The 283,361-nt window shown below is 42.6% G+C and overlaps 3 protein-coding genes across 7 annotated transcripts; 1 reads left to right on the top strand and 2 right to left on the bottom strand.

The window, feature by feature from the left end:
• The first annotated feature begins 48,194 nt into the window (after positions 1 to 48,194).
• On the top strand, positions 48,195 to 93,924 carry SLC1A7 (solute carrier family 1 member 7). 2 transcript variants are annotated; one of them, XM_059922689.1, is made up of 11 exons: positions 48,195 to 48,371; positions 54,960 to 55,039; positions 73,660 to 73,875; positions 82,709 to 82,751; positions 84,884 to 85,106; positions 88,451 to 88,550; positions 89,260 to 89,493; positions 91,442 to 91,636; positions 92,414 to 92,548; positions 92,978 to 93,080; positions 93,706 to 93,924. In XM_059922689.1, the coding sequence occupies exons 1-11, from the start codon at positions 48,195 to 48,197 to the stop codon at positions 93,922 to 93,924; spliced, it is 1,725 nt and encodes a 574-aa protein (XP_059778672.1). The 2 variants fall into 2 exon arrangements, with proteins under 2 accessions (XP_059778672.1, XP_059778680.1); XM_059922697.1 differs by lacking the exon at positions 73,660 to 73,875 and having other exon boundaries at positions 48,237 to 48,371; positions 92,978 to 93,078; positions 93,685 to 93,791.
• PODN (podocan) lies at positions 82,392 to 119,651 on the bottom strand. 4 transcript variants are annotated; one of them, XM_059922664.1, is made up of 12 exons: positions 119,590 to 119,650; positions 119,128 to 119,236; positions 112,232 to 112,548; positions 110,741 to 110,834; positions 109,342 to 109,406; positions 107,597 to 107,706; positions 106,293 to 106,449; positions 105,873 to 105,988; positions 104,656 to 105,313; positions 101,401 to 101,549; positions 100,056 to 100,265; positions 96,499 to 97,442 (listed from the first exon to the last, which is right to left on the bottom strand). In XM_059922664.1, the coding sequence occupies exons 3-11, from the start codon at positions 112,541 to 112,543 to the stop codon at positions 100,082 to 100,084; spliced, it is 1,845 nt and encodes a 614-aa protein (XP_059778647.1). In that variant the 5' UTR covers positions 112,544 to 112,548; positions 119,128 to 119,236; positions 119,590 to 119,650; the 3' UTR covers positions 96,499 to 97,442; positions 100,056 to 100,081. The 4 variants fall into 4 exon arrangements, with proteins under 4 accessions (XP_059778637.1, XP_059778647.1, XP_059778657.1 ...); XM_059922654.1 differs by lacking the exons at positions 96,499 to 97,442; positions 119,590 to 119,650 and adding an exon at positions 82,392 to 82,503 and having other exon boundaries at positions 119,128 to 119,427; XM_059922674.1 differs by lacking the exon at positions 110,741 to 110,834 and having other exon boundaries at positions 109,342 to 109,434; positions 119,590 to 119,651.
• Positions 119,652 to 129,576: 9,925 nt separating this feature from the next.
• Positions 129,577 to 278,795, bottom strand: SCP2 (sterol carrier protein 2). Its single transcript, XM_059922632.1, has 16 exons — positions 278,632 to 278,795; positions 272,631 to 272,688; positions 269,708 to 269,779; positions 267,264 to 267,395; positions 265,923 to 265,987; positions 249,004 to 249,130; positions 230,867 to 230,930; positions 226,066 to 226,152; positions 224,748 to 224,898; positions 223,507 to 223,654; positions 208,984 to 209,091; positions 183,042 to 183,195; positions 163,972 to 164,074; positions 150,284 to 150,413; positions 134,218 to 134,297; positions 129,577 to 130,725 (listed from the first exon to the last, which is right to left on the bottom strand). Exons 1-16 carry the CDS (start codon positions 278,698 to 278,700, stop codon positions 130,630 to 130,632), a joined length of 1,644 nt encoding a protein of 547 aa, XP_059778615.1. The 5' UTR covers positions 278,701 to 278,795; the 3' UTR covers positions 129,577 to 130,629.
• Positions 278,796 to 283,361: the final 4,566 nt, after the last annotated feature.

Below are 283,361 nucleotides of genomic sequence, written 5' to 3'. Positions count from 1 at the left end.
AAGATTTTTGACATACTGTGATAAGCCCCGCCGAGCTGCCCTTCGAGCTCACTTGAGCCGGTATTAGAGAAAATGTGTGCAGGAGTTCCCTGGCAGTCCAGTGGTTAGGACCTACGCGCCTTCACTGTCGTGGGCCAGGTTCAATCGCTGGTAAGGGAACTAAAATCCCGCAAGCTATGCAGAGCGGCAGGAAAAAAAAAAAATTAATAGAGAAAATGTGTGCAGGAGCCGGAAACCATGGAGTCTCCCATCCAGCCACCACTTCTGTGCAGAAAACACTTTTTAGAGCAGGATCCCTTCTGCTAGAACATCCTTTCTCAGTTTGAACATTTCCAAAGACAGGAAGCTCTGCCTCTGGCCCTAGGAAGCCTTTCATGCTCAGTGGACCCCATGAGGCTGCCTGTCCCCACAGATCACCTCCAAGTTTCCTTCCAACTCCGACTCTAAGATTATACAACTTGAATAGAGACCTATCAGCCCTTACCCATCACAAAGCAACCCCATCACACTCCCATTCTTGCTTTCAACTGCAGTTTAGGATTAAGCAGGCTCTGCTCCCATTTTACAGAAGAAAAGGAGGTATCAAAAGACACAAAATCATGCTGTCTGGCTTGAGGTACAGAATTCCATTCCAGGAACAGGACCTTCCCTTAGCTTCCCCTCTCACTCGTGGCCCTGTGGGTTTGAGGTAGCCCAGTACATCTGCTCTGTCCCATAACTGACTAAGCAGTGCCAGAAGCTGGAGCACACTGAAAAGAGCTCTGGACTGGGAGTCAGGAGACCTGAGTTTTGGTCTCAACTCTGTCCTTATCTAGTTAGGTAACCCCTGGTTGAACGGGAAGATCACTAATGAGCCCACACTCATTCAGTGGTGACTACAAATCCCTAAGAACTGAACATGAAACTTAAAAATACTGAATGTCTAATCCTCCTCCCTTGAGGGGAGAACAGACAGCACTGTTTAGACCCAAGTCTAAAACATCAGTGCCATTTGCCTGTAGTGTATAGGACCAGAGAGAGAATATCAAATCCTTTCTGAAAAAGCTTACTCCAAATCCAGACAGTTTTCAAAGCCTTGAAACCTGAGGCAAACATCAGGAGCTGTGTAGAGCTAAGGGGTTCAGAGAACCCGGAAGAAACAGTGAACCTAATAGAGCAGTGGCTCAATTCTAGAGACAGAGGGCCAGGGAATGTGCCCATCAAGTCTAATAGCTGAAGAGGGGCTCAAAAGACTTCTGGAGGTGCATGGCCAATAGTAACAAATCTAACCCCTCAGACGGGTGTCCAAGGCCTTTTTCTGGCACCCACCTGGTTCTCCACTTCCCATGATGTCACCCCAAGAACCCTATGCTGTAGTAACACTGAACTGTTCACCATTCCCAGAACTTGTCCTCACTCCATGCTTTTTTTTTTTTTAAGCTGTGCCTACTGTGTGAAATGTTTTTTCCATGCATCTCTTCCTAGTACACTCTAACATCCTTCAAATCCCATTTCAAAACTCACAACCTCTATGAAGTCTTCCTCAATCCTCATCCTTCCTGCTTCCCACAAGAACAAGTTTCTCCCTCTGATTCCACAGCACTTTTCACAATGTTTTACTGTTATATATGGAAAACAGAACTATATTATGATTCATTATGCAAGGCAGAGATCTTGTTTTCATTTATGTACCTAGGTTTCTAGCACAGGGCCTATCATGGGTAGGTGCTTGCCTTCTTTCTTCTTGGTATGGCCCTGGGGCTTGTGTCACATTAAGGATAAACATGAACTGGAGGACCAGAAACACCATATTTTGCTGTGTAAGGGTCAAGAAAGTTCCTCTACTTAGAGAAAAATTCTGAAGAATAAATTGTATCAAAGTAATCCCAGAGTTCTGCTCTGTTTCGAATTAACTATGAAAAAGCAGAACATGGTGGACAGGTTTAAGTAATATTCTTATTCAAAACCAAAGTTCTTAAAAACAATAAACATTTTTATTGAGGTATAACTGATAGATAACATTAAGTTAGTTTCTGGGGGACAACATAATGATGTGATATTTGTATACACTATGAAATGAATACCACAATAAGCCTAGTTACCATTAGTCACCATACATAGTCACAAAAATCTTTTTTTTTCTTGTGATGAAGACTTTTAAGATTTATTCTCTTAGCAACTTCAAATGTGCAATACAGTATTATTAACTATAGTCATCATGCTGGACATTACATCCCCATGACTCATTTATTTTATAACTGGAAGATTGTAGCTGTTGACCCCCTTCACCCATTTTGCCCACCCCCCAACCCCCTGCCCTCTGGCAACCATCAATCTGTTCTCTGTATCTATGAGCTTGATTTTTTGTTTTGTTTGTTTAGTTTTTTAGATTCCATATATAAATGAGATCATATGGTATTTGTCTTTCTCTCTCTGACTTATTTCACTTAGCATAATACCCTCTAGGTCCATCCATGTTGTCTCAAATGGCAAGATTTCACTCTTTTTTTTAATAGCTGAGTACTATTGCATTGTGTGTGTGTGTGTGTATATATATATATATGCCACATCTTCTTTAGCCATTCATCCATCATCCATCTATGGACACTTAGGTTGTTTCCATATCTTGGCTATTGTAAATAGTGCTGCAATGAACATAGGGGTGCATATACCTTTTCAAATTAGTGTTTTCATTTCCTCTGGATATATACAAAGAAGTGGAATTGCTTGATCAAATGGTAGTTCTATTTTTAATATTTTGAGAAACCTCCATACTGTTTTCCATAGTGGCTGCACCAATTTACATTCTCTTCAACAGTGCATGAGAGTTCTTTATTTTCCTCACAACCTTTCTTGAGAATATGGCAGGACTGAGACGGGGAGACCCCTTAAAGATGGGCAAGACTGGAGCAAATTTGAAGGCTGAGAGGGAGGAGCCAATGGGAAGACAGAGATTAAATAGAGGTGGAAATTAACTGATGGAGAATGTCCTGGAGGAAATGAGAGGGAATGGATTGGAGGAAGGGGCATGTCTTTAATAGAGAGAAGACAAGGGGACTTCCCTGCAGTCCAGTGGTTAAGACTCTGGGCTTCCAGTGCAGGAGGTGAGGTTCGATCCCTGGTCAGGGAACTAAAATCCCACATGGCACAGCCAAAAAAAAAAAAAAAACCAAAAACTGAGAAAGAAGACAAGGATGGGTCAAGATAACTTCACCACTCACCTCTGCCATCTGCTCCAATATCTGTAGTTTTGCTATTGCTGCTTTGCTTCCATTATCCCATCAGCTTCAAGACAATGTTGGGAAAAGTTGGAAGCCACATCCAGGTACCTCTCAAAACTGTCTGAGAATCCTAGTGTTGGGAGCTCCAGTTTCCCACAATTTCCGTAATTGGGAATATGGAGCTAACGGCAGCAAGGACTGAACTCTGGGTCCCTTCGAGGCCAGGCCAATCAACACACCAACTAAGAGGAATGAACCTAACCTTCCCAATGTTCTTATAGGGTTTCTGCCTGCTGCACCTTGTGGGCAGCAGAAGGCAAGTCAGATAGGCCAGGTTCTCCCATGTACTTGTCATGTGACCTTAAACAAGTCAGTTTATTTCAGATCCTCAGCTTCCTTTATTAATAAAATTGGAATATTATGACATAGTATGAGTGTGTTTCATGTTTGGTAATTGCAATCATTGTTGCTTTTGTTGTGGTCATCCATTTACAATGCTTGGTGTCAGTTTATTTATCTCTTGTAAAAATAAAATACAGTGTGTATGTGTGAAAAAAAATAAAATAAAATAATTAGCATTTAACTGTGAAAAAAAATAAAAAATAAAATTGGACTAATCTTTACACTGACTTCTTCTCAAGTTTGTAAGTGAAAGGAATTTGCAACAGTTCATGCAGGTATGAGTTTTTAAATTATTTCAGGAACCAAGTCCTTCACTGCTTTACTGTAATAGTTTGTGACCACCTGTCCTGTTTCCAGTTTAGGTCCCCTCCAATCCTCTCCATCATGCTGTCAGTATAATCTTTCTAAACCACAAACTGACATTAATAATAATAATAATACAATAATGCTAATGATGAGGGCTAACATTTATTGTGTGTTTGCTATTTGCCAGATACTTCTTAAAACCCTAGACTTCATAATGAAAGTCAAACTCTTTAGCCTAGCACCCCTTTATGATCTTGTTCCTAATTTCTTCTCTAACTTAGCTACTTACCCCTCCCATGGGTAAACCCAAGTCTTTCCTAGCATGTTATGTCTTCTTGTTGTTCTTACTTGGTCCCATTCATCTTTTAAACTTAGTCCTAACGTGCCCTACCACGAAGAAGCCTTCCTTGCCCTTGACTGAACAGTCTGGCTGAACCCTCACACCCCCTGTCCCGTATAAAGCACTCAGTGTCCAGCATTTATCATATGCTTTGTTGTTGCCGTTCTTTGGTTTGTCCTCCTCACCAAGTTCAATGCATGGCACAGAGTAGAAGCTCAGCAAATATCAGCTGATTGAATGAATCAGAATTGTCTGGAGAGGAGATTTGAGAAGATTTTGAGCACCAGCATCACTTGGGTCGCTTATTAAAACTGTAAATGCCTGAATCCCACCCTTGGAAATTCTGATTCAGTAGCTCTAGTGTTGGGGCTGAGAGTCCACACTTCACAAGTAGGTAATTCTAATGTACAGTCTGCTTAAGATCACTGTTCTATACCTTTGGTATTCAAGTGCAGCTGGTGGACTGGAGTCACCTGAGAGCTTGTTAGAAATGGAGACTCTCAGGTTCCATCCCAGATCTACTGAACTAGAATCTGCATTTTAACAAGATCTTCAGGTGATTCACAGGTGCATTAGCATTTAAGAAACACTGGTCTCTTCCACTGGACCAGTTCCACCTACATCATACAAACAAGTATTTGTCAATGACACTTGTCACTTTGTAATTTACAAAACACATTTCAAATAGTAAAAGGAAAAGCAACCAAAAATTATTGACTGCCACCCTCTGCTGTGTGCTGTACCAATGTTATGTCATTTAATCCTCACAACAATCCTTTGAGACAGGCATAGGTCACAAGACTCAGAACTTTAAGAGTTTAACCAATGAAATCTATCCAGGGTGGGTTCTCAAATCAGATATATGTAAAGACACCCTACTGAGCCAAAGCAAGCTTGTGACTGTGACTAAATTCACACGATTAACATGTACCTTCCCGAAGGGTCACCATATTGTCGTTCATATTCTTCTGGCCCAGAAAACCCAAGGTTCTTTGGTTCAATTTCAGAGTGCCATTTAAAGTCGATCTGTCACCATATTTTTTTTAACACCTTTATTGGAGTATAATTGCTTTACAATGGTGTGTTAGTTTCTGCTTTATAACAAAGTGAATCAGTTGTACATATACATATGTTCCCATATCTCTTCCCTCTTGCGTCTCCCTCCCTCCCACCCTCCCTATCCCACCCCTCTAGGTGGTCACAAAGCACCAAGCTGCTCTCCCTGTGCTATGCGGCTGCTTCCCACTACCTATCAACTTTACATTTGGTAGTGTATATATGTCCATGCCACTCTCTCACCCTGTCACATCTTACCCTTCCCCCTCCCCATATCCTCAAGTTCATTCTCTAGTAGATCTGTGTCTTTATTCCCGTCTTGCCACTAGGTTCTTCATGACCTTTTTTTTTTTTTCCCTTAGATTCCATATGTATGTGTTAGCATACTGTATTTGTTTTTCTCTTTCTGACTTACTTCACTCTGTATGACAGACTCTAACTCCATCCACCTCACTACAAATACCTCCATTTCATTTCTTTTTATGGCTGAGTAATATTCCATTGTATATATGTGCCACATCTTCTTTATCCATTCATCCGATGATGGACACTTAGGTTGCTTCCATGTCCTGGCTATTGTAAATAGAGCTGCAATGAACATTTTGGTACATGACTCTTTTTGAATTATGGTTTTCTCAGGGTATATGCCCAGTAGTGGGATTGCTGGGTCGTATGGTAGTTCTATTTTTAGTTTTTTAAGGAACCTCCATACTGTTCTCCATAGTGGCTGTATCAATTTACATTCCCACCAACAGTGCAAGAGTGTTCCCTTTCCTCCACACCCTCTCCAGCATTTATTGTTTCTAGATTTTTTGATGATGGCCATTCTGACCGGTGTGAGATGATATCTCATTGTAGTTTTGATTTGCATTTCTCTAATGATTAATGATGTTGAGCACTCTTTCATGTGTTTGTTGGCAATCTGTATATCTTCTTTGGAGAAATGTCTACTTAGGTCTTCTGCCCATTTTTGGATTGGGTTGTTTGTTTTTTTGTTATTGAGCTGCATGAGCTGCTTGTAAATCTTGGAGATTAATCCTTTGTCAGTTTCTTTATTTGCAAATATTTTCTCCCATTCTGAGGGTTGTCTTTTGGTCTGGTTTATGGTTTCCTTTGCTGTGCAAAAGCTTTTAAGTTTCATTAGGTCCCATTTGTTTATTTTTGTTTTTATTTCCATTTCTCTAGGAGCTGGGCCAAAAAGGCTCTTGCTGTGATGTATGTCATAGAGTGTTCTGCCTATGTTTTCCTCTAAGAGTTTGATAGTGTCTGGCCTTGCGTTTAGGTCTTTAATCCATTTTGAGTTTATTTTTGTGCCACCATATTTTTGAGGACTTGCCAGATAGGGTGCAACCAAGGCCCCTCTATGATGCGCCTAATGTTAGGTTATCAGAATTTCCATCTACTACACATGACTTTAATCAGCTGAAAGTGACAGGAGGAGGAGTCTTGAACCATGATCTATAGGTCACCCACATTGTACTTTAGAGTCTCCCTGATAATTTGAAATGGTATGATATGAGATGCTAATAAAGCCTGACTTTATGTGTACGACTTTAGAATAATGCAACTCTTCTGAATTAAAAACAGTTAATCAGGACCCACAACTTCAAGACTGGCTATCCAAGTCAATTGTGAACGGTGTTCACATTCTTGCCACATGGTGGCGCCACCTTAGCCGGTAAACAGAAATCCTTGCCGGTTCCCGTCAAAATTGTGTGAACCAGCAACGCTCCAGTTCACACGCTCCAGAATTTCTTTGAGTAACCGTGGTGGCTTGTATTTACTTTTCGTGTTCTAAAATCTCTTTAAATATCTTATAATAATTTTATCCAAACATTCCATAAACAGTGGTGCTGCTGAGAGTTCTGAAAAAAATTGCTGGAAATCAGTTACGACAGTTAGATGTGATCAGCTGGAAATCAGTTACGAAGGAAGGTTAGATGTGATAAAACCCCTGCTGTTCAATTCGCAGAGAGCATGCCATAAAATATTAGCGGTGATACTGAGAATACAGAAAGCAAAAGTATGCTACAGGGACTATAGATTGATGTTTTCCTGGAATGCATTTCCTAAAAAATATTCCTAAGGGAAAATGAGCACTGAATGATGGGCACTTGGATTCCTACCCTGAGTGGAAAGGATTTATCTCGCGTTCTCAGCCATTTGCTGGGAGATCCCTAATGACCAGACTATGGCTTAGCTGCTGTTTGGTTTAGCAGTTAGGGCCATGGACTATGCTGTGAGACAACCTGGGTTCCAATCCTGCTCCCAGGAGTGTGATCCTGGGCAAGCCATAACTCTGCATCTTATCTCCTCATCTGTAAAATGGGCACATGACAGTGCCCAGCTCATGAGGTTGCTGTGTGAGATCTAAATGGAGATAATCTAGTAGGGGCTTAGCACAGTGCCTGGGGCAGAGAGAGTGCTTATTAAATGTTAGCCATCCTGCTTCTCCTCAGTATCACCATTATCCCAGCTCAGGGCTGTGCCGAACTCCCAGGAGATGGAGAGTTCCCATCCCCGAGAGAATTCTTTCCCCTTCATCTCTCTTGATATCTGACACGTAACTGATCATGCTTGTCCTGGAAAGTCAGTATGTTATTCCATTCTTTGCCAATCTCATTTTGAAATCTGTGGGAAAACTTTTGAGTTTTTCTAAAATTGTAGAAAAAGGCTATTATAGCCCTGTGAATCAAGGCTGGCAAGATGTTGGCAGAGTCTTCAGGGACTTAGTCCTTCCCCTTTGCCATGTCTACCCCTCCTCCTCTGGGCTTCTCTGACCACCTCCTCACTTTCCTGGAGCTTTCACAAGGACTTGCTGCCCGAGACACAACACCCCATGAACCAGCCCAGAGTTCTCCCCATCCCCTCCATCAAATCTCAGAGACTGGAGCTCCGTCAGAGACTTCCTTACTCCTCTGGAGGACCTGTCACCTGGGGGAAATAAGATATTTTAGGGATGAGTAAAAGGATAATAAAGGCTGGAAGGGGATTATAGGGACCCTTCTCCCTCTCCTTGGAGTAGCATTTGGGTGGGAAGATTTGAGGGCCAACTTTGAGGGCTGGGGGTCGTGGTTGCTTCTGTTGGAAGCCTCTGACCTAGGGTCACTCAAGCAGCTGGATAAGCCCGGAAGAGGAAGAACAGGACTGACTCCTTAGAGCTTCAGCTCTGTCTCCTGAAAGGTTTTAGCTACCAAACTGCATTTTAAAAACACTCTGTTGATTCCCTTCTTCATTAAACATACACACACACACACACCGAGCTGGGTGTTTAAACAAGGGAGGGGCCTCAGGGAGGACTGTTGGGGTAAAAGGTGTGACAAGGCTCACAGTGGTCTAGGATTCAGAGGTGCTGGCTTGGCTAATGCTCTGGAAAGGGCCCTGGAGACCTGGATAGCTGCCCTGAACTCCATCAGTAGTTTGCTGTGTGACCTTGAACAAGTCGCTTCTTTCCGCCTCAATCTGGAAAGTGAAGGGGTCTGACAGCATGATCTCTGTGATCCCAGATGAGGGTTCCCTCCTCTTGATGCTATCACATCCCCTCTGCCATCTCAAGTCCCCAAGAGACACACAGTCTGTCTCTTCCATAGCTCCTTGTACTATGTCCAGCACAAAGTAGATACTTGGTACATTTTGTGTTCAATGAGTGAAAGACAAAAAGCTGATGGAGTGGGCTTCCCTGGTGGCGCAGTGGTTGAGAATCTGCCTGCCAATGCAGGGGACACGGGTTCGAGCCCTGGTCTGGGAGCATTCCACATGCCGCAGAGCAACTGGGCCCGTGAGCCACGTTTGCTGAGCCTGCGCGTCTGGAGCCTGTGCTCCGCAACAAGAGAGGCCGCGATAGTGAGAGGCCCGCGCACCGCGATGAGGAGTGGCCCCCTCTTGCCGCAACTAGAGAAAGCCCTCACAAAGAAACGAAGACCCAACACAGCCAAAAATAAATAAATAAATAAATAAATAAATAAATAAATAAATAAATAAATAAAAAAAAAGCTGATGGAGCATCTACCATGTGCCAAGCACTGTGCCAGGGATGCTTATGAACAATGTGTATAATTCTGACAACACCTTGAGGGAAGGATATTTTTTAACTTTTGATGCAGGAAATCAAGTTGATCATACCTCTTGGTTAATGGCCCATTACTGTCATTGGTCTGTGCAATGCTCTTTTCTGGTTTCAATTTTCCCCCTCATCACTAATCTCCACTCATAGGCATCCATTCTAGTGCATTTGATATAGCTCTATAAATATGCTTGTATCCTTGTAAAATATATTCTCTTGTTTCATGTGTGCTTCTGGTTTTTATTCATGTCTGTGGTATCATGGTACATGTCCTGCCTCTTATGTTTTTACCCAAGTCGGTTTTGAAGAATCATCCCTGTTGCTGTATGTGCGTCTAGTCCATTGCTTGCACCTGCTCTTAGAATCCTATAGCTGCAGCCACCACAGTTTACTCATCCTTTCCTCTGGCAGTGAAAACCTTCACTCCCTTTGCTGCCTACTACCACAGACACCACCATGATGAATATCCTCCAACATGTCCCCTTATTTATACACCTGTAAGAGAACTTCTCTTGGCTATAATCCAAGAGCAGAATTGCTGGGTCACAGGGCACATACAAAGTAGAGATTTTAGTCCCAACTTTAGAGCTGAGAAAACAACGCTTAGCTCACACAAAGAGAAACTGGGGATCTAGGATTCATTTCCAGAATGTCTGCTTCCAGATCCTGGGCTAGTTCCAAAGGGCCTCTATAAATAACCAAATCTGGTGCAATCAGCTCAACGAGTAATTTCCCTGTTGTGTGGCTCTCAATAATAAACTCAGATAAACCGACTGGGTTGTCTAGACATCTTGGCATTTGCTAGTAAGGGTGTACTCACCATGCTGGGTACATCACCCTGAGACTGCGGCTTGAGGAACTCTTGCTTCCTTGAGTTACTAACAATCTCTCGCATGTTACAGCAACAAGCAGTTAAAAACATGTCCCATGTGTAATATCTTACTTCTTATAACAACCCTGTGAGGGAGGAACAATCATCATTTACATTTTACAGCAAAGGAAACTGAGGTTCAGTGTCATTTTGCTGCAAAGTGTCAGGGCTGAGAACCAGATCCAGGCATCAGAGCCCAAGTCTGGTGTAATTTCCACCACCCCAGAGCTGATAGCCTAGATTCTCCCCCTTCCCCAGGGTTTGCTGTTTTTTTGTTATTGTTTTGTTTACTGTTCTTTTTTTTTAATGGCCGTAAGTTGTCTTTGTGCTGAGGACCAACCTGTGGTATAAATTAAAGGTCTTCTCAGGTCTTTTCTGAGCCCTTCCCTGGGCAAACACACTTTCTAATTTTCCTCACATATGCAGTTGTTTTGGAATTTCTTAGTGTTTAACGTCTGTCTCCCAAAAGGGAAAAAAGAAAAAAATGAAGGGTGGCTTCACAGGCGAATTCTATCAAACATTCAGAGAAGAGCTAACACCTATCCTTCTCAAACTCTTCCAAAATATAGCAGAGGGAGGAACACTCCCAAACTCATTCTACGAGGCCACCATCACTCTGATACCAAAACCAGACAAAGATGTCACAAAGAAAGAAAACCACAGGCCAATATCACTGATGAACATAGATGCAAAAATCCTCAACAAAATACTAGCAAACAGAATCCAACAGCACATTAAAAGGATCATACACTATGATCAAGTGGGGTTTATCCCAGGAATGCAAGGATTCTTCAATACACGCAAATCAATCAACGTGATACACCATATTAACAAATTGAAGGAGAAAAACCATATGATCATCTCAATAGATGCAGAGAAAGCTTTCGACAAAATTCAACACCCATTTATGATAAAAGCCCTGCAGAAAGTAGGCATAGAGGGAACTTTCCTCAACACGATAAAGGCCATATATGACAAACCCACAGCCAACATCGTTCTCAATGGTGAAAAACTGAAACCATTTCCACTAAGATCAGGAACAGGACAAGGTTGCCCACTCTCACCACTATTATTCAACATAGTTTTGGAAGTGTTAGCCACAGCAATCAGAGAAGAAAAAGAAATAAAAGGAATCCAAACTGGAAGAGAAGAAGTAAAGCTGTTACTGTTTGCAGATGACATGATACAATACATAGAGAATCCTAAAGATGCTACCAGAAAACTACTAGAGCTAATCAATGAATTTGGTAAAGTAGCAGGATACGAAATTAATGCACAGAAATCTCTTGCATTCCTGTACAGTAATGATGAAAAATCTGAAAATGAAATTAAGAAAACACTCCCATTTACCATTGCAACAAAAAGAATAAAATATCTAGGAATAAGCCTACCTAAGGAGACAAAAGACCTGTATGCAGAAAATTATAAGACACTGATGAAAGAAATTAAAGATGATACAAATAGATGGAGAGATATACCATGTTCTTGGATTGGAAGAATCAACATTGTGAAAATGACTCTACTACCTAAACCAATCTACAGATTCAATGCAATCCCTATCAAACTACCACTGGTATTTTTCACAGAACTAGAACAAAAAATTTCACAATTTGTATGGAAACACAAAAGACCCCGAATAGCCAAAGCAATCTTGAGAAAGAAAAATAAAGCTGGAGGAATCAGGCTCCCTGACTTCAAATTATACCACAAAGCTACAATAATGAAGACATTATGGTACTGGCACAAAAACAGAAATACAGATCAATGGAACAGGATAGAAAGCCCAGAGATAAACCCACGCACATATGGTCACCTTATCTTTGATAAAGGAGGCAAGAATATACAGTGGAGAAAAGACAGCCTCTTCAATAAGTGGTGCTGGGAAAACTGGACAGCTACATGTAAAAGAATGAAATTAGAACACTCCCTAACACCATACACAAAAGTAAACTCAAAATGGATTAAAGACCTAAATGTAAGGCCAGACACCATCAAACTCTTAGAGGAAAACATAGGCAGAACACTCTATGACATAAATCACAGCAAGATCCTTTTTGACCTACCTCCTAGAGAAATGGAAATAAAAACAAAAATAGGGCTTCCCTGGTGGTGCAGTGGTTGAGAGTCTGCCTGCCAATGCAGGGGACACGGGTTTAAGCCCTGGTCTGGGAAGATCCCACATGCCGCGGAGCAACTAGGCCCGTGAGCCACAGCTACTGAGCCTGCGCGTGTGGAGCCTGTGCTCCGCAACAAGAGAGGCCGCGATAGTGAGAGGCCCACACATCGCGATGAAGAGTGGCTCCCACTTGCCACAACTAGAGAAAGCCCTCGCACAGAAATGAAGACCCAACACAGCCAAAAATAAATAATAAATAAATAATAAATAAATTTTAAAAAAACAAACCAAAAAAACCCAAAAATAAACAAATGGGACCTAATGAAACTTAAAAGCTTTTGCACAGCAAAGGAAACCATAAACAAGACGAAAAGACAACTCTCAGAATGGGAGAAAATATTTGCAAATGAAGCAACTGACAAAGGATTAATCTCCAAAACATATAAGCAACTCATGTAGCTCAATATCAAAAAAACAAACAACCCAATCCAAAAATGGGCAGAAGACCTAAACAGACATTTCTCCAAAGAAGATATACAGATTGCCAACAAACACATGAAAGAGTGCTCAACATCATTAATCATTAGAGAAATGCAAATCAAAACTACAATGAGATATCATCTCACACCAGTCAGAATGGCCATCATCAGAAAATCTACAAACAATAAATGCTGGAGAGAGTGTGGAGAAAAGGAACCCTCTTGCACTGTTGGTGGGAATGTAAATTGATACAGCCACTATGGAGAACAGTATGGAGGTTCCTTAAAAAACTAAAAATAGAACTACCATATGACCCAGCAATCCCACTACTGGGCATATACCCTGAGAAAACCATAATTCAAAAAGAGTCATGTACCACAATGTTCATTGCAGCTCTATTTACAATAGCCAGGACATGGAAGCAACCTAAGTGTCCATCGACAGATGAATGGATAAAGAAGATGTGGCACACATATACAATGGAATATTACTCAGCCATAAAAAGGAACGAAACTGAGTTATTTGCAGTGAGGTGGATGGACCTAGAGACTGTCATACAGAGTGAAGTAAGTCAGAAAGAGAAAAACAAATACAGTATGCTAACACATATATATGGAATCTAAAAAAAGAAGAAAAAAAAAGGTCAGAAGAACCTAGGGGCAAGACAGGAATAAAGATGCAGACCTACTAGAGAATGGACTTGAGGATATGGGGAGGGGGAAGGGTAAGCTGGGACAAAGTGAGAGAGTGGCATGGACATATATACACTACGAAACGTAAAATAGACAGCTAGTGGGAAGCAGCCGCATAGCACAGGGAGATCAGCTGGGTGCTTTGTGACCACCTAGAGGGGTGGGATAGGGAGGGTGGGAGGGAGGGAGACGCAAGAGGGAAGAGATATGGGGACATATGTATATGTATAACTGATTCAGTTTGTTATAAAGCAGAAACTAACACACCATTGTAAAGCAATTATACTCTAATAAAGATGTTAAAAAAAAAGAAAAAGAAAAAAAAAAAATGAAGGGGGAAGGGGACCAGCCTTTTAAATTCCCTGGAAGTCACTTGGGCTGGATGGGTAGGGGCTTGCAACAATAGGGGAGGTACAGCAACAATGCTGGGCCACCTCTTTGTGCCTCTGTGATCAGAAGCAGCAATTGGCGATCAGAGCACAGACCCCTGACATGTGGAGGACAGGACTCTTTTTGCTCACTCCAGCTCCAGCAAGCTACTCCAGGAACATAGGCACAGCTGCCTACCACATGGCTCGGATGGAGGGTGGGCAGCTGCTCCTGTGCAAATAACTGAAATTGACCAAAATTAACTGCAATTTACTATCCAAGCCTTCCTCTGGAAGTTGCAAGCCTGGAACAGACTCCAGAGTACCAGAATAGGTACATCAGACAGATTCTGCCAAAGCACTTGTTGTCTAGGTGCGAAGATAGATTCCTGGTGTTTCTTAGTGTGCCCTGTTCCCAGAACCCCCTCTTGTATTTAGTCTTAAAGGATTGTTTGGTACACTAGATGGACTGCGAGGAGAGAGCATTCCAGGTAGTGGGAACAGAGTGTGCAAGACTCAGACAAGGAAGGGTATGGGTATGGGGAAATGATAGGAATTTCAGTATGGGTCGGGCAAGGGGAAGGAGAAGAGAAGGGAAAGTAAAGAGAGATGTAGACAAGGAGAACAGCCTTTGGCCTTTGTGGTAAATAAATTTTCATGGCACAATTCTTGCTGATGTGCAAACTCAAAATTTTATTCAAACATAGAATATGCAGTGACCAACCAAAGGCCTTGCACTTGAAATGTTAAGTAAATTTTATTTATTCAATTTGTCTAAATACAGTTATGAAAAGAGCTAAATAGCTTGAAGAGGATATTTTGAACTTTAAAAAGCAGGGGGTCGGGCAGAGTCCAAAGAACCTCTTGCTGTTTTGAGGGAAATTGTCTTCTCCGGGCTTTGGAACTGCTGACTGCCAACTTGCATAGTTAACAGAAGTGGAAGATCATGTGGTCCCAGTGTCTCACGGGCACAGCAACCTCTCAGGAGCCTCTTCTGAGGTTTCTTTCTACAGGCCCACTGCTTTCCTCATCTCTGCTGTCTCCAGACTTTCTCCCCAGTAACCAAGCAACAGCCTGTTTATCCACAATCTAAACAACCAAGAGAATCAAGGAACCCCACGGTGGTGATGGTATATGAGAGCAGTTTGCATTCCATTTTATGAGCAAGAAATAATAAGAAAACATGCTCCTGTTAGGCACTTAGTTCAAAAATAGCCCCCTGGGTGGGTGTAGCCCCTCAGCTGGCACCATCCAACTTCTACTCATTTTGTGTGGCACTCAAGACTTTTCACAACAACATTTGTGAAATTACAACATGCCATTTGCATCTTTAAGAATCATTAAGGTCTGTTCAGTGAGGGCCATACTTGAAGGCATTCAGACCATTTGATTGAGTCAACCAGAAAGTTCAGTTAACTAGGAAGCTCCATTTTCCAAAGAATTCAGAATAACCAAGAATTCATTGGAAACTCCCTAAGAGTAAATCTCCTGGACTTACTCCCCAGAATTTAATTTAAGAACTTGGAGCTGCAGCAACACATTTCACCTTAACCTAGAGTGGTTCAACTTTCTAGGAATAGCCAAGGGGTAGGGGCCTAAGTGCGCTCAACTGAGCAGAAGGAAGAGACTGCACTGTGGAAAGAAAGACCACCCAAATGAGAACAAACAGGGGCTGATTCCAAGCTTGCTATAGCAAGGGAGACGGCCACCATCACTTGCATTTGGCAGGCAAGGGAGCAGGAAAGCTTTATAGCGAAAAAAAGTGAAGGCTTCAAGGGTACTCTGATTGGCGGTTGTTGGCAAAGAGGAGTGGAAACAGCTGACTAGAAGAGGGACATCTTTGTGTAGTTGGTTTGGGGAGCAAATTTGGTTTTCTCTGGCTAGTCCTGAGTTGGAAGTGAGGGCAAAGATTCAAAAAGCTGACCACTGTTGACTCAGTCCTGATTATTTTGGGCTGATTACTTCAGAAGTTGTGGTTTTGCTTCCCAAGCTGGTTGCTGCAGAGTTTGTGGGTCATAATTCAATTGTCAAATATGGTCTGACAATTGTCTGTTTATATATTTGATCCCTCAGTACACACACACATCCATGATTTTCATTTTCATTTTCAGATTGAGACATTTATCAAATAGGACACAAGCTAGAGGCAAAGCTGCGTTAAGAGGTGAGAAGGGGAGCTCAGCACAGTGATGAGTTGACAGCAGACATTTAATAAGTCCATGGTTTATTATTGAGGCTGGGAGATAAATCTGGGACTTCAGGCTTCTATTATAGCTCATCCTCAATTCCCTTCAATTCATTCCATCCATTCAACAAATATTTTAATGTTATTGTTGTGTTAAAGTTGTCTTCCTTTTCTTCCACTAGTTCTTCCCCCAATAACCATCATCTGTTCTGATGTTTCAGCTTGGTTTCCCTCCCCCAAGTTTCTGAATTTCCCCTCCACCCTCCCCAGTTTCTGAATTCTCTTCAATGGCTTATAGTGGGTTGAATGATGGCCCCTCAAAAAGATATGTCTACATCCTCCCTGGAATCTGTGAATGTGACTTTATTTGGTAAAAGGATCTTTGCAGATGTAATTAAATTAAGGATTTTAAGATAAGTAGATTATTCTTGATTATACGGGTGGACCCTAAATCCAATGTCAAGTGTCCTTATAAGAGCGAGTCAGAGGGGGACCACACAGACACAGAGGAGAAGCAATGTGAAGACAGAGACTGGAGAGATGCAGGCACAAACCAAGGAACGCCAAGGATTGCTGGCAGCTACCAGAAGCTTGGAGAGAGGCATGATTCTCCAATGAATGGATTCTCCCCCAGAGGCTCTGGGGTGGAATGGCCCTGTTGACACCTTTTTTTTTTTTTTTTCTGTCACCAGGGAGCTGGGGTTTTCGTTCTTTTTTTTTTTTTTTTTTTAATTGGGGTATAGTTGCTTTACAATGTTGTGTTAGTTTCTGCTGTACAGCGAAGTGAATCAGCTATATGTATACATATATTCCCACTTTTTTGGATTTCCTGCCCATTTAGGTCACCACAGAGCATTAAGTAGAGTTTCCTATGCTATACAGCAGGTTCTCATTAGTTATCTATTTTATACTTACCAGTGTATATATGTCTATCTCAATCTCCCAATTCATCCATCCCCCCTTTCCCCCCTTGGTGTCCATACGTTTGTTCTCTACATCTGTGTCTCTGTTTCTGCCTTGCAAACAGGTTCATATGTACCATTTTTCTATATTCCACATATATGCGTTAATATATGATATTTGTTTTTCTCTTTCTGACTTACTTCACTCCGTATGACAGTCTCTAGGTCCATCCACATCTCTGCAAATGACCCAATTTCATTCCTTTTTATGGCTGAGTAATATTCCATTGTGTATATGTACCACATCATCTTTATCCATTCATCTGTCGATGGACATTTAGGTTGCTTCCATGACCTGGCTATTGTAAATAGTGTTGCAATGAACATTGGGGAGCATGTGTCTTTTATTTTTTTTAATATTTATTTATTTATTTATTTATTTTTGGCTGCATTGGGTCTTCGTTGCTGCACGTGGGCTTTCTCTAGTTGCGGTGAAAGCGGGCTACTCTTTGTTGTGGTGTGTGGGCTTCTCATTGCAGTGGCTTCTCTTGTTGCAGAGCACGGGCTCTAGGCGCACGGGCTTCAGTAGTTGTGGCACGTGGGCTCAGTAGTTGTGGCTTGCGGGCTTAGTTGCTCTGCGGCATGTGGGATCTTCCTGGACCAGGGCTCGAGCCCGTGTCCCCTGCATTGGCAGGCAGATTCTTAACCACTGTGCCACCAGGGAAGTCCTGCATGTGTCTTTTTGAATTGTGGTTTTCTCTGGATATATGCCCAGTAGTGGGATTGCTGGGTCATATGGTAATTCTACTGTTACTTTTTTAAGGAACCTCCATACTGTTCTCCACAGTGGCTGTATCAATTTACATTCCCACCAACAGAGCAAGAGGGTTCCCTTTTCTCCACACCCTCTCCAGCATTTATTGTTTGTAGATTTTCTGATGATGGCCATTCTGACCAGTGTGAGGTGATACCTATTTATTTGGTTATGCTGGGTCTTAGTTGTGGCAGGAGGGCTCCTTAGTTGTGGCTCGAGGGCTCCTTAGTTGCGGCATGTGAACGCTTAGTTGCGGCATGCATGCGGGATCTAGTTCTCTGACCAGGGATTGAACTCAGGCCCCCTGCATTGGGAGCGCAGAGTCCCAACCACTGCACCACCAGGGAAGTCCCCTCAATGTTGTTTTGATTTGCATTTCTCTAATAATTAGTGATGTTGAGCAGCTTTTCATGTGCCTCTTGGCCATTTGTATGTCTTCTTTGAAGAAATGTCTGTTTAGGTCTTCCACCCATTTTTTTCATGGGGTTGTTTGTTTTTTTGATATTGAGCTGGATGAGCTGCTTATATATTTTGGAGATTAATCCTTTGTCCATTGCTTTGTTTGCAAATATTTTCTCCCATTCTGAGGGTTGTCTTTTTGTCTTGTTTATGGTTTCCTTTGCTGTGCAAAAATTTTCAAGTTTCATTACGTCCCATTTGTTTATTTTTGTTTTAATTTTCATTACTCTAGGAGGTGGGTCAAAAAAGATCTTGCTGTGATTTATGTCAAAGAGTGTTCTTCCTCTAAGAGTTTTATAGTGTCCAGTCTTACATTTAGGTCTTTAATTCATTTTAAGTTTATTTTTGGGTATGGTGTTACGGAGTGTTCTAATTTCATTCTTTTACATGTAGCTGTCCAGTTTTCCCTGCATCACTTATTGAAAAGGCTGTCTCTTCTCCACTGTATATTTTTGCCTCCTTTATCATAGATTGGTTGACCATAGGTGTGTGGGTTTATCTCTGGGCTTTCTATCCTGTTCCATTGATCTATATTCCTGTTTTTGTGCCAGTACCGTACTGTTTTGATGACTGTACCTTTGTAGTATAGTCTGAAGTCAGGGAGTCTGATTCTTCCAGCTCTGTTTTTCCCTCAAGATTGTTTTGGCTATTTGGGGTCTTTTGTTTCTCCATACAGATTTTAAGATTTTTTGTTCTAGTTCTGTGAAAAATGCCCTTGGTAATTTGATAGGGATTGCATTGAATATGTAGATTGCTTTGGGTAGTTTAGTCATTTTCACAATATTGATTCTTCCAATCCAAGAACATGGTATATCTCTCCATCTGTTTGTGTCATCTTTGATTTCTTTCATCAGTGTCTTGTAGTTTTCTGAGTACAGGTCTTTTACCTCCTTAGGTAGGTTTATTCCTAGGTATTTTATTCTTTTTGTTGCAGTGGTGAATGGGATTATTTCCTTAATTTCTCTTTCTGATCTTTCATTGTTAGTGTATAGGACTGCAAGAGATTTCTGTGCATTAATTTTGTATCCTGCAACTCTACCAGATTCATTGACTAGCTCTAGTAGTTTTCTAGTGGCAACTTTAGGATTTTCTATGTATAGTATCATGTCATCTGCAAACAGTGACGGTTTTACTTCTTCTTTTCAATTTGTATTCCTTTTATTTCTTTTTCTTCCCTGATTGCCGTGGCTAGGACTTCCAAAACTATGTTGAATAAGAGTGGCAAGAGTGGACAGCCTTGTCTTGTTCCTGATCTTAGAGGAAATGCTTTCAGTTTTTCACCATTGAGACTGATGTTTGCTGTGGGTTTGTTGTATATGGCTTTTATTATGTTGAGGTAGTTTCCCTCTCTGCCCACTTTCTGGAGAGTTTTTATCATAAATGGGTGTTGAATTTTGTCAAAAGCTTTTCCTGCATCTATTGAGATGATCATATGATTTTTATTCTTCAATTTGTTAATATGGCTGACACCGTGATTTAGGACTTCTGACCTCCAGAACAGTGAAAGAATAAATTTCTGTTGTTTTAAGCCACTGAGTTTGTGGTAATTTGTTACAGCAGCCATAGGAAAAGAATATAGTCACCCATAGGAAGAAATTTCTTTTGTTCAGGTCAGATGATTGTGTAATTTTGAATACTATGTTTATAGAAACACTGTTAAAACCACCTAAAAGTTTCTTCAAAAGAAACAAAAAAAATACCCATGATCCTCACCAGGCATATTGATTATTTCTATATCTTCATATTCTCTTCCATTCATTATACTTATGAGTATTATAAAACTAGTATTCGCAATTCTTTATTTTCATTCAACTTCAGAATGGAGACATTATCCCATGTGGCCCCATTGTCTTCACCATTGTGTTCATGCTTATATTTCATAGAGTGAAGCTGCAGGCATGAATTACTTAATCATATCCCTATTGTTACATATCTAGGCTATTTCCAAACTTTTTGTTACAGATAATGTTGCAGTGAAAAATAATAGTAATAATACCACCATTTATGCTCTGCCTATGATACCACATGCCCAGACACTTCCCTCTGTGTGGTTTTATCTAAGCCTCGCAATCAATAATTCTTTGAAGCAAAAAAGAGCTTGAGGGGGGAGATGGGTATTACAGATGAAGAAAATGGGGCTCTAAGAGGTAAATCAACATGTTCCCAAAGATTCATAAAGTTAGGAAGCAGGGGAGCCTGGAGTGGAATTTGGTCAGTCTGTCTTCAAAACCCACACTTTGTCATTAAGCCATACTTCCTCCCAAAAGTTAGTACAAATAAAATTTTTAATTTGCATCATATCCTCAAACTACATTCCCAGGAGTGAGATGATAAAAGTCAGAGATTAAATGCTTATTATGTCTTAAAAACATCTTGTCAAACCACTTGGGCAAAAATTTTGAAACGAACCAAATTTTTAACTACCGGGGATTTGTCAACTAAATTGTGGAACAGCCATTTAATGTGCTATAAAGAAGGCCTTGGGGAAATTTGGTTATTCATATGAAAAGATGTTCATAATATATTAAATTAAGAAGGAATATATACAATAGTTAAAAGGTAGAAGCAACCCACATGTCCATTGAGAGATGAATGGATAAGCAATATTATTCAGCCTCAAAAAAGGGAGGAAATTCTGCAATATGCTACAACATGGATGAACCTTGAGGACATTATATTAAGTGAAATGAGGCAGTCACAAAGAGACAAATACCATATGATTCCACTTCTATGAGGTTCCTAGAATAGTCAAATTCATAGAGATAGAAAGTAGAATGGTGGTTGCTGAGAGCTGGGGGTTGGGGAGAATGGGGAGTCACTGTTTAAGGGGCACAGAGTTTCAGTTTTACAAGATAAAAAGAGCGCTGGAGATGGACGGTAGCGATAATTGCCCAAGAAAATGAATGTACTTAATACTACTAAACTGTACACTTAAAAATGGTTAATTCCCCGGTGGTCCACTGGTTAGGACTCCGTGCTCTCACTGCCGAGGGCTCGGGTTAATCCCTGGTCAGGAACTAAGATCCCACAAGCCACACGGCCAAAAAAACAAAAATGGCTAAAATGATAAATTATATTTTATGTGTATTTTACTACAATTTTTAAAAACTGGAAAAAGAAAGCAGTGTGTATGTGATCCAGCAATTCCGCTTTGGGATATATACCCAAAAGAATTGGAAGCAGAGATTCAAACACATATTTGTACACCCATGTTCATAACAGCGTTATTCACAAGAACGAAAAGGTGTAAGCCACCGAAGTGTCCATGGATGGATGAGTGGATAAACAAAATGTGGTACATACATACAATGGGATATTATTCAGCCTTAAAAAGGAAGGAAATTCTGACACATGCTACAGCATGGATGAACCTTGAGGACATTGTGCTAAGTGAAATAAGCCAGTCACAAAAAGACAAATAGTATATGTTCCACTTATTCGAGGTACTTAGAGTGGTCAAATTCACAGAGACAGAAAGTAAAATGATGGTTGCCAGGGGCTGGGGAAGAGAGGAATGGAGAGTTGGTTTTTAAAGGATACAGAGTTTCAGTTGGGAAAGATGAATGGAAAAGTTCTGGAAATGGAAGGTGATGATGGATGTACAACACTGTACATGTACTTAATGCCACAGAATCATACACCTAAAAATGGTTAAAATGGTTTGTGTTATGCATATTTTAGCACAAGGGAAAAAGAAACAAGCAATAAGAAAGCTATTGCAAAAAAATATTTAAACATAGAAAAATGTTTGGGAGTATAAACTAAAAAGCTCTTTCTGGGTGTTAGAATACAGGATATTTTTGTGTTTTTCTTACTTTTCAGCAATTAACATGTACTCTTTGAAGCATTTTCTCTTTTAGCTGAAAAAGGAAGGAGACAGGCAGTACAGGTACAAACTGACTGGTGGGCCGTGGTGGCAGGGAAGGGTGTACCTCCACTGGCAAGGTCTGTGTGATGTGTGTTGCCCCTCTGCCTCTTTGGCCCAAGACCCTTTTCTGGGCAAGAATTACTTCAGGCGTTGATTGATGGAACACAGTTAACTTCAATGGTCTTCATGTAAGTTCTCCCACTGTGGAGCAGGGCAGGGCAATGAATCTGAATGCTGGGCCCACTGACTCTGCCCGTTGCCCTGGTATTTTACTCCTGTAGTTGAGGGGCCTGTGGACTCAGGTTGTTTCCATGTCTTGGCTATTGTGAATAATGCAGCTATGGGGAGTGCAGCTATCTCTTCAAGATAGGAATTTCATCTTCTTTGGATATATTTAACTTCTTGAAGCTCTATATTGAATATTTAAATTGTGTAGGTTCTATTTTTCTCACCTGTCTCGGGAAGGCTGCAGTCCTTACCTGGACTTTGCAGAAGCCCTTGTAAGGGAAACAGTGGTAGAAATTAGTTTTATCAAACATGTTAAACTTCAGTGTCTCTGCTGGATCCCCATGAGCCTATCCCAGCAACACGGGAATATTTTAGCAGGAAATTCTTTCAAATTGCATTTTGTCTTGTGTTTTCATCATAAAACTTTTCCAGACTTCAGGTCTTCCTGTCTCATGGACCCAGTTTCACTATTGAAAATAAAAACTCAGTAAGCTAATTATCATTCTAAACTAACTTGATTACATTTTTAGCCTTTACTGAAAACATCACATGTAGATCATTGATCATTTCTAATGGGAAAAGTAACTTTCTTGGCAAGTGACTTATGTCCACGTATATCCTGTATTTGAATTATATTTGTCAGTGTTTCTCACCTGGACTTGAGCTACTCAAAAGCAGGGAACCCATTATATGTCCACATAGTAGGTCCTCTTTATCTTTATGCTAATTAGTTAACCAATTAACTTATTTACAGACACCAGGAATACTAAATGCTGATGATAATGATTAATACCTTTATTACTATATTCTTTCCTTTGCTGTATTTCTTATGCTTATGCTACATGCCAGGCACTGTTCTAGGTGCTGAGGATAGAGCAGGAAGTAAATATTACAAAATGTAATCCCACCTGCTCCCCACCAAAAAAAGCCTTACAAAATCTTACCAGAAGCTGGGGCCCATAGATTTGTCTATTTTAAAAAAGAGAAAGGGAGGAAGGCAGGCAAGACTATGTTGCAGTGCAGTAGAATAAGTGCAGATTAGGACTCAGAAGTCTTGGGTTTACTTTGTGCTTTCTAGCTGTCTGACCTTGGGGAAGTTAATTGACCTCTCTCTGCCTCAATTTCCTCATCTGTAAAACAGGGATAATGAAAACATCTAATAACATTGCGGTGAGGATTAAATTAATCAAGACAATGTAAAGTGCCTAGAATAATGCCTGGCGCATGTTGAATACCCAATAAACTTTAGCTGTTTATTGTTGTCGCTGGTATGAACAACCCTGAGTAGGTCACATAACATCTCAGCTTCAGTTTCTTCCCCCGTAAAACGGGGGATAGTAGTAACATCTACCTCATGGGTAAGGTTCAAGTGAGATGAAGTAAGTGAAAGCTCTTTATAAACTGGGGGCTTAATCTAGGACTCAAAGCCTTCAGCAGGTAGCTGTTCAGGGAACCCAGGGAGATGCGGGGTGGTGAGGTGGAAGGTGGAGGAGTCATGGGGACTGCAGGCAGAGCAAGAAGCCAGCACTTCGTTCCAGCGATTATGGTCCTGCAGATGTTTCTAATGAAACCACAAATCCAGATTTTTATGTAAGATCTCTAGTTTTTAAATGTTGGCAATTAAGTCGGATTTTTGTAAAACACTTTGAAAGCCAATCAAAATAAAGATGCAGGCTGCCAACTTGTGACCTGTTATAAACTTTTACAGCCATTACTTAATAAACCCCAGGGGAGAACTATAAAACCAGCTGATGCAATAACTAAATTGAAAAGCCAAGAAACAACTAACGTTAATTGGGTTCTATGTGTCATGCATATTATAGCATTTGATTCTCCCAGCAACCTCAAGAGATGGGCATTAGCACTCCCATTCTACAGATGAGGAAACTGAGGCCCAGAGATGCCTAAGGTCACACAACTGGTGAGGGGCCAATAGGGTTGAATGCTACCTCTCTGTGCCTCCGAAACCCGATCTCTTTTCACTCTGATGATTTTGCAAGATTGCAACACAGTATCACCTGAGCCCATAGGCCCCTCGACTTCACAGCAGAAGTAAAATGTCATGGCAATGGGCAAAGTCTGTGGGCCCAGCATTTAGACTCATTGCCTTGCTCTGCTTCACAATGGGGGAAACCTACTTGAAGACCATTAAAGTTAACTGTGTTCCATCAATCAATGCCTGAACTAGACCTTGCCCAGAAGAGGGTCTTAGGCATTAGGGTATCTTTTCAGTGAGGCTTCCAGATCTGCAATAAGCAGCTTAAAGAGATAGGAGAGAGAGGACATCAGTCTCCCGATCAAAAGGGTCTTGGAACCAGTCCCAAAAGCAATGTACAAAAATGCAGCAAGGTCTATATACTAATACATTTTATGTTAAGAATACAAACCATAAGTCTCTAAATTGCTGTGGTTTAGACCAGTGACTCCCATCACCCTCAACCTAATGTTGGGTCCGCCTCCCCACATTACATCAAAACCTGGGCATTTAACAGGGACAGTGGTAAGTTTTAAAAGCTCCCCAGGTGATCAACCAAGGATCACTGACTGAGTGTCTATTAAGAGAATTCAGCAGATACTTTATTCATTCAACAGCTGTTTCTTGAGCACCTACTATGTGCCAGATACATAGTATGTTGGAAATTAGTGAGCAATAGAAAGGCAACGTCTTGACTTTAGTCTAGTGGGGGTGGGGGGCCAGGGAGAAAAGCAAGTAACAAAATAACATCATTTTAGGTACAATAATAAGTGTTATAAAGAAAAATAAAACAGTTCAAGGGATAGAGAGTGATTGAGGAGCAGGTTATTTTATTGGACACATTGGTTTCTTTAAATTGAGATTTTTTTTGAGTAGGTAATACATTCACATGTTCAAAAAAAATCAAAGTGATAAAAAAAGATAAACCTTGAGAAGACTTACTCCAGCCTCTGACTCTATTCTATTTTTCTGGCCCAGTAGGTCTCAAAATATGATCCCCTGACTGGCAACCTGGGAACTTTAGAAATGCACAGTTTGGGCTCCATCCCAGACCTACTGAAGCAGAAGCTCTGTGGGTGGGACTAGCAATCTGTGTTGTAGCGAGCCCTCCAGGTGATGCTGATGCATGCTGGCATTTGAGAACCACTGCTCTAGTCTAATAAACATTTCTCTTCATTTCTGACGTATCCTTCCAGTGTCTCTTTTGTAAATAGCAGTAACATGAATATTCATTCTTGTTTTTCCCCTTCTTATACAATTACTATCCTGCACCTTAGTTTTATTACTTAACATGTACTAGAGATCTTTCTATTTAAACACAAAGTTCATTATTTTCTTTACGTTCCTATCCTTTCGTAGTGTGGATATACCATGGAGTATTTAACCATCTCCCGCTTAATGATTGTAGGTTATTTCCATCTTTTGCTATTACTATTTGCTATTACCATACTTAATACCCTTGTGCATGCGTCATTTCACATTTATGCAAGTCAGAGGATGAATTCCTAGAAGTGGGGTGTAAGATCAAAGGGCAAATGAATTTGGAAATTTCATAGACGGTGTTTGCTGCTCACAGAGGTTTTTGCTTTCTTGTCTGCAAGGATGAGAATGTTTGTTTCACCACAAACTCACCAAATACAATCTGTTGGATTTTCGCCAATCTGTTAGGTAAAAAATTGCACCCTCTAGTCATTTTAATCTATATTTCTCTTATTTTGAATGAAGTTGACCATCTTTACATATGTTTAAGGGCCATCTGTATTTACCTGTGAACTTTTCATGCTTGCCTTTTGCCCATCTCTATTAGATCGATGCTCTTTTTCTCCTTTATTTCTAGAAGCTTTTTAGATATTAGGGGGACTAATCCTTTGTGACATGAGTTACAAATAATTTTTCCCAGTTTGTCACTTGCCTTTTGACTTTATGGAGTTTTTTGGTTTACTTTCATTTTTAATTTTAATAATTGTTTTCTACCTAAAATTTAGTTCTTGAAAATCTGAATTTGGTAACTCATTCAAAATCAATTACAAGGCTTACCAGGACCTATCAGAAGCAAGTGACCAGGTCCTAAGGAAGGCAACTGAGACCAAAAACAAGTTAGTTTTTTTGTCTACAATGTTTTGCAGACAAATATTTTGTCTACAAACATTTATGCAGAATCTACTATGTGTCAGGAACAAACACATAGTTTTTTTTGAGCTGCTTATTTTTCCAACAATTTTTCATTACAAATATATATCACTATATATAATTATATATATTAAATATTTTTCCATGGATGGGGCCAGAAATACAAAGTACAGTGTATAACTGTTTTATCCCCCCAAAGTACAACTTATTGTGAGAACCAAGCACTGACTGACAAGTGAAATTCTGGAATGCTTATAGGTTCATAAGCAGGTTGGTACATTTTATGTCTGCAGCTTAGAGCTAAGCACTGAAGGCAGAGACCAGGTCCCGCACAGCACTCACTAAATACTTCTGAGAACAGCTTATTAATTGATCAGTCATGGAGAAGGTGGCCTAATTGAGTGCATCATGTCTGTAAGTGTCCACACCTGTGCACATGCTATTCTCTTGGTCTGGCGTCCTTCTGTGTACTTCTTCTCTGAAGCTCGGGCCTTAGCCAGCTCCCTGGGGCAGGGCCCTAAGCTGGGGCCCTTGTTACTTCTGGATCACAAACCTGTGCCCTGGTGGTCCTAGGAGGAACCAGGCACAGCAGATGAAAGATAGATGGTTGCTAGCTCTGGCCAGAGCCTGACTACTGGCCTGGGAATCCAGAGTTCATCACAATCTGAGCCAGTTCGACCCCTTTGGCTCAGAAGCCCCCTATGACTACGAAACCCCCTATGAGCTCAAGGTAATCTTTCTTTCTTTGAAGCTTCTAGAAGGAGACAGAGGAATAAAAGAGAAAATAGACTAATATTTACGTTTTACATATTCGATCTCCAAAACCATCCCATTGAGTTTGGGGTTATCGTGAATCCCCACTGGTGGCCTGAGGAAACTGAGGTCCAGAAAGGAAAGGGACTCGTTATGGTTGCGTAATAAATCGGAAGCTGGTCTAGAATACTAAAAATAAGGACTTCCCTGGTGGCGCAGTTGTTAAGAATCTGCCTGCCGATGCAGGGGACATGGGTTTGAGCCCTGGTCTGGGAAGATCCCACATGCCTCGGAACAACTAAGCCTGTGTGCCACAACTACTGAGCCTGTGCTCTAGAGCCCATGAGCCACAACTACTGAAGCCTGCACACCTAGAGCCTGTGCTCTGCAATAAGAGAAGCCACCGCAGTGAGAAGGCCACGCACCACAATGAAGAGCAGCCCCTGCTCTCTGCAACTAGAGAAAGCCCGTGTGCAGCAATGAACACCCAACGCAGCCAAAAATAAATAAATAAATTTATTTTTTAAAAGTTAAAAAAAATAGAATACTAACAATAGTCATAACAGTAATAGCTAACAATTATTGAATGTTTACTACAGGTCAGAGACTGCCAGGCTGTTGTTAAAGAGTGTCCATGTTGGATATGAGATGATAAAGTCACCGTGGCCACAAGAGGAAATGAGAACAAGGATTGAAAGGAAGAAGTTTATTATGCTCACAGATCCCAGAGAGGGGGCTCTGTGCAGCCACAGGGGAAAGCACCAGCGTCATTCAGGAGACAGAAAGGAGCGAGGGAATAGTCTAGGCCAGAGCCTTTGTTGGGGTTTCTGCAGTAAAGACAAGGCAGGGCAAGGTAAACAGGATAATTCTGGTGGGCTTTGGGCAATAGGCATGGTCTCTAGTTGCCCAGTACCTGACCCTGGGATGATTTAGGGCCGGGGAAATATTGCCTTCGAGTGTGAGGGATAAGGAGGTATTTATGGGGGTATAGATCCAGGACTGGCTTGTTCGCACATGATAGACATGCTCATGGGCAGGTTGTTATTATCTCTTGGAATCTGCCGATCTTGGGAGGGGCAGTCTCTTCCTGCGTCTGTAAAGCCCCCAAATGCCAGAGCATCAAGAATACAAGAAAATATACTTAATGTGATTGGTCCTGTGATGAATGGATGCCAAATAGACAAATACAGAATCTAAGACGCAGTTAGAACACAGGTGTTTTTCATGTGTAATGCTAGTTAATGCTCATAATTGCCCTCCGAACAAGAACTGTTAACAGCTCCACTAGTTACTGATGAGGAAACTGGGCTCCTCGGAGGTTTAGTGACTGCCCAATGTTATCCAGCTGGTAGGGTGGTGGAGCAGGATTGACACCTAGGTCCCTGTCACTCCTGGGCCCACTGTGCCTGCTTGATGTCCCCCTGTACAAAGTACCAGGGCTCAGAAGGGAGCAGGAGGGAAGGTGGCCACTCATGCTTCCCCCTCCCCCTGCCTGCTTTCCTGGCTGCTCTGTATGGATTGAAAACCCTCCTCTACAGAAGCCTGGTTCTCTGGTTTCTCCTTCAAATAGGAAGGTAAGAAGTGCTGGGTTCCAAATCCTGGCTTTGCTACTTACTAGCTGCGTATCCTTTGGAAAGTCGGTTTATTTAGGCCTAAGTGTTCTCATTCGTAAAATAATGATGACAATACTTCCTCATGGGGTTGTTTTATAGATTAGACAAAATCATGTTTGCCAAGGACGCGGCACAGAATAAGTGCTGAATAAGTGGGTTTTCTTTTGGTGTGTTGGATGAGACCAAGGCCTTCATCCACACTGGGGGAGAGTATTTCTCTGCATGAACCAGTGAGGAAGAGGAGGTGCCCTCTCCTTGGGTATGTGGGGATGACGTCTGGATAGGGAGAAAGCCTCACCCCCATTTGCATGACCGGTCCAACTTCTTCGGAGTCTGTTAAAATATGGCTGTCCACGCCTTTCTGTTGAGTCCAGGTCGGATTGCAGGAGAAGCTGGCAGTGCTTTATACTCCATACATGTAGAGCTATTGTACCTTAAAAAAGAAATCTAGAACCCAAAACTTTTCACATTCCTCTGGTATGTACATCTATTTACATACGAAAGTTTCCTAGGTCTGTCTGGCTTTGAAAGGCAGAACCTTCTTTCTCTGTCATGTTTTCACTTCCTTGTACCAAAAAACACATGATTTGAATAACCAGTTAAAAATTGTTGGTGCTCTCTGGCACCCCAAGGAAAAGATGCTGCCTGCTCAATGAAGATGTCCTTAGATTAATATAAAGATGTGAGCCTGGCTAGGGGGGAGAGAGGAAAGGGGCTGTGTGAACTATGTTTTAAGCAGTATTTATCACCCCACCAGATCAAATCTTCCATGTATACAGTTCCTGGACTTTCTCCCTGAAAGATATCAATATCAGACAAAATAGACTTGAAGGCAAAAAATATTGCTAGAGATAAAGAGGGTCCCTACATAATGATACAATGATCAAAGCATAAGGAAAACTTGTAGGAAATTTAACACCACAGCCTTAAAATATATACATTTCAGATTGGTTCAAGATGGCGGAGTAGAAGGACGTGCTCTCACTCCCTCTTGCGAGAACACTGGAATCACAAATAACTGCTGAACAATCATTGACAGGAAGAAACTGGAACTCACCAAAAAAGACACCCCACATCCAAAGACAAAGGAGATGCCACATTGAGATGGTAGGAGGGGTGCAATCACAATAAAATCAAATCCCATAACTGCTGGGTGGGTGACCCACAAACTGGAGAACACTTATACCACAGAAGTCCACCCACTGGAGTGAAGCTTCTGAGCCCCACGTCAGGCTTCTGAACCTGGGGGTCCAGCAATGGGAGGAGGAGTTCCTAGAGAATCTGACTTTGAAGGCTAGCAGGATTTGATTGCAGGACTCCGACAGGACTGGGGGAAACAGAGACTCCACTCTTGGAGAGTACACACAAAGTAGTGTGCGCATCGGGACCCAGGGGAAGGAGCAGTGACCTCATAGAGACTGAACCAGACCTACCTGATAGTGTTGGGGGGGTCTCCTGCAGAGGCAGGGGGTGGCGCTGTCTCACCGTGAGAACAAGGACACTGGCAGCAGAAGTTCTGGAAAGTGCTCCTTGGCGTGAGCCCACCCAGAGTCTGCCATTAGCCCCACCAAGGAGCCTGGGTAGGCTCCAGAGTTGTGTCGTCTCAGGCCAACCAACCAACAGGGAGAGGACCCAGCCCCACCCATCAGCAAGCAAGCGTATTAAAGTTTTACTGAGCTCTGCCCACCAGAGCAACAGCCAGCTCTACCCACCACAAGTCCCTCCCATCAGGAAAGTTGCACAAGCCTCTTAGACAGCCTCATCCCCCAGAGGGCAGACAGCAGAAGCAAGAAGAACTACAATCCTGCAGCCTGTGGAACAAAAACCACATTCATAGAAAGATAGACAAGATGAAAAGGCAGAAGGCTATGTACCAGATGAAGGAACAAGACAAAACCCCAGAAAAACAACTAAGTGAAGTGGAGATAGGCAACCTTCCAGAAAAAGAATTCAGAATAATGATAGTGAAGATGATCCAGGACCTCGGAAAAAGAATGGAGGCAAAGATTGAAAAGATGCAAGAAATGTTTAACAAACACCTAGAAGAATTAAAGAACAAACAAACAGAGATGACCAATACAATAACTGAAATGAAAACTACACTAGAAGGAATCAATAGCAGAATAACTGAGGCAGAAGAACGGATAAGTGACCTGGAAGACAGAATGGTGGAATTCACTGCTGCGGAACAGAATAAAGAAAAAAGAATGAAAAGAAATGAAGACAGCCTAAGAGACCTCTGGGACAACATTAAATGCAACAACATTCACATTATAGGAGTCCCAGAAGGAGAAGAGAGAGAGAAAGGACCTGAGAAAATATTTGAAGAGATTATACTCAAAAACTTCCCTAACATGGGAAAGGAAATAGCCACCCAAGTCCAGGAAGTGCAGAGAGTCCCATACAGGATAAACCCAAGGAGAAACATGCCAAGACACATAGTAATCAAATTGGCAAAAATTAAGGACAAAGAAAAATTATTGAAAGCGGCAAGGGAAAAACGACAACATACAAGGGAACTCCCATAAGGTTAACAGCTGATTTCTCAGCAGAAACTCTACAAGCCAGAAGGGAGTGGCATGATATACTTAAAGTGATGAAAGGGAAAAACCTACAACCAAGATTACTCTACCAGGCAAGGATCTCATTCAGATTCGATGGAGAAATCAAAAGCTTTACAGACAAGCAAAAGCTAAGAGAATTCAGCACCACCAAACCAGCTCTACAACAAATGCTAAAGGAACTTCTCTAAGTGGGAAACACAAGAGAAGAAAAGGACCTACAAAAACAAACCCAAAACAATTAACAAAAGGGTAATAGGAACATACATATCAATAATTACCTTAAACGTGAATGGATTAAATGATCCAACCAAAAGACACAGGCTTGCTGAATGGATACAAAAACAAGACCCATATATATGCTGTCTACAAGAGACCCACTTCAGACCTAGGGACACATACAGACTGAAAGTGAGGGAATGGAAAAAGATATTCCATGCAAATGGAAATCAAAAGGAAGCTGGTGTAGCAATACTCATATCAGATAAAATAGACTTTAAAATAAAGAATGTTACAAGAGACAAGGAAGGACACTACATAATGATCAAGGGATCAATCCAAGAAGAAGATATAACAATTATAAATATATATGCACCCAACATAGGAGCACCTTAATACATAAGGCAACTGCTAACAGCTATAAAAGAGGAAATCGACAGTGACACAATAATAGTGGGGGACTTTAACACCTCACTTACACCAATGGACAGATCATCCAAAATGAAAATAAATAAGGGAACAGAAGCTTTAAATGACACAATAGACCAGATAGATTCAATTGATATTTATAGGACATTCCATCCAAAAACAGCAGATTACACTTTCTTCTCAAGTGCGCACGGAACATTCTCCAGGATAGATCACATTTTGGGTCACAAATCAAGCCTCAGTAAATTTAAGAAAATTGAAATCATATCAAGCATCTTTTCTGACCACAACGCTATGAGATTAGAAATCAATTAGAGGGAAAAAAACATAAAAAACACAAGCACATGGAGGATAAACAATACGTTACTAAATAACCAAGTGATCACTGAAGAAATCAAAGAGGAAATCAAAAAATACCTAGAGACAAATGACAATGAAAACACGATGATCCAAAACCTATGGGATGCAGCAAAAGCAGTTCTAAGAGGGAAGTTTATAGCTATACAAGCATACCTCAAGAAACAAGAAAAATCTCAAATAAACAATCTAACTTTACACCTAAAGGAACTAGAGAAAGAAGAACAAACAAAACACAAAGTTAGCAGAAGGAAAGAAATCATAAAGATCAGAGCAGAAATAAATGAAATAGAAACAAATAAAACAATAGCAAAGATCAATAAAACTAAAAGCTGGTTCTTTGAGAAGATAAACAAAATTGATAAGCCATTAGCCAGACTCATCAAGAAAAAGAGGGAGAGGACTCAAATCAATAAAATTAGAAATGAAAAAGGAGAAGTTACAACAGACACTGCAGAAATACAAAGCACCCTAAGAGACTACTACAAACAACTCTATGCCAATAAAATGGACAACCTGGAAGAAATGGACAAAATCTTAGAAAGGTATAACCTCCCAAGACTGAACCAGGAAGAAATAGAAAATATGAACAGACCAATCACAAGTAATGAAATTGAAACTGTGATTAAAAATTTTCCAACAAACAAAAGTCCAGGACCAGATGGCTTCACAGGTGAATTCTATCAAACATTTAGAGAAGAGCTAACACCCATCCTTCTCAAACTCTTCCAAAAAATTGCAGAGGAAGGAACACTCCCAAACTCATTCTATGAGACCACCATCACCCTGATACCAAAACCAGACAAAGATACTACAAAAAAAAGGAAATTACAGACCAATAACACTGATGAATATAGATGCAAAAATCCTGAACAAAATACTAGCAAACAGAATCCAACAACACATTGAAAGGATCATACACCATGATCAAGTGGGATTTATCCCAGGGATGCAAGGATTCTTCAGTATATGCAAATCAATCAATGTGATACACCATATTAACAAATTGAAGAATAAAAACCATATGATCATCTCAATAGATGCAGAAAAAGCTTTTGACAAAATTCAACACCCATTTATGACAAAAACTCTCCAGAAAGTGGGCAGAGAGGGAAACTACCTCAACATAATATAGGCCATATACGACAAACCCACCGCAAACATCATTATGAATGGTGAAAAACTGAAAGCATTTCCTCTAAGATCAGGAACAAGACAAGGATGTCCACTCTCACCACTATTATTCAACATAGTTTTGGAAGTCCTAGCCACGGCAATCAGAGAAGAAAAAGAAATAAAAGGAATACAAATTGGAAAAGAAGAAGTAAAACTGTCACTGTTTGCAGATGACATGATACTATACATAGAGAATCCTAAAGATGCCACCAGAAAACTACTAGAGCTAATCAATGAATTTGGTAAAGTTGCAGGATACAAAATTAATGCACAGAAATCTCTTGCATTCCTATACACTAATGATGAAAAATCTGAAAGAGAAATTAAGGAAACACTCCCATTTACCATTACAACAAAAAGAGTAAAATACATAGGAATAAATTTACCTAGGGAGAGAAAAGACCTGTATGCAGAAAACTATAAGACACTGATGAAAGAAATTAAAGATGATACCAACAGATGGAGAGATATACCATGTTCTTGGATTGGAAGAATCAATATTGTGAAAATGACTATACTACCCAAAGCAATCTACTGATTCAATGCAATCCTTATCAAATTATCAATGGCATTTTTTACGGAACTAGAACAAAAAATCTTAAAATTTGTATGGGGACACTAAAGACCCCGAATAGCCAAAGCAGTGTTGAGGGAAAAAAACGGAGCTGGAGGAATCAGGCTCCCTGACTTCAGACTATACTACAAAGCTACTGTAATCAAGACAATATTGTACTGGCACAAAAACAGAAACATAGATCAATGGAACAAGACAGAAAGCCCAGAGACAAACCCACGCACCTATGGTCAACTAATCTATGACAAAGGAGGCAAGGATATACAATGGAGGAAAGTCAGTCTCTTCAATAAGTGGTGCTGGGAAAACTGGACAGCTACATGTAAAAGAATGAAATTAGAACACTCCCTAACACAATACACAAAAATAAACTCAAAATGGATTAGAGACCTAAATGTAAGACTAGACACTATAAAACTCTTAGAGGGAAACATAGGAAGAACACTCTTTGACATAAATCACAGCAAGATCTTTTTTGACCCACCTCATAGAGTAATGGAAATAAAAATAAACAAACGGGACCTAATGAAACCTAAAAGCTTTTGCACAGCAAAGGAAACCATAAACAAGACGAAAAGACAACCCTCAAAATGGGAGAAAATATTTGCAAACGAATCAATGGACAAAGGATTAATCTTCAAAATATATAAACAGCTCATGCAGCTCAATATTAAAGAAACAAACAACCCAATCCAAAAATCGACAGAAGACCTAAACAGACATTTCTCCAAGTCGACATACAGATGGCCAAGAAGCACATGAAAAGCTGCTCAATGTCACTAATTATTAGAGAAATGCAAATCAAAACTACAATGAGGTATCACCTCACACCAGTTAGAATGGGCATCATGAGAAAATCTACAAGCAACAGATGCTGGAGGGGGTGTGGAGAAAAGGGAACCCTCTTGCACTGTTGGTGGGAATGTAAATTGATACAGCCACTATGGAGAACAGTATGAAGGTTCCTTAAAAAACTAAGAATTACCATATGACCCAGCAATTCCACTACTGGGCATATACCCAGAGAAAACCATAATTCAAAAACACACATGCAGCCCAATGTTCATTGCAGCACTATTTACAATAGCCAGGTCATGGAAGCAACCTAAATGCCCATCGACAGATGAATGGATAAAGAAGTTGTGGCACATATATACAATGGAATATTACTCAGCCATAAAAATGAATGAAACTGGGTCATTTGTTGAGACCTGGATGGATCTAGAGACTGTCATACAGAGTGAAGTCAGAAAGAGAAAAAGAAATATCGTATATTAATGCATATATGTGGAACCTAGAAAAATGGTACAGGTTTGCAGGACAGAAATTGAGACACAGATGTAGAGAACAAATGTATGGACACCAAGGGGCGAAAACGGAGGTGGGGGGGTGGTGGTGTGATGAATTGGGAGACTGGGATTGACATGTATACACTGATGTGTATAAAATGGATGACTAATAAGAACCTGCTGTATAAAAAAATAAATAAAATTAAATTCAAAAAAAAAAAATATATACATTTCAAATCAAAACAACAAGAAGAAAAAGACAAATCTGCTATCATGTTGGTAGATTTTAACACCCATCAGTAATTGATGGATCAAACAGACACAAAAAATGAGTACAGATATAGAAGATTTGAACTAATGTATTCTCAAGTTTGATTTAATGGATATACATATAACACTGCACCCATCATTTACAGAATACACATTCTTTATAGGCACAAGCCGAACATTTATAAAAATCAAATATTCACTGGGTCATAAAGCAAATCTCTACAAATCTCAAAGGATTACTCTCATAGATCCGCATTCTCTGTCCACAAAAGGGTTATTAGAAACCAAAAACAAGTTTTTTCAACCAACAGTGCTGGAAGAATTGTATATTCACATGTAGAAAGATTATTTATACCTTTAACTCACACCTTACATAAAAATTAATTCAAAATGACCATAAACCAAAATTTAAGAGCTAAAACTATAAAACTTTTAGAAAAAGACATGGGAGAAAATTTTCTTGACTTTGGATTAGGCAAAGAGTTCTTAGATGTGACACTAAAGTCATGATCCATAAAAGAAAAAATTGATAAATTCGATTTAATTTTTAAAAATTGGGGGAATTCCCTGGCAGTCCAGTGGTTGGGACTCTGCACTTTCACTGCCGAGGGCCTGGGTTCAATCCCTGGTGGAGGAACTAAGATCCCGCAAGCCACACAGCACTGCCAAAAAAATAGAAAAAGGAAAAGAAACAGAAAAAGAGTAAAATACATAATAAAAAGCTATTTTTTAAAAAAATTTGTACTTTAAAAGACACTACTAAGAAAATGAAAAGGTAAGCCACAGACTGGGAGAAAATATTTGTAAGTCATAATTCTGATAGAGGTCTTGTATTCAGAATACAGAGAACTTTCACAGCTCAAGAAGAAGAAGACAAACAACCCAATTTTTAAATAAACAAAAGATTTGAATAGACATTTCACCAAAGAAGATATATGAATAGCTAATAAGCACATTAAAAGATGCTTAACATCGTTAGTCATTAGGAAAATGCAAATTAAAACCACAAGGAGATGCCACTTCATACCCACTAGGATGCCTATAATTAAAAAGACAGACAATAATAACTGTGGGAAGGGGTGTGAAGAAATTGGAATCCTTGTAGATTGTTGACAGGAATGTAGAATAGTGTATCCACTTTGGAAAATAGCTTGGCAATCTCTTAAAAAGTTAAACATAAATTTATGTTTAACAACCTAGTAATTCGACTCATAGATATGCACTCAAGATAAACAAAAACATGTGTCCACAGAAACACTTGTACAGGAAAGATCATAGCAACATTATTCATAAAAGCCAAAAAGTGGAAACAATACAAATGTCCATTAACTGATGAGTGGGAAAAACAAAATGTGCTATATCCATACAATATAATACTTTTCATCAATAAGAGGAAGGAATCACTGATACCTGCTACAATCATGGATGAACTTCAAAAATATTATGCTCAGTGAAAAAAGTCAAATGAAAAAAAAGATCACATATTTTATGGTTCCATTTATATAATATATCTAGAAAAGGCAAATCTATGGATATGGAAAGCAGATTGGTGTTTGCCTGGGAATTGAGGATTGACTAAAAATGGGCATGAGGGGGTCTTTTGGGGATGATGGAAATGTTCTAAAATTGGGTTGTGGTGATGATTGCACACTCAGTAAATTTACTAAAAAACATTGAATTCCATGCTTAAAATGAGTGAATCATATGATATGTAAATTATACCTAAATAAAGCTTTTAAAAAAACTAACAAAAAGATAAGTAGGAAAATGTTATTCTGGGAAGTTCAGAAACATACTTAAAAGAAAACCAAAAAACAAAAACTCTTTTAGCAAGTTAGGAATAAGAGAGTACTTCCTTAATCTGATAAAGAGCATCTACCAAAAAACTATAACAATAGCAATACTTACTGATGAAATGTTGAAAGTTTTTCTCTTTAAGATCAGGAACAAGACATGGATGCCCCAAATCATGATTTTCATTCAACTTTGTACTGGAGGTCTTAACCATGGCAGTAAGGGGGGGGGGTGGAATATAAAATGTGGAAGGATTGAAATGGAAGAAGCAAAGCTATCATTATTTGCTGATAATATGCTTGTCTACATAGAATACCTCAAAGTATAAGAGAATTTGGTGCTCAACAGGATACAAAATCCAGGAACAAAAATCAGTTGTATTTCTATATACCAGAAACAAACAGAAAATGCAATAAAACAGGATACTATTTACAATTTCATCAACAAAAGTAAAGTATGTAGTAACAGATCTAAAAAAAGATGTTCAACACATGGAGAAAAATGATAAAACTATTGAAACAAGATCTAAATAAGTGGAAAGATATATCATGTTCATGAATTGGAAGATTCAATATCGTAAAGATACCAAATTTATCAGATTGATAAAAATAATTTCCATACAATTACAATAAAAATCACAATTTTTTTCTGGAACTTGACAAGTTGTTTCCTAAATTTTTTGTGCCTTTATTGAAAACTATTACATTCCTAAAGAGGAAGAAAAAGATATTTGCCTGGCAAAGTATCAAGAATTATCATAAACTTACAGTAATTAAGACAGAGTGGCATTATAGATCCAAACACACACGAAACTTAATTTTACTGCAGAGCAAACATTTTAGTTCAAGGTGAAAGGATAGATTTTTCAACATGTGGTACTGGGACAATTAGCTAACCTTAAGGAAAACATGATAGTAAACTCTTAAATTAGTCTTTAACCAGGTTGGTTAGACCCATATGAGAAAAGTAAAAGTACACAATTCTTAGAAATTTACATAAAAGAGTAATTTAATAGAGGAGGGGAGATTTTTAAAATAAGACACAGACAAATCATAAAGAAAAAGACTGATACATTCAATTACATTAATAGTTATAAATTCTGTTTATCTAAAGATATCATAGATAAGCCATAAACAGGGAAATACATATAAATGATAAAGAGTTAATATCCAGATTATATAAAGAAGGTAAAAATGATTATATAAAGAAGATAAATCAATAAGAGAAGATAAACAACCCAATTAAAAATGGGCAAAAGAACAGGAATTTTACTGAAAAGGAAACACAGATGGCTCAAAAACACACTAAAATATATTTAATTTCAGTAATCCGGGTTACAAATAGACACCATAATGTAATACTATTTCACACCTACCAGATTGGCAAGAGTTAAAAATTAATCAGTACCAAATGTTGGTGTGCATGTGGAGCAAGGGAACTTTCATAGATTGTGTATGAATCTATCAATTGGTAAAAGTAATCTGGAAAAGAGGTGGCATTACCTAGTAAAGTTGAACATCTGCATAACCTATGACCTAGCAATTTCATTGCAATGTATATAACCTAGAGAGAGTTTTGCACAAGTGCAGTTGCAGTTAATGTTTATAGTGGCATTATTCATGATAGTCAAAAACTGGAAAAAACACAAATGTCTATCTACAATATATGATAAATATATAATATTCCAGGGAATTCCCTGGTTGTCCAGTGGTTAGGACTCGGCAACTTCACTGCATGGCCCGGGTTTAGTCCCTGGTCGGGGAACTAAGGTCCCACAAGCCACTCAGCACAGCCAAAAAAAAAAAAAAAAAAAAAAAAAAAAAATATATATATATATATATATATGTATATTCCATTCATACCAAGGAATATTACATAACATAGAAAAAAGAAATTATAGCTACACTCGATGACACTGAATCTCTAGAGCATGATGTAAAGTGGAGAAAAAATTCAATGGCATCAATTTACATAAGTTCAAAAATAGGCAAAACAAATACATTCAAATCTATAAAGAAAAGCAGTAGAATGATAAAACACAAAGTTTGGGTGAGTGGTTACTTTGGGAAGAGAAGAGAGAGATAAAATAAAATTCCTCTTTTAAATATTCAGCACATAAAATGGTTAAGACTTATGTTCTTAATCCTTAGATTTTACTGATCAGAGCTTGGGGCCGAGGGAAGCACAACAGCCTTCTGCTAGAGCGAACTTGCCCCTTCATAAGAGATTGGGGCCAAGGAGCTGAGCCAGCCTTACTGACCCCAACAGGAGCCAACCCCTGACCTTGACCTCTTGACTCAAGCTAATGGCTAAAAATTCTAATCACCATTGCCCATATTGTCTTCCTCAAGTGCCACATCACAATCATTCAATCAATCAATGCATTAAAGAGTCCTGGACTTAATGAGAAAAGATAAGATTTAATTACAACTCAGAACCAGCTCACTTCTGACCTTTTGTAGTCTTTTGAACACATACTCTCTTTGGAAGAACAGAAAAGTTTCATACTCCCCAGAGATTATGATGTGGACCTTCCAGGGGAACATTCTCTCTCCCCTAGCATTTTGGGAATTTTCTTGGCCGGCGGGGTTAGGTAGAAACAGTACCACCAGCCAAGAAGTTTTTGTTGAGCTTTACTCTGTGGCTCATGGAGTAAAAGAAAAGGGGATTTGTGTTTATGTTCCAAAAATGAAATTGTGGTATTGGGCATGCTTTTGAAAGCCAAACCTCCTTCAGAAGTTGCGCCATGCCCCTCAAGGGACTGTGCAGCACCCCTTCCTCCCAGAGAGGAGAATCACTTGATCAGATGACCAGTCTGCAGTTGTGCCCAGCTCTGGTGTCTGGTCTGGCTGTCTGAGAAGGCCCAGGAGGGCAGGTTTGTGAACTGCATCCCTGAACTCCTCATCGCTGCTCCCATGAAGTCTCATCTCTGGCCTGGAGATTCTCTGTGATCACTGCAGACCCCTCTTTGGCCAGGCTGTGACTGAAGGAGTCCACTGGCCAGCCACTTGAGCCATTTCCTCTCGTAGGACCAGCCCCCGGCTCTACGAAGGGGAAATCCAAACACAGGTACGTGTGATGATGTGGAGAGACCTGTTTATAGTGGACTTTCCTGGCGGCCAGTTCTCAGCAGGATTTTCCTTAGTGTTGCCCAGATGAGAGTGGTCACCACCCACCTCTACATCTGGGGTGGGGGTGGACTCTGTGAGGGAGAGGGTCTGGAAAAGATCGCTGAGGGCTGTAGCCCAGTGCCCTCCTCCCCTCACCCCTATCCCATTAGTTGCTTGAATCCCTTCTGCCATGTGCCCTCCAAGACATCTCCTAGCTTTTTTTGTTTTTCTCTGGGAACAAGGAATTTACTACCTTCAGAGGTAGCCTATTCCATCCTTATATGGTTGTCAGGTTCTAAAATGCTGAGCAATAGTGAAATGCGGATGTGGTGGGAAGGAGGGAAGGTTCAAGAGCTTTTGAATAAATTGCTCTTTTAAGTTTAAGCTTTCTTCATTGGGGTCTCTACACCTTGCAACCATTTACTGAGCAGTTAGTATGTGCCAAGCTCTGTATTAATTATTATTCATGTAAGATTCTATTGAAACTTCCCCAAACCCTATGAGTTATGTATAATTAATATCCTCATTTCATAGATGAGGAAATACAGATTCAGAGCAGTGAGGCAACATGCCTAAAAAGTCACAAGGCTAGTTAACGGTGGGGTTGGGTTTACATTCAGGTCTGTCTGACACCAAAGCCCTCTTCCTCACCACCGTGTTTGCCTGTCTCACAGCCCTATTGCAGCCTCATGAAGCAAGGAGTCATCTTTGAGTTGAGAAAGCTAAGGCTCTGGGAGGTCAAATGACTTCCCCAAAAGCATTCCTCAGTACTGGAACAGTAACCTAAATCTTTGCCCTTCCCTTGACTTGTTCACCCTCTGTCCTGAGCCTTTGTGCATTGGCCTACCTCAGCTTTCATCAGAAACTAAGGCTGAATCCATTCCCTGTTCAATTTCTTAATCTGATTCCCTAACATCCGTGCTCCCAACTCCCCAAGTCTTTCCCCAGTCACTGACCACTGTGGCTCTGCAGACAGCTGTCCTGTGTCCCCCACCCTGCCTCTCCCATTCAGCAACCACTGACCTCAGCACCTTCCCAAAGGAAAAGAGCATCTGACCGCCAGAGGCAGCGGTAGAAAGAGCCTGGACACAGATTGTACAGGAATCAGTGGGCAGGGGGAGGGGAGGGGGCTTGTCCCAGAAGAGGGTTCATACAGTTACTGCCATGCAAATTAGGAGGTGGAAGCAAAGTCTAGACCATAAAGGAGACAGAGGCTGCAAAATAAGAGCCAACAGCAGAACGATTCTTTGAGGAGTGTTTCCAGGTTTAGGGAAGACTGAAGAGTAGGGAGAGGAAGACCCCAATTCTGTTCCTGACCTGACACCTAGTTTCCAGTGACCTTGCCAGGTTCCTTTCTCTCTCTGGGCCTCAGAGAATGTTCCAGAATGTCTAGGGCTCCCTGTGGTCTTTAAGCCTGGGTGTTGAATGCTGGTTCACTAAGTTGGTGGCCTTGTGGGCCCAAACGAGTGAGAAGCAGTGGGTGGAGGAGTAAGAAATCACCTGGACCAGACGGTGCCCTGCAGTCTGTTCTGAGCCCACTGTGGGTGGGGCCCCAGGTGCCTGCTGCCATAAAGGGGAGAGGTAGACATCAGAGAAGGCAGAGCAATGACGAAAGTTGAGGAGCTGATCCTAAGTTCTGGAGCAGCCTTACAGGGGATAAGATGTTAGGCATTTACACAAGAAAGAAAAGAAAGCCAAGAGCTGAATGACTAGGATAATGTACTACTTTGCTGTGTCTGTTCAGTCCACTTTTCTTATTGCTACCACATACATCTACAGGGTTTCCATGAAAGTAGCAATTTTGAACAATGTGACCCTGCCCCCTGCCCCTACTAGCCACAGATGATTGGTCCAAGCAGGGCCAATCAGAACCTTCCCTGGGAATTTTGGACTTGGAGTGAAAGGGAGCTCTGGTAACCATGTTTCCTCCACCTGGACCAGACCAGTAGTGGAAATGCTCCATTTTCTCCATTAGAGAAAGAATAATGTAGCACAAATATCACCACCAAAATGTAAGCCCTATGAGAGCAGAGATTGTTGACTATTTCTGTTCATTGCCATATCCCTAGAATATGCCTGGCACATAGTAATAATAATAATAATAGGAACATATATATAGTGCTTATTATAATCAGACAACTGTCCTAAGTGCTTCACACATGTAATTCATTTAATCCACGTAACAACCCTATAAGATAGAATAATATTATCACCATATTTCATATGGGAAAACTGAGACACAGGGTAACTTGCCTAAAGTCACACAGATCATTGGTCTAGGAACAGGGATTCAAACACCAGTCATGTGGTTCCAGAGTCTGTGCTCTTAATCACCATCCTACACCAGGTGTCAGTAAACCTGTGCTGAAGGAAGAATGAATGAATGGATCAGGCAGGCAGAAAGGAGAGCGGGTGAGAGAGAGAATTCTGTAACAATTGAGCACCTAGTTCAGAAGGTCTCTGCAGCTCAGTTCTACTCTTGCCCTTGGGTTCTGTGAAAGTCTCACCAGCCAGTCTTGTAAACAGGACTGGTTTCATGGGCATCAGAAGGGCCCCATGCTTGGTTTAATGCTCTGCTATCACCACCTCTAAATTCTTTTTTTTTTTTTTCCTCTTACTGTATTTATTATTTTTTATGTCAGGACATATATTCTCCTTGTTATCGTAACATTTTAATCACATTACAAATTGATTAGTGTTGTTTTCAGTGAAGAAAACTCTACTGAAGCAAGTTTAAGTGTGCGTGCTTGAACAAGTCCCAAATTTATGTAGGTGTGGCTAACAGTCCATTTATTTGATTCAATGGCTCAAGTGATGACAACATTGGTTTGGCACCAGCTGTCCTTGTCAAAGTCCCCATACACCAGGTGACCAGAAACTCTTTTCAAGGACTGCGATAGTTAATTTTATGTGTCAACTTGACTGGATCAGCGGATGCCCAGATATCTGGTTAAGCATTATTTCTGAGAGTGTCTGTGAGAGTGTTTCTGGCTGAAATTAGCATTGGATCAGCAGACGGAGGAAAGTAGATGGCCTTCCCCAGTGTGGGTGGGCCTCCTCCAATCTGTTGAGGGCTGGGATAGAACAAAAGGAGAGAGGAAAGAGGAATTTGCCCCTTTTTTCTGCCTTATTGCTTGAGCTGGGACATCTCATCTCAGAGAACTGAATTTTAAACGTTATTTTTCAATAATTTCATTTTAAGTAGTGCTACTGTATTGGACTGAACAGATCCAGAACTTGTGCCCTTCCCCTGTACCCCAACACTTGACTGGATTCAGCAGTGCCTATGGAGGGGCTGAATCACTCACTGGCTCCCTCTGGTGCGAGGCTCTTTGGCAGAGCCTGACACATAATAGGTGCTCAACAAACAGCAACTGAGTGGTTTCGTGGGTGCTCGAGGCCATTTCTATAGATGAAGAATCTAGACAGGGGGCTGGAAATGGAAGAAGGAAGGCGACTGTCACAGGAATGTCACTTTACCCCATCCTCTGAGGCAAACACAGGAAAGGACCAGCCTCAGCGGAGGTTGGACAGCCCCTCGGTGACTAACGCTCACAAGAATCCACACCCAGCTGGGTTCGTTGTCCACAGAAAACCTTCCGAGAAGGGCCCAGCCTACAATGAGCTGGGAGACGTGTCAGGGAGGAGATGAAGGCGCCTCTGGTATGTCTCTGAAAAGCAGCCAACAAACCCAGAGCTGTCAACACCATAAACCCAGCTGGGAGCTCAGAGAGCTCAACCTAAACTCACTTTGATACATGGTGGAAGGAGTGAGGCCCCAGGCCTGCTGGCCGCTCCAGCCCACTGGGTTGAGGGTTCCCAGAAGCAGCTCTTGTATCTCCAGCCTGGGCCCCTCTTTGGAACAAGCTCTCCTCTTGCCTCCCCCTCGACCAGCGCCTGCCCCCCACCCCCAGGTTAACTCCTGGCTTGTTCAGGTCTCTGACTAAATGACCCCTCCTCCGAGAAGCCTTCCTCCACCCACCTTCCTGGGCTGAGTTGGCCCCTCTGCTGGCCCTGGAGAATCATTAATAATTAGCAAATAAACTGACCCTGCAGCTGTCTACCATGGCACATCCTGCACAGGGTTGCCGTGGTGAGAAACAGCCCAACTGCAAACTCACTCCTGCAGAGTGGGGCAGCTCTTGTGATTTGGGGCTCTTTTTTGACAACTCTGTTTATCTTCTCTGTCCATAGCATCTTAATCAGTGCAGCTCAAATCTCCCAGGAAGCATCTCCCGGGCTTCCTGCTGCCCATCAGTTTCAGCTGCTCTGGAGGGCAACTCCTTGACCCTTGGGGCTCCCCCAGGCTCCCCTCTAACTTTGAGGATGATCCATCAAGGTGTTTCCAAATAACACGATAACAGAGACTTAATTTTATTCTCACAGATTTTTACTTCCTTGTCAGAGCCACTTAAAAGGGAACTGGGGGTAGTTTCCTGGTGGCCTAATGGTTAGGATTCCAGGCTTTCACTGCTGTGGCCCAGGTTCAATCCCTGGTCGGGGAACTGAGATCCCACAAGGCGCATGGTGTGGCCAAAAAAAAGGGGGGTGGGGGAACTGGGGTTAATTCCCGGAGGTGACTGAGGAAGGGCCTGAGTTAGTGGGAGGGGAGGGAGGGGGGTGTGTATCTGGGGTGGTCAGCGAAGGTCTCAGGGAAGATGGGGCGTTTGACCTGTGACTTTAGAGACAAAGACCTTCCAGGCAGAGGAAATAGCATGCGCATAGGTGTGGAGGCCTGGGAGAGGATGCAGGGCTCAAGGAACTCAAAGTTGTTCGGTATTATAGGAACTCGAGGTATGATGATGAGCAGGAGGAGGTGGTGTGCTGGAGAGGTGAGCAAAGCTCCTGAGGACCTCGGAACCAGGGACTTCATCCTGGAGGCTGCAGCGTTCCAATGTGTATTCCCCAAACACTAGACCCATGGAACTCTCAGCTCCAGAAGAGGGCTGGGTTTCTGTGTCCCCCACGTGGAGACTTCCTCCAACATATGTTAGTTTTGTAAAGGTTTTGCTAAAACTAATAGTAACTACCTGTGAGTGTCTGCAAGGCACCAGGCAGGCATCACCAAATTTGATCCACCTCACAACCCTATGAACTAGGTCCTGTTGTATTATTCCTATTTCATAGAGAGGTTAAGAAATTTTACAGGGCGGTAAAGGTCACACAGCTGGTAAGTGGTAGAGCTAAGATATGAACTTGAGCAGTTTGATTTTGAGCTTCCTGGAGTAAAGAATGGGCTTAACTTTGTTTCATCCAACTTTTCCTGACTTGTTTTTAATTATGGAAAAAATTTTGCACATCTAGTAACATTGCAAGACAATTGATTCTGTGGGCAATGGGGAGCTATTAAAGGGTTCTTATCCAGGAGCTTTCTATTTGATTTCCAAATATCCTTAGTATGCTTGTTATCAGTCACTTACACTTTAGTGTGAATTAGTCCTTTCCTAGAGCACCTCAATAGTCTTGCTACCTCCCCAGTACCCAGGAGGGATGACATGAGATGGTGCTATAAGAACATTTGCTTGAATGAATTGTAACTTCCCCTGTTGAAGACAGTGGGAGCAACAGAAGGAAAGGCCTGGATCCTGGGAGGTGGTCATGTCAGAGTGTGAGGGACAGGAGGCAGGCAGGGACAGTTGTGAGGGGACCATGGGAACCAGAGTCTTGGAACTGAAATGCAAAAGCCAAACTCACCTACTTCACGGCTAAAGGCCAGGCCTGAACATTGATCGAAACGCAAATCCATATATCTACTCAGAATGTTTTCTCTTTTAGACAGCAGCTAAACCACCTGGTCAACTGGAAAATGAGGCATTTGTTGGAGTTGAAGGTGCATCAGTAGATTCTTGCTTTTAAGAGTCAGAGTTGGAGGGAAAAAAATCACTCTCAGAGCCTGTATCCATCCCCACACCCACAAAGCTACTGGCAAAGAGCAGGGGATTCGGAAGTTTGGCTCGTTGAACCAAGGGATCCTTAGAAAGCACCTAGGCTGTTTCTCTCATTCTAAGGAGGGCAAGACTGAGGTCCAGAGAGGGCAAGGTCACAGAGCTGGTTGAGACCCTCCCAGTCCGGGGCTCTGCCCATGGCTTCAGGGCCTGTACTGCAGTCCCCTCCACCAAGACCACTGGCACTTCCTTGGCCCTGTCCCCTTTGTCAGGGGAGGCAGCCTTGTGCACACACCGCCCACCACAGACCCACAGACAGAGCTCCCTGCTGTCATCTGACTGCCCCTAATGAGATTACAGACTCCTGGTGAAACAGACGAGAGTTAATTCCCTCTGGCTTTAAAGGGCAGGCCAGGCCACAAGAAATAGCAAAATACAAAACAAAACAAAACAAAACAAACAAACAACCCCCCCCAAAACAAACAAACAAAAAAACACCTTTATCTAAAAACGCTAAATATAGATGGTGACCCTAACAGCCATTTCCCTGCTTGGCAGGTTGCAGTTCATTCCTGCTTTCACAAATGTTCTCTGGATGGAATGTTGCACCAGCCCTAACAAAGTAGATGCTATTATTATGTCTGCTTGGTTGGGGAAACTGAGGCAGTGTGCTCTTAAATGGCTGGTCCAGGATCACACAGCTAGTAAGTGGCAGAGCTGGGACTTGAATGTAGGTCCCTTGGGCACTGTCGTCTCTAAAAATAATAAGCCCTGAGAACCTACAGGGTTCCCAGCTTTAGGCTTAAAGCAACCCTGAAGGACATACCTCACAACGGGTAACACAGCCCAAGTTTGAACTCGGGTCCACTGGACTCAAATCCTACATTCCCCACAATATTGGGAAGCACCTTTGAACCCATCCACCTGTACACGTGGTGGGAACCAAACAACGTAGGCCTGATTTCCACTCTGCTACTTGCTAGCTCTGGCCAGAGTCCCATGGCCAAGGGACTCTGGCTCCTGGGGTCTCAATCTCATTTTACTTTCAGTAAAATGAAGGTAGGAACCCTGGGGTTGTTGGGATGATTCCCAATGGTTCACACAGGTGACGCAACTGGAACAGGACTCCCACACAACCTGCTCATTTCCCGACCTCTCTTTGCCTCAGTTTCCTCATCTGTGAAATGATACTTATAGTACTTACTTCTTGGGTTTAGTGTTAGGATTAAATGTGCTAATACAAGCAATGTGTGTCTAGAACAGCACGTGGTGTACAATAAATGTTTAATGCTGACAATTGCTAGCATTGCTAGTTATTTATTATTGCTAGTTTATTGTTATTTATTATTGCCAATTATTGCCTTGCCTTCAATGCTTTCTGGAATGAAGTGGAGGTAAAAATCAAACCAACCAAACAAATGTTCCTCTTCTTCCTCCCACCAGTCCCCTGTCCCCTCCCCTTTCTAAAAGGAGCACTTGGCTTTGAGGTCTGACCCCCCGACCACGTGGCCTGCTCTAATTTCCCAGGCTCTAATCTGCTCCCGGCTCCTAATGATGCAGCTCGTAATAGGATTGTGGCCTCCCTCTGGGGAAACCACGTGGGCCATGGCCGTGGGGCTGGCAACTAGCGCTTAGCAACCCTGACCACCTGCCGGCTGAGGAGCCAGAGCCCCCAGCCAGGACCCTGTGCCCGGGCTGGCCTCCCGTGCATGGAATGGTGCTGTGCCCCGGGCCAGCAGGCTGGGCTCGCCATGGTGCTGGGTGCCATCCTGGCACGAGGGCGGGACGTGTGCCGGCGGAATGGACTGCTCATTCTGTCTGTGCTCTCTGTCACCGTGGGCTGCCTCCTCGGCTTCTTCCTGAGGACCCGGCACCTCTCACCACAGGTCAGCCATGCGGGGCATCACGGGTCCCCATCTCGGAGGGCTGGGTGGGCCTGAGGGATCTGGGGGTCACATTCCCACTCCGTGGCTCCCTGATGACATGACAGCGGGTCACTTTGCCTCTCTGGGTCCCAGTTTTCTCCTCTGTAAAGTGGGTGTGATAAACGCATTGCAGGACTAGAGTGAGAGAGGAAGTGGCTTCACACCAGCATCTCCAGGTGAAAGAGAGGTAAGGATGCCTTGTTGGAATAACCACAGGCTAAGAGCTGTAGGGGAGGGAAGAATGGGATCCTATAAGCATGCAAAGCAGGCATCAGAGAATACCTCCTAAAGCAGCTCATGGGCAGAGCCGGAATGGGCATTCTAGGCAGAGGTAACAGCAGAAGCAAGGCAGAGGGGCATGAAAGGTTTGCGGGGGGCTGGGAGGGTGGGCAGGTGGAGCAAGCTGTTCACAGCAGCTGGAACGTACGCTGTGAGGCAGGGGCTAGAGCACAGGGGCCATCAGGCCTCTAGATCCCACCACCAAGCACGGGCTTGGGGCAACCACGAGAAGCTTTGAGCAGTGATATGGTCAGACCTGAGCTTGGAGACATCCCTCTGGTGCTGAGTGGAGGATGGGGTAGTGGCGGGACTGGCAGGGGGCCAGGTGAGGGGTGAGACATGACAGTGGGGATGAACAGGGCAGATCTGAGAACTGTTTACCAAAGAGGAAGCTTCAGGATGTGGAAGCTGATTGGATGCGGGGTTGGGGGGACAGGGAGGCAAGTCAGGCCCCCAGGGTTCTGGCCTGTGTAACTGCAAGGGTGACGATGCCTTGCCTGGGGAAGGGCCCTCTTCTCACTTAGCGCTCATCTCATGCGGGAGACGGAGGGACACTCATGCTGCCGAAGGCAAAACTTTTCTAACACTGTTAAACGGTAAGGAGGACTTTATTCAGGACTACAGTGATAGGTGTTAAGACTATGGCGACAGGGGAGAGTGATCAAGAGCAACTCAAATACGGCAACTGCAGCTGGGGATTTACAGCCAATGAGCGTAGTGCGGAGGTCAGTGACTAGAAAATTACTAAGAGGAGACATCAAGGATGGGGGAAGGGAGGTCTTGCTAAACCCACTAACAAGATCTTTGTTGAAGGCAGAGTTGGGGGGATTCTCACTAAATTGACTTAGCGGGGTTTTTGCTACAAATGGGTGAAGCAGGACGAAGAAAGGATGAGGCTTAGTTGAAAAGAGGGCTCAGAATGGCCGGTCTAAAGTTTGGTCAAGAAGAGTTTTTGTCAGTGGGCTCCTGGAAGATTCCTTATTTCATAATATTCCTCTTCCTGCAGTTCAGTGATATCTAATATGTTCTCTACAACAGGGGCTCAAAGCATCAGATTTCATCTTCCATCAAAAGGAAAACACGCCTCTCTGGGAATCGAGCCCGCTATTATTATAGTTACACTGTTAAGCTGCTGTCAGTTATTTAGGGAGAAGCATAGACTCTGGAGTCAGAGGAACCCTGAACTTGGACTCTACTAATGAATGGCTGTGTGGCCCTAGGCCAACTCCTGTCTCCTTTCTGGGGCTCAGTTTCGTTATCTGTAAAATGGAGGAGGGTGGGACTATATGTCTGCTAGAATTGCTGTGAGGAGTAAACAAGGATTCATCAGTGCCTGGATACAGCGGGTGCTTAGTGAGTGTTACTTTACTCCTCCCTCCCTTACCCACCTGTTCAAGTCCTACCTACGTCAAGAACCACCTCATAGATCCCGTATCTTATGAAAATTCTTCCAGACCTGCCCACATCTGCCCACTCTCCTCCCACACTCACCCCATGCTCATCCCTCCACTGGAACCCAGCTGCTGGAGGTCTTGCTTCAGAGCTGTTTGTTCAGAGTCTATTTCTCCCATCAGCCTTTGACTTGCTGACTATCACATGGGCTTTCTTGAACCAAAAGGTGAGCCTAGCTCAGTGTCACAGAGAGAACCCTCAACTAATGCCTGAATTAAACTGGCAACGGCACAAACAACTTGCAAGCCACTTTCTTTAATTTTCCTCAGCAACTAAAATATATTTCTTGCAGGAAGATTATTTTGTGAAAACAAATTGGAATGCCTATTCTTAAAAGCCAAACTCATCTGGCGCCTCCTTTGCCAAAGCTGCCTTCCCCATCTGTTTGGAAGCGCTAACGTGTTCTGGTCTGGATTAACCTGCCAGATAAATTGAAGGAAAGATGTGGAGTCCTAGAACAATTATTTGGCAGGAATTGGCTTTCTCAGCATCTTATTTTGAAATCCAGGAGTTGTTTATTTGATCTCTGCCTGTGACTCAGAAACCAAACCCTTCTTATTTTGTAGCTTATGCAACAAGGCAAAAATCATAAACAATATGCAAAATGGTAGAATGTCCTATTTGTGAAAAGAACTTACAAAATCACAAGATTTATCTTTGGAAATGAGTATCTCATTTAAAAATATAGATCATTTTGAGAGTTCCAGTTAAACCATGATGAATTTATAATTGCACCCATTTTTCTTTCCTTCCTGGGATACCACTAAAATTGTAGTAATGAAATTGTTTAAAAATATAAACTCCCAAGAACAAAGACAATACAAACGGAGACAACTGAGAAAAGAAGTCGAGGAATTACAATAAATTAGTTGGGAAGTGGATAGAGTTGAATGATCTCATTTAGTAGAGCACAGAAAGCTGAAATCTTGTGTCTGTAGAAGCAGAATGACAGCAGATACCACCTGAGTTTGTCTTGAGAATTCCAGAAGGGCTCTGGACCTAAAAGTGCAAGGCACTGCAGGAGGCAAGGGTTAAGCACGCAGCTGAAATCAGGGACGTTGGTTAGAATTTTGTAACTGGAGCAGTTCGACCCCTAGATCCCTTACAGTTCATGTAATCAGGGGACCCCTCATCCACTATCTCTATCCCCCTGCCTGTCCCAAGGAACCAGAGAAGCTTGACTTAGAGATGTTAGGCCCACCTGTAAATTTTGGGGGAGGGGAGGTGGTGAGGCGCATGCTTCAGGTGAATTAGTGGACATCTGCATCTTGAGCCTGGGGTCCCCATAAGACTGCTGTCAGCTGGGCTTAGGCACAGCCCCATCCCCCCACCTCCCACCCCCCACACAGCCAGAGGCAGGAAGGGACTTCTCTCACTGAAGCCTCAGAGGAAAGACCCCCAAATTCTGCTGTGAAGGGGAATCGTTCCCATCCCACCCTTCCCCCAGTGAAAAAGCTACATCTTCACCTGTTAGCCTTCCTTGAGGAGCCATCAGTTGACAAGTTCCACTCATGCACACAGAAGTTTAGTGTGTCACACTTATACACAAGCAGAAGCCAAAGTCAAAGCTGCTAATATGGAAGACAGAGACCAAACGAACAGAACAGTAGGTCTCTAGTGAAGCAGAGGCAATGCAGGGAGTAGAAGAAAACTTTTAAAACCTTTCCTCAAGTTCTTTGAATATATCAGAGAAGGTACAGTGACCATAAAATAGAACAGGGTGCAAAAAGAAGAAACGATTCGAGAACAAGAAAGAGCTTTGGGAAATTAAAAATAGATAAAGCTGCAGAAATCTCCCAGAAAGTAAAACAAAATGAGCTAAAAATAGAAAAATGTAAGAAAATTAGAATGTCTAACATTCAACTTACTAATAAGAGTTTTAAAGAGAGCTAACAGAAAAAAATGGAGAGAAAAATTTCACAGAGAAAACAGGAACATTTCTCTGAAGTAAAAGGTATGCACAGCACTATGAATTTTTTAAAAAGAAAGGAGAAAATCTCATACCATGGCACGTCATCATGAAAAGTACAGAAAAACTGGAGATAAATAGGTGATCCTTAAATGGTTCTGAGGGAATAAACTGGGTCTAATGTAAAGAATAGGAAGTAAGAATGGCTCCCAACATCTTAAGCAACACTGGAATCTGGAAGACAAAGAGGAAACACCTTTGAAATTTGGAGGGGAAATTCTTTAAACTAAGAGTCTTATATATAGCCAATCTATTATCAAAGTTAAAGGTAGAATAAAAACATTTTTACTATGTAAGACTCAGAAGTTTCTCTCCCATTCACACTTACTGAGGAAGCTACCAAAGGAGATATTCCAGCAAAACAAAGAAGTAAGCCAAGAAGGCAAGGGATCCAGGAAAGAAGGGTTCCGATATGGGAATAAGTCCCAGAATGACAGCGAAGAAGAGACCCATGACAACCACTGGGCCTAGAGAGCAATCTGTCCAACCTGGAACAAGAGGATGGAGAGCTCTGGCACTGAGGTCCCAGGGGCCTAGAAATGGACCTATGCGTTTGAGTATATAGAAAATACTGGGCTTCCCTGGCGGCGCAGTGGTTGAGAATCTGCCTGCCAATGCAGGGGACACGGGTTCGAGCTCTAGTCTGGGAAGATCCCACATGCCGCAGAGCAGCTAAGCCCGTGAGCCACAATTACTGAGCCCGCGTGTCTGGAATCTGTGCTCCGCAACAAGAGAGGCCGCGATAGTGAGAGGCCAGCGCACCGCGATGAAGAGTGGCCCCCACTTGCCGCAACTAGAGAAAGCCCTCGCACAGAAATGAAGACCCAACACAGCCATAAATAAATAAATAAATAAACAAGCAAATAAATAAATAAATAAATAAAATTTTAAAAAAAGAAAATACTATTGTTAGACATTTAAAAAGCGACGTTAAAGCACTTGGAAGAAATTAACGAGTGGCTCACAGTAAACAAGGTAAATGAAAAATCAGTCAATTCTTAACTTCAGGGAAAAACTTAAGGTTGTACAGAAAGGAGGCATGGTTGGCTCAACAGTGAGCAATATTTTGTGATCAAAATATTTTAAACCTTGACAATTAGTTTAACCAAAAATTGATATAATGGTGAAATGGTAGGAGGAAAAAAGGAGTAGGAACTAAGTCCTCATCTGTCATGGCAGGGAAGTTAATAGATGTCAACAAGATATATCTGGAAATAGTATTATAACCATATTATTTACAAATAACAATACTAAAGGAAAAACAGCTGGAGGGGTTGGGGATGGTCACTCCTGAGAAGTTGGGGTTAAGGATAGAGATGGGTGAGGAACGGCTGCCTTTTTATCATTATAGTGCTATCTAAATTAAAGAATATACACATGGATTAAAATTAATTCAAAAGACATAGCCACGATGGGTATATTTTTAAAAGTTGATTTTCTGGTGTGTTGGAAATGGTAGTAGAAGGGGACTAGGAGACCTGTTTTCCAGTCCTGCACTGTCACTAACTCACTCTGTGGGCAAATCACCTCCCTCTCCTGGCTCAGCTCCCTCATCTATAAAAATGAGCTGTCAGCTGAACTAGGAGATCTTTAAAACCCCTTCTCAGCACCAACATTCTATAATTTGCGACTTTTCAAAGCATCAGGCCAGTAACCAAGGGTTATGTTTGGCTTTGTGTTTAAAAAAAAAAAAAAAAAAAAGTTACAAGTACAAAAATCTAAGTCAGATGGTGTTTGAAAGTCCACATACTGGCCTCACCCAGAAGCTTACCCTCTGAGGAAAGTGGACTCAAGCTAGCATTGCCAGAAATAGCAAAATTGAACTAAGTTAAATGTAAAAAATTTTAAAGAGCACATCCAGTTAAACTTGAATTTCGGATAAACAACTAATAATTTTTAGTGTAAGTAAAGAACCAATATTTGTTGTTTATCCGAAATTCAAACTTAACTGGGCTTTGGAGCACCTTCCTCTTCGGCTGTCAGGTTCCAGTCATGTGACCTGTTACTCTGGCGACAGCTGACTGGGCAAGGACTTGGCGCACTAATCCAAGGGCCGGCAGATAGGCTGGAACCTGCAGCCTATGAGGAAGCCCGACGCGGGAACTCTGCCCAGTAAGGGCTCTTTAATATTGAGAGTGGCGTCTCACCAACCAATCCGATTCTGTCTCTCTTTCAGCATTTTAAATGCGAGCCCTGCTTCAAGGGTGAGGTAAGAATTTACGAAAGTGTGGGGCGAGGGAACCCAGTACAGAAGGGAAACTGACTCAAAAATGCTGTTTACGAGTCAGTCTTTTCATAAAGTAGACTGACAATTCCTCCAGTGCAGGAACTGTGCCTAATTCACTCTTGGGTGCCCAGTACGATGCCTGCCAAAGTATGGGCTGAATGAATGTGTGAACAGTACGCAGCCCTGCCCTCTCGCCAGTTATCATCTGTTACGTGAGACCGATTTGTAGCAAGGCTAGGCAGGTGAATGGTGCAGAGGTGGGGGAGAGCTGTTACCTACTGTGATTACTGACCATTTACGCTCATCCAGACCCTCTGCCAAGTGCTTTATGTGCATCCTCTCATTTAAGCCTCCCAGTGGCCCTATGAAGTGGTTATTACCCTCATGTTACAGATGAGAAAAACTCAGAGAGGCCGAGGAACTTGCTTAACGCCACAGCTACTTCTAGGGGGCCAAGGTTAGAATCCAAGTCTGCTTGGCTCCAAAGCCAGTGTTTTCTCCATGGACTCTGCTGTCCATGGGCTAGACGGGAGAATATGGATGAAATGGTGCTTTGAAGATTGTAAAGCAACTGTGAAGTCTGTACTACCTGCTATAACCCCAGCTCCTGCTGTGTTTTCAGGAAATTAGTTACTTCCAGTTTCCGGGAGAGCTCTTGATGAGGATGTTGAAGATGCTGATCCTACCACTGGTGGTCTCCAGGTGAGGGGCGGGTGTTTGGCTGGGAGGTCTGGGCTGGGGTTGCAGGAAGAGGATTCTGTACGGATTCTGTAGGTGCCCTCCTCCTGCTGTGGGCAGGCTGCAGGCTCTGGGTGGTGTGACTCTGGGGCCTTCATGGGAAGTAGGCTGTGGCACAGGCCGCTGGAGTCTGGGTCGTTCAGTGACACCAGTTGTTTCAGTCCCATTCAGTGGACATTTGAGTGACTTGAGTAAGTGATTTGGAGTCCTAGGATGTGACCTGACTCCAGGGTAGCTCGGGGCCAGGGAGTTCACGCTCTGTTCCCAGGGAGAGGCTCATTGTGGTGAATGCAGCAAGACATGGGGGAAAAGATGACCTTGGAGATGATCACGAGATGATATCCTGGCTCAACTGTGTGCTGTACTGGCTGTGGAACCTTGGACAGGTCAGACTTCTCTGAGCCTCCGTTTCCTCATCTGTAAAATGATAATAGTAACACCTACTCCAAAAGGTTGCTGCGAGGACTGTAGGAGGCTATCTATTTGCTAAAAGTTCAGGGGCTGATCACAGGGTATGAGGGCAGACAGGTGGGAGATTAAGTTGCAGGATGGGTTCTTCCTTGACCATGAAAGACCTTGAATGCCAGGCTAAAGAATTCAGTCTTTACCAGCTAGGGTGGGGCCACAGCAAATCCTTGGAGGTCACCTGGTCTCTACCACTGGTGTGCTGGTGACCTTGGGCAAGCCCCTGGTCCTCTCTAGGTCTCAGATTTTCCAGATGTGTAATGAGTTGGCGGCTCCAGATGGTGTCTAAGAGCCCTTTGCTCTGAGACCATGGGTTTGGAATCCTCACTTCCCAGGATTTGTGTGCAGGGAGGGAAGTGGACAAGCCTCTGAGTCCTGGGGGACATAGTGGGCTCGTTCCCCTGGGACAGGGTCATCAGCCTTCTCAACCTCCCTGCTGAGAACCCTAACCCTTTCCCTCTAGGGTGGTGGAGATAATGCTCCCCCGGCCCGGGAGGCCAGGTAATGGTGCTTTCTGCTGCCCCCAGGAGGCCTTGTCAAGCTCAGTTCGGCTTTGTGCAGGCAGCAGTTGGGTCTCTCAGGACTCAGCCTTCAAGGCTCTGCTGAAAGGCCACCTCCCTCCAGAAGCTTTCCCTGACTCCTCAACCCACTTCTGTGGTTGTCTCCTCTTCATGCATCTTTTGAGTCATTCACTGAGTCAGGGAATTCTGTCAAGGTCACCGGTGGTCTCCATATTGCTAGACCCAAAGGACACTCCGAGTTCTTGTTCTGCATGACCTGTCCACAGCAGTTGATACAGCAGTTGGTCACTCCTTCCCTCTTGAAACACTCCTCCCTATGGTCTTACACTCTCCGGCTTTGTCTGCTCTCTGCCCCCGCCAGCCGAGTTTCTCTCTCTCTACTCAACCTCTGAACGTTGTAGTTTCTCAGGCCTTTTCTCATCTGTCCTCATGGCTTTAACATACCACCTACAAGTCCAGCCCGTCCGAATATAGATCTCCCTCCCCAACCTCCCCTCTGAGTGCCACTCAAACTACCTACCTGACATTGCCACTTGATGTCTCACGAGGATTTCAATTTAGCGTAACCAACTTGAGATTTTACCCGCAAACCAGTTCCTTCTCCTGTTTTCTGCTTGTCAGTAAGCGGCAGCTCCATCTACCCAGTTATTCAAGCCTCCGTATTTATTCTCTTCCCCCACCCCCAGCTCTTCCACCAGCGACTCCAGCTGATTCTTCCCCCAGCTAGAACCCAGCATCATCCCTACCACAGGGGCAGACTCCACAGTGACCTCACTGCTCTCCTGGCTCTGGTTTTTGTTCCCCTCCCATCTGTTCTCCACCTGGTGGCCAGAATGATCTTGTGAAAAGCCAAGCAGGCCATGCCATTCATTCACCTAAAACCCTTCAGTGGCTCCCATGGCATTTAGAATAAACCCTTGCATCCTTAACGTAACCTTGGAGGCCCTGCAGGATCCTCCGTGCCTGTGTCCCACCTCATGTCATGCCTCATTCACTCCAGTCCCCTGACCTCTTAGTTTCCTAAGCAGACCAAACCCTTTCTCCGTCTCAGGGTCTCCACACATGCTGTCCCTTCTGCCTGGAGCACGCTTCCTCAATGCTTTACACGTCTTCCCCTTCCTCTTCCTTTAGATCTCAACTTCCATGTCACCTCCTTAGAAAGGCCCTCCCAACCTGTCCCCCTTCACCACCACCTTCACTCTCCCCCACTATGCCCACTTCCTTTTCCTGCACAGCACTTATTTTGTACTGTTATTCTATATGGATTCAATTGTTAACTTGTTTATCTTCCACTGGACTGTAAACTCTGTGAGGGCAGATACAATACTCTGTTAAGGTTCCACTCTGGCCTTCACACCAAATGCCTGGCTCATCGTAGGTGCTCATTAATACTTGCCAAGTGGATTAATGAATTCAGCAATCATGCACTGTGCTTTCTGGTACATGGCCCTGACCTGGGAGACTGATGAGAAAATAAATAATTACACGACGGCCAAGTAAGCGTGTCGATGCAGGAAGCACAGGACTCTTTTTTGTTGTTTCCCTTTTTCCCAGTTGTATTGCAATATTGTTAGGCAGCTTGATCATCCTTTATTGTGTTTTTTGTTTATTTATTCATTTATTTTTGGCTGCATTGGGTCTTTGTTGCTGCGCGCGGGCTTTCTCTAATTGCGACGAGCGGGGGCTACTCTTCGTTGCTGTGCATGGGCTTCTCATTGCCGTGGCTTCTCTTGTTGCAGAGCACGGGCTCTAGGTGCGCGGGCTTCAGTAGTTGTGGCTCGCAGGCTCTAGAGCACAGGCTCAGTAGTTGTGGCGCACGGGCTTAGTTGCTCCGTGACATGTGGGATCTTCCTGGACCAGGGCTCAAACCCATGTCCCCTGCATTGGCAGGCGGATTCTTAACCACTGCACTGCCAGGGAAGTCCCAATCATCCTTTATTGTTGACCTTACTTACTGCCAGGGCGTTGCCTCTTACTCAGAACTGAAATGCCTCCAAGGCAAAGGCCCTTGAATAGACCCTGGAGTCAGACAGACCTGGGTTCCCATCCTGGCCCTGCCATTTCCTTGCTGTGTGACCTTGGGCAAGTTATTTAACTTAAAATCCTGAAGTCGGAGTCAAAGGCCTGGGTCCTAGACCTGCTTCTCCACAAATCACGTGATCTTGGGGCAGGCACCCTCACCTTGAGTCTCAGTTTACCCAGGTTACCCAGTGACTTTGGGCCCATCCAGCTCTCTGAGTCCTGGCTCTCAAAGGTTTGGTCTCTCACCACCAGACTCAAGTGCTTTCTCTTGGCTGGAAATGAAATGTGGTATTAACTTGAGAAAAGCCAGTGTGTGCTCATATGTTTCATTTGTTTATTATACAGTTTCGGCTGGTTCAAAGCAACCGTGTCACTGAAAAATGGAAATGCTTTAAAACTTTCCTACTAAGGGAGAATTAAACCTTCTTGGGGGAAAATGACACATTTCTGAGCTCCAAACCACTCCATCCCTGAGCCCTCATTCCTTTAGCTTCAACTGGTCTATAATCCATCCGTCCATCCGTCCATCCATCCATCCATCCATCCATCGCCCACGGTCCCCTGATCTCTTGCTCCTGGCCAGCCCAGGGCGGGGCATCCCTATCCTCAAGGAGCAACCACTCTGGTGTGGCGGTTGTCACCCAGGACAGAGCAGAGTCACCAAAGCTACTCTGGAAATTCAGACATCAGGTCTCATGCCGGGCCTACTGAACCAGAACTGCCAAAGGGCCCAAACAGGTTTGTTTTAAAAGCTCCACAAGTGTTCTAATGGTTTGAAAAGAAACCCTGATGTCTTGGGATCAGGGCTTCTGACTGGATAGCTAAAGACCCTGGCATGAGCACTGCTGCTTTTCAGTCCCCAGGGCCCCCAAGCTGTACCCCACCAGGAGACAGAGGTTTCCTGCAGTGTAAATTGCTCCAGGGCAGTGGGAGGATACACATCAAGGCACATTTGCTTCAGTTCCAATAACCTGCAAGCCTGGGTCCCAAAGCCTGGCACCCATGACTCTAAATGCTCCCACCTCTTCCAATGGAACCTGCCACCCTTCCCTATGCCAAGCCTCTGGCATCAGGCTGGTCACCTCATTAGTCTCTAAGCATGCCACATACCACCTCTGCTCATGCTGCTCCCCTCCCACGAACGCCCTCTTCTCTTCATTAGTTAAGTCCCCCTCTGTGTTCAAGACCTAGATCAAGTTTCTTCCGTGAAATCCTCCCAGCTCCTCATTTACTGATAACTAGTGATGATGACCTGTCTCTATCCCTGATGCTGCTTTTAACCCTGGATGGACACAGTGTTGTTAGTTAAATGAATTCACACTCATAGCTGGCACACCACATTATGGAGTACAGACACCGTTTTTTGCACAGTAGTGACATAGAAATAAATTAGCATTCTTATCTGGACTAGCCACTCATGCTGCTGAACAAGAAGTGGCCCTGCCAACGGGCAGAACCAGTCGCCATGACCCCTGTCTGGAGAAGAGCCATGTGCACTGCTGTGTTTTTATGTGAGATACTGGGAGGGGGTCAGTTCATTTCCCCCTTGTCATTCACACTAACCTCTACCTGGTGGTCAGCGTAACAGATATTTGCAGGAGACGGAAATCTAATAGACAAGCAAAGAGAGAGGATGAGATGTAAAGAAGTATGGGCGGTAATGGTGGGGTTGATGTGAGGGGAGAGAAGACCTGTGCCTGCCTTGGAGGGTCTCACCATCGGCAGGAAGACAGCCACAGAGACACTTTGTTCCAGAGAATGGATCCCCAGGGGGAGGGAGGTGGGGCTTGTGGCCTGGGTTAGAGCCCAACTCAGTCATTCTTCCCACAATCTGGCATCTTCCAGCTCGTGGGCCTCTTTTTTCTAGAATCCACTCCAAACCAGCCCCCAGCCTGACACCCTCCTCAGACAGGCACGCGCAGTCCAGCAGAGGGCCACCTACCCTTGGCCAGTTGTGGCTTTGTAAGGCACAGTGAGGGGGGTGAGCAGGCAGCAGAGGTTCCAGGGGAAGAACAGGGGCTCTGGAGTCACTCACTAGATGTGTGAACTTGACCAAGTCTCTTAGCATCTGAGCCTCAGTGACCTTATCTGTAAAATGGGAAGAACACCTCCCTCCCTCGCAGGGTTATTCTGAGAATGAAATAAGATAATGCACTTGAAGCACCCAGCATAGCTCCTGATACATCACCAGTCTTCTCCAAGGCCCAGATGAGATGTTTCATGAAAACCTCTACCTCTGTTTCTTCTCTCAGCAGGCAGCCCCTTGGGGTGACCTCTTCCTTCCTCATGCTCCTTTAGCACCTGCAGGTTACTTGTCACTTCGTCTAGAAAGTCTCCCTTGACTCAGGTATGCTTGGGTGCTCCCTCAACATTGATACAGGTACAGTGCATGTAGCACTCCTCCATCTGAGTCCTGCACATCTGTGTTCACAGCGGCCTTTGCAGGGGCATGGACCACACGTCTCCATATAGCACATTGTCACCTTGCCCAGAACCACTCCCCATGCCATGATTGTCAAAGCCTCCTCATTTTCCATGAATTCCTAGTTCTTACTGCCTCTTGATTTTCTCTGCCCTCACATTCCTACAAGCAGTCATGAGGCACAGCCTTTGCCAGTTTCCCATTCAAGTATATTTCCCTTGCTTCAAGCAGTTCCGAAATTTTGCAACTTCACCAACAGTTGGGAGCAAGATCACAGGTGAGGATCACATTTAGAAGTGTAAGCCCTTCAGCTGTCTCTTGGTTCTTTCTTTCTCTCTCTGTATATTAGCTATCTATTGCTGTGTAACAAATTTCCACAAACTTAGTGACTTAGCACCGTTTACTATCTACCAATTTCCATGGGTCAGAAGCCCAGGCATGACTTAGTTGGATCCTCTGCTCGGAGTCTCACAGGCTGCAATCAAAGTATCATCTGGGCTGTGTTCTCATCTGAAGGCTCAGCCAGGGAAGAATCCACTTCCAAGCCCATTCAGGTTCTTGGCAGAAATTATTTCCTTGTTAAAGGCTATCAACTGGAGGCCACCCTCGGGTCCTAGAGGCTACCTGTAGTACCCTGCCTTCTGGCCATCTCCAAAGGCAGTTCCCAACATGCCTCTTTGCTTTGTCAAGGCCAGGAGGAGGATCCTCTCTCTCCAGTCTTCTAAGACAAAGTCTAATATAACATAATCATGGGAGTAATATCCATCACCTTTGCCATATTCTATTAGAAGCAAGTCACAGGTCTCACCCACACGGGGGGGGGGATTACAGAAGGGCATGGGTCACTAGGGGTCACCCTTAGGGTGTGTCCACCTCTTTTCTCTCTCCACACCTTCCTTCTCTCTACCCTTCTTCCAAGACCAGCCAGAAATACTGCCCTCCTTGTCTTTATAAGTCACCTCCACTCATGCCCTGTTCCTGGAGTGGGGTTAGGTGGACGTGTTGCTCAGCTTCTGGTCCAAGTGGCTCATCAGGGAATTTCTTCTGAACCCCCTTACCATAAAAAGAATCCTGAAGAATTTGAATTCACCTCTTTCTCAGGGACATCAAGGGTCTGGTACATAGTAAGTGCCTAAGAACTGCTTATTAAATAAATAAAGAACAGTGGAAGGAAAGTTGAAGCAGAATTCAGGGAAGTTTTATGACCTTCATTTGAAATGACCCTTGGAGGATGATTAGGAGTTGTCTTTTTTAAAAGGTTGGTACTTTAAAAAGTTATATAAGCAAATTACAAACATTGTGGATAACAACAACAAAAAATCCTGTCATTCCACAACCCTAATTCTGCCACTGTTCTTCTTCCTGTAAATGTTTGTTCTTGTCATTCTTAGTAGTGAATTCACTAGGCCCAGGGTGTGGTCCCTGGCTGACTGGTTCAGAAGCTCAACCTCATCTGAGTCCCTGAGCTGGTCAGGCCTGTCCTCTGATGCTGACAAGAGGCAACCAAATAAACCAAATGCCAATTTATTCATCCACAGAGATAAATACAGTTGCCAAGGGGGACGGATGCACACAGCCCCTGGCCAGAGCATTTCTCCCTATAGGCTCATCACTTGGGGACCCCGCTGGGTAAATCTGTTTGCTGGCAGGACAATTTAATTATTTAATGGTACGACCAGTATGAGTCCAGGTTTGCCATTTTCAGTTAGTTTCTGGGGCCCCAGGTGGTGGAGTTCCATCCTATGTGCATTTAAATTTAGTGAATTCAATTACATATGCTATGAAAAAGAGAGAAAATCATTTAAAGGAGACAAGTGGCTTCCCCCATTCGAAGAGCTATGTCCAGGGTGAGTGTACCATGGGAGAGCTGGGTCTGCCTCACTCTAAGCCAGTCTCAGTTCCCAAGTGCCTTTCAGAGTGAGCATCTCCCCACATCATTATTGTGATTCTAGGCCATGAAGAGAGGGTTGTTTGGTTTCCTTTTTACATCATGGCCTCTAAGTGTATGCTGACTGCTTCAGCTGGTGTTCACCTTAAGAAACAGCAGCCCATTCCAAAACTGGGAGGAAACCTGTCTTGAATGAAATTATATACCTCCTGAACTTAACGAACAAATTAAGGGATCTTCAAGGGCAAATTTAATTATGAGTGGTTTTTGCTTTATATACTGACTTGAGAACTGAATGTGCTGAATATGGTCCTACTTCTCCTCTGTACAAGGAGGAAGCCCAGTGTCTTCCTCTTGAGGCCTGCATCCATTGGCCAAGGTCAGCTGATAAGTAGGTAAAGAGAGAACTGGAACATCTGATCTTGCCACTAGCCCTGTTGCTCTGGTTCCTTCCATATGGTGTCGCTGTTGAACACAGGTCTTGCATGGCTTGGTTCAAGCCTGAACATGGCCCCTTGCAGTTACATGTCCCTGCTCAAGCCACAGGGATGCTCTGCTCTGGCCCCTAGATCACACCAAAGAGCTCAATTGTTGTTCCTCAAAGCAACCTCAGTCATGCCCTGAGCTTAGCTCCCTGGGGTTGATCCCTGAGTCCATTTTCCATCCTGGTGGGTTAGCCCTGGAGACCTTTAGTGCTGACAGACCTTGGTCATGGGCACTCTAGTATACCCTGATTCTAACTTCAAATTGCAAGGAGCAGGGGTTGGGGGTCTTAGTCTCTTTTTTCTCGGACGGCTCCTGAGCCTCTCATGCAGATTGGTGCCCCTTTCCATCACTCTACAGATCTTAAGGTCTCAAGGAGGGGTACTTCCATCAAACCGCAAATCTCTCCCTTCCCCTGGACAATGTGTGCCTTCTTGCCTTACATTTGCCATTTGAAAAATTCTTCTAAAAACAAAATCAACTGCAAGGAGACTTGCTGTCTCTACCTTTGAACACAAAAGCCTCAGACAAAATTTAGAAAACTCTGCCTCATGTTACATTGGCATAGGAACTAGTAGTCTGATGATTAGGACCTGCCATGGCATTGTCATGTCCTTGAACTAGGGCCCCTCTTCCATGGGTGGTACTTGAACGGTGCTGAGTACTTTGCCACTCTCCACTCTCTTCTCTCTGCTCCACTGCTGACTGATTCCATGCTAATTACACCTTCTTTCATTAGAAAGTCAAGCCTTTGGAGCCTTCCTTTCCCATTTTCTCCCTGTAACACCACTTGTTGCTACTCTGATCCCTTTTGCTTTTAATTTATGGTTTAACCCAAAGAATACTGGCAACTTTCTGTTCTTTTAAGTTCTTGGAGGAAACCTTACTGTTACTCCTGCAAAAGTATGTCTACTTTTTTTTTTTTCATTCAACATGATATAAAAATGCCCATGCCACACCCTCATCTTTGTAATCACATTTCACTGGTCCACTCAGAGGCTGGAGCAGAGGTTGCAAAGCCCTTTTCCTTTTACTAGACACTCAGGATGCTGCTGGATTCCCTGCTGGGGCATCACTATGCCCCAGGATTCTAGATGTACCTCAGCCTCTGTTATTTACCACACTCTTCACCTCGGCCATAGAATGGACACAACGCCATCTGCAGATTTACAAAGAAATTCCCAGTAGGTGCTGTGTGTGTTGGGGCCAGGGGGCATTTTGTCCCCACTGAGGCTGGAGTTTGCTTCTAACGTTGGGAAGTCAACTGAACCTTGTTTTCACACATCCCCAGGCAAGAGCAATGCAAGGAACCAGGGGTGGGTCAAACCTGCATCTGGATCCAGCTAGGGCCTCCAAGTCTCCACTTGCTTTTTGCCAAACCCTCCTCTCCCCTCATTCTTCAATTTCTTAAACCAGGCATCATTCAAGGAAAACTGAATCCATGTGTTTGTGATTCACTGATGCTGAACATGGCAGATGTTTTGTAAGCTCTACATCGCAGCAGAGAAATCCAAGGGCGTGTGTGGGTTGGTATGTGAATGTGTGGTGTGGGTCTTTACATACATGTATGTTGTGTGTATATGTGTGTGCATCTGTATGTATTGCTTTTCTTTCCATTGTAAGAATTTTAAACTGATTTTTCTTAGAATCAGGAAGTCACGTTTGGCCAAAGAAACCCAACACTCCCTTCTCCCCCTTCCTGAGGAGCTCTAGTTTGGCAGAAAACTCCCAGACACCCACGTTCTAGCTTACTGGAGATGGTCCTGGGCCAAGCAGCCGTCGGAGTCTGGTTTGGGAGCCAGTGTGCCGGGGGCAGCTGCCGTGGGCGTCCCAGGATAGACAGTGAGTGGGAGAGGGCAGGAGGAATGGGCAGCCACGGCTTCTGCAAGCCATGGGGCAACTGTTCTTAGCAGAGCTCTGCTGACCTCTCTGATGGGAGCCCTGGGATAGCTCTTTGGTCCTCTTGCCCAGTCAGCTGATTGCCTTACTCATCAGGAGGGGAAACGTGGCCCAGCTGTGGGCTGCGCGGGTGGGATCAGACCATCATCCTGGTGACTCTGAAAAACTCCCAGATTTTATCACCCATCACAGACTCCCGTGCTCTTTCCCCCTTCCAGTTAGAGAATTCCTATTCATCCTTCAGGGATCCACTCAGCTGCCACCTCCCCTGGGAAACCTAGCCTGATTCCCAGGCCGGGCTAGACCCTGCTTCTGGCCTCTCTCAATCCCAGCCACGACCCAGGGTTTTGTGTTGTCCAGACTGCAGGTCTCTCCACCGACCTGAGGACCACAAACCCACCTCCTTCGTTCCTGGGACCCCATAGCACACAGGGCAAGTGTTCAACATGGGGCGTGCTGGGGACCTCGCTGTGCCTGGGGAGGTGGGTGAGGTTTTGGAAAAGCTCCTGCTACTCTTCTCTGTGGAGACACTGCGCGGAGAGGGTCTCGTTTGAGTGCCTGGGGCAGGCAGGCCCGGCCAGGGCCTCTGGGGAGTGGACACCAGCAGCCCTGATGGAGGAGGGAAGGGAGGCAGGGGACCTGTGTTTCCTCTGGGTGGGGTCTTTCCCTCCTGCTGGAGCAGGGCTCCTAACCATGGCGTAGTGGCACTGGTCGTAAAAACCCGTGACGGGCAGCCCAGGGAAGTCATCCCTAATGGTGGAAGCGACAGTCTGCGACCGTAGAGCAGAGTAACGGTCACCCGTGGGAACACCGTTTCCCTCCCACCTGCCATTCTTTGCCTTGTGGGAAAGAAAGGGGTAGGGGTTCCGCTCACGTGGATTGGGAACTGGATCGACCCTTATTACACTCGGGAACGCAGCCTTTCCAGTGGAAAGGGGTTGAGACTGGTCGATGGTCAGATGTGAGCTCTCGGAGGGCTGCAGCTGAGGCTCCTCCAGCTTTTGCTTTTGATTGAGTTCAAGCTTGTTATTTTTGAGTTCCCAATCGATCCCCTTCCCATGCCCAGGGGCCTGGGAAGGAGAGACCTGCAGAAGGCAGTTGGGGATGCCAGGGTGGCAGCATCGCCCCAGGCCCATGCCTGTCTCTGTGCCGCCTCCTACTCCTCCCTCTCCCACCCCACCTCCCACCCTCTGAGCCCTGCACTCCCTCCCCACCTTCCTACCTGCCTCCATCCCGTGGAATCTAAAGTGGAACCAAAGAGGTTTGGTCTGTGTGGCTCCAGAGGGCAGGGCTGGGCCCAGTGTGGAAATTCTCTTTCCTGGAGGCAGATTTCATGCTAATAAGCATAACTAGCCCACAGTGGAGGTAGTGAGTTCTCTGTCCTCTGAGGTGTGCAATCAGAGGTGGTAGAGGAATTTCTGCCCTTGGGAGGGAGTGCTGGGGCCAGATGACCCAGACCTTAGCCAAGTGGGAGTCTGGGCCTCCTGCCTCAGGTCTTAGAAGGAGTTGGCTTGAGGGTGGGGCTGTGGCAGGGACAACTGGGAAGCGTAATTCGGTGCTAACGTAGCACTTGCTGTCAACTGCTGGGCCTGTCGTTTGCTCAGGGGGAGGGAAAAGACCTTAATATTTGGAAGGGCTGATGAGACTCCCATGGAGCTCCAGACGCCTCCGTCCACTTGCCTGTCAGGTGGACTGCCTGCAGCTGCACCCAGGGGCCAGCTTGGGAGAGCCTCCCTGACTAGGGCACACGAAGCCAGAGCCCAAGGATTTGGCTCCTTCCTGCCTTTAACTTCCTAGTGCAGGATTTTGTGACTATGGATGTTGTCATGCTGGTAGACCAAGGTTCAAATCTACTTACTCACTGTGTGACTTTAGCAAGTTGCTTGCACACCTCCAGTGACTGGGAGTTCACTACTTCTCAAGGTGGTCCCTTCCAGGATGGCACAGCTCTGTTTGCTAGAAAGTTATTCCTGGTGCTGAGCTGAGATCTGCTTCCCTGTGGCTTTCTGCATCAATCCCAGTGTTCCCAGGGTCTGCTCTGCTGTGCTCCACAGCCCCTGCCCTCCAAGCTGGCAGCACTGTCCCCTGCCACCTACCCCAGCTGCCCTCTATGGGACACACACCTCCCTCCCCTGTCCCTTTCCCAGGGGGGTCTTAACGTCAGGGCAGGTCCGTGGCCTCCTCAGCAAGCCCTCCGGGCTTCTAGCCCCACAGGCTGAGGGCCCCCCACCCCTTTGGCACCCTTATTCCTCAGTGACTCACCAAGCTGGCAGCAAACAAACCCCCAAAGTCCCCCTCCCACGTGCTGCCACTGCGGCTCAGGCCCCCCCTTCACCCCAGAGCTTGTGCTCTCCGAGCTGTTGAAGCCAAGCATGGCTCTGCACGTGTCCGTGTTCATCTTCATCATGTCAGTCAGAACTGGCCTGAGGTCTGCTTAGTTCCAACTCCCTCATCCAACACATTAGCTGTTCCTCCCAGCTTCCCAACCTCTACAAATCTGGTCCACATGCTGTCGGTGCCCTTGGCCAAGGCATTGATAAAAACAACCAGGAAGGAGAGGGCTGAAGGGAGAGCCCCAAAGTACACCTCCAGAGACCCTCTCAGGTTCTCAGCACTCGGAAGAGGGCACTGCCTGTGATAATCATTCCCCAAAGTTCTCAGAGGACCCGGTGTCAACTGCTTGATGTCACACGGACACACAGTGCCAGGGGCATTTCTCTAAACCTGGCAAGGGGCCCAAGGCTGGTCCAGGAGACTTTTCCTCCGGGAGCCCACAGTGGGTGCTCATGGTCATCAGAGCTCACAAGTCACCCCTTTTCACAACTAGTCTAGAGTTCCACCCTGGCTTAACATCACACATACACACCAGCAAACCTGCACCCAGGCCAGGCCAGGCCCTGGGCTCTGAGGGCCTAGAACTGAGCCAGAGTCAGCCTTTCCCTGGAGGAGCTCACAGTCTGCTGGGGCAGGTGGTCACAAAACAGGCGATGCCATCACAGAGGAATGCTAATTATTGGAATATATTGAATACTTGCTATGTACCAGGCACTATTCTAAACCTAGATCAACGCTCACAATAAACCATCATTATCCCCATTTTATCCTCCAGTGGAAACTGAGGCGCACAGAGGCTGAGGAACTTGCCCAAGGCTCCCAGCTAGTGAGGGCTGCGTGCAGGAGCCTCCGGGAGCTGCCTGGCCTAGTCAGCGGGCTCAGGAGGCCCTCAGAGGGAGGAAGTACCTGAGTGGAGACTAGAGAGATGGGTAGCGGCCGCAGGAGAGGATCGGAAAGTAAAGCAGGGAGGGCAGGGGCAAGGGGACTGGGTTCCTTCAGTGTTCACTGCTTCGCTCAGCACGTGTTCCCGCCAGCCTGCCCTGCGCCAGAGCTGGGCTGGGCCATGGGGGTTCAGGGCTGAGCGTGCCGGCAGAGTGCCCTGTAAGAAACTGGGAAGCACAGGGTGCCCTGGGGAGGTAGGTGAGATCACCGTATCAGGGAAGACTTCCCAGAGGAAGGATGTCTGAGCTGACCTTGGAAAGGGCAAGTGGAAATTGGTTGGGCTGGGCAGGTATGTGAGGGGTTGGGGGTGGGGTGGTGGGTAGAGAGTACCAGGCTAAAGGAACAACCAGCACAAAGATGGTGCAAAGAGCAGCAGGGAGAACGGGGTGGCTGGAGAGGCGCCAGTGAGGAGGAAGAGAGTGACCCAAGGCCTTGAAGGAGTGTGGACAGTTCCTGAGGGCGAAGGGGAGCCACCAAGGACTTCAAACAGCGAGGGGCCCCCAGCAGTCTCAGCAGCCTGTCCGCGCCCCACAGCGAAGTGTGCAGGCAGCGGTGGGTGCCTCCCGGTGTTATATAGGGTCACGATACCCACCTCAGGGGTTGGCGTGAGAACAGGTGAGGGTCAGTAGTGGCCTTTTTCTCCCTCCCTTCCCCGCCGCCTGCAAGTGGAGGGATTACCAGATGGAAACAGGCTGGGCCCAGGAACCAGCCGGCTCCCCAATCACATCAATCTCTTGAACCATAATCCCGGGCCCTGGGGGCAGGGCGGGGGGGCAGGCCAGATGGCTTAGGAGGGAGTCCCAGACTTCTGGGCTTCCTGAGGCTCTTTGCCAGGGCCCTCGAGGATGTGGGGGACTCCCAGGAGCACCCGGCCATCATGGGAGTCACAGAGGCAAGGTTACCTATTCTCCTCTCACCATAAATCACAGAGCCTGAAGGAGCATTTGAAGTCATCCTCATGGAATCTCCCACTCAGTCTGGAAGCCTTGATCTAGCCTTCCAACAGGTGGCCACCCAGCCTCCATTTGGATACCTCCAAAGATGGGGAGCTCACCACCACAAATCTGAGGGCTGTAGCCACGGGGCAGGTCATGAACTCCGAGAGTTGAACTAAAGAGGCATTACATGGGCTGAATCACATTAAAATCATGGTTAGCCAAAACCAGAAGGCCTTTTCTTCCACAGGAGTTAAACCAGGTCTGTACCACGGAGAGTCACTGTGGGAGAAGGGAAACCCCACAGGGCTGAATCCCTGTTCCAGTCTTAACTTCACAACTAGGCAGCTTGGCCAGTTAGCTCCACCCCCTGAGCTTTATTTTCCTTATCTGTAACTCAAGCTGCACAACCCAAGAAGGCAGTCGCTAGTCATAAGTGACTACTGAACCCTTGAAATGTGGCTAGTGCAATGGAGCAAACTGAACTTTTTGTTTTTAATTAATTTAAATTAAAATTTTAAACCAGAAGTTGTTTTTCTAAGCATTCTTATGTTGATTACACATTGAAATGATAATAATTTGGATATACTGGGTTAAAGTATTATTAAAGTTAATTTTACCAAAAATGAACTTCACCTGTTTCTTTTGACTTTTTTTTTTTTTTTACTGTGACTACTAGAAAGTTTAACATTACAGTGACTCACATTATCATCCTACTGGGCAGCACCGACAGAACATTAAGGGTCAAATGAGGTGGATGTTCAGGTGTTTGGGGACAGTTAAGCTCCAGATGAATTACGGTTTCTGTGGCTGCTGGTACTTGAGGGGTTGTGGTTTTCATCAGACAAGCAAGACATGCTTATTCTAGAAATAATAGAGAATGTGGAAAAACATTAAAAACAAACCAAGAATTGCCCATCATCCTACCACCCAAAGACAGCTACTGTTAAACTTTAGTTTTTCCCCTGTGCACGTCCATGTGACCTAACACTCCCTGCAGACCTCACCACCCCGGCTTGTAGGTTCTCAGAAAGGTCACTTTAACAGCTTGGCCCAAAAGTCTAGACCTCGAGGAGCCCCCTCCAGCCAAATGGCGGGCTGTCAAGGAAGTCACTTGAACTTCCTTTCCTGTGACTGTGAGTTCCAGGAGTGGCCGCTGTCTCACGTGGAATCCAGGCCCTCCCCGCACTTAGCTCCCGTTCTCCTCGGCCTCTGCCATCACCTGCGGTCACCCTGGCACTGCCGGCACCGGCCTGGGGAGGGGAGGGTCTGCTCTGTCTACTGTCAGCAGTTCCTGCCCAACCGCTGTCACCTCTGCTGCTCCCCTTTCTCTTCAGCCAGTAGAAAAACCCTTTCCATTCTGCGGGCGGGAGCGAGGTTCCACAGCGGAACTGCTTGTGTCCCGGGTGATGGAATTCTTTCCACTTTATTCATCAGCCCTCTCCCTTCCAGAGCCCCTGTGTCAGGGGTCCGCTCCTGCTATATCTAGAACCTGCACTCCCTTCCTTAGCACATCCGGTCTGTCCCTGAGCTGGCACCACCCCCATGTTAGACCTCTTCCTCCTCAGGGTGGCCTTCTGAGGAGCCCTTTGCCCCTTTCTGAGATCTGATTTTCATCTGCACCCCTCTCCTGCACAATCCCTCAAGCATGTCTATGTTTATCTGGACCACAAACCTCGAGGGGGGTCTGTGTCACAGGAGCTCCAGGGCACCCTGCAGAGCTGCAAACTATCTTGTACTCTGCTTTCTCCACTTGACATAAAATAGGAACATCTTTCCAATGACACCATCACTTCTAATGGCTACTTAGAACCCCACTGCCTGGATATGCTGTAACTTTTAACCTAATCTGCCTTGATGATTGAAGTTGCTTCCAGCTTTTTGCTCTTACAAATACTACTTCAGTGACCCTCCCTATATACTTTGTTTACTTTGATATTCTCAGATCTAAGGAATTCTTAGTTCTCCCTTCTCAGACATCCAGCAAATTCTGCTAGATGTGTTGTGTTGGACCCCACTCTCCCCTGTGTCCCTCTTGGCCTGGCACTCAAGGCCACTCCTACTCTTGAGCTCAGTCCATCTTTTCTGCCCCATATCTCACTCTACCTCAAATATAACCTGAGCTCTGACCACATTAAACACCACAGTGTCCCCACACTTCCCAGCCTCCCTGTTGTCTTCTGGTGTCCCACTGCCTGGCACGTCTGCTCCATCTCCAAATCTGCCTCATCTTCCATTGCCCCTTCCTCCGCGTAGCCCTTCCTGATTCTCCTAGCTAGAAGTGATCCCTCACTCCTCTGATTAAAGATAGTACGTCCTTGTTCCCTCCCTTGTGGTACTGATGCAAACACCTTGACCCCTGGTTACTTGAGTCCACTTCTGTCCTGAGTGTCCATTTCCATCTTCTTCCCAACCCCCCCTGCCAGACCAGGAGTTACTTGAGGTCAGGGACTGATTTCTGATTTCTTTCTGTGGGCACAGGGCATGGCACAGAGTGGGCACGTGCTAAAGGATTGAATAACTACATGGATGAAGGAGGACAGGCCTGGAGCTGGGGAATGAGTTCCGGTCCAGCTGGCCACTAGTGTCCTGTGTGACCTCGAGCAGGGCCTCCTCTCAGGGCCATGGCTTCCCTGTGGCCTGAAGTAGTTGGACTTGGCTGTGAGGAGATTCTGTTATGGTCAGAGGCCTGTTTGGCCCTGGGCCGAGGTGCTGGCCCTTGTCTGGGGATAATCTCTCTCATGGATGATGTTGCAGGGTGGCCCCCCATTTCTCCTGGCCACACAATCTCATTATGAGCCCTTCAGGATTTGTATCTAAGACCCACCCTAAGCCCATCACTAACATATGGTGTCCTGGCAGATAGGCATGAATGGAGGTTGTAAACATTGACTCATTCATTCATTCATTCACTCCTTCATTCAGCAAACTACACTCCAGCAGTGTAGTTTGGTTCTGGCTCTGTGGACCCAGCATTGAATCAGACCCAGGCCCAGCCCTGGCGGTGCTTCCAGTAAATAGTCAACAGTTCAGTGAGGTGGGGCTGGGACAGAGGGCAGCACAGGGGCCATGGGAGCCCAGAGAAGGGGCCTTACCCCTGCCTGATGGTCAGGGAAGGCTTCCTGGAGGAGGGGACCCTTTAACTGTGTCTTAAAAGAGGAGTGAGGCTTTGCTACAGCAAGCAGGGAAGAGCAGGGTGCTCACAGGCAGCGGTTACCGTGGGGTGCAGGAGAGGCTTCTGCGCTCAGCCCTGATGCTAGATGTAGCCTAATGATAAGAGGAGGTGGATGGGGAGGGATTATCTGCTCTTGTTTACATGATTAAAACCAGACAAATACTTCCTTTATCTGAAAGAATGAAAAGGCTTTGGGGAAAAATCCTTTTGGCAGCAAAGTGCAAGCATCTCCTTAACTAACCTCTCACTCCCCACCTGCCCCCATCCCCCATCCCCAGCCAAACAGCCACGAGAAAAAAAGCTCCAAGGCTGACTTGCTCTGGTGGGCAGAGAGCCAGGGTCAGGGCAGGCGGGGAGTGGGGAGGAGCCAAGAGGAGAGAGACCCACAAGCCTCTCCATACAGTCTCCCGAGAGGAGAGTCTGGGCCGGGGCACTAACCCAAGATGGCCACAGGGTGGCACCTCTCAAGGAAAATCTAACCATGGCCCCATTTTTTTTTTTTTTTTTTTTAATTTTTATTTATTTATTTTTTATTTTTGGCTGTGTTGGGTCTTCATTTCTGTGCGAGGGCTTTCTCTAGTTGCGGCAAGCGGGGGCCACTCTTCATCGCGGTGCGCAGGCCTCTCACTATCGCGGCCTCTCTTGTTGCAGAGTATGGGCTCCAGACACGCAGGCTCAGTAGTTGTGGCTCATGGGCCTAGTTGCTCCGCGGCATGTGGGATCTTCCCAGACCAGGGCTCGAACCCGTGTCCCCTGCATTGGCAGACAGATTCTCAACCACTGCGCCACCAGGGAAGCCCATGGCCCCATTTTTTAGATGCAGATCCTGAGGCCTAAAGATGGGGGAGTGACTTGCTTGCCTGGGTCACATAGCCAATGGGCAGAACTGGGACTAGGACCCAGGTCACCAAGTCCCAGCCCAGGGCTCTAACTCACTCACTCATTCACTCTCACTCATTAGTTCATTCAAAAGCCTGCAGTAACCACCTGCTTGGTGGCAGGACAGAGAGCTCATGCTGGGCACGAGGGGCCCACAGAGAAGTCAGATCTACTCCTCTTCTCACATGTCCTCAGTCTGATGAGAGAGACAGACAGTGACAGTGACAACCAGGGTCATGACAGAGGAGGCCGGGAGCTGTGGGACCCCCAGAATGGGCTCCTAAAAGATTTCACCCAAGAGGAGGCACTGAGCTTGGTCTTACCTGCTGGGTAGGATTTGGGCAAGTGAAAGGAGGTACTAAGAGGACACCAAACATGGAAAGGTCTAGAGGTGTGAACGGGCTGGGCTGATGACACTGGGCAAGGGGGAGAGAGCAGAGCAGAGCATAGAGAGGCTGGACGGAGCCTCGGGGACTGGATTAGTTGGGGGAATCCCTACGCCTGCCCATTCCCTGGGATGCTGTGAGGGTGCTAGGCAGAGCCAGGAGGGGGCGAGAGTGGGTACGCCTGAGTGCCTGGCCTGCCCACCCACAGACGCTGACCCCTATCGCTCTCCCAGCTTGATGTCCGGCCTCGCCTCTCTGGATGCCAAGACCTCCAGCCGCCTGGGCATCCTCACTGTAGCGTACTACCTGTGGACCACCTTCGTGGCAGTCATCGTGGGCATCGTCATGGTCTCCATCATCCACCCGGGCAGCGCGGCCCAGAAGGAGACGACGGAGCATAGTGGGAAGCCCATCATGAGCTCAGCAGACCCCCTGCTGGACCTCATTCGGTAACTCCTGCCGCCGGCACCCTGCTTGGGAGCGCCATGCCTGGGCTGGGGCTGCTGACCTCACAGGCCCAGCCCCGCATGTCACCCAGGGGGCAGAAGAGGGTGTGGGGATGGGGTGCTCGGGGTCTGCTCTTGATCACTAGTGGTAACAAGGGGGGCAGCCACAGAGGCCACTCTCTGCCCCCTCAGCCCCCGTGCCTCCTGCTGGGCTCACACTGAACTGTCCGCCCCCATCAAGATGCGATGAGTGGGAGGGCACAGGGGACACAGGAAGGGCATTCCCGAAGAAGGCAACAGCTGTGCAAAGGTCCTGAGCTGGGAGGTAGTATTATGGGGAGAAGTTATGGCCCATTCAGTGTGACTGGAGCTTGAGATGTGAGCAGGGAGTGGACAGTCATTGCTGGAGAAGTCGGTTGGGGCCAGACCATGAAGAGCATTGGGAATCAGGGCCCAAATTGCATTTTATCCTAAAGGCCCCAGGAAATGGGTTTTAAACCTAGGAGTGGCATGATCCAACTCAGAAGGCTCCCTGTGTCCGCCAGAGTGCTGGTGGACTGGAGTTGGGGCGCATGGCGGGCGGGGAAGGCAGAGGCAGGGACTGGGCCAGGGTGGTAGCCATGGGCCTGGGGGAAGAGGGAAGACTGAAGGCTGCTCAGGAGGTAAAATCAGTCCGCAAGAGACGGTGAGAAGGGGGGAGGGGTGGAGGCGGTGGGAGTCTGATTGAAAGGGCATGAAGGTCTCTGGCCTGAGCACCTGAGTGGACAGCAGTGTGGTCACAGGGCCAGAGGACAGTGCTGGAGCAGGTGCGGACCTCCTGAGGGAGGCGTCAGCTGATGGTTGGCTGGGGGATCTGAATCCTGTGGGGAAGTCTGAGCGGGAGGTGGAGGTTGGGAGAGCAGGAGGTGGAGGTGTTAGGGAGGCCCTGATGGCAGAGGGGTCTCCCAGGACAGTGTGGGTGAGGACAGCAGGGCTGGGAGAGAGCTCAGGGAAGCACCCCATTGGAAACAGTTTATTGGGCTCAATAGGGTGCCCCATTAAACTTGCTCTGTGGGCTCCTTCTGGTCCCTCCCACTTTCTCACCAATTTCAGATATAAGAAATCCAGTCCAGTCTAACAGTAAAACTCCAGACTCATCCAGTTTAAAGCGAATCCTGTCCTAGCCTTTTGCATCTGATTCAGACGTGGAAAGCTGGAGTGGGAAGAAGGTCCTAGCAGGTTTTTCTCTCTTTCTTGCTCTATCTACTCCCCTGTTGCTAGCCCTGGGGGGGGGAGGGGGGCGCAGTGAAGAGGGAGAGGGACTGAGCTAGAAAGGTGCTCCTTTATGGTAGTGGGGTAGCTGCTCCCTGCTTGTTTTTCTTCAGCGGAGCTTTTGTGGGCTCTTTGGGGCCCCTCCTGTCACTGGTGTCTCTCACCTGCTATTCCCTTGATTCAGGCACTCCCTGCACCATCTGGCTGCTCGCAGTGCCCTCCTCAGGCCTGACCTCTGCTCAGCTCCTCTGCTGGGGACATCTCACCGCCCCCCGCCCTGGTGATCCTCTTAGGCAGTGTCCCTTCTACAAGGTCCGCATTGGCCCGTGAAAAACACACACATCCTTGCTGGAAAGGCAGCCCCTTCCCGAGGCCTTTGGACATGAGTCAGGCACCAGCCCCTACGTACCTCAAATCTTAGGGGACACCGCCAAGGTCTTTGAGTAGTTCTCTTGGCTTCAAGTTAGGGAGAAGCACTCCTCTCGTCCTCAGCATACAATCCCTCTCTCTCCCTTTCCCTTTCTCTTGAAAAACCCTCACCCTCTGCATCAGTTAGCTGTTGCTGCGTGACGAACCATCTGAAGACCTAGTGCCTTAAGACAACAACCATAAGTCTACAGGTCAGCTGGAAGTTTCTGCTGACTTGGACTGGGCTTAGCTGAGCTTGCTCATGTGTCTGCAGGCAGCTGGCTCTCAACTGGGGAAGAGCTGCTCCAGGATGATCTTGACTGAGATAATCCAGCTGGGCTCCTCGTGGTCCCTCATCTTCCCATAGGCCAGCCTGCACTTATTTCACGGTGGTGAGAGGGTTCCAAGAGAGAGCTAGCCTGGGCGTGTTCTTACGAGGAAGGTAGAAGAACAAGAGAGGCAAAAAGAAACATACAAGTATTTTTCCAAGTCTCTGCTTTTGTCAAGTCTGCTAACATCCTATTGGCCAAAGCAAGCCATGTGGCCACGCCCAGACTCAGGGTGGGAAGGGTTGGCAATGTGACAAGGCAAAGGCATCCACGAATGAGGGCCTTCAGTGCAATCAAGCTACCACTCCCTCCATTTTCTCCATTCTCCAGGTTCTTTTCATCCTTTGAGATGTGTGATGAACTAAAGATCACAAAAATACCTGCAGTTTTGTTCCTGTTGTGTGGTTCTCACCCACAGGGTCAAGAGCCAGAGAGACCCAGGCAAGGTCTGTTGTATCTACACTTACTTGCCTGGTGATTTCATCTAGTACCATGGCGTTGTACACCTTCTGTACACTGACGCTGCTGAATTTTGTTTCCAGTGGAAACCTCTCACCGGCACTCCAGATTCTTACATACACTTGTCTAAAGGCATCTCAAAATTAGCACATCCAAAGCTAAACTCTTGATTTTCCCCATAGATCTGTCCTTTCCTCCATCCTGCCCATCTTAGTCTGATGCCTCTCTTATTCTCTCATATCCTGCATCCAGTTTGTCAGCAAATTCTGTCAGCTTCACCTTCAAAATAATATCTTAAACCTTGCCCCTTCTGTCCCCCTCTGCCACTCCCACCATCGCACAGACCACCATCACCTCTCACTAGAGGGTCCCGTATGGTCACCTGCTTTCTCTCTGTTTCCCTACAGTCTGTTCTCAGCACAACAGCCAGAGGGATCCTTTAAAAACCTGCCCACAACCTGTCACAGGTCGACAAAATCCACAGTGCTCACTATGGCCTACAGGCCCGTCATGATCCCCCCACCATGCACAGGTTAGCCTCTGACCTTTGCTCCAACTCTCCCTCCCCTCACTGCAGCCTGCTGGCCTCTGTGCACGCCTCCAAAGTGCTTAGGGTCCCGTCTGGGAGTTTTGTCCTCCTCGCTGCCTCTGCCTGGATGGCCCTTCCCTCCCTCCATTTACACCGCCGCCGTGTCACCTCTTCAGAGGGGCCTCCCAGCCTCCGTCACCCTCTCTCCTCATAGCTTGGATTACTACCTGACACTACCCTATCTGTGTATTTCTGTATTTCTTTTTCTGTCTCCCCCACTGGAATAAAATATGCTCTGGGAGGGCCAGCTCTTTAAAAAATCACCCCGCTGTATTCCGGAGCCTAGAACAGCAACTGCACGGCAGAGGTGCTGAGTGTCTGCTGATTGCATACGTGGGATGCAGGGGCATCGGTGACGCCGGGGTTTGAAGCCGCAGGAAGAAGCACCAGCACAGGGAAAGTGGCTGAGTGCGAGGCGCGAGGCCGGGGTGAGCCCCAGCCGCGCTGGAGGGCCGCTTCGAGCTGCTGGAGCAGGAGGAGAACCAGGAAAGCTGATATCCTGGAAGCCAAGGGAGGAGGAATTTTGAGAAGCTTCACGTCTAAGATCCACTATTTCTAAGATTGGGTGACTATGATTCATCATTTCTTGGATCCTCTGATTTGAAACAGCCTTTCCTTGTGGTGGAAGGATTGTTGGCGCTCGGGGAGCCCCCGCCCTCCCCAATGGCCTTCCCTGCTTGGGGGCTGAGGGCTCTGGATCCAACACACATGTCAGAGTCAAATGTTCCAGGAGGAGTTCCTGCTCTCAGTTGCTTTTCACGTGGTGAAAATTGATCCTTCTGGTTTGAGGTTTTTCCCCCAGTCGCTCTCAACCCTGAGCAAGTTGTTTTGCAAAGCTGGGTGGTTGGCCATCACCGTCACCGTTTCTTAGTCAGAGAGCAGAGCTGCAGGGGAGATCACATGCTTCCTCGCCTCACCTCTGTGTGGTCGCTGTGTGGCTGCAGGCAGGCCAGCCCTCTCCCCGGGCCTGCTTCCCCCGTGGGTTGCAAGATCCCTTCTAGCTCTGTGGTTCCGAAACACAAAGGCCTAGAGGCCAGCGAGGAGGCTTCTGGGCACGAGCAGAGGGTTCTGGAGGCGGGTTGGTTCTGGGAAGAGGTTGGAAGGACGGTGCAGAGCTCAACCTTGCAGACCTTGATCCCAGGCTGAGGGGGTGGCTCTTCCCCTCGAGAAGGGGGAGGCCGGCGGTGAGTTTGGGAAGGATGGATTGGAGCAGGGTAGCGTGGAGTGGGCAGGATGTGCCTGGAGGCATGGAGACGCCCTGGGAGCGGGTGCAGTCACTTTCGTTCCATTCAGCCCACTTTTATTAAGTAACTGCTCAGGGCAAAGACATTGTGCTGAGAGCTGGTGGGGAGGGAGAGGGGGAAAATACAGGTCCCTGCGTCCAGCTGTCAACCATCTTAGGACAGACAGACCGGAAGAGTGCCCTGGACAGCTAGCTACTCTCTGCAACCCTTTCTAGCTCTGACATTCTGAGAGGCTGTGCAGAAAATGAGGACACCAGCGATGAGGGTACCAGCGGCCCCCTCACCCTTGCTCTGGCCCAGAGCAGTTGCCTACCAACCAAGAACACAGAGGACCAGGGCAGGGAACTGGGAAATGGAGGCAGGTGTGCCTAAGGAAAAGTCAGAAGGATGAGGGGTCCAACCGAACAGGGAAGTAAGGCCCACTGCATCCTTCAGGGAGGGAAGATACACGTCCGTCTCTCAAAGATGATCCAGAGGAACACAATAGGCCATGTCCCTGGATGATTCTCCAAGACATGAGTTCATTTCCCAGGACTCCAAGCGGGGCTTCCAGAAGACTGATGTCTGCTCACAGAGCAGCCTCACAGAACAAACCCAAGCGGAACACCAGTCAGAGCTGGGCCCCTTCTTTATTTTCCAATCTTCCAAAAACACCAGAGAGATTAAGTAATGACTTGGGTCTATTTATAGCTCCCAGTTACCCCCTCAGGGATTGGATGAAGCTCTTGGGAGCTGTGCTTGGAAAGGAATAATTCCCACCTTTGGAGCTTGGATTGGGGATGGGGGTGAGTTTGGAACCGTCACAGTGGGAACTTACAAATAGTAAGTGAGGTGGACTGTGGCCTTGCCGCAAGAGATGTGTGGGGAGGCCCAGGGCAGAGTGTGTGTATACTTGATGGGCTTGGCTGCCAGTGTCTCCCAGGCACATTATGTCTGCATTTTACGTAACCATCACCAGGGACACAGGCCTCATGGGGCAAACAGGAAGGCTTCCCATGGGTCTTCAAAGCCAAAAGAAAATGGTGCATATTTTTTCATTTAATAATCAAATGTATACTTCTTTATTAAAATCTGAGGGTAAGTTCATCGATAATTAGTATGACCACATGTATTGGGAAATGCTTTTGGCTGCTACTTAACAGGAACCTGAAGCAGCAGAGGCTTAAGTAAGGTAAAGGCCTGCATTTTCTCCCAGATAAGCAGACCAGAGGTGGCAGCTCGTGGTCATCAGGAGCCCATGCTCCCTCCACCTTTGTGCTTTGCTGGGCTTATTAAGCACTTGGCTTTTATCATCAGTGTGTCTCATGGTTCAGTAAGGTTGCTGAAGCTCCAGCTATTATGTCCATGTTCTGGGCGGAAAGAAAAGAGCTGGAGGAAAGGACCAAAGGGTCCTGGCTGCATGGGCGTCTTTCAAAGCCTTTTCCAGGAAATGCCACCCAATGACTCCCACTTACATCGCATTGGCCACCCCTTTGGCAAGAGAGGCTGGGAAACAGGGCTTGATGGCAGGGCCTTCTTGGTCCCTGTAACATGCCTGGGTTTCTGTTAGTGAGTAAAGAGAGAGCATGGAGACTGGGTAGACAACTAGTCATCCTTGCTGCAGCACATAATTTAAATTATTGTCATTTTAAAGGAAGTTGTAGAGAGATGTATGTATGAGGTATAAGTTCCATTCGGTTTCTTATGTACGGCCTTTTGAACGCCCTTGGTTTCTGCTCATGCTAAAGCAGCCTTCCCTCTAAGTTTCATTAGAGAACCACTTTGTCACTCGAACCTACTGGAAGTGTACCCAGAAGACATTTTCAAACTGTTACCACGTGATGCAGTGTGGGCCTCCTCCATTCTGGTCAGGAGCGCCCAGGGCCGGTAAGCCATGCACTCTGGCAGGCTGTGTGCCTGGCGTGACTTTGGCTCTGTTTACTGTCCAAGGCCCTTGCAGGCAGCTATTATTCTGGTGGCAGAAATCTGCTTACCACTCATCGAAAAAAAGCCTCATGTGAGCTTCTGCGATCTCAGCTCCTGACCCTGCTTCTTCTCTCCCTTGTGACAAAGCTGAAATCAGTGGGGAAAGCCAAGACCATTCTCTACCAGTTTTCTGCCATGGTAGCTCATTCTAAGCCCTCTTCCTCCTGCCATATGCTAACCCTGAACCTGTCTTTTAGCAGCAGTGAAAAAAATTATAGTTTCTGCTTCCCAACAGTGGCTGCCAGGGTGTAAAGTTAAGAAAGAACGCACGCTTATATTCATGTGTGTAACTCCATGCATGTGTGAGGTGAGTCTCGCAAAAGGAGAGACTTGCCAAGAACAAGAGTGAGCGGGAAAGAGGGTCCAGGTAGAGGAGGCAGCGTGCGCATGAGGCGCATGGCCTGTTCAAGGAAGTGCCAGCACAGGAACAAAAATCCTTGTTAGCACCTCTGATTTAGGTTAGATTCCTAAAGCAGATTATAAAGGCAAAGACCCTCGCTGTGAACTGCAAATTGCTTTACACAGTTTGCTGCCAGAACCATGTGAGGGGACTCACCAAACATCCTCAGCAGTGTGTACTGTCATTTGAAAATTTCTTTAACAGTTCGATAGGTGAAAATGTCTTTTTCAGTGAAGCCGAACATTTTTTTTTTTTGATGAGGTTTTTTTTTTTTTGGCTGTGTTGGGTCTTCGTTGCTGCGCGCGGGCTTTCTCTAGTTGCGGCGAGCAGGGGGCTACTCTTTGTTGCGGTGCGCGGGCTTCTCATTGCGGTGGCTTCTCTTGTTGCCGAGCATGGGCTCTAGGCATGCAGGCTTCAGTAGTTGTGACACGTGAGCTCAGTAGCTGTGGCTCACGGGCTCTAGAGCGCAGGCTCAGTAGCTGTGACGCACGGGTTTAGTTGCTCCGCGGCATGTGGGATCTTCCCGGACCAGGGCTCGAACCCGTGTCCCCTGCATTGGCAGGCGGATTCTTAACCACTGCGCCACCCCGAACATTTTTTTAAAGCTTTTTTGGCTACTTATGTTTTTTTTCTTCTGCAAAGTGAATAACCTGGTCAGGACGTTCCATCATTTTTCTATTGAGGTATTAATGTTTCTGTGGTCCATTTATGTATGCAGCAAATATTTACTGAGTGCCTGTTACGTGCCGGGCACTCTTCCAGGTGCTGGGGACACGGCAGAAAACAAAACAGAGATCCCTGCCCTCCAGGGAGCTGATGTTCTGGCGAGAAAAGACAGACAGTGAACATGCAAACAAGGCCAAGATTTGTAAAAACTCTTTAAAGATTTAGGATGATAACACTTTGTTGTATAGTTTCCCCAGTTTGTCATTTGCTTTATTATTTTATTTGTATTGTAATCTGTCTTAGAGAGGTTCTTAATTTTTTTAGCTTTTGATTTTGGCATAATTTTAGATTTATAGAAAAGTTGCACAGATGGTAAAGAGAGTTCCCAGCTGTGCCCATCTTCCCCTGATGTTAGTGACTTACATCTAGCACATTTGTCAAAAGTAAGACATTAAATTAGTACACACTATTAACTAAATTGCTTCATTGGATTTCACCAGTTTTTCCACTAGTGTTCTTTTTTTCTATTCCAGAATCCAATGCAGGATACTAAGTTGCACTTAGGAAATTCTTAATTTTAATGAAGTAAGATCTATTGATTTTTTTTTTTTATTGCTTATTTTGTTCTTAGTGTCCTTCCATATCCTGAGACCTGATAAAACATTAACCTGTATTTCTTCTAGATTTTATGGTTTCATTTTTCAAATTATTTATTTCTTTAAGCCATCTGGGATTTATTTTGGTACAGTGTACATAAAGATCTAGTTTTTATTTTTCTGAATAGTTGGCTAGCTATGCAGTTCTCTAGAATGAGTCCTTCCTTTCTTCACTGATTTGTGAAGCAACTTCTATCAAATATGAAATACTTAGATGTCCCTGGTTCTGTCTCCAGGCTACAGGTTCCATTACATTGATTTTTCGATTGACGGCTCTGTCAGTATCTCACTGTTTTGACAGTTACATCTTTATAGTATGCTTTCATATCTGGTAGGACAAGACTTCCTCCTCCTTTAGCTTTATGAAAATTATATTAACGAGAATAATGATCCCATTTATGTGCCAGGTCCTGTGTTGGGAGCCACAGATAAGATATAAATGATCAAGTCCCGCCTTCAAGGAAGCCAGTCTGTGGGGGAAGCAATCACGTGACCAGTGCCATCCAGCAGCGTGCTGGAGCATAGTTGACCCACGGGGCAAGGGCCATGGAGTCCACCTGGAGCAGTCATAGAAGGCTTGGCCTCTGCTTGATTGGAGTAGGAATCAGCCAGAGAAGTAGGCGGTGCATTTCGGGCAGAAGGAACAGTGGTCAAAGGCCTGGAGCTGGAAAAGTATGCAGCGTGTTTTGGGAACCTTATGCAGATGGTGTTGGAGCTTTAAGGCCTGGGATGGGGGTGGTGGGAAGAAGTAAGACTGCATAGGGAGGTGGGGCAGGATCATAGAAGCCCTCCACTGCCAAGGGAAGTGTTCAGATGACCCCAAGGGCCCTCCTATCCTGGAATTCTTCAATTACTGACTCTCTTCCCAGGAATATGTTCCCAGCCAACCTGGTGGAAGCCACGTTCAAACAGGTGAGTGGGTCCCTGGGCGATGGAGGGGTGGGCAGGCAGGGCCAGCCTGGGCCCGGCTAGGGAATGACAGGCTTGCCCAGCCAGTCTCCCTGTCCCTGGGGTTGGGACGCTACAGGGAGAGGTGGTGGGAGGAACTGAATCCTTAGAGCCTCCTGTGGCCACACTCCTGCCCTGGGTTCCAACTTTTCACGAGGAAGAATTATGAGGGTGGAGGGAAGCCCCTGCTGAGTGCCTGCTCTGCCCTCGTTTACACCCGTGCTCGCACACGCCATCCCCTTCAGTCCTCATAATAACCCTGCCCTGGGGTAGGGCCAGCCCCTCTCCTGGACGAGGAATCTGAGGCTCAGGAGGGTTAAAGGATTTGCCCAAGGTTATACCACTAGTAAATGGCAGAGCTAGTAGGTGAACCCAGACCTGTCTGCGTCTAAGCCTGTTTTCTCTTTCTTTTTTAGAATAATCCTTTCCCCCTAATAAAAACAGTAATAACATTCACTGTAAAATATTAGGAAAATACTAAAAAATAGAAAGCAGAGGATAAAAATCACCTGTAGTTCCAGCACCTAGCAATAGCGATAGTAGAAGGTATGTTTCTAGTCTTTTTTTCTCTGTAGAAATGTTTTAAAAAATAAAATTAGGATCATAGTACATATATGGTGTGCATCTTGCTTTTTTTTCCCCACTCCCATTATATCATGGGCACTTTCCATGGTTATTAAATGTTTCTTAAAAATACAATATTTAGTGATGATGCAACTGTTTGGCTCTTGTAAGGCTGGGCTATAATTTATTTGCCCATTTCCCCTTTCAGTTGTTTTCCAAAACAAGAAATTATGGTAAACAACCTTGTACACCAATCTTTGTCTGCACTTCTAATAATTTCCCATTCTTTTCCCCTTCTAAAATGTCAGCCGGTTGGTTGACTCAGTCCAACAAGCATTTCCTGATCTTCTTCCCTGTGCTGGGGCCCTGTATTGGGCCTGGAGACACAGAGGAGGTGGCTGAGGGTTGCGGAAGAGGCTCCGAAATAAGGAGCTGTGAAACCCTGAGCTAATCACTGTATCTTTCCTAACCTCCTGGGTCTTCATCTGTGAAATGAGCCAGGTAGTGAAGGGCCCTGAATGCGAGGCTAGGGATTTTAGATATTATTCCAACAGTGACGTGGAATTATTGAAGATGTGAGAGAGAAAGAGAGAATATTGCTTTACTTCACTTCCCTGTCTGGAATGCCCTTTATCTTTTGGAAAACTCCTACCCATCCTTCAAGGCCCAGCACCCAGCACAGTGTGTTCAACATTGGGATGATGATTATGATGGTGATGGTGGTGGTGGTGGTGATAATAGCAGTACTGGTTACAGAAGGCTTACCCTGTGCCAGGCCCTGCTGTCAACACTTTACATATATTGTCTCATTTAACCTAATGAGGTAGATTAACTATTAAGACCCCATTTTACAGATGAGGGAACTGAAGCACAGATCCTGAGTGGTTCCCTTTTTCCCCCACTAGAAGACTTGCTTTATTGATACTGTAGTGTTGGGAGGATAGGAGCCCTTGTGTGGACTCCTAGTACCTGAGGAATGAGGGGAAAAGACTCAGGAATGCCCTGAGGGCTGAGGAGGAAAGGTAGGTGACTCAGCCACTCAGCTCTTCCCAGCTGGGGCCTCATCTCATCAAGAAAGCTCGGGACAAGCTGAGCTTTTCAAATAGAAAATCCAAGTTTCCATCAGTGGAAGGCAGGGCTGGCTGGCTGTTATGGATGGATAATGGATGGTTGAAAGGGGATAAACAGGTGAAAGGAGGATTATCCAAGTAGATTATCCAGGTAGGAGATGGATGGATGATTAGAGAGGGTGCCAGGTGGGTGTAATGAGGCATAGAAAGAAGAGGGAAGGCGGGATGGAGGGAGGTGTGGCTGGGTAGTGTATGGATGGATAAAGGAATCTCAGTCTTATTTTTGGTAAAATATTGATAATAATTGATAATAATCCCTGTCCTGCCTATGTCACAGGGTTATTGTCAATCAAATAGTTCATGAGTAGATACAAATGTGCTTCCAAGATGTTATTGTTATTGTTGTTGTTGATATTAATAACAACACTTGGACTCATTCGGGGTTGGGATGTCGCCCACCAGTACCGCACCAAGACCACCCCCGTTGTGAAGTCCCCCAAGGTGGCACCGGAGGAGGCCCCTCCTCGGCGGATCCTCATCTATGGGGTCCAGGAGGAGAATGGCTCTCGTGTGCAGAACTTCGCCCTGGACCTGACCCCACCCCCTGAGGTCGTTTACAAGTCGGAGCCTGGCACCAGCGACGGCATGAACGTGCTGGGCATCGTCATCTTCTCTGCCACCATGGGTATGTGCTGCCCACCCGCCCTGGCGTGCCCTGGAACCTGGCCCTCCTTGCATTTATCCCTCCCTGCATCCCTGCGTCCAGTAACCCGAATAGCCTGGAGTCTCCCCAGGGAGTGGCTCATGTCCCCATTCCACTACGGGGGCAGGGGGTGTCCCCAGCCCTCCCTCAAGTTGGAGCTGATGTTGCTCACTCGGAATTCCCCATCCCTGGGTGCTGTTTGCCTCCAGGGGTGTCGGCCCTCCCTATGAGAAGAGCATGCCTCTAGCCCCGTCCCAGCAGCTGTTTATTTAAAGCCCTCATTCCTCCCCTCCACCCTCAACCATGGGGCCTTCTCTCTGCAGACCTGTCTGTGCCATTTCTTGGGGCCCCCTGACCACACCCTTCCCTTTGCTACTCTTCTCTGGGTCCCCAAGGCCCACCACAGGCTACTTACCAGGAAGCTGGTAACGCTTAACTTGCACAGGCCCCTTTTGAGGCCTGTACCTTTTTTTCTTTTTTTAATTTTGTATTCTTTTTCTTGAAGAGGTTCGCAAACTGTGTAAGCTTCAGATCCCACAAAACCTCTGGACACGCCCCTGCCTGTGCGCCCATGGCCAGCCCCGCCAACGTACGCATACAACTTTCTCCCTTTTTTGGAGCCTAGGAAGTCCTAACCCCTCCACAGCAATCTAGCCTGTCAGTCCCACCTCGTCCTTCTAGGCCAGCCCAGGGGTCATCATGAGTCTCACTATAAAATCACATCAGCCCCCCGTCGCCCCAGCCCCAGACCTGGGAGGGCGTCTCTGGCTTCCGACTCCTCTGCAGGGTTTTCTTCTCAAGTGGAAAGCCTCCCCATCCTCCTGGTTTCTCACGCAAGGAATCTGGGGGTCATTTGCTACCCCACCTTCTGCCTCAGCCCACACCCAAATCCAGTCAGGCCTGCCTCTGAAATCTCTCTCCAGTCTGTGCATTTACCTTTGGCCCACCGCCCCAGCCAAGGCCATCGTCATGTCTCACCTGGTTTCTGCAAATGCCGCCTCAAGAGTTCCCTGTCCTGGTGTGTCCTCCTCACGGGGTCACTGAGTCCCCACGGAAAGCCTCCACTGGCTCCGCTGTACTCCGAGAGGGGTCCGGACACCGCGCGCGGCCCGCAGAGCCTGCAAGCTCCGGCCAGGCTGCCCCCTCTCGTCCTGCTCACTTCCCGCCGCCGCACTGCCGCCAGTTCCTGGAAGGCGCCTCCCGGGCCCTTCCCACCTCCCTCAGCCTGGCGGTTCCTGCCCCTCCCTCTAGCCTGCACCTTTCTCACCCTTGAGGGGCCTCTGTACAAGCATCCCGTCCTGGGGAAAGTCTACCTGACCCCCCGGTCAGGTGCCCTGCGTTACTCACATGTTTGACCCAATGCAGTTACATAATTGTTTGTGTGACTGTTTAATGCGCGGCAGCTGTGTACGCTCCATGCAGGCGGAGACGGGGCTCGTTCTCCATTTAGCCCCATAGCCTCCACGGGAATGGCTGGAGCTGGTGCTCAGTAAAATCTTCCAGAGAGATGGGTAGATGGCTGGATGAATGGATGAATGTAATGGGTAACGGAGCACTTATCGTCGTGGTCAAAAGGCCAGGCAGGCACACAGAGGGGCCAGGACCTCAGAGACCCGAGTGTGTGAGGAGATGGTGTTTGGAAGCATCCTCAATACATCTGATAATCTGTCCCCGATCCTGGACTTTCTTCCTCCTCCCAGCCATCGCCTCTCTCTTAGGGGTGGGAACACACTAAAAGGACATCTATTGGCAGAGCTAAAGAAACCTTTGAGACCCTTCAACTCACCGTTTGCTGAGCACATGCAACTGTCCACGTGTCGGTGTATATTTGTTGTGTGTGCCCAGCTCTAGCTGCACCCACATCTGTGTGCCCACATCTGAGCATAAGCGAGCACACTTGCACGGCCGCTCCCCTCACCGCAACCTCCTTCCCTGTTTCCTCCCTGGTGCTGGGAGATAACTGATGCTAAGGTGTCATTGGCCTTGCCTGTCGCAGGAAGCCCACTGCCACCCCCTGCGTCCCATGCACACTAGCACCCAGCCAGCCGGAGCCCACGGGTGCCCCAGGGAGCCTGATGAGGAACAGGAATAGCCGAGAAGGGACAGAGCCAGCAGGAAACCCAGCTCTGAGCTCAGTGAGGCTTCCGTGGGCCAGATGCGCAGGGCTGGGCCCAGTGTCATCTGCATCTCCGGCCTCTCCTGCTCACCCCAGCAGGGCCCCACCGCTCCCCATCACCCGTGGTAGCTGCTCCCCAGACAGTCTGGGTCAGGCTTCATGGGCAGGGAAAGAGCTCTTCTCTGGAGTCCCACAGACCAGGGTTCAAATCCTGCCCCTCCCCAGCTGAGTCAGTGGACGAGCCTCTCAGACACAGTGACAGTAAGCTCCACGAGGGCAGTCACAGGGTGTGATTTGCTCTCCATTTTTGTGTCACCAGAGGGAGAGCAGTCACTTGTCACTGTTCCAGGAGTGGCCTCACCATGCTCACCTGCATGAGCTCACCCTGCAGAATAGCACACACGTGAATGCTTCCTGAGTGAAGGAGAGCCCAGAACCCCAAGGGGAGGGTAACAGGGGCTCCGGAAAAGGCTTTATCATTCATTCATTTGTTCATTCATACATTCATCTATCCAATGATGAGTTGCCTTCATGGGGTTAACCTTCTACTGGAGAAGACAGAAAAAAACACCAGACTATTGTAATAAGTGATATGAAGGGATCAGAAAGAGGTGAAATAGAGGGGAGTAGGTGGGGAGTCTGCCAGGGCAGTGGGAGCAGGTCTCCAGCCAGGCCAGGGCTTCAGGCGTTGGGTACCACGAGGGCAAAGACCCCCCCCACAGTCAAGAGCTTGATGTAGACTAGAAACGTGAAGAAGGCCGGGACGCAGGAGCACAGTGAGGAAGGGAAAGCAGGGCCTGACAGAGGCGGGAGTTGTAAACGGGGTCAGATCAAGTGGGGCCTGAAGCGGGGGGTGTGGGAGTGTTGGTTATGCTGTGTGTGTGCAGGGAAGCCAGTCGGGGGTGTTGGCAGGGAGCATTTTTATCTTTAGAACATGGCACTTGCTGCTGGGTAGAGCAGGGTGAGAGAGGAGGAAGAGATGAGAGCCCTGTGGGGAGGTCACAGCCTGCTCCAGAGGGGAGGAGAGGGGAGGCGCGGGGGAAGCGCTGGGGCATCAGAGGCTCCTGGGCAGTCGGCTAAGTGCCGAGATCTGCGTGTGCCTGTGGTCTGTCCCTGCCTGGCCACCAGCGTCTGTTGGCACACGTAGGCGTCGTGCACATCTGCCGCCGTCTGCGGCGTCTGTGACATGCTGTGTCCCTGCCCCCCGCAGGCATCATGCTGGGCCGTATGGGTGACAGCGGGGCCCCCCTGGTCAACTTCTGCCAGTGCCTCAATGAGTCCGTCATGAAGATCGTGGCAGTGGCTGTGTGGTAAGCCTCATCGTAGGGGTGCGGGGGGCTTCTCTTCTACCCACTCCACCCCCTTTCCAGCTCTGCCCTGGGCAGCTGGAGGGACACCGTGGTCCCAGAGGAGGGAGCAGAAAGTTGCCCGGGAGGCTGCGTTCCCCTGGATCCCCCCAGCCCTGACCAGGCCGGGTTCCAGCCCTGGGCCTGCCACTTCTGGCCCCATCAGGCCCACTGGCGGCAAGCTAAGAGCTAATAAACCTGGCCCTGCACTCTTGACCTCAGTTTCCCCATCACCTGGGGCCTCATCAGCTCAGTTTTTGGAGAAAGGAAACACTGAAAGTGGCAACCAGCTGCCCCTTCTTGGTTCAGAGTTCAGACCTTAGGAATCTTCTAATACAACCTTGCACAGTCAGATGGGGAAATGCAGAGGCCTGCCAAGGTCACCCCCAGAGGCTGTGGCATTGCTGGGCTGAAACGTGGGCTTGCAGAGGGCAGGGGAGCTCCTCAAAGACCTGGACGGAGGAAGGCAGAGGGGCAGGAGGTTGTGCATTGCTGGACTGGTTGAGGTGGCATTCGTTTCACCATGTGCCAGGCACCTGGGTACACAGTCTCATTCTGTCCTCACAGGAGCCCCGGGAGGCTTAGAAGGGTGAGGCTAGGCAGTGAGGCAGTGCCAGGGCCTCCCAGGACCTTTGTCTGCCCAGCACTGAGCCGGCTGCCCTGCCCACCCCAGGTACTTCCCCTTTGGCATCGTGTTCCTCATCGCTGGCAAGATCCTGGAGATGGACAACCCCACGACCGTGGGAAAGAAGCTGGGCTTCTACGCTGCCACCGTGGTGTGCGGGCTAGTGGTGCACGGCCTCTTCATCCTGCCCCTGCTCTACTTCTTCATCACCAAAAAGAACCCCATCGTCTTCATCCGTGGCATTCTCCAGGCCCTGCTCATCGCGCTGGCCACCTCCTCCAGGTAGCCCTGGGCAGCGGGCAGGATGGGGGAGGAGACCATGGCTGAATGCTGTCCTTCTGTCCAGCCATCATTTGTCTGTAGCCATAGAACCACGGAAAGTGTCAGCGTGACCTGCTTCACAAACTTGGGAGACGCTACGGTAACAAGACGTATTCTTAAAATGTAATGCTTGAGGCACTACCTGCCCAAATGGCAGAAAGCCCTCCTCCACCTGCCCACATACCCCGGGTTCACTCAGTCCACATGGGGCTCGGCTTCCACGCAACAGGGGCAGGGAGAGCTGAAGAGTGCTGAGTCTGCAATCGCTATCGCTGTCGCCTTGCGCTGCTACGTGGTGCTTCTGTTGAAGTCAGGCCCTGTGCTATTTAGGTACCTTGCCTGTCTACTGTCACTGGGACAGCCTGGCAAGTTGCCCCGTCACAACCTTGGTGGTGTCTCCAGACAGTAGGAACTTGCCTCATGGTTCCATCACCCACTAGCTGTGTGGCTGTGGGCAAGTCACCCGACCTCCCTGGTGACCTCCCTGTCAGTTTCCTCCGATACAGACTGAGGATCATTGTAGCCTCTGCCACATAGGGTCACTGTGGGATTAACGGAGATAACCCACTAAGGCCGGTCTGGGCTTGATGAAGCAGCACCTGCCCTGAAAGATCCCAGACCACAGCCGAGTGCAGGAGACCCAGGGAGGTAGAGTCATGCAAACTCGGCTATTGAGCAAGGGGTGGGGTGGGGGAAAGGAGATGGTCACTTACTGGGCATCTAACCCTGTGAAGAAAGGGTGGTTCTCCCCACAGCGAGTGTCCAAGCTCCTCATGGAAGAAGTCACCCGAACTTGAGCCCGTGTCCCTGGCACCAAAGGCCTGGCTCTTCCCTGCATCCCTTACTGCCTTCTCTTCCCTGGGCCTCAGCTTCCCAATCTGTAAAATGGGAATGAGGGCCACCACAGACCTCCTTCCCTGGCAGCCACATGGCCCACCCTTGGCAGCAGAAGCACCTCATACAGGACTCAGGAGGAGCAGAAGCCCAGTGAGGAGAAGCCCTAGAAGCCTTGTCCAGGAACCCTCACCCAGGGCCGAGGGAGGAGGTGAGAGGGAAAGACGAAGCCCCAAGCAGCTGCTGGCCCCCGTGACAGAGCCAGCAGCCCTCGCCATTTCCTGTTGGCAGGAACCACGGCCTCGGGCCCAGCATGCCTGGGGCCCACGAGGGGCTCGGGCAGGTGCCAGTGGGCTTCCCAGGCAATGGCCTGTGGTAGAGGAAGGGCTCTGGGGCCACGCTAACCTGAGTTTCAGTCCCAACACTGCCACTGGGAGCTCGGTAACAACACAGCTGCAACGTGAGCAGTGGCTACCACTGGTTGAGCGCCTACAGTATGCAGACGCTGTCCTGAGGGCCCACTCATTGAATCCTAATAGCTCTGTAATGTATGGACTGCTTGGGACACGGAAACTACGGCACACGCAGGTTAAGGAGGTGCCAGGGCCACTGGGCTAGTGGGAGGCCGGAATCTGAAGCCAGCGGTCCCACCAGAGCCCTGCTTTTGACTGACCTCTTCATCCGCACTTGGCACAGTCGTGTGACACAGGGTCAGCCCCTCCTCCCCTCTGGGCTTCAGTTTTTTTCACCTGTAAAAGGGACTTAAACCCCCTCCCTCACAGGAAGCCATGAGGATGTATAAAGCACAGTGCCCGGCGCATAGTAGGAGCTCGGCTGGTGGTAACTCCCTTCCTGACCTGTGTGTATGAGGGTCTCTGAGGCCCTGGGCCTGGGCAAGTCTGGCCATGGGACCATTTTCAAAGCCCCTTCAGCCTGTTCTCCCCCCACCCCAGATGGGCCAACTGCCTGGCGTTGGGGGGTGGGGAGAGCTTCCATCACTGGCCAGCGGGCAACCCGGGGGCCCTGACCGTCCTGGAGGTGGGTGATGAGCAGACACTGGCCCCTCTGCCCACAGCTCAGCCACACTGCCAATCACCTTCAAGTGCCTGCTGGAGAACAACCACATCGACCGGCGCATTGCCCGCTTCGTGCTGCCCGTGGGCGCCACCATCAACATGGATGGCACCGCACTCTACGAGGCTGTGGCCGCCATCTTCATTGCCCAGGTCAACAACTATGAGCTGGACTTCGGCCAGATCATCACCATCAGGTGCACTCCTGACACCCTGCACCCAGTGTGGATTGGGGCGGGGGGTACTCTGGAACGGCCTTCAGGAGTCTTGAGCTCCCAGATCTCATGGAGTCTCTGAGGCCCAGAGAGGGCAAGGGGCTTATTCCAGGCCACACAGCAAGCCAGTGCTGGGGCTGAAACGTGACCTGGCCTCGTGACTCAGGGCACCAGGCTCCTTCCCCAGCACTGCCCTGCAGAGGGGGAGATCTGAGCAGGCTGGAAAGCTTGGAGCCAGAAGAGGGCCTGCAGTCTGGACATGCAGAGCAGGGAGGGTGTTGCAGGCAGGCACAGGGTAAGCAGAGGCCAGGGGCAGGATTGAGGGACGGTGGAAGAGCTGCTGGTGTGGCTAGAGCTGAGGGACGGGTGCTAGGGTGAGGGGCAGAGGCCAAGGGGAAGGCCTCACATGCCACCCCGAGGGTACAAGTCTGACCCCCTGGGGACCCAGTCCTAGAAGGAGGCTGGGCAGAGCTGTGCCAGTGGACAATCAGAATCTGTGGGCAGCTTCCTGGAAACCTACAGAGACAGTGGCTCCAGACACAGGGTTTTCCACAAACTTCTCAGGAGGTTCTGCTGAGGCCAGGGATGGGGGCCTCTGGGACCACAGGACCTTAAGCAGAGACATGCCTCCCACCTGGGGAACTCCCTGATGTGGCATTCGTAACAATTCCTCCTCCACAATGCTGTCCCCAGAGGCCCTGGGATTTTGGCCTCCTCCTTGGGTCCAGGGCCCAGCAATGCTCCCCGCCCCTCCTGCAGCATCACAGCCACCGCAGCCAGCATCGGGGCAGCCGGCATCCCCCAGGCCGGGCTCGTCACCATGGTCATCGTGCTCACCTCCGTGGGACTTCCCACTGATGACATCACCCTCATCATCGCTGTCGACTGGGCTCTGTGAGTGGGGTTCGCCCCACCCACCCCTATCCCTTGGGTGGTAGGCACTCGGGGTGGGCTGGGGAACTGCTGTGGTTTGGCACAGTGGGTACTCGCTGACACCGGCCCAGCTGCATTATTTGCGGGGCCCAGTTTTCAAAAATGAAAATGTGGGATCCCTTGTTCAAAAATTATAAAGAATTTCAAGAGGGTGGGAGCAGAGCATTAGCCCAAGTCCGGGCCCTTCTACACACAGGCCCTGAGCCACTGCACAGTCACATGCCTACAAAGCCGGCCCTGCATCACCCACTTGAGCATCACCAGGGGGTGGTGGGCTGGGAGGACCAGGAAGGCGCCCATCCTGTGGGTGCTGCTGGGGTGAGCACTGTCCTCTTCCAGCCCCCCTTACAGCAGAGGGCCTGCCGCTCACTGCCCACCTTGGCCCACCAGGGACCGTTTCCGCACCATGATTAACGTGCTGGGTGATGCGCTGGCCGCCGGGATCATGGCTCACGTCTGCCGGAAGGACTTCGCTCAGGACACGGGCACTGAGGTGAGAACGGTGCCTCCCTCCCAGCCGCGCTGCCCAAAGACCCGGGGGTGGAGCCGGGTGGGGGGGGGCAAGGCAGCACATCGGCCACCCACCAGCTGGGCAGCCCTCGCCTGATCACTCCACGCCTTGTTCTCATCGTGGGCACCCGGGTGACAGATTCCTCTAACAGCAAATTGCTGAGCACCCACTGTGGCCAGTGCTGATCTAGACACAGGAGCAGCAGTGGTGAACACAGTGCCCTCAGGGAGCAGTACCCTAGTGTCCTGCCGACAACAATGCCAGCGTTCACAAGTCTGCGGGGCTTCACGGTCCTCAGGGCTCCTTCCGTAACCACGTGTAGCAGGCTGCCCCACTCCATGGGGAGGACACTGAGGCCAGGCAGGGGAGCCGCCCATTCCCGCACTGGACCCCGTGGGCCAGGTTCCCTCCTCTACTAAGACAGTCCCAGGAGAAGGCAGGACAGCCTGGAACTGGAGCCCAGAGAGCCCTTGTGACCTATCAAGATCCCCCAGCACGTCTGTAGGAAAACCAATCAGGTTGTTCCCAGCCCTTTGCTCCTTCAGTCCTCCCTACTGCCTAACCTCAGTCTTGCCTGCTGCTGCCAAAACCTGTTTCCCCTCACCAGAAACTGCCGCCCTGCGAGACCAAGCCCGTGAGCCTCCAGGAGATCGTGGCGACCCAGCAGAATGGCTGTGTGAAGAGCGTGGCTGAGGCCTCAGAGCTGACCCTGGGCCCCACCTGTCCCCACCACGTCCCCATCCAGGTGGAGCAGGATGAGGAGCCAGCTGCTGCCAGTCTGGACCACTGCACCATTGAGATCAGTGAGCTTGAGACCAACGTCTGAGCCTGCGGAGCTGTAGGGGCCAGGGCAGGCCTCCAAGATTAGGGGCCAAGGGCAGGATCTCAACTCACGGCTTTCCTGAGCACAAGGACCAGGCTCACACTATCTTCCCCCCCCCCCCCGCCACTTGAGAGACCGGAATGAGAGCCACTTGACGGAACGTGGAGTCTCAGAAAGGGGAAAGACTGCACGTGGGAGCCCCAGCTGGAGAGTTACAGGCAGGCGTAGCCCAAGCCCCGACTGTAACATTTGCATCGTGTTGGCCTGTGAGGGCGGCAGGCAGGGGTACGGTCCCCACTTTCTGGAGCACAGAGTTGAGGCTCTGAGAGCTGAAAACACTTGCGCCAGGTCTCAGAGCAAATAATGTCAGGGCCAGGACTCTAGTTCAAGGCTTTCAAGCCTCAGCCCCTCCCTCCCGGAGGATAGGGATGCCTGCAAGGCCAGATGCCGAGAGAGAGAGGCTCTGCCCCTCCCCAGGAGCCCCAGAGCCACCACTGCTTTCAATTTATGAAGACACAGCAATGTCCTGGTTCTGCCCCAGCTGTGTCCCAGCCCAGGCCAGCCCCCACCCTGCCCCGTAACACGTGGCCTCAAACAAACTGCTCTCCCCAAGGATGGGCCCAGCCTAAGGCCAAGACCGCTGCCTTCCATGTGCCACAGCCCGTCCCGTCTCCTGTCCTACCAGTTATCTCTCACAAAGCTCACCCAATGTGGAGACGAGGATGTCTTCATCAGAGCCACAGGGCCCTTAGAAACACCAGGGCTAGACTCCCACTGAACAGGTGGGCTGGCCGGGACTGGGGAGGCAGGCTCACCTGGGATGCTTTAGTCAAGCTACCCATGTGGCCCTGGGGTCAGCGCTCCCCCAAAGCCCATGTGATGAAGTAGAGTTAGATTTTCTATTCCCTTCTGTGTTTGCAAATTCAGTGATGACTAAATAAAGGTATTTTGTTTTTCAATCTTGTGGGCCTAGCGACCATACTCTGGCCAGCATTTCTTTATTGGGCTAATACAGGCAGTCAAAGAGCAGACTGGCCTGTCTGGGCAGCCAGAGTACAGACAGGGCTGTCCAGGAAGCCAGAATGTCGACAGCCTTGTCCGTGTAGCTGGAGTGTAGACAGCTCTGCCTGGGCTGTCAGCGTGTGGACAGGCCTGCCTGGGCAGCCAGCATGCAAATGAGCCCATCCTGGTGGCTGGAGTGGGGACAGGCCTGCCTGGGCCGTCACATGCAGGAGGTAGAGTGCAAACCAGGCTGCCCAGGGGCCTGTCTGGACGGCCACAGTGTGGACAGACCACTCTGCCCGCAGCCTGGGCTCTGCTCTGCAGGCAGGGCCCTGAGGTCAGTCCTCACAAAAGAAACACATTTCCTCAGCCAGCCTGGCTCCTTTCAGTGAATGCTTTGCTTTAAGGAGGGGATGTGCCCAAGAAGTTTCCAGACTCTCCCTCCGTCGTTCTCCTCAGCCCCATGGTGCCTCCAGGAGGCTCGCAGGGGACACAGAAGAGCCCTGGCCACACAGCCTGCTCTGGATGTACTCTGGGGAGAAGATGCAGCCCCAGGGTCTTGCACTGTGGAGCCCTGGAGACACTGAAGCTGGGCGAGGGGAGGAGCCTTCCAGGGTCACTCTGAGAATCAGGAGGGTACCTGCCTCCCAGCCCCCACTCCTAAACTACTTCCCTCCTCCTCCCAGGGCCATAGTCTGAGGAGCCCAGGAAGGGCCCCCGGCTCCCCCTCCCACTGCAGGGCTGAGGGCTGTAGTATCCACCATGGGAGGATCTTTCCTTCCTTAAGGCCCAATCACCTAGGAGAGGTCAGATGTCAAGCTATCCTAACTCCCCACATGGTGTGGCCTGGCTTATTGGCCCCTTCCCTGTGTCACATCTCTAAGGGCCTTGGAGCAATGGTATCTGCTCCACACAAGGCAGGAACCTGCTCTTTCCTGGGCTTGACAGGAGCATGCTTACACACCTGCAGTAGTGAGGGGCCACTACTTGCTGGGCATCTCATCCACTGTGGGGCAGCTCTGCCCGTCAGAGGTTCTTCTTTGCCCTAAGCCGGGTACTGCCTTCTGGTCCAGCTCTGGCCCTGCTGGTGGTGGTGGTGCACTGGGCATGTCTGCAACCTCTTCCCTGGGCAGGTCTGCAGAGACCAGAGCCCCAGCTCCCAGGCCTGCCTGCAGCCCCTTTCCCACTCCAGCATCCTCTATGGGACAGACCCCATCAGGAATGCCCACTCAGTGCACAGGAGCCCTGAGCAGCCTGAAGCCGGCAGGTCCTTTGCTTGGATGCTCAGACCCTGGGAGTGCAGAGTGAGCTCACGGCCTAGTGTGGTGGTCCCAAACTGCTGACCTCCACCCAGCTGAGGGGCTGCACCTGCCTCCAGGCCGCCTTACCTGCAACTAAACCCTGCGTCCCTGGACCTCTGCCTGTGTGATTACTTTGTGGGCCCCAAGACCTGAACTCTGCACTGACTCCTGCTGGTCCAGAAGGTGCTGAGGTGCTTGGATCCTGCCCACCCGGCCAGGCACGAGCCCAGCACCTGGCAGGAAGCACACATAGACACGGCCACAGGCTGCCAGACTGGGGTAATGCTTTTATATTAGTTTTTCTGTAACAAGAAAAATCTGCTTTGAAGTTTTTATCATTTTTTTTTTTTTCCTTAAAAAAGAATAAAAAAAACCAAAGGCACCCAGAACTCCCCTCAGGCCCAAAGAATAAAAAAGTTCTCTCATCGGTGCAGCTGGGCCCTTCGCTCTTGTTCTGCCCAGCCCCATGGCCTCCGCCTAGTTCCAGCCCAAGGGCCCTAGCGGCCCCAGACCTTCCCTCTGGCCTCAGGGGGGCTGGCCCATCAAAGATGTGCCTGCAGCCGGCCAGGGCCTGGCGGGGAGTGCCGGCCCCAGTGGTGGGGAGCAGGGTGGGCGGGCCAGGGCAGCAGTCCTGAAGGTTCCTGTCCCCAAATGCAGGGAAAGGAACAAAAGCCAGCTTTTGTGAATTCCAGAGGGTGCAGGCACCTGGCCGCAGAGAGGATGGAGGTAACTCTGTATCTTCCGCAAGGGACAGACGGACGGGCAGACAGTCAGACAGCAAGCTGCTCTGGCCATTTCTGGCTGGGGCAAGAGCTCTTGGCGGCATAGGCCAAGGAGGGCTGTTTGCATGTGACTCGTGTATGTGTGTGTATGTACATGTGTGTCCACGGGGCAGGAAACAGGCACCCATGAGTGCCAGGGCAGGTCAGACCCTTCATCGAGTCTGCAGGACTCAGGGGGTGATGGCGGTGTCGGGTGTGGGGCGAGTGGGGCATTTGAAGGATGATGTGCAGCCGTGTGGTGTGTGTGGGTGTGGTGTCTGCATGTGTCTGGCTGCGGATGAGCTGCAGGAAGGGGTGGGTGTGGGAGACTGGGTCCAGCCTGTGTGCGGAGCGGGGGCCCGGCAGGTGCTGTGCTGGGTGTGTCTGTGAGAGAGGCAGAGTGGGGACGCACAAGGCTCAGGCACGTGCTGCAGAAAGGCTCCAGCGGTCCGTCATCCTGCAGAACATGCGGGAGAGTCAGGGGAGGCCAGGGCAGACCCGCCAACCACGACCAGCCTGGGACAGGTAGATTAGAGCTGGGGGCTCTGGGAGGGTCAGGCAACTGCAGGCCTGAGGGGGAGGTGCCCCGGGGGTCCAGAGCCAGCGGGTCACCCACTAGGAGGTGCTCCTGGGGGGCCTGGTGTGGACTGGAGGGACTTCGGATCTCTCTGGCCTTTCCCAGGGCCTCTCCTAGGGTCCCGCTCAGCACACCTGACCGCGGCCAATGTCCTCTAGAGGGGGCAGATCTTCTCCACCCCAGGACCCAGGGTACCCCTCGTGAGGGCCACAGCATCCTCACTGAATGGCCAGTCACCCCAGTCGCTGACCCCTGGCTCTGCCTGAGGACAACGCGTGGAGAGAAGGGGCTCCAGCTTCATGGCCCAGGGCCCCAGGAGTCAAGTAAGATGACTCCCGAGCACTGCCTCTGGGCCTGCCCTCCACGCTTGGATAGCCAGCCCAGCACACTGCTCTCTCTGTCATCAGCTGGACCCCTTTCCCCACCTCCCTCTGTCATCCACCCACGGTATCCTCAACCCCCCTCAGGCCTCTCTCTGACCCAGGCCCCACTTCAATTCAGCATCCGAACAGTGGCCCAGTGGCCTCCTCCCATGGCCACACCCTGGCCCCAGGACCCCCAGCTCGGCTCACTCTGATTCTCCCTCCTGACCACACCTCTCCTCCTGTCTACTCGCCACCACTGTGTCCACTCTCCTACATCCCCCCCAGGAGACCAGCCCTTCCTGTCTGCACCCTCTTCCCTTCCCAGCCTGACCCCCAGCCTCCGCGAGGCAGCCATTCTCTTGCCAGTACCCTCAGTTTCCTTGTTCCTTGCCCTCCTGTCCCACACACCTGGCCAAAACCCCAGGCATGGATGGATCCAACTGGTCATCGTCTCCACACCCACCCCCGTCTGCTGAGCACCTCCTGCTGCACAGAGAGGTGTGCATCAGGCAGGTGTGACTTCACGTCCAGCTACCAAGCCACTAATCTGCGTGTAACTGCAGCCACTCGGTCCTCCGTCCTGCTGCCACAGTGAAAGGAGCGCTGACCCTCCCGCCCAAGCCAGTCCTTCCTCCTGTTTCCACAGGGACGGCTACACCCAGCTCTCTTCTCTTATATTTTTAACTCCCCCCTCCACACTGCCCCTCCCCATCAGCCCTCAAGCCAGCTCTATCCCTTAAAAAAGGCATAACGTGAACAGAGCCCTGCCTGAACTTCACGCCCCCTTTCCCACCACCACCCTCTTTCATCTCTTTACAGTCAAACTTCTTAGAATTGTCTACACTCCCTGAACCCTTGCCTTTCCAGCCGCTTTCTCCACCCTCTTTGCCCCTGAAGCCACTCCCCACAAGGTCCTGGTGACCTCCTTGTGGATAAATCCCGTGAGTCCGTGGCCATGCTCGGCTCCATCAGTCTGTCAGAAGCACGGCTGATTCCCTCTACTTCCAGAGAAGCCTGTGCATGGAGGCATAATGGGCATGCACATGTATGTGTGTGTGCACGCGTGCACACAGGGCACGTGTGCCTGGGGAGGCATGTGCGCATGTACTCGCATGCACACATGTGCATGCAATGGTGCACCTGTCCTGCATCTGTGAATGTGCGATGGAGTATATGTGTGTCTGTGTGTGCATATGTGTGGTGTGTGTTTGAGTGTGTGCTTTGTGCATATGTGTACATGTTTAGATGGGCGTGAGCGTGGGTACATGTGGGTTGGTGTGCTGTGTGCACATGCAGGTGTTTGCGTTGCATGCGTGTGTAATCTCCCTCTGTTCTGGGCTGTCTGCATTCCTCCTGTCTCGGTGCCCCGGTGCTCTGTCCCAGCTCCTTCCTCCGTTCCCCTCCGGCTGGCCATGCTCTCTCTCTCTCTCTCTCTCTCTCTCTCTCTCTCTCTCTCTCTCTCTCTCTCTCAAGGCAAGGTCCCCCAGCCTCCTGTGGCCTCAGTGACTGTTTCAAGGCTGACAATGCCTGGACCCCCATTTCCAGCCCAGACCTCGCTCCTGAGCCCCAGACCCACATATCCAGCCCACCCTGGACAGCTCCTCCAGCGCCCTCCAAACTCATCATTCCCCCCACCAAACCTGCTCCTCCTAGTACTGTCGTCCACCTGGAATTCCAAGCTAGAACTGGCATCTTGTCTTCTCCCTCACCCCATGTCCAGCAGGACTACTTGGGCTCCTCAAGTGTGCACCCCCAGACTCTGTTCAGGCCCATCTGCTTGTCTGCATCCTCAACGCCCGCCCCCAGCATCTCTGGCTTGGATACAGCAGTAGCCTCCTCCCGGGTCCCCACATTCATTCCCTGCTTCCACCATCCCAGCCCCTGTGCGGGTCCCATCAGGGACGCATCACCCTGCATGGAGGCCCCCGGCACCGGCCGGCCTCCCACAGGTGCACTGTCATACCCGACCTCTCACTCAGGGCCTGAGCATACCAAGTGCTCTAACAGATTTGCAAAATGAATGATGAAGCAGGGGACAGAGGGTGAAGAAAGGACAGAAAGACCTAGACCGGGGTCAGGGGCAGGAAACTGGTGAAGCAGGTTAGCGCACCCCGCACAGACCACCTACCTACATCAGATCCGGTTACCCTGTCACTACCACCTTTCCTCTTCCTCCTCGTCCTCCTCGTCCTTGTCCTCCTCCTCTTCCTCTTCCAACCGGCCCCGGTCCTTGGAAACGTCACCATACTCATGGTTGCCTTCTATGTCCAAGACCTGCAGGTGCTTCAGCCTCCGGAAGGCACTTTCCACCACAGAGCCCACGGCCAGCTTGTTAAACCTGTGCAGGCCACCCACGTGGGGTCAGCGCCGGGGCCTGACCGCACCCCACACTGACCCAGCCCAGAAGCGGAGCAGAGGGGACGGGCCCTCCAGGAAGACGCGCGGCAAACACAAAACGAGGCGGCTCAGGAGCATGGGTGTCACGGGGAGCTCAAGCTGTTCAACGTGGCTGCTGCTGGGGGGTAGGGGTGACCCAGGGCAGCGGAGGGAAGGCCTCCCCCATCTGTGCTCTCACTATGATTTGGGGGGGGGGCAGACACAGACACCTTCTCTCTGCCTGCCCTTTGGCATTAACCTCTAGGCCTGAGGCTCCTGTGCTGCCAGCCTGGAGTCGCCTTGGTGCCAGGTGTGGAGGGGCACACAGACAAGGCCAGGGCCAAGCTGGGCCAGGGACACACTTAGGTTTGGGAAGGGGGAGGCTGGGCTCTGATCTCAGACCCCCTCAACTCTCTGCACCTCAGTCTCTGCAGGAGCCGAGAGGCACAGGTCACACTGCACCCCGACGTCACCCAGCCTGGCCTTCTGGGTCACAAAGCCCCTGGGAGTGCACATACTGCCTTACTCTGATCTGTCTCCTTCTCTCTGACTTGGGGGGTGGGGATGGTGGGAAGAACCACCCTGGCTCTACTGTATGGAAGCTCCTTGGGTAGCTGGGTCCCCTGAATCATTCTAAACCCCCAGAACCCAGCGAGGACCTGAACATCTGCTGTCCTGGATCTGAGGTCCAGGCCCAGCCTGGCCAGCTGTGCGCATGTGGGACACAGTGGTCACCTATGCTCTCTGGGCCTCAGCCTTCCCAGCTGTAAATTGGGAAGATGCTTTCTGTGGTCCCTTCCTGCCACAGGAACATCAATAACACCCACATGCTCTGCTTTTTAAATCTTCCAAAGCCCTCTCACAAACCCATGAACCTCACCAGGCCTGGCCAGGAATGTCCCAACCCTTGAGTGCTAAGGAAACAGGAGCTCAGTGGGGTTCTGTGATGTACCCAGGGTCACACAGCTGATCAGCAGGAAAGCTAGGCTTCAAATACTGACCTCTACCTGCAAGTGGTTCCCATATGCCCTGACTATCCTGCTGGAGCCGGGCCAGTCCCCAGAGGGGCACGTGCAGGGCCCCAGAGGACCTCCTACCTGAGAAAGATCCCTTTGAGGTTGGGTGTGGAGTCAAAGGCATTGGCGGGCACAGTACTAATCTTGTTGTTCTGCAGGTACAGGTACTCGAGCGACTCGGGGAGCCTCTCGGGGATATCCGTGAGCTGATTCCCGGCGATGTCGAGCAGCTGCAGGGGTGACCAGGGGAGCCAACGCACTTAACAGCATGCCAAGCTCCCACCAACCCCAGAGCCTATCTAAATCTCATAACCCTGTGAGGTGGGGTCTATAATTATCCCCATTTCCAGATGGGGAAACAGAGGCTTAGAGAGGTTCAGAGATCTATCCCAGGCCATACAGCCTGTACGGGCTGGAAGCCGGTGCGCCTGACTCCGAACCCTTGTTCTAATTGATGTACATCCTACTCCGCTCCTTCTGCCTTCCCACAGGAATTCACGGCCAAGATGTCTAGGTGTCAAAGTCTTCCCTCCTTAACACACCTGTCACCACCATCAGACTAAAGACCCCAGAAGGGCAGGGGCTAGGAGTCCTCCAGTCTTTAAATCTCACATCAGTGGTATCAGATGAGGGTGGAGATGGGGCTGCTCATTCGTGGATCTCAGGGCCATGTGGACAGGGGCCAGGGGCAAGGGTTCAAAGCCCACAGTGACCCTGGCATGACAGCCAGGCCCCAGGCTGGCCAGTCTCAGAGTCACCACAGGCCTAGAGTCCAGGAAGCAGGTGGCCAGGAAAATGGGGTAGTTTTCCCAGGGAGAAGGACACACCTGCAGCAGGCAGGAGACCCAGACGTGCCCGGGCCCGACTCACTGCCTGACCCTCGGGCTGTCAGCACCCTTGCCCCGACACACACCTGTGCAGCCACAGGTGGGCTTCCATCATCTCTAAGCTCCCTCCTCACCCTGACAGGCTGGGGCTCAGGGCCAGGAAACTGGGGGCCATGAATCCAGATGCAAGATTCAAGGGGGGCACTCGCTTCAGTCACCTGAGGGAGCCTCCTTGTCACCTCCCCTACCCAGCAGGGCTCCCTGCTCCCCACTGGGTTCCTTCCACATGGTTCCAGCACTTCCTCATTCATTCCAAACATCCTCAGTGCCTGCCCATGGTCACTGGGGACATGGAATCCACTGAGACGCTGCCTCTGTGCTCAGGAAGCCAGGCTGGCAGGGGAGATGGACGCAACAATCTGACAATAGCAGCAGTGGAACTGGGCTGTGATAAGGGAGCCTGGGGCAGGGGCCCGATCCAGCCTCGGGTCGAGGGAATAGACGGCAGCCAGTGCAGGTGGGGGCTCTGAAGCAACAAGAGCAGCTGCTTGTAGAAAGATCCAACAGTGAGAGGAAGAACCCCTCCACCAGACACCGCATCCCCGACTGGACTCACCCAGGCAGGCATCTAACCTGCCCATCACCGGTGGCTTCCTGGAGGAGGTGACAGTTTAGCTGAGTCCTAGGTATATTATAAGCTCTAGGAGGGTAGTGACCCTGGATCTGTTTTATTTCCCTCTGGGTCCTCAGCTCCAGAGCTGTGTCTGCACATGGTGAGGCTCGGTACAGGCTTGTGGAATGAATGAATGAGTAGGTGCCACCAGGGTGGAGAAGGTGCTTCCAGCAGAGGGGACAGTATGAGCAAAGCCCAGTGCACCTGGGAAACTGAGACGCTAGGCTGGGAGCAGGGGCAGACTAGGCCTTGAAGGCTGTGGCAAGGGTGCTGGTCTGGGTTCTAAAGGCAGCGGGGAGACACAGAAGGGTCCTGGGTGGGAGTGTTAGGTGAGCATGTTTTTTTCAAGATACCCTCTGACTGCATGTGGAATCTAGGAGTGCAGAGCTCCTAGGAAGCTGGGGTCCAGGCAAGAAACGGGGAAGGTTTGACTTGGCGGTATGAGCAGTAGGGATGGAGAAAAGTGGAGAAATGGGGAGATGTGATGGTAGAGTTGGCAGGGTTTAGTGACAATGGGCACTGGAGGGCAGACAGCGTGCAAAGGGGGTGTCAGGGCAGCATCCACATTTCCTGTGGACACCTGGGTGGATGTTACCCCCTTCAGCGAGTTAGAAAATGCAGCAGAAGGAGCAGGTGTGGAAGAGAGGATAATGGGGTTTGGGCCCCTTAAGAATACCCAAGAGAGACCGGCACAGGTGGTTGGATCCTGGTGTCTGGCACTCGGCCGGGCTGTCTGGGTTGGGAGAGACCCCAGCTGCTCCTGCAGGGCCAGCTGCCAACCCTCAACTCCACCCTCAGGGCTCTGCCCCACCTCCCAGCCTCCCAGCCTCCCACTCTCAGGGCCTCTCCCCTGTACTCCCCTCAGACATCCCCACCCTGACAGCTCCCCACACAAGCATGTACTATGCACCTATCACAGTGAGGGCCCTGGTCCAGCAGGAAACACAACAGACTAAAATGCCCGCCCCTTGTCCTAGCAGGAAGAGCAGACAACAAACAAGCAAACCGATGATCTGTTGTCAGAAGGGATGAGGGTTATGAAGAAAAACAAAGCAGAGAAAGGTGGCAGGCGGTGAAGGAAGACCTCCCAAGGAGCTTATATTTGAGCAGAGCCCTGAGGAAAAAGGAAGAGCAAGGCCTGGGGACATCTGGGAGAGAGGGGCCTGGTAAGGCAGCAGAGCCTCCCAGGTTTCTCTAATGAAGTTCCCTTTCCGCCCCTCATTGGGTCAGCAGGTTTCACTTGTAACCAAGGAGGCTCAGTTCACATGGCCAGATAGCCCTCCTGTCTCAGACTCTGGCCACGGGTGCCACGCCCACTGACCAGTCCCAGAAGCCTCAAGTACACCCCCCTAGACTCTGCAGACTGGTGAGGTCAGCACCCTTCACGGGCCTGCCGTCCTCCCCTGCCCCAAGCCCAGCCTTCTCCAGGCACCTATCCTTTGCCCACAGGTGGGTGAGCTCCACTCTCCCATGCCACCTGAACTGTCCCTGCCCCCCAGTCCTCCTGAACAATGCCCAGTGCCCCCCGCACCTGCAGCCATGACCTCCCCTTATCCCCACAGGGCTCCTCAAGCTTGTCTCTGCAGGTGGTGAGTTCTGCCTAGCCATGCCAGCTGAGCTCTGACCTGCGCGCCTGTACCGCGAGCCCGCCATACCCTGGGTATGGCCCAGACCCCCTACCCTAAGGCCCAGCCTGCCCAGCGGGTACCTCCCTCACGGCCCAGCCCTCCTGCCCACCCCTCACCTGGGCCCAGCAGATGGGTGGGCTAAGGGCAGCCAGACCAGTAGCCCCCCACACCGGCACGGCCCTGCCCCCGCCTCACCCCGCCCCCTCACCTGCAGACCAGCGAGGTCGGCCCAGGCACGGGGGGCCAGGGCCCGGCTGCGCAGCCTGTTGCCCGTGAGGTAGAGCTCCCGCAGCTGGGCCATGCCGGCCAGCGCCCCGCGCGCCAGGGCGGCCAGCTCATTGCGCTTGATCTTCAGCACGTGCACGTTGCGCGGCAGCCCGGGCGGTAGCGTGCGCAGCCGGTTGCCTGACAGGTCCAGGGAGCGCAGCAGGCGCAGCTTGCGGAAGGCATCGCGGTGCACCTTCGGGCTGGTGATGCGGTTGTAGCTGAGGTTGAGCTCCTCCAGGAAGTAGGTGGTGGCGAAGTCGTCGCGGCCGATGCCGGTGATCTGGTTGTGCAGGATCATGAGGGTGCGCACGCGGCGGGGCAGGCCGCTGGGCACGCGCTCCAGCGCGTTGTTGTACAGGTGCACCGTGTGCAGCCGTTTGAGGCCCTGGAAGGCCCGCGGGTGGATGCCCTGCGCGCGCAGCTGGTTGCTGTGCAGCAGCAGGTACTCGAGGCTGCGGATGGGGCTCAGCACGTCTGCGTCCACGCTCCGGATGGCATTCTTCTCCAGGTGCAGCAGCACCAGGCTGCGCGGCAGCCCAGCCGGGACCCGCGACAGGTTGTTGCTGGACAGATCCAGGTACTCCAGGCTGGAGAGCTTCCTGGAGGGAGGCGGGGGATCAGGCCAGTGGGCAGGAGCCCACACGGCACTTGTTTCCAACATTATTCCCAAGGGAGGTGTGGCGGGGGACCTGCCTCTAACTCATCCCAGCTCTGCCTCTAGCTGACTGGGGGACCTCAGTCCTCTCCGAGGCTCTCACTGGTTTGATTCAATGATATATTGGTATAGGAAGGATCTAGCATGGTTTCTGACACATATGAGTTTATTTGAAGACTAATTGTTTAACTAACGCCTTTCGTCCTTTTAGGCTACCCAGGCCCTAAAAACTGAAAATAGATTTGCTTTCAACAAGAATGTTTGAGTTTCTATTTTGTACGAAGAAGACAGCCTCTGCAAACATTTCCTTGCCTTACTAGAATTTTGGCAGACCTTACATATCACTATTCTTGGGGACAGAAATGTCAGTAAAGGCAAAAGTCTCAAAGTTCCCTCTCTGTGGAAACTGGCCAGGGGCAGGTGGGCAAGGGCCTGGCCATGTGAGCCCTGGGAAGGGCTTCCTGGGTGCCGAGCTCACACTGAGGGCCCAGGTAGGGGCTCACCAGAAGGTCTCGTTGTCCAGGCCCTTATCAGTCAGGTAGTTGTTCTGCAGGTACAGCTCACGCAGGTTGCTCAGCTCACTGAAGGCCCCTGGTGGGATCTTCTCCAGCTTGTTGTTCTGAGAGGTGGGATGGTAGGGAGGGGTGCATGAGGGACGGCCAAGGGGCAAGGGCAGAGCCTTGGGATGAGGTGTGGAGAGGGGTCTGGCAGAGCCACGGGGAGGGGCCCAGGCCTAAAGTACTCCACGTGGGGCTGACAGCCAGGTGCCCGGGCTTCTGCTTGTTTCTCCTCAGCAGACGCTGTGCCCGCCGGCACGTGCTCAAGGCCCCACAGCCTTACTGCTGTGCCCATGTGGGACTGGGCTCTTCCCCTGCTGTGGGTCCCTGCTCTGGCAGTGCTCCTCCCTGCCCTCTCCCTCCCACCTTGAGGTGCAGCTTGTAGAGGGCAGGTGGCAGGTGCTTGGGCACGTGGCGCAGGAAGTTGCTGGACAGGATGAGGATCTCCACGTTGCTGGAGCCATTGAACATGTTGTCCGGCAGCCCAGCATCCGCCAGCTTGTTGTTGTGCAGGTACACAGACCTAGGGGATGAGGCACAGGTGCTCAGCCACCCAGGCCTCCCAGCCCCGGCACCATCTCACCTGGTGAGGCTCCAGACCTTGCTCAGTTTGGGCCTGGGGCCCAGGGCACCCTCCTCCCATCTCAAGAATCTCAGACCCCGCCAAATCCAGTCCCCTCTACATAGCCGAGGGGACCAAGGACCCACCCCCCAAGTCAGTGGAAGAAACAGGATTTCCTGACCCCAAGTCCCTGCTCCTCCATATCCTTCAAGGTTCTCAGTTGTTCCCCTAGTGTTGCAGCCCTGGAGTCCCTGCCTGTCAGCTTTACACAGCTGGCTCTGAGTTCTGTGGACTTCCTGAGAACGGTCCTATCCTTATCACCTCTTTGTCCCTAGTGCCCAGCACAGGATCCTGGCTCAGAGGAGGTGACCCCTCATTCATTCAGCAAATATACAATGAGTGCCTCCAGGTGCCAAGACTGTTCTAGATCCTAAAGATATAGCAATGGACAGAACCAACAAGCCCCTGCCCTCATGGAGCCACCATACTACAAGGAGAGAAGATAAGGAACAAGAGAAATCCATTGGCAATATAGTTCATTCTTGCTGTGTGGCCTCTCTTGGGCCTCAGCTTTTTCATCTGTGGAAGGGGCCATGCACAGCAACTCTGGCTCCTCCAGGGAATGGAGAGAATCGAGGTGACAGATTCAGGGACAGAGTGGCACCGGAGGTTGTCAGCACCTTCCCTCCCCAGCACCACCCTGCGCTGCTCACACACCTGTGCTGGGGGCCCTCACTCCTCCCAAAGCAGCTCTCAGCGAGGGATGGCTCTGCCTGTTGAAAGATGCTCCCTTCCCCCCGGGGGCTGGGGAAGGAGGGAAATACCCTCACTCGGCTCCCCGCAATTCCCCAGACACCACCCTCTGTCCTCGCCTCCTGTACTGATTCCTCCTCATCTTTTAGGGGTCAGTCTTCCAGATCCTGTGCCCCTGCAGCCCTGGGCGTCTGTCACTGCAGCCCTGAGCAGGGGGCATCATGCCTGCTCTGCACAGCATGCCCCTCCTCCAGGGCCTGTCTGGGCCCCTGGGCCCCACTCAGGGCTGGCAGCCTCTGCCTCAGCTCCTCCCCTTTCTCCAGCCTAAGCCCAGGGCCCCCCTCTGACCTCTGACCTCAAGTTTGGCTTCTGGCCAAAGGTGAGCCCGTAGATCTTGGTGAGATAGTTGGCGGCAAAGTCCACACTGATCAGGGCGTTTGGCAGGAACCGGGGTGCCAAGGTCAGCTGGAAAGGGAAGAGTTGGGTAGAAGGACCAGTGGCAGGTCAGAGGCTGCCGCTGAGTTACACTACCTGCTGCTCATCTGAGCCGCTTCGTCTCCTCCCTGCAACCAGAGCCATCTTTCTAAAATCCCCAATAACACAAAATCAGAAACTCTACAGCTCCCCATAGTCCTGAGCTTGGCATTCAAAACTCTCCAGCCCGTCCCCTGCCCTGCCTGTTCTCCTGGTCTCTCCCCTCATTGCCCCCCGACACTGGCCCTCTGTGCAGCCACAGTGAGCACCCACACTTCCCCAGACCCGGCTCATAGTGTCTACCCTTCATTCATTCAATAGTAGTCCCTGAGTCTGCAATATTCCAGGCACAGTTCCAGGCACTGGACGTGTCCTAGGGAACAAGATACAGAGATACCTGCTTCCACCTCCACCACCAAAGCTTACATCCTAGTAAATAAACAGGAATAAAAGTATCTGAGAGTGATCACTGCTCTGCAGGGAATTCAAACAGACTGATGACAGAGAACGACTGGGTTGGGTGCTTGGAGAACAGGTAACACTTAAGGCATGACAGCACCCTAAATGCTGTCTGCGGGGAGAGCACCCACACAGCAGGGGCAGCGAGCAGAGGCCCTGTGTGTGGGGTCTGCCAGGCCTGGGGGTGAAGCGGAGTGTGAGGGGGCCAGTGGGGAGATAAGAGAGGCAGGCGGGCCCAGACCACACAGATCTGCGGGCCTTGGGGACACGTGTGGGTTTCTTCCTGGGCCGAGGGTGAAGCCACAGGAGGGTTTTAAGTGGGGAGGGGAGATGGAGAGGTAGAAGTGAGGCACGATTTTGTAAAGCCCCTCTGGCTGCTCTGAGGAGAAGGGGCAGCAAACGAGGAGGCAGGGGCTCCACGTCTGTGTCCCGCTGCGGGATGGCGGTCCTGGGCTGGTGGGTGGGGGAAGCTGAGGGCCTGCAGTGGGACCACACTTAAGTGAGCGAAGCACTCCTGGATTTGTGGCTCTGACCAGTGGTGTCGCAGGTAGTTGGAGATGCCCTTTCCAGAGGTGGGGAGACAACGGGATGACTGGGGTTTGGGGGCTGTGGCAGGAAGCACCAGTTCTACTTCTATTAAACATCTGGGGGAGATGCTGAGGAGGCAGGTGGACCTTTGAGTCTCAAGTGGGAGTAGGGGAAAGGCTGGAGACCGCCTCTGGACGTGGCCATGATGTAGATGGGTGTTACAGACCAGGGAGGAGAGACAGTCTCCTTGAGAGTTCAGAGAGAGGGGGCCAGGACAGAGCCCTGGGGCAGGCCAAATATCTTGAGGTTGAGTGCCTTTATGCCTTCACTCATGCTGTCCCTTCTACTGTGGTGCCCTCCCCCTTGAGGCCTCTGGCTGAAATCCTATTACGCTTCATGGCCCTTCAAATGCCATCTCCTCCAGGAAGCCCTCCAGCACCCCTTCCGCATGGGGATGAGCTCTCACCCCACTACGCCGACGTAGGTCTCAGCCTCTGCCATTATCTGACCGCTCTGAAGCCCTGGGTCTGGGCCATGTCTGAGCAGCAATAGGAACCCAGCAGCCAGCCCAGAAGAGGCCCTGGTGAAAGTTCCCTGAGCTTAGCCCCCCGACACCCTGCCCTGCTGCAGGCCCCTCACCTTGTTATTGGCCAGGTACAGGTAATTGAGGTTGGTCAGATGCTCAAATGCCTCCTCCGGGAGCCCTTCAAAGGACAGGCATCGGTCAGAGCCCTGGATGAAGGAGACGCTACAGGGGAGCACGTGAGCACTGACCGCCCCCGCACCCACCCCACTTGCCAGGACAGGGAGGCACTCCCTGGGGCAGGTGTGGCTCTGACCCCTTCCCAGCCCCTCCCAACAGGCCTGCCCAGCCCCTTTTCCTTCCCCTGGCTCTCAGGGGCCCAAGCTGAGAAGAGCAGATGGGAAGTGTCCACTGAGAAATGACTGATCCTTCACCTACTCAGGGCAGCCTGGGTGGGAATGGGTCCCCGTAAGGTCAGGCCACAGGGCAGAGGACCTGCCAGGAAGGAGTGCTCCCTGGGGGCAGCCCCAGAAGGGTCCTCTTCATACCCAGCCCCACAGCAGGGCAGGGCAGGGCGGTGGCCTCTGAGCTTCCACCCCACCTGGCCCTCCCCTGCCCCATCTGGCAGATGCAGTGTCAGAACTGGGCTGTCACTGGGAGCCCGGCCAGGCTGGCCCTTCTCCAGTCCTGAAGTCGGCCTCTGACACTCGGTTCTGGGCTCCCAGACCCTCAGATGCTGGGACTCACCCAACTATCTGACTAGAGGGAACAGTTACATAAACTGTGCAGCATCCCTCCACAGAATACCCTGTGTAAAATAATAGCCACGGAGAGTTTTTAGCAACATGAGATTTGCGGCTGAGCTAATTGCTAAGTGAAACAGAGCAGTTCTAATAGTTATAATATCCATACTATCAGTCCAGCTATGAATTTAAAAACACAAAGAAAAAGGACTGGACTGAATTCTGGTGATGGCTGTACAACATATGAACTTACTAAAACTCATCAAATTGTACCTTTAATTTGGGTAAACCTTATGGTATATAAATTATGCTTTTTCTTAAAATGGAAAGAAATATACCAAAATGTCAATAGTGACTAAATTCCAAGTGGCAGAATTATGAGTGGGTTTTTTCTATTCCATTTTATTTTCTATATTTCCCAATTTTCTACTATAATCAGAAACTATTTTCATCATCAGAAAAATAACTTTTTAAAATTTGAGGACTCTATACTCTTTGATTCTAAAGGCCTTCTGTGAACTGAAGAGTCTGTGACTCTTCAGGTCCTGGAGTATCAGTTGCTCTGAAGCCTCTCCCTTGATCGGACTCCCAGGTCTCAGAAACACCCAGTGGCGGCTGTTAGGCAACCACAGGGAGCCCCTGCCATGGGGCCCCAATGCCAGCCCAGCCTAGGCCTGCTCTTTCCCATATGCCAGGGTCTGCAGGGCGGGGCCCCATGGGCACCCAGTTCCCTGCCTGGGGTCCTGGTCTCCAGCTCTGGGTGATCCCTCACCTCGGGAAGTCAGGCGGTTGTTCTGGAGGTTCAGAGTCTCCAGCCGATTCAGCCGGGAGAGCTCCCTGGGGTAGATCTTCTCCAGCTGGTTGTTCTGGGGAGTAGGGGGATGGGGGCGGTGAGGAGGCAGCATGAGGGGGTGCCCAGGACTCCTGCCCCATTAGAGGCCTGCACTCACCCTCAGCCAGAGTCCCAGGAGCCAGTCCCTCTGTTGGGCACTTCCCTTGGGATTCTGCCCCTTGATGGACAAACCCTGGGGACTGGCTCTGAAGCAGGCCCAGATGTGGGCATTGCAGGCTCAGCAGTAACCACAACAGAGGTGTGGGTCCCCCTTCTAGGAGCACCGCACACACGCACACGGGCATCCACAGGCAGTTCAAACTTGGAATGTGGTCTACCCTCCACACCTGCTCCCTGCATGTTCCCACTTAGTGACAGGTGTCCCAGCCCATTCTCCCCTCCTCAAGCCAGAAACTGCTTTTAGTTCCCTTTCTATGCCCTGTAGACCCCACTTCCCTTGGGATGCTTTAAAACCTGGGTCAGGTACCACCTCCTCCAGAAGCCTTCCTGGGTTGGACCAGGGGGCTGGATTAGGAGCTGCCCTGGCTTCACAGCACTAGTCCTTCTATCTCTATTTGTTATCTCTACCTGTTTAGGTCTCTGCCTCCCTCACAGACTGTGAGAGCCTCAAGGGCAGGGCATGTCCGAGACCTCCCTACATGCCCAGCACCCCACATAGGAGCAGAGGCATACAGCAGGTACACAGGAGCTATTTGATGAATGAAGCAACAATAAGTGCTGCCCTCAGCTCGTCCCTTTCCCTCACAGGCTACCCCGGTCTTGGGCTCCCACCACTGGCCAGCCCAGACCCCACAGGGCTACGTGACCGTGGGCCGGTCACTTTCCTTCACTGGGCCTGGTCTCCTCTGGAAATGGGTGCGACAGACCCTCCCTCTCCCACAGGGCTGCTGGGCCGCACAAGGGTGTCATGGGCGCACCAGCGCTCCCAGAGTCCCCGTCTGGAATGCCGTGTCCCACTTCTAGAGGTTCTAAAATCTAGCCTATGCCTCAGCTGGGGAGAGCATTCTGTCCCCTGAGCCCCCAGGGCGCCCCGGGGGGGTCTGCTTTGCTCTCACTTTCTTGGCCTGTAATGGAGTCTGAGGTGCCCTGTCTGTCCAGAGGGTCAGCTGCCGGGCAGGTCTGTGTCTGTTCTCAGGGCCTGACTCTGCTGACAGGGCCTCAGCCCAGACTCCTCCCGTGAGACAAAGCACGTCATGAGGTCACTGTGCTCTGTGCCTGGGACGCGGGCCGGGTGGGGTGGGGGGCACGCCCCGTGGTGGAGCCAGCCTCCTCGAGTCTCACCTGCCCTGCGTCTGGGGGATGGGGAGCCCCGGGCAAGAGCCGGGGCTGCGGCGGCGCGGGTGGTTCTGGGGCGGGAGTCACCGTGTGGGGGGCGGGCCCTGGTGACCGCTGGCGCGGCGCCGGCCTCACCTGCAGGGACAGGTGGTTGGTGTGCTCAGGCAGGTCCCCCGGGAACTCGCGCAGGTCGATGCCACCGCAGTCCACGACCCCCTCCTGGGAGCAGGCACAGTCTCGGGGGCAGTCGATGGTGGGCGGGCCGCGCCCCGGCTCCTCAGGGCTCAGGACCAGCACCGGCTCCTCCTCCACGAATTCATTCTCTTCAGGGCTCAGGCTGTGGGCTCCACTTCGGCCAGACACTGGGGCCCTCACGGTGAGCCCCGGTCCCAGCTGCAGCTGCAGCGGCAACAGTAGCAGGAGCAGCAGCGCCCTGCTCCGGACCATGGTGCCTGCAGGAGGGGTCGAGTCAGACCCACCTGGGCGCCAGGGCTGACTTAACCTGTCAGGTAGAGCAGGCAGGGGGCCAGGGCCCACGAAAGTCATAATGGGGCCCTCCAGGCCACAAGGCAGAGCCCACTCTGGACCCTGTCCTCAGCATGCATCTGACCTGCTGGCTGCCGCTCTCCCCTCCCACCCACCCCCTCAGGGCTGCCCTCTGGAGAGGTCGGGGTGAAGTGAAGCCCTGTTCTTAGGCAGGTCTGCAAAACCTCCCACAACCCTCACCGGGCCTGGCCTCAAGGAATCTGTACCCCCATTTCACAGAAAGGAAAGCTGAGGCCCAGGAAGAACTGTGACTTGCAGGGCTTGGCCTGGACTTTGCTGAGCTCTCGCTGCCCTGGCACAGGCAGTGCTGAGGCCCTGTCCCTCCTCCAGCAGCCACAGGCCATGGTGGGCCAGCACCAGCAGGGTGCGTCCCAGCTCCTCAGCTTGCCATTCTGGGATCTTCAGGACGTGGCTCTACCTCTCTTCCAATTCCCCCCCTCACCTGCCCCGCTTACACAGGTCTGTTTAGTATAGTAGCTCCTCCCTCCAGGTCTTTGCATGTGCGTTCCTTCTGCCTAGAACACCCTCCCCTTCCCCTGCGCAATCAGCAACTTCTCCAAGAACCAACTCCAGTGTTAGATCCCCTGAGATAACTCTGAGATGTCCCAGGGCTCTGCATCACTTTGTTGCCCCAGGGCTTTGCGAGTTCGGTTGGGTTTTGAATATGTGATGTTGTCTTTCTCCCACACAGGGCTGTGAGCCACTCTCTGTCTCTGTGTGCCAGGCACAGAGTAGTCATTAGTGAATGGAGCTGCTGCTGCCCCCAGAGCCCCCCAAGTCTTGTTCCTGCTTACACCCTCAGCTTCCCTCACCAGGTCCAGCTTTGCTCACGTGACCACTGCCACCTGCAAGAGACCACTCCCCAGCATGTTCCCTTGGGACAGCAGGGAGAGGGGGTATAGGGATGGCCTCAGGCCATTGAGGAATTTGCTGGGGTTTCATCCTCCAGGCAGCCATGGGCGTGGCTTGGCTCTGGGCTGGTCCCTGGAGCTCTCCTTACAGGGACTCACTTAGAAAACATGTCTGGGGTGTGGTAAGTTGTAACAGGTGGTAGCTCAGGTACACTGACTCTGGAGTCATACACACCCCAGTTCAAGTCCCCCTCTATCACTTAGTGGCTCTGACCTTGCTGAGCCTCAGTTTCCTCATCTTACAATGCAGATAATATATCTAACCTCAGAGCTCCAGGGAGGAGTCAGCAAGATAGCAGATGCAAAGCATCTAGCAAAGCATCTAGCACCCATTAGGTGATGAGGCGCTGCTATCACTGCTGCAGTGATTATGAACGCAGGTACAAGACAAGCGTCCAGGCCTGGGGGCACCTGCCGCTGTCTGAGCCTCTCTCCCCACCATTAGAGCAGGGATCACAACCCAGAGTGGTTAGAAGGGTCTGACGAGATGCTGGGCCTGGGAGGGTTGGGCACACTGGGAGCTTGATGATGACACTGACGTCTGGTTAAGAAAGCAGGCTCTGGAGCCAGAGAGCCGGGGCTTCGAGCTCGGCTCTGGCTCTTATCAGCCGTGTGACTTTGGGCAAGTTTTGCCACCCTCTAAACCTCACCTTCCTCACCCATCCATTGGGTGGCCACAGAGCTGTACTACTGGGGATACTGTGAGAGTCAGTGGGATGCACGTACTGCACACAGTAAGTGCTCAATAAATGTTAGCTCTCTGCTAATTAGCTCTACCACTAATATCTGATCCATGGGCACTGTTCACATCCCAACCACACCGCTCTCCGCTTCAGAAGCCCCTGCTTCTTCCCTTTCCCATGTAGCTCCTGATTGTGCTTTTCCGGTCCAGTCCCAGGCCCACCTCCTCCCAGATGTGGCCCTCCTCCTCCTAGCCTCCTGTGAATTCCTGCTGCCCTGTGACTGCTGTGGTATTTCAGATACTGCTTTGCCTTACTCGTTGGCTCAGCCAGCTCTCGAAGTTGAGGCCCCATCTGCCCCAGCCCTGTGCTGGGCATGGAAGATACAGGTAAAGTACACAAGGCCCCTGCCCTTTGTTGTCAGGAGGCAGCAGACCTCAGTACAATAACCACGGCCCACCAGACTGGATGAGCCCTGTAAAAGGGGCCCCAAGGTGCACGAGGCCCCAGAAAGAAAGCTGTGAGGAGAGAGAAGAGGGCTGGCAGCCTGGATTGCTTGACCCTATAGGTAGGTCCAGAAGGCCTAAGCAGACTTGGGCCCCAGCCACTGGCCCAGCAGAGCACCAGGGAGCCCAGCACACACAGCTCCCAGGCTCCATCGGCAGCAGTGAGCGATGCATGCTGCAGCCCGGCCCTGCCTGCCCTACTACACCCCTGCTGCTCCATGCCCTGACCAAATGGGCAATAAATCCTTGGCCAGTCTACAGACCATCATTCCCAGGGCACGTTATAACCCCCCCAGCTAGGTCAACAGCCTTCAGTCCCTGGCGCCACCAGCATTACACCAGAGTCTCCCCACCCTGCCTGCCTGCCTGCCTGACCCCACTGCAGATCCAGACTCTGGGAGGCGGAGTATGGGCACAGGCCCAGGCCCCAGATTCAATCAGGGCAGGAGGCCAAGGAGAAGGATCCTCCCCACATACTCTGTACACTCACCTTCAGTTTCATATCTGTAAAGATCTCTAAACTGTATCTGTAAAAATATTTATATTAACATCATGAACCATATTGAAAATGTTATCCTCACCACTTTATAGATGAGGAGCTGAGGCCCAGTGGGATTGGCCAATGTAACACAGCTGTTAAGTGGCAAGGCTGAGCTCCCAGCCTGAGTCTTAACCACAAAGCCATGAGGCCCTTCCCTGGGCCAAGCACAGCTGGGCACCAAGGACCCAGACAGACAACTCAGGGATGTCTGCTATCCTTAAAAAGCTCACACCTGCACTGTCGGATGTGGTGGCCACATGTGGCTACTGAGCACTTGAAATGTGGCTACTCTAAATTGAGAGGTGCTATAAGTATAAAATGTAGTGTACATGGATTTCACACACTTAGTACAAAAAAAAGTAAAATATCTCATTAACATTAATGATATCTTATAAAATATCTCATTTATTTTTATAGTGATTACATGATAATATTTTGGATATTTTGAGTTAAATCATTAAAGTTTTGCCTGTTTCATTTTACTTTTTTAACGTGGCTTCTAGAAAATTTTACATTACACACTTGTGGCTTGCATTTGTGGTTCACATTATATTTCTAATGGTCAGCGGTGGTCTAGACATTATGTGTAAATTAAGTATTATAATCCCAGTGTCATCAGAGGTGTGATAGAGGGACTCTAGCATCCATAGGGACCCAGAGAAGGCCTAGGTGTGCCCGAGGCCTAAGTCTGCCGGATGCCAAGAAGACTTCCAAGAAAAAGTGATGCTTTATTTAGCCACGAAGGATGAATATCAGGCAAAAGGAAAAGGGTGATACAAGCAAGGGGGTCAGCATGTGCAAAGGCCCTGGGGCAAGAGAGCCCATGTTACCTCTACAAAGCTCACTAGAGTGTCTGGTGTGGTGTGTAGGGACTGGGAGAGATGCAAGTGGGCAGCGGCCACAGTCCAAGCCAAGAAAGAACTTGAAAGCCAGGTTAGGAAGACTGACCCTTATCGTAGGAGAAATGAGGAGCCATTGAAGGGCTGGAGTGTGGCATAGGCAGGTTTATGGAGGGACCAGTGGGGAGCTCTCAGAGGCTGTGCAGTGGTGTAGGCAAGGGATAATAAGCCTGGTCTGGGCAGAGGGAGGTGCTGGGCTGCAGGGATGGAGAGAAGGAGGTGGATTCAAGGGAGAGGGAAGAAGAACAGACAGGGCTTGGAGAGTGGTGGCCCCAGTGCCACGTCCCCCTCCTCCTAGCTTGGCCAGCCACCCTCAGGATGTTGGGATCCTGGGCAACTCCAGCTCCATCACCTAGTTTACTGTGTGACTTTGGCGACATCACTGACCCATCTGAGTCTCAATTTTTTTAGTTTCTCTAAGAATGTGGAGCAAGATAAGCCCCCAAAGCCCCTTCTTTGTGCCTAGCCATGTTGGAGCTGGGTGTGGAAGAACAGAGGAGAGAGCCTTCCTAGTCTCTGGAAGTCCCCAGAGTGAGGAATCCCCCTGATGAACAACAGCAAATGCTCGCGAGAAGGGCAGCTCAGTACGTGGTGAGTTGTTCCAATCCTGACTGCTGTGTGAGCCTGGACAAGTCACTTCACTGCTCTGAGCCTCTGTTTACTAGTCTAGGCAATGGAGATGAGAGCTCCTCATGAGGTGTAAATGAAACGACGTGCCCAGCTGATGCTGGCACCCAGCAAGTGCAACATACTTGGGGTTACTGTTACTGAGGAAGTACCTGGGATCCGCTATCACCCACCCATCCACTCACCCCAGGGAACCAAGCCTTAAGGTCCTGAACTGCTTAAGTGGGGGATTAAGGCAGGACCAGAAGAAGGAAGGGGAAGGGAGATCCAAATCAGGAGGTAGATCCTCAAACCCCAGCACCACCTTCCTTCTCCACTCAAATTTAGTAAAGATTTGCTGACCACCTGCTCTGTGCTGGGCCCTGAACAGCTGTTTCTTATTGACTATAACAGAAATCCCAAGACTAAGAGTTAGTTTTCCTATTTTGCAGATGAGGAAACGAAAGCACAAAGAGGCTCCCACTGCTGCCCATCCCCAGCAAGCTCCTACTCAAACGCTCCTGCCCTGGGAAGCTGCTCCTGCCCCCTTGGCGGGGTTAGGGAGTTCCTTGATGCTCCCACAGCACCCTTCAGGGCTCAGCTGAGCCTTCACTGACTCCCCAGGCAAGGAGCAGGTGCTCAGGAAATGTTTGCTGAATGAAGGAATGTATTTGTGGAAGGCAGAGTTGGAAAGAGCTACAGCATTATTATCTGGTCTGATTCCCTCAGTTTACTGATTAGTATTTTAAAGGCAAGGCCAGGATTAGAATTTGTGTCTTCTGACTCCTGCTCAGAGCCTTGAGCCGGTCTTGAAGACTGAGGAGGAGGAGTTCTTCAGGTGGAAAAAGGGGAGGAAAGGCACTCAGGGCAGAGGACAGGGCATGAGCAAAGGCACAGTATGGGGAGGGCAAAGAGGGAGCTATGTTTAAGGAAGGGTAACAGGGAAGGGAGGTCCAAGTCTACAAGGGCATCAGGCACTCTGCTAACGGGTTGATGATAGGGAGCTATCAAGGGTTCTAAGCTCTTATGGTTGGAGCTCTTACGTAGGACTCTACCAGGCCTAAAGGTGCCACCATTAGTCACCCCTGTCCCAAGATTCAGTTAGAAGGGACAAAGTATGCTCCCACAAGATTTCATGAAAGCATTCATGTGAATCTGACATTTCTTAACTTGCACTCTAGTTTAGAATCGGCTGGGCCCAGGGCCCTAAAAGGGGACATGACCACCCAGGAGCTCCCGTGGTGCCTTGTGTAGCTGAGTCGACCACAGCTTCACCTTCCCCAGCCAGCCCGAAGTCGTAGGGCAGACGCTCAGGTTGCGTGACCCTCCGTCGTTCCGTGATGCCCTGCAAGCGCAGGGTGCGTATCCTTCTGCACCCCCCAGACTGGATCGGGAAGGTCAGTGCCGCACGCATGCACGCTTGTGTCTGCTCCTCTCCTGAAGTTCAGGCTGCACCTGCCTCCCACCCCCAGCCTCGGCCCCAGCCCCGGGGGCCGCCAGGAGCTCGCCGACGCCCCCTCTTCCACCTGACGGCGCATCAGGTATTCTAACGCCACGATCTTATCCTCAGCCCAGGCCAGCCTGGCGGTTCAAAGACCTTCAGGCTGGGGGCTTTGGCCGCTTTCGCCGGGGGGCGCCGGCCTCGCCCCCCACCCCGCGCTCCGCGGCCACCCCCCCTGCCCCCTCCTCAGTCCTGCTGTCCCAGCGGGGAGGCAGCCGGATAGACAGACAGACTGACACCAGGCCCCCAGCTGAGAGCTCTGGCTCAGCGATTGCGCGGCGCGGGGCCGGGGAGCCAAGCCAGGAGAAGGTCGGGAGGGGGACGCACGGGCTGTCCGCGCGCCCTGGGGGCAGATCTCTGTCCCTCTATAGGCCTCAGTTTCTCTGTCTGTAAAGAGGTCGAAGGGTGGGCTACCTGGGATGAGCTGACGTGGAAAGACACGGGTATACTCAGCGCCCAGGCGCTAAGTACAGGGGTCCTCGACCCTCCCCGGTTCCACCTGCCCCCCACATTCCCTGTTGCCTGCCCGTGTCCTTCCACTCCACCCCCCACCCCATCCGCCCTCAGATTCTTTCCAGATGTGCGCAGCGGGAGGGGCCGAGGCTGGGACCAGCCTCTGGCCGGAGAGGAGAACAGGCCCCTGCGGGGTGGGGATCGCGGGGGGTCGCGCCCCCGAGGGAGAGCTCTCCGGCCGCGCCCTCCGTGTAGGGCTCCGATCGAGGGGGCGAGATGCGCGGCCCCGCCGGGCCAGCTGCTAGAGCCGTCGCACCAGGCGGGAAGTCCGAGTCCGCTGCCCAGCTCGGCCCGGCCCTCGGCCCACCCGGCCGCCCGAGCCTGGTACCTGCTGCGCCCCCGCGCCGCGCCGCGCCCCGCCGGCCGACCGCGCTCTCCCGAGTCTCGGCTGCGCTCCGCTGGCGCGGGCTCCTTCCATTCAAGTCCAGCCGTGCGCTCTGCGACGCAAGTTTTGTTGTGGGTTTTCTCCTCCCCGCCTCTCACCCGCCCCGCGCGCATCTGCTGGACGCCGGTCTCCTCCGGACACAGGCGTAGGGTCCCCGCAGGCGGGGGCAGGGGAGGACCCGCCTCTCCCCGCGTTGGACTGGGCCGAGCCCCACTTCCCAGGGAGGCAGTGCCGCCGCACGGACCCCTCACCCGCTCTCCGCCCTGGCGGGGCCGCCGTACTCCGCCCCCCCCCCGTCCCCCCGCCCCCGCTCCAGGAGACTGGGAAGGCGGGGTGTCTAGCCCGCAACGCTTCCTAGTTCCCAGCCTTCCCAAGTGGAACTGGACCCCCTCTAGGCCCCAGCACCTGAAAGGAGGGCCGGAGAGAGGGCCCCTTCCACCAAGTGCCTCGTAGCTCTTCCTTCCTCACGACAGAGGATTCTGCAACCGCTCCAGGCGCGAGTACCTTTCCATTCACTCTCCCACCCGGGGGTCCTGGGCCGTGGCTAACGGGGCCTCCAGCCAAGACCCTGCTGGGCCCCTTCCCGGAAAGTTCCCCCCACGTCCACCTCGGCCCTGGGCCCACAGCCTGCCGAGCCTTGAAGGACGATAAATTGCGCTGGGAGTAGGGTGCATGCGGATCCCTGTCGCAGTTAGACTAGGGGGGTGACCCGTGAGCCCTCGCGGCACCATACTGCTCCCAGGAGCTGAGAACGTTTCCAAGTCAAGGAGCATTAACTACTAGCAGCTGAAGCAACACCGTTTGGCGCCAGGGTCTTTGGTGGTAGAACGCGGTCAGGCTGGGTTTAGGTGGTACTTGGCACCTCCACGGCCTAACAAGGCTCTCCCCCATACCTGCTCTGGCCTGTGGACAGAGCACCCCCAGCTACCTTACGTGGCTGCCCTCCTGCTGGAGAGGGAAAAGGATAAGGGACTGAAACTTGGGACTACTCGCTCAACTTAAATTGCCAGGGCCCTGAATGAATGAACAGCTGGTGTAAAGGCTCCAGACCTTTCACTGCTTCTGCTACTGGATCCTGATTGTACCACATGCATTACTCTCTAATCTTCACAACCCTGTAAGAGAAGAACTACTGTTGCCTCCGTTCACAGGTAAGGAGACAGCCTTAGAAAGGATAAGTGACTGGGTAAAATGACCAAGTGTACCCTTCCCCACAGTCCAAGTTCTTTCCATGATGGAGACAGGCACGTAACTTGAGCAGCCAAGTGCCGAGCCTGGATTTGAACCCTGGACTGTCTGTTTCCATTACATCAGTAACTCAAGAACTCAAGAAGGGGAAAGGGAAATATTTTGCCTTCTTTGGCCTCAGATTCCAGCTTAAATTTATGAGAGTTGGTATGATTCACAGGATTGGACAGGAGCCAACACAGAGATGCATCTCATGTCTTCTCCTCAATTCTCCTTGAGCCTAGATTCAAGTGGAGCTAGAAGAGCACGATTCTACTGGTTTGAATACCCATGAACTAAAGACAACCTTCTAGAAGGACAATGAGAACCAGCACATACTGAGTGCCTACTAAGTGCCTACTATGTTAAATCCTTGAAGATCTTAATCATCCCAACCCTGTGGGGAAGGTATTCTCCAGCCACAGGGCACACCACTTCCCCCTGCCTGCCCCACCCCCTCCCCTCAGAGAAATAGGCTCTTCTGTGGAATGCCAGGCCAGGGCCCACACATGCTCTGTGGCTGCCCAGTGCTGTAGGCACAAGCTAAATTCACCTGGCTGAAGTCTTATATGCAGAAATCACTTTGAGTGTCTCTGGTGGGAAATGGAGACAATCCTGGTGCTCTCGAAGCAGATCCTCTAACTTTCACATGGGCTGTCAAGACAGAGTAGAGTTTGAAATTTAGATTTCCTGAATCTGCTTGTGCTGCTTTGGTGCCTTCATACTGCCCCTCAGTTTCAGCTCCTGTCTAATATTACTGTAGTGCATGGTGTCAAGTACAGGCTTTGGACTTAGATTTGGGTTCAAATCCCAGCCCGGTTCAAATGTAGATAAATATTACCTACACCTCACAGAATGTCTAAATTAAATGAGAAGGTGGAAGTACAGGACTCTGCACAGCACCTGGCACATGGTCAGTGCTCAATAAATGGCAGCTGCTATTACTACAAAACTATCACCGAGATCTGACTGAACATTCACGGAACATTATTAAAGCAGAAATGACAAGTGACAAGAATTAAACATAAACCTTTGCATTGCCCCGGGTAAGTGCCTTCTATTTCAAAACAATACGAAGCAAGAAAACTCAAAAGAGGGTAGGAGTAAAGACATATACATGGACGGAAAGAACTAGGAGTGAGGGACAGGAAGGCTCTCAAAGGGGGGTCTGATGAGGAAAAATCGGGGATAAGGGACAAGATAAGGGGAGATAAGGTGGTGTTATACTTCATCATCAGAGAAGAAAATAACTCCTCTTACTCAAGACCTCAAGGGCTCAAGACCTTTCCTTATTAAGTAGCAGAGTCCCAAATACTGAGCTATGGCAGCAGCTTAATTTTCTGGACATTTAGAAATCAAATTGCATGGTGGTGTTCTGTGTATATGGATTCTATCTGAAGGATCTTGATAAATGAGATCAAAGAACAAGCAAGGCATGATGAAAAAACCACAGGCTTAGTCAGGTACAGAAAAAGTCTTCTGGGCTCCTATAACATCCCATACAAACTCTTTATTATTGGACTTTTCTTGCTGAATATTATATTTCTCATCTCTTTCCCCCTGGATTATAAACCCTCCAGGGCAAGAACCCCATCTCATGTTCTGTAAGGTCCCTTTCTAGCCCTAAAATACCATCATTGTAGTAGGCAGAATGAACCCCCAAAGATGTCCAAACCCTAATCCCTAGAGCCTGTGAATAGTTACATTATATGACAAAAGAAATTTTGCAGATGTAATAAAGGTTATGGACCTTAAAATAGGGAGATCATCCCGGATTAACCAGGTGGTTCTAACCTAATCACATGAGCTCTTAAAAACAGAGAACTTTCTCTGGCTGGAGGTAGGAGATGAGGCAGAAGGAGAGATCAGAGAGATCTGAAATGTGAGGACTTGACTAGCTTTAAAGATGCAGGAAACACAGGCAGCCTCTAGAAGCTGAGAACTACCCCTGGCTGCCAGCAAGGATATGGGGACTTCAGTCCCACAGCCGCGTGCAACTGAATTCTGCCAACATCCTGAACGAGCATGGAAGCAGATTCTCTCCCAGAACCTCTAGATAAGAAGTTAAGCCACAAAGTTTGTGGTAATTTGACACAGTAGCAATAAAAAAAACTAACACAAACACAACTAGAACTGGTTCATTGTACAGCAGCATTCTCCTACACATCGTTTCACTTTATCTTCCCAAGCATGATGGGATTATTGCCCCCTTATTTTAGGAAATCGATGCTCAGGGAGGATACGTAATTTGCTCAGGTGACCAGCTAATGAGTATGTACTTGAGTCAGAATTCAAACTCAGGCCTTCTGCTTCCAACTCCAGTGAGAGGTGTCTCCTACACTGCAGCTACCATTTCGTGGCTTTCAGATTCTCCTACCTTAAGCTAAATAAAAAAGACTAAAAAAAAAAAAGAACAAACAAACAAAAATTCAGGCTGCTTTTACATCGTGAAAACTTAAAAGCTTCTGAATACTCATTTCCTTCTGTTTCTTCCGAAGGTATCTAGTAAGTCAGGGAACCCGTCAGGGTATAAACAAGTAAATATAAAAAGATATCAAAGTCTTCTTTCTGACACATAGAAGAAAAAGGATTATGATAAATGGGATAAAGAGAAATCCTCAAGAGTGGCTGTCAATAAAATATTTCCTCCCATTCAGATGCTCCTTCGGCCACTGTTGAGGTACATCTTCCGCAATGAAATGCCCTGCTTTGCCAGATTCGTTTAGGATCTTCTCTGTGCTTGGTGCGTTCAGTCCTCTCATGACCAATTATTACTGTCAGGAAATTCAACTGATTTTCAGTCTGAAATTTTCCTTTCTATACTTCTCATTACTTCTAATAACTAAGCAAAATAATCCCCTCCCCCTTTGGTCTTTGCACCTCTCAAGTATTTGTGAACTGTTATCACACCCTGCCCTTGGGTATCATTTTGCCAAGGGGAAGGCTCCTTTCAGCCTGCCTAAGTCAGCCGTTCTCTTATACTGCTCTGCCTTCCTGTCCAAAATTCGTGTCCATATATTCCAGTTCTAAATGAGGTGTTTAATCTTGAACCGAGTGTTCTGTACACTATAGAAGGTGCCATATTCTAAAAAGTGAATTATACAATAACTTACAAAGAAAAAGAAAACCTACCACTGATTGGTAGTTGATTAGAAAACTGTAGCACTTACTGCTTCTCTGCCTGCAGCTTAAATAAACAGCGGACTACAATGAATTTCCCCCAATTTTACATAAAAGTTTATGGCCACAAATTCAGGAATTAAAAGGTCAAGCATTTACTAGATGTTGCTGAAAACAGCACTGTGAATATTTATTTACAAAGTATTTAAATGATTATTAATAGAATAGATAGACTAAGTGGACATTGCTTTTTGCAATAAGTTTTGGATATGTTACATTAAAAAAATATTTCTCCAAGAAGTCTGGCTAAAGTTTCCGTACCAGATTAAACTTCCTGCCAAATGGAATCAGACACCACATTTCTTAAGGGCCAGAAATCTGGCCCAATAGTCTCTGTTCTTACCAAGAACTAAAGAGCTGTTTGTTTGCAGCAGTCTCCAGATAGATATTAATACTGGACCTTTCCAGTAGATTTTGTAACTCTCTATTGAGAAAAACTCTAAAATTTGGCCAGACATGGCTGTGGTTCCTGATAGCACATAAATCTTTCAGGGCCCTCATTAGCTGTTTAGTAGTATACCCAAAGTTCCTAATTCACATCAGTGTGGTCTCTAAACAAACTCAATCCCAGAGTAAGTCTCTAAACAAACTCAATCCCACAGAGCAAGTTACCCAGAGGTACAATCTGGCTAATTACCCTTTTTTCCCCCAGTCAATAAAATCAAGCAACTTCTTTGTGTTCAAAAAGCAACCATGCCATGGACAGCTAGAACTGTAATCTTTGGATGAAATGCAAACCTTCTGAAAGTCTACATAATCTTATATTCACTCAGTTACAGAGACTATTAAATTTTAATGAATCTTGAGAAAAATGTAAGATGACAGTCAACGAGGAATGCAAATTGTCCCCAATCCTGAAGTTAGCTGATTATCTGAACTCAAAGGATTATCACAAAATGTTCCAATGAATAAACTCCTTCATGTTAAAAAAATTTCTCAAATAACATTAGGCACCATCTATTGAGTACGTGACATTTTACAGCTACAGTTGCTAATCCTCACAACCAGCAAGGTAGGCATTATTATTCTCTTTTTACAGAGTGAGAAACAGGCTCAGAGTCATTATCAGCTCAAGGAAGGTCCCAATGTTTAAGTGCCAGAGCTAGGACCAAAACCCTCATCTGATAGGCCCCAAGTTTTCCCACTATACCAGGCTGCTCTAAATGTATTATTTTCTCAAATTGCTAAAGTTTCAGAAGATAAAGCGGTTACTTACAGGATTTAACTTCATGTTTCTTTTTTCCAGGGTGACACAGATGAAGAAAACAGAAGGAGTTTATGTTTATATGTAACTGAACCTTTTACAAGGTATATTACAATCGCAAAGAACTTTAATGGATTGTTGTCTACTCCTCATTTGTCTGAGAAACCTTTGCTGATGCTTACTTTGGTAGACATGGTATTAATACTAGAGACAGAGGTGAATAACAATTTCTGCCCTCAAGGTGTTCACAGTCTAATGAGACTATTTTTAAAAATATGAACAGTGCCCCCCTTGTGCAGAGGAAGAAACTAAAGTCTGACGAAGCTTAAAGCCTTGTCCTAACTTAGCTTCCAGGAGGCAGACAGGACCTGATCTGAGATTCTTCTGATCCCACCTCAGTGACTCCTCCATCACCTCCACACTCAACTTCCTAATCATGTGCTCCATTACTGTTCTTCTATATATGCAACAAGGATTACAGAAACCTGAGATTTTTAATTCATCTGGACAAGTACAGCAAGACTAATGATTTTAATGTACCCAGAACCAACTAGGCCACTTTGTTGTTGTTGTTGTTGTTTTTCCTTTTAAAGCTGAAATCTTGAGTGTTACTTTTTTTTTTTTTAACTTTGGGTTTATTTATTTATTTATTTATTTATTTATTTATTTATTTATTTATTTATGGCTGTGTTGGGTCTTCGTTTCTGTGTGAGGGCTTTCTCTAGTTGCGGCAAGCGGGGGCCACTCTTCATCGCGGTGCGCGGGCCTCTCATTATTGCGGCCTCTCTTGTCGCGGAGCACAGGCTCCAGACGCGCAGGCTCAGTAATTATGGCACACAGGCCTAGTTGCTCCGCGGCATGTGGGATCTTCCCAGACCAGGGCTCTAACCCGTGTCCCCTGCATTGGCAGGCAGATTCTCAACCACTGCGCCACCAGGGAAATCCTGCCACTTTGTTTTTTACAAACATGTAATAAAACTACAAATAAACTGACTTTTCTGATTACTTCAGGCTGCTTCAATCTTAAGTTGAAAGACTATTCTGAGAAGCTGCAAATATTTTCAAAGAAATAGCAAGATAGCACTTCCCTGGTGGTGCAGTGGTTAAGAATCCGCCTGCTAATGCAGGAGACACGGGTTCGAGCCCTGGTCCAGGAAGGTCCCACATGCCGCGGAGCAACTAAGCCTGTGCACCACAACTACTGAGGCTGTCCTCTAGAGCCCTTGGGCCACAACTACTGAGCCCACGGGCCACAACTACTGAAGCCCACGCACCTAGAGCCCGTGCTCTGCAACAAGAGAAGCCACCGCAATGAGAAGCCCGTGCACTGCAACGAAGAGTAGCCCCCGCTCACCACAACTAGAGAAAGCCTGCATGCAGCAACGAAGACCCAACGCAACCAAAAATAAATAAATAAAATTGATTCTTTCAAAAAAAAAAGAAATAGCAAGATAAGTCCGGCTAAAGAGGAATTTTTAATGTTCTCTTTCAACATCGGGGCAACAGAAGGTCATTGTCATAGATAATGCATTGCTATGATGAGGCTACTATCTTCAGAAAAGCCCCCTGTGAATATGAGATTGTTATTCAGCTTATCTCATTCATTCACTGTATGACAGTAAGCCAAGACTTTGCACTGGGGGTATCAAAATGGACGCATGAAATGCAGTCCCTGCCCTTAAGGAGCTCTCTGTTCGGTGGGAGACAGAAACATATTACTACAAAGGAACGATTACGTAGTGTTTGTTTTTTTGTTTTGTTTGTGTGTGTGTGTGTGTGTGTGTGTGTGTGTGTGTGTGTGTGTGTGTGTGTGTGGCAAAGAGGGACAACTTCCTGAAAGCTAAGGCATGAAAAGGATGAAAAGGAATTTGCCAAGTGGATAAAGTGGCAGGCAGCAGGAAGAGAATGGTGAGGGTGGGCACAGAGAACAGCATGTGCAAGATGACCTAATCTAGAACTGAAAGTATTAGCTAATGTGCTTGCTCTGTACTAATCACTTGGAAACTGAACATATCACTACCAAATGGAACTTTTCTGTTCTTGTTTTTCGTAGCTCTTTATGAAACCAATTCCAATCCAGCACTGAAAGTGATTTTGTAGTAATCACCCATGACTTCCATGTTGCCAAATTTAATCCAGTAGACACTTTTCAGACATCATCCTAACTGACCTCACAAGCAGCATAGGACACAGTTGACCACTGCCACTTTTAGGCTGTATCTTTTCTCAGGAAATTTTCCTCCACCTCTTTAGTCCTTTGTCCTCATACCCCTTGCCAGATCCTCCTCCTCTACCTGATCTCTAACAGCTGGGGTTCCTCAAGGCGTACTCTAATCCCCCTTCTTCCCTCCCCAGGTGACACCATCCATTCCTGTGGCTTTAAATACCACCCATATGCTCATGACTTCCAAAAGTGCATCTGCAAGCTGACCCCACCTCTGAGCTCCAGTCTTGTAAATGCAGCTGCCTCCTTGATATCTCCACCTGGAAATCTTTTCAGGCATCTCAAAGTTAACAAGTTCAAAAGTGGAGCTTATTATTTCAACCACTCTCCCTAAAACCTGCTGTCCCCTCCTCATTCCAGTCATGACCCACCATTCACCTGGCCAGTCACTGGAAGCCATTCTTGCCCCGATAGCCAGTCACCAAGTTCTGTCAGCTCTACCTCTGCCTAATTTCCACATCTAAGTCCACCACTGACACCCTAGTCCAGGACACCATCTTCTTGCACCTTCCATTCTCCAGCCCTGTACTCCCAGTACATTCTCCACACAGCAGCTACAGTGACAGTTTAAATTATTTCATTCCCCTGCCTAGAGCCCTTCTGTGATGGTCATCAGTTCCTTCAGAAATAATCCAACTCCATTCTCTTCTTCTGATACATGGTAAGATTGTGAAGTTAGGTGAGGCATGTGACTTTCTTCCGACAATGAAATGGGAGCAGTGCTCCAGACAGAAGTGCTCCATTAGCCTGGGTTCTAGACTTAGGATATGAAGGTGAAGTGGATATGCAGCATGAGTGAGAAAGAAACACATGTAAAGCTACACCTTCAACAGCTCCCAACTGCACTAAGAATGAAATACAAATGCCTTACTGTAACGAACAGATTCCAATATAACCGGCTCCTGTGTATCTATCCAGCCTCATCTTGGGCCTGTCCTTCTGGGTCATTATATTCCACTCACACTGGCCCTCTTGCAATTTCTAGAACAAGCCAGGTGTCTTTCCCCCTTTCCTGCATGGTTCTTTGCACGGCTCATTCCTCAACCTGTGGATCTCAGCTTACATATTGCCTCCTCAGAGATGTCGCCCTTAACCACTGTATCACAGTGAGTCAGTCACTATGACTCTCCATGACAGCACTCTGACCATCTCCTGCACGGCACATCAGTCTGTAATAATTATTCATCTTTTTGATTTGACTGAGGAGCTCACTGCTGTCTCCAGTGCTTAGCATTACCCTCAATATGGTACCCAATATATGATAGGCACTTAAGAAATATTTGTTCAGTGAATGAACAAATGAGAAAAGACTCAAAAAGTGGGACATAAAAAACAAACAAACAAACACACTACAGACATCACATATCACAGAGGCAAAAGGTGGGGAGAGGAAGGGAACTCACATTTCCAGTAAGGGAACTAAGAATGACTACGATGTACACCTAACACTAATTTAGGTACTTTACATATGTTACCTCTCTAGATTCTCAATAATCCTAGGAGGTCAATATTAATATCTCCACTTTCCAGATCAGGCAACTGAGGCTCAACCAGCACAAGTAGCAAAACCAGTAACAGTATCAGTTTTAACCCAGACCTGTTAACCTCTTTCCTCCAAACCATGATGCTTCCCTAGAAATTAAACTGCTACTATATTTTTATCATTAAGTACTTTTCTATTATACATATAAATTGTATTTATATATGGATACATCTCTACCCCAAGAACAAGTTTTTGTTTTTCTTTTGTTGTTTGTTTTTGTTTTTTTCAGGTTCATCCTAAAGCCTAAAACAAACATCTCCTGCTATCTGGGACAAGTGAAGGCAGAAAAATGCAGCAAATCCAAACTACAAATAAATCAGACATTTTGTAGGAACTTTTTCCTTGAAGTCTTTTTTCTTCTCAGAGTAAAAAGCCTCTATGATTAGGAAGTCTGTGTTCTGAACTGATTTTATGGGACTTGAGATAAACTTATACTGCCTTAATTTACCATCTTGTCCCATCCCCAAATGCTGTTCTGCTGGTCACAGAACATGCAAAGCTAAATGGCCTAGGGGATCGGATCCACAGTCCTGATTTGATTAGTAGAGGCTCCAAGCATCTAAACAAGCAAAATGAAACCACCTGGCTTTTTACCTCTGACCACCTTTGGGTGAAGTAAACGTGTTAACAGCAGAAAGGTGGGACCTGGATAACTCCCAAACAGTTCTACTGGGCTCTGAGTAGACTCACAGCATTATCAGAACAGAAGGGACCTTAAAGACCATCTTAAATGCCCTCTTTTAACAGGTTAGCAAACAGGCTAGCAAACAGCAAACAAGCTAGCAGACAGTTACTTATTTGCCTAAGAGAAACAAGACTCCTGGCTCCTAGTCAAGTGCTCTTTCCACCACAACACAGCACCTCCCTAATCAAGAGCTAGTGATTGATTATGCCAAAGTAACCAGTAGATAGTAGTCTAGATAACACAGATTGTAAATCCCCAATGTTTCTCTTACTCTCCATCATTTAGAAAACCCTGAACAAAAAGAACATACACAATAAAAACAAAGGAGATGAGGAAGAGCTATTTTAATTTTCTATTAAACATTCTTCCAAAAACATTATTTTACCCTATATCTTACCGAGTTAATAGAAATAACATTAGCATTAGAAAATCTAGGAAGGTAAAAGTAGGGAAAACACATCACATGCCAAAGTCTGATATGAAATTTACCTTTAAAAAAAAAGGAAAAAAAAGCAATATTCCTTTAAATTGAATAAAAAAAAACTAGGAAGGTAAATTAAATGTGGCTTGTTAAACTAAACATATGAAAAGGGAAAATTATAACAAAGGAGAGTTTTACAAATTTAATTAAATTAATATGAGATTATAATTTGAAAACTGTGCATCTCAAAGCAAACTTTATTTGTTCAATTATTTTTAACAACAGTGTTTTATGATTCTAATACATTGATTTTTTTCCAAGAAGGAAACTCACTGAAAAATATTTTTGTTTTAAAAAATAGGCCTGTGTTCAGCTATATATTTTTTCTCCCAAGCCTTGATCATATTTCTTTGATTTGGGAAGAAAATACTGTTTTGATGGCATGAAATGCAAAACTGTAAAGATTTTTTAAAAAAAACATCCCAGTACAGAATTTTTAAAATTATCAATGGAAAACAGATTAAGGTCATTAAGTGCACAACACTAATTACTGGCCAGCTACTGGTATTCTGTTTCTTCCCTAGTTCTCCCAAGGAAAACTTAAATTGAATCTTCAGCAGAATAATCCTCAAATATACTTTATAAGCAAAATGAGAGCTTTTGTTTACATAGTTTTTGGATTTTGCTATTCCTAATTTTATTCTAAAACTCAATTTTACCCCAAACCATAATTACCATATTAACTTTGTAATGCACAGTTGTATGCAATTCAGCAAAGCAGTAGTACACCATCAGGTTCTATTCACCCAGAGCTTAGGAAAAACAGGATTGGTCACACCCATTTAAAAACAAATACGCTATTTGCCAATGTGTAGTTTCAATCTAAGTTCTGACAATGAAATATATGGATATATATCTATATATCTCATCTTGATTTTCAAAGGTAGGCAAAGAGAGTTCTTCACAGTTTAGCTTTGCCTGGCTGAAGCTGAAGATTTTGTAACTTCATAGCCAGACCCATGTTGCCAGTGATTTTCAATTTACCTTGAAAGAAGGCCTGCGAGGAAGAAGAAAGAAAATTTATCATTTGGTGTTTTTTGTTTTGAGACCGCTGATATCTCTAGACTATCCAGCCTTGAGATGATTTATTTATCCAGGTCTCTTAAACTTTCTTCAAAATATGAAACTTGGCTTTCAGGAATAGATTTAGAACCAGAGTCTTCAAAAGGACGAATTTGTAAAAGTCATGCTTTTTATAGAGCCGTCAAAAGGCATATCTTTCCCAAATGTGTTCTCTTAAAAATTGAGCCTGCCTTTACCTGCCTTCCTCAAGGGTGGTACATTTTCCAAATATTAGGCAGAGTGGATTCATACTAGACCGATTTTGTTTAAAAACATTACACATTTGTTCAGTGGGTCTGCTAGCAGGGAGAAAAAGCACATGCATAACACACTTATGAACTCTTGGGATTCAATACAATGCAGATGAAATGTCACCATTTTTCTCCCTTTTTTGGTCTACATGATAAAGATTTATTCCCTACAGAGGGAGGCCAGGCAGACTGCTGAGACTGAGGTGCCTGTGTTAATCTTTGGCTCAATAAGAAGAATCAAACCAATCCCAAGTGCAGAGCCACAGTTTGTTCCATTTAACAACTGCCTGGGATTAGATCACATGATGTTTGCTAAATTTATCATGTAACAAAATCCCAGGAAAACTTTAAAGAAATAGCAAAATTGGGAACATAGCATGATTTCCCTGCTACGATCTCAGTCTTTTAACTCAATTCTTAAAATAAGGAAAAGCTACAGGAAAAGTTCTGGTAGTCTTAGCTTCCTAACAAGTATATTCATTAAGAAGTGAGGGGCTCTTCTGCCTCATCCATAGGAAATCTCAGAGCTCTGCTTTCTCTACACCTTCTGGTGAGGGTGACTAATTCCTTTTTTTTTCCTCCTCTGTCTGGACAAACTAAATATTTCTTTCTATATGGCACACAGCCTTCTGTCTGATGACTTTAAGGTCAGGTGTCTCAGAACACAATATATTTAACATATGTCCTTTAAAAATATGGACCAGTAGTATCTAGAAGAGAAACTCACCATATTTCCCTTTTCTTAATTAAAAGAGGAAATGACTTTTCATTTAATAAATGAGTCTTCACTTTTTAGAGAATCCGAACATAAGAATCATTTAAATCTGGCCCCTAAGGGTGTTCTTCATGTGCTTTCTGCTGGAGAGCACATTGCTTTGTTTCAACTGTGGCCAAACACTGAAATTATAATTTCCACTGCATTTAATGGTTTCCAGTCAAATCTTCTACTGAGCATAAGGGAAGGCCATCAGCACATTAACAGAAACGTCTCCTATTTTTATCTTTAATTCCTTTGGGTGCTAACAGGTGTTCAGGAAAAGTAAGCTGACACTTCACTCCCCAAAATGGGTGGTAAACAGATAAACTGAGAGAACGAGGGCAGCTGAGTGCGAAGCCTGACCACACTGCCAAGGAAGTGCATGGTGTGCTCCGTGGAATAAGCAGCGGTGGGTGGGAAGGAGGACGTCGGCCAGCTCCGAGATTGGTGGCCTCTGTTCTGTCCAGATTTTTGGAGAGGGCGCAGTGGGTGGAAATGTCAGTGTCAATGGTGTGTATTCAGTTGAAACATCACAGATGCAAATCTCTCACTTGTCCACGCATCAGCTGAAATATGCTTAGTTGCTTAGAAAAAGCATTTTTAAAAGGAATACGAGTAGGAGTCAGATTTAGTTGTTTTATCCAATCTTTCAAATTACTAGGGTACCACAGGAACAAGACCTAAAACAAATCAGGCTGAGGCAACAACAAAAAAAATAAGGTTACAGTGGAAAGCACCATTTTAGCTTCCTTTGTGTTATCTATGGATAATGTATATCAAGTCTGTTCAACACTGTACAACTAAAGAGTATAAGAAGACCCTTGACAATCTGGGGGCCTGGAAAATCTACACAAGGCATAAATACATTTTAGACAAATGCAAATTAATTGTGAAAACCCAAAAATGCAAGGCATCATGCTAAGTTCTGGAGACACAAAGATGAACAAGATGTGCTTTGTTCCCTTGAGATACACACAATCTAATAGGGAAGAGATAGGCACATTATGACTAGTATAATGAGACAAGTGCCAGGCTAGCAGTCCAGTAAGTGGCCCAGAAGAGGGACTGACTGTAGCTCCCCAACAATGTGGTAGGAGGTCTTTGGACATAACATCTAAGTTCATTTTGAAAGGCAAGGAGTTTGTCAAGGAAGGACAGCTCAGGCAAAAAAAGAGCACGGGCAAAGATACGAAATGTAAAAGATCATGCCTTTGTTCACACCGGTCCCTCCTTCTATCTGATGGCTCCTACTCTCCATCTGTGCACTGCTAACTCCTAATCACTCCCAGGACTCAGCCAAGCATTGTTTCCTCTGTGAAGCCTTCTCTGATGGCCCAGGAAGATGTGGCTTCTCCTTCCTCCATCCTCCCCGACCACAAGTAAGGCAGGGCACCTTGGATATTTGGCTGCACTTACTTTTTTTTTTTTTTAAGTTTTTTTTAAAAATTTATTTATTTAATTTATTTATTTTTGGCTGCATTGGGTCTTTGTTGTTTTTTTTTTAATAATCTTTTATATTTATTATGTAGTTACTTTTATTTTTTTTAAAATTTATTTATTTATTTTTGGCTGTGTTGGGTCTTCGTTTCTGTGCGAGGGCTTTCTCTAGTTGCGGCAAGCGGGGGCCACTCTTCATTGCGGTGCGCGGGCCTCTCACTATCGTGGCCTCTCTTGCTGCGGAGCACAGGCTCCAGACGTGCAGGCTCAGTAGGTGTGGCTCACGGGCCCAGTTGCTCCGCGGCATGTGGGATCTTCCCAGACCAGGGCTCGAACCCGTGTCCCCTGCATTGGCAGGCAGACTCTCAACCACTGCGCCACCAGGGAAGCCCGGGTCTTTGTTGTTGTGTGCAGGCTTTCTCTAGCTGCGATGAGCAGGGGTTAATCTTCGTCGCGGTGTGCGAGCTTCTCATTGCGGTGTCTTCTCTTGTTGCAGAGCACGGGCTTTAGCCACGCGGGCTTCAGTAGTTGTGGTGCACGGGCTCAGTAGTTGTGGCTCGCGGGCTCTAGAGCACAGGCTCAGTAGTTGTGGCGCACGGGCTTAGTTGCTCCACAGCATGTGGGATCTTCCTGGACCAGGGCTCAAACCCGCGTCCCCTGCATTGGCAGGCAGATTCTTAATGACTGCACCACCAGGGAAGCCCTGCACTTACTCTTTTGCAGACCTGTCTCGTACCAAATTGTGGGCGCCCTGAGCATGGGAACTATTTCTTCTACATCTGGACATTTCCAGCACACAGGGCATCGTCTGGCACATCATTAGCTTCACAGCTGTCTGTCATTTGTTAAGTGAACATTTGGGGAACACTGAGTTTTGTGGGTTTGACCACTTTGCACTTTATGGGATGAGGTTGAGGTAGGTGATGAAGTGAAACGGGCTAAAACCCACCTAAGAAAAGGATATAAGCGCCATCATACTTACCGACTGAGGATTCATTTTACCAGTCATCAAAGCCAGTAAGTCCGAGTCAGCCATTGTAATTGTGCAGTCGGCCTTCTTATCTAAAACAGAGACGTGCAGAAGGAAGGAGAAAAGGAGAGTGTTCAGTTTCATGTATACATTTTAGTCAAAAGCCACTGACTGCAACAGAATCACATCCAGAATTAGTGTGGGCAAATGGGCACTCACATACACTCTATGGCAGCCTGGTGAAATGTGACATAAATCACAAGCAACCTCAATATTTAACAAGAGGGAATTTATTAAATAAATCATGGTATATTCATATAATGGGATACAATGCAGTCATTAGATGATGTAGATCTACATTTTATTGACCTGAAAAGATATTTATGTTATACTCTTCATGATACTGTTATATAAGCCAGTTACAAAACAAACTGTAAGAATGGACCCAAGTTTTGCTTAAAAACAGATATTCAATTATGTATGTATAGGAAGAACATCTGTAAACTCGGAGACCAATAAATTAATAATAGCTACTGTGGCACACAGACTCTAAGGTGACCCCTGTGATCCCTGCCTTCTGGTATTCATGCCTTTGTATAATCCCCTACTCTCGAGTGTGGGCAGGACCTGTGACTTGCTTCTAGCCTGCACAATGTGGCAAAGGTGATGGGCTGTCATTCCTGTGTTCTGTTACACTGTATAAGACTCTGTCTTGCTGGCTCTCTCTCACTCTCCTGCTGGCCTTGAATAAGCTAGCTGCTATACTGTGAACTGCATACTGCATATGCAGAGGGCTACATGGCAGGGTACTGACCTTTAGGAGCTGAGGGCAGACTCTGACCAATAACCAGTAAAAAACTAAAGCTATCATTCTCACAGCTACAAGGAAATTAATTCTGCCAGCAATATCAGTGAACTTGGACACGAACCACTTCCCCAGTCAAGTCTCTAGATGAGAACTCAGCCCTGGCCAACACCCTGACTGCGGCCTGCGACACCCTATGCAGAGGACCCAGCTAAGCTGTCCTCAGCCAACTTACCCATGGAAGCTGTGAGGTAATAAATAAATGTGTGTGTTTTTTTAAACCACTAAGTTTGTGGTAAATTGTTAGAAGATGAATAGTTATCTAGATCAGGGGTTAACAAACTTTTTCTGTAAAGGATCAGACACTAAATATTTTAGGATTTGCAGGCCACTAGGTCTCTACTGCAACTACTCAACTCTGCACCTGTAGCACAATAGCAGCCATAGAGAATACATAAACAAATGAATGTAGCTGTATTCCAATAAAACTATTTTCAAAACAGGTAGCAGACCAAGAGGGATAAGATATTTGCAACTCACAGATCTAACAAAGAATTTGTATCCAGAAAATATAAAAAACTCCTATCACTCAATTAGAAAAGGTTAGATAGTTCAATACAAAAGTGGGCAAATAACATAAACAGGCACATACAAAAGATCTCCAAATGGTCAAAAAAAGCACATGAAACAGTGTTCAATTCCATTAGTCAGCAGGAAAATGCAAATTAAAAGTACAGTTGAGGGGGCTTCCCTGGTGGCGCAGTGGTTGAGAATCTGCCTGCCAATGCAGGGGACATGGGTTCGAGCCCTGGTCTGGGAAGATCCCACATACCCCGGAGCAGCTGGGCCCGTGAGCCACAATTACTGGGCCTGCGCGTCTGGAGCCTGTGCTCCGCAGGAAGAGAGGCCGCGATAGTGAGAGGCCCGCGCACCGCGATGAAGAGTGGCCCCCACTTGCCACAACTAGAGAAAGCCCTCGCACAGAAACGAAGACCCAACACAGCCATAAATAAATAAATAAATAAATAAATAATTGAAAAAAAGGGAAAAAACTTTAAAAAAAAAAAAAAAAAGTACAGTTGAGATACTACAACATACCTACTAGAATGAATGGCTTAAAAAATAATAATAATACCCAGTGCTGGTGAGGATGAGGAACAACTAAAAGGTCAGAACAACGCTGGAGGGACTGTAAAATGGTACAGCCACTTTAGACAACAGTCTGGACATTTCTTAGAAAGCTAAACATACACATGCCATATGACCTACCAATCCCATTCTTAGGTGTTTACCGAAGAGAAATGAAAACATAAATCCACACAAAAACCTGTATGTGGATGCTCATAGTGGCTTTATTCAAATTGCCAAAAGCTGAAAAAAAACTAAATATACTCCAGCTGGTGAATGGATAAACTACTCAGCAACAAAAAGGAACAAACTACTGATAATATATGAAAGAAACAGGCTCAAAAAGCTGCATACTGTATGACTCCATTTGCAGTTTATGACATTCTGGAAAAAGTGAAACTACAGGGACAGAAATCAGATCAGGGGTTGCCAGGGCCTGAGGGTGAGAGAAGGGGGTTGACTACAAAAGGACATGAGGACATTTTTTGGAAATATTCTATATCTTGAGTTTTGGTAGTGGCTATACAACTGTATGCATTTGTCTAAATTCATAGAATTGTACATCTAAAAAAGGTAGATTTTATTGTATGTAAATTATACCTCAATGAACCTGACTTAAAAAAAAAAAAAAACTGACATTACCAAGTACTGTCAAAAATGTGGAGCAAATGAAACTCTCATATAATATGGAAGAGACTGTAAAATAGTACATCCATATCAAAAAACTGGCTATATGGTAGCTCATGACTTAGTATTTTTACTCCTGGTTATATGCCAAATGGAAATAAGTACATGTGTCCACTAAAAGACACATATGAGAATGTTCATAACACCTTTATTCATAAGGCCACAAAATGGAAAACTGCGAAGATACAGCAACCATGAACTGAATAAATAAATTCTGGTGTATTCACATAGTAAAAATGAACTACTGCTACATGCAACAATATAATAAACCTTACAATGCTGAGTGAAAGAAGCCACACCTAGAAGAGTAAATATTGTATGGTTCCACCTATATGAATTTCCAAAATAAATAATATCAACCTATGGTGACAGAATTTGGAATAGTGGTTCCTTTTGGGAGTGGATAGTGATGGGAGGTGGTGTCAGGGAGGTTTCTACAGTGCTGGCAACATTATGCATCTTGATCTGGGAGATGTATTCATTTGTTAACATTTATCAGGCTGTACACTACAGATTCATGCCCTTCCTTACAGGCTAGACTTCAGAAAACTTTTACACAAAAAAAAACAAACAAAAAAACAGGTGGCGGGATGAATTTGGCCCACAGTTCATAATTTGTCAACCCCTGATATAGATGGTAGGATTATAGGAGAGTAATTTTTTCATTTTGTTTCTCTATCTTTCCCAATTTTTTTGCACTTAAGTATGTATTACTATATAAAAACAAAGTTTTAAAAATATTAATTTTTTTATTGGCGTATAGTTGCTTTATAATGTTGTGTTAGTTTCTGCTGTACAACAAAGTGAATCAGCCATATGTATGCATATATCCCCTCCCTCTTGGACCTCTTTCCCACACCCCCCATCCCACCCATCTAGGTCATCACAAAGCACCGAGCTAGCTATCTATTTTACACATGGTAGTGTATATATGTCAATCCTAATCTCCCACCCTCCCCATCTCCCCGGTGTCCGCATGTCCGTTCTCTTCGTCTACGTCTCTATTCCTGCCCTGCAAATACGTTTAAAATATTAATTTTAGTAGTATAACCAAAGTATAATGTAAAAAAGGCCATACCACAAAGACTCTAATATCTTATTGCTAAATCAGCAATGTCTACCTTGGACAAGTGCAAAAGGAAAAATTCACCAAGAAATCAAAATTTTCAGTAGTCAGTGTTTCAGGCAATCAATATAACAATAGTACTCTAATAGTACTACTACCACTAATAGTAATAATATCAAATTATGGTCCAATAGTTAGATAATCTGTGCCTTAATAAAAAAAGATAGGAGTTGCTATGGTCTGAAGGTTTGTATCCCCCGCAAAACTCGTATTTTGAAATCCTAATGCCTGATGTGATGGTATTGGTAGGGAGGGCCTTTGGAAGGTCGTGAGAGTAGAGCCCTTATGAATGGGATTAATGCCTTATAAAGAGGCTCCAGAGCGACCCCTAGCTCCTTCCGTGATATAAGCCCACAGCAAGAAGGCACTGGCTATGAACCAGGAAGAGGGCCCTCACCAAACGGGACCATACTGATGCCTTTATCTAGGGCTTCCAGCCACCAGAGCTGTGAGAAGTAAATTTCTGTTGTTTATAAGCTACCCAGGCTGTGGTATGTTCGATATAGCAGCCCAAACGGCCTAAGATGGGGGTAAACTATGAAAGTACAGCATGCCTATATTATTAAATAACGAAAACAAGATTGAAAATAAAAGTTTTTATTATATGTCTTAGAATGCAGGGATAGCCCATAAAAAGACTGTGATTCAATAGCCACTCCATCTTTGCCTGTAACAAAATTTTCTCTTATTACTTGAAAAAAGGTCTGAAGTCCTAAAAATTAAGGTATTTACAACCTAGAAAATCCAGTTCTCTTGCAGATATATAACATCAAAGAGCAGGGGGAAAAAAAGCTAGCGAACTGAGATAACTGGACTTGATTCATAGTTGGATTAGATTCTAATATGCCAAAAAAGGACTCATAGTCAATAAAAAGGTGACTTTAGGAAATAAATGCTGCTGCTGCTGCTGTTACTATATCAGCATTTACTGAGCTCTCACTATGCCGATTACTTCATATACCTGGACTCATTTAATCTTTACAATAACCCTATGAGGGTCAGAGAGGTCAAACAACTTGCCCAAGGTCACACAGCTACTAAGTGGCTGAGCTAGGTATGAAAGCAGATTCCTGCTGCCAAAGCCCACACTCCCAACTCCTAAGCTCTATGGCTTCCCCCTGTTACAGGAAGAATACAAACATTCAACAGCTCAGTTTTAATTGAGCCTTCACCAATTCATCTGCATCTGATGTACCCCAGATGCTTTCTCAGCTCCCCTAGTCCTTTTGAGGAGTCACAGACAATTCCAATGTGTTTACACAAAATTAATGTTTAATATATGGGTTGGGGAGGAAGCAATGATTTACTGAGCACTTACCACGCTAGGGGCTTTACATACCTTATATCTCATTTAATCCCCACAACAGCTCCATGGATAGACATTATTCTCACCATTTTCTAGATGAGACAACTGGACTCAGGGAAGGTTTATACCTAGTAAGTGACAGAGCCAAGGTCTGAACCCAGGTTTCGGTATCTGCAAAGGCTATTCTCTTTCCCCTGTACCTTGGGGATGAGAGACTCTGAGGCTTTCTGTATCATGTTGCCCATTAAGGGGCAAGGTTGAGAACTCAAACAGGTGCTGAGAGGGAAGAATATACGAATGAAAGAATAATATATCGTGTTAAATTAATTAAAGTTGGCTTCCTGGAGATATGTGAGTCATTTCAAAGGAGAGGAGGGAGGGGCCGAATTCATGGAGGAACACCAGGCAGCAAGAAAAGATTATGGAAAAATGCACAAAGCCTAAAAGTCCTTGATATAACCATCTGTATCACTACCAAACTCTTAGAATATAAGCAAATGAAATACATTTAAGTTAATCTTACTTTGTTAACAGAAAGTAAACCTCTCAATAGTATGTACATGTCAAAAGATCTAGCAATTCTCTTTAAGATGCCAGTTCAAACTAGGACAGGTTATTAATGCTTTAACATAGCTGATCTCTAACAAATGGTCATTTGTTGGCTGATGTAAAAGGAGCTGGCAATTTCCCATGGTAGCTTTTACTGGTAAGTCCATATTTCAACGCCACTCCTGGCTGCCAACAAGTATCAGTTTCAGCAGAAATTCAGGGTAAAATCCCTTCAGGTATGGGATGGGGCACCTAATGTGGGGAGAGCTCACTGCCAGAGTCCATATGCAGAGAGCAAGGTTTTTCTGAAAATTTGCCATATGTTTCCGTAAGCATATGATCTTTCAAAACAAACAATAATAACAAAACAGGAAAATTTTTCTTCAAAAATCTCCTTGGGGGCAGAATCAAGATGGAGGAGTAGGAGGACACAGAGTTCGCGTCTCCTCACAACTAGGGCACCTACCAGGTACTGGTGGGGAACCACAGACACCTAAGGGGACAGGAGGAACCCCGAATGACCAGGTGGGACGTGGGGGGTAGGGAGCGGGGAGGAGAAGTGGAGGCGGGATGGGACCGGCACTCCTGAGAGACGGCTGGGGGAGGGGAGGGGTTCTCACACCTGAAGGAGACCATCCACGGTGAGGGGAGCAACGGGGATGGGGAGAGACCCTTGAGAGATCAGAGGATCGCAAGGGAAGGCAGCCAGCGTTTCCCCCACCCACTTGGGCCCTGGGGAGCCTACTGAGGTCCTGGGCATGATCCTCTGCCCTCCCAGACCCCCTCCGGCCGCCCGGGTTCTGAGGGCGTGGGTGGGGAGTAGAGGCCAGACGGGACCAGTGTGCTGAAGGGCGGCTCGGGAGGGGCCCACTGTGAGTGGGGACCGGGAGGATGGGAAGGGAACTAGGCCAGTGTTTCCCCCACACACTTGGGCCCCTGGGAGCCTACTGAGGTCCCAGGCCAGATCCTCCACCCTCCGAGGCCCCCTCTAGCTGCACTGGGCCTAAACCCCGCCCCTGTACTCCCACCCAGGGCCTTAACCTCTGAACTCCGCTGTCCGAGGTCCCCTCCAGCCATGCTGCCTTTTCCTCCCTCGTGGATCCTGAGCATAGGCCCCACCCCCACCTAAGCTCTGCCCCTCAAAGCCAAGGCCTTTTCCGGCCCTTTCTTCTTTTTTTTTCAGGGGGGCAGGGGGGTTTGTGGTTGTGTTTTACCTTGTTGTTTCATTTATATATATTTTTTCTAATAAATTTCTTACTTTTCTAATTTTATTTTACTTTTTATTCTTTATTATTGTTCTGCTCCTTTTGGTTTGTTCCCCTCTCCTTTTTTTTTTTTTTTTTTTTTTTTGCTGTTGTGGTTCTGTTTTACCTTGTTGTTGTTGTTTCACTTATATATTTATTTTTTCTAACTTTTTAAAATTTTTCTAATTTTATTTTATTTTTTATTCGTTATTCTACTGCTCCTTTTTTTTTTTTTTCTTTTGCTGCGCCGTGCAGCTTAAGGGATCTTGGTTCCCAAGCAAGAGGTCAGCCCCGAGCTCCTGCGGTGGGAGCGCTGAGTCCAAACCACTGGACTAACAGAGAACCTCAGACCTCAGGGAATATTAATAGGAGTGAGATCTCCCGGAGGTCCTCATCTCGGCACCAAGACCCAGATCTATCCAACTGCAAAAACTCCAGCACTGGACGCCTCAGGCCAAACAACCAGTAAGACAGGAACACAGCCCCACCCATCAAAAAAATGAGATGACAAAAAAATATATTACAGATGAAAAAGCAAGGTAAAAACCTACAAGACCAAATAAATGAAGAGGAAATAGGCAACTACCTGAAAAAAGAATTCAGAGTAATGATAGTAAAGATGATCCAGGGGCTTCCCTGCAGTGGTTAGGAATCTGCCTGCCAATGAAGGGGACACAGGTTCATGTGCCCTGGAGCAACTAAGCCCGTGTGCCACAACAAATGAGCCTGCGCTCTGGAGCCCATGACCTACAACTACTGAGCCCGTGTGCCACAACTACTGAAGCTCATGTGCCTAGAGCCCGTGCTCTGCAACAAGAGAAGCCACCGCAATGAGAAGCCTGCGCACCACAACGAAAAGTAGCCCCCGCTCACTGCAATTAGAGAAAGCCTGTGCATAGCAGTGAAGATGCAATGCAGCCAAAAATAAATTAATTAATTAAAAAAAAAAGATGATCCAAAATCTCAGAAATAGGATGGAGGCACGGATCCAGAAAATACAAGAAATGTTAACAAAGACCTAGAAGAATTAAGAACAAACAAACAGTGATGAACAACACAATAACTGAAATGAAAAATACACTAGAAGGAATCAATAGCAGAAAAACTGAGGCAGAAGAACAAAAAAGTGAGCTGGAAGACAGAATGATGGAAATAACTGCCGAGGAGCAGAATAAAGAAAAAAGAATGAAAAGAATTGAGGACAGTCCCAGAGACCTCTGGGACAACATTAAACGCACCAACATTCGAATTATAGGGGTCCCAGAAGAATAACAGAAAGAGAAAGGGTCTGAGAAAACAATTGAAGAGATTATAGTTGAAAACTTCCCTAACATGGGAAAGGAAATAGCCACCCAAGTCCAGGAAGCGCAGAAAGTCCTATATAGGATAAATCCTAGGAGAAACACACCAAGACACATATTAATCAAACTAACAAAAATTAAATTCAAAAAACAAAAAAAAATTAAAAGCAGCAAGGGAAAAGCAAAAAATAACATACAAGGGAATCCCCATAAGGGTATCAGTTGATTTTTCAGCAGAAACTCTGCAGGCCAGAAGGGAATGGCAAGATATATTTAAAGTGATGAAAGGGAAAAACCTACAACCAAGATTACTCTACCCAGCAAGGATCTCATTCAGATTTGATGGAGAAATCAAAAGCTTTACACACAAGCAAAAGCTAAGACAATTCAGTGCAACCAAACCAGCTTTACAACAAATGCTGAAGGAACTTCTCTAGGTGGGAAACACAAGAGAAGAAAAAGACCTACAAAAACAAACCCAAAACAATTAAGAAAATGGTAATAAGAACATACATATCAATACTTACCTTAAATGTAAATGGATTAAATGCTCCAACCAAAAGACACAGGCTCGTTGAATGGATACAAAAACAAGACCCATATATACGCTGTCTACAAGAAACCATTTCAGACCTAGGGACACATACAGACTGAAAGTGAGGGGATGGAAAAAGATATTCCATGCAAATGGAAATCAAAAGAACGCTGGAGGAGCAATACTCATATCAGATAAAATAGACTTTAAAATAAAGACTGTTAAAGAGATAAGGAAGGACCCTACATAATGATCAAGGGATCAATCCAAGAAGAAAGTATAACAATTATAAATGTTTATGCACCCAACACAGGAGCACCTCTATACATAAGGCAAATGTTAACAGCCATAAAAGGGGAAATCAAGAGTAACACAATAATAGTGGGGGACCTTAACACCCCAATTACAACAATGGACAGATCATCCAAAATGAAAATAAATAAGGAAACACAAGCTTTAAATGATGCAACAGACCAGATAGATTTAATTGCTATTTATAGGACATTCCACCCGAAAGTGGCAGAATACACGTTTTTCTCAAGTGCACACGGAACATTCTCCGTGATCACAACTTGGGTCACAAATCAAGCCTTGGAAAATTTAAGAAAACTGAAATCATATCAAACATCTTTTATGACCACAACACTATGAGATTAGAAATCAATTACAGGAAAAAAAAACTGTAAAAAACACAAACACATGGAGGCTAAACACTGCACTGCTAAATAACCAAGAGATCACTGAAGAAATCAAAGAGGAAATTAAAAAATACATAGAAACAAATGACAATGAAAACACGACAACCCAACACCTATGGGATGCAGCTAAAGCAATTCTAAGAGGGAAGTTTATAGCAATTCAATCTCACCTCAAGAAACAAGAAAAATTTCAAATAAACAATCTAACCCTACACTTAAAACAACTAGAGAAAGAAGAACAAAGAAAACCCGAAGTCAGTAGAAGGAAAGAAATCATAAAGATCAAAGCAGAAATAAATGAAATAGAAACAAAGAAAACAATAGCAAAGATCAATAAAACTAAAAGTTGGTTCTTTGAGAATATAAAAAAAAAATTGATAAACCTTTAGCCAGACTCAGTAAAAAAGGGAGCAGACTCAAATCAATAATATTAGAAATGAAAAAGGAGAAATTACAACTGACACCACAGAAATACAAAGGATCATAAGAGACTACTACAATGACTACTATATGACATTAAAATGGACAACCTGGAAGAAATGGACAAATTCTTGGAAAGATAAAACTTTCCAAGACTGAACCAGAAGGAATTAGAAAATATAAACAGACCAATCACAAGTAGTGAAATTGAAAGTATAACTAAAGATCTTCCAACAAACAAAAGTCCAGGACCAGATGTCTTCAAAGGTGAATTCTATCAAACATTTAGAGAAGAGCTAACACCTATCTTTCCCAAACTCTTCCAGAAAACTGCACAGGAAGGAAAGCTCCCAAACTCATTCTATGAGGCCACCATCACCCTGAAACCAAAACCAGACAAAGATACTACAAAAAAAGAAAATTAAAGACCAAGATCACTGATGAATATAGATGCAAAAATCCTCAACAAATACTAGCAAACAGAATGCAACAACACATTAAAAGGATCATACACCATGATCAAGTGGGATTTATCCCAGGGATGCAAGGATTCTTCAATATACACAAATCAATCAATGTGATACACCACATTAACAAACTGAAGAATAAAAACCATATGATCATCTCAATAGATGCAGAAAAAGCTTTTGACAAAATTCAACACCCATTTATGATAAAAACTCTCCAGAAAGTGGGCATAGAGGGAAACCACCTCAATGTAATAAAGGCCATATATGACAAACCCACAGCAAACATCATTCTCAATGGTGAAAAACTGAAAGCATTTCCTCTAAGATCAGAAACACAACAAGGATGTCCACTCTCACCACTCTTATTCAACACAGTATTGGAAGTCCTACCATAGCAATCAGAGAAGAAAAAGAAATAAAAGGAATACAAATTGGAAGAGAAGAAGTAAAATTGTCACTGTTTGCAGATGACATGATACTACACATAGAAAATCCTAAAGATGCCACCAGACAACTACTAGAACTAATCAATGAATGTGGTAAAGTTGCAGGATACAAAAGTAATGCACAGAAATCTCTTGCATTCCTATACACTAACAACGAAAGAGCAGAAAGAGAAATTAAGGAAACAACCCCATTTACCATCGCAACAAAAATAATAAAATACCTAGGAATAAGTCTACCTAAGGAGACAAAAAACCTGTACTCAGAAAACTATAAAACACTGATGAAAGAAATCAAAGATGACACAAACAGATGGAGAAATATACCATGTTCTTGGATTAGAAGAATCAATATTGTGAAAATGACTATACTCCCCAAAGCAATCTACAGATGCAATGCAATCCCTATCAAATTGCCAATGGCATTTTTCACAGAACTAGAATAAAAAATTTTACAATTTGTATGGAAACACAAAAGACCCCAAATAGCCAAAGCAATCTTGAGAAAGAAAAACAGAGCTGTAGGAATCAGGCTCCCCGACTTCAGACTATACTACAAAGCTACAGTAATCAAGACAGTATGGTACTGGCACAAAAAACAGAAATATAGATCAATGGTACTGGATAGAAAGCCCAGAGATAAACCCACGCACCTATGGTCACCTAATATATGACAAAGGAGGCAAGAGTATACAATGGAGAAAAGACAGTCTCTTCAATAAGTGGTGCTGGGAAAACTGGACGGCTACATGTAAAAGAATGAAATTAGAACACTCCCTAACACCATACCCAAAAATAAACTCAAAATGGATTAAAGACCTAAATGTAAGACTGGACACTACAAAACTCTTAGACGAAAACATAGGAAAAACACTCTTTGACATAAATCACAGCAAGATCTTTTTTGACCCACCTCCTACAATAACGAAAATAAAAACAAAAATAAGCGAATGGAACCTAAATTAAACTTAAAAGCCTTTGTGCAGCAAAGGAAAGCATAAGACGAAAAGACAGCCCTGAGAATGGGAGAAAATATTTGCAAATGATGTAACGGACAAAGGATTAACCTCCAAAATATACAAACAACTCATGCAGCTCAATATCAAGAAAACAAACAAGCCAATCAAAAAATGGGCGGAAGACCTAAACAGACATTTTTCCAAAGAAGACATACAGATGACCAAGAGGCACATGAAAAGATACTCAACATCACTAATTATTAGAGAAATTCAAATAAAAACTACAATGAGATATCACCTCACACCGGTCAGAATGGCCATCATCAAAAAATCTACAAACAATAAATGCTGGAGAGGGTGTGGAGAAAAGGGAACCCTCTTGCACTGTTGATGGGAATGTAAATTGATACAGCCACTCTGGAGAACAGTATGGAGGTTCCTTAAAAAACTAAAAATAGAACTACCATATGACCCAGCAATCCCACCACTGGGCATATACCCTTAGAAAACCATAATTCAAAAAGTCACATGTGGGCTTTGCCAGTGGTGCGGTGGTTAAGAATCCACCTGCCAATGATGCAGGGGTCACGGGTTTGAGCCTTAGTCCAGGAAGATCCCACATGCTGCGGAGCAACTAAGCCCGTGCACTACAATTACTGAGCCTGAGGTCTAGAGCCTGTGAGCCACAACTACTGAGCCCGTATGCCACAAATACTGAAGCCCACGCACCTAGAGCCCGTGCTCCGCAATGAGAAGCCACCACAAAGAGAAGCCCGTGGACCGCAATGAAGAGTAGCCACCGCTCACCACAACTAGAGAAAAAGCCTGCGTGCAGCAACAAAGACCCAACGCTGCCAAGAAAATAAAATAAGTTAAAAAAAAAAGTTACATTAAAAACAAAAACAAAAGTCACATGTACCCCAATGTTCATTGCAGCACTATTTACAATAGCCAGGACATGGAAGCAACCTAAATGTCCATCAACAGATAAATGGATAAAGAAGATGTGGTACATATATATAATGGAATATAACTCAACCATAAAAAGGAACAAAATTGGGTCATTTGTAGAGATGTGGATGGACCTAGAGTCAGTCATACAGGGTGAAGTCAGAAAGAGAAAAACAAATATCATATACTAACACATATATGTGGAATCTAGAAAAATGGTACAGATGAACGTATTTGCAGGACAGGAATAGAGACGCAGACATAGAGAACAGACATGTGGACACAAGAGGGTAAAGGGAGGGTGGGATGAATTGGCAGATTAGGTTTGACATAAATACACTACCATGTATAAAAGTGATAGCTAGTGGGAACCTGCTGTATAGCACAGGGAGCTCAGCTTGATGCTCTGTGATGACCTAGGTGGGTGGGATGTCCAAGAGGGAGGGGATATATTTATACATATAGGTGATTCACTTCATTGTACAGCAGAAACTAACACAACATTGTAAAGCAATTATACTCCAATAAAAATAAAAATTAAAGAAAAATAAAAACTTAAAAAAAAATCACCTTGACATCTGTCTAGACATGTCAGTATATAAAATCCTGAAGTAAGCATTAACATTCAGTCATTTTTAAAAATTGGCATTATTTCCCCAAAGTTCTTTTTATTTCTAAAAGCTAGAATCTAGATGAAGCATTTAGTTTTTCTTCATACATCATGTTAGATGGCAGCTCAAAGAATGCAAACATAGTCATTTTTCTGCCCACTCATTTTGAGAAAAAAAAATGCTGCCCACACCAGACGCCCTTACTACCACTCAGCTTTTCCTTCATTAATCTCTAGTTGATTCCCTATTCAACAGTACATATAACACTGCTCTTAACATCTTCTCCTTTCTCCAAGCTCTAAACCCTATTCCAGGATCTCTGCCAAACCCCTCTGTACCTCAAAATGCCCCTGAATATTTATCTACCCCCTCTTAGAGGAAGAAGTATCCATCCCTCCTTGCTAAGGCTAACCCTCCTTCCACCTGTGCTTCTGATGTCATTCTCTCCTCCAGGACCTTCTTCAGTAATGTAGCAATAATGAACTCTACCATCTTTGATAGATCTCCTTCTCCTTCACAGCTTCCAAGTACCATCAACTTCACCCCAAACCCCTAGCAACTACCACGTAACAACATTCTTTTTTCTCACTGCCAACACTCGGCTGTCCTTTTTGTTTACTTAGATGGTGGTACCATCCATCCTCCTAATTGCTCTCTCTGCTTCTGATTTCTTCATTTCTAATTCATCAGGTCGAATACACCAGCTTCATCCTCTAAAACACAGCTCTGACTTTTACTTTTCTACTCAAAAAGATTTAAGGGATTGATTATATATCAAATCGTTTTCAAAGTTAATAGTATAGCCCTCTAAAAAGCTAGTTCCTATCCATCGCATCTCTTAATCGCACCAGGCTCTCTCCGAGAGAAACATAACATACAATATAGCTACCACTTACTGAGCATCATTGATTCATTCTGCTGTTCATTTTTTATTTATTTATTTTACTGAAGGCCTACCATGTATCAGGTACTATTCTAGGCACTGTGAATGCAGCAGTGAACCTAAGAGGCAAAAAGCTCTGCCTTCATGCAGCTTACAACTCCAGTGGGGGGGATGGACAATAAGCAAAGAAATAAGATATGGTATATCAGATGGCGGTAAGCGCTATAAAGAAAAATAAGGCAGAAAAGGACAATAGGGAATGGTAAAGGGGGTGTGATTTAGAAGTGTGGTTGGGGAAAGGCTCACTGAGAAGGTGACATTTGGGCAAGAACCCAAAGGAAATGGGAGAACAAGCCATGAAGATATGTGAGGGATGACGATTCCAGGCAGTAGAAAGCCCCTGAACTGCAAACGCCCCACGTTCAAGCAATAGCAAGGAGGCCAGTGTGACTGGAGCCAAGTGAGGGAGAGTATAATAAGACAGAGAAGACTAGGGCCAGATCATGTGGTTGTAAGAACCCTGGTTTTTACCCTGTGAGCTCAAAGCCACTGGATGGTTTTGAGCCAAGAAGGGTCACATCTGACTTGAGTTTTAAAATGATCACTCCAGCTGGTGTGTGGAGAAATAGGGTGGAAGGTTAGAAACAGGGAGACCAGGCAAAAAATGATGGAGGACCAAGGTGGTAGTAGTATAGGATGGAATTTGCTGGCAGATTAGACTGTAGAGTGTGAGAAAAAGAAGAGCCAAGGTAGATGCAAACTATTACATTTAGAATGGATAAACAACAGCTCCTACTGTATAGCACAGGGAACTATATCCAATCTCCTGGGATAAACCATAATGAAAAAGAATATTAAAAAAAGCATGTGTATATGTGTATAACTGAGTCACTTTGCTGTACAGCAGAGATTGGCACACCATTGTAAATCAACTATACTTCAATTAAAAAAAAAAAGAGCCAAGCATGACTTCAAGGGTTTTAGACTGAGGAACTGGTAAGACAGAGGAGCAATTTAGCAAGATGCAGAAGACAGTTCGAGGAGAACATAATTAAAGGGGAGTGGGAGGAAGATCGGCAGTTCAGTTTCATACATGTTAGCTTTGAGCTACCTACTAAGGATCCAAGTAAACTTGTCAATTATGCAGCTGGATGTACACCTTGGAGTTCAGTATCTGAGTTCACGCTGAAGATACCTGGGAGTCATCAGTGTAGAGACGGTTTTAAAAGTATGAAACTAGATGAGAGTCCCAGGGACTAAATGTAGATAGAACTGAGCCTTAGAGCACTGCAACATTTAGACTTTTAGAGATGCAGAAAAAAACAGGGAGAGAAGCCAAGAAGGAACAGCCAGTAGGTAAGAAGAAAGCCTGGAAGAATAATATAATTATGAGGGCTGGGAATTAACCACTAAATTTACCAACATGGTGGTTACTTGACCTTGACAAGAACAGTTTTGGGATAATAATGAGGACCAAAGCTGACTGGAACGGGTGAGAGAAAGACTGGGTGAGAGAAGTGGAGGTAGGGAGTACAGACAGGTCTTCTGAGGACACATAACCATACACTGAACCATGTGCTTCACAGGCTATTAGGAGATAATGCTCTTAATCCTCACGTGTTATGAAATAGGTACCATTTATTATTCCCATTTACAAATGAAAAAAACAAAGCTCAAAGAAGTGAAATAATTTGTTCAAGGCCAGAATCTGTGAGTGGCAGGACCAGGACTCCAAATCCAAGTCTGTCTAATTCCAAAGCCTATGGCTGGTGACAGTGATGGAGCCTCCCAGTCTTTGGGAGGAAGCAGCTGTGACCTGTTCCTGTTCCCAAGGATTCCCCAGTTCTTTAACAAGGTCCTGTAACTCTAAAGCCAGCCCTTTTGGAGAACACCAAAGCAGGCCCCCATTTTTCTTTGTGAACTTGTCAGTGCTCCTGTAAATGAAGTCATCACTGCACTGACCTGAGTTAGGGAGCACTGATCCTTTGCCATTCTTCACGTCCACCACCCAGGTGGCTTCTTTACCTCCAGGGCCATCCTTCACCTTGAAGGCAAAAATACCACCGATTTTCTTCACAAACTGCTCCCCTTCCTGGAAAGAAAAATAACACAGAGTTATATGAAGTTCATTCCTCTGGCTTTTCCCCAAATTAAATGTTTAAATAGATAAATGACGTGAGCAGCTGGGCCAGCAGACAGTCCCCAAGCTCCCTTAGGATCTTTTACCCAGAAAAGTCTGAAAGGCAACCAGGCAACAACTCCGTCATCTGCCAAATCTTTTGTTGAAAATGGCTTTCTGGATACAACTGGTGGAAGGACAGGGAGAATGGGACAGTGGGTGGCACAGCAGCATTTTCTACTGAAACAGCCTTCATTTGTCTCAATAATTTCTGAAAGATTCACTCTGGCCTCTCTAAATGTAAGAAGCCTAACTCCTCTTTTTCTTTGTAGGTAAAATCCTTCACATATATTTTTGGTGTTCCACAATCAGAATTTAAAGATAAGTGGTTCAACTCATTTCCTGGATTAGTATAAAGAATTATACAAGTAATATACCATCCACCACCTACTTTTGGATCTTGAGGAATGAAGCTAGAAAAATAACCTCAGATCAACATCTCCGTAGGTTGGTGTCCTTTCTCCCTCCCTCTCCCCTTCATTCCCACTCTGTTTCATCTTTCCTTACTGAAATATTGATTGACTGAAACAATGACTGGCACCAGACATTATTCCAGACGCTACGGAGTTAGAAGGGTAAATGATAATACACTATGATCACTATGAAAAAGGGGAACACAGGGGCATACAGGAGCACAGAGGACCCGCTAACCCGGCTGGCAGGGTGAATAACTCACACACCTTAAAAAAAAAACCACACACAATAATTTTATTGCAATTATTTTTCTTTAGAGAAAAAAACATACTGTACTGTGGAAAAAATAGAAAATATTGAGAAGCAAAAAGAAAACAAATCATTCATAATTTCACCACTCACAGAAAATAACATTTTGATATAAATCTCCTCTATCTTTTTTCTCTGCATATATATTTTTTAAATGAGTGTATATACTGTTTTGTAATCCACTTTTTGGTTTAATATAGCTATCCTTATTACTGTGTCATTAAGTATTCGTTCATATAATTTTAAATGACCATACATAGTCTTTAATTGTAGATGTGTACTATACTTTATTTAACCAATACTCTGCTGCTTGATGTTTAAGGTTAGTCCTAACTTCTGGCTCTTATAACAATGCTGTACATAACGTTCTTATATGTAAGTATTTTTACATAACCTCATTTACTTAAGGTTAATCTCCAAGAATTAAATTTTACTAATTAATAACAATGAATTTGCAATCAGCATAGGTTTGAATTCCTGCTCTGCCACTACTTATATAACCTTGAGCAAGTTACTAAATCTCTCTGAATCTCAGTTTTCTTATCTGTGAAATGGAGATAATAATATAGCTACCCTCATAGAGTTGTATGGTATTTAAATACCCACAAAGCACAGAGTAACTGCTCAATAAACGCTGGCATTTTTTCCCATTATTTTACTCTATGATCTGTCTGCTATTCCTGTGCCAGTACTATAGCTTTATAAATGTACTTTACTCTTTGGTACAGTAAATACCATAATTCCTCTCTTAGAAAGATTCTTGACTATTCTTGGATTTGTTCTGGACATTTTTTCCTCTAGATGTACATTATAATCATTTAGTTAGTTCTTCCCCCGAAAATGGGGAAGAACTTCCCTCGTGGTGCAGTGGTTTAGAATCCACCTGCCAATGCAGGGGACACGGGTTCAATCCCTGGTCGGGGAAGATCCCACATGCCACGGAGCAACTAAGCCCGTGCACCACAACTACTGAGCCTGTGCTCTAGAGCCCGCGAGTCACAACTACTGAGCTGGCACTCCACAACTACTGAAGCCTGCACGCCCTAGAGCCCATGTGCCACAACTACTGAGCCTGCGTGCTGCAACTACTGAAGCCCGCACGCCTAGAGCCCATACTCCACAACAAGAGAAGCCACCGCGATGAGAAGCCCACGCACAGCAACAAAGAGTAGCCCCCACTCGCCCACAACTAGAGAAAGCCCGCATGCAGCAACAAAGACCCAAAGCAGCCAAAATAAATAAATAAACAAACAAACAAATAAATAAATGGGGCTACATACAATATATGGATCTGTTTGGAGGAAAAGTAATATCTTTAGAATATTAAGTCCTCCCATCCATGAATATGGTGTATCTTTAAGTTTTCCTTGATGTCCCTTGGCAATATTTTGTCATTTTCCCCCATATAGGCTTTTGTACATTTCTTGCCAAGTTTATTCTTAGTTTTTTTATATTTTACATTACTCTTGTTAATAATATATTTTTCATTATATTTCATGACTAGGTAATTGCAAATATATAGAAAATATATTCATCTTTACATATTTATTCTGGAATTGGCTACCTTTTGAGTTTTCTTATAATTTCTAATAGAGTTTTTATTTACCACCTTTTTTTTTCAGCCTTACATCCCTGCAATAATTTATATCCAAGATTCTTCCTTTTGGTATCATCATATTTCTTCTTTTAACAAAGACTTTCGTGTTTACTATGTTCAGGCACTGTGCTAAATACCTGAAATACTCAAATAATTATTATCAGGTACTAACCTCTGTGTATGCAGAGAGTCTGGCCTAAGTTCTTTCTTTCTGTTGTGTTTTGTTTGTTTTATAACAAATTCATTGAGATATTTATATATCAAAAATTTATCCTTTTAAAGTATATAATCCAATGGTATTTTAGTATATTCAAAGTTGTGCAACCAACACCACTATCTAATGTTAAAACATTCTCATCACCCCAAAAAGGAAACCATACCCATTAGCAGTCACCCCCCACCCCCACCATTCTCCCCTCCTGCTAGCCCCTGGCAACTACTAACCTACTTTCTGTCTTGATGGATTTGCTTATTCTGGACATTTCACACAAATGGAATCATACAGTATATGGTCTTTTGTGACTGGCTTCATTCACTTAGTATAATGCTTTTAAGGTTTATCCACATTGAAGCACGTTACCAGTAATTAATTCCTTTTTATGGCCAAATAATATTCCATTGTATGGATGTAGCACATTTTGTTTAGCCATTCATCAGTTGATGGCTGTTTCCCCTTTTCAGCTATCAATGATACTGCTATGGACATTTGTGCACAAGTTTTTATGTGGACATAGGCTCTAATTCCTCTTATATTTAGAAGTAAAAATTTGGGTCATAAGGTAATGTTTAACCTTTTGAGGAACTATCAAGCTGTTTTCTAAAGTGGCTGCACCATGTTACACTCCTACCAGCAACAAATGAAGGTTCCAATTTCTCTACATCCTTACCAACACTTTTGTCTGTCTTCTTTATTTTAGTTATCCTAATGGGTGTGTCAATCTTTTTCTTGTACGTAGATAACACACCTGAACCTATCTAGAATGAACCATGGGTCTTAGGACTCCAAAGAAGCTATTCTAAAAATATTTAGTCTAGGCCTACTTATCTCAACAGACATGGAAGCAATTCTTACATGTGACTGTCCTGAAATCAACTACCAACATTTTCTAATTAAATCAAGAAATCAAAATGATTGTCAAATTTTTATAGCTAAGGAGAGAAATTCTCTTATTTTGGCTTCCCTTAAAACATCTCACTCAAATTAAGTTAACTTTCGGAAAAACTATTAACAACAACAATAATCTTTTGGGGGCTATAAAGTTTTCAAGTGCTTTTATATACATTATTTCTTTAATTTTCATAAAACCCTGTTAAGTAGTTGCACAGGTGTTAATATTAGCTCACTAAGCAGAAAAAATTGCTGAGGCTCTAAAAGGTTAAGAACCCTTTAGACTATTCTCTATCCTACTGCCAACTAATCCATCTAATATAACCCACCTAACGTTAACATAAATACCACTTTCAGGTTTGAATTTAAATGGCTCCCCACAGCCTACAGGATAAAGTCTGGCTTTATATATCATTCAAAATTCTTCATAATCTGAAGGATATTTATATGTTCTTATCTTCAGCCCCTTTTTCATCCTCCCCAGGTTTTTTTGTTCTGACCGCTTTGAATGCCATGAACATACATGCCTCTATGCCCTTGCGCATGCCCTGTCCCAGTTCACTCACCTCCTCCTACTCTCCATTCCCACCTAACTTCATCAATTCAAGTCTCAGCTCACATGCTAACCCTTCTGGAAAGGCGTTTCTGCCTCTACTGGACACTTTGATAGCCCTCTGCACATACACCCACCTGCAAGTTTCTTGCTAAAGCAGTTTTTTTTTTTTTTCCGGGAAAAATTTTCCATGTCTATTTTCCCACTAAACTCAATGTTCCCTGAGGGGCAAGGACGTATGACAAGTAAGCAATACAACCAGAATTCAATCTCAGGTTGGTTTAACTTCAAATTCAATGCTCTTTCCATTTGCTCATACCATATGGCAAAGTAGGTTATATCAATACTTCCAAACTTTAGCCTATAAAAGTAGTTTCTGTCACCATAAATCAATTAAAAGAAAGTTCAAGTCTTTTCCACATTCCTTAAAATCCTTTATCCTTCAAGGTTCTGTGGAGATAATCTAGAAGAGTACGTAGTAATGCTGGTGTGCTGGGCCACCCAAGGAGCCAGGCTTCCTTTGGGGCCAACAGCCCATGAACAGCTACTTCCAGCTGCATCTATGCGTCATCTGCTGGCACAATGCCTCAGGAATAGTTATGGTAGACACCAACAAGTTAGAGCAGGAAATCACCAGCAAACGTTTAGGAATTCTACCTGAATACCTGGAAATTCCTCCCACTTCCTTAAGACAGATGTGGATTAATTTTGCACTTGCTGTTACTTTTGACAACCAACTGATCCTCTTATAAAATCAAATCCTTTGGTCAATAAAACATTTTCAATTGAAGAAGGAGTGAGAGATGGCAAGGAAATGGACGGGGAGAGAGTTAAAAGGGTAAAGAAAATACACATCTGTTGCAACACTAGAGATCACTAATACTAAGAAAGTTCTAAGTGCCTCCTTGCTTGAAGAAAAGTACCTCTTTCTGAGTAGGCAAAGGGTCAAGGAGTAGGTCCTGTTGTAAACTTAAGAGGAACAAAAAATTAAGACAGAATTCAAAGAAGGGCAACGGGGTATTGCTAACGAAAACAAAAGTGGAAATAAAATCTCTTGCCAGGCTTCCTTTGCAATGCAGAAAATGCATGAATTGACAAAAGATTCCAAGACTTTCACTTTCTAGTACTGCAAACATTTAGGAAACTGACAATCGTGGGAAGGAGGAAAGAAACAAGGGGACAAGGTCCATGCAAGTGAGGTTACAGAAGGAGAAGAAAAGAATTAAAATGGGAGCAAGAGGCATACATTTGCAAAGCTAAAAGAAAACTGTGAAATAAAAACAGCACTGTTTTGTTAATCCCAGTAATGAAATATGCAATGGTTGACATATAGCCATACCAGATACTCTCTAAACTATTTTTTTTTTTTGACAGAATAAAGTTGAAAAAAAAAAAAAAAAGGGACAACCTGGCAGAAGCAACTATCCTATGGATTACTCTGCAGGCAAATACTGGTGGCATGAAAAAAATTAGTTTCAAGCTGAGCCCTTAGAGAGTCCAGCTTCACTTTAGTGGACACTTGTAATAAAAGAAATTTAAAAAACAATAATGAGATATATTTTCCTACTATTGGCAAAGATTTTTTTAAAACCAGCCAACAAAGCACTGGAGACAGTGTGAAGAAAAAACCGTCACTCTCATGAACTGTCATTAAGTTTGTAAATTAGTACCCTCTTTTTGGTGGATAGTTTGGCAACATGTATCAAAAAGCTAAACATACATATCCAACAACCCAACAATTTCCCCTTCTAACCATTTGTGCTAAGGTAATCATGGCATTAAGTATTTAAAAATGAGGGCAAAAGGAAATTTATTATACCTTTTTTTTTTACTTGCAAGACTTAAATACAACGCAATGTTCATCACAGGAGGCTAGTTACATAGATTATGATACCTATATTCAAACGTGTACTATGGGGTCATTAAAACTGATGGTAAGGATTTATATTTATGGGCAGGGAACATACTATCAAGAGAAGAAAGCAGATTATAAAATAACAGGTAGGGACTTCCCTGACAGTCCAGTGGCTAAGACTCCACACTCCCAACACAGGGGGCCCACGTTCAATCCCTGGTCAGGGAACTAGATCACACATGCAGCAACTAAAGATCCCACATACCGCAACTAAGACCTGGAGCAGCCACATAAATAAATAAATGAATATTAAAAAAAAAAAAAAAACAGGTAGCCTAATGAGGGTGTATCCCTCAAGATGGTGGCAAGATAGGTCTCCAAGCTACTGGGACACTGCCTGCCTGCTAGGAACTGTCAGCCCTGGCCCCCTCTACCTCGGAAGATTGTTGATCATTATGAGAATTCTAGAAATGCAGGGTACTTTGTCAAGACACGTCAGTCACTTTAGCTGTTTTCCCATCCACAGCACAATCACCTTAAGGTGTTAAGAAATCCTTTGTGCTATAATAAGGGAGTTACAAGATATGCACAATGCTTGCCTTCACACTGTGGCTCTAACATGAGTGAAATGCACACCTTAAATGTTTTGAATCCTTTATTTCAGCCCACTGGTCACCTTAATAGAAGTGAAATTGGAATTATGTGACTGTGGCTGTAACTGTGCCTTGTTGGTCATAATTAAAATCAATTATGAAATTCCAAGATATCTTTAAGTTTGAAACAATGAAGTAAATACCTAATTTTGCCTGAAGAGCATAACTCTCTATTCTGGAGAGTTACTGTTAGATTGCTTTAGTATGATTATTATCTATCAAGAACTAATTACTGATCCACCAGAGGGCAGACAGCAGAAGCAAGAAGATCTATAATCCTGCAGCCTGTGGAACAAAAACCACATTCACAGACAGACAGACAAAATGAAAAGGCAGAGGACTATGGACCAGATAAAGGAACAAGATAAAACCCCAGAAAAACAACTAAATGAAGTGCAGATAGGCAACCTTCCAGAAAAAGAATTCAGAATAATGATAGTGAAGATGATCCAGGACCTCAGAAAAAGAATGGAGGCAAAGATCGAGAAAATGCAAGAAATGTTTAACAAAGACCTAGAAGAATTAAAGAACAAACAAACAGAGTTGAACAATACAATAACTAAAATGAAAAATACTAGAAGGAATCATTAGCAGAATACCTGAGGTAGAAGAATGGATAAGTGACCTGGAAGACAGAATGGTGGAATTCACTGCCGTGGAAACAGAATAAAGAAAAAAGAATGAAAAGAAATGAAGACAGCCTAAAAGACCTCTGGGACAACATTAAATGCACCAACATTCGCATTATAGGGGTCCGAGAAGGAGAAGAGAGAGAGAAAGGACTTGAGAAAATATTTGAAGAGATTATAGTAGAAAACTTCCCTAACATGGGAAAAAAATAGCCACCCAAGTCCAAGAAGCACAGAGAGTCCCAGGCAGGATAAACCCAAGGAGGAACACGCCAAGACATATACTAATCAAATAGACAAAAATTACAGACAAAGAAAAATTATTAAAAGCAACAAGGGAAAAATGACAACATACAAGGGAACTCCAATAAGGTTAACAGCTGATTTCTCAGCAGAAACTCTACAAGCCAGAAGGAAGTGGCAAGATATATTTAAAGTGATGAAAGGGAAGAACCTACAACCAAGATTACTCTACCCACCAAGGATCTCATTCAGATTCGACAGAGAAATCAAAATCTTTACAGACAAGCAAAGAGAATTCAGCACCACCAAACCAGCTCTACAACAAATGTTAAAGGAACTTCTCTAAGTGGGAAACACAAGAGAAGAAAAGGACCTACAAAAACAAACCCAAAACAATTAGGAAAATGGTAATAGGAACATACATACTGATAATTACCTTAAATGTGAATGGATTAAATGCTCCAACCAAAAGACACAGGCTCGCTGAATGGATACAAAAACAAGACCCATATACATGCTGTCTACAAGAGACCCACTTCAGACCTAGAGAAACATACAGACTGAAAGTGAAGGTATGGAAAAAGATATTCCATGCAAATGGAAATCAAAAGAAAGCTGGAGTAGCAATACTCGTATCAGATAAAACAGACTTTAAAACAAAGAAAGTTACAAGAGACAAGGAAGGACACTACATAATGATCAAGGGATCAATCCAACACTTATAAATATATATGCACCCAACACAGGAGCACCTCAACACATAAGGCAAATGCTAACAGCTATAAAAGAGGAAATTGACAGTAACACAATAATAGTGGGGGACTTTAACACCACACTTACACCAATGGACAGATCATCCAAAATGAAAATAAATAAGGAAACACAAGCTTTAAATGACACAATAGACCAGATAGATTTAATTGATACTTATAGGACATTCTATCAAAACACAGCAGTATACACTTTCTTCTCAAGTACACACGGAACATTCTCCAGGATACATCACATCTTGGGTCACAAATCAAGCCTTGGTAAATTTAAGAAAACTGAAATCATATCAAGCATCTTTTCCGACCACAATGCTATGAGGTTAGAAATAAACTACAGGGGGAAAAAATGTAAAAAACACAAACACATGGAGGCTAAACAATACATTACTAAATAACCAAGAGATCAATGAAGACATCAAAGAGGAAATCAAAAAATACCTAGAGACAAATAACAATGAAAACACGATGATCCAAAACCTATGGGATGCAGCAAAAGCAGTTCTAAGAGGGAAGTTTATAGCAAAACAATCCTACCTCAAGAAACAAGAAAAATCTCGAAGAAACAATCTAAACTTACATCTAAAGGAACTAGAGAAAGAAGAACAAACAAAACCCAAACTTAGTAGAAGGAAAGAAATCATAAAGATCAGGGCAGAAATAAATGAAATCGAAACAAAGAAAACAACAGCAAAGATCAATAAAACTAAAAGCTGGTTCTTTGAGAAGATAAACAAAATTGATAAACCTTTAGCCAGACTCATCAAGAAAAAGAAGACGAGGACTCAAATCAATAAAATTAGAAATGAAAAAGGAGAAGTTACAATGGACACCACAGAAATACAAAGCATCATAAGAGACTACTACAAGCAACTCTATGCCAATAAAATGGACCACCTGGAAGGAATGAACAAATTCTTAGAAAGGTATAACCTTGCAAGACTGAACCAGGAAGAAATAGAAAATATGAACAGACCAATCACAAGTAATGAATTTGAAACTGTGGTTAAAAACCTTTCAAGAAACAAAAGTCCAGGACCAGATGGCTTCACAGGTGAATTCTATCAAACATGCAGAGAGGAGCTAACACCCATCCTTCTCAAACTCTTCCAAAAAATTGCAGAGGAAGAAACACTCCCAAACTCATTCTATGAGGCCACCATCACCCTTATACCAAACAAAACAAAGATACTATAAAAAACATTACAGACCAATACCACTTATGAATATAGAAGAAAAATCCTCAACAAAATACTAGCAAACAGAATCCAACAACACATTAAAAGGATCATACACCATGATCAAGTGGGGTTTATCCCAGGGATGCAAGGATTCTTCAATATATGCAAATCAATCAGTGTGATACACCATATTAACAAATTGAAGAATAAAAACTATATGATTATCTCAATAGATGCAGAAAAACCTTTGGACAAAATTCAACACCCATTTATGATAAAAACTCTCCAGATAGTAGGCACAGAGGGAACCAACCTCAACATAATAAAGGCCATATACAACAAACCCACAGCAAACAACATTCTCAATGGTGAAAAACTGAAAGCATTTCCTCTAATATCAGGAACAAGACGAGGATGTCCACTCTCACTGCTATTATTCAACATAGTTTTGGAAGTCCTAGTCAAAGCAATCAGAGAAGAAAAAGAAATAAAAGGTATAGAAATTGGAAAAGAAGAAGTAAAACTGTCCCTGTTTGCAGATGACATGATACTACACATAGATAATCCTAAAGATGCTACCAGAAAACTACTAGAACTACTCAATGAATTTGGTAAAGTTGCAGGATACAAAATTAATGCACAGAAATCTCTTGCATTCCTATACACTAACAACAAAAGATCAAAAGGAGAAATTAAGGAAACAATTCCATTCACCATTGCAACAAAAAGAATAAAATACCTAGGAATAAACCTCCCTAAGGAGGTAAAAGACCTGTACTCAGAAAACTATAAGCCTCTGATGAAAGAAATCAAAGATGACACAAACAGATGGAGAGATACATCATGTTCTTGGATTGGAAGAATCAATATTGTGAAAATGACTATACTCCCCAAAGCAATCTACAGATTCAGTGCAATCCCTATCTAATTACCAAGGGCATTTTTTACAGAACTAGAACAAAAAGTCTTAAAATTTGTATGGAGACACAAAAGACACCGAACAGCCAAAGCAATCTTGAGGGAAAAAAACGGAGCTGGAGGAATCAGACTCCCTGATTTCAGACTATACTACAAAGCTACTGTAATCAAGACAATATGGTACTGGCACAAAAACAGAAATATAGATCAATGGAACAGGATAGAAAGCCCAGAGATAAATCTACACACCTATGGTGAACTAATCTATGACAAAGGAGGCAAGGATATACAATGGAGAAAAGACAGCCTCTTCAATAAGTGGTGCTGGGAAAACTGGACAGCTACATGTAAATGAATAAAATTAGAATACTCCCTAACACCATACACAAAAACAAACTCAAAATGGATTAAAGACCTAAATGTAAGACCGGACACTATAAAACTCTTAGAGGAAAACATAGGAAGAACACTCTTTGACATAAATCACAGGAAGATCTTTTTTGACCCACCTCTTAGAGTAATGGAAATAAAAAAATAAACAAATGGGACCTAATGAAATTTAAAAGCTTTTGCACAGCAAAGGAAACTATAAACAAGACAAAAAGACAAACTCTCAGAATGGGAGAAAATATTTGCAAACGAATCAATGGACAAAGGATTAATCTCCAAAATATATAAACAGCTCATGCAGCTCAATGTTAAAAAAACAAACAACCCAATCCAAAAATGGGCAGAAGACCTAAATAGACATTTTTCCAAAGAAGGCATACAGATGGCCAAGAGGCACATGAAAAGATGCACAACATCGCTAATTATTAGAGAAATGCAAATCAAAACTACAGTGAGGTATCACCTCACACCCGTCAGAGTGGGCATCATCAGAAAATCTACAACAACAAACGCTGGAGAGGGTATGGAGAAAAGGGAACCCTCTTGCACTGTTGTTGGCAATGTAAATTGACCTAGCCACTATGGAGAACAGTATGGAGGTTCCTTAAAAAACTAAAAATAGAACTACCATACGACCCAGCAATCCCACTACTGGGCATATACCCTGAGAAAACCATAACTCAAAAAGAGTCATGTACCACAATGTTCACTGCACCTCTATTTACAATAGACAGGACATGGAAGCAACCTAAGTGTCCATGGACAGATGAATGGATAAAGAAGATGTGGCACATATATACAATGGAATATTACTCAGCCATAAAAAGAAATGAAATGGAGTTATTTGTAGTGAGGTGGATGGACCTAGAGTCTGTCATACAGAGTGAAGTAAGTCAGAAAGAGAAAAACAAATACCGTATGCTGACACATATACATGGAACCTAAAACAAACAAAAAAAAGGTTCTGAAGAACCTAGGGGCAGGACAGGAATAAAGACGCAGATGTAGAGAATGGACTTGAGGACACAGGGTGGGGGAAGGGTAAGCTGGGACGGAGTGAGAGAGTGGCATGGACATATATACACTACCAAATGTAAAATAGATAGCTAATGGGAAGCAGCCACATAGCACAGGGAGATCAGCTGGGTGCTTTGTGATCACCTAGAGGGATGGGATAGGGAGGGTTGGAGGGAGACGTAAGAGGGACGAGATATGGGGATATATGTATATGTATAGCTGATTCACTTTGTATTAAAGCAGAAACTAACACACCATTGTAAAGCAATTTTAGTCCAATAAAGATGTTAAAAGAAAAAAAAAAACTAAAAATAGAATTACCATATGACCCAGCAATCCCAGTACTGGGCATATATCCAGAGAAAACCATAATTCAAAAAGACACATGCACCCCAATGTTCATTGCAGCACTATTTACAATAGCCAGGTCACGGAAGCAACCTAAATGCCCATCGACAGACAAATGGATAAAGAAGATGTGGTACATATATACAATGGAATATTACTCAGCCATAAAAAGGAATGAAATTGGGTCATTTGTAGAGACGTGGATGGACCTAGAGACTGTCATACAGAGTGCAGTAAGTCAGAAAGAGAAAAACAAATATCGTATATTAACGCATATATGTGGATTCTAGAAAAATGGTACAGATGAACCAGTTTGCAAGGCAGAAATAGAGACACAGATGTAGAGAATAAACGTATGGACACCAAGGGGGGAAAGCAGGGACAGGGTGTGGTGGCGGTGGGATGAATTGGGAGATTGCAATTGACATCTATACACTAATATGCATAAAATGGATAACTAATAAGAACCTGCTGTATAAAAAAAAATTTTTTTTAAGAACTAAGTACTGTACATAAACATAGTTGCATATATAAATTTAAAAACTCAACATGTATTATATGATCCTAGTTATGTAAAACTGTATGTTGTTAATACACACAGAGAGATGTCTGAAAGAATGTCAACCACTGTGAACAGTTTAGTGAACTCTTAGTAATAGCATTTCAGGAGATTTTAAATTTTTCTTCTTTATATGTTTCTGTATAATCCTTTTAATTAGCTCATTTTTACAACAAGAAAAACAAATTTTAAAACTGAAAAACTCAAGCACAAAAGATTTCTTTTTAAAAGGAGTTTTGATATTAGGTACCTTTTTTTTTTTTTTTAATGATTTATTGATTGACTGATTGATTGCTATGTTGGGTCTTCGTTTCTGTGCTAGGGCTTTCTCTAGTTGCGGCAAGCGGGGGCCACTCTTCATTGCGGTGCACGGGCCTCTCACTATCGTGGCCTCTCTTGTTGCGGAGCACAGGCTCCAGACGCGCAGGCTCAGCAGCTGTGGCTCACGGGCCTAATTGCTCTGCGGCATGTGGGATCTTCCCAGACCAGGGCTCGAACCCGTGTCCCTTGCATTAGCAGGCAGATTCTCAACCACTGCGCCACCAGGGAAGCCCAATATTAGGTACCTTTAAGGCTCCTTTAAATATTATTCTTTCGAATGGTTCTAAGTAAGATCTTTTTAATTCAGAAGGAAATTACACCAAAATAAATTAGAATCCCTTTACATAACTCAAATCTGGAGATTTATTCATCTCTGAAATGCACTCTTACCAGAATTACAAGGAAGCCATAGTAGACACTAAGAAGTATAAAATACACTCAATACTTGACAGTACGATATAAATTTTCAACTGGTACCACTCATGGCAACACCTGAAATCTATATCTGCTTCCTCTAGCCCCAGGGTCCTCCTGGTAGTATTGGGTTGACCAAAAAGTTCGTTCGGGTTTTCCCGTAAGAAATATCCCAATATTTTACATAAATCTTACCTCTTCAAGCTTCTTCTCAATCTCCTTAAAGACAAGATTTGCCTTAAATCCATCAACTGCAGAGCTGGTTGGAGCAGCCTCAATTTGATGAGTTCTAAAAGAACTGGGTAAAAGAATCGACTTCAATCCATGGAGTCATATAGGTACTAGGTTTTTCAACGTTTATACAGTAGTAATTTTCAAAAACCCTAACAGAGATGCTGTGCCTTTTACCCAAAGGAAACTGTTATTAAGCCAATAAAACAATTAAGCTTTTCTTCCCATTTTACAACAAATATTGAGTGCTCACTAGGTGGTAGGCCTTGTCCTTGAAAATATATTAAACCAACGAACCTACCCTCATGAAGCTTCTATGCCACTGGGGGAGACAATGGACATGCAAAAAATAAAGAATATAGTTACTATGAAGAAAATAAGGCAGATAAAGGGGATATAAAGAAAAGTATATTTATGTGTGTTGGTCTATTTCATTTTTTATTTTTTAAAGATTTATTTTATTATTTATTTATTTATTTAATTTATTTTTGTCTGCGTCAGGTCTTCATTGCAGCACGCAGGGTCTTCTTTGAGGCATGCGGGCTCTTTCATTGCAGCGTGTGGGTTCTCTCTCTAGTTGTGGCACACAGGCTCTGTAGTTATGGCGTGTGGGTTCCAGAGCACGTGGGCTCTGCAGTTTGCGGCACGCGGGCTCTCTAGTTGAGGCACGCGAGCTCAGTAGTTGTGGCGGAGGCTTAGTCGCCCTGCAGGCATGTGGGATCTTAGTTCCCTGACCAGGGATCGAACTGGTGTCCCCTGCACTGTAAGGCGGATTCTTTACCTCTGGACCACCAGGGAAGTCCCTGGGTGGTCTATTTTAGACAGCCTAGTCAGATAGGCCTCTCTGAGGAGGTGATATTTAAATTAGGTCTTAAATTATGTAAATGAGCCAGCCATGTAAAGATTTAGGTGGAGAAGTCAGCTCTATACTTCCAGTATAAAGAACTAGATGTAGAAACTAGCTTCGCAGTTAAAGGAACTATAAGACGGCCAGTATGGCTGGAGTAGAGCAGAGGAGAAGGACCTAAGGTCACAGAAACATGCAGGGCAAGATAACAAGGGGCTTTATAGGTCACAGTTAAGAGTTTGGGTTTTATTTTAAGTACCTTGAGAACTGCAGGGTATAAGGTGGAGAGTAGCACAATCCAATTTACATGTTTTAAAAAATAAATCTGGCTGCTAGCTGGAAAATGGACTATAAGAGGGCAAGTGAGGAGGCAGGGAGACCAATTAAGAGGCTACTGCAATAGTCCAGGCAAGAGACAATGGTGATTAAACGGTGTAATGAAGTGGGGAGTAAGCAGAGGTTGGACTCGAGATTTATTTTTTAGCTATGATACAAGATATGAATTTACCAACATCCGTCTATTGGTTGCTTGATACTTGGGGAACAACCATAGATAAATGGCCTGATGTGGCAGAAAGAACATAGTCCCTATAGCTACAAAAGCCTGGGTTAGAATCCCAAGGCTTCCTCCACTCACTAGCTATGCGATTCTGAGCAAGCTTCTTCATCTCTGTGCAACCTCTGGTGGGGAGGCAGGGAAGAAGGTGGAGGGTGCCAGTGACTTTGCAGAATTAAGTGGAATCCCGTGTGGAAGGTACCTAGCAGAGACCCTGGCCCATGGTAAAAAATGACAGCCACGACTATTACAGGCTGCAGAGCCTCAAGCGTTAGATGCTGAGAGAAACTGAAAGGTCTGAAGAAGATGAGGGCGCCTTAGGATTTTAAGTAATTCCTCTGACATACCACAAGCATCCTGGCGGTGGCTGAGGCCAGGACTGGAACAACAAACATGGGAAGGATATACTTGAAGGAGTCAAGAGCGTAGCAGCTGCTCAGTAAGCAAAGCATTTCTTTCCTTCCTTCTCTACCTCCTCTCCTTCCTTCTCTCTTTCTCCCCACCCACCCCACCCATTTCTCCTTTCCCTTCCCTTCCCTTTCCTTCTTTCTATCATTTCATAAATATTTAATGACTGCTTGCTACAGGCCAAGCATTGTTCGAGGTACTGGGAGTACAATGGTGAACAAGTCAGACCCAGTCCCAGTCCTCACTGAGTCTATATTTTTCCAGGAAAAAAAGATGTAAACAGACAAAATAATTACAAGCATTAGGAAGCCGACAAAAAGAGGAACCTACTTTAGGTTAAGACAGTCAAGGAATGATGTCTCTGAGCATGTGAATTTAAGCTAAGACCCAATTAAAGGAAGAAAAGGAGCTAGACATTCAAAGAGGAAACTTGCAAAGATCCTGAGAGAGAAATAAAAGAGGACCAGTCACTAGAGTACAGTAAGTGGAGGGAGAATGACACGAAATGAAATTGGAGAACTGGGCAGGGACCAGACCATCCAGGCCAAAGTAGGGAATTTGGGAAACCACTGAAATGATTAAACACGGAAGTGAAATAGTTTGATTTGTGATTATTCTTACAACTGTGCAGACAATGAATTGTTGGGGTTGGGATGCAAGAATTTAGGTGGGGAGAGGGTTATGAGGCTGCTGGAGTGGTTCAGATACGAAGTGGAGGCAGTCTGCCAGTGGAGATGGAGGGAAGGAAGTGGATTCAAAACATATTTTAAACATAGAATCCATAAGCCTTGCTGCTGGGCACGAGAGAGATCCAAGGGGGAGGGGAAAGAGCAAGGATGATTTAGGTGTTTGGCCTGCATAACTGAAGGGATGATAGTGCCATTTATTGACAAAAGGAAGAATGCAGTGGGAGTAAAGGGGATCAAAGTCCCATCTCAGGCACAGTCAGTATGCAACCTTTGTGAGACAAGAAGGCAGTTGGATATGAGAGTCTGGAGCTCAGAAGCAGTCTAGGCTGGAGATAAAGTCGGATAATCATTAGCATAATTAAAGTATTTAAATCAATAGGAACAGACAAGCTCACCTTGAGGGAATTCTAGAGAAAGAAGTAAGCCTAGGACAATACCCTGTGGATCTTAATTATTTAGACGTCTGGGAGGGAAGAGGAAGCAGTAGCCAGTGATGCAAGAGGAAAACTAGAAGAACATAATGTCATAGAAGCCAAGAGGGGAGAAAGAATCTGGGAGGGAGGGAGGGAGGAGGGGAGGAAACTATGTCAAATGCTGCCAAAGGTCAAATACCCACTGAATTGGCAACATGAAGAGTTCAGGTGACCTGGACAAAAGCAATATTAAGCAAGTGCTGGAAGGCAGAAGTCAGTAAAGGTTACAGTAAATTAAAGAGTGAATAGGAGAAGGAAGTAGAAACAGTGTGTCTCTTTTGAGACATTACTTTCAGGGGAACAGTGAAATGGAGTGGTCTCTGGAGGGGAGGGTGGTATTAAGGAAAGTTTGTTTTTGTTTTAAGATTAACATATTAGAGCATGTTTGCCTGATGATGGTAATGAACCAGGGGAAAAGAGATAGGAGAGAAATCTTGAGAAGGTGAAGGGGGATGAGATCTAGTGACCTATGAAGGAAGAGGAGGAGACTCAAGGGAAGAAGAGGATCAGATGGGTAAAATGCTAGACAGGTCTATAAGTCTTGGGATGGAAGATGAGGGAGTTTGGGTCTAACGGCTTCTGTTTTTTCAACAACATACAAGGCAAAGTAATCAGCTGAAAATGAGGGTGAAAGGAGGGTATGGAAAGTCTAAGAGGTTGAAAAGTGAACCTACTAGAGAAATCATATTAATATCACAACAAGGAATGGAAGTAAGCTGCCACCATGCTGAAATACATGCAATTCTCAGAGCATGGCATGCTACTTCATACTTCCATGCCTTTGCCCTTGTTGCTCCCTGTGTCTGGAACACCTCTGTCTTAGCAAATTCCATTTTACCCTTCAAGATCCAGGCCAGGAAACTCTCTTTCTGTGAAACCCTACTAAGTGTCAGCTTCTCAAGAGCAGATACCACAGCTTTTAAAAAAAATAATCTTTATTTATATCCCCAGTTCCTGGCACACAATAGGTATTCAGTAAATAGTGACTAAATAGAACTGAATTACAATGAATTCTCTCTTAGCTAAATTCTAATTTTTTCCTGTTCCATTTAGAGCAGAATTATCTATGGTACACCATTTTCTCAGTCAAAAGTCTGAATGAGTGACCTAAAATCAAGTGGCTACAACTAGTCCTCCACAAGCCAGTTTCATTTCATTAATAGTCCAACTTTTCAGCCTTTAATCATAAGCATCACTGTGCCCTCTCCAAGCTTGCCACTTCCTAACTGTATGTGATAAAATAATAACTGACACTTTTCAGCGTACGTACAAAGTATCTTGATACTTTATGGGGCAGCGTTCAGACAAGTTCTGACAGGTCACAGATATTTACTTTGCTTCTGTTGAAAATTTCACTCAGTTAATGATTAACCAACTTTTCATCCAGATTAGGTAAAAATAATTAATATATAAAGTTATATCAATATTTTCTGAAAATCCCTCATATCTTACAATTTATTTGATATGTGCCCTGCTCTAGGGAAGCTAAATATAACTTACGTAAACTCAGAAAATAACTTACTCATATTACAAAAGGATGCACCTCATGATTTCTTTATATTCAAAGTTCTTTTAGCAGAAACTAAAGTCTGATTATTTTTATTTTTTTTTACCTTGGTTTATACATAAGTTTTCTGGAATAAATCTAGTATATAAAATGTTGGAAGGGACTCTGAAGATTAACTATTTAGTGTATGAATTCCCTCTGTGCTTCCTGAAATTTTCATTCTAAGGCCTAGAACACAGGCACTGTTTCAACAATGTCAAAGATCAGAAGCACAGAATAGCCAACAAAACAGGAAATTTGAACTCAGATAAATGAAGGTTACAGTCTTGACCACTACCACTTAAGACTCTCTTTAGATATATTGTTTTAACTCTGATCATCAATCTCCTCATCTATAAACAAGGTACAAAACTTACCATGTGGGCTTTTATGAGGATTAAACAAAGAAGTGCAGACGAAGCACCTAGCATGGTCTTGGTGCTCATACTAGGCCCTCAAAAAGTGGTTGTTAAAGAACTATTACAACTCAATAATAAAAAGACAACCCAATTTTAAAATGGCCAAAATATCTGAATAGGTATTTCTCCTAGGATATACAAATGGCCAATAAGCACATGAAAAGATGCTCAACATCATTACCCATCAGGGGAATGCAAATCAAAACCACAATGAGATGCCACTTCACACCCACTAGGATAGCTAAAATTAAAAAAAAAGACAATAACAAGTGTTAATGAGGATGTGAAGAAATCAGAACCCTTATAATGGAATTTTATTCAGCCATAAAAAGGAATGAAGTACTACATTCATTTTTATAACATGGATGAACCTTGAAAACATTATGCTAAATGAAAGCAGCAGTCACAAAAGGCCACATATTGTATTATTTCATTTATATGAAATGTCCAGAATAGGCAAATCCTTAGAGACAGAAAGTAGATTAGTGGTTGTCAGAACCTGCAAGAAGTGGGACTGGGGAATGACTGCTAATGGGTACATGGTTTCTTTTAGGGGTGTTGAAAATGTTCTAAAATCGATTGTGGTGATGACTGCACAACTCTGTGATATACTAAAAAACCACTGAATGTACACTTAAAATGGTGAATTTGTGGCATGTAAATTATATCCCCAAAAAAGCTGTTAAAAATCATTTTTGAAGTGGCTGCTGCTGTTTGTAGTGTTTAGGAAGAATACAGGATCCTACATTTTAATCAAATCTCCATCCCTAAATCTAACATTTTACCAGTTTTACCAGTAATTAGTCTGTTCAAATTAGAAATGGTTGTGCAACACACACAGGACTCAAGAATAGGGTTCATTTGCAATCAGCGACTCCCCGTGACCTCTGAACAGGCACATGGCCCCATCACAGACAGAAATTCAGCCCAGAAAGCCAAACTGTGGACTTCAACAGGTTGGATATGTCCCCCACTCTGAGCTAAAAATTAAAGTTCATCTTTTCCAAACTTCTAGGTGACATTTATAATTTAATATATAAAACCATTTTCAACAATTTAACCGGTGACGTGAACTACAGAAATAGGAAAGAAAAAAGGAAAATGCCTAGATAGATCAGAAATCAACAGTTTATTGAGCAACTCAATGAGTGGCAGGTACTTTTTGTTAGTTTTCTAATCCCTGAAGTAGATATTTTCACTCTTTTCTAATTGAGGGAAAGGTGGACATGTCCAAAGCAAGCAGTGTGACGGAAAAGTTGATGGGGTGCTCTTTCCACTGATCAACACTGCCTCTCTGATAATTCCAGCCTATAAAAAAATTTAAAAAGATGTCACATACAGGTGACATTTCAGTAGTTTTATAATTTCTTCATTCTAACTGCTAATTAATTGGTGGTTACATTAGTATGGAGAAAGATAAAAATCAGATAAAATTTTTGCATGTGTTCTTAAATATCTCTTTTTAAATGAAACTAAGGGACTTCCCTGGTGGCACAGTGGTTAGGAATCCACCTGCCAACGCAGGGGACATGGGTTTGATCCCTGGTCCAGGAATATCCCACATGCCACGGAGCAACTAAGCCCGTGCGCCACAACTACTGAGCCTGCACTCTAGAGTCCGCGAGCCACAACTACTGAGCCCGCGTGCCACAACTACCGAAGCCCACGCACCTAGAGCCTGTGCTCTGCAACAAGAGAAGCCATTGCAATGAGAAGCCTGTACACTGCAACAAAGACCCAACGCAGCCAAAAATAAATAAATAAAATTTTTAAAAAATAAATGAAACTAAAATTGTGTGTGTGTGTGTGTGTGTGTGTGTGGTGTTGTGTGTGTGTCCACTGTGTCCCCTGAGAAGTCCCGGAGGTAATAACAACAAGCACTCAGCCAGCAGCCACACTGTGGTTTCTAAATACCATTCTCCACTAAAAGGAACCAGGGCTCTTTGAAGAAATGGTTTATCCTAGGGCTGGGGCAGGGAAAATACAGGATGAGCCTGGAATACCTTCTTGAGCTAGAAAGCAAGGAAGTATTCAATAGAATCACAAGACAGTACAAGTCAGCTAGAAGGGGCTCCTGCTGGCTAAAGCAGGGACATTTTGAGTATCAAAATAAATGATACTAATGAATTATAACCCACTGAATAAAATATGAATTCATGAGTTCATACTGATATATTTATCGATATAGATGGATATGAATAAATTTTTAAATGGGGGAGAAGAGAATCTCCCTTACAGAAGAATGCCACTTAACAAATATAAGGTACGATGAAGTTAGGACAATATCATCAGTGGATGCTAAGATGAATGAGTAATGGGTAAAAGCTGGATGAGGAGCAGGATATTTACATAATCTCAAAACATCTCACCACAAGTTACCTATTATCTACAAAGGAAAAAACAGTAACTTTTTCAGAGGAAAACATGGTAGACACCACCTTAGTGAAGAAATCAAAGCTAAACATCACCAATATAGGATAATCCACATCATGTGCTTCCAGACATGATGCATTAAGAAGGACACATCATCACTTCAGTGGTATTCCTGCAAAAAATGTGTAACCTGAACCTAATTATGAGGAAACATGTGACAAATGCAAATTGAGGGACATTCCATTCTTAAAGAATCTACTAATACTCTCCAAAAAAGTCAAAGTCAAGAAATAAGAAAGGCTGAGGGATAGTTTCAGATTAAAGGAAACTAAAGAGACATGACAGCTAAATGAACTCAGGATCCTAAATTGGATCCTGGACAAGGAGAAAAACTAAAGCTTATAATATCTTTTAAAGAGATATTATTGGGATAATTGTCGAACTGTGAATACGTTCTTTGGATTAGGTAATAGCATTTTTTAAAATTTACTTATTTTTTAATATTTATTTATTTAGGCTGCACCGGGGCTTAGTTGTGGCATGTGGGATCTTTAGTTGCCGCATGCAGGCTCTTAGTTGCAGCATGTGGACTTCTTAGTTGCGGCATGCGGACTTCTTAGTTATAGCACACAGACTCTTAGCCGTGGCATGCATGTGGGGTCTAGTTCCCCGACCAGAGACTGGAACCTGGGGCCCCTGTAGGTAATAGCGTTTTACCAGTGTTAAATTTCCTGATTTTGATAGCTATACTGTGGTTGAGTAATAGAATGGCCTAGTCTTTAGAAATGCATACTAAAATATTTAAGGGTAAAAGAACATAATGTCTCCAACTTTCAAACATTTCAGAAAAAACATGCATATATATGTATATATGCATATATATATGCATGTAGAAAAATGATGAAGCAAATGAGGCAAAATATAAACAATCAGTGAATCTGAGTACAAGGTATATGGGAGTTCCTTGTACTGTTCCTGTAATTTTTCCATGTATGTTTGAAATTATGTCAAAATCAAGGTTTCTAATTAAAATAGAAAATTAAGAAAATGAAAAGGCTAATCACCTACAATCTCACTACTACCAACAAGTTTCCTATATTCATTTTTTCCACATTGCTTCCTCTAGTCCTTGTTTATGAGCACACATACATGGGTACAATTTTTACTTCTAACTTTTAACTTCTTATATCACTTAGGGTTTTCACCTGTTGAGTTAAACTTTCAAGCTAACTTAGACAATTTTCCATTAAAAAAAGAAAAACTGGAGTAATCCAAATATACCTCAACCAGGGAATGGATAAACTGTGGTACATCCATACAAATGAATACCACTAAGCAATAAAAAGGAACAGATTACTCATACACACAATAACATGAATGAATCTCAAATGCATTATGCTAAGTGAAAGGAGCCAGACTCAAAGGCTTTTTGATTCTATTCACATGATATTCTGGAAAGGGGCAGAAAATAGATCAGTGGTTGCCAAGGAATGGAAGATAGGGGGAAGGGCTGACTACAAAGGCGAATGAGGAATTCTGGTGGGTGATGCAATTGTCCTGTATCTTGATTATGGTGGTAGTTACTTGACCGTATATGTTTGTCAAAACTTATACAACTATGCACTAAACAGGGGGACTTTCTCTGTATGTAAATTTTTATACCTTAATTAAAAATAGAAAAAACAAAACAAAGTTGGGTTTTAAAAACAGGTTTCACTTAACAGAATACAGAATGCAAATCTATCCTCAGTCTGTGTCTTACATAAAATGAATAGGATGTTATAATACAGAGTCAATACTTATATTCAAAAGTGGTCTAAAGGAAAGTTTAACTGTAAATTAAATGCAATTGGTCACAGTTCTTAAATAAGACCTCTCCTCTTCATTTTCATGGTCCCTGTTGCAGCACTAAACATTTCTTATCCACACTACTGCAACTGCTTCCTAAGGATTCCTGGCCTCTGGTCCCTCCACCACTCAACTCAAAGTAATACCAGACTGATCTACCTAAAGTAAAGTGCAATATAATCACATAATCTTTTGCTAAAACTCATATTCTGTAGGATAAATTTCAAACTCCTGAGCATAACATTGGAAGCATTTCAAAACCTTGATCCAATCTACTGTTACAGCTGCATTTCCTGTCACCTATGTATTACTGACTCTGCCCCTCTACCCAGGCACAACAAAATAATCTACCCTCTACCCACACAGGACAACCACTCTTATATTTTCAAATCGCTGTACCTATGTACAGGCCTGGGATGCCCTTCCTCTACCCTTTTGCTGGGCAATCCTAGTCATCCCAGTTCAAATTTAGGTCCTTCATACTAATTTTTTCCTCCGGGCTTCTATAGCATTTTGAAAAAGGTATGTCTGCCTTCCCCATCTACTCAGAGGACCATACTTAGGGGCCTAAGCATGTAGCAGCTGCTCCATCAAAGTTAGCTAAACGAGAAACTAAGGAAATCAGATCATGTGCAACGAGTACCTTAAAATCACTTAGTTTAAAACAAATCCTCATTTTAAAACTATACCTGCACCAGCAGAGTTAGAATTATTTTCCCAGCTTTGGCCTTTGAAGTGGGATATGTTCTATCACTAAAACTATCAAAAATATCTTCAATAGTTGAAGCCAATTTCTTTCAGTCATTAATATATCATCTGGATTTTTTCATTCTTCTGGCTTCCCAGAAATATCAACTATAGTTATCATGAACAATTCTATCTCCCAATTATTTAGTCTCCTGAAAATAAAAGAACTATGAGGAGGGACCTTCAAGATGGCGGAGGACTAAGATGTGGATATAACCTTCCTCCCCACAAATACATCAAAAATACATCTACATGTGGAACAACTCCTACAGAACACCTACTGAATGCTGGCACAAGACCTCAGACTTCCCAAAAGGCAAGAAACTCCCCACGTACCTGGGTAGGGCCAAAAAAAAAAGGAAAAACAGACACAAAAGAATAGGGACAGGACCTGCACCAGTGGGAGGGAGCTGTGAAGGAGGAAGAGTTTCCACACACTAGGAAGCCCCTTCACTGGCGGAGACGGGGGGTGGAGGGGGGGAAGCTTCAGAACCATGGAGGAAAGCGCAACACCAGGGGTACAGAGGGCAAAGCGGAGATATTGCCGCACAAAGGATCGCTGCCGACCAGCACTCACCAGCCTGAGAGGCTTGTCTGCTCACCCGCCGGGACGGGCGGGGGCTGGGAGCTGAAGCTGGGGCTTCGGAGGTCAGATCCCAGGGAGAGGACTGGGGTTGGCTGTGTGAACACAGCCTGAAGGGGGCTAGTGCGCCACAGCTAGCCGGGAGGGAGTCCGGGAAAAAGTCTGGAACTGCCTAAGAGGCAAGAGACCATTGTTTCAGGGTGCGCGAAGAGAGGGAATTCAGAGCACCGCCTAAACGAGCTCCAGAGATGGGCACGAGCCACGGCTATTGGCGTGGACACCAGAGACAGGCATGAAATGCTAAGACTACTGCTGCAGCCACCAAGAAGCCTGTGTGCAAGCACAGGTCACTATCCACACCTCCCCTCCCAGGAGCCTGCGCAGCCCGCCACTGCCAGGGTCCCGTGATCCAGGGACAAATTCCCTGGGAGGACACACGGCGCACCTCAGGCTGTTGCAACGTCGTGCTGGCCTCTACCGCCACAGGCTCGCCCTGCATTCTGTACCCCTCCCTCCCCCCGGCCTGAGTGAGCCAGAGCCCCCGAAGCAGCTGTTCCTTTAACCCCGTCCTGTCTGAACAAAGAACAGGCGCCCTTAGGCGACCTACACGCAAAGGTGGGGCCAAATCCAAAGCTGAACCCCACGAGCGGTGCGAACACAGAAGAGGAAGGGAAATCTCTCCCAGCAGCCTCAGGAGCAGCGGATTAAATCTCCACAGTCAACTTGATGTACCCTGTATCTGTAGAATACCTGAATAGACAACGAATCATCCCAAAATTGAGGCAGCAGACTTGGGGAGCAACTGTAGACTCGGGGTTTGCTTTCTGCATCTAATTTGTTTCTGGTTTTATGTTTATTTTAGTTTAGTATTTAGAGCTTATTATCATTGGTAGATTTGTTTATTGATTTGGTTGCCCTCTTCCTTTTTTTTTTTTAATATATATATTTTTTCCTTTTTCCCTTCTTGTGAGTGTATATGTGTATGCTTCTTTGTGTGATTTTGTCTGTATAGCTTTGGTTTTACCATTTGTCCTAGGGTTCTGTTTGTCCACTTTTTGTTTTTATTTTTGTTTTTGTATAGTTTTTAGCACTTGTTAACGTTGGTGGATTTGTTTTTTGGTTTGGTTGTTTGCTTTTTTCTTTCTTATTTTTAATAACTTTTTTACTTTTAAGAGTTTTTTTTTAAAGACTTTATTTTATTTATTTATTTTTTTCTTTCTTTCTTTCCTTTTTTTTCCCCCTTTTCTTCTGAGGTGAGTGGCTGACACGGTCTTGGTGCTCTGGCCAGGTGTCAGGCCTGAGCCTCTGAGGTGGGAGAGCCAAGTTCAGGAAATTGGTCCACCAGAGACATCCTGGCCCCATGTAATGTCAAATGGTGAAAGCTCTCACAGAGATTCCATCTCGACTCTAAGACCCAGCTCCACTCAACAACCAGCAACCTACAGTGCTGCACACCCTATGGCAAACAACTAGCAAGACAGGAACACAACCCCACCCATGAGCACACAGGCTGCCTAAAATCATAATAAGTTCACAGACACCCCAAAACACACCACCGGACATGGTCCCGCTCACCAGAAAGACAAGATCCAGTTTCATCCACCAGAACACAGACACCAGTCCCCTCCACCAGGAAGCCTACACAACCCACTGAACCAACCTTAGCCACTGGGGGCAGACAACAAAAACAATGAGAACTACAAACCTGCAGCCTGCAAACAGGAGACCTCAAACACAGTAAGTTAAGCAAAATGAGAAGACAGAGAAACACACAGCAGATGAAGGAGCAAGGTAAAAACCCACCAGACCAAACAAATGAGGAGGAAATAAGCAGCCTACCTGAAAAAGAATTCAGAGTAATGATAGTAAAGATGATCCAAAATCTTGGAAATAGAATGGAGAAAATACAAGAACTGTTTAACAAGGACCTAGAAGAACTAAAGAGCAAACAAACAATGATGAACAACACAATAAATGAAATTAAAAATTCTCTAGAAGAAATCAATAGCAGAATAACTGAGGCAGAAGAACAGATAAGTGACCTGGAAGATAAAATAGTGGAAATAACTACCACAGAGTAGAATAAAGAAAAAAGAATGAGAAGAATTGAGGACGGTCTCAGAGACCTCTGGGACAACATTAAATGCACCAACATTCGAATTATAGGGGTCCCAGAAGAAGAAGAGAAAAAAAAGGACTGAAAAAATATTTAAAGAGATTACAGTTGAAAACTTCCATAATATGGGAAAGGAAATAGTCAATCAAGTGCAGGAAGCACAGAGTGTACCATACAGGATAAATCCAAGAAGAAACATGCCAAGACACATATTAATCAGACTGTCAAAAATTAAATACAAAGGAAAAATATTAAAAGCAGCAAGGGAAAACCAACAAATAACATACAAGGGAATCCCCATAAGGTTAACAGCTGATCTTTCAGCAGAAACTCTGCAAGCCAGAAGGGAGTGGCAGGACATATTTAAATAAGTGATGAAAGGGAAAAACCTACAACCAAGATTACTCTACCCAGCAAGGATCTCATTCAGATTCAACGGAGAAATTAAAAACTTTACAGACAAGCAAAAGCTAAGAGAATTCAGCACCACCAAACCAGCTTTACAACAAATGCTAAAGGAACTTCTCTAGGCAGGAAACACAAGAGAAGGAAAAGACCTACAATAACAAACCCAAAACAATTAAGAAAATGGTAATAGGAACATACATATAGATAATAACCTTGAATGTAAATGGATTAAATGCTCCAACCAAAAGACATAGACTGGCTGAATGGATACAAAAACAAGACCTGTATATATGCTGTCTACAAGAGACCCACTTCAGACCTAGGGGCACATACAGACTGAAAGTGAGGGGGTGGAAAAAGATATTCCATGCAAATGGAAATCAAAAGAAAGCTGGTGTAGCAATTCTCATATCAGACAGAATAGACTTTAAAATAAAGAGTATTACAAGAGACAAAGAAGGACACTACATAATGATCAAGAGATCAATCCAAGAAGATATTAACAATTGTAAATATTTATGCACCCAACATAGGAGCACTTCAATATATAAGGCAAATGCTAACAGCCATAAAAGGGGAAATCGACAGTAACACAATCATAGTAGGGGACTTTAACACCCCACTTTCACCAATGGACAGATCATCTAAAATGAAAATAAATAAGGAAACACAAGCTTTAAATGATGCAACAGACCAGATAGATTTAATTGCTATTTATAGGACATTCCATCCAAAAACAAGAGAATACATTTTCTTCTCAAGTGCTCATGGAACATTCTCCAGGATAGATCATATCTTGGGTCACAAATCAAGCCTCAGTAAATTTAAGAAAATTGAAATCCTATCAAGTATCTTTACCAGCTACAACGTTATGAGACTAGATATCAATTACACAAAAAAATCTGTAACAAATACAAACACATGGAGGCTAAACAATACACTACTAAATAACGAAGAGATCACTGAAGAAATCAAAGAAGAAATCAGAAAATACCGAGAAACAAATGACAACGAAAACACGATGACTCAAAACCTACGGGATGCAGCAAAAGCAGTTCTAAAACGGAATTTTATAGCAATACAATCCTACCTCATGAAGCAAGAAACATCTCAAACAAACAACCTAACCTTACACCTAAAGCAATCAGAGAAAGAGGAACAAAAAACCGCCAAAGTTAGCAGAAGGAAAGAAATCATAAAGATCAGATCAGAAATAAATGAAAAAGAAATGAAGGAAACGATAGCAAAGATCAATAAAACTAAAAGCTGGTTCTTTGAGAAGATAAACAAAATTGACAAACCATTAGCCAGACTCATCAAGAAAAAAAGGGAGAAGACTCAAATCAATAAAATTAGAAATGAAGAAGGAGAAGTAACAACTGACACTGCAGAAATACAAAGGATCATAAGAGATTACTACAAGCAACTATATGCCAATAAAATAGACAACCTGAAAGAAATGGACAAATTCTTAGAAAAGCACAACTTCTGAGACTGAACAAGGAAGAAATAGAAAATAAAAACAGACCAATCATGAGCACTAAAATTGAAACTGTGATTAAAAATCTTCCAACAAACAAAAGTCCAGGACCAGACGGCTTCACAGGCCAATTCTACCAAACATTTAGAAAAGAGCTAACACCTATCCTTCTCAAACTCTTCCAAAATATAGCAGAGGGAAGAACACTCCCAAACTCATTCTACAAGGCCACCATCAGTCTGATACCAAAACCAGACAAAGATGTCACAAAAAAAAGAAAACTACAGACCAATATCACTGATGAACATAGATGCAATCCTGAACAACAACAACAAAATACTAGCAAACAGAATCCAACTGCACATTAAAGGGATCACACACCATGATCAAGTGGGGTTTATCCCAGGAATGCAAAGATTCTTCAATATACACAAATCAATCAATGTGATACATCATATTAACACAGTGAAGGATAAAAACCATATGATCATCTCAATAGATGCAGAAAAAGCTTTTGACAAAATTCAACACCCATTTATGATAAAAACCCTCCAGAATGTAGGCACAGAGGGAATTTACCTCAACATAATAAAGGCCATATATGACAAACCCATAGCCAGCATTGTTCTCAATGGTGAAAAACTGAAACCATTACCTCTAAGATCAGGAACAAGACAAGGTTGCCCACTCTCACCACTATTACTCAACATAGTTTTGGAAGTTTTAGCCACAACAATCAGAGAAGAAAAAGAAATAAAAGGAATCCTAATTGGTAAGAAGAAGTAAAACTGTCACTGTTTGCAGATGACATGATACTACACATAGAGAATCCTAAAGATGCTACCAGAAAACTACTAGAGCTAATCAATGAATTTGGTAAAGTAGCAGGATACAAAATTAATGCACAGAAATCTCTTGCGTTCCTGTACAGTAATGATGAAAAATCTGAAAGTGAAATTAAGAAAACACTCCCATTTACCATTGCAACAAAAAGAATAAAATATCTAGGAATAAACCTACCAAAGGAGACAAAAGATCTGTATGCAGAAAATTATAAGACACTGATGAAAGAAATTAAAGATGATACAAATAGATGGAGTGATATACCATGTTCTTGGATTACAAGAATCAATATTGTGAAAATGACTACACTACCCAAAGCAATCTACAGATTCAATGCAATCCCTATCAAATTATCAATGGCATTTTTTACAGAACTAGAACAAAAAATCTTAAAATTTGTATGGAGACACTAAAGACCCCGAATAGCCAAAGCAGTCTTGTGGGAAAAGAACGGAGCTGGAGGAAGCAGATTCCCTGACTTCAGACTATACTACAAAGCTACAGTAATCAAGACAATATTGTACTGGCACAAAAACAGAAATACAGATCAATGGAACAGGATAGAAAGCCCAGAGATAAACCCATTCACCTATGGTCAACTAATCTATGACAAAGGAGGCAAGGATATACAGTGGAGAAAAGTCAGTCTCTTCAATAAGTGGTGCTGGGAAAACTGGACAGCTACATGTAAAAGAATGAAATTAGAACACTCCCTAACACCATACACAAAAATAAATGCAAAATGGATTAAAGACCTAAATGTAAGGCCAGACACTATCAAACTCTTAGAGGAAAACATAGGCAGAACACTCTATGACATAAATCACAGCAAGAGCCTTTTTGACCCAGCTCCTAGAGAAATGGAAAGAAAAACAAAAATAAACAAATGGGACCTAATGAAACTTAAAAGCTTTTGCACAGCAAAGGAAACTATAAACAGGACAAAAAGACAACCCTCAGAATGGGAGAAAATATTTGCAAACGAAGCAACTGACAAAGGATTAATCTCCAAAATATACAAGCAGTTCATGCAACTCAATATCAAAAAAACAAACAACCCAATCCAAAAATGGGCAGAAGACCTAAATAGACATTTCTCCAAAGAAGATATACAGATTGCCAACAAACACATGAAAGGATGCTCAACATCACTAATCATTAGAGAAATGCAAATCAAAACTACAATTAGATATCACTTCATGCTGGTCAGAATGGCCATCATCAAAAAATCTACAAACAATAAATGCTGGAGAGGGTGTGGAGAAAAGGGAACGCTCTTGCACTGTTGGTGGGAATGTAAACTGATACAGCCACTGTGGAGAACAGTATGGAGGTTCCTTTAAAAAACTAAAGATAGAACTACCATATGACCCAGCAATCCCACTACTGGGCATATACCCTGAGAAAACCATACTTCACAAAGAGTCATGTACCACAATGTTCATTGCAGCACTATTTACAATAGCCAGGACGTGGAAGCAACCTAAGTGCCCATCAACAGATGAATGGATAAAGAAGATGTGGTACATATATACAATGGAATATTACTCAGCCATAAAAAGAAACGAAATTGAGTTATTTGCAGTGAGGTGGATGGACCTAGAGACTGTCATACAGAGTGAAGTAAGTGAGAAACAGAAAAACAAATAACATATGCTAACACATATATATGGAATCTAAAGAAAAGACAACAAAAATGGTTCTGAAGAACCTAGGGGCAGGACAGGAATAAAGATGCAGATGTAGAGAATGGACTTGAGGACATGGGGAGAGGGAAGTATAAAGTGGGATGAAGTGAGAGAGTAGCATTGACATATATACACTACCAAATGTAAAATAGATAGCTAGTGGGAAGCAGCTGCATAGCACAGGGAGATCAGCTCGGTGCTTTGTGTCCCCCCAGAGGGGTGGGATAGGGAGGGTGGGAGGGAGACGCAAGAGGGAGGGGATATGGGGATATATGTATACATATAGCTGATTCACTTTGCTGTACAGCAGAAACTAACACACCATTGTAAAGCAACTATACTCCAATAAAGATGTTAAAAAAAAAAAACTATGAGAATTCCATGTTTAAAATAGAATTTATTGCCCTAAATGCATAATCTTCTATTCCGAGCAAATGAGATAGCTATACTATATGATGACTCTGGTAGCTCTTTATAGTTTGGCTTTTACTGAGGGTTTTCAACTCTAAATATGAACTAGATGGAATTCGAGAGGACGATACAGAACCAATGAATCAGATTTAGGAGGAAACTTAAAATTCAACATCTTAACATCTTTTTATTTGATCCAATTCAATAAACATTTACTCACTATAAGAGAGATCCTCAGAGGGGTGAGGAGAATCAGTCTTAGATCTCAAGGATTTCACATAACAAACACGATACAAAACAAGGTAGATACTCTACAACTAAACAAAAATTGGATAGGGACCCAAGAGTTACAAAGTGCTGTGGATATTCAAGGGAGATGGTACCTAAGACTGGCCTTAATTGGAAGACAGAATTTTCACACAGAACTAATATTCCAGGCATGAAAGAAGAAAGGACAGAGAGAAAAGATTCAAGAGTTTACAAAACATGAGAATATAATGGACTCTGTAAAAACGTGTTCACATATCCTTTGTGGAACGAAAAGTGTGAAAAAATGAATACATAATTACCAAGAACTTCAGGAGGGAAAAGGGAGCCAATTAGTGTTGAAAGCTACAGCAGGGTTAAGAGAATAAAGATAGAAAATATCAAGAACATATCATAATCAGATCATTGGTGGCCTTACCTGACCTCAGTGGTGAGATCAGAAACTAAACTTAAGACATTTCAGAGTAGAAAAACAAAAGTGGCTCAATATAAAAGGCTCATCATGAAAGAATAATTAAGGTAAGGAGAAAAAGAGAGTTTTAGAATATGGGAGACCTGAACATGTTTGCTGACAGAGCGAAAGGAGTCAACAGAAAGGTAAAAATGGAAAGATTCAAAAGAAAGAAGGTATACTTAATATCTGGAACAAAGTTACAGAAGTGGTTGGAAACAAAAGCATGCAAAGAGGAAAGATGGGCCTTGGAAAGGAAAAGGGACTTTTTTCCTCTGGGAAAAAAGGATGAGCACTTCTCTGAGAGAAGAGCAAGGAAGTTGAGGGATCCTGAAAAGGCTTGGAAAAGAAAGTGCTTGGAGATCTGAGGAGCACAGGCATTTGACAAGGGCAGGAAGAAAATCAGCAGGAGACAAACAGGATTCTAGCAGCAGTGAGGGCTTAGCTGGATTCAGAAACAGAAATCTGCAGAGATACAATCGGCATATTTGATGACTTTCTCCCAATAACCTCAGAAGCCCGGGACGCTAGGGGGAGAAAGCAAATTGTGGGAAAGGAAACCAAAAAATGACTTGCCTGAATTAAAATTACTCAGGTTGGCAGGGCTGAGACAAGTGCCCAGCCAGCTCTGGCTTCTAGTTCAGCACTCTCTTTTGACTATGCTGCCTTCTTTTTAAACAAAACTTTACTAAGGCTAGTTAAGTTTAAAAGTTAATTGCCAGTTTTAAAGTTTTAAAACCATGCTATTAAAGCAAGGTAATAAAATATTTGTTCTTTGAGTACTAAGACAATAAAATTGGGACTTTTTTACTTGTACAACGTCATCAGTTGTGAAAAGTCAGAAGGGTTCATTGCCAGACAAAACCCATAATGTCACTTACCTGGCAGCTTCAGGAAAACCCATCTTGTACAGCGTGACAACTACTGCTCCTCCGAGGCCTAAATTATGCTGCAGAGCAACCTTTGCACCAGGAACTTGCCTTTTTCCGGCTTCCCCTCTCAGCTGCCAGCAGAGTTCAGCGCACTGAGCCAGACCTAACAAATCGAACGCAGAACAGTCAGATTCCGTTGGTTTAGAAAGCTAAAGGTAGACAAGGGCTAACGTTTAATTGTGACTTTTAACTAAACCATTTTATTCAGCCAAGACGACGTTTGCCTAAGTAAGAACTTCTCTTAAAAGCCTGGAGGGTTTTTGCAGCTAGCTATTTTTTCTCCCTAAGTAATCTCTGTATTTAGACAATATTCAGGCTTCAGAAATTCCTTGTGCTCTTTAAATTTATCCAACCTGCCATTTTTTGGCAATGTTGAAAGAGAAAACACTGAATATACCGTTCTGTGGCTGAGGCAAAACAGCATAAAAATAATTTAATTTTACCATTTTTAATGTATCAAAAGAATATAATCTAGGACTTGGGAGTTGACTTTCCCTAAAATATTTAGCTGGTATGGGAAATTTTCCTATTATTCTCCTCAAAAAGTTCCTAGAAAGAATGTTTTCTAGACCTATTCACAGCTATTCCAAACATAGCACTGGATTCACAAAAATAGCATTTTGTCCTCTGGATAATAAAATCAGAGATTTTTAGAGCTGGAGAGAACTAAATAATGTTGAAACCAAGCCCCCCCTAAAACTGAGTTCCCTTACCGAGTTTATGATTAATCTCTCTATCCAAAACTTTATTCCCTTACTTGTCTCCTCTGACCTCAATCCCTTTCTTGTCCCCTCAATCCTGTGCTAACTGAACACTAATTAATCAGAGTCAGTTGACTAAGATTGCTGCTGTTAATAACATCATTAAAATTGCTGTTATATCCACTTAATATCCAACAGTTTAATACTGTTTAATTGCAGTATTAAAATTGCTGTTGTAGATACCATCATACAAACTCAAGTTGTTTTTCCAGGCAAGATGAGCTCACAACCCCCAGAGCCATGGACCACCTGGCCAGAGAATCATAAACCAGACACATTTTGACTCCCAAAACCATGATTAAGAAATGTCACACATATATACACTACTACTATATATAAAATAGATAACTAATAAGAACCTACTGTATAGCACTCTACTCAATACTCTGTAATGACCTATATGGGAAAAGAATCTAAAAAAGAGTGGATATATGTATATGTATAACTGATTCACTCTGCTGTACAGCAGAAACTAATACAACATTGTAAATCAACTATACTCCAATAAAAATTAATTAATAAAAAAAATACACGTGTTCAATAATGAAAAAAAAAAAAAAGAAATGTCACAGAAATGTCTTGAGACGATGATTAATTCCAGTTTCCTTGTTCTTCCCCTTTAAAACATCCCTAACTCAAAGACCAAGATAGAGTGGATCTGAGACTTGTCTCCCACTCCCTTTCTTGGCGCCCTGCAAATAAACCCTTACTTTGCTGCAAACACCCACTATCAGAGTTTGCTTTCTGCTCCAAGCCAAGGGCACAGGAGCCCTTGCTTAGATACAAAGGTAGCAATGAGAAACTGTAAGATTAAGTAATTTGTGAATGGTCACAAAGCAGGCTAATTCCAGAGTTGAGATTAGAAGCCAAGTCTCCTGATTTACATTTGTTTTTCTCCCACACCAGCTATTCAAGGATAGCTTAGTTAAGAATGTAGGATAGACTGGTTTCATTGTCCTGGAGGCAGAGCAAACCAGTCTACCTATAATGTCTGTTCTTCCACCCACACCCCCAATCACAACATCTGATTCCCGAATACCTATGACAGTTTTCTGTATAACACCAACCTTCTCAAGAAATTTAACTGCCATTTCTCCTTTCTAAGCAATGTCTACATATTTTTACAGAATATATATTTTAAACACTGTTTTAAAATAGGTAATTCTACATCTTGTAATGATTTTTTGAATTGTCAACATTTTGAATATTAAGGTCAAAGTGAATAATCTACTAATATATCCAAACTTTGGGGCAATCAGCTTTACTTGAAATCTGCCATACAAAAAGCTTAAACATTTATGAATACATAAGACCAAAAAAAGTATTCAGACTGGTCTTATGTATACGTGGGTGGGGAAATAAGGCTAGTTCTCTTCCCCAAAGAGTAAATATACATAGTTTACAAATATTTGAGAAAAATACTCAACTTTACCTTGATCAAATAGAAAGATACTGTTTTAACCAATCACATTGGTCAGGATGTTTAAACATGGAACTAATCAATGCTGGGGAGACCATGGCATGACAGCCACCTTCAAACAGTAAGGGTAAAAGTTCAAACTGGTACAACCTTTTTGGAAAGCAATGTACAAAATTATTAAGAGCATTTAAAATGCCTTGAAAACCATTCTATGGAAATAATCAAGCATAGGAAAAGTCTTACACACAAAGCTATCTGTTTATCACATTCTTAGAACAGTGAAAAACTAGATAATCTACAAGTGAAATAACTGGGGAACGGTTATATAAATTATGATCTATCCAGATGACAAAGTACTATGTTCCTATTTAAAATGATGTATACAAAAATTTTAATAATTTAGGAAAATGTTTATGACATAATCTTAGTAAAAATGCAAGGAACCCTTTAGATATTCATCTACCCATCCATCCAACAAATATTTACTGAATGCCTAATATGTGCTGACACTGCTCAAGGCTCAGAAGATCTAATAAATAAGATAGGCATATAAAGGTACACAGCCTGCTTAAGGAATAGAAAGTTAAGTGAATAAGGCTAGAGAGTGCTCAAGACAGCCAGTGAGAGTGAGAGAGAAGGGGGTGAAGAGGGAGAGAGGGAGTTGGGGGAGGGAGGCAGGCAGAAAGGGAGAGAGTGAGGGGGAGGGAAGGAGGGAGAGAGAGAGAACATGAATGTACTGGAAGCACCAGATTTTGCAATAATCTCAGTCACACCACACCACTGATACTGTAGAAGATGTGGTACACTGTGTTAAATCTCTACTCATGATTTGCTTAACTCACATGTGGCAAAAAAAGGAAGAAGGGAGGGAGGGAATAAAGATCCATGTTAACTTATTTATTCACTTTTAACAAAAGACGACAGTGAGAAAACATATTGATTATATGAGCTTTCTGGTTATCTGCTTTCAGAATAACCTGGCATTTCTTGCATTTCTAGAATCTAGATTTGTGAAGGTGGAAGTCAAATTTGGCCTCAGAAATCTACCTGCCAAGAAGACGCAGAAGATAGTTATGAAAGCATAAACTATATGGGCAACACTTTTTAAAATTTTTCCTTCCTTGGATAACTTCTGGCACTGAATTAAAGACCATATTTTTCCTCTCCTTGGAAAAAAAATAAACTATCAAACATGAACATGACATACTTATAAACTGTGGAGGGACATAGGAATGGGCATCCTGTCAAAGTAGTATATTCAAACAGTAATGTCCTTCTTAAAGTCTCTTATGAAGGGAAAAAAAAAATGTTTAACCTTGTTACTTCATTTTACTACCATCTTGCTGCAAAAATTTCCTAACAAGATGTTGGTCAATCTTTTTATATAAAAATAATTAGCCTAGGACTCAGCTACATAGTTATATAGTCTGGTTGCTACTGAAAATAAACTATTCAAACATGTATCAAGCACTCCATTAAGTATTGAAGATACAAAGAATTCACAGTGTAATATGAAGTGCTAATAAAGATAAGTACTAAGTGCTATGGAAAGCCACAGAATGGAAAAACTACAGAGAATAATATCTTGAGATATTACCCGAGGTCTTTTCTTCCTCTTGCTTCCTTGAACCCATAACTCTCCCTACACCATTAAGCAGTCAAGTACAAAAAAGTCATAATTTAGCTTTAGTTTCAAATTAGACATCTAAAGACCTTAGCATAAACAGATTAAAAAGCCAGTTTTTCTATTGTTGGAGCCTGGCTTTTTGAGAAATCAAAGATTTGTTGAGCTTTAAAGAGCAAAAAGCGTTAACGGACTCAGCATACACTGAAAAATGCACATTTATTAAGATCAGTTTTTCCCTCCAAAAGTTACAAAATTATCAACCTAGTATGCTATCAAATGTACAATATATTTCAAGAACAAAAGTAACAAGGATATTTTCAGACAAAATAAGCTGAAAGAATTCATCACCATACTGTAACACCCACACTATAAATGTTAAAGGAAATCCTTTAGGCAGTAAGAAAATGATAGCAGATGGAAATATGAATTTACACAAAGGAATGAAGTGGTAACTACATTAACCTTAAATAGATAAGGTTTTCTTATTGTTTAATCTCTTTAGGAGATAACTGATTATTTAAACAAAAATAATTTCTTGTGGGGTTTAAAACATATGTAAAAGAAAAATTTACAACTACAGTATTATAAGGCCTGGACAGGAGAAATGGAAGTATACTGTTGTAAGGTTCTTTTACTATTAGTGAACTCGTATAATAACACTTGAAGATAGGCTATGATAGTAAAGGTAAAATGGAGAAATAAAAAATAATCCAAAAGTAGGATGATAAAAAGAGAGAAATGGGAATAAAGAACAGCTGGGACAAAGAGAACACAAATAGCCATACTAATAATCACATCAAATATAAATAGCCTAAACACCCCAATCAAAGACAGAGATTGTCAGTGTGGAGAAAAAAAACAAGACCCAACTAAATGCTGCCAATGCACTTTAAATATAAAATCACAAATAGGTTAAAACTAAAAAGATAGAAAAAGATATGCCATGTTAGCACTAGTTAAAATTTGAAAGCTGGAGTGGCCATATTAAATCAGCCAAAGTAGATTTCAGAGCAAAGACTTGCCAGAGCAAAGAAGGCCATTTCATGAAGATAAAGGGGAAAACATAAAACTGTCTTTATTCACAGACAGTATGATTGTCTATATAGAAAACCTCATGCAGTTTTTAAACAACTACTAGCATTAATAAGTGAGTTTTAGCAAGGCTATAAGATGACTAAACAAAAATTGACTGTATTTCTACATACTAGCAATGAAAACTTGAAACTGAAAAAATACCATTCACAATAGCATCAAAAATATGAAATACTTAGGGGTAAATCTGACACATATTTACCCCTAAGTATTTACCCCATAATCTGACAAATATGTGCAAGACCTGTACAGTGAAAACTATAATATATTTCTGAAAAAAGTTAAAGACTTTTTTAAGTAAATAAATGGAGACATATATTTTGTTTATGAGTCAGAAGATTCACTATTGTTTGAATCTCAATTCTCCCCCAGATAAATCTATACATTCAACATAATCCTAATAAAAATCCCAGGAGAATTTTTTGTAGAAATCAACAAGCTGATTCTAAAATTTCTATAAAAATACAAAGGAGCTAGAATAGCCAAACAACTCTAAAAAAGAAGAATTAAGTTGGAGGGCTAAGGCTACCTAATATCAAGAACAATTATAAAGGTAAAGTAATCAAAACAGTATGGTACTCATGTAAAGACAGACACATAGATTAACTGGACAGAAAAGACAGACCACAAATAATGCCCACATATTTATGAACAACTGATTTTTGATAAAGGCAGTGCAGTGGACAAAGCATAGATAAATAAGTGGCACTCCAACAACAGGAAATCCATATGTAAAAAATGGACTTGGATCCATACTTTGTGCCATACATAAAAATTAATTCAAAATGGGTCACAGATCTAAATGTAAGGCTTATTAAAGTATAAAACATCTAGGAGAAAACATAGGAAAAGATCTTTGTGACCCAGGGTTAGACAAAGATGTCTTAGACAGGACTTAACCATAATTAAAAACTTCTGCTCTTTAAAAGACACTAGTAAGAGAATGAAAAGGAAAGTCACAGACTGGGAGAAAATCTTTGCAAAGCATATATTTGGTAAAGAACTTGTATACAGGATATATAAAGAACTCTCAAAACTCATCGAAAAAGATATACAGATGACAAATAAGCACATAAAAAACTGTTTAACATCATTAGCCAGTAGGAAAATGCAAATTAAAACCACAAGAAGATGCCACTACATACTGATTAGAATGGCTAAAATTTAAAAAGCTGACCATACCAAGTGCTGACGAGGATGTGGAAGAACTAGAACTCTCATACACTGCTGGTGGGAAGGTGAAACAGTATGACCACTTTGGAAATCAGTTTGACAGTTTCTTATTTTGTTGTCTTTTTAAATTAATTTACTTATTTTGGCTGCGCCGGGTCTTAGTTGCAGCATGCGGGATCCTTTAGTTGCAGCATGTGGACTTCTTAGTTGGGGCATGCATGCAGGATCTAGTTCTCCGACCAGGGATCGAACCCGGGCCCCCTGCATTGATAGCATGGAGTCTTACCCACTGGACCACCAGGGAAGTCCTCAGTTTGACAGTTTCTTAGAAGTTAAACCTACACCTGGCATATGATCCAGTCATTCCACTCCTAAGTATTTACACAAGAGAAAATATAATCTGTGTTTATACAAAGATTTACACATGAATGTTCACAGTAGCTTTATTTGTAATAGCCAAAAACTAGAAACAACCCAAATGTCCATCAACAATAAACATGATATATCCATACAGTGGAATACTACTCAGCAATAAAAAGGAATGAACTATCGATACATGCAAAAATATGGACAAATCTCAGGCAGACAAAAAGAAAAATAACATACTGTAGAATTCCATTTATACAAAACTCTAGAAAATGCAAATTAATCTATAGTGACAGAAAACACTGCTTTGGGATGCGGGGTGGGAAATAGTTGGAGGGAGGGATTACAAAGATGTATATATGACAAAACTTTTGGGGTTGATGGACATGTTCACTATCTTGACTATGGTGATGGTTTAACAGGTGGATATATATGTCAAACTTATTAAATTGTACATTTTAAATATGTGCAGTTGAAGATGGCAGTGTGGGAAGACGCGGAGTTAGTGTCTCCCCACAACTAGGGCACCTGCCAGCTGCTGGTGGGGGACTCTGATGCCCAAGGAGACGGGAGGAACCCCAAAGTGAACTGGTAGGATGTAGGCGGACTGAGTGGGGAGAACTGGAGGCCAGACAGGATCAGTGACCCTGAGGCTGGGAAGATCAGGAGAGGCAGGTGGGAGGAGTCATCCGGGAGAATGGGGAGAGGAGCAGAGGATGATTGCCCTGCCCACTGGGGCCCGGGGAGCCTGCTGAGCTCCCAGGCTGGTCCCCTGCCCTCCAAAGCCCCCTCCAGGCTGTGTGGGTCCTTGGGAGCATAGGAAGGAGGCCAGGGAGATAAGGAGAGGCAGGCGGGAGGGCCCTTCCCAGACCCAAGGGGCAAACGCCCCACCCACTCGAACCCAGGAAGCCTGTTGGGCTCCCAGCTGAGGTCCCCTACCCTCTGAGACCAGGGGTGGGGGACACGCCTGGACCCCTTCTGTTCCTTGAGCCTAAGCCCCACCCCCCACATTCCCCAGGGCCTTTCCAGCCCTCTGGGTCCTAAGCATAGGTCCTGCCCACTGCCCAAACCTCACCCTTGCTTAGGCCCCGCCCTCCACAGCCAATGCCTTTCCCCCCCTTTTATTCTTTTCTTTTCCCTCCTCCTCTTTTTTACTATTGGGTACTGATATACCTTCCGGTTGTTGATTCATCTATATTTTTTATTTTTATATTCTTTCTAACATACTTGTTAGCTTCCTAATCTAATTTTATTTTTTACTTTGTTATTGTTCTTTTTTTTTTTGCCACCCCACGTGGCTTGCAGGATCTTGGTTCACAAGCCAGGGGTCGGGCCGAAGCTCTTCCGGTGGGAGCTCTGAATCCGAACCACTGGACTAACAGAGAACCTCAGACCCCAGGGAATATTCATCAGAGTGAGGTCTCATGGAGTTCCTCATCTCAGCACCAAGACCCAGCTCTACCCAACAGCCTACAAACTCCAGTGTCGGACGCCTCAAGCAAAACAACCATTAAGACAGGAACACAATCCCACTCATTAAAAAAAAAAAAAAATGAGATGGCAAAAAAATATGGCACAGATGAATGAGCAAGGTAAAAACCTACAAGACCAAATAAATGAAGAGGAAATAGGCAACCTACCTGAAAAAGAACTCAGAGTAATGATAGTAAAGATGATCCAGAATCTTGGAAACAGAATGGAGGCACAGACTGAGAAAATACAAGAGATGTTTAACAAAGATCTAGAAGAACTAAAGAACAAACAAACAGAGATGAACAACACAATAACTGAAATGAAAAATACTAGAAGGAATCAATAACAGAATAACTGAGGCAGAAGAAAGGGTAAGTGAGCTGGAAGACAAAATGCTGGAAGTAACTGCTGAGGAGCAGAATAAAGAAAAAAAGAATGAAAAGAACTGAGGACAGTCTCAGAGACCTCTGGGACAACATTAAATGCACCAACATTCGAATTATAGGGGTCCCAGAAGAAGAAGAGAAAAAGAAAGAGAAAATATTTGAAGAGATTATAGTCGAAAACTTCCCTAACATGGGAGAGGAAACAGTCACCCAAGTCCAGGAAGCACAGAGAGTCCCATACAGGATAAACCCTAGGAAAAATACACCAAGACACCTATTAATCAAACTAACAAAAATTACATTCAAAGAAAAAATATTAAAAGCGGCAAGGGAAAAACAAAAAAATAACATACAAAGGAATCCCCATAAGGTTAATAACAGCTGATTTTTCAGCGGAAACTCTGCAGGCCAGAAGGGAGTGGCAGGATATACCTAAAGTGATAAAAGAGAAAAACCTACAACCAAGATTACTCTACCCAGCAAGGATCTCATTCAGATTCGATGGAGAAGTCAAAAGCTTTTCAGACAAGCAAATGCTAAGAGAATTCAGCACCACCAAACCAGCTTTACAACAAATGCTAAAGGAACTTCTCTAGGCTGGAAATACAAGAGAAGAAAAAGACCCACAAAAACAAACCCAAAACAATTAAGAAAATGGTAATAGGAACATACATATAGATAATAACCTTGAATGTAAATGGATTAAATGCCCCAACCAAAAGACACAGACTGGCTGAATGCATACAAAAACAAGACCCATATATATGCTGTCTACAAGAGACCCACTTCAGACCTAGGGACACATACAGACTGAAAGTGAAGGGATGGAAAAACATATTCTACGCAAATGGAAATCAAAAGAAAGTGGAAGTAGCAATACTCCTATCAGATGAAATAGACTTTAAAATAAAGACTGTTACAAGAGATAAGTAGGGACACCACATAATGATCAAAGGATCAATCCAAGAAGAAGATATAACAATTATAAACGTTTATGCACCCAACATAGGAGTACCTCAATACATAAGGCAAATGCTAACAGCCATAAAAGGGGAAATCGATAGTAACACAATCATAGTAGGAGTCTTTAACACCCCACTTGCACCAATGGACAGATCATCCAAAATGAAAATAAATAAGGAAACACAAGCTTTAAATGACACGATAGACCAGACAGATTTAATTGATATTTATAGAACATTCCACCCAAAAGTGGCAGAATACACTTTCTTCTAAAGTGCACATGGAACATTCTCCAAGATAGATCCCACATGCTGCGGAGAAGCTAAGCCCGTGGGCCACAACTACTGAGCCCGCAAGCCACAACTACTGAAGCCCGTGCGCCTAGAGCCCGTGCTCCACAACAAGAGAAGCCACTGCAATGAGAAACCCGTACACTGCAATGAAGAGTAGCTCCCGCTCGCCGCAACTAGAGAAAGCCTGCGTGCCACAATGAAGACCCAACGTGGCCAAAAAAATAAAATAAATAAAATAAAATAAAATGTAAAAAAAAAAAAAAAAAAAAAAAAATAAAGTGCACATGGAACATTCTCCAGATTAATCACATCTTGGGTCACAAATCAATCCTCGGAAAATTTAAGGTAATTGAAATTGTATCAAGCATCTTTTCTGACCACAGCACTATGAAATTGGAAATCAATTACAGGAAAAAAAACTGTAAAAAACACAAATACATGGTGGCTAAACAGTGCACTACTAAATAACCAAGAGATCACTGAAGAAATCAAAGAAGAAATAAAAAATACATAAAAACAAATGACAACAAAAACACAATGACCCAAAACCTATGGGACGCAGCAAAAGCAGTTCTAAGAGGGAAGTTTATAGCAATTCAATCTCACCTCAGGAAACAAGAAAAATCTCAAATAAACAATCTAACCCTACACTTAAAACAACTAGAGAAAGAAGAAGAAAGAAAACCCAAAGTCAGGAGAAGGAAAGAAATCATAAAGATCAGAGCAGAAATAAATGAAATAGAAACGAAGAAAACATTAGCAAAGATCAATAAAACTAAAAGCTGGTGCTTTTTCTGTTTATCTTTGAGAAGATAAACAAAATTGATAAACCTTAGCCAGACTCATCAAGAAAAAAAAGGAGAGGAGACAAATCAATAAAATTAGAAATGAAGGAGAAATCACAACTGACACCGCAGAAATACAAGGGATTGTAAGAGACTACTACAAACAACTATATGCCAATAAAATGGACAACCATGAAGAAATGGACAAATTCTTGGAAAGCTACAATTTTCCAAGACTGAACCAGGAACCAGCAAGAATTAGAAAATATAAACAGACCTATCACAAGTAATGAAATTGAAACCGTAATTAAAAATCTTCCAACAAACAAAAGTCCAGGGCCAGATGGTTTCACAGGTAAATTCTATCAAACATTTAGAGAAGAGCTAACACCGATCCTTCTCAAACTCTTCCAAAATATTGCAGAGGGAGAAACACTCCCAAATTCATTCTACGAAGCCACCATCACCCTGATACCAAAACCAGACAAAGATGTCACAAAGAAAGAAAACTACAGGCCAATATCACTGATGAACATAGATGCAAAAATCCTCAACAAAATACTAGCAAACAGAATCCAACAGCATTCCAAAGGATCATACATCATGATCAAGTGGGATTTATCCCAGGGAAGCAAGGATTCTTCAATATACGCAAATCAATCAATGTGATACACCACATTAACAAATAAAGGAATAAAAACCATATGACCATCTAAATAGATGCAGAAAAAGCTTTTGACAAAATTCAACACCCATTTATGATAAAAACTCTCCAGAAAGTGGGCATAGAAGGAACCTACCTCAACATAATAAAGGTCATATATGACAAACCCACAGCAAGCATCATACTCAATGGTGAAAAACTGAGATCTTTTCCACTAAGATCAGGAATAAGACAAGGATGTCCACTCTCGCCACTCTTGTTCAACATAGTTTTGGAAATCCTAGCCACAGCAATCAGAGAAGAAAAAGAAATAAAAGGAATACAAATTGGAAAAGAAGAAGTAAAACTGTCACTGTTTGCCGATGACATGATACTATACGTAAAGAATCCTAAAGATGCCACCAGAAAACTACTAGAACTAATCAATGAATTTGGTAAGGTTGCAGGATACAAAATTAATGTGCAGAAATCTCTGGCATTCCTATACACCAACAATGAAAAATCAGAAAGAGAAATTAAGGAAACCCTCCCATTTACCATTACAGCAAAAGGAATAAAATACCTAGGAATGAACCTGCCTAAGGAGGTGAAAGACTTGTACTCAGAAAACTATAAAACACTGATGAAAGAAATCAAAGATGACATAAACAGATGGAGAAATATACCATGTTCTTGGATTAGAAGAATGAATATTGTGAAAATGACTATACTACCCAAAGCAATCTACAGATTCAATGCAATCCCTATCAAACTACCAATGGCATTCTTCACAGAATTAGAACAAAAAATTTTACAATTTGTATGGAGACAGAAAAGACCCCGGTAGCCAAAGAAATCTTGAGAAAGAAAAACGGAGTTGGAGGAATCAGGCTCCCCGACTTCAAACTATACCACAAAGCTACAGTAATCAAGACAGTATAGTACTAGCACAAAAACAGAAATATAGATCAATGGTACAGGATGGAATGCCCAGAGATAAACCCACGCACATATGGGCACCTAATTTACGACAAAGGAGGCAAGTACATACAATAGAGAAAAGACAGCCTCTTCAATAAGTGGTGCTGGGAAAACTGGAGAGCTACATGTAAAAGAATGAAATTAGAACACTACCTAACACCATACACAAAAATAAACTCAAAATGGATTAAAGACTTAAATGTAAGACCAGACACTATAAACTCTTAGAGGAAAACATAGGAAAAACACTCTTTGACATAAACCACAGCAAGATCTTTTTTGACCCACCTCCTAGAGTAAAGGAAATAAAGACAAAAATAAACAAATGGGACTTAATTAAACTTTAAAGCTTTTGCACAGCAAAGGAAACTATAAACAAGACAAAAAGACAACCCTCAGAATGGGAGAAAATATTTGCAAATGAAGCGACTGACAAAGGATTAATCTCCAAAATATATGAACAGCTCATGCAGCTCAATATCAAAAAATACAAATATCCAGTTAAAAAATGGGCAGAAGACCTAAATAGACATTTCACCAAGGAAGACATACAGATGTCCAAGAGGCACATGAAAAGATACTCAGCATCACTAATTATTAGAGAAATTCAAATCAAAACTACGATGAGGTATCACCTCATGCCGGTCAGAATGGCCATTATCAAAAAATCTAGAAATAATAAATGCTGGAAAGGGTGTGGTGAAAAGGGAACCCTCCTGCACTGTTGGTGGGAATGTAAATTGATACAACCACTATGGAAAACAGTATGGAGGTTCCTTAAAAAACTAAAAATAGAACTACCATATGACCCAGCAATCCCACTACTGGGCATATACCCTGAGAAAACCACAATTCAAAAAGAGACATGTACCACAATGTTCATTGCAGCACTATTTACAATAGCCAGGACATGGAGCCAACCTAAATGTCCAGCGACAGAAGAATGGATAAAGAAGATGTGGCACATCTATACAATGGAATATTACTCAGCCATAAAAAGAAATGAAATTGAATTATTTGCAGTGAGGTGGATGGACCTAGAATCTGTCATACAGAGTGAAGTTAAGTCAGAAAGAGATAAACAAATACCAAATGCTAACGCATATATATGGAATCTAAAAAAAAAAAAAGGTACTGATGAATCTAGTTGCAGGGCAGGAATAAAGAGGTAGACATAGTGAATGGACTTGAGGACTTGGGGTGGCAGGGGGAAGCTGGGGCAAAGTGAGAGTAGCATCGACATATATACACTACCGAACGTAAAATAGATAGCTGGTGGGAAGCAGCAGCATAGTACAGGGAGATCAGCTTGGTGCTTTGCGATGACCTAGAGGGGTGGGACAGGGAGGATGGGAGGGAGGTTCAAGAGGAAGGGGATATGGGGACATGTGTATGCATATGGCTGATTCACTTTCTTGTGCAGCAGAAACTGACACAGTATTGTTAAGCAACTGTACTCCAATAAAGATCTATTAAAAAGATAATAAATAAATATGTGCAGCTGATTATATGTTGATTTTACCTCAAAAGAGCTGTTAAAATAAGAAAATAAAATATGGGATATATAGGCACGATATTCCTTCTCTGTCTTCCTTTTTCTTGTCAGGAGCAATAAAAGCCAGGGCCTGCTCCTAGCTATCTCTACCTGGCAATAGGTATCAAAAGTAAACATTCTCTCTTAGGCTCCATTTCTCCTGGCACTGAATAGTGTTCATTAGAGTCTAATGATAAAACTTACCTCCCCTCACAACACAGTGATAAATGTGCAAAATTCTGGGCAACGGGAATGAGGACAGGTGACCTCTAGGATATGATGAGAGATGAAATAGATACTTTGGTAAAACGTTATTTAGGCCTTACTGACTTACTGACTTTTTAGAGTCAGTATTGGATTTAGGTTTCGTCAGTCATCATCCTAGAATGTACTTCTTTTGGTGACCCCTTATAGAGTACAAGAAGAGCCAGGCCATGGTTTGAGTATGCTAGGTCCTCTGGCTAAAATTCCATTTACTCTCATTTCATTTTCACCCAACTCCTTAAAACCCAAGTTTATAATACCTTTAAAGGTACTGAAACATGTAAAAAAAAAAAAAAGTCACACAATAGAATAATACATGTACCATTAAAAATATTAAGAACTATGTGAATTCAGGAGGAGACATAATTACATCCCTTTGGGATATTAGAGCATCTTAGAATTAGGAAGGATCTAACAGTGTGTCAAATCTAAGGCCCTAACAGATGGGCAATTCCCCTTACAACATTCCCATCAAGTTGTTAACTTGTATTTCTCATGCACAGCCTCTGTGACAGGAAATATATGCTCTCAGGAGGCAATCTATTCCATTTTTGAAATGCCATGTTAAAAAGTTCTTTCCTGAACAAAAATTGCACAATTCTACTTATGTGAGGTACTTAGAGTAGTCAAAATCATGTAGACAGATGGTAGGATGGTGGTTGCCAGGGGTGAGGGGAGAAGAGAATGGGAAATTTTTGTTTAATGGATACAGAGCTTCAGTTTTGCAACCTGAAAAGAGTTCTATGGATGGATGGTGGTTACAGTGACACAACAATGTAGATGTACTTAATACCACTGACCTGTACACTTACAATGGTTAAGATGGTAAATTTTATGTTATGTGTCTTTTACCACAATTAACAAAGTTTCTTTCCTGCCACAGCCCAAAATCTACCTTCCCATGAATTCTTCCCAATGATCCTAAGTCTTCTCACACTAAACAAGTTTATCCCCTCTGCCCCATACCACCCTTCAGATATTAAAGGAGAAATAATTTATTCAACCCTCTTTAGATGTGCAACGTCTTGTATTGGGCACTGTTCAGGGTACAGAGACAAATGAAATATGGATCCTGCACTCACAGGCTCTTAGTCAAACAAAGGAAATTTTTTAAAAGGCCATAAATAATTATAATATGCACTACACGCATATATGTCAAAAGAGAAGTACTGAGAAAGTATAGCAAGAGTTCAGAAAAGGGAAAGATTAATCTATGGAAAGGATCAAGAAATCAGGAAAAGCTTCATAAGATAGATAACACTTGAGATCGACCTTGAAAATGGGCATTTCCACTGAGGAAAAGGGCACTGAAGTAGCGTGTAGTGGTTAAGAGCCTGGACCCTAAAATACGCTGCCTGGGTTTGAATCCTAGTTTTGCTACTTTCTACCTTGGTGACTTTGGGCAAGTTACTCTGTGCCTCTACGTTCCTCTTTTATAAAATATAAAAAAAATAGATGTGAGAATTAAATGCATTTGTACATGAAGAATACTTAGAACAGTGCCTAGAAATTAGTGCTGTATACGTGTTGGCTGTTGCTATTATTGAGAAAACAGCAAAGCCAGAGTTTGTAGAGGTGAGAAGGAATTAAACACATCTGAAAAAAGCAAACAGTCCAGTTTAGTTTAAATATGCTTCCTCTTTCTACATCTCCTCCCCCAAAACCCAACTAGATATAAATGCTAGCAAAGAATCTGACATGTGGTGGGTATTTAGTAAATCATCACCCCTCCCATTCTCCTTTCCCTTTTTCCTTTCTTCATAGTTCTGGTTTGTGCTTTGCCTAAGGCACCTATATTCTGCCTTGGATTCTAATCATTTGTATTACATTATCTGCCTCTTGTATGTTTCCTTAGGGCAGTGGTTACCTTGTGTACCCTAGCCCTAGTTCCCAAACCTGGTTGTGTATGAAAAGCTCTTGGGGGAACTTTATAAACACATAAGCTGTTAGGATCAACCAGGCTTAGGAATCAGAATTTCTAATGGAAGGGCAGGAATACATATTTTTTAAAGCCACAGGGGATTCTGAATCAGTCCATCAGTAGACACCATATTTGAATACCAGTTACCTACAGCACCTAATGATAATTTGGACATACAATAAGCATTTATTGAACTTTCACAGATTGAAAAATGGAAGATCAGGACAGAAAACGAGGTTGAAGCCTCGTTGGAAAGGCACTAAATGCTAGGCTGAATTGATATAAAAGGCCAAACTAAATAACCAACTTTCAGCTTCAAAGCAACAATCCCTTATTAGGGGTTTTATCTCAAAAGCACTTTCATGCCCTTTCAGTAGATCCCAGACACTAATATGCATTTTCATAAATCAGAGATGGCTAAAAATGAGCTAAAGTCAAATTTTACTTATTCATTTTAAACAAACGTTCAATGTGTTGAACAATATATGTGAAAGTACTTTAAAAACTGGAATAAGATATGATACTATTATTTGGACACTAATTTGCTTTTTGTCGTATGACAATTGCAAAGTAAACCAAAAAAAAATAACCCTAAGGTTTATTGTGATTTTTCTAATTGGAAAATCCAAAAGGAATTCATGTTTTTAAACTGACAATGAACAAAAGACCATTCAATTCAAATGCATAAACCTCTTTTTCTTCTATTATAAGTGCCATTATGGAAGTTAGAAGCTTTTTCTAACCCAGACCTTAACAAGTTAAAATCAGAAACCAGTATCATGGAAAGTTAATTTTAAAGCTAATTCTCCAATGCTGAGTTCCCACCAAAGTAGCAATATCATACAATTAAAAGAATACCATTGGTAGAAGAGAACCTTAAACCCTCCCCACCCCACCTTAACATGTTTTGGAAACACTTACTTGACTGTTTTCTGATTTTCTTAGAATCCTATTGCAGTTTGTTATCCAAGTAACTAGGGCAAAAATATTTAAACAACTCTGAGCTGTCATTCTGATATATTTTCCAGGAGTCTGAATTCTTTCTTGGGCTACAGCTAATGGCCACGTGTCAAATTTACTTGAAATATATCCAAATCCTCAGTGTGTAGCAAGTAAACATTTACTCTTCAGTAATTCCTCATTTTATGCAGACTACCAATAAAGTCATCAAGATTTATAAATTTTCCTCCCAAAATGCTACACCACCACTAAACACTATCCCTCAAATACTGATAAGAGGAAAATGTTACCAACAGTGTAGACTCAAATACTGAAAAGAGTTTTCAAAGAATACTGCAGAAGGTACGAGTCTTTCTTTGAAGTATTTAAAAATTGGGCAAATTCTACCTTCCTGGGTGTTTTAGGTTAGTTTTTTAGTGCCCAGGGGAAAGAACTGGATGACCTGTCAAGATTGGCAAAATTGTTTACATTTGATTTTTAAAAATCCAACGTTGACAAGGTTGTAGAAAAAAAAGTACTCTCATACACTGTTGGGAATGTGCATTGGTATAATCTTTTTGAAGAAAATGGGGCAATATCCATCCATTTTAAAATACGTACTATCCTCTGACAAGTCCACTGTTTGGAATTTATCCTATGGGTATACTTGAAAAAGTATGCAAAGACACAGGATGGCTAGTGCAACATTGTTTGTAATAACAAACTTGACATGACCTATATGTCTACCCATATGTGAATCACTAGGTAAATTTCTTATAATCAGAATACTATGCAGGCATTAAAAAGAATAAAGACTAGCTATAAGTGATAATATAGAAAAAATTTTAAGATGTAAGTAAAAAAGCAGTCTATAATGTGATAAATATACACATATACAAACATACATTCAGAAAGACTATAAATACACATATACATATGTATTTGTATAAGCATAACAATTTTTGGAAAAATACAAAAGAAATTTTAAAAGGGGTTGACTCTGAGGAATAGAACTAAACCTAAGGAGAAAGACAAATACTTGTTAGATGTTAAAATTTGTCCAGCACAGGGAACTCTACTCAATACTCTGTGATGACCTATGTGGAAAAAGAATCTAAAAAAGAGTGGATATATGTATATGTATAACTGACTCACTTTGCTGTACAGCAGAAACTAACACAACACTGTAAGTCAACTACACTCCACTAAAAACTAATTTAAAAAATGTTAGGGTTTCCCTGGTGGCGCAGTGGTTGAGAATCTGCCTGCCAATGGAGGGGACACGGGTTCGAGCCCTGGTCTGGGAAGATCCCACATGCCACGGAGCAACTGGGCCCGTGAGCCACAATTACTGAGCCTGCGCGTCTGGAGCCTGTGCTCCCAACAAGAGAGGCCGCGATGGTGAGAGGCCCCCGCTTGCCGCAACTAGAGAAAGCCCTTGCACAGAAACGAAGACCCAACACAGTCATAAATAAATAAATAAAAAAGAACGTGAATTTCTAAAAAAAAAAAAAATGTTAAAATTTGTCATCCAGCTATAATATTAAAAAGCATATGACAACCCTTTGGAGCACTATTTGGCAGTTTCTTATAAAGTTAAACATATGCTGCCCTATGACTCAGCAACTTCACTCTGAGTTACTAACCCAAGAAAAACACAAAAGGTATGTCCACAAATAGTCTTGTACAAAAATATTTATAGCATCCTTATTCATAATACTCCTAAACAGAAAAGAACCCAAATGCCCATCAACAGAAGGATGGGTAAACAAACTGATATATTTAAACAATAGAATACTATTTAGCAATAAAAAAGAATGAACTCCTGATACAAGAAAATTTTTGATAAATCTTACATTCTACTGAGTTAAAGAATCCAGACACAAAAGAGTACATATACATACTATATTGTACCTTTTATATGAAGTTCAAAGATCAGCAAAACTAATCTACCACGATAGAAGTCAATAAGTCTTAGCTTGGTTGGGGGGCAGGGTTGGAGAGTTAGAGAGAGGTGATTGAGGGGAGTCGGGGATTTACTGGAAATAGATACAATGGAACTTTCTGGGGTGATGGAAATGTTCTAATGTCTTGATTTGGCTGGTAGTTACATGGATGTACACAATTGTCTAAACCAATCATCCATTTAAAGATTACAATTCAATGGTTTTTAGTATATTCAGAGATAAGTGCAACCATCACCACAATCAATTTCAGAACATATTCATTACCTCAAAAAGAAATTCCATACTCTTTAGCTATCTCTCCCAATCCTAGGCCACTACTAATCTGCTTTCTGTTTCTACAGATTTGCCTATTTTGGACATTTCATATAAATGAATCATGTAATATGAGGTCTTTTGTGACTGCCTTCTTTCACTTAGCAAAATGTTTTCAAGGTCCATCTATGTTGTAGCATGTATCATTACTTCATTTCTTTTATGGCCAAAGAATATACCACTGTATGAATATACCACATATTGTTTATCCATTCATCAGTTGATGACAGACATCTGGGTTGTTTCCACCTTTTGGCTACTATGAATAATGCTGCTATAAACAACTGTTTTTGCTAGAACTGTGCATTTTATTTTATGAAAATTATACCTCAATTTTGAGAAAGAATATGGATATGAAAAATCATATTGTTACAACAAATCATTATTTCTGAGTGTTTTAGTGGATGACAGAACAAAAATATCTCGGAATGGCCAACAAGTCAATTATAATAAAAACATGTTCTTTCAGAGGAGAAAAAAGTTATGTGTCAATAACAACAACTAACATTCATCTCCTGAAGAAAACAGAAGTTTCCTATATGAGAGTGAGGAAGCTGTCTGAGAGGAGAATTTAAATCACTGTCTCAAATGCAAACTGTAACTCTTTAAGGCTTCAATGGCCATACCATAGAAATATTTATTATCACCCTGACTTCTGTACATACCATTAGCAACAAAATCAACACTGAAGTATGACCTCATTCTTTTGAGGGATAAAGGAAAAGGGTTAGTCTATTTACCAAAGGCAGAGCATAGTATTAAAATAATGTCTGTGTAGTATTGGGCACAATATTTACATAGTGAAATTGGTGCCTTGAGGCTGTCATACTAGAAGGAAAATTATTTTCTTTACAAATTAACAATGTTCTTTTCCTGAAATGGTTATAAATTATTTTTCATACTGAGATACAAACAAGTGCTTTATTACTAGCAACAGTTAACTGGATCCATTTTGGCTTTCTTTTGTAGGAATGGTGGGAAGAGAATACTAGCAATTACTGTTTTTTTTCTCTCTTTTGGGGACTCACATATTTACTCATTTGATCCACAGCACAACCCTATTAGGTAGATACTATATTTTATTCCTATTTTACAGATAAAATGACTAGGCCGAAAAGAGTGAAGAGGTTAAGATCAAAGCCATGACTTCATTCATATAGAACATATACCTGCAATTGAGGTACACCCTCTATGTATCCCTTTCCAGTCACAGCCACTGCTCCTAACAGTTTAACTGCACTGCTGTTGCTACTTTCTCACTTCTAATTCTTTCCAAATTCCCATGTGCTTCCGTGCAAAACATTTCACTAAAATTGCTCCAAGGTTGCCAATGACTTGATAATAGCCAAATCCAAAGGACACTCTTCACTCTTCATCCATCTAACTTTTCTGGCCTGACCTCTAACTTCTGAAACATTCTCCTCCCTTGGATAACTGACCATTTCTTCTCAACATTCTTAAACGTCTCTTCTCCACCGACACCTCTAATTTTTATACTCCTTAGGGTTTTATACTTGACCTTTGTGCTGGGTGGATTTGCCAACATGGTATTCCACATAATATTTCTCTGATTAAGAAGCTCATTTAACAGCCTAAATAAATGAAATGCAGGAATGGACTCCTGCTTACAGCATGCACTGGGCTTACCATGTATTCTATCACCCTGAAGCAGTTGGTCTGATAGAATAATATAAAAGCCTTTTGAAGACTCAATAATGGTGCCAGCAACACTTTGCAGGGCTGGGGAAATATCCTCCAAAATGTGGAACATGCTCTGAATCAATGATGCTGTTTCTCCATAGCCAGGATGCAAAAAGGATCAAAGGATAGAAAAGGGAGCAGTTCCTCTCACTATTATCCTGAATGATCCACTAGCAACATTTTATTTGCCATTCCTGAAACTTTGGGCTCTGCTGGTTTAGAAGTCTTAGACAAAACAGTGGTTACACTGAACTGGAAGCAGAGACTGCCACCTGGACACTTAGGGTTCTTCATGACACCGAACTAATAGGCAAAGAAGGGGATTTATTGACTGGGGTGACTGACTTGATTATCATGGGAATATTGGGTTGCTACTATCTAATGAGGACAAAAAGGATTAGCTTGGAACCCAAAAGTACTATGGGGTGCCTCTTAATACTGTCATGTCTTGTAATAAAAGTTAGTTTACTACAATAACCCAAAGAAGCAGGACTGCTAACAGCACAGACTATTCAGGAATGAAGGTTTAGTTTACTGCACCAGATGAGAAACTACAAATGAGGTACTTACTAAGGGCAAAAGCAGCATAGAATGGGTAGTGAAAGAAGGAAATTACAAATACCAGCTATCACCACCTACGAGTTGCAGACATAAGGACTTTAATAGTGACAAGTAGCAGAAAAAGGACTTTAACAATTTAACAGGACTATCTTCCTTGCTTTGACATAAATATATTTGTATATATTAACCAAACTGCTTTTGTTTTCCTGTCTTCCATTATCTATCATCTAACATAAATGTATGTTAACAGAGATTAACTTTTTTTACACTTTCCTTTTTAGGGCAGTTTGAGGTTCATAACAAGATTTAGCAGAAAGTACAGAGATTTCCCATATTCTCCCTGTCCCCACTACGTGCATAGCTTCCCTCACTATCAACATCCTGCCCCAGAGTGGATCATTTGTTACAACTGAAGAACCTACATTGACATATAATTATCACCCAAAGTCCATAGTTTACATTAGGGTTTGCTCTTGGTGTTGTATACATCTGACAAATGTAAAATGACACAGTCACTATTAAAGCATCATAAAGAACAGTTTCACTGCCCTAAAAATCCTTTGTGCTCTACCTAGTCAACCCTCCCTTCTCCAACTGCTGATCTTTTTATTGTCTCCATAGTTTTGCCTTTTCTAGGATATCATATAGTTGGAATCATATAGTACGTAACCTTTTCAGAGTGGCTTTTTCACTTAGCAATATGCACTTAAGGTTCCTCCATGCCTTTTCATCACTTGATAACTAAATTTTGGGGAAGGGCTGAATAGCATTCCATTTTCTGGATGTACCACTGTTTATTTATCCATTCACCTAACGAAAGACATTTTGGTTGCATCCGAGATTTGGCAATTATGAATAAAACTGCTATAAACATCCACGTGTAGGTTTTTGTGTAAATAAGTTTTCAACTCATTTGGTTAAATGCCAAAGGAGTACAACTGCTGGATCCTATGGTAAGAGGATGTTCCATTTTGTAAGAATCTTCCAGCATTTGGTGTTGTTGCTGTTTTGGATTTTGGAGATTTGAATAGGTATGTAGTAGTATCTCATTGCTGTTTTAATTTGCAATTCCTTAATGACATATGATGTTGAGGATCTTTTCATATGCTTATTTGCCATTTGTATATCTTCTTTTTTTATATATTTTATTTTATTTATTTATCTTTGGCTGCGTTGGGTCTTTGTTGCTGCGCACGGGCTTTCTCTAGTTGCAGCGAGCGGGGGCTACTCTTCCTTGAGGTGCACGGGCTCCTCATTGCAGTGGCTTCCCTCATTGCGGAGCACAGGCTCTAGGCGCGTGGGCCTCAGTAGTTGTGGCGTGCAGGCTCTAGAGCACAGGCTCAGTAGTTGTGGCACACGGGCTTAGTTGCTCCACGGCATGTGGGATCTTCCAGGACCAGGGCTTGAACCCATGTCCCCTGCATTGGCAGGCAGATTCTTAGCCAGTGCACCACCAGGGAAGCCCCTGTGTATCTTATTTAGACAGGTGTCTGTTTGGATCTTTTGCCCATTTTTAAATCAGATTGCTCATTTTCTTATTGTTTACTTTTAAGTCTGCGGCTTCCCTTCTCATTCTCTTGAACTTTAGTCTTTTTTAATCCCTCTATTTCTCCATTATTTCCTTCTTTTGTGTTAAATAGTATTTTCTAACGTACTATTTTACTCCTTTGTCATTTCTCTTACTATGTATTTTTTAGTTATTCTCTTAGTGGCTGCTCTAGGGATTACAATTCACATTTTAATTTATAGCAATCTAGTTCAAATTAATACTGACTTAATTTCAATAGCATACACAAAAAATTTGCTCCTATATAACTCTCTGCCCTCCTTCCTCCTTTGTGTTATTGTCATACAAATTATATCTCTATCCATTGTATAAAGCAACTCAGATTATTGCCCTTTATAGTTGTATTTTAGATCAGATAGGCGAGGGGGAAATGTGACAAACAAAAAAATACACTTATATTGTCTTTTATATTTACCAAGGTAGTTACATTTACCAATGCTCTTTCTTTCTTCATGTGCTCTCTATTTCACTGTCTAGTGCTCTTTCATTTCAGTCTGAATGACTCTCTTTAAAATTATTTCTTATAGGGGAGGTCTGTGATAATTTTCTCAATTTTTTTAATCTAGGAATGTCTTAACTTCTTCATTTTTTAAAGGTAGTTTCACTGAATACAGAATTCTTGGTTGGCAGCTTCTTTCATTACACTGCCTTAATGGTTACAGAAGATAAATCAGAGGTGAAGTCTTATTGGGGATCCTTTGTACATGATGAATCACTTCTCTGTTGTTGCTTTCAATATTCTCTTTGTCTTTTGCTTCCAATGGTTTGACTATGTGTCTAGGTGTGAGTCTTTTTGAGGTATTCCTACTTGTTAAGTTTTTTGGATATGTATATTCATGTTTTTTCTTCAAGTTTAAGGAGTTTATCAGCCCTCACTTCTTCAAATATTCTTGTTGCCCCTTTTTTTCCTCTCCTCTCCTTCTGAGACTATTAGTATGTATATGTTGCTACACTTTGCTGACGTCCCACAAGTCTCTGAGGCTCTGTTCATTTTTCTTCATTCTTTTTTTTTTTCCTGTTTTGCAGACTGAATAATCTCAATTGACCTATCTTAAAGTTCACCAATTTTTTTCTTCTGCCTGTTCAAATCTGGTATTGAGCTACTCTAGTAAATTCTTCATTTCAGTTACTTTTCTTCTCAATGCCAGAATTTATTTGGTTCTTTTCTATAATTTCTATCTAGTAATTGATACTCTCTGTTTGGTGAAACATTATTATACTTTCTTTTACTTCTTTACTATATATAAAGAAGTAAAAGAAAGTATACTTTTATACCTTTACTTCTTTGAACATACTTAAACAGCTGATTTAAAGTCTTTGTCTAGCAAATCCAATATTTGGGCTACCTCAGTTTCTATGGACATTTCATTCACCAGCTTCTTCTTTTAAGCTTCTTTTTTCTTTGGTTAATTTGTTGTTTGCTCCAGTTGTTATCGGCATCTCAGGCAGCTATGCTGTTAAACAGTTGTTGCTGATTATTCTTGACAAATGACTCTGAGGAAAATACTGTTTACACTGGACAAGTTCTCTGTCAGGTTACATAAAGACAAGCTTTTTGAGACTGGTTTACCAGGGAACTTCCAGACAGGTCAAATAAGGACAAGTCTCTGAATATGGGGCTTTGAAAGAGCTCCAACTCCATTTTGACTCCTCCAGTGCTGGGTAAAATGCTAGTTTTCACCATGATTGCAGGCTGTTGGTTTTCAAGGCTACCATAGAGCTGGAGAAAGGACTGTTACCAGAGCAAGTAAAAAATGCCACAAAGCTTGCTGTTCTTACAGGATAACGCTGTTGACTTGTTTTTAATAAATGCTCCGCCAGATCGTTGTAAGCCTTTGGTTAATTTCCAAAGTTCTGAAAAAGTTGATCTTGACAATTTCTGCAAGTGTTCTTGGTAATTTTATAACAGAGTATTTTCAGATGTGGTTATTCTGCCACTCTCAGTAACATCACTCTCGTTCACCTCATTTTAAGATTACTTTTAAAGACATTAAATTATTGAAAGCAATAATAATAGTATATTATGGGGTTAATAATATATTTAGAAGTATGTGTATGACAATAATAGCACAAAGGATAGGAGGGGGGTACATGGAAATATGCTGTTGTAAAAATCCCTTACATTATAAGTGAAATCGTATGACATTATTTGAAGGTAGACTACAGTAAATTAAAGACGGATGTTGTAAATCCTAGAGCAAACACTAAAAAAAAAAAAAAGAGAGAGAAAACGAAATAATTCAATAGAAGAGAGAAAATAAAATACTAAAAAATACCCATTAATAAAAGATATTATGAAAGACAGAAAAGAACCAAAGAACAGACAGGACAGAAAACAAATAGCAAGGTGGCACATTATACTGCAACTGTATGTGCCTGTCTACCTATCTCTCTCTTATGCTCTATCTATGTATACCCATTTTCTCTACTAGATTATAAACTTACCTAATTTGAGTGATAAACAGAAACAAGCCAAAGTTAATTGCTGTAATAAATACACTATAAATTCTAACTTCTCTATTTTGGAATTTGTGATCATTTATAAAATTTTACTTAATATATAAGACACTATGAAAAAATACAAAACTCACCTGTCTTCATAAAATAAATCTCAGAATTTTAGTGCTAAGTTATTTCAGAAACCACTTTGCACAATTTCATTTTACAATTAAGGAAACTCAAAGTGACTATCTGACTAATTGATAATTAATCAAAAGCGTCACATGGCCAGTCAGCAGTAGAGCCATAGTAAAATTCTTATTTCATATCTTTTAGTCCAGTTCTCTCAAGAGAAAAAAATTTCTATGCAACACCAACCACATATGCAACTATATATAAATAACGTGCTTATTTCAAATGATTCTTATCTAGCAGATCTAGAAACATCTTGTTAAATTGTACACAAATTTTAAAATAATCAAACATTTTAAAATGCCTATTGTTGCATTTAGAGTTTCAACTAATTCAAATTCTCATCAATTAATCAAGATTATTGAACTATACTACACTTAATGAAAATCGAAGATACCGTGGCTAAATAATCATTTAAAACACTGGCTACCAAAATCAGAGAATACAATCATTCATTCAAATCCATGACCAAATCATTCACACTTATGCCAAAAATGACTGAAAAATTATAAAATCTGTGTGTATTATTACCTGTAGCTCCAAGTGGGTGTCCCTTTGAAATCAATCCACCACTAGGATTTATGACCCACTTTCCTCCATAAGTATTATCTCCTCTATCAACCAGTTTCCCACCTTGACCTATAGAAGGAAAAATAATGTTCATAAATGTTAAAAATAACATCGGAACAAATGATATGTTTGTTTTTTTTAAACTTACAGATAGCCAAGAATTTCCTGGAGCAAACATTTCTTGATGGCTCAAACTAACTTCAAGTTGATACAAGCACTTCTAAAAGTGAGGTAATAAACACTGAGTAATAAAGGCTTATATTTTCAGAACAATTCCTGCATGAAACAAAGCTCCTATTAGCTCCTAAGAGCTCTCTGCTTCCAAAATTGCTACAATTATAATCTAGATTCAGAGAACCAGAAGAAAAGCACTGAAATGGATACAATACTGTAAAATAATATTAGGTTTAAAAATTCATAATTTTGCCAAAATGTATTCATTTCCATTTCAACTGTACTATTACATTCTATTGGAGAGGGACAGAAAAAAAAAAGAGTGCTTTCATGAAATGAAGGAAAATGACTAAAAATACCGTTGAGCATAAATGTAAGCTTAAAAGAAAAAAATTACATCACATGCTTGGCAGCTTCAACATTCCTATCAGTTCCCTGGTCATACTTCCAGGTGGTTAAGAAGTAAATAAAAATGCATGTACTGTATAAAATATTCTTCCAGATGATATTTCTGGTAATGAGAGGTGGAATCTCCAAATGATAATGGTGGTGGTGGTGTTATCAGAGGTGGCTAACAGCTTTTACGTACTCACTCTGTGTCAGGCCTTGTTCTCATTATTTTATGTATATTTACATAATTTAATTTAATCCTCAACCCTATGAAGTAGGTACTATCATTCCCATTTTACAGATGAGGAAAGAGACACATAGATATTAAGTAACCAGTCTAAGGCCAAAGCAGGGGACCTAGAATACTCAGGCAGCCTGTGGCTCCATAGCCTGTGTTCTTAGCCAACACATTTTATTGCCTTCAGAAACAAGAGCGTTTCTCTACTGGCAAAACGAAACATACTAATCACAGAATTTTAGATGACTTAACACTTTTAATTTGATTTTAAATCTAGGTTGTAGATTAAAAACCATCCATTGAGACATTCTTCTATTTTTTGATGTGTTTCTAACATAGAACCTGATACAAGGCTCTAGTCATAACAAGTAAACTATCTGCTATTACTGCTTTCATATTGTTAAATATTGTCACTGTATCGAGTAATAGCAGACTGAACACAAACCAACCCCAAGAAGTGAATAATTTACTGCATGATTTTCCATAATACATACAATCCTATGAAGTATCAGAATATTCCACTGGGGAATTAACATTCCAGAAGACCTGCTTTATAAGAAATGCTAAAGTAAATTCTCTAGAAAAATCTGGATCAGCAAGAAAGAGGAAAGAACAACAGAAATAATAAATATCTGGGTAAATATAAAGGACTTTTTTCCTCTTAGGGTCTTTAAAATATGTGCAACTATTGAAAACAAAAATTATAACACTGTCTTTGGGAGTTTTTTTAATGTACATAGATGTAATATATATGATAATTTAACATAAAGGTGGGTGTAAGGCAGAAAGAAATTGGTTAATGGACGTATATGTTTGCAAGGTTTCTACATTTTATGTGAAGTGGTACAATATTAACGCTAAGGAGACCCCCTACAGCGGTGGTTCTCAGCCTAGAGAAATTTTGTCCCCCAGGGGACATTTGGCAATGTCTGGAAACATTTTTGATTATCACAACTGTGGGGGTAGGTACTACTGGCATGTAGTGGGTAGAGGGCCAGGAATGCTGTTAAACATCCTACAATGTCCAAGCCCCACAAAAAAGAATGATCTAGCTCAAGTGTCAACAGTATTAAGGTTGAGAAATCCTGCAACCACTAAAACAAAACAAAACTAAACAAAAACTAAGCTAAGAATAAACAGATATGGCCAAAAAGCCAATACATACTAAAATGTCATACTAAAAATATTCAGATACTCCAAAAGGCAGCAGGTGAGACAGAAAACAGAGTAACAAAAAACAAAGGGACAAATAGAGGAAACAGATAATAAAATGGTCAACCTAAATCCTACTATATAAATATGTAATTACATTAAATGTTAATGCTCTTTAAATCACACTGCCCAACAGAAATATAATGCAAATCACATATGTACTTTAAAATTTTCTAGTATATATTTTATTTAATATATATTTTATAATGTTTAACCCAATATATCCAAAATATTTTCATTTCAAAATGTAACCAATATAGGGACTTCCCTGGTGGCACAGTGGTTAAGAATCCACCTGTCAATGCAGGGGACACAGGTTTGATCCCTGGTCCAGGAAGATCCCACATGCTGTGGAGCAACTAAGCCCATGTGCCACAACTACAGAGCCTGTGCTCTAGAGCCCACGTGCCACAACTACTGAAGCCCACGTGCCTAGAGCCTATGCTCTACAACAAGAGAAGCCACCGCAATGAGAAGCCCGCACACTGCAATAAAGAGTAGCCCTCGCTCGCCGCAACTAGAGAAAGCCCACACACAGCAAAGAAGACCTAACACAGGCAAAAATAAATAAATTTTTTAAAAAATGTAAGCAATATAAAAAGTTATTAATGAAATACTTTATATTCTATTTTTCATATTAAGTCTTCAAAATCTGATGTGTACTTCATACTTACAGCACATCTCAATTTGGACCAGCCACATTTTAAGGATTCAATAACCATATAGAGCTAGTAGCTACTGTATTAGACGACACTCCGTTAAACACTCCGTTAAAAGGCAGAAACTGACAAAGTCGATAAAAAACAATACACTACTGCCTACAAGAGACATACCTTAAATAGACAAATAAATAAATAAGTAAATAAATAAATAAATAATCCAAATAGGTCGAGAGCAAACGGATAGAAAAACATATATCATGTAAAGAGTAAGCATAAGAAGGCTGGCATGCTATGTTAGTCAGATAAAAGAGACTTCTAGACAAAGAATATAACCAGAGATAAAGCAGAATGTTTCGTAATGAAAAAAAACACAACTCATCAGGAAGACATAACAATTATAAATAAGAGAGCCTCAAAATAAATGAAGCAAAAATTGATAGAACTAAAGAAAGAAAGAGATACTTCCACAATTGTAGTAGGAGAGTCTAACGCCCCTCTCTCAGCAAGTGATAGAGCAAGTCAAATAAATTAGTAGAGACACAGAAGGTCTTAAAAATTCTATCAATCATCTTGATTTAATTAACATATATAGAACACTACATCTAACAACCGCAGAATCTGCATTATTTTTCAAGCGCATAAGTTCACCAATATATACCATATGCTGAGCCATAAAGTAAATTTCAATTAACTTAAAAGGATCAAAATCAAACAAAGCGTAATCTCTGACTACAGCAAAATTATAATAGAAAGCAATAACAACAAGATATCTAGGAAAATTCCAAATACCTGGATATTAAACAGCACACTTCTAAATAATTTACAGGTCAAAGACAAAATTAGACATTAAAGGGACATTTTAAATATTTTGAACTAAATGACAATGAATATATCAAAATCTGTGGAATGCAGCTAAAATACTGCTGAGAAGAAAACGTATAGCTTTACATACTTACACTAGAAAAGGAGAAATATCTAAAATAAATGATCTAAGGATCTATCATAAGAAACTTAAAACAAAACAAAACGAAAAAAAGTAAACCCAAAGTAAGTTAAAGTAAGTAAATAATAAAGAGCAGAGCTCAGTGAAATGGAGGGGGAAAAAAAGACAGTAACAAAGGCAAAAGCTGAATCTTTGTAAAGCTCAACAAAATTGACAAATTTCTAGCTAGACAGATGAAGGAAAAAAAGGAGAAAGAACAAAAACCATCAATATCAGGAATTTAAAAAAAAGGTTATCACCATAGATTCTATAGACATTAAAAGGATAATAAGAGAATACTTTGAACAACTTCAGTGAACAAATTTGGCTACTTAAATGAAATGGACAATTTTCTTGAAAAATATATCTTATCAAAATTAATAGGTACAGGAAGAAACAAAAATTATAGATCAGATCTTCAAGATGGCGGAGGAGTAAGACGTGGAGATCACCTTCCTCCCCACAAATACATCAGAAATACATCTACATGAGGAACAACTCCTACAGAACACCTACTGAACACTGGCAGAAGACCTCAGACTTCCCAAAAGGCAAGAAACTCCCCGCGTACCCCGGTAGGGCAAAAGAAGAAAAAGAAAAAACAGAGACAAAAGATAGGGATGGGACCTGCACCTCTGGGAGCCAGCTGTGAAGGAGGAAAAGTTTCCACACACTAGGAAAGGAAGCCCCTTCACTGGTGGAGACGGGAGGTGGCAGGGGGGGAAGCTTCGGAGCCACGGAGGAGAGTGCAGCAGCAGGGGTGCAGAGGGCAAAGCGGAGAGATTCCCACACAGAGGATTGCTGCCGACCAGCACTCACCAGCCTGAGAGGCTTGTCTGCTTACCCAACGGGGCTGGTGGGGGCTGGGAGCTGAGGCTCCGGCTTCGGAGTTCAGATCCCAGGGAGAGGACTGGGGTTGGCTGCATGAACACAGCCTGAAGGGGGCTAGTGTGTCACAGCTAGCCAGGAGGGAGTCCGGGAAAAAGTCTGGACCTGCGTAAGAGGCAAGAGACCATTGTTTCAGGGTGCACGAGGAGAGGGGATTCAGAGCACCGCCTAAACGAGCTCCAGAGACAGGCGCAAGCCACGGCTATCAGTATGGACAAAAGAGACTGGCATGAAACGCTAAGGCTGCTGCTGCAGCCACCAAGAAGCCTGTGTGCAAGCACAGGTCACTATCCACACCTCCCCTCCTGGGAGCCTGTGCAGCCCGCCACCGCCAGGGTCCCGGGATCCAGGGACAACTTCCCCGGGAGAACACACGGCATGCCTCAGGCTGCTGCAACATCACGCCGGCCTCTGCCACCGCAGGCTCGCCCCACATTCCATACCCTTCCCTCCCCCAAGCCTGAGTGAGCCAGAGCCCCCTGAAGGGCTGCTACTTCAACCCCGTCATCGTGTCTGGGCAGGGAACAGACATCCTCAGGCAACCTACATGCAGAGGAGGGGCCAAATCCAAAGCTGAACTCCAGGAGCTGTGTGAACAAAGAAGAGAAAGAGAAATCCCTCCCAGCAGCCTCAGGAGCAGCGGATTATATCTCCACAATCAACTTGATGTACCCTGCATCTCTGGAATACCTGAATAGACAACGAATCATCCCAAAATTGAGTCGGTGAGCAACGGTAGACTTGGGGTTTGCTTTCTGCATTTAATTTGTTTCTGGTTTTATGTTTATCTTAGTTTAGTATTTAGAGTTTATTATCATTGGTAGTTTTTTTATTGATTTGGTTGCTCTCTTCCCTTTTTTTTTTTATATATACATATATATTTCTTTCCTCTTTCTCTTTTTGTGAGGGTGTATGTGTATGCTTCTTTGTGTGATTTTGTCTATATAGCTTTGCTTTTACCATTTGTCCTAGGGTTCTGTCTGTCCGTTTTTTGTGTGGTTTTTTTGTTTATTTTTTTTTAGTATAGGTTTTAGCGTTTCTTATCATTGGTGGATTTGTTTTTTGGTTTGGTTCCTCTCTTCTTTCTTTCTCTCTTTTATTTTTAATACTTTTTAATTTTTAAATTTTTAATAATTTTTTTATTTTTTATTTTAATAACTTTATTTTATTTTATTTTTTTCTTTCTTTCTTTCTTTCTTTCTTTATTCTCACTTTTCTTCTGAGCTGTGTGGCTGACAGGGTCTTGGTGCTCTGGCCGGGTGTCAGGCCTGTGCCTCTGAGGTGGGAGAGCTGAGTTCAGGACATTGGTCCACCAGAGACCTCCTGGCTCCACGTAATATCAAACGGCGAAAGCTCTCCCAGAGATCACCATCTCAACACTAAGACCCAGCTCCACTCAATGACAAGCAAGCTACAGTGCTGGACACCCTATGGCAAACAACTAGCAAGACAGGAACACAACCCCACTCATTAGCAGAGAGGCTGCCTAAAATCTTAATAAGGTCACAGACACCCCAAAACACACCACCGAACGGAGTCCTGCCCAACAGAAAGACAAGATCCATCCGCATCCACCAGAACACAGGCACCAGTCCCCTCCACCAGGAAGCCTACACAACCCACTGAACCAAACTTACCCACTGGGGGCAGACACAAAAACAATGGGAACTACGAACATGCAGCCTGCAAAAAGGAGACCCCAAACACACTAAGTTAAGCAAAATGAGAAGACAGAGAAACACACAGCAAATGAAGGAGCAAGGTAAAAACCCACCAGACCAAACAAATGAAGAGGAAATAGGTAGTCTACCTGAAAAAGAATGCAGAGTAATGACAGTAAAGATGATCCAAAGTCTTGGAAATAGAATGGAGAAAATATAAGAAACGCTTAACAAGAAGCTAGAATAACTAAAGAGCAAACAAACAATGATGAACAACACAATAAATGAAATTAAAAATTCTCTAGAAGGAATCAATAGCAGAATAACAGAGGCAGAAGAACAGATAAGTGACCTGGAAGAAAAAAAAGAAAGAAATAACTACCACAGAGCAGAATAAAGAAAAAAGTATGAAAAGAATTGAGGACGGTCTCAGAGATCTCTGGGACAACATTAAACGCACAAACATTCGAATTGTACGGGTCCCAGAAGAAGAAGAGAAAAAGAAAGGGACTGAGAAAATATTTGAAGAGATTATAGTTGAAAACTTCCCTAATATGGGAAAGGAAATAATCAAGTCCAGGAAACGCAGAGAGTCCCATACAGGAAAAATCCAAGGAGAAATACACCAAGACACATATTAATCAAGCTATCAAAAATTAAATACAAAGAAAAAATATTAAAAGCAGCAAGGGAAAACCAACAAATAACATAATACAAGGAAATCCCCATAAGGTTAACAGCTGATCTTTCGGCAGAAACTCTGCAAGCCAGAAGGGAGTGGCAGGACATATTTAAAGTGATGAAAGGGAAAAACCTACAACCAAGATTACTCTACCCAGCAAGGATCTCATTCAGATTTGACAGAGAAATTAAAAACTTTACAGACAAGCAAAAGTTAAGAGAATTCAGCACCACCGAACCAGCTCTACAACAAATGCCAAAGGAACTTCTCTAGGCAGGAAACACAAGAGAAGGAAAGACCTACAATAACAAACCCAAAACAATTAAGAAAATGGTAATAGGAACATACATATCGATAATTACCTTAAATGTAAATGGATTAAATGCTCCAACCAAAAGACATAGACTGGCTGAATGGATACAAAAACAAGAACCATATATATGTTGTCTACAAGAGACCCAATTCAGACCTAGGGACACATACAGACTGAAAGTGAGGGGACAGAAAAAGATATTCCATTCAAATGGAAATCAAAAGAAAGCTGGAGAAGCAATTCCCATATCAGATAAAATAGACTTTAAAATAAAGACTATTACAAGAGACAAAGAAGGACACTACATAATGATCAAGGGATCAATCCAAGAAGAAGATATAACAATTGTAAATATTTATGCACCCAACATAGGAGCACCTCAATACATAAGGCAAATGCTAACAGCCATAAAAGGGGAAATCGACAGTAACACAATCATAGTAGGGGACTTTAACACCCCACTTTCACCAATGGACAGATCATCCAAAATGAAAATAAATAAGGAAACACAAGTTTTAAATGACACATTAAACAAGATGGACTTAATTGATATTTATAGGACAGTCTATCCAAAAACAACAGAATACACTTTCTTCTCAAGTGCTTATGGAACATTCTCCAGGATAGATCATATCTTGGGTAACAAATCAAGCCTTGGTAAATTTAAGAGAACTGAAATCGTATCAAGTATCTTTTCCAACCACAATGCTATGAGACTAGATATCAATTAGAGGGAAAAATATGTAAAAAATACAAACACATCGAGGCTACACAATACACTACTAAATAACCAAGAGATCACTGGAGAAATAATAGAGGAAATAAAAAATACCTAGAGGGGCTTCCCTGGTGGCGCAGTGGTTGAGAATCTGCCTGCCAATACAGGGGACACGGGTTCGAGCCCTGGTCTGGGAAGATCCCACATGCGGCGGAGCAACTAGGCCCGTGAGCCACAACTACTGAGCCTGCGCGTCTGGAGCCTGTGCTCCACAACAAGAGAGGCCGCGATAGTGAGAGGCCCGCGCACCGCAATGAAGAATGGCCCCCGCTCGCCGCAACTAAAGAAAGCCCTCGCGAAGACCCAACACAGCCATAAATAAATAAAAATAAATAAATACATAAATTTTAAAAATACCTAGAAACAAATGACAATGAAAACACAACGACCCAAAACCTATGGGATGCAGCAAAAGCAGCTCTAAGCGGGAAGTTTACAGCAATACAATCCTACCTCAAGAAACAAGAAACATCTCAAATAAACCACCTAACCTTACACCTAAAGCAATCAGAGAAAGAAGAACAAAAAACCTCCAAAGTTAGCAGAAGGAAAGAAACCATAAAGATGAGATCAGAAATAAATGAAAAAGAAATGAAGGAAATGGTAGCAAAGATCAATACAACTAAAAGCTGGTTCTTTGAAGATAAACAAAATTGATAAGCCATTAGCCAGACTCATCAAGACAAAAAGGGAGAAGACTCAAATCAATAAAATTAGAAATGAAGAAGAAGTAACAACTGACACTGCAGAAATACGAAGGATCATGAGAGATTACTACAAGCCACTATATGCCAATAAAATGGACAACCATGAAGAAACGGACATATTCTTAGTAAAGCACAACCTTCCAACACTGAACCAGGAGCAAATAGAAAATAAAAGCAGACCAATCACAAGCACTGAAATTGAGGCTGTGATTAAAAATCTTCCAACAAACAAAAGCCCAGGACCAGATGGCTTCACAGGCAAATTCTACTGAACATTTAGAGAAGAGCTAACACCTATACTTCTCAAATTCTTCCAAAATATAGTAGAGGGAGGAACACTCCCAAATTCATTCTACGAGGCCACCATCACCCTGATACCAAAACCAGACTAGATGTCACAAAGAAAGAAAACCACAGGCCAATATCACTGATGAACACAGATGCAAAAATCCTAAACAAAATACTAGCAAACAGAATCCAACAGCACATTACAGGGATCATACACCATGATCAAGTTGGGTTTATCCCAGGAATGCAAGGATTCTTCAATACACGCATATCAATCAGTGTGAAAAACCATATTAACAAATTGAACGAAAAACCACATGATCATCTCAAAAGATGCAGAAAAAGGTTTCAGCAAAATTCAACACCAATTTATGATTAAAATCCTCCAGAAAGTAGGCATAGAGGGAACTTACCTCAACATAACAAAGGCCATATATGACAAACCCACAGCAAACATCATTCTCAATGGTGAAAAACTGAAACCATTTCCACTAAGATCAGGAACAGGACAAGGTTGTGCACTCTCACCACTATTATTCAACATAGTTTTGGAAGTGTTAGCCACAGCAATCAGAGAAGAAAAAGAAATAACAGGAATCCAAATCGGAAAAGAAGAAGTAAAGCTGTCACTGTTTGCAGATGACATGACATAGAGAATCCTAAAGATGTTACCAGAAAACTACTAGAGCTAATCAATGAATTTGGTAAAGTAGCACGATACAAAATTAATGCACAGAAATCTCTTGCATTCCTATACACTAATGATGAAAAATCTGAAAGAGAAATTAAGGAAACACTCCCATTTACCACTGCAACAAAAAGAATAAAATACCTAGGAATAAACCTACCTAAGGAGACAAAAGACCTGTATACAGAAATCTGTAAGACTGATGAAAGAAATTAAAGATGATACAAACAGATGGAGAGATATATCATGTTCTTGGATTGGAAGAATCAACATTGTGAAAATGACTATATTACCCTAAGCAATCTACAGATTCAGTGCAATCCCTATCAAACTACCAATGGCATTTTTCACAGAACTAGAACAAAAAATTTCACAATTTGTATGGAAACACAAAAGACCCTGAATAGCCAAAGCAATCTTGAGAAAGAAAAACGGAGCTGCAGGAATCAGGCTCCTAGACTACAGACTATACTACAAAGCCACAGTAATCAAGACAGTATGGTACTGGCACATAAACAGAAAATATAGAACAATGGAACAGGATAGAAAGCCCAGAGATAAACCCACGCACATATGGCCACCTTATTTTTGATAAAAGAGGCAAGAATATACAATGGAGAAAAGACAGCCTCTTTAATAAGTGGTGCTGGGAAAACTGGACAGCTACATGTAAAAGAATGAAATTAGAACACTCCCTAACACCATACACAAAAATAAACTCAAAATGGATTAAAGACCTAAATGTAAGGCCAGACACTATCAAACTCTTAGAGGAAAACATAGGCAGAACACTCTATGACAAATCACAGCAAGATCCTTTTTGAACCACTTCCTAGAGAAAGGGAAATAAAAACAAAAATAAACAGGACCTAATGAAGCTTAAAAGCTTTTGCACAGCAAAGGAAACCATAAACAAGACGAAAAGACAACCCTCAGAATGGGAGAAAATATTTGCAAATGAAGCAACTGACAAAGGATTAATCTCCAAAATATATAAACAGCTCATGCAGCTCAATATCAAAAATACAAACAACCCAATCCAAAAATGGGCAGAAGATCTAAATAGACATTTCTCCAAAGAAGATATACAGATTGCCAACAAACACATGAAAGGACACTCAACATCACTAATCATTAGAGAAATGCAAATCAAAACTACAATGAGGTATCACCTCACACCAGTCAGAATGGCCATCATCAAAGAATCTACAAACAATAAATGCTGGAGAGAGTGTGGAGAAAAGGGAACCCTCTTGCACTGTTGGTGGGAATGTAAATTGATACAGCCACTGTGGAGAACAGTATGGACGTTCCTTAAAAAATAAAAATAGAACTACCATATGACCCATCAATACCACTACTGGGCATATACTCTAAGAAAACCATAATTCAAAAAGAATCATGTACCACAATGTTCATTGCAGCTCTATTTACAATAGCCAGGACATGGAAGCAACCTAAGTGTCCATCGACAGATGAATGGATAAAGAAGATGTGGCACATGTATACAATGGAATATTACTCAGCCATAAAAAGAAATGAAATTGAGTTATTTGTAGTGAGGTGGATGGACCCAGAGTCTGTCATACAGAATGAAGTAAGTCAGAAGGAGAAAAACAAATACTGTATGTTAACACATATATATGGAATCTAAAACAAAAAAATGTTCTGAAGAACCTAGGGGCAGGACAGGAATAAAGATGCAGATGTAGACAATGGACTTGAGGACATGGGGAGGGGGAAGTGTAAGCTGGGACGAAGTGAGAGAGTGGCATGGACATATATACACTACCAAATATAAAATAGATAGCTAGTGGGAAGCAGCCACATAGCACAGGGAGATCAGCTCAATGTTTTGTGACCACCTAGAGGGGTGGGATAGGTAGGGTGGGAGGGAGATGAAAGAGGGAGGAGATATGGTGATATACATATATGTATAGCTGAATCACTTTTTTATAAAGCAGAAATTAACACACCATTGTAAAGCAATTATACTCCAACAAAGATGTTAAAAAATAAGTAAATAAATAAAATTACAAACAGGCCTATATCTATCAAGAAATTTTAATTTATTGAAACCATCTCCCCTAAAGAAAACTTTAATCTACTTGATTATACTGGTAATGAAACAGTCAAGGAAGAACTAACACTAATATTACACAAACTATTTCAGAAAATAGAGAATGAGTGACCACTGCTCAATTTATTTTATGAGACCGGAATAAAACAACTTGGAAAAAAAGACAACTACAGACAAATATCCTTCTTGAATATATAAACAAATTTCATTACCAAAATGCTAGCAAATTGATTCTAACAATATATTAAAAGGTAGGATTAATCCCAGAATAATAAGGTTAGTTTAACATTCAAAATTAATGTAATTCACCATGTCAAAAGAATAAAGGACAAAATCCATATGATCATTTTAATAGATGCAGAAGAATTTTTTGAAAATTCAACACCCCTTGATGACAAAACAACAACAACAAAAAAAAACCTCAGCAGGCTAAGAATAGTAGGGAACTTTCTCAACATGATAAATAGTATCAACAAAAAGCCTATAGCTAACATTATACATAATAGTAAAAGATTAAAGTGCATCCCCTGAGGTCAGGAGCAAGGTAACGATGCCCACTTTCACCTCTTCTATTCAATATGGTACTAGAGCTCACAGTCATTGCAATAAGGTAAGAAAAAATAAAAATTAAAAGATCAGAGGGCTTCCCTGGTGGCGCAGTGGTTGAGAATCTGCCTGCCAATGCAGGGGACACGGGTTCGAGCCCTGGTCTGGGAAGATCCCACATGCCGCGGAGCAACTAGGCCCGTGAGCCACAATTACTGAGCCTGTGCGTCTGGAGCCTGTGCTCCGCAACAAGAGAGGCCGCGATAGTGAGAGGCCCGCGCACCGCGATTAAGAGTGGCCCCCACTTGCCGCAACTAGAGAAAGCCCTCGCACAGAAACGAAGACCCAGCACAGCCATAAATAAATAAATAAGTAAAAATTAAAAAAAAAATAGAATGGAAAATACCAGAATGAATCACATTTATAAAAAAAAGATCAGAAAGGAAGACATAAAACTGTCATTGGCAAATGGCATGATTATTTATATGAAACATCACTCATAATCTGCAAAATAACTACTAGAACAAATGAATTTAGCAAAGTTACAGTTTCTAAGTTTTTTTAAATCAATTGTATTCTTATATACTATCAGCAAACATTGGAAAATGAAGGTTAAAAAAAAAATTATGCCAAAACCCATAAAATACCAAGGAATAAACCTAACAAAAGACACCTAAGAGCTATACTGAAAACTACAAACATTCTAATAGAAGTTAAAGGAGAGCTAAATAAATGGAAACATATACACATCTAATGGATTGGAAGATTCAACATTGTTAAGATGACAGTTCTCTCTAAATCAATCTACAGACTCAATGAAATCCCAATGAAAATTCCAGCAAGCTTTTTATTTTGTAGAAATTGACAAACTAATTCTAATATGTACATGGAGATGCAAAGGACCTAAAATAACCAAAATGATTTTTAAAACGAACAAAATGGAGAACTTATCCTATCTGATATAATATAGTATAGTAGAGTGTAGTAGAATAAACACAGTAGCCAAACTAACTTGGTATTGGTGAAAAGGTAGACATGTAGATCATTGGAATAGAACAGAGAATCCAAAAACGGACCCTCACATACATGGGTAATTTTTGACCACGGTGCCAAGGCAATTCAATGGGGAGAGAAAAGTCTTTCCAATAAACGGTGCTGAATATGTGTATGGGGAAAAAAAGAGTAATATCAACCTTTACCTTACACCAAATATAAAAATTGACTCAAAATAGATCATATACTTAAATGTAAAATCTAAAACTACAGAACTCCTAGAATAAAAATAGAAGAAAATCTTTACAACCTTGCAGTGGGCAAGTTTCTTGGAATATAAAAAGCCTGAACCATTAAAATAATTGATAAGAAAATATGTAATTGATAATCAAAAAATTTTTAATTTATCCTTCAAAAGACACTATTAATAAAACAAAAAGGTCACAGACTGGGAGAAAACATTCACAGCCCATATATATCAGACAAATTACTTGTATCCAGAATATACATTTATATAAATTTTACAACACAATAAAGAAGACAAGTAACCCAATAATCAAAGGGCAAAAGATCTGAACAGACACTTCACAAAAGATATATGAATGACCAATAAGCACAAGAAAAGATGCTCAACATCACTAGTCATGAGGGATATGCAAATTAAAACTAAAATAAAACACCACTATATACTCTTTTGAATGGCTGAAATTTTAAAAACTGACCACATCAAGTGCTGATGAGAATGTGAAACAACTGAAATCTCACACACTGCTAGTAGTAATGGAAAATGGTACAACCACTTTAAAAACAAAAAGAAAAAAAAATCCTCCAGATCCCACCAACTAGCTTTTCCATTTTCCTTTCTGCAGGTCTTTATTCAAACACAGTCTGAAATAGCTGGAATTACATATGTGATTTTTTTTAATCCCCCTTTTTTTTTTTTTTTTTACTTAACAGTGCATTACAAGTACCCCTGATTTACATAAAACAAATTATTTGTATACTGTGTCATCTCATTTGGTACTGTCCAAGACTACATGTTCTAAAAGTCCAAGATCAAGATAGCTTACATTCACTTTGCACAGTGTGGCAGAGCCAACATGGAGGGAAAGGCAATTAGTGAATTGTTTTGTTTAATGATGAAAGTGAAACGTTCTCAGTGACATGTAGTAAATTAATCTGCATCTCATCAAAGATATTACCTTCTGGACAGAGTCCCAGTGCCTCATAAGTAAGAAGTTCATTGGTGGAAAAGCAATCATGAAGTTCTATTACGTCAATATCACTTGGTCTGAAGCCAGATTTCTCATAGCACTTTCTGGCAGCTTCTTTACTCATATCAAAGCCAACCTAAAACCAAAACCATATATAAATAAATTAAGGGCATCAAAACTGGGACTTTTATATAAGGCTTATAAGAGATTAATATGTATAACCTTAACAGTTGAAAACTGACCATAAATATTGAAATCTCAGTTAATTCTGTATTACACAGAAAGTCCAAATAAAAGAATATCCAGGAGGGAGAATGAACATACACATTACATTTTGTACTATAAAAAGGACGTACAATTCCTCATGCCATATCCTGTGCTAAGTTACAAAAACTCTATCAAACCACAATATATAGTTGTGGTAGATAGGATGAAGAGATTTATCAAGAGATCATTATGATTCAGATACACTGAAAAATATGGGTAAATTTCTATATGCAATCATGCAATATTTCTAAGATCATATAGGATTCAAACCATTTTTCCAATATTCATGCTATTAACACCCCTTTGGTCTCAGATAATAACATGCAAACTCACCTCTTTTCCAAGGAATAAAATTGTGATGTGGTGGAAAGTGTACTACAATCAGAAAACCTGAGTATAAGTTTCACCTCTGCCACACCCTAGCTTGTGTGATCTTGGGCAAGTTACAGAAACATTTTAAAATTCAAAGCATTGTTGTAAAATCATTTTGTAAACTCTAACGTAAACCATATGCTTACTTATATATGTGTGTGTACATAACGCACATTTTTATATGTGTATATATGTATGTATCTTCAAATATTCAACTAACTCTAAGTCAGAACTCTCATCTTTTTTACTTCCTCCATTTTGTACTCAATCTTCAATCAGTGATTTTTAAAGTGCAAAACAGTTCCTGAAAATATCTTTGTTTTTCCCTTAACTCTGTAAGACTGGAGTTCTGGGCATATCTAGTCAACTCAAAATTTTTTAAAATAGCACACTAGTTAGTTAAAAGTGCATGCATATGTTCTTATCAGTTATTTTCCCTTAACAGATTCTTAAGGATGGGTTATAATATTAAATTTTCTAGACCAATTTTTTTCAAGTAAATAACGTTCAGAGCTGATGACATGATGTCACCTTGAAATTTTGAAAAAGAAATCCCTTGACTGATTAATAAAACAGAATCTCAGACACACCATTTTAATAATACTTTTTTCTTCAAACGAGCTTGGCATATCAGTCACCATCTCTTGAGCCAAAATTTCCACAGCTTTGGATTTCAGGCCGTGCTTCTGTACAAATGCTTCACTAGCCAAAATTGCCGCTGCAGCACCATCTGAAGTGGGACTAAGAGGAGGTGAAAATAGTTATTTACACCTGGTTCACCTCGATCCTAGAATTTCGGTCTAGGAGTTCTTTCAGTGTGGAAAGGAAGGGTATGCTTGCTGGTCATCGGACTGTCTTTGTAATATCTGCAGTTAAAAATTATACATGCTTCGCACCTGAAGACTGAACTTCTATCAAGAATTTAAATGCTATCAGTCACTGCTTGATCTCTAAGGGTCTCTCCCAAAAAGTTCTTATTGCAAAGAATCCCGGATTTGCCTCTGCAGATACATAAGGTATCTTCTGGTGACTTCTGAGGAGTCCACAAGGGTATTCCTGAGCTAATAAAGATTCTAGTATAGGCCTAACTAGCTCCAACTTTGCTATCTCCCAAATAATCGGTCTTGGAATCCTTTTGGAAACTGGGAAAGGATGGAATAGGAGATACCAGAAAGCCCATGGTTTGGTTAAGACTCTTGAGATCTCCTCAAAATAGACCTTTTCCTTAGAGCAGCTGTGAAGGAAGGCAGCAGACACAAGAAGCCTTCTGTGAGTTGAGCTGTACTTTAAAAATGGGCAGACGCTCATACTGCAACAGATAAAAATGGACGTCACTTGTTCGCTTGCACCCCAGACAGTAACTCCAGGACACATCCAGGTGAGAGTTAGGCACAGGTAGGAGCTATGCAATACTAACTCAGTCTTCCAGGAGACAGATATTGTCAAGCAATTTTCAAGACAGAGCTACTATCATTATTAGAGCTTTGATTTTTTTTCTTGTTTTACCTTTACTCATAGTTACTATGATTGAGTAAAATTTCCTACAGTAGAAATATACAGCAGAAAAAACAAAATGGTCAAGGGAAAAACCTTTGGACTCCACTGGCCTCCCAAGCCACATTTAAATGAATAAATACTATTAAAACAGGGTAGGTGGAAGTCATGAGAAAAGGAAGTAAAATATATAATTTTCCAAGAGAAAAGACAATCTGTGTCTAGACACGAATAGGAAGCAAGGGTGCTCACTCCAGGGTAAGGACTATACTTGGTAGGAGTTCTATAAAAGCAGATACATATACAGATACACCCAGATACAGAGCCTACAGTCTACCCAAGGGATAGAGGGGGTGGGGCGGGGGGGGAGAAGGCACAGTACTTCTATTAAATATTAAAATGTGTTTTTCTTACCAACATTGTAAGATAGTCAAAAAATCAAAAATTTTTGGAGATGCCATCACTTCATCTAAGCTGTACTCCTTTTGGAACTGGGAATACCTAAATATAAAATAAGTAGTTACAGAATGTGAGGTAGCAATCACAATTTTTGTTGAAGATGTTCTGGTCCAGAAGTTAAAGAGAGAATAACATGTAAATACTCTTTCCACAAACAAAAGATAGGCTTTCATAAACCATTTCAATCTACCATAAATAAGTCATTTGAATTGAATTTTTTAAATTCCTAACTCCAAAATATCATGTTGTATAAAAAAACTTTTGTCTAATTTTTGTCCTGGGTTCCTGGCATGGAGATTCTAAAACCCTTGGAATTTCCTGAATAATAGAAGTGTCTTTGTTATGCTAATTAGGTGACTTGTGGTGGTCCCCTTGTTAGCTGGGGGATAAGGGAGGGATGAGCCAGGGGTCTGGTCACCAGAAAGATCAACCATGCAAATACAAGATTGGGACTTTTGAACCAGTTTGACCCCTAGGGAGAAGAGGGGGGCCTAGAGATCGAGTGGCCAATGATTTAACTGAATATGCCTGCATAATGAAGCCCCAATAAGAACTCTAGAAACTGAAGCTTGGTGAAGCCACCTGGTTGCCGAGTACCTTCACATACCAGGAGGGTGATGTGCCCTGACTCCATGGGAAGAGGGCATGGAAGCTCTGCACTAGGAACCTTCCCAGTCATTATCCTACGTGCCTCTTCATTTGGTTGTTCCTCAGTAAGTACAGTAGTTTCCTGAGTTCTGTGAGTCATTCTAGTGAATTATCAAACATGAGAGGATCATGGGAACCCCTAAATTTATAGTCAGTTGGTCAGAGTGCAGGTGGCCTGGGGATCCTACTTCAACTGGCATCTAAAGTGAGGGCAGTCTTGTGAAGTCTTAATTCATAGAGTCTGCATTAACTCTGGGTGGCAGGTACCAGAATTAAATTGCAGTACACCCAGTTGGTGTCAAACCAGTTGGAGGTTAAAATAAAATAAGTTTTTTTTTTCCTGGAGAATTACAAAAATATTAGTTCCTTAAAAGCAAAATTAAATGACTTGAAATTCAGCCAACTTTTGTGGTGATAATATTATACAACTACATTTAATGAAGGCTAATGGCGTTCTTAAATAAATGTACCTATAATACCTATAGGTTTTTATAAAACCTATAATAAAATATCTGCACTCTTCAAAACATTTCCTTTCTCATCACTGCCAAGAAGAAACTTATTTTCATCCCCTTTGGTGCCTCTAACAATATAATCAGATGGTTTCAGAAATTGCTCTGGAAAGACAGCAGCACAAATAGATACAATAAGGGAGTTTCTAAAAGCAAACTTCAACTGGTATGGAAATTAAGCAAGTGTTTAGAAATCAAGCCCATGTAACTTAGATCTGCATACTACCGTCTGCACCTTTGCTTCTAAGGTTAACTTTGACCGTCACCAACTTTTAAAAAAATGCTTTATTTAAGCCAGATCCTGTACTAGACAGTGGGGACATGGACACAGTCCCTACCCTCAAGGAACTCAGTCTGAATCCATGGCAATAAATACACCATTCTAGTATGATAAATGCCATGATAGAAATGTTATACAGGGTGCCATGGGACCAACAGGATACACATCAAACCCAGATACTAAAGGGGGCTTCCCCTCTGAGGTTAGGCAAATAAGAGGAAATAGGAGATAGAGAATTCCTGGCACAAGGGTCAGCACATGCAAAACCTCTTGAGGTGAAATAGTTTATTGAAGTCAGAGCGTGACATTTGGGAAGGAATATGGAGGCAAGATGAAGAAGAGGGGGCAGGAGACATGAACAAGGATCAGATCATGAAAGGCCAGTATATGGTGTTTACATTATACTGAAAACAATGAGAAACTACTAAAGGATATTAAGCTGGGAGTGACATGACCAGATTTGTATTTCAGCAAGAAAGCTGTGGTGTGGAAAAGGAACAGTAAAAAGGCATTACCAAAAGCAAGTAAACCAACTAAGAGACTGGGGCAATAATTAAGGCAAGAAATGATAAGGGCCTAAAATAGGGAACTGGAAGTAAAAGATGGAGAGAAGCGGGACTTCCCTGGAGGTCCAGTGGTTAAGACTCCGTGCTTCCAATGCAGGGGGTGCGGGTTCGATCCCTGATCAGGGAACTAAGATTCCACATGCTGCGCGGCACAGCCAAAAAATAAAATTAAAAAAAAAAAAAGATGGAAAGAAGTAATGAATTCAAGAGATAGTAAGGAGGGAGAGTTATAGACACAGGTCTGAAGGCTAAAGTGGCAGAAGCTATCCCTAATCTTATACTATTGATCACAGATTCTCACTACCTTTAGGTATTCTTATAATCTGTGAGGAAGCACTTGAGAAGGTTCTTAACTCAACCTTCTTAGAAATATGTAACAGGTTATCTCTAATGACTGGTCAGCAAACACAGAATTATCTTTCTTCACTAGTCAAGCAAAACCTAGTGTAAGAAGTTAGCATCTGAAATTTCTGAGCCAAACCTAGAAGGCTATTCTTGGCTGTTTCAGTGAGTTTTAAATGATGAAGCTGACATTCAGAAATAACATTTGCCTATTCAACATAATTGAGAACTTATAATACATAGCAGAAGATCCATGAGGACAAGGAACTAATCCATCTTGTTCACTGCTATATCACTAGCAGCTTTACCAGCGTCTTGCACATAGTAGGTTACTGAATATATAATAGCTGAGTGAATGAAAATCCTTTAGAAGAATGTTGTAATGAGTGGATAAATGAGTACCTGGTTGGGCAGGTAATTAAGTAAAAGAAAGACTTGGAAGCTTTGCTTCTCTGGGGAAGGTCAAGAGCTGCTCTTTGGGGCCTCAAAGCCAGGAAACTGCATTACTGTCAACTCCGCAATATGTTGGTACAGTTCCTTATTAGTTTCAGGAAATCACAAGGATTTTTAATGGTTCTCCAAGTTCTAAGGACAAAGAAATCAGCTCTAGACCATATTTATGGGCTTAAGACTGCTTATCCTAACTACAATTCAGTAACAGCAAAGTTTTATTGAGCATATACTATGTTCCAATACCCTACTAGGTACTGAAGATATAAAGATGAGACATAATCTCTGCTCAAGGATCATCATCATCAGAGGAGAAAGATTTATAAATAAGTATGATACAGTGTGATATGTTATAACAGACATATACAGACAGTACAATGAAGCTCATGAGAAAAAATAATTATGCCCATTTAAGAAGGTACTAAGAGAAGCAATGATATTTGCGTTGGGACTTGATGAGTAAGTAGATACTTGCCAAACAAAAGAAAGGCAGAAGGATATTCCAGGGAGAGTTAACAGCATAACTAAAAACACAGAAACAAGCACAGTATAATACACTTAAGAAATACCAAGTGATCTTGTGAGAGATGAGATTGAGAATAACCAGGGAAGTGGTAGGAAATAAGACCAGCAAAGTAGAGTGAGGCCGAATTATAACAGGTTTGTTATCTCATATGAAGGAATTTCTATTTTATTATATAAGCAAGGGAATTAACCAAAGCTTCCACAATACCCTTAGATCTTTCACAGAATACCATTAAATTTAGGGCATGGGAGTAGATATTATTTGTTAATTAGGTATATCCTGAATTCAAACATCAATTCAGAATCAGAAGAATGAGGAGAACAAGTAGTAGCATGAAGTATTAGAAATATGTGGTAATGACCCACTTGTGGTATAAAATGTCCCTTATCATGTTTTTATGTTTATTAAACATGGCAAAATTTGTTTAATAGTTCAGAAACAATTTACTGAGCACCAAGTATGTTCCAGATTCTGTGCTAAGCATTAAGAACATAAAGATAAGAGATGGCTCTTGTCCTCAAGGAGTTTATAATCTAGTACAAGGAAAAATATAAACATTATTTTACCACTATTTAGAATGATCCTGAGCAAGCTGCCTAATTTCTGTAAGCCTCATTTTCATCATCTATAAAATAAGAATAAAAATAACTACCTTATAGGGTCCTTGAGAGGATTAAATGAAAATGTACATAAAAGTACCTAGCACAGTGACACAGAGTTGGCATTTAATAAAGTTAGCTACTATTCTTTTATTGCCTAGTGGTTTGCTTTTGCAGAGATTCTAGTTGTGTGGCACTAATTCAATTCCCAGTGAACCAATTTTATTCAGCAACCATTAAGTACATGCTATGAGCCATGCATTGCACTAGGCACTAGGGATTCAAAGATTAATTACCAGTAATACACATGATGTAATTTTACTTCAGACTATTTTTTAGGATATAAATAACCATATTATTCTATCAGAGTAAGAGATGATGACACTAACATAATTAAAATGCAAATAATTTCATATAAAATAATTAAAACAACCACTAATACGTGTTTTACAAACATTTTAATTGATCAAAACAAACTAAGAAAAGTTTTAAAAAATGGTTTAAAATGGGGCCTGGTTATTTCCAATTAAAATTATTATAATAAATTTCATTTACTAGAGTTAGAACCTATGACCAATTACATCTTTTAACGCAAGCCATTCACATTCTTTCTTAAAAGAGCAACTAAGCTTAAATGGCATTTTAAACATAAATAGACCAAAACCTAAACTGAAAAGTAGTCAAAAGTTTACGTGGGCACAAGCCTTTCCTAAGAAAAAAACCATTCTAGTTAACATCTTTGAGGTCTTACATTTGCTTTTCAAGTATAAAGTTGCATATTACATAGCAGGATAACCCAGATTCTCACTATTTCATATCTCTGAAATACTTACGGGTTATTAACTGAATGTTTATGATTTTTCCATCCAATTTTTGCAAAGTGTTCAAGTTTTGTTCCTGTAGAGAAAGCAAACTTCTATTAGTGGGTTAATGCTTTCCTGTTGCTTGTTAACAAATGTTGCAATGGTACTCAGTATCCTCCTAATATTTCCACATTTTCCCATGCATACATACCAGCACTGGAAACTTCAACACTGATCCCTCACATAAACATTTCTTTATAATTAAACTTGGGTGCATTTAATGAATTGAATCAACAAATAAGCGTATGATATGAAAATAGTTCAAACTGGCCTATTCTACCTAGTACAACTAGGGTCTACTTTCAAAACCCAGAAAATATAGCCTAGGACCACAGTGGTTATAAGGCAGGAAAGCACTGCCAGCAATACTTCAAGGAGTCTGCCAAAACATCCCAACATCCCTGGATTAAGTGAATTTTACAATTCACACCTTCTAGGGCCTGAACTTCTTTTTCCTTATGATAAGGCAGAAGGGTCTTCAGAAGAGTTACAGTCTAACAAGAAAAATGTAAGAGGCCCGCGCACCGCGATGAAGAGTGGCCCCCGCTTGCCGCAACTAGAGAAAGCCCTCGCACGAAACGAAGACCCAACACAGCTAAAAATAAATAAATAAATAAATAAATAGAGTAGCTATTAATTTAAAAAAACAAAAGAGAAGTGTATACTTTTTAAATTCTTTAACAGAAAGTTTAAAGAGTAGTGTCGGAAAATAAAAGCAAGCGCGTTAATGAAGTAAAATTTGCAAAAACCTCGTTTACTATTTTTAAGAAGATGAAACAGAATAAAATAGGTTTTGAATCCTCCTTTGGAACTAGAAAGACCAAGGAATGAAAAAGTGCACTGATCAGAGCTGATAATATTAAGTTAATACACAGCACAATGAAGTGGAGAGTCCCCATTTCTGTTTTATCTCTATTTTTCTGTAAAGGAGGGTGATCTTCAGAGCAGAAATGACATACATATAATTGAACAAATCTTCTCTCAATTCTAATAAAAATGGAAAAAGGTAGAAACCACACTAGCAATCTCATACCAATGAGAGTAGTGACTGATCCAAAGGCAGTCAGTATGGGTCCAGTAAGAAAAAGCCACATCAAATTATTATCTTTTTTTTTCAATTTTATTTTATTTTTTTAATACAGTAGGTTCTTATTAGTTATCTATTTTATACATATTGGTGCATACATGTCAATCCCAAACTCCCAATTCATCCCAGCACCACCCCCATCCCCCACTTTCCCCGCATGGTGTCCATACATTTGTTCTTTACATCTGTGTCTCTATTTCTGCCTTGAAAACTGGTTCATCTGTACCATTTTTCTAGATTTCACATATATGCATTAATATACGATATTTGTTTTTCTCTGACTTACTTCACTCTGTATGACAGTCGCTAGGTCCATCCACGTCTCTACAAATGACCCATTTTCGTTCCTTTTTATGGCTGAGTAATATTCCATGGTATATATGTACCACATCTTCTTTATCCATTCATCTGTCGATGAGCATTTAGGTTGCTTCCATGACCTGGCGATTGTAAATAATGCTGCAATGAGCATTGGGGTGCATGTGTCTTTTTGAATTATGGTTTTCTCTGGGTATATGGCAGTAGTGGGATTGCTGGGTCATATGGTAATTCTATTGTTAGTTTTTTAAGGAAACTCCATACTGTTCTCCATAGTGGCTGTATCAATTTACATTCTCACCAACAGAGCAAGAGGGTTCCCTGTTCTCCACACCCTCTCCAGCATTTGTTGCTTGTAGATTTTCTGATGATGTCCATTCTAATGCGTGTGAGGTGATACCTCATTGTAGCACTGATTTGCATTTCTCTAATAATTAGTGATGCTGAGCAGCTTTTCATGTGCCTCTTGGCCATCTGTATGTCTTCTCTGGAGAAATGTCTATTTAGGTCTTCTGCCCATTTTTCAATTGGGTTTTTTTTTAAAATATTGAGCTGCATGAGCTGTTTATATATTTTGGAGATTAATCCTTTGTTCATTGATTCGTTTGCAAATATTTTCTCCCATTCTGAGGGTTGTCTTTTTGTCCTGTTTATAGTTTCCTTTGCTGTGCAAAAGCTTTTAAGTTTCATTAGGTCCCATTTGTTTATTTTTGTCTTTATTTCCATTACTCTATGAGGTGGGTCAAAAAAGATCATGCTGTGATTTATGTCAAAGAGTGTTCTTCCTAAAAAAAAAAAAAAAAAGAGTGTTCTTCCTATGTTTTCCTCTAAGAGTTTTATAGTGTCCGGTCTTACATTTAGGCCTTTAATCCATTTTGAGTTAATTTTGAGCATGGTGTTAGGGAGTGTTCTAAATACATTCTTTTACATGTAGCGCTCCAGTTTTCCCAGGACCACTTATTGAAGAGACTGTCTTTTCTCCATTGTATATCCTTGCCTCCTTTGTCATAGATCAGTTGACCATAGGTGCGTGGGTTATCTCTGGGCTTTCTATCCTGTTCCATTGATCTATATTTCTGTTTTTGTGCCAGTACCATATTGTCTTGATCACTGTAGCTTTGTAGTATAGTCTGAAGTCAGGGAGTCTGATTCTTCCAGCTCTGTATTTTTCCCTCAAGTTTGCTTTGGCTATTCGGGGTCTTTTGTGTCTCCATACAAATTTTAAGATTTTTTGTTCCAGTTCTGTAAAAAATGCCATTGGTAATTTGATAGGGATTGCATTGAATCTGTAGATTGCTTTGGGTAGTATAGTCATTTTCACAATATTGATTCTTCCAATCCAAGAACATGGTATATCTCTCCATCTGTTTGTGTCATCTTTAATTTCTTTCATCAGTGTCTTATAGTTTCCTGAGTACAGGTCTTTTACCTCCTTAGGTATGTTTATTCCTAGGTATTTTATTCTTTTTGTTGCAATGGTGAATGGGATTGTTTCCTTAATTTCTCTTTCTGATCTTTCGTTGTTAGTGTATAGGAATGCAAGAGATTTCTGTGCATTAATTATAGTATCCTGCAACTTTACCAAATTCATTGATTAGCTCTAGTAGTTTTCTGGTGGCATATTTAGGATTATCTATGTGCAGTATCATATCATCTGCAAACAGTGACAGTTTTACTTCTTCTTTTCCAATTTGTATACCTTTTATTTCTTTTTCTTCTTTGATTGCCATGGCTAGGACTTCCAAAACTATGTTGAATAGTAGTGGCAAGAGTGGACATCCTTGTTTTGTTCCTGATCTTAGAAGAAATGCTTTCAGTTTTTCACCATTGAGAATGATGTTTGCTGTGGGTCTGTTGTATATGCCCCTTATTATGTTGAGGAAGGTTCCCTCTATGCCCCCTTTCTGGAGAGTTTTTATTATAAATGGGTGTTGAATTTTGTCAAAAGCTTTCTGCATCTATTGAGATGATCATATGCTTTTTATTCTTCAATTTTTTAATATGTTGTATCACACTGATTGATTTGCATATATTGAAGAATCCTTGGATCCCTGGGATAAATCCCACTTGGTCATGGTGTAGGATCCTTTTAATGTGTTGTTGGATTCTGTTTGCTAGTATTTTGTTGAGGATTTTTAGATCTATATTCATCAGTGATATTGGTCTGTAATTTTCTTTTTTTGTAGTATCTTTGTCTAGTTTTGGTATCAAGGTATTGGTAGCCTCATAGAATGAGTTTAGGAGTGTTCCTTCCTCTGCAATTTTTTGGAAGAGTTTGAGAAGGATGGGTGTTAGCTCTTCTCTAAATGTTTGATAGAATTCACCTGTGAAGCCATCTGGTCCTGGACTTTTGTTTGTTGAAAGGTTTTTAACCACAGTTTCAAATTCATTACTTGTGTTTGGTCTGTTCATATTTTCTGTTTTTTCCTGGTTCAGTCTTGGAAGGTTATACCTTTCTAAGAATTAGTCCATTTCTTCCAGGTGGTCCATTTTATTGGCATAGAGTTGCTTGTAGTAGTCTCTTATAATGCTTTGTATTTCTGCAGTGTCAGTTGTAACTTCTCCTTTTTCATTTCTAATTTTATTGATTTGAGTCCTCTCCCTCTTTTTCTTGATGAGTCTGGCTAAAGGTTTATGAATTTTGTTTACCTTCTCAAGGAACCAGGTTTTAGTTTTATTGATCTTTGCTATTGTTTTCTTTGTTTCCATTTCATTTATTTCTGCTCTGATCTTTATGATTTCTTTCCTTCTGCTAACTTTGGGTTTTGTTTGTTCTTCTTCCTCTAGTTCCTTGAGGTGTAAGATTAGATTGTTTCTTCGAGATTTTTCTTGTTTCTTGAGGTAGGATTGTATTGCTATAAACTTTCCTCCTAGAACTGCTTTTGCTGCATCTCATAGGTTTTGGATCGTCGTGTTTTCATTGTCATTTGTCTCTAGGTATTTTTTGATTTCCTCTTTGATTTCTTCAGTCATCTCTTGGTTATTTAGTAACGTATTGTTTAGCCTCCATGTGTTTGTGTTTCTTATATTTTTTTTCCCTGTAATTTATTTCTAGTCTCATAGCACTGTGGTCGGAAAAGATGCTTGATATGATTTCAATTTTCTTAAATTTACCAAGGCTTGATTTGTGACCCAAGATATGATCTATCCTGGGGAATGTTCCGTGTGCACTTGAGAAGAAAATGTAATCCAATGTTTTTGGATAGAATGTCCTATAAATATCAATTAAATCTATCTGGTCTATTGTGTCATTTAAAGCTTGTGTTTCCTTATTAATTTTCTGTCTGGATGATCTGTCCATTGTCGTAAGTGAGGTGTTAAAGTCCTCCACTATTACTGTGTTACTGTCAGTTTCCTCTTTTATAGCTGTTAGCATTTGCCTTATGTATTGAGGTGCTCCTATGTTGGGTGCATATATATTTATAAGTGTTATATCTTCTTCTTGGATTGATCCCTTGATCGTTATGTAGTGTCCTTCTTTGTCTCTTGTAACATTCTTCATGTTAAAGTCTATTCTGATATGAGTATTGCTACTCCAGCTTTCTCTTGATTTCCAGTTGCATGGAATATCTTTTTCCATCCCTTCACTTTCAGTCAGTATGTGTCCCTAGGTCCGAAGTGGGTCTCTTGTAGACAGCATATATATGGGTCTTGTTTTTGTATCCATTCAGTGAGCCTGTGTCTTTTGGTTGGAGCATTTAATCCATTCACATTTAAAGTAATTATCATTATGTAAGTTCCTATTACCATTTTCTTAATTGTTTTGGGTTTGTTTTTGTAGGTCCTTTTCTTCTCTTCTGTTTCCCACTTAGAGAAGTTCCTTTAGCATTTGTTGTAGACCTGGTTTGGTGGTGCTGAATTCTCTTAGCTTTTGCTTGTCTGTAAAGCTTTTGATTTCTCCATCGAATCTGCATGAGATCCTTGGTGGGTAGAGTAATCTTGGTTGTAGGTTCTTCCCTTTCATCACTTTAAATATATCATGGCACTCCCTTCTGGCTTGTAGAGTTTCTGCTGAGAAATCAGCTGTCAACCTTATGGGAGTTCCCTTGTATGTTATTTGTCATTCTTCCCTTGTTGCTTTCAATAATTTTTCTTCGTCTTTAATTTTCGTCAATTTGATTACTATGTGTCTCAGCCTGTTTCTCCTTGGGTTTATCCTGCCTGGGACTCTCTGTGCTTCCTGGACTGGGGTGGCTATTTCCTTTCCCATGTTAGGGAAGTTTTCAACTATAATCTCTTCAAATATTTTCTCGAGTCCTTTCTCTCCCTCTTCTCCTTCTGGGACCCCTATAATGTGAATGTTGGTGCATTTAATGTTGTCCCAGAGGTCTCTTAGGCTGTCTTCATTTCTTTTCATTCTTTTTTCTTTAGTCTGTTCTGTGGCAGTGAATTCCACCATTTTGTCTTCCAAGTCACTTACCCTTCCTTCTGCCTCAGGTATTCTGCTATTGATTCCTTCTAGTGTATTTTTCATTTCAGTTACTGTATTGTTCAACTCTGTTTGTTCTTTATTTCTTCTAGGTGTTTGTTCTTTAATTCTTCCAGGTGTTTGTTAAACATTTCTTGCATCTTCTCGATCTTTGCCTCCATTCTTTTTCTGAGGTCCTGGATCATCTTCACTATCATTACTCTGAATTCTTTTTCTGGAAGTTTGCCTATCTCCACTTCATTTAATTGTTTTTCTGGGGTTTTGTCTTGTTCCTTTATCTGGTACATAGTCCTCTCCCTTTTCATTTTGTCTATCTTTCTGTGAATGTGGTTTGCATTCCACAGGCTGCAGGACTGTAGTTCTTCTTGCTTCTGCTGTCTGCCCTCTCGGGGATGAGACTATCTAAGAGGCTTGTGCGAGCTTCCTGATGGGAGGGACTGGTGGTGGGTAGAGCTGGGTGTTGCTCTGGTGGGCAGAGCTCAGTAAAACTTTAATCCACTTGTCTGCTGATGGGTGGGCTTGAGTTCCCTCCCTGTTGGTTGTTTGGTCTGAGGAAACCAAGCAGTGGAGGCTACAGGCTCTGTGGTAGGGCTAATGGCAGACTCCGGGAGGGCTCACACCAAGGAGTACTTCCCAGAACTTCTGCTCCCAGTGTCCCTGTCCCTACCATGAGCCACAGCCATCCCCTGCCTCTGCAAGAGACCCTCCAACACCAGCAGGTGGGTCTGGTTCAGTTTCTTATGGGGTCACTGCTCCTTCCCCTTCAGTCCTGGTATGCACACTACTTTGGGTGTGCCCTCCAAGAGTGGAGTCTCTGTTACCCCCAGTCCTGTTGAAGTCCTGCAATCAAATCCCGCTAGCCTTCAAAGTCTGATTCTCTGGGAATTCCTCCTCCCATTGCCGGACCCCCAGGTTGGGAAGCCTGATGTGGGGCTCAGAACCTTCACTCCGGTGGGTGGACTTCTGTGTATAATTGTTCTCCAGTTTGTGAGTCACCCACCCAGCGGTTATGGGATTTGATTTTATTGTGATTGCGCCCCTCCTACCCTCTCATTGCGGCTTCTCCTTTGTCTTTGGATGTGGGGTATCTTTTTTGGTGAGTTCCAGTGTCTTCCTGTCAATGATTGTTCAGCAGTCAGCTGTGATTCCAGTACTCTCGCAAGAGGGAGTGAGCACATGTCCCTCTACTCCGCCATCTTGAACCAATCCACCCAAATTAATTATCTTTTTTTACTGTATTGGCTAGTAGATCAAATGAAACATAGTATCTAGTATCAGCAAGACAACAGACAAAATTTTTAAGGTCACCTTTTGGGACAAGACAAGGAAATACTGTAGTGTGGCGTTTTTTCCCTTTTGTTTTTCAGGGTTTTTTTGGTGTTACTATAAAAATGAGGGTTCTTCTGTTAGGTTTACATAACACTGGTTTAAACAAAGTTAAACAAATTTCTTTATGGCAGAGCATTAAGAGACTTTCCTTTACTATTGCATGTGTATTATGATTGTCCAAAAGAGAGTTAAAGTATGAAGCATTTTCCAACTTAATTGACCCATGTCATGGAGCATCTTAAGAGTCAACAGAACACATAGGCACTGATCAATGACAGGCACTGATCAAAGTATTAACCTAGAACAAAGTCTCTACTGCTAACCTCTAACCTCAGCCATGCTCTGGTTAATATTTCTACCAAAAATTGGATTAGAAAATTAAAGGGTAAGAGTAGCCCCCGCTCACTGCAACTAGAGAAAGCCTGCACGCAGCAACAAAGACCCAATGCAGCCATAAATAAATAAATAAATTTATTTAAAACAAAATAAAGAAAATTAAAGGGTATGCTCATCAAACCTGAAGCTGAGAGAGACTGCTATAATGTTGGATCCAAATAGACTTCAGTGAGGTTTATCAATGAGATGGATCAGAATGTAATTAATTAAATGCCCAGTTCTATTCTTGACCACCCAAAACTACCTAAGAAAAGGAGCAGCAATCATGAGAAAGGCTCTGAGGTTCTGTTCGATGATAAGCTCAATATGATTCAACAGTGTGTTGTGATTACCAGAAAAGCTTACATGCAATCACAGTACAGTAATTAGTCTGGGGATGATGGGTCATGAAACAAGTCTAATAAGAAACAGTTAAAGGTAAATGTTTCAGACATTACATGAAATTTCTAAAAATCAAAAAAAAAAAAAAAAAAGAAACAGTTAAAGGGAACAAGGTCGAGATGGCTTCAGATATTTGAAGGGCTGTAAGGTGAAAGAGGCTTGTTCTATGAGTCTCAGAAGACAGAAACTACAGGGAGAGAGATTTGAGTCCAACATGAAAAAGAACACTGTAACAACTGGAATCACCAAAAAAATGGAATGAGTAGCCTCTGTGGCAAGTTTCTTGTCACAGGAAGTACAAATGCTTTATTGTCATCTATTAGATTTACAAGCAATTCACAAATGGATTTGTAGGAAGAAGGGCAGCTAAACTATATAAAAGCACTTGGCATAGTGTCTGACATAGGAGACATTCAGTAGGTATTGATGTCTTTTCTTCTTGTTTCCTTGCTGTGGGATCCAGTTAATCTACAGAAGATAGGAGCCCTTTGAAAAATATTCTGCCAATCACTTACCATGTATTTACTAATCCTGGACACTGATGAAGGGCTTGTTGACTACTGATTCTGAACTGCCAATTCAGATTTTTGGCTGTTCTAAGAATATGAGTAGTATAAAAAGATCTCAATCTCTTTGAATCAAACCTTGAAGCCACAAAAATCTCCTGATTCTATAGCAGAATGTAAGCTACTACAAACATTCTTACTTATTCATTTCTAGAGCACATTCACAAACAGCAATTTCAAACAACAACTTAAAATTCTATGAAATTCTACAATTCATTAGAAATCTGTTGGATGAAGAATAATATTTCAACTAAAATACTGCACATTTACACTTCAGACTTTAGACTAGAAAAAACTGTCCAACTACTCTGAGTAATGTAAAACTTGAGAAAAGGTTGAAAACACACCAAACGCAGATTTCCAGCTAGCTGAGGGCAATGGAAGCTGCCTAAATCTCTCTTCATATCCTCTAAAAAAATATAGAATAACAAGAAAAACAAATAAAACTGCACAAAACAATACCCTCAGCATAACTAGACAAAAGAAAACACAAAACTTCAAATTATCTGTAAGTGAAAAAAAAAAGGGAAAGGGAAAAAGTGACCAAATCCCTGCCAGCAATCATTCACACTCCCACAGTAAGCCTCCTAGGGAAGAAGGGCAGTCTGAAAAATACTGCACAGGAGAGAAGAGGGGAGCTAGTGGCAGGCCTACGATTGCTCTGAAACTACCACCAGGAAGAAAAAGACTCCCCACAAGAGTGAAAATATTGGAAAAATATTCGTGTAGATCAAAACATGACTACAAGGAAGGGTTAGAAAAGCACAGGAGACTCAAGGCGGTAATCTTTGAAAGGTATAGCTTCTAGGAGAAGAAAAGAGGGCAAAAAAAAAAAAAATGTGGAGGGGAAGGTCCCTTTAGCAACTGGATGGTGAAAGATAAAAGAAGCAAACAGGGAAATTTCTGGGGTCCTACAAGACAAAACAAACAAACAAAAAAGAAACAAGAAATCAGAGGACACACAGTCCATCTTTCAAAAAATCCACTACAGAAATAAGACTTTACTACACTGACATGAGCGGACATCAGAGAATTAGGAATCACTCCAAATTTAAAAGAACGCTCTCAAATCACAATGTAATAAAACTAGTAACTATTAATAAAATGTAAGAATTAAGTCTACCTGGAAATTTTTTAACTATTTCCATAAAACAACTCTTGGGCAAAAAGAGGAAACAAAAATGATTGCAAAGCTTCTGAAAAAAATGATACTGAAAACTAAAACACTACATATCAGAACCAATGTGATATGTTTAAAGCTGTAACAAGGACATAGCACTAAACACTAAGAATGACTAAAATGGAACATATTGATCAATTAAAAAGAATGAAGTCCTGATCCAGGCTACTACCTGAATAAACTGTGAATGTTTTCTATGCTGAGTGAAAGAAGCCAGTCACAAAAGGTCACATACTGTATGGTCCATTTAAATGAAGTGTTCATAATAAGCAAACACATAAAAACAGAAATTAGATTAGTGGTTGCCAGGTGCCTCAGAGGAAAGGATTGCTAATGGGTATGGGGTTTCCTTTGAGGATGATGAAAATGTTCTGAAATTAGATAGTGGTGATGATTGCACAACTCTGTGAATATACTAAAAAACACTGAATTGTACACTTTAAAAGAATGAATTTTTATGGTATGTCAATTTTATCTCAATAAAGCTGTTATTCACTAAAAGGATAAAAAATGAATTAAATTCCCAATTCAAAAAACTAGAAAAACAACCACAAGATAAACCAATAAAAAGCACAAGGAAGATAAAGGCAGAAAATAATGGAATAGAGAATTAGAAAGAACAGATAAAATTAATCAATCAAAATCCTATTGTTCTGAAAAATTTAACAAAAGAGACAAACTGCTACTGTAATTTAATAGGAAAAAAAGCAGAAAGCATATATACACAAAAATAAGAAATAACAAGAGAGAAATACCATTGAAATAGAAATTTTATGTAAAAGACTACTTTTCAGACTTCTATACAAATAGATTTGAAACCCTAAATGAAATGGACAATTTCCCAGAGAAATAAAGACTACCAAAATTGACCCCACTGGAGATGGAATGTTTAAACATAAAGAAATAGATAATTACCAAGCAACTACCAAAACAAACAAACAAACAAACCATACACACCAAAAAAACAGGCCCAGATGATTTCACAGGGTATTATATCAAACCTACAAAGATCAAGTAGTCCAAATGCTCCATAAATCGTTCCAAAGCATCAAAAATGAAGAAACGCTTCCTACTTCCTTTTATGAAGTAAGTATAAAATTAACACCTAAACTTGATAAAGACATTAAAAAAAAGAAAATTAAAAACCAGTATCACTTATGAATTTTGATTTGAAAGTACTAAATAAAATAGTGACAGAGTCTAACTCCACATTAAAATAAATCAATACATCATAACCAAGTGGCATTCATTCCAGACATGCAACGATGATTCAATATCAGGAATCCATTAATAAAATATTCTATTACTAGATCTAAGTGGAGGACATAATGAAATCCACAGATGCTGGAAAACCATTTGACAAAATTCAATACCCATTCCTGAAAGAAAAAGAAACTCAAGAAAATAAAAATTGCTGAATACTTTCTCAACACAATTAAATAAATAAATATATAATAAATGAATAAATAAATATATATAAATAAATATATATGAGATCTTGAAGCCAGAATTGTACTTAAAAGTAATATTAATAACTATTAATATAACACCTCCCATAATGGACTGTTGTGAGAATTGAATGAGATAATATGGGTATGGAAATTCATTCATTCATTCAACAAATATTTATTGAGTATTTAAATATGCTAGGGATTGTAGAAGAGAAGGGGGAAAAAATTTTCTTCTGGCCAGATTACATGCCAACCACCGTGCTAGGCTGGATATACTGAAGGTAAACAAAACAGACATGGTTCCTGCTTTCACGGAGTTTATAAGACAAATAAGGAAGACAAAAATTAAACAAGTAAAACCACACACAATAAATATATGAATATAAATAGTGCTAAGTGCTATGAAGGAAAGCAATAGGAAACTATCTATGAAAAAGAATAACAGGAGGGATTCAGTTCAATTGAATGATCAAGGAGGGTCTTTCTTTGAAGATTAATTAATTACAGAATACCTGCTTTGTGCCAGGCACTCTACTAGGTAACAGTCAAAGAGCAGGGACTAAAACAAACAAAAATCAGGCCCTTGTAGACTTAGATTCTGGTTGGAAGAGACAGCCAATAAATAAGAAAAAATATATATGCCAGATTTTCATAAGTGCTCTATAAAATGATAAAGTAAGGGCTTCTTTGGTGGCACAATGGCTAAGAATCCGCCTGCTAATGCAGGGGGCACGGGTTCGAGCCTTGGTCCAGGAAGATCCCACATGCCGTGAAGCAACTAAGCCCATGCGCCACAACTACTGAGCCTGCGCTCTAGAGCCCATGAACCACAACTACTGAAGCCCGTGCACATAGAGCCCATGCGCCACAAGAGAAGCCACCACAATGAGAAGCCCATGTACCGCAACGAAGAGCAGCCCCCACTACTGGTAACTAGAGAAAGCCCATGTGCAGCAACGAAGACCCAACGCAGCCAAAAATTTAAAAAAAAAAAAAATGATAAAGTAAGAGACAGAGGATAGGGAGTTCTGGGAAGGAGGGTGATGAAAGAAAGCAGAAGATGACATTTAAGCAAAGACCTGATGGAAGTAGGAAAGCTAGCACTGATGATATCTTAGGGTAAAGTATTCCAGAAGTTGAAATAGCAAGGCTTAGGCCCTGCTTGAGGTAGGAATGTGCTTATTGTGTTTGAGGAACCAAAAGGATAGTGTGGGGCTTCCCTGGTGGCGCAGTGGTTGAGAATCTGCCTGCTAATGCAGGGGACACGGGTTCGAGCCCTGGTCTGGGAAGATCCCACATGCCACAGAACAGCTGGGCCTGTGAGCCACAACTACTGAGCCTGCGCGTCTGGAGCCTGTGCCCCGCAATGGGAGGGGCCGCGATAGTGAAAGGCCCACGCACCGCGATGAAGAGCGGTCCCCGCACCGCGATGAAGAGTGGCCCTCGCTTGCCGCAACTAGAGAAAGCCTTCACACGAACCAAAGACCCAACACAGCCAAAAATAAATAAATAAATAAATAAATAAAGTAGCTAAAATCAAGACATCTAGTCTCAATAACTTAAAAGTTAAAAAAAAAAAAAAGGATAGTGTGGCTGGAGCAGAGTGGTGAAAGAAAAAATGGTAAAAGATGAGGTCAGAGAGCTAATGAGGGTGGAGGTTCAGATCGTATAGAAGCTTGTAGGCCATAATAAGACCTGTAGGTTTCAATCTGAGTGTGGTAAGAACACAATAGAGTTCTTAGCAGAGGAGTGAAATGATCTCGCTTATATTTTAAAAGCGTTGCTCTGGACATAAAGTGAAGAATTGACTGTACAGGTACACAAGCAGAAGCAGTAAAACCATTTAGGAGATTCCTATACTCCAGGTGAGAAATTATGATAGCTTTCACTACAGTAGAAGTGGGGAAAATGTGGAGAAACATTTCTCCTTCTCATATTTCTGGATATTTTAAGAAATGTGTAAAAAAGTTTGCTGATATATTGAACGTTGAGTATAAGAAAAATCAAGAATGGCTCTAAGCTTTTTGGCCAAAGGTCCTAAAGAGATGGAGTTATCATTTACCGGATAGGAAAAACTTCAGGAGGAACAGATGGGGAAGGTAGAAGTTCAAGGAAAGAATTAGGACTTCAGTTTTAGACCTGTTAAATTTGAAAGGCCTGTCAGACATCCAAGCAGAAATACTTTTGTAAAGTGTTGGAGATATGAGATAAGATTTTTTAAGACCTAAAGCATGAAAAGAGTTGACCTTGAAAGAATAAAGAGCACTGTAGCCAAAGAAAATATGAGACTGGGGCGCAGGGAATAAGTTTGGCTTACCGAACACACTGAAAGGCCAGTGAGCTTACACATAGGAAGACTAGACAACAGGAATTAAAACAAGAAATGATGTTTAAAAAGAGAGTCTCACCGTAACAAAGTAATAGAAAATACTGATACATATTTTGGTACTTGAATGCCATGGACTGAATTGTGTCCCCTCAAAATTCATTTGTTGGACTTCCCTGGTGGTGCAGTGGTTAAGAATCCGCCTGCCAATGCAGGGGACACGGGTTTGAGCCCTGGTCCGGGAAGATCCCACATGCCGCGGAGCAACTAAGCCCGTGTACCACAACTACTGAAGCCCGTGTGCCTAGAGCCCGTGCTCCGCAACAAGAGAAGCCACAGCAATGAGAAGTCTGTGCACCGCAACGAAGAGTAGCCCCCGCTCACTGCAACTAGAGAAAGCCCACACTCAGCAACGAAGACCCAACTCAACCAAAGATAAATTAAAAAATTTATATTAAAAAAAATCATTTATTGAAGTCCTAACACTCAATGTGATGGTTTTTGGAGATGGGTCTTTTGGGAGGTAATTATGGTAGATGAGGTCATGAGGGTGAGTCCCTCCTGATAGGATTAGTGTCCTTATAAGAATCCTTACAAAAAGTGGAAGACAAAGATGTTTCTCTCTCCCTCTCTCTCTGCACCCACATAAAAGAAGAGATCATGTGAATACACAATGAGATGGCAGTCACCTATAACCCAAGAAAAAAGGCCTCAGTATAAAACCTATCGTGCATCTTGATTTTAGACTTCCCAGCCTCTAGAACTATGAGAAATAACTTTCTGTTCTTTGAGCCACCCAGTCTATGGTATTTGCTATGTCAGCCCAAGCAAACTAATATAGTGGAAATGGAGTTACACTGAACAAAAATGTAAGATATGTGAATGGCTTTGGAACCATTCTAGTTCCAAAGTTTGGAACAATTGCTAGCAAAAGCGTAAAGTGCGTTGAAGAAACCATTAGTAGCCTTGAAGTCCTTTGAGGATGCTGCAGGTGAGAGTCTGCAAAAGGACAAAATCTTACTGAAAACTGGAGGAAAGGAGAGCCCTCTTAAAATAGAAGCAGAGACTACAGTAATACTATTACTTGCAGTTATGTAGAAACTAGTTAATAAGCAAAATATTGAAACTGCCACATGGTTTCTTCTGGCTGCTTATAGTAAAATTCTATAATGCTATATTGCAGAAAGGACTATTAAACAAAAAGGATTCAGTACTTGATAGTTTTGAAAATTCTCAGCCTTTCAAAGTGGTAAAAGATGTTAAAATTAAGAAATAGTCTCTGACAGGAATAAAGACGCAGACCTACTAGAGAATGGACTTGAGGATACAGGGAGGGGGAAGGGTAAGCTGGGACAAAGTGAGAGAGTGGCATGGACATATATACACTACCAAATGTAAAACAGATAGTTAGTGGGAAGCAGCCGCATAGCACAGGGAGATCAGCTCGGTGCTTTGTGACCACCTAGAGGGGTGGGACAGGGAGGGTGGGAGGGAGACGCAAGAGGGAGGGGATATGGGGATATATGTATATGTATAGCTGATTCACTTTGTTATAAAGCAGAAACTAACACACCATTGTAAAGCAATTATACTCCAATAAAGATGTTAAAAAAAAAAAAAAAAAAAGGAAATAGTCTTTGAGCAAAGATCAAATCCAGGGCATTGCCAGGAAAACATGGTCCAAAACTGAAGCCCATGTTGTGACAAATCTTTTGTTAAGACCTCAGAAAGATCAAAGGTGATGCCTCAGAATATTGGTCAGACAAAAAAAAGCCCTCTAAAGAGAAAAAACCTGTGCCTCACAAATCCTCTCAATCAAAGGGCTGCTAGGAAGCTTAAGAATATTGCTCCTCAGCCACCTCAGAAAGGACCCAAGGTAGAAAGGCACTTAGCCCAAAGAGATTTGCAGGTGTAGCTTGTTGACTAATGGCATGACCAAACAAGATTCACAGGAGACCCACAAAGTTCTTAAGATAAAAATTATCTACAGAGAGGATTCTTAAGTGTTCGCATTCTATTTTTGACCTGGGAGGTAATTTAGGTCACAGTTATGAGCTTTGTGAGAATTCACAAAGCTGTATATTTATGTTGTGTGCATTTCTCTGACTTGAGTTATAATACACAACAACAACAAATATCATATTTTTTAAAAATGCTGGGTTCAATCACTACTTTGATTCTTTAATTTCCTAGCAGGTCACAGATCAAAGTTTGAAAAATTATGGTCTGGGATAAGAGCTGTGATAGTAAAAGAAACTGGGGGAAAAAGAAACATAATTTGGAGTTTGAAGGTAGAACTGATAGGACATAGTGAGGGACTGGAGTAGGGAAAGAGCGAGGAGAAGTGTCAAAGATGACTCATGTTTTTGCTTTGAACATCTGAATGGATGGAAATGCCACTTACTGAGATGAGGAAAAGTAGAGGAGGAGCAAATTTAAGATATGGGGGAACAGAATGAAGAGTTTGTATCTGAACATGTGAGATTTGAGACATCTGTTACATACACAAGCAGAGATGCAAAGATGCCAACTGGATATACAAGTATAGAGTCCATCACTGACTATCCTAAGTTTGCCTCCCTCTCCCCACAAGTGCCTTACCTTGTTTTATTTTCTTCACAGGACTAATAATTGTTTGAAATTATCGTAGTTTTTTCGTATGCTACTGTCTCTCCCTGACTAGAAATTTAAGCAAAAATCTCACATTTCATTTGCTTATTTGTTGCTTGTGAATGAATACACTGATGTCCCTAATTCTTTTTCCCTCCTGAATATCCTTTATGGTCTGACTTTGCAGTTTCCTACCACAAAAGAAGTAGAGTATATTTCCCTATCCCTTGATTCCAAGTTTGCCATGTGACTTGCTTTGGTCAAGTCTCAAAAGGCCTTGCATGTTGCAGATTACTCTCTTGTGCTTCTGCCATGACCATGAAAAGGACATGCCAGAGCTGGCCCTCCGGTCCCAAGAGGAAAATGAGGGACATATGACCCAGCCAAACAGGACTAAAACAGAGCCTCCAACCAACCTACAGTCATATGATCAACCCAGACAAAAAGAGCTGAGTATGACTTTGATCAGCTGATTCCCAGTCAATCCACCAACTTGTAAGCTATAATAATAAATAATCATTGTTTAAAATTGCTGAGTTTTGGAGTGGTTTATTACACAGCAATAGCTAACTGATATACTGCTATATTCCAGTGCCTAGAATAGTGCCTGCAATATAATAATAGCTCAATATTTTAAATGAATTATTTAATTCAAAAGGAAATGGAGGGACTTCCCTGGTAGCGCAGTGGTTAAGAATCCACCTGCCAATGCAGGAGACACAGGTTCCAGCCCTGGTCTGGGAAGATCCCACATGCCGCGGAGCAAATAAGCCTGTGCGCTACAACTACTGAGCCTGCACTCTAGAGCCCATGAGCCACAACTACTGAAGCCCATGCACCTAGAGCCCATGCTCCTCAACAAGAGAAGCCACCACAATGAGAAGCCCCTACACCACAACGAAGAGTAACCCCTGCTTGCCGCAACTAGAGAAAGCCCATGCGAAGCAACGAAGACCCAACACAGCCAAAAATAAAAAATATAAATAAATAAATTTTTAAAAAATCATTTTAAAAAATTAAAAAGGAAATGGACAAGGAGTAGCCAAAGAGGTAAGGAAAACCAGAAGAAAGAGATGTCACAGAGGCCAAGAGAAGAGAATGTTTTAAGAAAGAAATGATCAAAAGGGACTAATGGTGCTGAGGTCTATTAAAATAGGATTGAAAAGCATTTACTTGATATGGCAACGTAGTGATCAGTGGTAGCCTTGAGAAAGAAGGGAAGCCAGATTGGAATGGACTGAGTTTAAAATGGCAAGAAATAGCTACAAGAAAGAAAATTTCCATGGCCCCAAACTGGCAGTGCTCCTCTATACCATCCTACCATTCTTCCTTGAAGATTTCTTTCCTTTCTGATTACTTGATCTTGGCTATGAAACCTGGGATATATTTCCTGCAAAGAATAGGAATGCTGAACTTTCAAGAACAACTATTTTCTTTCTTATCTCACAGTATACAACAAGGCACTGGTTCAGGGTCATACAATAAAAACAAAAACAAAATCAAAAACTCTGTCTGCACTATCCCATGCTTTACCTAACTGGCTAAGGCAGGCCAATCACTGATCATCAGTCAAAAAGCTAGGATGTTTACCTACAAAATAAAAATCAACTATGAAATTTTAAATCTCATAAAACACTATGGATTGACAGATGATAATGGACTCCTGATGGATTCAAGTACTGAGAATAAAACTTGGCTACATAAATCTATTACCAAGAGCTAGCTTTAAGTCTCATTACCATATTCAGAACTAATGAGCCTCAATTTATAGTCTATGATTAAAGGAGACAAGATTTATGTTATTTTTCCTATTTCAATGTCTTGTTTTGGAGCATTCTAGGTACTTCTCATATGATGTCCTAGGTATAAATACTTTTAGAAAACTGAATTCTATACAGACTATTTCTTCAACTTAATTGAAAAACCATTTCATATTTTATACATCTTGGCATCCCCCACAGTTTCTTAATAAATACCTATTGTTTCTCACACATGTATATAACTACCAATAAGACTTAATGTTTCTTAACATACCGTATTTTTCCATGTGCTCTTTTCCAGCAAACCCAAACATCTGAGAAGCAACTGGGTGGGAAGACAATCCATACTTGTTGATCAGGACTTCGAGATGTTTATCAATTGGATTGGTCCTATTTGAAAACTAAGAGAGGGGAAAAAACAAAATTTAATAAGTACTTGACATGATAGGTGTCTCTTTTAACCATTACAGCGTTACTAAGACATTTGTTTATTTGAAGTGTAGAGTAAGCCAAAAATGGACAATGTGAATAAAATCAGTCAGAAAACGCTTTGCAGGGAAACATGGGAAGGAAAAATAATCAAGTGACCAAAGAGGTATTAATTCTTTCAAGAAACATGTATAAAGAATCCATATGTGCAAATAACTACTCAAGGTGCTGGGGATAAAATAGTGAACAAAACAGATAAAGTCCCTGCTCATCTGGCATTTACATTTGAGGGAGGAGGGGACAGAAAGTAATGGGGATGAAAATTAATTAAAATGTAAATAGTAATGCTATAATGAATAAATTCAAGTAAAGGGATAAAGATTGAAAGTGGGAAGTGCTACTTTATAGAAAATAGTCAACGGAGGTCACATTGATAAAATGACATTTGAGCAGGGATGTGAAGGAGTAGGAGCAAGTCATTTGGACACTTTTGGGAGAGGAGCATTCTAGGCAGAGGGAACAGCACGAATAAAGACCCTAAGGCAGAAGCAGGCTTGGATATTTGAGAAAAAGAGTGAATTAGGGTTAGGATAAAATGATACGCAGAGTGCAATCACCTCTGTTTCCATGGTTCTAGAATAGAAAAACACAGTTCCCACTGCAAACGTTCTACAAAAGGAAAGCTGTTTCTTACCAGTTTACCTACTAGACTATGAACACCCCGAGGGCAGGAACTCTGCTTCATATACTTCTGTATGTGTATCCAATGCCTAGCATATGGCCTGTTACATAGTAAACATTCCATAAATAATCGTTGAATGAAATAAATGAAGATTTTTTTTGGTGCACAAAGGGGTTCTAAAGGGAATGCTATGAAAAAATCAAGATTAAGAAAAAATAGGCTTACAAGAGGAAAATTATTTAGTTAGATATGATAAGCAACTTGACAATCCAAAGGAGAAAGACAAAATGAGCTGATAAATGGGATCTGTGGAATCTGTGAACACAGAAATCTTAAAAATAAGTATATATAATTATGTGTTTGGATTTCCATAGATGTAAATTTTTTTCTGTCCAAAGAAATCTAAAAAAAACATTTTAAAAATACAGAAAATGTTCATACCTAAGTTAAAAAGGAATGTGAATGAAAACAATGATATACAACTTCTGCTTCTAGTCATGATGCACTATAGAAACCAGATTTACCCTTCTATCTTAAGCAACTAAAAACCTGGACAAAATATACAAAGCAACTGTTTTCAGACAATGGACAACATAAAGCTTAGTATAGCGATCTCTGAAAGAACTCACAGAGAAGAGTAATGGAGAGAAGAGAGAGAGAGAGAGCTGATGATCTGAAGAGAGTTCCTCTTGAGTTTTCAATGAGTCTAATCAACACAGGAACATGAGGAAACTACTGAGACCAGGGAAAGAATCACCGGAAAGGAGCACGCAGAATAATTCCCAATGTTCCCACAGGGCCAGGAATAGTTCTTATTCCCAAAACCACAATGGAAAATATCTCCTAACATATGGGGCATCAATGGAATCCTGAGGTTACCGCTTGAGTAGCAGGGTCAGTTTAGTCTTAGAATAATAAAGGCTGTTCTGATTCTACCTAACGAAGCTTAAAAGCAAATCTCAAAAGTATAAAACCACTTCTAAAAAACACCTACCCCAGAACAAACCCCTAAGTAGTTAACAGAACATAAAAAGTCAACACCCAACAAAGTAAAATTTAAAATGTCTAGCATTCAATCACAAGTTATAAGGCATGCAATGAAACAGAAAAGTACAACTTGTAAAGAGTGGATTAATCAATCAATAGAAATGATATAGCTGATAGAATTAGATGGGAACATTAAAACAGTTACTATAATATACTCCATCTGTTCAAGAAGGTAGAAGAAAGCATGAACATGACAAAGAAAAATAGGGAAGATATAAAATAAATGACCCACATGAAACTTTTAGAGATAAAATATACATTGTCTGAAATGAAAAGTAAATTCAGTGGAATTAACAGCAGATTAGACAATGCAGCATAGATTGGTAAACTTGGAGAAGTAGCAAATTAAAATATGAGGAGGAAAAAAGCTAGAAAAAAATGAACAAAATCAGTGAATTATGGAACAACAATCAAGAAGCTTAGTAGATATGTAATTGGAGTCCCAGAAACAGAGAAAATGGAGAGACAAAAGTCAGAAAAAAATATTTTAAGGCATAATGGATGAAAACTTTTCAAATCTGATGAAAACTATAACTCATATATCCAAGAACCTTAACAAACCCCAAGCACAAGAAACATGATAAAACTACACCAAGGTGGGGGCTTCCCTGATGGCGCAGTGGTTGGGAGTCTGCCTGCCAATGCAGGGGACGCGGGTTCGAGCCCTGGTCTGGGAGGATCCCACATGCCGCGGAGCAGCTGGACCCGTGAACCACAATTACTGAGCCTGCGCGTCTGGAGCCTGTGCTCCGCGACAAGAGAGGCCGCGATAGTGAGACGTCTGCGCACTGCGATGAAGAGTGGCCCCCACTTGCCGCAACTGGAGAGAGCCCTCGCACAGAAACGAAGACCCAGCACAGCCATAAATAAATAAATAAATAAAATTAAAAAAAAAAAAACTACACCAAGGTATGTCATAATAAAATTGTTCAAAACCAGTGATAAAGAAAAATCTTAAAAGTAACCAAAGAAAAATACACATTAAGTATAGAGGAACAAAAGAAATAAGAATGACAGCAGACTTTAAATCAAAAACAATGAAAGCCAAAAAAAAAAAAAAGAGTGAAGCTAAACTAGAATTCTGTACTCACCAAATATATCTTTCAAAAAAATACAGTAAAAAAAATGAAAAAAAAATAAGGTAAATAAAGACTTATTAGAACATACAAAACTGAGAAAATTCATCACCAGCAGACCAGCACTATGTGAAATGTTAAAGGAGAATCTTCAGGCAGAAGGAATATAATCCTAGATGAAAACTGGAATCAATAATATAGAAATAAAGATCACTGAAAGTGATAAACGTGTGGAGAAATATAAGGTTTTTTTCTACTTTAAGAATTCTTTTAAACATCATTGACTATTTAAAGCAAAATCAATAGCTGATGTAGGGCTTATAACATGTATAGAAGTAAAATGTGCTTCTAGGAAGAGGTAAACAAAAAAAATACTTTGTAAGGTACATGTAATACTATAGTGAACAGTTGTAACATTACTTAAAGGTGGTTTGTGAATAAGTTAAAGATGAATGTAAACCCTAAAGCAACCACTAAAAGCAAAACACCTGAGGCATAGTTAATATGCTCATAAAACAGAAAAATAAAATTATAAAAAATTCTCAATGAACAGAAAAGAAGACAAAGAGGAAAAAAGGAATAAAGATATTGAACAAAAAGAAAACGAGTAGAAAGATGGTAGATTTAAATCAGTGGTGTCCTAGTAAATGTTTAATAGGCTCATGGGGGGTGAGGGAGGTCTTATTGATAGCATTTGTCTATTTTTGTGTTGTAAATACTCCCACCATGGCCAATTTGAATCTACTAGCATGATGTCACTGAAAGCAAAGATGAGAAGAGATATGCATAATCAGATCTTGCAAGCTGGTACAAGCCGGTAGGCATCAGTTTCAGCTAACCTCTAATTTAAACCCAGCTATATCAATAACCACATTAAATGGAAAGGATATAAAAAGCCCAATTAAAAGGCAAAGATTATTATATTGTTAAAAAGCAAGACCCAACTAAATGCTGCCTAAAAATCATAATTCAAACATAAAGACAGAAATAGGTAAAAGGATGGAAAAAGATAAACAATTCTAATTCTACCCAAAAGAAAGCTGAAATGGCTATGTTAATATCAGACAAAATAGATATAACATCAAAGAACACTACAAGAGATAAATTCTTATAAGTAGCCTAAGATCCTTCAAAAGGCAGGGTCTGACAAAGGGAGTACCTGGCTGGGATCCATAAAAACTTTCACAAATGTGTTTTCAGTTTCATGATATAATACACCTCACATCACCTCACAATGATGAAGGGGTCAATTTATCAAGGACATAACAATCTTAAATGTTAATACACCTAATATGAGAGCCTCAAACTACATGAAGCAAAAACTGATAAAACTGAAAAAAAAGACAAATCCACAGATTTAGCAGCAGATTTCAATACCTCCCTCTCAATAACTGATAGAACAAGTAGACAGAAAAACCAGTAAGGATATAGAAGGCAACCAATATTATCAACCAACTTGACCTAGAATTTATAGAACACCCCACCCAACAACAGTAGAGTACACATTCTTCTCAAGTGCACAAGAATATTTACCAAAACACACCACATCTTGAGCCAAAAAACAAGTCTCAATAAATGAAAAAGCATTCACATCATACAAAGTATATTCTCTGACCACAAATAATTAAAATAGAAACAAATATCAGTAACAAAAAGGTATCTGTAAAATGCCCAAATGTTAGGAAGCTAAGCAACACACTTCTAATGTATGGGTGAGAGAAGAAATCACAATGGAAACTGCTAAATAATTTGACCTAAATGAAAATGAAATCATGACATAAAAAATTTGTGGTATGCTGCTTAAGCAGTGTTTTAAAAGAAATCTATAACATTAAATGCCCATGTTTGAAAAGATTTAAACTCAATGACCTAAGCTTCCAGCTTAATAAACTACAAAACAGAGTAAATTAAACCCAATGTAAGAATGAAATATTAAGGATCACAGCAGATATAAACAGAAAATGAGCAGAATGAAGTAGAATGGATAGAAATTAGTAGAATGAAATAGAAAAGAGAAAAAAATAGAGAAAATCAATGAAAACAAGGGCTGGTACTCTGACAAGATCAATAAGACTGGTAAACACCTTTTGTTATACTGATCATGGAAAAAATAGAGAAGACAAAGGTTACCAATATCAGAAGAAGAGAAAGGACATATCTAAAGATCCTACCTTAAGGGGATACTATGGGAATAATATGAACAAGTTTTTGTCAATAAATTCAACAATTTAGATGAAATGGACAATTCCTTAAAGGGCACAAACTGTCAAAGCCCACTCAAAAAAAAAAAAGAAATAGATAACCTGAATAGTAACATACTTACTAAAGAAACTGAACTTTAAAACCTTCCCATAAAGAAAACTACAGACCTAGATGTGCACTGGTGAATGCTACCAAACATTTAAGGAAAAAAATACCAATTATATAAACAAACTCTTCCTAAAAAAAAAAAAAAAAAAAAAAAGGAGAGAAGTGAACAATTCTCAACCATTCTATGAGGCCAGCATTATCCTGATATCAAAAGTAAATAAACATTAAAACAAAAAAGAAAACAAATCAACACCATCACAAACATATACACAAAAATCCTTTGCATAATTTTAACAAATTAAATCCAACAACATATAAAAGATAAGACATCACAACCAAGCATTTACCCCAGGAATACAGGATGGGTTAATATTCAAATATCAATCAATATAATTCACCATATTAACCAACTAAATTAAGAATAACAAACAAAATAAGGATCTCTCATAGGTACAGGAAAAGCATGTGAGAAAATTCAACATATAGTCAGGACAGAAACCCTCAGCAAACTAAGAATAGAAGGTAACTTTCTCAACCTGATAAAGAACATCTGTGAAAAACTTACAGCTAACATATTTAATAGTGAAATCTGAATGTTTTCCCCTATGATCAAAAACGAGGAAAAGATAAATGCTCTCACAACCTCTATTTCAATTTGTTGTGACAGCCCTAGCCAGTGCAATCATAAGGCAAGAAAAATAAATAAAAGGCATACAGACTGAAAAGGAAGAAATAAAACTGTCTTGTACATAGATGATATGATTGTTTATGCAGGCAATCCTACAGAATCTTAAAAAAGCCACTAGACTAGGAAGAGAGATTAGCTAGATCACAAAATACAATGTACATTTGGAAACAGGTATTAAAATACGTGCTATTTTTAATAACATAAAAAACTTGAAATACCTGGGGAAATTTTTAATAAAATATGTAAAACAGTTACACATTGAAAACTAAAAAACATTACTGAAAGAAATCAAAGACCTAAATAAAGAGAGATAAACCATTTTCATGGACTGGAACATTTAATATTGTTAAAAATGTGGCGATTCCTGTGTATTAACCTATAAATCTACTACAGGAAGCATTTTTATAGAAATTGACAAGCCAATTCTTAAAATGTATATGGAAATGCAAAGGATTAGAATAGCCAAATCAATTTTGTAAAAGAAAAACAAAGTTGGAGAATATGCATTCCAATTTGATTTCAAGGCTTATTATAAAGTTACAGTATTCAAGAAAGTAAAGTATTGGCATAAAGACTGGTCAAGGAAGAATCCAAAAAATGATCCACACTACATGGTCAACTGATTATCAGCAAAGATGTCAAGGCAGTTCAATGGGGAAAACATAATCTTTTCAACAAATGGAGCTGTATGAAATATGGGATACACATTTTTTTAAAAATTTTAAACTTTGATCTTTACTTCCTACCACTTACAAAAATAAACTTAAAATTTTCTTAAATAGGATACAAAAAGCACAATAGTAGAAAACAGACAAACTAGACTTCATCAAAATTTTAAACTTTTGCTCTTCAAAAGATACCATTTATAAAAGGAAAGGGCAAGTCCAAAGAGCTGGAGAAAATATTTGTAAAACATATTGAAAACAGTTTGTATCTATCTGGAATATATAAAGAACTCTTACAACACAGTAATAAGAAAATAACCAACTAATAATTGGGCAAAATATTCGAACAGTCATTGAATTCATCAAAGAAGATATACCAATGACAAATAAAAACATGAAATGATGCTCAACACCATTAAATATTAGGAAAATACAAATTAAATCCACAATAAGATACCACTGTACACCCACTGTGCGAAGAAAATTAAAAAGAATGATGACCACAAGAAAACTATACACCAATATCTCTTAAGAATGTATATGAAAATATCTTCAATGAAATGCTAGCAAACTGAATCAACAACACATTAAAAAACCCCATGACAAAGTGGGATTTATCCCAGGAATGCAAGGTTGGTTTAATGTCTAAAAATCAATTAATGTAATATACCATATCAATGGAATAAAGGGCAAACACCACACAATCATCTCAACAGACATAGAAAAAGCATTTGACAAAATCCTAAACAGATTCCTGATAAAAAAAAAACACTTTTAAAAAAAGATGGAGGGACTTCCCTGGTGGCACAGTGGTTAAGAATCTGCCTGCCACTGCAGGGGACACGGGTTCGATCCCTGGTCCAGGAAGATCCCACATGCTGCGGAGCAACTAAGCCCGTGCACCACAACTACTGAGCCTGTGCTCTAGAGCCTGCATGCCACAACTACTGAGCCCGTGTGCCACAACTACTGAAGCCCGTGCGGCCTAGAGCCTGTGCTCTGCAACAAGAGAAGCCACTGTAATGAGAAGCCCGCACACCGCAACGAAGAGTAGCCCCCGCTCTCCACAACTAGAGAAAGCCCACACGCAGCAACAAAGACCCAATGCAGCCAAAAATTAATTAACTAATTAATTTAAAAAAAATTTTTTTAAAGTGTGGAAAAGAAGGGAACTTCCTCAACCTGATAAAAGGCATCTACCACAGATAACATGCTTAACGGTGAAAGACTGAATGCTTCCCTCATAAAAGCAGAAACAAGATGAAATGTCTGCTCTCACCATTTCTATTCAACATTGTACTAGAAGTTCTAGCTAGGGGAATTAGGCAAGAAAATAAATAAAAAGCAACCAGATTGAAAAAAAAAAAAAGAAAAACTATCTCTATTTGTAGATGACATTATTTTGCAAATAGAAAATCCTAAGGAATCCACTAAAGTCTATTAGAATAAACAAGTTCATCAAGATTACAGGATATAAGATCAATATATAAAAATTAAATATATTTCCATACACTTGCCAAGAACAACTCAAAATGAAATTAAGAAAATAGGGACTTCCCTGGTGGTCCAGTGGCTAGGACTCCATGCTCCCAATGCAGGGGGCCCAGGTTCGATCTCTGGTCTGGGAACTAGATCCCACATGCCGCAACTAAGAGTTTGCATGCCGCAACTAAAGATTCCGCATGCCACAACCAAAGATTCCACATGCCACAACTAAAAGATCCCACATGCTGCAACTGAAAGATCCCGCATGCCGCAATGAAGATTCCGCACGTGGCAACGAAGATCCCTCATGCCACAACTAAGACCCAGCGCAGCCAAATAAATAAATATTAAAAAGAAAGAAAATAATTCCATTTACAAAAGCATCACTAAAAATAAAACACTTAGGAATAAATTTAACAAAAAAAGTGTAAAACTTACACTCAGAAAGCTATAAACATTGTTGAAAGAAATGAAAGATCTATTTTTAAATAAATGAAAAGACATTCCACGCTCATGAATGGAAGATTTCAGATGGTTAAAATGGTAGTACTCCTCAAAATGATATACAGTCAACACAATCCCTATCAGAATCTCAACTGGTTTCTTTGCAAATATTGATAAGCCAATCCCAAAGTTCATGTGGAAATTCAATGGACACAGAACAGCCAAAACAATCTGGAAAAAGAAGAATTTAGAAGACTCTTACTTCCTGATTTCAAAACTTACTAAAAAACAACAGTAACCAGGGAATTCCCTGGTGGTCCAGGGGTTAGGACTCCGTGCTTCCACTGCAGGGGGCATGGGTTTGATCCCTGGTTGGGGAACTAAAATCTCGCCTCCCACACAGTGTGGTCAAAAACAAAAAACAAAGAAACAAAAAAACAGCAACCGAAACATTGTAGTATTAACTAGCATAAGACTATATAGATCAGTGGAATAGAACTGAGAGTACAGAAATAAACTCTCACAATTAAAATCAATTTTTTAAAATATTATTTTTATTAAGTCTTTACCCTTGACAGTGTGGTCTGTTTTTTTAAAAAATATTTATTTATTTATTTACTTTATTTGGCTGCGCTGGGTCTTAGTTGCAGCATGCGGGCTCTTAGTTGCGGCATGCGAACTCTCAGTTGCAGCATGCATGTGGGATGTAGTTCCCTGACCAGGGATCGAACCCAGGCCCCCTGCTTTGGGAGCATGGAGTCTTAACCTATGGACCACCAGGGAAGTCCCAAAATCAATTTATTTTTGACAAAGGTACCAAGACAAGTAAATGGGTGTTAAGGATAGTCTTTTCAGTAAATGGTGCTGGGAAAACTGCACATCCACATGCAAAAGAATGAGGCTGGATCCCTACCTCACACTATATTTTAAAAAAAAACCTCAAAATGGAACAAAGACCTAACTGCAAAAGCTAAAACTACAGAATTCTTTCAAGAAAACATAAAAGTAAATTTTCATGACCTTGAATTTGGCAATGTTTCTTAGATACGACACCAAAAGCATAAGCAACAACAACAAAAAATAGATCAATTGAACTTCATCAAAATTTAAACTTTTATGCCTCAAAGCAGGGGTCCCCAGCCCTTGGGCTGTGGACCAGTATCAGTCCTCTGCCTGTTAGGAACCAGGCCACACAGCAGGAGGTGAGCAGTGGGCAAGTAAGCGAATCTTCATCTAATGCCCCCCATCGCTCGCATTACCGCCTGAACCACTGTTCATATTACCACCTGAACCATCACCCCACCCCAACCCCATCCGTGGAAAAACTCTTCCACGAAACCAGTCCCTGGTGCCAAAAAGGTTGGGGACCGCTGTCTTAAAGGATACTATTAAAAAAGTGAAAAGAGAAGCCACTGAATGGGAGAAAATATTTGCAAATCATCTATCTGATAAAGGACTTGTATCTAGAATATATCTCACAACTCCATAATATAGAGACAGCCTAATTTTAAAATGGGCAAAGGATCTGAGTAGACATTTCTCCAAAGATACACAAATGGCCTTTCATACATGAAAAGATATTCAACATCATTAGCCATCATGGCAATGCAACTCAAAACCACAAGGAGATACTGCTTCACACCTACTAGGATAGCTATAATAAAAAAGACAGACAATAACAAATTTTGGCAGATGTGGCAAAATTGGAACCTTCATTGCTATGGACTGAATTTTGTCCATCCCAACAGTTATGTTGAATCCTTAACCCCCAATGTTACTGTATTTGGGGGGAAAAGGGCTTTTCAGAGGTAAAGATTAAATGAGGTCATAAGGGTGGAGTCCTCCTCCTTAGGACTGAAGAAAAGGAAAAGGTAATTTGTTCTCCCTCCCTCTCTCTCTGTCTCTCTCACTCTCTCACCCCTAATAGGTGTTAATGAAACTGGCATTTGGGAAAACATTTTTTCCCCTTGGGATTTTACTGTAGTGTTTGAATTTCTTTATAATTAGCATGAATTCCTTTCTGAAAATAATAAAGTCATTAGTCTTTAAAAGAAAAAGTTCATAGCTTTTACTAAATAATATCAGTTTGAGATCTGTCACAAGGATCAAGTGCAGAAAAATACTGCTGAAGTTATGTTCATCACAGCATACTTTACAATAATAATAAAGAAAAATCTAAATGTCCAATAATAGGAGCAATCCTAAGTAAATTATAACACAGCCATGTGATAAATTGTAATGCAGACATTAAAAATTTTTTGCTTATAAATAATTTTTAACATGACATACTCAAAAAATAACGTTAAGTGAAAATGAAGTAAATCCAATTATAGATACAGCACAATCTCGACTTTTTTTGCTAAATTAGCAAATCACTAATGATGTTTGTCATTACAGATGATTATTTCTTCTTTATTTTTTCTGTATTCTTCCATTTTTTATGACTTTTACAACAAGGAAAATAAAATTTTTATTTTTTTTTATTTTTATATTTATTTGGCTGTGCCAGGTCTTAGTTACAGCACACAGGATCTTCGTCGGGGCATGCGGGATCTAGTTCCCTGACCAGGGATGGAACCCAGGTGCCCTGCATTGGGAGTGCAGAGTCTTAACCACTGGACCACCAAGGAAGTTCCAGGAAAATAAACATTTTAAAATAAGCAGCTCCTGTAAGAGTGGGCCATGAAAATGTAAGAAGTAACTATGCAAATCCTTCCAAACATATATACAAACACTCATAAAAGTTTGGCATCTGTCATTCTAAATATCTGGGGATGAAATATCTCTTTTGCTCCTTGCCCCATGTCTTAATCAGTTTGGGCTTCTATAATAGAATACCATAGACCAGGTGGATTAACCAACATATTCTCACAATTCTGAGAGCTAGGAAATCCAAGATCAAGGTGTCAGCACATCTGGCATCTGGTGAAAGCCCACTTCCTGGTTTGCAGATGGCTGTCTTCTCAATGTATCCTCACATGGCAGACAGCAGAGTGGAAACAAACTCTCTCATGTCTTTATAAGGGCACTAATCCCATCATGAGGATTCCCCCACCCTCACAACCTAATTACTTCCCAAAGGCCCCACCTCCTAATACCATCACCTTGGGAATTAGAGTTTTAACATCTGAATTTTGAGGGGATAAAAACGTTTAGTTCACTCTAGGAAGTTAAAAGCAGAGCAACAGCCCTTGTTCTCAGCTTAAAGAGATAATGAAGAGATGTCTTGGCAAAAAATAAAGAACAAGGATACACTGTTCCTCTACTTCTTTGGTAAATTTAACTCCTAATTTTCTCCTATGTTTGTCTGTGCCATGAACAGCCAATCCCAGGCTTTCCCTGATGCCTAAAGTTCAACCAAGAGCTGACTTCAGCACTCCCTCCTTGCCTGCTGCTGACCTGAGGATCGAAATCACATCAAATCACATGCTTAGATGGACCGAAAAATAAGTGGTCAGAGGCCAAATTGAGTGGCAACATTCCAGCTCTGAAGAAATTATAAAACTAACCAAAATAAATCAACTGGTAGGAAGTGCCAACAACGGGAACCACAGATCCATTTCATCTCATAAGAGCAGCAGCCTCTTAAGTCCGTTTCTTGGCTACACTCAGGTCAATAAAGAAAAAAATACTGTGTAAGCCATATATGTAATTATAAATTTTCAAGCAGCCACATTAAAAAAAAAGAAACAGGTAGAATTTATTTAAATATATTAATTTAACCCAATATATCCAAAATATTATAATTTCAAAGAAAGATTTTTTTAAAATATATATATATATTTTTAAAGTAAGAGTGGTTTTGTTTATTTATTTATTTATTTTTGGCTGCATTGGGTCTTCGTTGCTGCGTGTGGGCTTTCTCTAGTTGCAGCAAGCGGGGGCTACTCTTTGTTGGGTGTACAGGCTTCTCATTGCGGTGGCTTCTCTTGTTGAAGAGTACGGGCTTTAGGTACACAGGCTTCAGTACTTGTGGCACATGAGCTCAGTAGTTGTGGCACACGGGCCTAGTTGCTCCGTGGCATGTGGGATCTTCCCAGATCAGGGATCGAACCCATGTCCCCTGCATTGGCAGGCGGTTTCTTAACCACTGTGCCACTAGGGAAGTCCCAAAATTATTTTTTTTAATGTTTTAGTTTATTTAAACAGTATCAATTATGTGTATTGTGCTGGCACAAATATACAGAAATATTTTTAAATTGTTGAGACAGTTTACATCCTTTTTTCATATGAAATCTTTAAAATTCATGTATATTCTATGGTTCCAACACATCTCAACTTGGATGCTAAATTTTTATCAGAAATATTTGATCCAGGTAGGTAGCCACATATATTGTTTGTTGTGAATAGTATTCCCAGTGAAACAAGTATCCTTTTTAGTTCAAGGTAATAATTCTCTCTTGTATAAGAAATTATTACCTTTGTTTGCCGCATACCCATAAAAAGGGAAGTTAGGACACATGATCTGAAGGGAAAGACATAGGACAAAGATAGAAACCAAAACAGCAATGCAGGAGTGAGAAGTTAAGCCCTCTGCTATAGAGAGACACCTAGGGGCCATAAACAGAAACAGCAAGTTATTTTTGTTACATTCAAATAGATTGTTCAATCACCTGATTTTTAAATTTAGGATTCTAAATACAAAATCTTAATAAATTCAGTTACAAGTTGCTATAATTAATAAATGAATAAGGGAAGAAAAGAAGAAAAAGAGCAAGAAAAAAAGGAGAAGTGCAGATGTATATGGAAGTAGGGGGGTAGTGAAATGCCAACAAAAGTATTTCATGTCGGATAGAAATAAAAAGGAGGAAAAGACAAAGTATAAAAGAGAAATGGAGAAGAAACTCATAGTGAAAGAGAAGGGAGAAAATGATAGGTTCTCCAGGTATAGCAAAAAGTTTATTTGGATTAAAAGACCTGGTCTCAGTTGAATCATTAACTGCTAACTGGGTCCAATGTCACTGGGTAATTACTTCACTCTGGGCTTCACAGATTCACTTTACCTATAAAATATCTTCAGGACCATCTCTAGCTAAAACATTGTCTAAGTTGCTTGCCTGCCCCAGGAATCTATCCTATAGAAATAATAGCTTGAGGAGGGTGGGAGGGGGAAAAAAAAAAAAGAAAGAATGGCTTGAGAAAGTAAAGATATATGTACAAGAATGTTGACTGGAGCACTATAATAGCAAAAAAAAGAACATGTAAAACTAAAATTGAACAACCTAATCAGAAGAGCAGAAGGGACTGATTGAAAACCCTATAGCCATGTAATGGGATACTAGGCAGCTGTTAAAAATAAGGAAGTATATCAATATGTTCTAGCCAGGAAAGCTGTCCATTTGCCACGTGAAAAAGCAACATGTATAAAATCATTAATCTTCTTCATGAACATATCAGTGTTTTTTAACATTGTGAACATGTATATGCATGTATATGTGTATGAATGCTTAGTTAGATATGTCTGTATAAACTTGGAAAAAAGAAAGGACATATAGATACACTGGTTACCTCTGAAGAACAAGATTAAACAGGCAAATAAGGACTCTTAATATATATCCTTTTTAAAATTATGGGACTATGGATGAATTTTACTATTTTATAGTTTTTAATAATTTTCAAATAAAAGTTATCAAGGTACCTGCCATTAACTACGGAAGAAAAACATCTATTTTTCATGTGTCATAAATGTTAGGCACTTCTGTTAGGCAACACCTAATCATCTTACTTTGCATCTTCTCCAGTTGCCACCCTCCAATCCAGTTTTTCAAACTGTTCCCTGAACATACTATATTCACTCCAACATTCATGACTTGGCTTATGATGTTTTTCTCCAACACCCAGAAAGATCTTGTCTTCCCCGATCTTTAATTATCCTTACTTTATTTTTATCTTTATTTATTATATAGCCTGCGAGCCACAGCTACTGAAGCCCATGCACCCTAGAGCCTGCGCACAGCAACTACTGAGCCCACACGCAGCAACTACTGAAGCCCGCATGCTCTAGGGCCTGCGTGCCACAACTACTGAGCCCACATGCTGCAACTACTGAAGCCCGCATGCCTAGAGCCCATGCTCCACAACAAAAGAAGCCACCACAATAAGAAGCCCGCACACCGCAACAAAGAGTAGCCCCCACTCGCTGCAAATAGAGAGAAAGCCCCAGCACAGCGCAGCCAAAAAAAAAAGAGAGAGAAATAGATGGCAATACCATAATAGTAGGGGATTTTAATACTCCACTTTCATCAATAGATAGATCATTCAGGCAGAAAATCAATAAGGAAACACAGCCTTAAACAAGATACCAGACCAAATGGACTTAAGAGACACTTGCAGAACATTCCATCCAAAAGCAACAGAATACACATTCTTCTCAAGTACACGTGGAATATTCTCTAGGACAGATCATGTGTTAGGCCACAAACAAGTCAATAAATTTAAGATTGAAATCATAGAAGGCATCTTTTCCAACCACTGTGGTTTAAAATTAGAAAACAATTACAGGAAGAAAACTAGAAAATTCAAATACGTGGAGATTAAACAACACGCTACTGAACAACCAATATGTCAAAGAAGAAATCAAAAGAAAAATCATAAAATATCTTGAGACAAACAAAAATGGAAATACAGCATACCAAAACTTACGGGATACCACAAAAGCAGTTCTAAGATGGAAATTCATAACAATAAATGCCTACATTAAGAACAAGAAAGATCTCAAATAAACAACCTTACTTTACACCTCAAGGAACTAGAAGAAGAAGAATAACCTAAGCCTAAAATTAGTAGAAGGAAGAAAATAGCAAAGATTAGAGAGGAAATAAATGAAATAGAGATAAAAAGACTATAGAAAAGATCAATGAAACTAAAAGCTGATTTTCTGAAAAGATGAACAAAATGCCTACACCCTGTTTTCTCTTTCACCACTTCATTAATTCCAATTACACATTTATTATACCTTATCACACTATCCTCCACATAACATAACTTCCTGCCAATTTTCAATCTTTTCTCTCTCTATAGTGTATTCTAAATAATCACTTCTAGTCCAGTTTCACTAATTCTCTTTTAGTCATGCATAATCAGCTATCAAACCTATCTTTTGAATTTTTAATTTTAATTATTTCATTTTTCTTTTCTATAAATTCTATTTGGTTTTTTTTTCAATGCCTGTAATGTCCCTTTTTGCAGTTTCTTAAACCCCTGAGGTATTTCCAAGCTTGCCTTTTATTTTTTTAAACATAGCAAGCATGCCTAAAACTACATCCAATAAATCTAGTTTCTGAGGTCTGCAGAGATCACTTTTTACAGTTCCTTCTTTATCCTGGTCCTCAAATATGGTGCCTTGTTTCTTTAATGCTTGATTATCTTTAATTGCATGTCCTTGAAAGCTTGCTTGAAGAGTTCTCAAAGCGTTCTAGAAGGAAGATGCTTTCCTCCAAAAGAAAATTTGCAGTTGCTTCTGTTAAGTGCCTAGGTTAACTGGAACCAATTTAAGACTCAATTCATGGTCTGACGTTTCTTTGACCACCCAGGTAAATGAGAATTTTTGCAGCAATCCCTGTGGTTTATTAATTCTCAGTGAAAGGTTTTCTGGTTATTTTTTTCTTCTCTTTTTTTTCTCCCTTGCTCTGCTCAGTGCCAAAGCAACTCTCCCTGTAATCTACTGAAAGTGGGGAAAAGAGGACGTAGGGGAGGGGGGTAGTTTTACTTTTGTGTTCACCCTTACCAAAAATGTTTACCCCTAACCAGTTTAATGTGGAGAGTCGGTATTAAACTTCTGATCTTGGGGGAACCTGAGCTGTGACTACTTTCCTCTTCATGTAGGGGGCCATCAAAATTGAAGTTCACAGCTTCCTGATCAGCGAAGGCCTTCAAGGCAAAAACAGCTTCAAATGCTGATCTTAATTTTCCGTCATTCAGCAGCAATTCCTCTCTCTTTAGCTCTTCAGTGTCTTTAGGATATCTTGTTTTTATTCCATTCAAATATTTTAGTTGTCATTAGTAGGAGAAATGATTCAAAAACTTGGCTTGCCATTACCAAAAACAGAAGACCCAAACCTTATTAACACTCTTCAGTTTGTTGAACGGAAATAATTTTTCAATGAATGAATGAATGACTTTCAAATTAAACAGACATGTCACCCTCAGATTCAATCATCTAACCTGTCTGAACATCAGTTTCACAAAATAAAGGGGTTGAACAAAATTATCTCTATGATTCTTTATTGTCTAAAATAGCAGGATCTATTGCATATATATATGCAATGTCACCTTTCAGCTTTTGCAAGCTCCATTTATGGTAGTCAGATGGGCAAAGTTTTCTCATAGTATTACAACAATTCCAAAATAAAAATAAATGAGACTCACTGTTAATCCAAGGGGTCCCTTTTCCATCTTCTCAAACCCAAGAGCCAAGACACAATCTGCCAGACCTTGAAAGAAAATGTAATTAGTTTGAAAAATTAAATTTCCAGACACCCAACAAAATATCATTAAATACTTCAATTTAAATAAGCATGCCAATTTATACAAAATGTAAAAACATGGTATAATCCTATAAAATTTTTAATAAGTGAAAAATTACAGAGAAAATTCTTATATGCTTCTAAATAAGAGGAAAAATTAATAAAGTATATAATTCTTTCTTTGATTCTCAGTGTTAATAAGACTTTTGATTAATGTGGAAATATGTTCCAGTGAAGAACAAATATAAATAGCTAATTTTCAATTTTTAAACATTAAGTAAAATTTTTAAAAATTTTAAAGTATCTTGATCAAAATCTCAACAGAATTATTTTTGGAGGGAGGGGGCACCTAAAAATGACATTAAAGTTCAACTAAACAGCAAAACAAGCAGAATTGCCAAAATTTTTCCTAAAAAAAAAAGAAAAAAAAATAACAACATAGGGGGCACAAGGGATACTAGTATTATCCAATAGTGAGACATTATAAAGCTCCAACAATTAAAACACCAAAGAGTAGAGCAATAATCAACAATCAATCAGAAGAAAGAACAGAGGGCCTAATAAAAGAGCTTAGAATATTTGGAAATATAGACTATGATATATATCCGAGAGAACTGAAAACATATGGCCACAAAAAAAATTGTACACAAGTGTTTACAGCAACATTATTCATAACAGCCAAAAAGTAGAAACAACTCAATGTCCATCAACATGTAAATGGATAAACAAAATGTGGTGTATCCATACAATGAATTATTAATTGGCCACAAAAAAGAATGAAGTACTGATACATGCTACAACATGGATGAACTGTGAAAATATTATGCTAAGTGAAAGAAGCCACAAAAGGCCATATATCATATGATTCCATTTATATAATGTTCAGAATAGGTAAATACATAGAGACAGAAAGTAGCTTAGTGGTTGCCAGGGGCTGCTGGGAGATGGAAATGGGAAGTGACTGCTAATGGGCACCACTTTCTTTTTGGGGTGATAAAAATGTTCTAAGATTAGATAGTGGTGATAGTTGCATAAACCTGTAAATATACTAAAAAACACTGAATTGTAAACTTTAAAAGGGTGAATTTTATGCTATATAAAGTACCTCTCAATATAACTGTTATTTGTTTAAAAAGAAATACATTATAAAGCAATCCCTCTGATGGTCGTATGGAGAAATAATAAAAGGAGGGCAATAACCCCACATCTATTTAAGTTCACTAGACAAATAGGCACTTCTCACCACCCTGAATCAGTTGCCGGGCCATAAACAAAGCAGTTGAACCAGTAGAACAGTTATTGTTTACGTTGATGATAGGAATTCCAGTCAGTCCCAAACTGTGATAGATAGCCCTCTGGCCACAGGTAGAGTCACCTATATATAAAAAAAAAAAAAAAAAAAAAATTTATATATGCAGCATGAGAATTATGGAGCTGCAAAGCAACATAATACTACATTATGGTTTTTCCAGTGCTATGTCTTTGTCTAACATACAACATGGGCAGAAAAATAAATATACTATTGACATCTTACTCAGAAACAGTTTTAGCATGAAGCATCATTTACTCTGCAAATATAAAAATTCTCAAAACACAGAGTATATATGCACTTTCTTTACACAATACAGAGGTAGGAAAGTAGAAACATGACCAAGTAATAGCAAACAATTCAATCTGGCTAGGGCTACATGATAGGCAGCAATATTTCATGTATACTGTCAGATATAAATCTTTTAAAACTAAACTAATTAATTAAAAGGCCATGATTTTTCTCTTCATGTAAAATTTCATAACTTCAAAAAGTTAAAAGATTCTGCATGCCAGGGTATTCCAGAGGAATGTAATCCAAGTAAAAACACATTTGACTCCCTTTCCCAAGGAACATGTCCACCAAGGCAGACATGCTGGAGCAGTGTGATGGAAACACCTGAAGATACAGACTCTCCAGAAGTCTTCAGGGAAAACAGTAAGGTTCAGGACCTCCCTTTCATAAATACATTGTGCATCTCTTTGAACTAATAAATTTCCCTTCAAGAATTCTCTTGATATCTTGAAATCTCAAAGAAATAATCATAGATATAAATAAAGATTCATCTACAGTAATGCTTACTATAGCCTTTTATAGTAACTAGAAATTAGAAATAATTTAAAATGTCCAAGAATAGGGTATCATTCCTACTGCTAAATAAACTGTAGTAAATCCCCAAGACTAGAATATCATGAGATAATTTAAAATGCTGTAAAAAGACTGGGAACATTCTAAATGTCCATTAAAAGGGGACAGATTAAATAAATCATGATAAATCTATTCAATGGAACACTATGCTATCATTAAAAGAGACCAAGAAAGCTCCTTATGAAACAATTTGGAATAGTCACCAAGAACTACTAAGTTAAAAAGAGCAAAATATAGGGACTTCCCTGGTGGTCCAGTGGTTAAGACTCCACGCTCCCAATGCAGGGGGGCCTGGGTTCAATCCCTGGTCAGGGAACTAGATCCTGCATGCCGCAACTAAAAGATCCCACATGCCACAACTAAGATCCTGCACACGGCAACTAAGACCCAGTGCAGCCAAATAAATAAATAAATATTTTTTTTTAAAAAAGCAAAATACAAAATAATGTGTATATTATCCTACCATGTGTGTAACAAAAGAAAGGGGGAGGGGGTAGTTATACAACCACATATACTTATTTTTATATGGATAAATTACCTATGAAAAGATACACTAGAAATTAGTGAAATTGCACTACTATACATAAAATAGATAAGCAACAAGGATTTACTGTATAACACAGGGAACAATATTCAACGTCTTGTAATAACCTATAATGGAAAATAATCTGAAAAATATATATATATAACTGAATCACTTTCCTGTATACCTGAAACTAACACAATATTGTAAATCAAATATACTTCAATAAAAAAAAAGAAACTAGTAAAATTGGTTGTCTAAGGAAAAGGAATCATGAGACAGGGAGACAGGAATAAGAGTGAGACTTTCCACTACATAAACATCTACCTTTTGTATTTTTGTACCATGTAAATATTTAATCTATTCCAGAAAAAAAAAATTGAAAAATATTAATGATGAAATGAAAGAAGACTGAATAACATGGGAAATATTGAATACAATAAAATGAGAAAAGCAGGTTACCAAAAAGTATGTAACTAGGACCTAAATTGAAGAGAAAATTATGTGTACATACGTATTCACACACATTCATACTCACTGAAGGACCTACACCAAAAAAGTAATGGTAATAATCTCTGGATAATGAGATTACAGGTGACTTATTTTTTCTTGTGCTTTTCTGTGTTCCCTTTTTTTAATTACAATAGTATACATACATCATTATTCTAATTAGAAAAAAATCTTAATGAAAAAATTTTATTAGACACAAAAAATCAATAAATACAAATTTTAAGACAACAAAGAACAAAAAGATAAAAAGTGTTTTAATTTAATAAAAAGTGTACTGTTTTGGCAGTACAATAATGGCAAAATATATATATATATATATATATATATATATATACTAAACTAGCCTGACACATAAGGGAAATCTAGGAATGATGAGAATAAGACCCTGAACTCTGAGTTTTGAGGGTTAAATTCACAAATTCCTCTGCATTGTTTATGTAGTTGCTGTAATTTTTAGAATATATAGTTTACTACGTACCATAAACATAGCCAATACATGCCTGTTCTACTGCAGAATAAGGGATCTGTGCATCCGCTAAAGCCTTCTGGCCTATAAAAACAAAAAAAATTATCACATAGCACTTTAAGTGAGTAAAAATAAGTTTAGAGTTTTCCCAGATTAAATCTACCTCTAGTTAGTCTATGTTCAATTCAAATGACAAATCCTTCATCAAATCATCTCAGACTTTCAGAAGTTATCTTACCTTTCAAAAGTTATCATTTCTTCCTCTAAGCTATTGTAACACTTTTTCATACCGCCTTTTTGATATTTAATATTTCCTATTCTAACTGTACACCTAACTATAAATATCAATATATTAAATCCCAATAGTCTTAAAGCTCCTTAATGTCAAGGTGTGTTATTCATCTCTGTGGCTCTATCATACATCTAGAAGACAAAATAGGATAGAATGTTATTGTTGAGGAGCGGGAGTGTGGGGGCACTCATAGGGTCATCTTACAAAGCCAGGATCAAGAGATGACCCTGTCTATGGAACAAGAAATGAAGCTTTAAGGATGCTATCCAAAGGTACAGAAATGACCAATGGAGGAACTGAGAAAAACTATGAAAATAAACTAGGAAGAGGAGAGTGGAAGCTAGAGATAAGGTGTAACCTAAATCCTCATCTATCATAGTGAGAAGCAAACAGACGTCTAAAACTGATAAATCAAAAACTGGAATAAGTGTGGTGGAACAAATATTTAGAGACACGGAGATAATCACCAGAAGAACTAAAGCCAAAACCGTTAAAAGAAGTTGCCTGCTGGGGAAGAGGCCTGGGAAGTATAAGCCATCTATGTGTGTGTGTGTGTGTGTGTGTGTGTTTTAACCATATGAATGTATTACTTTGAAGTTTTTTATAACTGAAGAAGATATATGATTGATTATGGGATTGGTTTAGTCAGACTAGTTATCTTTTCCCGCTTAATGTATGAGCAAAAAAATTAATGTTTTACTTATAATAATGTTGATGAGATTATGTTTAAAAGAGCATTCTCATATGCTGCTACTGAAACTAATAATATAAACAGTCTGAAAAATAATCTGACAAGAGTCTTAAAACTGTTTATGTTCATTGTTCCAGTGAGTCTACTTCTAGGCTTTGTCCTCAACAATAACTAGAGATCAGAACAAATATCTGTGTTCAGCAAGATGTTTACTATAATTCTTCTAAAATATCAAAAAGTTGTGAAGCAAATATCCAACAAAAATTATGGCATAAAAATATAATGAAATATGCAAAAACTAATTTTTTCCAGTTTTAAGTGGAGAAATGTTTATAATAATGTTTTTAAAAATCAGGATACAAAACTACATATAGAATATGATCCCAGATAGCCACAGAAAAAAAACATTAAAATAGAATACACCAAGGGAATGTAAACTGATCTAGCCACTATGGAGAACAGTATGGAGGCTCCTTAAAAAACTAAAAATAGAATTACCATATGATCCAGCAATCCCACTACTGGGCATATATCCAGAGAAAACCACAATTCAAAAAGACACATGCGGGCTTCCCTGGTGGCGCAGTGGTTGAGAATCTGCCTGCCAGCGCAGGGGACACAGGTTCGAGCCCTGGTCTGGGAAGATCCCACATGCCGCAGAGCAACTAGGCCTGTGAGCCACAATTACTGAGCCTGCGCGTCTGGAGCCTGTGCTCCGCAACAAGAGAGGCCGCGATAGTGAGAGGCCCGCGCACCGCGATGAAGAGTGGCCCCCACTTGCCGCAACTGGAGAAAGCCCTCGCACAGAAACGAAGACCCAACACACCCATAAAGAAAGAAAGAAAGAAAGAAAGAAAGAAAGAAAGAAAGAAAGAAAGGAAGAAAGGAAGAAAGAAAAAAGACACATGCACCCCAATGTTCATTGCAGCACTATTTACAATAGCCAGGTCATGGAAGCAACCTAAATGCCCATCGACAGACGAATGGATAAAGAAGATGTGGTACATATATACAATGGAATATTACTCAGCCATAAAAAGGAACGAAACTGGGTCATTTGTTGAGACGTGGATGGATCTAGAGACTGTCATACAGAGTGAAGTAAGTCAGAAAGAGAAAAACAAATATCGTATATTAATGCATATATGTGGAACCTAGAAAAATGGTACAGATGAACCGGTTTGCAGGGCAGAAATTGAGACACAGATTTAGAGAACAAACGTATGGACAGCAAGCGGGGAAAGCCGCCGGGGGGTGGGGATGGTGGTGTGATGAATTGGGCGATTGGGATTGACATGTATACACTGATGTGTATAAAATTGATGACTAATAAGAACCTGCTGTATAAAAAAATAAATAAAATAAAATTTAAAAATTAAAAAAAAAGAAAACCAATTTAGAAAAATAAAAATAAAAAAATAATAAAAATTAAAAAAAAACATTAAATGAACAGTGTGTACCTGGAAAATCAGCATCAGTTAATCAAATCTCATGAACCTTCCTTTTGGGGGACAGAGATTTCTGATTCCCTGTATAGTAATATCTAAATACTGAGTTGAATGATGGAGTTCAAATGAAACCTAATTTATGAACACTGAGTGCACTAGGTACTTGTAGAGACAAGCAGTGTCTAATTAAAAACCACAGTAACCCTTTTTGGGTTGCTGGCAACAAGCTGGCAAGAATAGGAGGAAGCGGAAGGCTTCCTAGGAGGAGGACTGTACCTGAACAACTTCATGGGACCACCAAGCTCCCAAGGTCTCCATGAGTGGGAAGCCTGTGTTTCCCAGCACTCCCTTAAAACTGCTGATACCTAAGCTTAGACTGCTTGGCCCTGAAATTAAAACATCTCCTTTGACCCAGCTTCCTGTTAAGGTTGCAAGGCTGCTCCACAATCAAGACAGACCACACAATAAACTACAATGTTCAAAGATCTGAATGTCCTTTATTACCTGCTTCCTTTGCCAAGTCAGGGTAGTCTCTTGAATTCTCAACTCCGGGCTTTGTGAACTAGAAATATAGAAGGAGATAATAAATAGAAACAAATATAGTTAGATTTTTTTCACAACAGAGAACTGCAGAAATTCATTCGTCTATTCACTTAAACAAAAACATATTGAGCACCTATCGTGTTTCTGGACTCTGATAATAAATAATATACAGTTCGTACCCTCCGGGAGCTTACCATCTAATGGAAAACAGGCAATTACACCACAGTGTCATAAGTACAGAATGATTTGGGAGAGACAATTACCCAGCTTTGGAGGACTACAAAGGCTTCCCAGAGGAACTGACGTTTAAATTAAGTCTTTAAGGATGAGTAGGAGTTAGCCAAGTGAAAGAAAAGGAAATTCTAGAGCAAAGATCTGGAAATGACAGAATATAACAATTTTACATGCAAACAATTTTATACTGCAGAGGCTGAAACACGTGATTTGAAATGGCAAGTGATAAGGACAGAAAAATTACTTAGGACCAAACGATGATAATTACTAATATTTATTGGGCACTTACTGTTGTTACTCACTGTACTAAGCACTTCACATGTATTAACTTGTTTAATCCTCACAACAACCCTCAGAGGTAGGTACTATTCTTATCACCATTTTAAGATAAGAAAACAAGGGCAGAGATTAAGTCACTTGCCCAAGGATACACAGCTAATAATTAGTGGAGCTGAAACTTCAACCTGGTTCTAGAGCCAATTCACAAGTGACCTTATATGCCCTCCTATGACACCTGGGCTTTATCCTGAAGACAGTGGATTTTTAAAAAAAAAAAAAAAAACAAAGACTGAAATAAACAATGAGATACACTACAACACCAAACACTGACAGGATGTGGAGCAGCAGGAACTCTCATTCATTGCTGGTGGAATGCAAAATGGTATTGCCACTGTGGAAGACAGTTTGGCAGTTTCTTACAAAACTAAACATCCTCTTAACATAAGATCCAGCAGTTGCGCTCCTTGGTATTTACCAAATGAGTTTAAAACTTATGCTCACACAAAAACCTGCACACGGATATTTATAGTAGCTTTATTTATTTATTATTTTTAAAATTTATTTATTTATTTATTTATTTATTTTTGGTTGCATTGGGTCTTCATTGCTGCATGTGGGCTTTCTCTAGTTGCGGCGAGCAGGGGCTACTCTTCCTTGCGGTGCATGGGCTTCTCATTGCGGTGGCGTGTCTTTGTTGTGCAGCACAGCCTCTAGGCGCACGGGCTTCAGTAGTTGTGGCATGCAGGCTCAGTAGTTGTGGCTCGTGGGCTCTAGAGCTCAGGCTCAGTAGTTGTGGCGCACAGGCTTAGTTGCTCCACAGCATGTGGAATCTTCCCAGACCAGGGCTCGAACCCATGTCCCCTGCATTGGCAGGCGGATTCTTAACCACTGCACCACCAGGGAAGCCCTAGAGTAGCTTTATTTATAATTGCCAAATTTGGAAGCAACCAAGATGTCTTTAGCAGGTGAAAGGTTAAATAAACTGTAGTAAAACCAGACAATGGAATATTATTCAGCACTAAAATGATATGAGCTACCAAATCACAGAAAGACATGGAGGAACTTTAAATGTATATTACTAAGTGAAGAAGCCAATCTGAAACGGCTACATATTGTCTGATTCCAACTACATGACATTCTGGAAAAGGCAAAACTATGGAGACAGTAAAAAAAAAAATTAGTTGTTGTCAGGGACTGAGGGGAGGGAGGGATGAAGAGGCAGAGCAAGAGGATTTCAGGGCAGTGAAAGTATTCTGTATGATGATGTAATGTATACGTGTCACCACATATGTGTCTAAATCCATAGAATATACAACACCAAGTGTGAACCCTAATGCAAACTATGGACTTTGAGTGATAATTATGTGTCAATGCAGGTTCACTGACTGTAACATATGTGCCACTCTAATGCTGATTATTGATAGTGGGCCAGGCTTTCGGCGGGGTCGGGGGCAGTGAGCATGTAGGAACCCTCTGTACTTTCTGCTCAATTTTGCTGTGAACCTAAAACTGCTTTGAAAAATAAAGCCCTACTTTAAAAAGACAGAGAGAGAGAGACTGGGCCGAGAAGACGTGCACGTTAGATCATTCTAAATGCAATGTTGAGAAATGAATGAACGGAGCAAGGCTGGAGGCAGTAAGACCAAGTGGCATAATTCTGAAATAGCCCAAGTGAGAGTTAACTAAGATAGCAGCAGAAAGAATGGAAAGAAGCAGAGAGACCTGAGAAGCATAAGTGAAGTAAAATCTACCAAATACAGTGATCAATTAGATAAGATGGAGTGGTCTGCTAGTCAGAGGTTGTGCTAACGAGAATTGGCTTTCAAAAATTTTTTAACTGCAAACCACAATAACATACAACATGACCCAGTAGACACATATTGAAGCAAAATTTTCATGAAATACTTATCCTTGTTATATTGATACAGTATTTTCGATTCTATTTCAATTTTTTTAATGCTAGAGGCAACCTTCTAAACAGACATCACTACCCCTGCAATGGATCACAAAACCCAGTTTGAAACACTGTATAGATACTAGACTTAAATGCCACTTCTGAATTAGAGAATCCTTCATAATTCCCTAATTCAGCAGCCCCAAATTACCTATTTCCCCTGTAGTTACTCTTCAGTTCACTAATTACAATCAGAGCATGTAGTACAGAGAGCACTTACTATAAGGAGAGAGTACTGTGCTACTAGGCTCCACCAAGTAATACCTATTAATAACCACATTATCATCCAGGTAGTGAAATGACTGCACTTTCTCATTTCTTACTGAAATCAAGGCAGTTTTTAAAAGATTAGTCAAGCAAATAAACAAATACAACATTACTCCTTCAAAATGAAAAGCATGTTTAGGTGGAAACTACCAAATGTCCATTGACAATAAATTGGATATATTATGGAATGTTCACACAATGGACTATGTTACATCAATGAGAATGAACAATCTATAACTACACATAAAATTAAGGATGAATCCCAGAAACATAATGTTGAATGAAAAAGCCAAAATTATCTATGATATTAAAGGTCAGAAGTCAGAAGGATAATGGTAACCCTTTGCAGGCAAGGAGTCAGTGACTGGAAGAAGGCAGAGAGTAATTTCTGAGGTGCTGGTAATGTTCTGTTTATATTTGTTTTTTAGTTTTTATTTTTTTAATCAAAGAAATGCAAAAAATAAATATAAAATAAAAATAAAAACCTACCTCAAGGCCTATAATAAAAACAGCAATCTTGTTCCACTACTCTCCACCCGCTAGTCTTACTTGCTCCCAAAACATCCATTTTCAATTCCTTTAGATATTTCTTCTTTTATAAAATGCCATGTTTCTAAATATTCTTATACTATTATTTCTTTACCAATTTAAGATGTGTCCCTCAAGGCTAATTGTAAACCAGGATGTACATTTTGGAAGTCTTGCTATAGACTGAATGTCTGTGTCCTCTCAAAATTCATATATTGATATCTAACTCACAAATCTAATTCTTCATTTTTGGAAGTGGGGCCTTTGGGAAGTCATGCAGATGGAGCCCTCAGGAATGGGATTAGTGCTCTATAAAAAAGAGCCCAGAGAGTTCCCTTGCCCCTTCTGCCACAGACAGCTGTCTATGAACCAGAGAGCAGGGCCTCACCATGCACCAAATCTGCCTGTGCCTTGATCTTGAACTTCCCAGCCTCCAGAACTGTGAGAAATAAATATTTCTTGTTTAAGCCACCCAGTCTAAGGCATTGCTGTTATACAGCCCTAACAGACTAAGACAGACCAGTTCTTGAAGATAGCCAGAATTTAAATTGATGAAAAGAGGGCATATCAGGAGGTAGGCAGCATAAGCAAAGGGACTCGGCCTGCTGTCAGCCAGGTAGTAGTTGTGATTTAGTTGTGTTAAAACCTCTTGACATGCATCATGAGAATTCTAATTTACCATAGGAATTAACTTCCTACACTGATAATAAAACCTCACTAGGAGAACTTCAAGTTGTCTAGGAATTCAGCTATTCAAATTAAGAACCACAACCAGTTGAGATCTACCAACAGAGCCTAAAGTATTATCTGCTAAATTTCTCCCTCTTCATTAAACCCTCCCCCAAGTTCCAAAAGATCAAACCCAGAGAGAAGTGCACTGGCCTAGTAAGCACATCAATAAAGCTGCTCTCCATAGTCCCAACCTCTTCCCTGAAGATTGTAACTAACACCTCCCACACCTCCACCTCCCAACTTGAGGAAAAATAAATACATCTCCTACTTCCCAAAGCTCAGTGCTTTTCTATATAGCCAATATAACCAGACATTTAACAGCCAGTGGTGGAGGATCTGACTGTATTTATACCATACTTTAAAAGGTTTTACTGTCCACCTATACCAGAAGTCCCCTTTCCCATGAAACAACAGATGATCTCCAAGTATCTGCTTCATAACGTATTAGCTGACTTTTCTACTTACATGTCTTGATTGCTTTGTGTACTCTCAGCCCACTGGGTAAGATAAAACAAGTTTAAGGCTGTTTTCTCAGAAAGAGAACTTCCCCTAGGAACTCTCTTTCATAAAGCATATCCATTTAATATTGTTCAACTAACATTCACTGAGGTCTTCAGGCACAAGGCATTTTCAAGGTGCTAGAGGTACAGCAATGAATTAGACATGGTACTCACCTTGGAGGAGCTTACGTGCAAAAGAAGAATATAGACATAAAAACAATTTCAGGACAAAATAGTAAGTACTAAGTTAACATGTGGGAAAGTCAGGAGGATCAGAGGAGGCTTCTTGGAGAAGGTCTGAATTGATCTTTTAAAAATGCAAATAAGGGCCTCCCTGGTGGCGCAGTGGTTAAGAATCTGCCTGCCAGTGCAGGGCACATGGGTTCGAGCCCTGGTCCGGGAAGACCCCACATGCCACGGAGCAACTAAGCCCGTGCACCATAACTACTGAGCCTGTGCTCTAGAGCCCGCAAGCCACAACTACTGAGCCCACGTGCCACAACTACTGAAGCCCGTGCAGCTAGAGCCCGTGCTCCGCAACGAGAAGCCACCGCCGTGAGAAGCCCGCGCACAACAACGAAGAGTAGCCCCTGCTCGCCGCAACTAGAGAAAAGCCCGCGTGCAGCAACGAAGACCCAACGCAGCCAAAAGTAAATAAATTAATTAAAAAAAAATAAAAATGCAAATAAGTTAACCAGTGAAGACAAACGGTCTTAAGTAGTGGGGAAAACAGAAAGCAAAGCAACAGAGGCATAAAAATGCTTGGGGTGAAACTAAAAGCAGTTTGGCATCACTAGAGCACAGAGGTGGTGAGGATGTCAATAAGTGAGACTGCAGGAGTCTCTGGCCTCCTGAGTACCAAGAAGAGTACCACTTGAGGAACAACAAAGGTCGGAGGATCCAGAAAACCTGCCACCTGTGCCCAGACGCTGACATCACTAATGATTCTCCTCCTCATCTACACTGGAACTGTCCCTGAGAAGGGATCCTACAAGGAGTATTCCTGGAAGTGCAGAGCTGGCGACATTCACGACCTGCTTTCCTTTCGGGTGTGAGGCGGACCTTGCCTCCGTCAGAGGTCCACACATCTTAGGATTCCACCCAGATTCAAAGGGGGTGCGGACTTTGGGTCATCTTAGGGCGTCCTTCACAAACTGCGCCCCAGGGAGAAAAGGAAAAAAGGAGGAAGATATGGCCGCTGGAACAACCCTGCGATATTACGATCCCGCAAACAGACCCTACATCACAACCCACCCGCCACTCTGATGCCCCCAGGGCCAAGAAGCCAAGCTGGGCGGTGGGATGCCCCGGGCGCCCTCCGGGTAGGAAGGACAGACCGACGCACAGCCCCAAATCTGATTCTCACCCCCCCACACCCCCGGTTCCCGGTCACCTCGAATCTCCCCAGGCCTCACCCAGACAGAGCAGAGCAGGGAGCCCGCCTCCGGGGACCCACGGCTCTGTTTACCTTGGTCATCCCAACGCCCACCACAAACACCCGGTTCCGGAGCGGAGACTGTGAGATGTCCACATGCATGGCTCGGACACTTCTGGGCACGGGAACCGCAGCTAACGTAGGAACGACTGGCCTAACGCGCCCACAGGCCTATTGAAACCTCTGCTGCGCCGGAGCAATTAGAACCGGGGGCGGGGCGGGAGGCGGGCAGGGGGCGGGGCGGGAGGCGTGGGAGCGCGCGCGTGCGTGTGCGCGTGCACCGAGGCGCCTGCGGCGTGGCCGTACGGTGTCCTGGCGGGGCGGTGCGGGTTAGGGAATCCTTTGGGGATAAGGCTGGAGTTCACAGGTGGGCTCGAGACGCAGGCCCACTCAGCCTTTGCAAAAAAGCTCTATAGCCTGGTACCAGCCCCTCAGGTTTAGGTTCTCTATGCTGAGAGGGAGTGTGGCCTGGAGCAAGGCCTGAGGCTGAGGGCAGGGCTTGGCCTGAAACCGGACTCACAAAAGGGTAGCCTCAGGAAGAATTTCGGAGGGTTGGAGTTGTTCTGTATCCTATTGGTCGTAGTAGTTAGAAGAGTCACTGCACGCGTAAAACAAATAGGACTGTACCCTGGGGGGAGAGGGGGCGGATTTTATTACATGAATGTCTAAAACGAAAACCAAAGTTCTGTCACTAGCTCTGTGACCTTTTTTAACCTCTCTGAAACTCATTCTCATGTGTTGTTTTGTGAGGATTAAACGAGGTGATAGAAACAAAGCCTTTAACACTGAATAGAAGGAATATGTATATATGTAGGTATACTGTGGATATATACAGTGGATGCTTTTTATTGGCTGATTTTGAATTTGCAGATTTTCCTGCTCACAAAAATGTGTTTGTAACCCCCAAATCAATACTAGAAGAACCCTTGAGGTGGCAGAAGATGTGAGTTGCCCCACTTGCCTGTTGGCAGCTGAGGTTAAGCAAGAACCATGCTCTGTTTGTTTCAGCTCATGCTGTAAACCAAGGTGCTTCTCATCTATTTAGTGCCACCTTATTCGCATTTTTGTGTTTTTTGTTGATGATTTCACTGTTTAAAAGTGGTCCCCAGGACTTCCCTGGTGGCGCAGTGGTTAAGAATCCTCCTGCCAATGCAGGGGACACGGGTTCAAGCCCTAGTCCGGGAAGATCCCACGTGCTGCGGAGCAACTAAGCCCGTGCGCCACAACTACTGAGCCTGAGCTCTAGAGCCCGCGAGCCACAACTACTGAGCCCACACACCTAGCACCTGTGCTCCGAAACAAGAGAAGCCACCGCAATGAGAAGCCCGTGCACCGCAACGAAGAGTAGCCCCCGCTCGCCACAACTAGAGAAAGCCCGCGCACAGCAACGAAGAGCCAACGCAGAAAAAATAAATAAATAAATAAATTTATATATGAAAAAAAGTCATTATAAAAAAAAATAAAAAAAAAAAAAAGTGGTCCCCAAGCATGGTGCCTGAAATGCTATCTAGTATACCTGATACAAGACGGGTGTGAGGTGCACTATGAAGAAAATACATGAACTTAGTTCAAAGATGTGCTATTGGCTCTGAGTTCAATGTTAATATATATATGTGAATAATAAGATGTCTTTAAACAGAAACACACATAAAAGAAGGTTATGTATTGATCAGCTGACAAAAAATGCTGTGGGCAGAACCTTGGCAGGAGCCTAACCCTGTATTTCCCCTAGGAGCAATTGTTCAGTATTCACTAATTTGTGTTCACAGCAACTTTCAGAACATAAATTCCACCAAAAACTGAGAACCGACTTTGTGTGTGTGTGTGTGTGTGTGTGTGTGTGTGTGTAAAACTTCTGAGGCCCCTTCCAGTCCTAAGGGTGTGTGATAAGAGCCCCTCATAGATCTCCATGGCATAAAGCATCAAATGCTGGAAGTTCACTCCCTCAGGAAAACTTCCTATATTTGTTCCTAGCACTGGTAGAATTTAAGGCCAGATGTTCATTTAGAAGAAACTCCACTTGGCTGCTGAGGAGCCATTGGGCAGGAAGCAGAACAAGGAAGCTACACGGAAAGGCCAGGGAAAAACTTGGGGCAAACAGAGGTGTTCTGAGACTGATCACGCTATCTCTATGGGGACTGAGTAACCTGTCTCTGGGGGAAGGGACATGTTCAAATTGAGGCTGACTGGCCTCAGGGTTATTGCAGAAGACAGCCTTACCCCTGGAAGGGAAACTGAACCAAGTGGATCCTCAGTACACAGGCGATTTTTATTATTTCAAAAGGCCTTATAGAAATTTCATTATGTATATACACCATGCCACCCCCAATAAAAATCACCATAGGTTCAAAACATCCATATCCAGAGCCCACTCTACTGAATCAGAGCCTCTGGGAGTAAAGCCTAGGCATCAATATTTAGAAAGTTGCTCCCAGTTGATTCTAAGGAGCCTCCATTAGGCTGGGTAAAGAACTCCTGGGCTGAGAATGGGTCAACTTAGTAAAATCTTCAGGTGATCAGAGAAGGGGCAAAGAATATCCCCTTTTCCTGCCTATCCCTAGAGTCCAGCATAAGGCTGGCACTGAAGAGGCTTTTACTAAGTGTAGAGTTGTTTCTTGAAACTCTGATTGGCTGATAAAGACAGCACTGTGATTGGTGGATAAGACAACCCAATAGAGCAAGAAGTCACAGAGTCCAGTTTAATTATTATGTAACAAATGCTGCCTGTCCCATGGATATTGGTTTCAAAAAAGGAGCCCATAGAGGTGGAGAGGGAGTAATAATAAACATTGCTATTAATGCTGAAAAGATTGGGAAAGGACACTTCCCTTCCCAATGTGGAAAACTAGATAATTCAAAAACTCTCCTGCCACAAAACACCTAGAAATGCTGCATAAAATACAACAAACTTCTTTTAAATGCATACAAGATGGAAGAGGCAAGTTTTTTCTTTTAATTTTATATCCATCTGTACTGTTGGAATGTTTTGATCTTGTGTGTATGTTACTTTTATTTTTGTCTTTACTATGTCATGTATTTATTTTAATTTTTGTCGTGTTTTGTTTTCATTTTAACTATTTATTTTTGAGTAGATAATACTTAAAGCATGAATCAAGATTCAAAAAGTACAAAAGGTCAAACTGTAAAAATTCTCCCTCCTATCCCTATTGCCAGCTTCCAGTTCCTCTCCCCTATCCTAGAAATATTTTATTTAACTACAACCAAGTGTATATATACCCACCTAAGTAACGCTGTCCCTCTTTATAACACAAATTTTAGCATTCTTTACACACTATTCCACATCTTGATTTTTTTCATACAAAAATAGATTTTGAAGACCATATCAGAGCTTCCTGTGTTTTTTCATAACTGCATAGTATTCAATTTATAGATGTACTATAATTTATTTAACCAATCCCCTGTTGTTGGATATTAACACTGTTTCCAGTCTTTTGCTATTATAAGCAATGCTGCAATGAATAACCTTGTACATATGTCGTTTCACACCTGTGTGGGTATATCTGTAGGTTAAATTCCTAAAATTGGAATTTCATGGTAAAAAAAAAAGAGATGATTTATACTTCTGAACATATATTGCCAGTTGGCCTCAATTAAAGACATTACTATCATCATTGTGAGAGTGCTCTGCATATATCCTTTAATAACTAAAACAATAGTTTGTTAAATTCATATTATAGTCCAGAAGGGATTACTGAAGGATTTTTTGCTTAAAACCAGCAGGATTTAAAAGAAAAAAATGTTACTACCTATGGCCATATTATTACTACCACTCTCATCCTACCTCCCTTGCTCCTTTGCTAAGCTTCCTTGGAATCCCAGAAATAATCATAATGTAGAGAGGAGGAGGTGCACCTTGTTATTTTAAAAACCAGGAACCAGATTTCCTCTTAGGAAAAGAAGTTCCTTTACTTGGTGTATTAGTTTGCGAGGGTTGCCATAACAAAGTACCACACATTGGGTAGCTTAAACAGCAGAAATTTATTTCTGCACAGTTCTGGGGGGCTAGAAGTCCAGGATGAAGGTATTGACAGGGTTGGTTTTGTCTGAGGCCTTGGCCTCTCCTTGGCTTCTAAATGGCCATTTTCTCACTTTGTCTTCCTCTATACCCATCTGTGTTAAAAAATTTCTTCTTATAAGGACATCAGTCATGTTGGATTAGGGCTAACCCTAATGACCTCATTTCAACTTAATTACCTCTTTAAAGACCCTATTGCCAAATACAGTCACATTGTGAAGTACTGAGGGATAGGACTTCAACACATAAATTTGGGTGGGAGACACAATTCAGTCCATAACAGTTAGCATTAACCTCCTTAAGTATGAGATGTGAAGTCCCACAATTGCTCCCCAACCTTCTGTAAAAATCTTTCTCATGCAGCCTCGTGTCTGTGAGGTTTTTTTTTTTTTAATTTTTATTTATTTATTTATTTTTAATTTATGGCTATGTTGGGTCTTCGTTTCTGTGCGAGGGCTTTCTCTAGTTGTGGCAAGTGGGGGCCACTCTTCATCGCTGTGCGCGGGCCTCTCACTATCGCGGCCTCTCTTGTTGCGGAGCACAGGCTCCAGACACGCAGGCTCAGTAATTGTGGCTCACGGGCCCAGCCGCTCCGCGGCATGTGGGATCCTCCCAGACCAGGGCTCGAACCCGTGTTCCCTGCATTAGCAGGCAGATTCTCAACCACTGCGCCACCAGGGAAGCCCTCTGTGATTCTTTAAAGAGTGGCAGAATTGGAGTTGTGTCC

Source organism: Balaenoptera ricei, chromosome 1 (assembly GCF_028023285.1).
Source record: "Balaenoptera ricei isolate mBalRic1 chromosome 1, mBalRic1.hap2, whole genome shotgun sequence".
In the NCBI taxonomy this organism is placed as follows: domain Eukaryota; kingdom Metazoa; phylum Chordata; class Mammalia; order Artiodactyla; family Balaenopteridae; genus Balaenoptera; species Balaenoptera ricei.
This window is presented reverse-complemented; position numbering and strand designations above follow the sequence as displayed.

What these genes read in the sequence shown, in the direction of transcription:
- SCP2 (XM_059922632.1), bottom strand. Translation starts at nt 278,700, where the DNA reads ATGCATGTGGACATCTCACAGTCTCCGCTCCGGAACCGGGTGTTTGTG. An exon ending in AGGGACCCCTTGGATTAACA is followed by an intron (nt 249,131 to 265,922) that starts GTGAGTCTCATT and finishes CCCCTCTCTTAG; the next exon opens with TTTTCAAATAGGACCAATCC. An exon ending in GGTTTTCCTGAAGCTGCCAG is followed by an intron (nt 164,075 to 183,041) that starts GTAAGTGACATT and finishes TCTTTTACCCAG; the next exon opens with TTCTTTTAGAACTCATCAAA.
- SLC1A7 (XM_059922689.1), top strand. Translation starts at nt 48,195, where the DNA reads ATGGAATGGTGCTGTGCCCCGGGCCAGCAGGCTGGGCTCGCCATGGTG. An exon ending in CCCGGCACCTCTCACCACAG is followed by an intron (nt 48,372 to 54,959) that starts GTCAGCCATGCG and finishes CTGTGTTTTCAG; the next exon opens with GAAATTAGTTACTTCCAGTT. An exon ending in CTACCACTGGTGGTCTCCAG is followed by an intron (nt 55,040 to 73,659) that starts GTGAGGGGCGGG and finishes TCGCTCTCCCAG; the next exon opens with CTTGATGTCCGGCCTCGCCT.
- PODN (XM_059922664.1), bottom strand. Translation starts at nt 112,543, where the DNA reads ATGGTCCGGAGCAGGGCGCTGCTGCTCCTGCTACTGTTGCCGCTGCAG. An exon ending in GGCCAGAAGCCAAACTTGAG is followed by an intron (nt 106,450 to 107,596) that starts GTCAGAGGTCAG and finishes CTCATCCCCTAG; the next exon opens with GTCTGTGTACCTGCACAACA. An exon ending in TCTACAAGCTGCACCTCAAG is followed by an intron (nt 105,989 to 106,292) that starts GTGGGAGGGAGA and finishes CCCACCTCTCAG; the next exon opens with AACAACAAGCTGGAGAAGAT.